The 243,793-nt window shown below is 42.8% G+C and overlaps 3 protein-coding genes across 5 annotated transcripts; 2 read left to right on the forward strand and 1 right to left on the reverse strand.

Moving 5' to 3' along the window:
• Positions 1-82,061: 82,061 nt before the first annotated feature.
• On the reverse strand, positions 82,062-107,988 carry THAP12 (THAP domain containing 12). 2 transcript variants are annotated; one of them, XM_012745025.3, is made up of 5 exons: positions 107,747-107,988; positions 94,356-94,476; positions 90,714-90,821; positions 87,365-87,401; positions 82,062-84,900 (listed from the first exon to the last, which is right to left on the reverse strand). In XM_012745025.3, the coding sequence occupies exons 1-5, from the start codon at positions 107,833-107,835 to the stop codon at positions 82,988-82,990; spliced, it is 2,268 nt and encodes a 755-aa protein (XP_012600479.1). In that variant the 5' UTR covers positions 107,836-107,988; the 3' UTR covers positions 82,062-82,987. The 2 variants fall into 2 exon arrangements, with proteins under 2 accessions (XP_012600479.1, XP_075858440.1); XM_076002325.1 differs by lacking the exon at positions 107,747-107,988 and adding an exon at positions 107,607-107,687.
• Positions 107,989-108,275: 287 nt separating this feature from the next.
• EMSY (EMSY transcriptional repressor, BRCA2 interacting) lies at positions 108,276-242,349 on the forward strand. 2 transcript variants are annotated; one of them, XM_020286618.2, is made up of 25 exons: positions 108,276-108,372; positions 147,426-147,486; positions 149,416-149,549; positions 157,347-158,540; positions 160,194-160,302; positions 165,589-165,688; positions 167,173-167,247; positions 168,577-168,618; positions 172,345-172,520; positions 174,089-174,241; positions 176,821-177,080; positions 186,044-186,320; positions 201,719-201,973; positions 204,026-204,175; positions 207,057-207,227; positions 213,394-213,530; positions 216,454-216,627; positions 219,066-219,264; positions 225,589-225,753; positions 227,830-227,985; positions 229,003-229,044; positions 231,327-231,478; positions 233,522-234,085; positions 235,071-235,571; positions 240,307-242,349. In XM_020286618.2, exons 5-25 carry the CDS (start codon positions 160,233-160,235, stop codon positions 240,499-240,501), a joined length of 4,014 nt encoding a protein of 1,337 aa, XP_020142207.2. In that variant the 5' UTR covers positions 108,276-108,372; positions 147,426-147,486; positions 149,416-149,549; positions 157,347-158,540; positions 160,194-160,232; the 3' UTR covers positions 240,502-242,349. The 2 variants fall into 2 exon arrangements, with proteins under 2 accessions (XP_020142207.2, XP_075858439.1); XM_076002324.1 differs by having other exon boundaries at positions 149,419-149,549.
• Positions 108,329-109,548, forward strand: GVQW3 (GVQW motif containing 3). Its single transcript, XM_012745027.3, has one exon. It carries the CDS (start codon positions 108,813-108,815, stop codon positions 109,440-109,442), a length of 630 nt encoding a protein of 209 aa, XP_012600481.1. The 5' UTR covers positions 108,329-108,812; the 3' UTR covers positions 109,443-109,548.
• Positions 242,350-243,793: the final 1,444 nt, after the last annotated feature.

Below are 243,793 nucleotides of genomic sequence, written 5' to 3' on the forward strand. Positions count from 1 at the left end.
AAAATCAGTGTAAAAGGGCTGTGGGCACCCCCGAGTCCAACCCTACTAGCAGAAGGGGAAACCGGAGGTCTGCAAGGGGCCCAGACCGGCCCAAAGCCGCATGGCCTGGGGACCCCTGTTTGTTCCCTCACCCCCTGCCAGCCCTCCTCCCTTAGCTCAGCCCCTCTGGGGCTCCATGATGCCCCGAGCATGATGGGGCTCTCGCTTCTCCCAAGATAAAGTCCAAGCATGTCAGGATCTGGCCCTGCCACCTGTTCCAACTGGGTCCTCCGTGACTGCCACCCCCGCCCCCAGCCAGGCGTGAACCCCATGCACAACTTGCACGTCTCAGCTCCCTGCCCCAACACCACCGACCACCCATCAGCAGGCCAGCGTCCCAGGTCCAAGCTCTCTTGAGTCACATGTCCTCCCAGGTCCAATCACCTGTAGCCATGTCACGTGGTCCACCCTGGTTGTCAGGGCCACTGGGACATGGGAGAAGCTCTCGGAGGAGCGGGTGTGGGCCTGGGAGCTCACGTCACAGTGAAGGCAGGACTTTTGATGGAGTGTACCAGTGAGCACAGGATGGCAGAGCTCCTAGGCCTTTGGAGTCATCTGATCCAACTCTGCCTTGTTAAAGCCGGGGGCTGAGACCAGAGAGGGCCAGGGACTTGCCTGAGCCACCAGCACAGGGGTGATAACGCTACACAGCAGTGGCATGTGTACGGGTACCACAGTCTGCGAGGCCATCTCACCCCCAGTGCCTCATTTAATCCTCACAGTGCCTATCTGGGCAGCCCCTAGAGTCCCTAATTTCCAGATGGCTAAGTCCATGAGGCTATGGAGTGAAAGAACCAGGATTGAACCCAGCTCTAGCTAAAGCCCAAATCCTGGACTCTCTCAGGGTTGCACTACATTGTGAATGTAATTAACAGCATTGAGTTGTATACTCAAAATGGTTGAGATGGCAAATTTTATGTTATAAGTATATCTTATCACAATTTTAAAATATTAATAATGCAATGTACCAAAAGCCATTAATTGTACACTTTAATGGGAGAATTGTATGATATGTAAATTGTATCTCAATAAAGCTGTTTGAAAAAAAAAAGGCTTGGGCTCTTAACCGGAACGCCCTGCAAACTCTTGTTTCAAGGAGCTCTGAGCATAGTGGGGGGAGCAGACATCCTCTACATGGGGAAGGGGGAGCTCTGATGGGGAAGCTCAGGCTGCAGGGTCCCAAAGGGGTCCCTGAACCTACTGGTTGTCCCTGCAGGCTGCAGCCACACCCACCAAGTGCCCAGGCCCCCGCCCACGGAACATCCTGCTGCTGCAGACACCAAGGTTGAGATGGCTGCCCTGCCAGGGCGGAGGTGACACTGAGTGGGTTTTGAAGGATGAATAGGAGCCAAAGGCTGGAGAGGTTGAGGGAGAACTGGGAGTCTGGATAGAGGAACCGGTGTCTGCAAAGGCCTGGAGGTGTGAGCGGGAGGGGCTGGTGTGTGTAATCAAACCCTGCTGGCCAGCCCTGGAGAACCGTGTCAACTTCTGCTCGGGGGCCAAAACCAACAGAGGTGCAGCCGGCCCCTGGGCACCTTCCCTGCCGCCTTTCTCGCCTAACCTCCACCGTCACCTGGGGCCTTCTCAGTCCATCAGTCAACAGCCTAGATTTACTGGGTGACCGAGACTGAGCTCTGCACTGACAGCACCCTCCCTTCCTTCACACCTACCCAGGAAAGAAGCCCAGCGCCGCCCGCCCGAGAGGGCATCTGCTTCAGCCATGAAGGTGTCAGGAAGGGGCTTGGAGGGAGACCCGGGGCACGCCCCGCAGAAGTGCTGCCCTGTGGAGAGTGGGTGGGGCCGGCTGTGTGTGCACCATACGCAGGTGCGTGCGCGCCTGTGTGTGTGTGTGTCTGTGTGTGTGTGTGTGTCTCTGTGTGTGTCTGTGTATGTATGTCTGTGTTTGTGTGTCTGTGTGTGTCTGTGTGTGTCTCTGTGTGTCTGTGTGTTTGTGTGTGCTTTCTGATCAGTGAGCTGGGGATCATGCATTCTACCGCACCTACATTAGAATCATCATTGCAAAGCCTCGAGGAGACCAGGAGTTGCCAGGGACTGGGGGAAGGGGGAACCAGGGATTGCCTTTTAGGGTGCTGAAAATGTTCTGAAACTAGATAGTGGTGCTGATTGCGCATTGTGAATACTAAATGTCACTAATGGTAGATTTTATGTTTTGTGTGTTTTAACACGATAAATTTTTCAATGAATGGATTTGTGGGGGGAAAAAGCTGGGAGGACTACTGGGATATAAAATGGGGGGCAGTAAGAACTGTCATTCATTGAACACCCACTAAGCGCCAAATACAGGATCCAGACGGGTAAAGTGGTGCTGGGCTTGGGGGTAAGGGAACCGCGGGCCGAGTCAGCAACCTGGAGCTTAGGAGAAAGGGGTCTCCCTAGAACCAGCCGAAGGGCAGTAAGGCACAAAGAGAAGGGCCTCTCCCCAGAGATGCAGGCCACACAGTAATCCAGGGGGACAAAGGGACCTGTTGTTTTGCTGCCATCTCCAAACCCATTCCTGTTTGGGGGGAGTCTTGGCAAGAGGCAGGGCCCCAGGGCTGCCTAGCCCCCCTCCCCACACCCCACCCGCTCCCAGTACTGAGGGCGTGAGGAGGGGCTCAGCTCAGCACATCAGGCATCCTGGCCAGGGGCTTTGCACCTTGAAGGAGTGACCTCAGCCCTGCAGACACAGTGGAGAAATTCTTATGGGAGGTAGGTGGGGAAAACGTGGAAGAAGTGTGCAAATTTATTCATTCAGGAAATTTTTACTGGATGCTCATTATACATGAAGTACAGAGTGAATGAATGAGTGAGTGAGAAAAGCAGTGGGTGGGTGTGTGTGAGGGATCCCACCCTTGGTAAACCTCAGGAGGCTGCCAGGTGGGGCCGAGGGCCTGGCGGGGGACCCTGGGTGGGCACGTTGCGAGTGGGCCTGGCTGGGATCACAGGAATGTCCACTGGTTTTCTCTTTCAGAGGACAGGCGGGGGGTCTGGTCCCTGACAGGTCACCCGCCCCATAAAAGCCCTGATTTATGCTCCAGCCGCCTGCTGGCCCTGATGTCGTCTGTACATTGTTTATTTATTTGTGAGAGTCAAGTTGGGTTCTGGCTCCTCAGCCCTCCTGTCTCCATGTGTTCTAACCCCACATGGTGAGGAAGACGGATGCCTTGGAATTATTTTGCATGAAATTGCCGCAGAAAGCTATTTGGCCTGCATTTGATTTCACCTCTTGTTACAGCATAATTTGCTACCCCGAAACGTGCGGCAGCTGCAGGCCTGGGAGAGCAGATGTTCCCAGGGAGGCGAGGGCTCCCCGGCAGGGACGGCGGCCCCGGGGAGCAACAGCAGAGCGCGGGCAGGCCTGATCCTGACCCCGCCAGTGCCCCAGTGGCTGCGGGAAGCCCATGGAGCCCCAGCTGGGCCTTGGTTTCCCTGTCTGTAAAATGGGGATAAGGCCACCTAATCCCTAGAGCTAAGGACTGAGTGAAGTGACTCACAGGGAGCACTCAGCACAGTGCCAGGCCCACAGGAAGCCTCTACAAATGTTGGCTATTGTTCTCGGGGGAAATGAGAGGTGTTAAAGAATGAGCACAAGTGAACTGGGGAAAGATGCATTTTCTGGCACAGCACAAGCAAAGACATGGAGGGCGCAACAGAACTATCCTTTGGGGCAGCTCAAACTGCCAGAGAGGCAGCAGTGAGGCAAACTGCTCCCACGGGCAGCAGTGAGAGAGGCTGCTGGGGCAGATGGTGGGACCGTTATGAAGGGGCTCAGATGCCAGGGCCACAGGGAGCCGGGAAAGAGTTGACAGCTGCGGAGGGACACCATTCCGCCACTACGGAGAGCGCCCGGCTGGGAGGGAGGCTGGGTCGAGTCTGCAGTCAGCCGTGAGGCCTTGTGCTAGGCTCCTAGCGCTGCCATAGCTCAGTACCGTGAGCCAGGTGGCTTCAAAGAGCAGATTTATTCTCCCAGTTCTGGAGGCTGGAAGTTGAGGTGTTGGCGGCAGTACACTTCCTCTCAAGGTTCTAGGGAAGATTTCTTGCCTCTTTCTAGCTTCTGACTGTGGCCAGCAATCCTTGACATTCCTTGGCTTGTAGCTGTATGACTCCAGTCTCTGCCTCTTGTCACATGGCCTTCTTCCACGTGTCTCTGTGTCTTCTCTTCTTATAAGGACATCAGTCACACTGAATTCAGGGCCCACCCTAAACCAGTATGACCTCAACTTAACTAATTATAGCTGAAAAGACCCTATTTCCATATAAGGTCACATTCACAGGTACTTAGGTTTAGGGTTTCAGCATATATATTGGGGGGATGAAACAATTCAACCCACGACAGGCCCTAATACTCTCTCTGTCCTCAGTCTCTCAGTTGCTGAGGAGTCCAGGACCCACTCAATGAGGACTGTTCCCTGCTTTTGGTGTGGGAATCACAGTACTTGGGGGGCATGGCAAGCCCTGGGGGATAAGGGCAGGGTGAAGCCATAGCCAGGACAGGAGGAGAGGACTTCTGAGGCTGCTGGATGAGGGACACAGGATAAGGAGGTTGTGGCATCAGTGGGGAGGAAGGGTGGGAGGGCAGGGCCAGTGTGAGTGGCCCAGTGCCCAGAGGCAAGGGCATAAAAATGCCTGTGGAATGAAAAGAAATGTCCGCTCTTCCAGAACCAGGGGCCGGGTACCCCGTAAAACCCTGCCCTCCCACCCCTCCTCCCCACTGGTGCCAACCCTAGGTCCTTCTTAGCTCCCTCATCAGTGTCGGGGCCTGGTTTACCGGAAGCTGCCATTTCTCTTGGAAGCCAGCAGCAGGTCCAAATGTGAGCACAGATGCCGGCCGAGGGGCCCCACCTGAGCTTTGCTCGTGCCTACACCCGTGCCCCAGGAGGTGCTGGGGCCCTGCCGCCATCAGTTCAACGTGGCCCACACCATTCGTGCCGCTAATCCAGCAGCAGCGGTGCTGGCCTGGGCGCTGGGAGACAGCAAGCGCTCTGTGGATGTTTGTCTGACGGATGTAAACACAGGCCGGGGGCTGCTCTCCCCCATGGCCGGCTGCTGGTTCACAGGATGGAAATTCCATCTGCCTGGGTCTCCCAGGGAGGGCTGCTCAGCATCCTGGGAAGCTCATGGCCTCGGGGAGCCTGGAGCCCTAAGTTCATTGTTTGGCTCCTCCCTGTCGCAGCCTAGCCTGGGGCTGCTGTGGGACACCCAGTTCCTCCTGGAATCTCTATTTGGGTTTGGTTTGGGGTTGGAGTTTGTTTCCATTCAGGGCAACTTGATCCCAACCCAGCCTCCACACCCCCCACTGCCCCCAGCATTGCTGCCCCTCGGGAGGGGGCTTGCCTTTGCCCACATGCTGACGGGGCAGGCTCCTCCAGACCTCCCAGCAAGGGCACCGCGAGGTCCGCTGGCTTTGATGTCCTGAAAGGAGCCCTCCCCCGGCCCCGGCCCTGGCCCCGGCCCCCTCTCCCTCAGTACTGACAAAGTCAGAGACTGCAAAGACCAAATGCCACCCTGTGGAGCGAAATGAGAAAGAAGAACAGGCTCAGGGAGATGGACTAGCTGGGGTCTAGACACCTCTTGACCAGTTCCTTACTGGGCGATCTAGAAGACACCCAACCTCTGGGGGAGGCAGCTAGAAATGACAGCATGTCGAGTGGGAGAAGGCACAAATGACAGATGGACCAGATCACAGTCGCTTCCAATGCACAGTTGATTAATAGTCTTTGTTTTTAATGTGTGTTGTGTGCCTCTGGCCCACGCTGTGCTGTAGGTCAAAAAGTGGATACATTTTAGCCCTGCCCTAAGAGCACCCCAAGAATGATGCTCTCTGTACCTTACAGAAGAGGACACGGAGGCTCCAGCAATGACATGAACACCCCATAGGAGGGTTTGCGGGCAGAGGTAGTTACCCAAGAAAGGCTTAACCGGAGGACTCATCTGTGCCCTTCCCTGGTGGGCCTGACATCAGTGTCCTCAGCCCCTGCTTTTTCCCAGACACCTGCTCGTCCTGCCATTCACCTCCAAGTCCCATCAGGCCCCCAAAGCGTTCCAGAGAGCCGGGCACTGTTCAAGACTGTGAAGGCTTCACATCAAAAGAAAGCTTAGAACACTGATGAAATATAAGCTAGCAGTGTATTGATCATCTGAAATTATTGTGCCCTTGATGTGACGAAGCTGGAGGCCAGAGATGTTGAGTGGCTTGTCCAGGATCACAGTTGGGTCCGACTCGGTCTGTCTGCCTCTAGAGCCCCCCTCCCTCTCACTGCTGAGGAAGTTTGGCTCAACCTCCCTGCCTCTCTCTCGCCTGCTGTGTGACCCTGGGCGGAGGGGTTTTCACGGATACTGCAGGAGAGGGACTCTTGGGCACAACCTAACATTTCTGGCACAGACACGCTGGGATGCTAGGATTCCAGATACGAAGATTCTGTGTTGTAGATGGAATCTCTGGTTTTAACATAACATACTACTAAGTTATCATTATTGTGGCTTTCTATGATTCAGTAATTGTAGGATTCTAGGATTACATCAGTCTACAATTCCATTATCCTGTGATTCCAAGATCCTAGAATTCTAAGTTCCCCTGAGAGCCTGGGCTCTAAAGAATAGGAAAATCCAGTTGGGAGGGTAAAGAGGCAGCTTTTCCATCGACTTTTCTAACAATGACAGAGTAATGTGTGGTTTTCATTGTGTTCGAAGGAAAGCAGTGGGCTTGGCTAAGCCACACCAGAGCCTCAGAGTGTGAGTTCACCTGCCTCGGGCAGAACAGCCTATGGAGCTGGCAGAGGCAGAGGAGGAGGGGGAGGGGAAGGAGGGGGAGAAGATGAAAAGGAAGAAAGGAGTAGGAGGTAGAAGAGGGGGAGGAAGAAGAGGAGAAGGAGAAGCAGGAGGAGAGGAGGAGGAGGGAAAGGAAGGGGAGGTAGGCAAGGCATCCTCCCAGTCTGAAGGTGGCCAGAACTCTGTCCTCACAGAGGGCCTGTGTTATGCCTGGCACTATACTGGCCACTGGTGCCCTGTGTCACCCTTCCCTGTCCCAAGCCAGGAGCGTCCAGCCAGGTGCAGAGACAGACAAGGCAGACAAAAACAGTATGGTGTTTGGATGAGAACAGGAGCTGGTGGTACAAATTAACTCTGTTGGAGTCTGCAGTCAGGGAGGGCTTCCAAGAGGAGGCAATATCTGCCTAGGGAGGTGAGAGCAGCAGATTGGCAAGGGAAGGGTGACCCAAGAGTCTGCGGAGCAACAACTGATTCCATGTTGCTGGGGCCTAAGGAGGGAGGTGGGAAGTGGCAAGAGATGGGGTGCAGAGCCCTCAGGGACCAGCTTATGCAGACCTTGAGTGCTGGGCTGAACTCCATACTGAGTGCAGTGAGTTTGAACTCCATACTGAGTGCAGTGAGTTTGAACTCCATACTGAGTGCAGTGAGCAACCATGTAGGTTTTTGTTGGTGGAGGGAAGTCACTGGGTGTCCTGAGAACATCACGGGTGAGGGATCCTGAGACCATGGGGTCCAAACCTTTACCATACGGTTGAGGAGGTAAGACCCAGAGCAGAGGATTGCTCGCAGTCACCTGGCCGGCGCAGCAGCCAGAGCTAGGAAGACCTCCCAGCTCACCCCTACCAGTGGATTCCGGCACACGTGGCCCTGGCAAAACAGTGAGGGGCAATAAGAAGGAATGGACTATTGATACGTACATGCAACCGCTTGAGTGGATCGCAGGGCATTTTGCTTAGTGAAAAAAAGCCAGTCTCAAAAGGTTACATACTGTAGGATTCCATTTGTCTAACGTTCTTAAGTGATAAAATTACAGAGATGGCGAATGGATTCGTGGCGGCTGGGGATTGGGGACGGGCACGCTGGATGGCAGGAATCTGGCAGCACAGGTGGGACCACCAGGGCCCCAGCAGGGTGGGGACAGTGAGGGCTGGAAGGGACCACAGAGGGCCGGTGTGTGGGCAGAGGGTGTGGCTCAAAGGAGTAGCATGAGAGGGACCCTCGTGGCGAGGGATAGTTCTGCACCTTGCTCGACTGCAGTGGCGGCTGTGTGAATCACTGCATGTGTGATAAAATGACACAGAGGCATATACACACGTTGTACCCGAGTGTGTATCCTGGCTTTGATATTGTCCTCTAATTATCTAAGATGTGACTGTCGATGGAAACAGGGTGAGGGGCACACAGGACTTTTCTGTACTATCTTTACAACTCCTTATAAACCTATAATTATTTCAAAATAAAGGTTCTTAAAGACTCAAGTGGCCGTACTGTGCCAGTCTATTTGCAGACTCCTTTCGGTCCTGTCGATGTATGTCTGTCCTACCTTCAGCTCCAGAAGTCTTCAATCAAGTAGGTGCTTCCTCCCTTTTATTATTCCTTTTCAAAATAGTTTTATTCTAGCTCCTTTGCCTTTCCATATACATTTTAGAATAATGTTGTTTATATCTAGAATAAAATTTGGCTCAGATTTGATAGGAATTGAGTTGAACTGATAGATCACCTTCTGTGAATCTATAATTATTTTAAAATAAAAACTTAAAAAAACTTTTTAAAAGATACAGAGAGGACCGTGGGGGTAGAGGGAGGAAGGAGGGAGGTGCTGGTGTGTATTCCGAGGGGCGCGCAGCCCGGATCGACAGACAACCTGGGCAGGGGGAGAGCAGGTATGAAAATGGCTTTTGTACTGTTTTCACGGTTTGCAGTGCTCGGGGCTCCGTCATCTACTGCTCCATGTTTTCCTGGTAATGTGGCACCGTGTGCGCAGCCTCACTCTCCTACCTGCATCCTGCCTTCGTGCAGGCGTCGCTGTGCCACTGGTGCGCTGGGTCAGGGCAGCCTCAGCGTGCAGCCACCCCGGCCCGCAGCGCCCTTCCCAGAGGCTCTGCTGGCCTAGCCTTCCCGGGGGCTTCACGGAAACCAGTTCCTGGAAAAGAGAAGCAGCAGATAAGAGAGGCTGGCCCCCTGTGCTCACTGCCTCGCTGTTCTAGCTGTCCCCGCCACTGTCCCCACCCTTCTGGACACCTGGCTGCTCCTCATGGTCCTGCTCATGGTGCCAGGTTCCTTCCATCCCGCCTGGCTACCTACCGGGCTGTCTTGGAGGCAGAGGCTGTCACAGCCCTGAGCCTGGGGCCTTCCAGACTCAGCTGCCCATCACGCTTCGGATCACAGGAGCAGCACCCTCCAAGCTCGGCATGGCTACCAACGTCTCCCTGAGACAGGATGCAGTCAAACCTGGGCCCTCTGGCATACCCCACCTGCAGGAGTGGGTGGCTTTCCCAGTCCTCAGTCCCCCGCCAGAGCACCAGGGTGTTTGAGGAGGTCACCCCTCCCCCAGCCCCCTGGGCTGCCTGGGGAGCCCCTCGGGGTTAACAGAGGGAAGAGCGGTGGGAGTTAGTGGACTACAGATTGGCACTGCTCGCCATCACAGGCGGTGGAGCGTGATGGGATGCTGCTGCTTGCATCCCTTAGCCAGGATGTCCCCAATAAAAGACGGGACCCAAGGGACAACACACTTGGCCAAGCTTCAGGCAGTTGTCTTAGCACCAGACACCCTGCTCCGCAAGTGCTCTCACCTTCACGTTCATTATAAACCATTGAGCCGTTACCGAACCATTGTCCTCCTCAGGAGGAAGAACACTGGTAATCTCCTGCCTCACAGACACCGAAGTATAAATCCAAATCTCACATCTCTACGTACACTGAAGTCACAACACAGGCCTCACTGGCTCACTCCTTATTCCCTCTGGAGTTACAGACGTTACTAGTGGTAAGCAAGACACACATTTCATGTCTCAATATACACATTGCTGAGCTCTTGGAAAAGGCTTTTAATAGAACTATCATGTCTGATTAGTCCCAGATAACCAGTTTAATTGAAAGACATAATGGCCCCCTCAAAGAACCCCTTTTAAAATTCTAATCTGGCAAATAAACCCCTAAAATGGGTCTCTATCTTGCCCCAGGCCTTAACCTATCTTTAAACATTTTCCATCTTGTTCCCATCCCATAAGGGCTGGAGGCCACCAGAGGATGCATACTCTCCTGGGACCCATGTCAAACAGATTGTCCCACAGGCCAGGCAGCTGCTCGCCTGACAGGGGACCCATTTGAACCTAAACTTCCACCGAAACCAACAACAAAAAACTATCAAGTGCAGCTACACACCACTCTGGTGACAGTGGTCTTGTTACCACTGGTTTGGGTGCTTTCATTCATTTGCAGTCTGGAGGCCCAAACTCCCCAAACAAACTATCGTTTCAGCCAAACATGGTATTAACAAATCCTGAAGCCCACATCAAACCCAAGTGGGCACCTGCTGGGAAAGGAAATCCCAATCCCACATCCCAGGAGACACTGTCCTGGCCCAGAAGCTCATCCCTGGAGATGACATCGCCTCAGATGACATCACCCCAACCCAAGACCTCATCGTTGGAGCTGACCTCACCCCTGCACTGGAGACAACTTCACCCGAGACACTCAGAAACCTCTATACATTCAAATCCCTCCGGTAATAACCAAGACCTCCTGCCTCTCACTCCACGCCGCCTGTCCATTCTGGGTGGACCCCTTTTGCACTGATCTCTGTGCTGGCCACACTGGTGCTGGGCAGCTTCTGGCCACTCAGCAGGGCTCTCAGCCTTCCCCAAATGCCTCCTGTCTGTCTGCATTCCACATAGCTGGGCCTCCTAGTGCCCACCTCTCTGACTCCTGGACCTGGGTCACCAGACTTGTTGGGGTCCAAAGCAGATGGCCACAGAACCTTTTGGCCACTTCTACCCTCCATGGGAAGTGGTGTATTCTCCTACAAGAAGATGGGACAGAGCTTATCTGAGAGGACTTCACCCAGGTCTACAGCAACTGCTCATTTGTCCCAGCCCATCTGTCTCTTGGAAATTACCTGACTCAACTATACAGCGATTCTGTAAAGGTACCAGAGTCTGAACATGATGGATAATCCCACCCTACCCGTGCCACTCTTTTAAGGAGACTTACTGGGAACAAAGCTGGGGAAGCAGCTCTACTGGTGAAATTTTAGCCACTGGGGCAGGCCAGAGGAGAAGACACTTTTTAGCCTAACAAGTCACCAATACTCCTGAAATCACTTAATAGCTATATGTCAGTCATGGGCAGGACTTCAAAGCACATCTCCACCCATGATCTCATTGAAATCTTCCAACACATTTTAACAAAAGCAGACATGAATTTTCCTACCTCATGGAGACTGAGGCCCAGGGATCTGTAGGAACTCGTGCACTGTCCTGCAACAAATATGGATTAGTGATGGGGATAGGGAAAAACCATGGGTGGATGGACCCAGATCAAAATCACGGTCCTGGATGGTTCTGAACTAGTCACTTCACCTTGCTGGGCCTCTTCCTCTGTAAAATGAGGGTAGTGATGCCCATGTCACAGGGCTGTTTGGTGGATCAAATCAGAATATGTTTGTAAAATACTTGACTTGTTTCCTGGTTGCTTTGGAAGGACTGTCGTTCTGAGAACCCAGCTTCCCTCAGAGCATCTACACTTGCTACTTAGGTAGCTGGCTAGAGTAGGAGGGGACTGGGAAACCCCTGTGCTTTCCAGTTCTGCTAATGAGAACTCCTGGCAGCCAGGTGACCAGTGATGTCACGCTGGAGGTCACCAGATGCCCTCCTCTCACACTGGTCACGGCTGGGCCCCAGGACTTAGTTCTGTGCCCAGGGTACAGCAGCCTCTTCTAAGGGCTGCCTCTATCTCTCCATGGCTGGGCCTTAGCATCCTGCTCCAGCTGATGCCACAATCCAGCTTCAAGTCCCTGCAGATTGTGGTCCCTCAGCCCTTGCATATAGATCCTGGACCTGCTGTAGGGTCCAAGATAAGTTCTTAAAACTCTCTGAGCCTCAGTTCCCTTACCATTAGAATAGGAAGTATAAAACTTAGCTTCACGGTTGTGAGATTTAAATGAGAGAATACATGGAGAATGACTTAGCTCAGTAACTGGAACATTATAAGCACTAAAGTGTTATCATTGACGACTGGGCACTCAGTGAAGTTTTGCTGAATGGATGAACATCCCTGTACCCATCCCTGTTAGGTCACCCTTTTACAGAAGAGGAAAACTGAAGCCCAGGCAAAGGAAATGACTGGCTCGCACTAGTGGCTAGGATCTTGAATGTTCAGAAGTCAAATCTCTGGCCCAATCTTTCCCAGTCTTTGTTCCTTCCAAGGAGGCCCTTTCTGATTGGATTCTGGGGATACTTTTGGTCTCTCTGCCCATTTGACAAATCCCAGAGAGTGTCTGGATCCACCCACACAGCTGTGAATGGACAGAGGAGAGTAGACACAAGTCCTGGTCCTGTTCCAGCTCGTCCCCAATTCTGGATGTTCCAGAAGCCACACCCTGTCCCCAAGCCTCTCTTGAAACCTTGGCAGCTTTATTTGCAAAGGGGAGGGGAAGGGGGTCTGGGGTCAGCTAGGGAATAACAGAGGGAGGAAGAAAGCAGGTCAGGGAGGGATGGAGAACACCCCATGTGACCTCAGCCATAGCCCATGAGCACTAGCTGTCCTCCCAGACTGTAGATAGCCAGCGAGAACTGGCATGCAGCCTCGACTCTGTTCTGAATCTGCTGGGTGACCTTGGGTAAACCATTTCTCCTTTCTGGGCCTCGGTTTCCCTGTCTGTGAAATGGGAAGTTGAACTAGGACAGGGATCCTCTGTCCACTGGTAGGAAGCAGGGTTTCCAGAATGAAGCCTGTGACCTCCCTGCCCCGTGGGCCCCCGCCCTCCTGCAAGTGTCCAGGAATTTGGCCGTGGCATTTCATTTATCATCCTATGGTTCACAGGTACCGTGGCCGGCAGGCTGATTACTCAACAGGCTCATTACACTCCTCAGTGACTAACAGACTCTTTTTCTGTTTGTGTTCTAAAGCCATAGCAATAACACTGGCTCTCAATAACTCCACTGAAATCACTATTATTCAGCCTGCCCCTACCTACATGATAAACAGAGCAGCAGAAACAGCCTTCCTTAGAAAAAGAGGCCTCTGCTTCGCTCACGGTGGGACAGTCTGTTTGGTAATGAAGCTGTGTGTGTCGGGGGTGGGGTGGATTTATGAACTGTTGAGAATCATAGCATTAGGTCACTTCTCTGGTGCCTTCCAGCTCTGACCTACACATTGGACTTCACCAAAGGGAGGGGTGGAACAGATACCATCTTCCCTCTGAAAGTTTGAGTGAGGGGTTAAGAGCCTGGCTGGAAGTCAGAGAGTCTGGCTTTTGGTCCTGGCTCCACCACTTGCTAGCTGGGTGACCTGGGACAAGTCAGATCCTCTCTCTGGGCTTGGCTTCCTACCTTAAAAATGGGGAAAATGAGATGACCTCCCACTGGAGGTGGGAGGTGGAGAGAAGGAAGTAATGCACGAGAAGCACTTGGCACAGGGTGGGGCTCCAGCGCTGGGCGTGTTACTGTCACGTAAATGCAGCCGAGCCCCTGGGCCACAGGCTGGAGCTCCACAGGATGGGGAGGGAGGGACTGACACCAGGGGGGACTGGAGACTTGGTGGGGGGTTAAAACCTCCAGGAGGGCAAGTCAAGGGCTGGTCACTGTCAAAGCCACCTGGCCTCTCCTTTCCTGGCCAGTTTTATATGTCAAAACTACAAGGAACAAAATAATAATATAATAATAACAAAAAAACCTGCTACTTGCTAAATTCTTTTTTTCTTTTTTTTGAGACAGAGTCTTGCTCTGCTGCCTGGGCTAGAGTGCTGTGGCGTCAGCCTAGCTCACAGCAACCTCAAATTCCTGGGCTCAAGCAATCCTATTGCTTCAGCCTCCCTAGTAGCTGGGACTACAGGCATGTGCCACCATGCCTGGCTAATTTTTTCTATATATTTTTAGTTGTCCAGATAATTTATTTCTATTTTTAAGTAGAGACACAGTCTCACTCTTGCTCAGGCTGGTCTCAAACTCCTGACCTTGAGCAATCCTCCTGCCTCGATCTCGCAGAGTGTTAGGATTTCAGTCGTGAGCCACCTCGCTAAATTCTTCAGAGGGAGGGAGCAGGGGCTGCCTTTGATCCAGCTCCCCCTCCTCGTGTGGGGGGCACAGCAGAATCTTCCATGGTTGTTGGACTCCCCCTTCACTAGCCCCTCCCCAAGGATTCAAAGCTCTCAGCTCTGTTAGGAGCCCACTTCTCACTTGCTGTAGACAGGAGGACTTTGCCTCCGTAACCATCAGTGTCTCCTTTCCCTCTGTGTGGTTCTCCGTGCTGTGGGGCCAACGCCCCCTTGCTGTGCTGAATGGTCTTCACAGGTAATATAGCCTGCCTCTACACAACAAAAAATGCCAGGGTAACCAGTGTGAGCTGGTAAATGTTTACAAGTCATCTCTCTGAAGGAAAAAAAAACTTAATCTCTATCATTTGCCAATTTCCATGGTGTAAATACTTCCATCACGGCTGATTTCAAACTACCAACGTGACGACACAGAGCGCAGTCAGGAAGAAATGCACACAATCTGCTCCGTGTGACTTGGCTCCGGCACAACACTGAGTGACACTGAAATGAAATCCATGGAAAGTAACTTACAAGATAATAAAAACATCTATTGGCCAGGCTCAGTGACTCACGCCTGTAATCCTAGCGCTTTGGGACGCTGAGATGGGAAGATTGCTTGAGGCCAGGAGTTTGAGACAGCCTGGGCAACATAGTGAGACCCTGCCTCTATAAAAAATAGAAAAATTAGCCAGGTGTGGTGGTATGTGCCTATAGTCTCAGCTACTTAGGAGCCTGAGGCAGGAGGATCACTTGAGCACCGGAGTTTGAGGTTGCGCTGAGCTATGACGACACCACTGCACTCCAGCCCAGGCTACAGGGTGAACCCTGTCTCAAAAAATAAAAAATGCGTATTTTACTATTTTCGTGCTCGGGGCCAACTACCCTAGAAGACATATTAGAAGGGGCTGTGTGTAGGCTCACCTTGATTGTAACTGCTGTGTGTGCAGACTGGCCAGGTGTCCCACATCAGTGCTTGAACATCATGAGAAGTGTTGACATCGGTGACATAATTTTGTTAAATGGTGAACCAGTCTCAATCATGTTCTGAACAAAGGACAATCTTCCTTCAATTTGCAAACTAGTCATAGTCCTGGAGAATTCAGAGTATGTTAGAATCATGCTAAAAAAATGTGCTTATACATAAAACAGGTTAAAGCCACAGGTAATTATAAACAGGCTTTTCATTCACCAAAATGTCCCCAAGACTTTCAACTGTCCCCACTCACTAAATGCCAGTGGAGACTCCAATCACTGTGACATCTAAAACCCACTCCCACAAATTTTCAGTACGCTCCTCAGTTTGGTACTTGGCACCTACTGAGACCCACTGCCCCAAAGGTGCCCCCTTCACCCGAGGACAGCCACTCTCTGAGCCCTACCATGTTTGAGCTTTGCTAATTTGTTCGTGCAGTTCCTTCCGCCTGGAATTCTATCTTCCAAATTCTGGCCTAGAGTCTAGTCACCCATCCACCCATTCATCCGTCCGTCTTGTCTGTCCCAGCCCAGTACAGGGACTAAGGGCTCAGGATGAAGCCGACCTGACCCCTGTCCTCCAGGAGTTCCCAAGTGAGGAGAGTCAGGGGCACTGCTGGACATCATGGGCAATGGCAATGCAGTGTGCCGAATCAGATGACAGATGTGGTGTCTTTGGCCAGTGTAGCTTACAGGTAGGAGCACCAGTTTTGGTCTTGAGCACTTGAGTTTGATCCCTACCTGGGCAGGTACTTACTGTGTGACCTCAACAGAGTGGCTTCAATCTCCGGGCTTTAGTCTTCTCAGCTATAAGATCTGGAGAGGTAAAAAACTCAATGCCCCAGGGCTGCTGTGCCTATAAATTGGGACAAAGATCATGATGGGCCCACATGCCCTGGCACGGGGCTCAGAGAATCAGAAATGGCCAGTCACTGGCTCCTTCCTAGTGGCCCCGTGTGGCCAGCAGCTGACTCTTGAGGGTAAAGGGGCTGCTCTGTGGCAACCAGGTTGGGCAGAGTTCTGCTGATGGGACAATTTGTGGATTGTCCTGGGCTTCCCAGACCAAGATTCGGAATTAACTTCCAGGGCTGGCCCAGTGTCCTCACTGTCCCCTTGTCTGGCTAGAGTGACCCCATGTTGGGCGGGATGGTGGCTAGGTAAGGGCGGGCTTGTGAGTCAGTCGCCACTCAGAGGCCCTCTGGGGCCGCCACTCACCACGCTGAGCCCCTGCTCTGGGCCAGCCCTGAGCGGACAGGAAGATGAGCAGGCAGCCCTGACCCCAAGAAGCTCCCAGCCCGGTGGGGAGGGCAAACACATCACCACCCTCCCTGTCCTCCCAGCCTGTCCACGTCCCTTGCCGGCAACTTCCATATTACGGGATGGCTATCGGCCAGCTTCAGTCCCTGTCACCCACCACCTCTCGATGCCCCCGGCCCCCTGACCCCTCTCCCCTCGGCCCTGTGGCAGCCTCCAACGCCCTCCTCCGGAGGAAGGCCCGCTCTGCTCCTTCTCGTCCGCTGCAGCACGCCACCCTGGGGAGGAGGAAATCGCCCCGCTTCCCTGTCTCCCCCCAGCCCCGTGTGCTCCCCGGCCCGGCCTACAAAATAGCAAACAGCTGCTGTGACCATGGGCTGCCCAGACCCCAGGGGCCGGGGGGAAGCGGGCCAAGGGGAACTAGGAGAAAGAGCTCTTAATAACATACCTTCCCCTAGCTGCTTCCAAAGAAACTTCTGCTCACAAATCATTCCATAAACACTTAGCAGGCTCTCAGGAAAGCGTGCACAGCTCTCACCCGGCTATTAGGAGGCTCCTCACAAGTAAATTGAGACCAGGCAGCGGAGGCCGGTGCCAAGTCCCCCTTCCTGCCCTCTTCCCACACGGCATCCTCCTCCCCCACCCTAGGCCCTTCAGCTCCAAGGGCCGGGGTCTGCTCCCCGGCCTGTCCACTAGCTCTGGCCCTCTCCCTGCTGGGCAGAGGGTGCCCTGTTTCCCTGGAAACCAGCCCCCTCCCCACCCAGGAGCCCGGCTTTCCAGAGAGCTCTCGTGGGCTGCTGTGTAGGCCCGAATCCCCTGAGACTTCCGAGGGCCACAGCACCAGGCCAGGCGTGGACAGACTGGGCCGGCCCACACCCCCGCTCCGTCCCAGCCACCCCTCAGCCGAGGCTGCTGGTGCCTCTCAGGCTGGGGCTGTCGATAGGGAAACAACTCCAGGTTCATCCAAGTCACGAGCTGGAAAATCCCTCCCATCCAACGATCCCCCCCGAGGGACAGCGTTGCGCAACTCACTCAGCTGCTAATATCCAGATCTTGGCTAATATCCAGCATGGATCGGGGAGTGACTTGATTGTTCGTGAGTTGACACATTTGGTTATAGGTTCGCAGCTTGCTCGTGTAACGACTTTCATTGGCGTCTTTGAGAACAATAGTAGGGCTGGCACCCCAGCAGAGTTCATTGTGATTGGCTTTGGAAGACGCTTCCAGAATGACTGCCCCTTTTTCTAGGCTTATCCAATATCATTTTGAAGAACAAAAGGCTCTATTGTAAACAGAAATCATCAGTGAAATAAATAAAGCATTCAGATGAAAATAAACACGCAGATTTGTGGGCACTGAAATTAGCAGTGGATGGGCTTTGAGCGGCAGGCCCTGGGCACAGAGCTCGGGCCCAGTCCCAGCTCAACACTGATTGGAAGGCGGATCGTGGGGCCCCTGCCGGCCTCAGCTCTGCGATTCTGAAATGGGTGGGACCCACCTACCTCCCCTCACTCCACCACCTCTGCCGCCTCTCCACATGTGGTCACTGGAGGCCTCCCAGGGCACCCAGAGGCTGGGGACTTGCCATGGCACCAGGCTGCCCACTGCAGGAGTGCAGTGACGGGCACTCATTCGGTCCTTCAGCAAATATTAGGAAGCCTCCTCTGCACACAAGGCACCGAGTAAGACACTGACCACGACAGACACAGGCCTGCCCCTTGAGGAGCGAACAGAAGGGGATGAGCACAAAGGGGTGAGTAGTGAGTCACACCATCCCTGAGTCCAAGGATGGGACATTTCCTTCCGCAAGGCAGGGATCAGACTCCAGGCTCTAAGCCACAGGGAAACAGACACCCAGGCCCGAGGTATGGGGGCCTGAGAGGCATCGGGCTTCTGGCGTGCTGGCTGCAGTGGGAGAAAGCATGGAAGGAGGAGTGGAGTCTAGACCTGGGCCCACTATGATGAGGATGACGATGATGATGGTGGTGACAATGACAATGATGATGATGACGACGATGATAGCTTCCAGTCCCGGGGCGCCTCCTCAGTGCCAAGCACCGTGCTTTACGGTCATTATCGATAGTTCCCATCACAACTCGGTAACTGACACGGGGCACTGAAGTTCAGAAAGGTGATGTGAGTTGCCCAATGTCACACATCTTGGAAACAGAAAGAGCAAAACGGAAGCCCAGGGCTGTCTGATTTCAAGAAAAGATGACAGCAGACCCCTTCCCCAGACCCAAACCAGAGGAGTCACCTCTGGAAGCTGAGCAAAGTGGGCGCCACTTCACTGCGTGCGACCTGTGGGACTCAGGACAGACCCTGCAGCCTCCCCCAAGGCCATGTCCTCAGATGTCAGGGCCCTGAATCTCCCCCATCGGTGCCCTGCCCCTCCGCGCCTCACATGGTCTTCCTCAAACACCTCGGTCCCCTACATATCCCTGGGGGGACAGGGACCCTCCCTCAAATAGAAGACGAATCGAAGACTCAGCTACTGAGTCCAGAGTCTCTAGCCGACTTACATCCTTTTCCTTCAGAGTTAGACGTGTCCTTGCAACCTGGGGCCGAGTGAAAATCTCCCAACATTCCACTGCCCCGCAGTGTGGGAGAGCGAGCAGGGTGACCACGGCAACGACTCCTACTTGGCAGAGGGAAGGAAGGAAAGCAACACATAGCGCTGACCAGTTCCTCATGAATGGGGGTAGCGAGTCTCCCCGTCCTGGAGGAATGAGTGACTTGAATGCAGCGGTGGGAAGAACATTCTCCTGCCCCAAGGATGTCCACCCCCTGATCCCTGGAACCTGCGAATGTGCTATGGTAAATGGCAAAGGGGAAGTAATATCACAGATGAATTAGGGCTGCTAATCAGCTGGCCTTAAAATGGGAACATAATCCTGGCCTACCTGGATGAGGCCGCTGTACTCACAGGGTCCCCGGAAGCAGAAGAGGGAGGCAGAAGGGTCGATGTCAGAGGGATCGGAAGCAAGAAAGGCTCAGCCTGCCCTTGCCGGCTCTGAAGAGGGAGGGGGCCACGAGCCAAGGAACTCGGGCAGCCTCTAGAACTGGAAAAGGCGAGGGAATGGACTCCCCCAGAGCCTCCAGAAAGGACTGCAGCCCTGCTGTCACCTTGGTTGTAGCTCAGCGGGACCCATGTTGGATTTCTGGCCGACAGAATTGTAAGATAATAAATCTGTGTTGTTTAAGCCCCCAAATTTGTGGTAATTTGTTACAGCGGCTGTAGAGAATCAAAACAGAAACCAAAGCAACCAATTCCACTACCGCAGTACCTCTCTGGGTCCTATTTTTATGCCTCTGGCTGGGCATCAAACAGATATTGAACTTTGGCCCCCCTAACAATCTTGGGAGAAGGTGCGATCATCCTTAGGTTACAGGCGAGAAAACTGGAACCTGAGTAACAGCCAACTTATCCAAAGTCAACCAGCTGGTAGGAGGGGGAGCCCAGACACAAACTCTCTCCTGTCTGGCCTTGAGCCTTGCCCAGTGGACTTCTCCTCTCTGCCTGAGCCTTCAGCGACAGGGGTCATGTGCTGCAAAGCTTCCTGGCCTCGCTGCCTCCTCGTGGCCCCACTCCCTGCGGGCCGTGGTGTATGGGACAGCCCAGTGCCTGGCGGCTAGAATGCTGGTCGCTGGGCCAGCCCGAGGGCAATGGGTCCAGGCTGCAGCTGCCTTGATAGTGGGCCGAAGCTGAGCTTCCCCACTCTTCAGGGAGCAGGTTCTTTTTACCAAAATCTAGACTTCTGCTCTCCCCTCCTGTCTCCAGCCTCCGTGCCCCTGAGCTGAATTGCGAAGGTATTGGAATGCATCGCTTTGTACTCAATGGAGGAAACGCGGGGCTTTGTCTTTCAAGATTTATTCCTCTCTCTGTTGTCACCTCTGCTCCCATCTGATCCAGGAATGTCCCAGGGGTGGCCAAGGTGAGGAAGGGCAAATCTAGCTCCTCCGATTTCTTCCTGACAAATGTAAAATGGGTTGGGAGGCCACAGGGGAGGTAAATAGATCCCTAAAAGTGCCTCGTGTGCAATTTGGGGCTGAGAGTAAGTTCACAGAGAGATAGGGCTCCGCCAGCACCCCCAGAGGCTGGCCTGGCCAGCTGGCAGCCAAAACACAGCCGCCTCCCTCCTCCCCCCACACGTGGAGGCCCAGGCCCAGCCCCCTGACTGAGTGGGAACAGTCCAGGCTCCCAGAGCCCAGACCCCAGAACCTAAACAGAGACTCCAGAAGTCAGATGAGACTCAAGGGAACATCTAATCTGCCCTCTTCATTGGCTCAGAGAAGGGAGGTGACTTTCCTAAGGTCACACAGCAAAGCCAAGACTACTGCCTCATCCAGCCTCAGTTTCCCAGGGGTAAAATGCAGGCCTGTTGAGAAGCTCCAATGAGGCAGAAATTGCTGAGCGAATGCGAGAGGGCAATGCTAACAGCCCACCATGGACCGGGCACACGCTGCGTGCCACACGCTGTGCTGAATGCTCCACGAGCCTCATCTCATTTCATCCTCACGACACTCTGCGAAGTCGGTCCACACATTTTAAAGATGGAGGAGCTGAGGCTCAGGAAGGGCACTTTTCAGGGGAATAAAAATCGATATTGTAACGTGGGTAAAAGTTACACGGGTATTATGTATGGGAATAATTGAATTGTGCACATAATATTGGTGCAGTTCACTCTCTGTCAATTTTACAAAATGCTGTGAAACTGAGGCTCAGAGAGGGTACGTGACTTCTTCAAGATCACACAGCTGCTGAGTGGCAAAGCTGGTCTTTCCACTGGCTTTGTCTGGCTACAGAGCCCACCGTCACCACCTCTTTCCACACTGTCATGTCACATGTCAGCGCCACAGTGATGCTTTCCACATTTCAAGTTTGTTCCACCTGCTGAACCCAGACCCAGGGGAGTGACTGGCAGGCCTGGGAGGCTCTGTGGAGAGGTCTGGGTGCATGCAAAGGGCAGGCACAGGCTGGACCGAGGCTCCCCAGGCCCTCAGTTGGTCCCCTGTGCAGTGCGTAACCTGAACAGCTGTGGATGGTCCTAGTGGGGGGTCTCAGGGTGGGCAGAGGGGGTGCCACCCACATTGTGGGCTTTGGCCAGGTGAGGGGGGAAATGCCCTTCCTGACCCACATGGGCATTTCTGATGTCCCCCATCTGTCTGGGGCTTGAGGGGCTTCTTCTTTGGGTGCAAGCCCTGAACAGGGTCCTCAGCTGCAGGGCACACACAGGAGGTCACTCAGTCACTCGGCAAATGCTTGTTGAGGGTTCTCTCTGTGGCAGACCCTGTCCTGGGCTCTGGGGACAGAGACATCAGACCGAGTCCCTGCCCTGGAGCAGTCCCTGGGAAGTACAGGAGATGCAAGAAGAGATAAATGACTAAAAGCAGGGAAGCTGGCACCTTTACACATACACAAAAGGTGCTCCTTCCTCAGAGCAGAAAATTGTCTTAATACACCTAGACTGGTATAGCGGCAACCCGCCAGCTGAGTGGCCCTCCGTGTCCCAGGTCTCCAGGCCCAAAGCTGGTGGAGGTCTCTCGGGGGCTCCGAAGCTGTGCTTTCCTGCAGCTCCATGCAGGCCCGGCCCCCTCCCTGCAGCCGACACCCTCTCCTGCACTGGCTTCTACACCCCACCCCCACCCCGCCGGCTTCCGTCTGGGCCTCCTTGCCTCCCCAGCATAGGCAGGCGGTGCGGGATGGGGACTCCTAAGGCCCCCGCCTGCCCGGGACAGTCTGGGTTCTCTGCGTGAGAGTGTGTGCAGACCTGGCCCTAGAGCCAGGGCAATGGTCCTTGAAGCACACAAGAGCATTCCTCGTCAATGTGACGTGACCACAGGGGTCACTTGGAAAGGTTGGGACAAACGGGTCATGGGAGAGAACAGGAGCATAGCAGGAGCCCCTCCCACCTGCACAGTGGTTTGCCCTGTACAGAGCCCGTTTCCACGCCTCGGCTTCCCGAAAGACCCAATGAAATGAATGGGTGAGGCAAAGGAGGGTCAGAGAGCTCAAGTTGCTTGCCCAAAGTCACACAGCCACGCTGCAGCCTGGCTGAGCCTGCATGCCAGTCTGCCCCTCTGTCCCAAGCCTCCTTCGCCACCCACAGCCCCTCCTGGCTCACACGGGTGGGCTCCAGGAGGCAGAGGGCCTGGCCGCCCAGCTGGGCCCCACAAGCGCACTGAGCCGTTAGAGTTGGCGTTGACGATGGAGCTGCCGGAGCTGAGCTGCCGTCTGCCGGGAGGAGGTCACGGTCTGCAGATGCCACGGTCTGTTGGCTTTGCAAGCAGGAGGACATGGGGAGGCCCACCTGGCCTGGGCTGGGGGCTCTTGGCAGAGACAGGGGATACAGCAGCACCACCTGGGCCTCCTTCTTCCCTGCTCTTGCTAGACCACCAACGCCTCCTTTGCAGGGCAGGTAGGAGGGTGGTGAGCTGGATGAGGGGTTGCCTGGAGGGGACAATGGGGACTTCAGACCAAGGGTAGCATTCCTCAGCCCCCTTGGAAGGCCAGAACCAGCAAGCACAGAATAGCTAAGCATGGACACTTGGGAGCCACACTGCTGGGTTCCAATCCCAGCCACATCTATGTGACCTTGGGCAAGGTCACCTTTACCTCTCTGTGTTTCAGCTGTCCCATCTATAAGATGGGCCTATTATCAGTGTTTAGTCTCATAGGGTTGTTATGATAATTAAATACTGACTCTTGCGGCCCGCAATCAGGGGCAGGGGCTGGGATAGGGACCTAGGTCTCCTTTCAACAAAGATGCAGCACATGCATGAGAAGGGCTACCTTAGAAATGCTTCCAAAGCCCTTTCCCTCTCCAGGCCTCAGTCTTTCCATCTGCAAAGTAGGTGGGTCAGCCTACCAGGTCTCCAAGTCTGTGAGGGGTTAACTATCCCAAGCCCTGTGCCCACTCAGGTGCTGATGGGGGACAGCAGCAGGACTGCACGGGGCCCAGCAGGTCCAAGGCCAAGAATAGGCTTTATTCCCCAGAGGTAGGGAAGGGAAGATGGTCTCTTTAAGGGTACTAGGAGTGGTGGCAGAGGTGGAGGGGATGCTCCTGGGGAGAGGTGAGGGACCATCTCCCCTATGTCACCTGCCCAGGTGACTGAGGCAAGGCCCCTTGGGCAGTGGGAACAGGATCAGGATTGGGGCACCCCAAGTTGCTCCCCAAGTCAACTTCCTTTTCAAAAACAAAAAAATGGCAAAATCTTTCTCTCTGGTATGGATTGACAAAGACACAGAGCCATTTGGGACCAGACAGATGTAGGCTCCTAACCTGACTCTACCACTTTAATGCTGTGTGACCTTGGTTAATACACTCAACCTCTCTGTGCCTCCATTCCCTTCACTGAAAGATGGGGCTAATAGCCCCTCCCTCACAGGGAGATGACGTGGGAGAGCTACCTAACCAGCGTTGGTCCTCAGACGACACTGCTGCTTTCCGCTTCTTTGGTGATTGAATCCAACCACCTTGATGCCACCTAAAATGGACGAGGCCCTGGTATGGGCTGGGCACCACGTGGACCAGCCTCTGTCCTGCATTCAGTGAGCTCAAGGGTCCCAGGAGAAGCCAACACTGCGGCCGAATGTAGGGATGGGTGGAGGCTTCATGCTGGAGGTGACTGTGTTTTTCATAACTGCTGAAGTTGAATGGTCAGTACATTGGGTTCATTATACTATTGCACATGATTTTGTTTGCGTTTCAAATCCTCTCAGATACTACCACCTGTATGCAACAGTCTCCACCAGACTTCACAGGAGGCATTTGGGGGCCGATCCACCTTTGTCTCCCCTGGACAAGCCACAGTGTGTGGGGGGGGCTGAGAGCAGGGGGCTCTCCAAAGCAGGGCCTCCCCCTCGGTCCTGGCCCTGTGCCTCTGGCCAGGCAGCGGGGGACCGTACTGGCGCTTTGCAGCCGCCTGCTGGCTCATGGCCACTCTCCCCTCCGCTCCTACCCTGGGTGGCCTACAGGTGGGCTGAACCACAGGGGGCAAATATTTGCTGACCGAGGGGATGCATTGTCACTGAAGACCCGCAGCAGGTGTCTGCACGTGAGGGAGGTGAAACAGGGGGCAGTGGCCAGGGAAGGAATCGCCTGAAGCCTCACACCTGTGGGGAGGCCCCGACAGCGGGTGACCCGGCCCCAACCCCAGTCAAGTTCAAAGGCTGAAGAAGATGACTGGGGCCCGATCGGGCCCTTGAACAACAGTGCGCAAGAAGTAAGGGTGTCATCAAAGGCTGGGGCGACAGCTCTGCAGCTGCGTCTGAGCCAGAAAGAGCCAGGCTCGAGAAGACCGGCTGGGCCTCCACGACGGGGCGAGGGAAGGGCACCGGCACTCCTGGGGTAGCCCGTGGGTCTGAGAGAGCCCGAGGGGGAAGGGGGGTCGGACGTGAGTGGAGGGAGCCTGGCATGTCAGGGTCAGGCCACGCATCGTGCTGGGCAGGGGACTTCATGGAGTCCCAGGGCGCTCCCGTCCTGAGGGCCGCTTGCGTGGAGAAGGGAGAACGGGGGAGAAGGAGAGTCGGGCCTTCAGCGGCGGGGCTATGGCACCGGACCCTCCCCTGCTCCCCCACTGGGGTGACGAATGGGTGTCAGAGCCTCGAATCTTGGGATCTGTGGGTGGTCTTGGGCAAGCCCTGCCCTCTCAGGTCCCAGCTCTGCCCAGCTGACCCTGTGCTTGGTGGAAGTGTCCAGTGGGACAATGCGTGTGAACGTCCTTGGTGGGGGCCCCCTTCGCGAGCTTCCCACCGTTGTTGGCATGTAACCTCAGGGCACCGGCGCGGTGCCCTGGCCGGGCTCCCGGTGGGAGCAGAGGTGCAGTCTGCTCAGATAAGGGCCCGGCCCACAAGCAGGATGGCAGCGTCACCACTGCTATGTGATGGTAGGCGCCATGACAGCAGTCAGGTGAGCCAGGAGAATAATAACAACCCAGCGGCTCCTTCCTGCTGCCCGGGTTCACAGACAGGGAGTGCGGGCGGGAACGCACTGGGTGGGGTGCCGGCCAGGGCCGGTTGCCCTGGTACTGGCTGCTCTAGGACTCAGCGTGGATGCTTTTGGGAAAGCCGGGGCAGGGGGCTGGTCTCAGCTAATGTCGCCCCAGCCTCCCCGCAGGTGGGCCTCTGGGGCAGGGCTGGGGCACCAGTGCGCTGGAGGGGGCTTCGCTGGGCTGGACTGGGAAGGCCCTGTCCCTGCCTGCATGTGACCTTGGAGGTCCCCGGCCCTCTCTGCACAGTGAGGTGCCCAGCTACACCAGGAGATTTCTTTCTGACTGTAGTGTGATCCTGACCGGGGCTGGGGCTGAAACAGGCCGGGAGAGCTGGGCCACTGGCTCAGGTGCTGGCCCAGCCCCCTCCCTGCAGCCTACTCCTCTGCCTCCCTCACCTGCCTACCGCTTCCCCAGCCTCCCCACTGCCCGCACGCCCGCTGCTTCCACAGGGTGCAGACATCACCCCAAACAAACGAGCAGGGCTCCTCCGGCAAGGCTCTGCTGGGCGCCTGGCCCCGAGGGGGCACGCAGGAAATGTGCACTTTGGGGCAGAGAGAGCAGCATGTCGATGCCCAGAGGCCTGAGGAGACCTGGCCCGTGGGCACCAGGGTGTCCCTGGTGTGGTGCAAGGACCAAGACCGGGTGGGGACGCAGTGGCGGGAGACGGGCTGGAGAGAGCAAGTGGGCAGACGGTAGGGCCTTGAACGCCAGTGATGCCTGTGACAGGGAGGACGCCGCATGGGCCACATTTGCCGGAGGAAGGAGCGCTCTGTCCACAGCGTGGGGCACAACACAGGGCCCAGGAGGAGGCAGAGAGCCCAGGGGCACTGGGTCCGCAGAGCTGGCAGGGCAGGTAGGAGGTGGAGGGAAGATTCCAGAACCTTGACAGAAGTGTCAGGTTGGCCCGGAGAATGGGTGCCCACCCCTCTGGGGAGGAGCCTGGCAGGGCTCCAGGGTCTCCCACCATGGGCGGGGCGAAGGGGTCCAGCGTTTGGTAGCCTCAGCGTGTGGACAGGGCTTTCCTGAAAGGGTCTGGGGTCCACAGACTAGGACGGTCCACAGACTAGGGCAGTCCACCTGGGCGGCATCTCAGGCAGGGGCAGCATGCAGAAGGGGAGCCCTCCCTCTTAGCTGACACACGGCCCCTGCCCAGTCTCTCCTCCAACACCCAGCAAGCGCTGTTCCCTCTGCCTACCAGCCCTCCTCTGTGCCCCCGGGACATGTCTCCATGCTTCAGGATTCAGACCAAGGACAACTCGTCTGTGCAGCCCCCTTGGCTTCCACACCCTGGGTTCCCGCAGGTCCTGGGCTTCCCGGCTCTGACCACACCGCACTGTCACCATCTGCGTCTGTGCCCTTTGCCCTGTGTGCTGGGCACACCCTGAGGTCTGGGACTCCCGGGTGTGACTCCTCTATGTCAGAGCCTCCAGGACCAGGCCTGGAGCTACAGGCTCGCAATAAACGTGGGATGGATGACAAGGACTGCAGTGACAAGGGACAATGTGTGTGTCTTTGTAAGTGTGTGTGTTTGGGAGACCATATTTGCTATGGTTTGACTGTGTCCCCCAGAAAGCATGTGTTGGAGACTTAATCCCAGTGCAACAGTGTGGGGAGGTGGTGCCTGATGGGAGGTGACTAGGCCGTGAGGGTGCAGTGAATGGATTAGTGCCTTTATCGTGGGAGCAGGTTCCTTGTAAAATGACAAGTCTGGGCCGGGCAAGGTGGTGCATGCCTATAATCCCAGCACTTTGGTGGATTGAGGCAGGAGGATCACTTGAGCCCAGGACTTTGAGGTTGCTGTGAGCTATGATCATGCCACTGCACTCTAGCTGGGGTGACAGAGGGAGACCCTGCCTCAAATAAATAAATAAATATAAAGGATGCATTTGACCTCCTTGTGTATTCTCTCTCTCTCTCACCTCTCTTCCTTCTGCCACGGGATGGCACAGCACAAAGGACCTCACTAGATGCCAGCCCCTAGATCTTGGACTTCCCAGCCTCCAGAACGGTGAAAAATAAATTTCTGTTCATTATGAACTACCCAGTGTGTGGTATTTTGTTACAGTGCACAGAACAGACCAAGGCAGTCACACAGTGTGAGATAAAGAGGAGTGAGCAGTGACAGTGCCCAGTGTATATCAGAACTCCCAGGAAGCAGTTGGTTAGTTTTACCAACTAACCAAAGGAGGCTTGGGCCAGGGATGGGCAGCCCTCTCTGTGTCAGAGACCCCACCAAGGACACCCAGCAGGGTCCCAGCAGACACCCCCAGGACACCTGCTCTGGGAGCAGAGGCTGGAAGCCTACGCCAGGACAGGGCCACAGCCCTGCCAGCCTGGCTCCCTACTGGCCTATGGGGGTGGTGGTGGCAGAGGACAGTGGAGATGAGGGTGTGTGGGGGGAGAGAGCCTGCATCCAGGGCCTGGGGTTTCCATACGAGGCATCTCATGAAATCCTCACAACAGCTATCGCAGGAAGCAGGAGAGGAGAACTGACTTGCCCAAGGTCACAGAAAGCAGCAGAGCTGGACTTGACCCCAAAGCCCTCACCCTTTTGTTCTTTCGGGGCTGCTGCCCCAAAACAGAGGCAAGAGGTGAGAACAAATTCACAGCACCACTAAAGCCACAGGCTCAGCAAAGTTGCCAGCAGGACTCAAGCAAAGGAATTGCTAGCAGCAGAGGGTTGAGAGAGGGCGTGGAGAGGGAGATTCAGAGTTAGCAGAAGTGCGGGGAGCCCCGCCTGGCTGCCCGGCGCTCAGACGCTGATCCAGGGAACCAGTCACCCGCCATAGGGTTAATGGTGTCTTTGTCCTGAGTTGATTGGCCTCTCCCATGTTCTATGGGGTCAGGGTAGCAGAAGGTCTGGGAGGGACTGACAGAACATAGAATCAACAGTGTCTGTCCCTGATGTGCTGAGTGCCTGGGTAATGAATGCCTCTCCGAGCCTCAGTTTCCCAGTCTGTGAAATGGTATGATGATCACCACTGAGTCCATCCCACCAGCTGCTGGGGCCTGCCTAGACTGTGGAGGCGAGCGCATTTATGGGCGCTCCAGGCACCCTGCACAAGGAGGGGTGTTGCAGCCAGCATCCTCCCAGGGGTAGGTGCCGCATGTGCTTCATGCCCATGGGGTGTGGGGAGAAAAGAGGCTGCTCCTTGTCTGGTCTGTGGTTTCATCTGAGCCACCTGCACCCCAGCGCCATGCTCGGCCTGCCAGCCCTGCCCCTCCCGGCCCTGCCTGTCTATCCCAGAAGCCCCGGGCCCCCATTGTTTTCCAAACCTTCTGCTCCCCCAGCCTGGAGCCCTGGAGACAATGCACATTCCATTCCACAGATTCCACAGTCCCCCACCCTCAGCTTCCTTCAAAGTGGCCGCTGGGGCTGGGGTCTGTCTTCGGAGAGGTGCCAAGCTGCATGCCCCTCCCATTTCTACCAGCTCAGCCGCCTCTGAAGTCCCTCCAGCGGTGGCCCAGAGGGGCCTGGAGTGGAGGGTGCAGCTGGGCGAGGTCTGGCCAGGGTGTCTGAGCCCAGCCTGGCTGGGCTTGGGGCCAGGCTCTTCCTTGGACATGCTGGGGAGCCCCAGGTAAGTCGCTGCCCTCTTGGGACCTCAGTGTCCCCCTTTGTAAAGTGGGGCAGAGACAGCAGGGTGTGGCAGTCATGAGCACAGGCTTTGGGGCCTGTCACACATGCCGGGGCCCTGCTTTGATCTGAGCATGTCATCAGGCCTCGCTGGGCCTCAGTTTGACCCTCCATCCAATGTGAATGATACCAGCACCTACCTCACTGGTGGCTGTGGGGTTTACATGAGCTATGTAGGTACCCCACGGTGACGGACAGCACATTTGTGTCCTCCAGCCACCAAATTCATAAGTTGAAGCCCTAACCCCCAGTGCAATGTTCTCAGGACGCGGGACCACTGGGAAGCAGTTGGTTTGGGAGGAATGGTGCGTGCATGGGATTAGCACCGTCATGAGAAGAGACACGGGGAGCTTGCTTCCCCTGCTCTGCTCTCCCCCATGTGAGGCTACTCAGAGAAGACAGACGTCTGCAAACCAGGAAGCAGATCGCCAGATGCTGGACCTGCCAGCACCTTGACCTTGGACTTCCCAGCCTCCAGAACTGTGAGACATAAATGCCCATTGGGTAAGCCACCCGTCCGTGGTGATCTGTACAGCAGCCTGAGTGGACTAAGACACCCACCAAGTTCAGGGCCTGACCACGGTGAGGCTCAGGAGAATGGCCATTTCTAAGGGCCCTTCCAGAAGCTCATCACCTCTGGCACCCGACAACAATCTCCTCTCACAGTCTCCCACCTCCAACCCGGCCACTGTGCCCCTCTGGGCATCAGCTGATACCTGGCAACTACCTTCAGCACCAAGCCCCCCTGCCCCTCACCTGGACCTGCAAAGGCCTCCTTACTGGTCTCTGCCACCCCGGGGCTGCGGTGAATTGTTTAAAATTTGTTTAAAAATTCTTTTCTCCAAACCTCAGTGTCCCCATCAAGCCTTAGGGCAGGACCAGGGCATGCTCACCCATTGCCTGCATGCCCAGCCCAGGCCTGGCACAGAGAACAACATGTTCGGTCATCTTCAGGGATTTCCGACCCTACTCCAAATGGCCACCTCACCTATTGTCCTCGCAGTGGGCTCCTGCTGCAGCCACACTGGCCTTGGGTGTGCCCTGCCTGCTTCTTCTAGCCTCAGCCTCCACAAGTTCTTCCCTCTGCCTGGATGCCCTTCTCGCCCCCTCCTCTGACTAACAGCCCCCTGATCCTCAGGCTAAATTTGTCCCCTTCCATCCCTCCCTGCAGAGCCATCTGCATAGTGGCCATTGGTGAGGTTTATGTCCCTTTCCCCGGCCAGGCTGTGAGTCCCACCGAGGGCAAGACTGCAAAAAGCAGCCCTGCTCGGGTCCCAGAGCGAGTGGAGGCAGTGCCGGGAGCTGAGCCTCAGGCCTGCCCCTGCCCAGGGCGGCCTGCCCTCGCCACCTCCCGGAGCAGGGCCCAGCAGGGGCTGCTCCTGGTGAGCCTCCCACAGAGAGTAGGTGCTGAGGCAGAAATACAACCCAGGGGTTTGCCTTCCTGCCAGCCCAGGCTGTGTCCTAGCCCCCTCCGCCCCCTCACTTTCTCCCCAGACCTCCCTGTGGCCTGAGAACCCAGGGGAGTTCACCCACCGTGCTGGGGACAGCCATGTCCCCACCTGCTCCTTCAACGTCCTCCCACCTTCATCAAGAGCCAGCTAACATGAAGCCTGCTGACCTCAGGCAGGGTTGGCCACTGGCCTCAGGGCACCCGTGTGGCATTAGCTACCTACCAGTCAGCCTACCCCACACCCCAGGTCTGGAGCCCATTGGAGGTGGGGCCTGAGCCTGCTCCATCTCTGCGTCCCCCACTCCCAGCTCTGGGACCCCAGCGGGGCTGGTGTTGAATAGATGAATGGAAGATGGAAAGACAGATGAATGGCAGAACTGAAAGGACACGCCAACCTCCAGACAGCCCCAGCCAACTCTCCCAGCCCCTGTGGCACCTCCTGCCCCACCTCCCAGGCAGGACAGCAGCGGGCCTTGCCCTCACATTGCCAGCCCTGATTTGTGGGGTCCCCGAGGTGGTGAAAGGAGTCTGGGCCCCTTTCCCCTTCCTGCTTGGCCCACGTGCACCTCCTGGAGCCTCTGCGCCTGAGAACGCCTCTCGGGGGCGGCATCTCTCAACAGTGTCAGGGAAGGGACACAGTCAGCTCGTTTGTCAGCCCTGCTGGTCAACACCTACCCGCCTCGCACGGAGGGGCCGGCTCTGGCCTCCCCTCCTGTGGCCTGTTTCCCTTGGATCCTTTTCCCAGAGCTGTCTGCTCCCCACGAGCAAAACCTGCTCATTTCCTTCTGAAAATACAAACCACTTCCTGGCTTCGCAGAGAGCTGCCTGGGTGAAATGGGCTATGGTCTGAGAGCAGCCTGTGCACCCTCCACCGGGCCCAGCTGGCCAGAGAGGCGCCCCCAACGCCCCGGCGCACACAGTCAGCCCATCTGCAGGCTGCGTCCAGGGACTCCTGTCTGTCCAGCCCTGCACAGAGGACTGGGGCAGGTGCAGAGTGTTCTTTTATTCGACAGACTTCCACTGAGCATCTTCTCTGTGCCAGGACCTCAGCTGGCCACAGGAGCGACAAGTCAGCATGCCTTGGCCCTTGCCCTAAAGGCTTTTCCGGCTTGGATGGGGACACTGAGATATGGAGTAAACGAGCCAGATGCTGTAACCCCCGATCTGCGTTTGCGTCCTGACTTGGCCACTCCCAAGGCCACATGTCCCTGGGAGAATCCCTGGACCTTGTCCCTGGGCACAGGTAGCACAGGGCTGAGGGAGGGGCAGAGGAAGCAGGGCGTTTCTCACTCTGAAGCCCGAGACAAACCTTAGTCAATACACAGGAGACAAGGCCAGTTTGCTCTGGAAGTGGTTAGAACTTCACAAACTGTGGTACAGAAGAGAACACAAGTCCCCAGGAGCCAGAGCTCAGAGGTCTGTCCCCACTGCCTCCCCCCAGGCGTCCCGCCGCATGGAAGGGGACACTGAGGCCCAGAGAGGAGCAGCAGCTTGTCTCAGGTCCCATGCTGAGCCGCAGCCGTGGCTGGGTGGGAGGGGCCCTCAAACCCAGGTTCACTGCAGGTGTCCTCCCCACTCTGGCCAAAGGGTGAGAGGAGGCTGAGGCATGAGACAGAAGACAGGGAGAGGGCGAGGTCTGGGGGAGGCAGGGGTGAAGTCTGGGGCGTGGATGACGGGGAGCGGGTGAATAGGTTTGTGACTCACACACACGGCTAACAAATCCCGGACGTCCCACAGGCCCTGCAGCCTTGCCATGCCCATCCACTGCCCCACCTGCTCACCTTCCAGGTTCCCTCTCAGAAACGCCACTCCTGGCCCCAGCAGCCCAGCCAGAGCATGGCGATCCCCCGAGTCTCCCGCCATCCTCCCCCCCGCCCTCCCCACAGCGAACCTGTCCACACCTCATGTGGTGAGCACCTGTAAGTCACACACTGCTGGGCAGCGTAAGCACAGACACTCTGGGAAACCGTGTCGCAGATGAAGCTGAACGCATCCTATGGGCCAGCGACTTAGGACACACCCGGTGGTGTGCTGCTATCTGTTTGACACTTAGCAAAGGAAGAAGGGGAGGAAGGCAGGGAGGCAGGCCAAGCCCTGATTCGTACCATTTGCCACTTTCTATGGTGTAAACAATCCCACCATGGCCCATTTCAAACCACCAACGTGATGTCACTGGACGCAGAGTTGGGACGAGATGCACGTAATGGACCTTGAAAGCCAGCACCAGCACTCCACTGTGTATATCCCACTCAAACGTGTGCAAATGTACTGGAATGTTCTTAGCACCACTATTCCTAATAGCCCCAAACTGGACACCACCCAAAAGCCCACCAGCAGTAGAAAGGGTAAATAAATTACGGTCTCGTCGCGTGACAGAATACTATTCAGCCGTGAGCGTGAACAGCCGCTGCTGCCACGTGCAGCACCGTGGACCAATCTCACAGCCACGATGTTGAGCGAAAGAAGCCAGACACAAACCGTGCCGACTGAACCAAAAAAGTCCAAAGCAGTGCAGGAAGGGCGTAGGGCCCATTCTGCTTCTGGACCTATTCAGTGGTTACCCAGATGTGTTCACTTTTGATAATTTATTGAGGTGCATTTTTGTGATTTGTGCACATTCTTGTATGCACATTATACTTCAAAAACAAGTTTTTATCAAAATAAATAAATAAATAAAAACCTCACCAACCCTCTCGGCTGCCCCCTCCTCTCCTCCACTCCCTTGTCCTATCCAGGCCATCGTCACCTCCCCCTGGACGACTGCCCTGGCCTTTCCCTGTGGGCCACCTCCCCGCTCCTCTCACCTCTGCTCCAAATTAGAGCAGCCAGAGCTAGCAGTGAAAGTACACCACCACCAAAAAATTATTATCTGTTCATCTGAAATTCAAGTTTAACTGAGTGTCCTGTGTTTGACCTGACAACTCTGCCCCCATACACGTCCAACCCCAGCCTCCTGAGAGGTCTTCCTCAAAGGCAAATCTGGCCCCGTCCCTCCCCTGCACAAACCCCTTTCCAGCTGCCCCTGGCCCGGGACTCCCTAGCATGGTCTTCAAGATGACCCCAATTTCCAGCCCCCTCCACTTTCTTCCAATCCCCACCCCCAAAACCTCCCAAACCCCAGCTCCACCAAACTTCTTAACATTCACTCATTCATTCAAATGATGCTTATTGAGTTTTTACTACGTGCCAGGCCCTCTTCTCCGGCCATGCCGCTCCCTCCCATGGACTGTCCTATGGCACACGCCATTCCCTCTGCCGTAAGTGCCTTCCCGAAGCCCCGCTGCCTGATTAACTCATCTTCAAAACTCAGGTCAGGCCTCCTCTTCCCCCCACCAGGGGACTCCCTGACCCTCCTGCCCCCTGGCTGTGTTAGGGGCCCCTCCTCAGGGCTTCCCTCTGTCCCAGCACAGAGCACACCGGTTTGTCATTGTCATTGCCTGTGTTCACACCTGTCTCCCCACCAGACTGTGACCTCATCCTGGACAAAGGCCAGGTCTGACTCATCTTGGGGTCCCCAGCCGGCTCGGGCTGGATGGAGCTGGCACCAGGCAAGGTGTGTGGAGCGAGAGGAGGGATTGGTGATAAATGAGCACTGGGAGCAGAGCCCTGGAGCTTTCGGATTCCAGTTTCTGTCCAGCTGCTCCCATTAGAAGCCGGCTATTGTCAGACCACATGTCTGCTCCGCTGCTTTGGAAAGCACAGTCCCTCCCTGTGGGAGAGGTGCAGGGCTGGCCTGTGGCACCCCGTGGGCGGGGTGGCTGGAGGCAGAGGGTCTGGCTCTGGCTCTGCCTCAGAGGGTCCCCACCCGTTCCCCTCCCCAAGTCTGGAGAGACTGGAAAGTGTCTGAGGGTCCTTGCCATGCGGCCACGAGGCCCCCACTTGTCTTTCCAAGCTGCCCAGGCCTCATGCTCTGGCGCCTGTGGCTCTGGGAGGTGAGGCTGACAGCGGCAGAGGTGAGCCCCGGGTGCATTCATGGGACCCATGTTTACCCAAGCTGGGCCCATAAAATGCCTCAAGCGGAACTGAGCTGGGCTTGGAGCTCTGGGGCATTGTCCGTTCCGGCTGCTGAGCCTTGGAATGGACCACCCGGGTGGCCATCTCAGTCCCTCAACACCTTGGAAAACCCCGGAGGGAAGCTGGGAATGCCTCGAAGCGGGGAATGGCAGAGGATGGGCTGCAGGGCTTGGGGACCTGAGGCCAGCTTGCCCAGCCTTCTGCCCCGTGCAAGCAGCCCCCGCAGGCAGCTGCATTATGGCCTGAGGGAGAAGGGCTTGACGACGTTTCCTGCTTGCTGCTTCTAAGCAGAGCCCAGCAGTGGCACCCATGGACACGGCTCTGTGACTTGTCACCTCTGCCGAGTACGTGTCTTCTTTCCCCACACCATAGCTGAGTTCTGAGGACAGGGGCCTGGGGCTCCTCGCCCCTCTGGCCTGCCCCTTTCTTACTTTCTCCTCTGCGCCCTGCCCTGTGCTGAGCTCTTGGGACCAGGGAAGCATCAGACTCCGTCTTGCTTCTGGGGAGTTTATGCCTAGCAAGGAAAACCGCTGACAGCTGGGTATCCAGTGAGTTAGAGGATAAGGCAAGACTCCATCCACCCATCCATCACCTCTTGGGAACAGTCCCGTCAGCTTCTGGGGAGCAAAGCTACCAGGGCAGGCTCTAGGCTCACATGGTTCTGACCTCAAGCCTACTCCCATCACATGACTTTCGGCTTCTCTCTCTACCTCTCAGGGCCTCAGTTTCCTCGTTGTTACAAAGCCTACCTCTCAGGGGAGTTGTGGAGACATGCCAAGTAGACGATAGCTATAAACAGGTGAGATAGTGCCTGGCACCCAGGCAGAGTAAACCGGGAGGTAATGGAGCCCACCTTCCAGGGGCTCTCGCTTTCATTTGTCCTTTCTCTGAGAGAGACCCTGGCACTGTGTTCCCAAGGCCATATGTTTTTGCCAAATTTTGTAAAAAGGAAGATATTTTAGCCACACAGGGTTGATATTGCTGTTTCTTTTCCTTCTGACTCCCCTGCGTCTTCCCTTCCTGTCAAGGCGTGTTGAGTGGCCGAGGCATTTGGGGGATTTAGCTGAAGGGAAGCTGAGCTGAGGATACATTTAGGGCAATTTGGGATTAGTGGTGTGTATTTATACGGCTTGCGGTCACTTATGGGTAGAGTTATTACTAGACGTCCTGGTGTAGGAACAGCTTCCAGAATGAATACCCCTGCTGCCCACCGTGCCGACTCATTGGGCGCCGTAACTGTGACCAGCCTGGAAGCATGCGGGGAGGGGAAGAGAAACGAGGTTTAAAATGTACGGAGTTGGAAGCTGCTCTGTGGACTATTATTTCGGGCATCGGAAGTGCCAGATTCTTTTTTAACAAGAATTTGGCCTTATCAAAAGGAAAATTCTCTTGTGTCAGGAACATAACCGACAAGGCAGCCTATATAATTAGAAATTATAAATACATCTTTTTTCTCCTTGATAGGAATCATGTGAAATAGAATTTATCAGTTCTATATTTGCACAAACCTACAGTGGTACCACAAACAACAAGTATATTTGTGTCTGTAGTTGCATAATTTATGCATCCCAACTATCCATAATAATAAACTACTTTTGATCAAGTATATGAGGAAATATTGAATTATCTATCGAAAATACTATCTTTCTATAGCAAATATTACAAAAGGTAGCCAGGTGTGGTGGTGCACACCTGTAGTCCCAGCTACAGGAGGATCTCTTGAGCCGGGAGTTCGAGGTTGCAGTGAGCTATGATTGCACTACTGAACTCTAGCCTGGGAAACAAGTGATATCCTGCCTACAAAAAAAAAAAAAGAAAGAAAAAAAGAGAGAAAGAAAATGTTACAGAAGTTATCGTCATGTGAGGCAAAGAGTATATAGTTCACGTTTATAAGAAATAAGTATTATAGAGATATTTCTGGCATTTAAAATATATATTATTTTTCTGAATTTGGTAATATTTATGACATTTTTTTGGCTTTTAAAAATTTGCAATTGATTGTTCTCATTCTAAATAAATATTCACCTTTTTGTGCTTGATTTTGTATTTTTCTTCTTAAAGAGGGCCCCCAAATTTATAATTTTCAGGTCTCCCAAAACTGGATCTAATCTTGCCTTAGCACATAGTAAGTGCTTAGTAAGTGCTGGAAATTTCTGCCTTGGTCTCTTAACCTAGCCAGGACTCCAGTCAAGGTCATCCCCCTCCTCCCACTATGGAGCCTGATGTCCCCTCCCATTTGCAATTGGTGTAAACAGACACATGCAGGCAGATGCAGGTGCAAATGCAAGGTCAATGCTGGCTCCTTCTGAGCCCGGCTCGGCCAGCCAGTGTCCCTGCCTCTCCCACCAGAGAGGGAGACTCTCAGGCCAGGACCCGTCCGACCCACCTGCGTCCCCAGGGTCCAGCGGGGTGTTGGTGTGAAGTGGGTACTGAAACCCCCGCAAGGAATGAGGCTCAGTGTCAGCAACAGCTGGGGCTCCCCTGGCTTCCTTCACTTTTTATCTGGTGGACAAAGAAGAGTGCAGCGTGGTGGTTTTAAACGGAGCCCTCAGGATCCTCAGAGGGGCCCCAGGAGCAGCCAGGGTGGGCCAGGGAAGGCTGAGCAGTCCGGGTTCCAAGGCCCTGTCGATTCCCCTCAGCCAGAGCACCTTTCCTTTATCCCATAGATGGGTCGGGGCTCTGCATAAAAGTCGGCTTGGAAAACATGATGCAGTGCCAAAAACCAGATGGAACCACAGTGTGCTTCCTCCCCGCCTGGAAGGAAGGGCAGCTCAGAGCTGTGTCCGGGGCTCACGTTTGGTAAGTAGAGACCCACCCAGCAGGCATTTTGTGAGCTACCATCACCGCTTGCATCCTTGTGTCTTTTTCTGCCCTGATTGTCCCTCCTCTCTTTAAAATCTGGCTGTGTTCTATCTGTGTTTATAGGCCGCCTCCCTTTTGGAATGAGGTGTGAGCTACAGAAAAATTAATCTCACAGCTTAATAGAAGTTTGCTGCATGAAAGATCCTCCAAATATGTGCTCTCCCACAGCCCAGCCCTCCTCACAGTTCTCTCCTGCTCTCTCTGTCTCACACAACATTTACCAGCCCCCTGGCTGTCTTCCCCACTAGAAGACGAGCTCCTCCAGCACACGATGTGCTTATAGAGAGAGGAAAGTAAGGAAGGGAGGAGGGAGAGAAGGATGTCCTGTGTGGTCACCCATCACTTATGGTGCACTGGCAGGAACAACCTTGGGCTCTGCAATCACGCACACTTAGGTTCAGATCTTGACTTTGCTGCCTGCCAGCTGTGTGATGTTAGGCAAGTCACTTTCCTTCTCTGAGCCTCATCTCTAAAATAGGAATGATGATCCCTACCTTGAAAGTCAGTGAAGAGTCATGAGATAACATGTGCGAAGCCTCTAGCTAGGGCCTGCCACACAGTAGGCACTTTGAGAAAGGGCTGGAGAAGGAACTGAATTGGCTGGGAAGGGGAGGCCTCTGTGTGCAGAGCCTGTCCCGAGCTGGGGCCTCCGCTCTCCCATGAGTTCCTCAGCCCCAGGGCTCCAAGTCTAGTGGGGCAGAACCTTTCAACTGGGCCAGGTCAGGAGGGGGTGTTGGAAGCAATCGAGCCTGCGCTACCTTGGCAGGTAGCCTTCCCCCCATCCACTCCCCAGATCCTGCCCTTGCTAGCTTCTAGGCCTCCCACAACAGGTCGTTCCAAGGCCTCTGCCCCCATCAGCCTGTGGAATCCTTGAAGCCTGGTGTGCATGGTTAGGAGCCCATTGTGACAGGCAAGGCACATAGTAATTTGAATCCAATTAAAATCTGTGGATATATTCCCATAGAGTGCACAGATACGTCTCTGAGAGCCAGAAACCCCTGGCCTTACATGAGCAAAATGAAATTATATCACAGCCACTTACTGCGTATCTACAATATATGAAACATAGTTGTATAATTTAACCCCCTCACTGAGTATTATCCCCATTATGCAGGTGGACAAACTGAGGCTCAGGGAGGTTAAAAACTTGCTCAAGTTCACAGAGAAAGCACATGTTGAGGTTGGAGTTCAAGCCTCACCACCCAGCCCTGATGTGTGTGTTCTTGCCCTGCCCATTGCCACCCAGCCCTGAGTTCAGGCCCATGTTAATCGAGCCCGATCTGGGCCCAGCCTCATGTCGAGGCTGGAGTAGAGGAGAAACATACAGGGCTCTGCCAGGGCAGGTCCGATTCACACACAGACAATTGTACAACAAGGTAGCCATCCCCAGAGAAGGAACCAGAAGAGTCTGAGCTGGGGTCAGAGCACCAGAGGTGGCCTTTGCACAGAGCCTGAGGGATAGAGAGAGGTGACCCTCAGGATCCTCTGCTTCAAATCCTACATTGCACAGAGGAGATCACGGGGGACGCAGGGAGCAGAGGCAGAGCTGGGTCTGGAACCCAAGCCCTCGTGCCCCGCCTGGGGCTCTGGCCCTGTACTCTGCCCACAGCTTCCAGCGGGTCCTTGATAACTGTTTGGAGGGGCAGCCAGGTGGCAGGGAGGCGGAGCAGAGAAAGAAATGACCGTTAACCCTGCAGGCAGCCTCAAAGGGACACACAGCACTCATATCACAGAGGGGTGTCCAGATGGAGGGAATGGCAGACAGGCTCCACCCAGACTGGACTCACAAATACGTGCGGAAGGGATGAATGAATGGGTGGTGTCCCAGTGGGCAAAGTGAGGACCAGTAGACAGGAGGCAAAGGAAGCCAGACGTTTGAACGAGTGTCTAGAAGGATCCTCTCCCAGGCAGATGGGCTTCCTGAAGGTGCTGCGCTGAGAGGGGCGAGCGAGTGCCCCACCATGGGAGTGGTGGGAAAATGGCTTCCCGGAGGGCGCGGGGCCAGGACTACCGTGGCTGGCATTGCCTCCCGAGGATCTGGAGTCCCTGGTTCTGAGATTCTTTCCATAGCGCCGCCCGGAACAGAGCTGGTTCGCGTTAGGAGGGACGTGTTGCAGGCCTGAGATCTGGCCACTGAAAGGTGACCCCTCGGATGGCCTCCGGCCTCCACACCAGCCAAGCTCCCGCTGCCTTCGGGCCCTGGCGGCCCCCGCCAGCCTGCCACCAGCCTGCCACCAGCCTGCCACCAGCTTACTGTGTGCTGCACTTGGTGCCCTCCCCTGTCCTGCTGCAATTTTAAGCTGTTCTGATGCCAAAATTATCCCTATTCCCCCCACTTTACAGCCTACAAACATGCTACATTATTCCCCTTATGCATAGTGAAAAGCAGGGGTGGGGGATCCCCAGAACAGCCGGATCTGGGGCATTCCTTTTTCCTCCTCTTTATCTCCCCGGGGCCTACTTATTCTTCAAGTGCCTTCACCTCTCTGACTCTCAGTTTCATTTTCTATAAAGTAAGAATATAACACTATTTTACAAAATCTAAACAAACCAAAAAAATGTTATTAAAAACAAATGACCCCATGTCTGATTTGGGGGCTGCGAGGACAGACAAGATGGCGGAAGGTCAGTCTCTGCCCCACCGGCAGGCATGAGCGTGGGGAGCCGCCCACAGAGTGCTGCTTCCGGAAGTTCCTTGTTTCTCCCTCGCCCCCCCTGCCCCCCGCCTGGGAGACATGGTAACTCTGAGGGCTTCAAACTCAGGTGTTTTATGGGCCCTGAGAACACGGCAGCCCCATAAAGTCACTTCAGGCGGTTTACAGGCCTGAGACCCCTGACCCAGGGCACTCTGAGCTCACCAGAGAGCGACTGGGCCCCACAACCACAGGACAAGCTGCAGGGCCCATGGGACTGGGCTGCCAAGATAAGTCCCTCTGCCTGCCGTGCTGCCCTGTAGCCTGGGGGATGTAGGGGACACTTTCTCTGCAGTTGGGGCCACCTGAGGCCCAGTGAGGGAGCCTACCTGCAGTGACGAGCACTGGTTTCCGACTTCCCGGGGACTGGCCAGGGCTGCCCCCAGCCCCGCCGCGTGGCTCTCACAGAGGTGTGACAGGGACCACGCCCGAGAACTGCAGGGACTCTCGTCGCTCCCTCTGCTTCTCTTCTGTGGGGGCCATCGTCGGTTGTAGGCACAGGCTTAGAGTCAGCCCCAGTATGAATCCTGCGCCTGCCACTAGCCCTGTGACTGGAAGCAAGCTGAGTCCCAGTCTCTTCTCTGCAATGAGAGTAACAAGAGCAGCTATTCTCCTGCATGTGTTTGCCGTGGGGACTGAGCAAGACAGAGGTGCCAACAAGTGCTATGATTTTGTCCCTGCTTTGCCCTCCAGGCAAGATGGTACCAACCACTGACTTGGCACATCCTGTTGTCACCAAAGCCCAGTTCTCTCCAGAGTTTACCCTAACCCAGCTGTGTTCTTTCTTGTTCCTGGATTGCCAAGGAGCTTCCCATGGAAGCCTCAGCTCCAGTGTCCTCTAGCCATACCCAGCAGCCCCCTCCAGCTCCCGACCTGACTTTTGATCCGGCCCACGTATGCCTATTATTTCCCTCCAGGGCCTCAGCCCAGAGGCCCCAGTGTGCTTCAGTGTCACGGGTAATACCACTACTACTAATGTTAACAACTGTACTAATAGCTAGCATTTATGGAGTGCTCACTCCCTGTATATTACAGGTTACACATAACCAAGTTACTAACTCAATTAACCCTATGACATAGGCGCAAGAATTATCCCATGTTACAGATGAGGACACTGAGGCACAAAGAGAGGTAACTTGCCCCAAAACCACACAACTAAGAGGTAGCAGAGGTGGGATTCAAACTTGAGAAGTCTGGTTCCAGAGCCCCAGAATGACCATTCTTGGCACATGCTGTGTAATAATTCATGAGACATGGACAGGGACAGGAAGGCACAGGGAATGTGGGATGAGAGGACTGTCCTCTGGGACATCCACAGGGCTCAAATGCAAATGTGCTCCTCAGACATCCGTGCATCCGTGCCTCTTGTAATTCCCACTTGCAGACGAGCTGGTGGAGAGGCAGGCAGCCTGGGGCTCACAGAACTGAAGGAAAGGACACGGGGGCCCACCGGAGGGCCCAGAGAATTCTCTGACAGTGTGGTGCCATCATGGCCTGGGCATTCAGGAGCTGCCCCGGTCATCTATAATGCCATTCTTCCCATAAAGTCACCAAGGTGAGGGTGGCATCTCCCAGGACATGCTCCCTGGACCACCGGCCTACACCAGAGCCTCCCAGGCGTTTGTGAGAAGGCAGATTCCTTGGTCTCATTCTTGAGCTACTGAGTTAGCATCTCCAAGGGTTGAGAAGAAAAGCTAGTCTAGAAAGAGTCCTGCCCAGAGTTAGAATCCATTCGAAGGCTGAGTCAGGGACCCTGGGCCAGTCAATGAATTCCTCTGCACCTTCATTTTTCCATCTGTAATTTGGGAATGACAAAACTGCTGGCTGAGAGATTCAGTGAAATAACGTATGTGTCACGTGTATGGAACAGGCTGACTCAGCGCGGCATGCAGATAAAAAGCCTACTTCTTTCACCACCATCTTTCAAACCTGTCCTATTGGATCTCCCTGCCCACCTCTGAAAGGCATCCCAAGTGCAGCCCAGCCTCCCTGCTCTACATTTGGTATTAAGGGACAGTCTCACTTTCAGGTGGTAACAGGTGCACCCCATCTGACCCCAGTGTGTTAATCTCACACCCAGTTACAGTGCAGGCCCCTCCCAGATTCAGCCGCTAGAGGTGGAGGGGCTTAGTGGTTTCCTCTGTCTCCCCCCTCTTCCTTCCACTCCTTATGCCGCCCTCTGCCAGAGGCAGGTCTAGAATGGGGGGTGGTGAAACAACAATAGAGCCTTTCCTGGGGCATGCAATGTCCAAATGCCAGCTGTCTCTCTTTGGGGTGTCCTGCGGGCTTTTCAGTGACCCCCCTCCTTGCCGAGAACCTCTGACCTGCAATTCACTGACATGGGCAATGTCACCGCCTCCCCTCAGCCCCAGCTGTCCCCTTCGATTTCCCCTTCAGCCCCATGCAGGCACTCGCTGTTGGGCCACCTGACCCTGGCCGGCAGCAAACTCTTTGGAATGGTCTTTGCTAAATGATTTGAGTTCCCCTATATTCCGAAGTGCCCACTTAGACCTCCAGGAAGGTTGTTTCTTTGCCTGCCAAACTTTAGCAGGGCAGGGGTTACCCCTGGAGCCCTCCTCCCGTCCCTCCAGCCTCAGGTGGCATTTCAGGTGCAAAGCAGACACATGTTCTTGTCCCCCAGCTGCAGGACTTGCAGGGAAGGGGATAGTCCTTGCCCACCAGACCCCTCCTTTCAGTCCCTGCCTCATCTAGTACTTAGGCTGGAAGTGGGTGCTGGTCACAGAACAGGTTTCCCTCTCTCCTGTCCTACAGAGATGCCTTAAAATGTAAGATGCTAGCCATTTGCGGTGTGCAATTTGGGGCCTCGGCACCTAACACAAAGAAGGTGTCCATAAAGAATTCCAGACCCTTCTCTCCTTAAAACAAGGGGAGCTAAGGATTCAAGGGAGGAAACAAAAGAGCAGAAAGCAAGGCTACACAAAGCATCAGACAGAGCGGGGAGCCTCCGCAGGCTCCGGAGATGGACATAAAACCAGGGATTGGGAGGGATTCGTTTTTAATTAAAAAGCAATCGAGGTCCAGATATAAAGTATCATGACACTAATGGTCCAGGAAATCTGGAACCTTAAATCACAGCAATTTCTCCCTGGAGGGCAGGCCTGGGACCCCGGGATTAGATAGGGGGCTTGGCGTGTGCCAAGGCAGGAAACGCTGAAGGCAAGTGCAGATCCCTCCCTGCTGAGACACTCAGATAAACAGCAGTGGGGCTGCTCAGAGGCCCCTCAGTCCAGCTGGGCACTCTCATTTCATAAACGGGGAAACTGAGGCCCAGAGAGGGATGGGATGTGTCCCAGATCACACAGAGAGCAGGGGCAAAGCTGGAACTAGCACTTGAGCTGGAGGCCCTCTCGCTGCACTAACCTAGCGATCATGCCCAGGATGGCAGTCTTCCCCACAGTCCCCGGCCAGGTCCTCCAGTGGGGCCTGGGGGAGAAAAGCCCTGCCAGGGTTGCTGAGCCCAGAGATCTGATCAGCAAGGCTGTTGGGTGGTGGTAGCAGATGGGGCTAACTTAGAGATCTTGCAAACAGGGTGAGCTAGCTGTCCCCCTGAGGCAGAGGCCACTGGCACTCACACGATCCAACGTGGTCTTCACCATCTGCCCATACCACCTTCCAACAGGGACTCCCTGGAGGACTGTTGGAAACCTTGCCAGCCTCCCTCTACTTCGGCCTCAGTTTCACCATCTGTATGTGAGCAGGCCGAACTGGACCCTCTGTAGAGATGCTTCCAGTGGTGACAACCTGTGGGTCTATGAGTCTATTAGCCTGCTGTTCCATCCCCCAAAGAGTGCCGTTGTGCAGGCAGAAGGCAACCAGCAGGCTGGGGGGGGGGTATGATGAATGGGGAGACAGGAAGTATTTTGAGCTCCCAAGGAAAAACTGTAACACCGCCCGCAGCCTTGAAGATTCCTCTGTGCCCCCTAATTCTCTGGATTTCCCTCCTCAGAGCCAGCCCAAGCCAAAATTCAGACACTTCATTCATTCATCCCACAAAGATTTATCGCTTCCCTGGAATGCTCTGTACTTCTGCAGATCTCATGATGTCTGAGAGCATCTAGCCAAAGTGGGTAGGTCTCCCTGCTGCAGCTGAGTGAAAGACAGGCTGCCAAACAACCCCTGACCTCTTTGGCCACATCAATAGATATACTGTACCTAAATCCAGGGAGGAGATATTCTCAACCTACTCCATAATAGCTAGATGTCTAGAGAGTGGTTGCCAGTGTGTGAGCATAACTTTGAAAGTAGCCAGAGAAGGCGACCAGAGAGGGCGTTCTGGGACCCAGAACATGTGAGAACGCTGAGGTTGCTGGGCAGGCAGCCAGAGAGGAGCAAGCTCAGGGGAAAGGGTTCTACTTCCAAACCTCTGGGGATGTCTTGGGACAGACGACCATTTGTGTTTGGTGGATCACAAACCTGAGAGCTAGACGACCTCAGAGATTTCTGGTTCATGCTCTCCCCTCATAGTCTCGCTGGCTGGAAAGCCCTAGTCCAGCTCATACTGCCTGTCCCCTAGCAGTTGCTTCTGCAGCAAGAAGATTTTGTTTGATAGAAAGTTCTGCTTATTTATGGAGCTCCCACTGGTCACATCTGCTCTGACCTCTGCCAGACACCAGGCTGGCGCTTTATCAACCTTCTTCCATTCCATTCTCACCACCCTGAGAAGGAAGAACTATGCCCCGTTTTGTACAAATTCTGAGGCTCAGACACATCAAAAGATTCCCTCAAAGTCCCACAGCTAATCAGAACAGAGCCGGGATTCAATCCTGCATCTCTCTGCTTCCAAAGCTATTTACACCAGAAAACATGCATTTGTTTTCCTACTCTAGCCACACGGAATTTCTTGCCTTCTCCAAACCCATGATATCCTTTCGTGAGTCACTGCCTTTGCCTAGGAGCTCCTTTTGCCTTGAACTTCCTCCCTCTATGTCCAGAAGAGAATAACTGCTATTCTCAGGGTATGACATTCTTCATCTCTCTCTCTCTTTCTCTCTCTCTCTCTCTTACACACACACACACACACACACACACACACACACACGTGCGCGCACACACACCTGTGCCCACTGCGTGTTCTGACATACAGTAGGCACGTGTCTGTCTGACCGACACATGGCTGCATCAGTAATTCCAGTCCTCACCTCGATGCTTGCCCACTTTGAGAAGTCTTCCCCACCTCCTGCCTGCAGGGCAAGCTGGTCACGCTGGCCCCGGGCATCTCTCCTGACCCTGACCTTGGCACAAAGCAGATCCAGGAAGGAATGTGGAACATGATGTAATATCAGACCCTCAGTGAAACTTAAAGATGACCACATCTAATCCCCTATTGCTACAGAACAGAAAACTGAGGCCTGGAGAAGGCAGAGCTGGGAGGACAGGAACACAAGCCCTAAGTCATCCTTTTAGATGTCCTGACCAAAAGAAAAAGAAGACCAACTGGACAAAGGGGAGGTCTGTGGGGTCCCAAGGGCCTGAGCTGGCCCTGGGCTCCCCGCTCAAGTCAGCCGTCCCTGCAGCACAGCCCACAGGCCCGCCTCTGGGGCCTGGAGGGGTGAACTGGGGGTCAGGGGGAGTTGCCCAGGCTCCTGCCTCCCCACAGAGGCCTTTTATTTTCCAGGCCAAGGGCCTGCTCCTCGTGCAGGCTGGAGGAAAGGCCCCCGGTGGGTGCTGAGTGTACAGCTGAGGTTCAAAGGCTGCCTGTAGCAGGCGCCGGCCCTCAGCTTCCGCCATAAATTTACAACCCCAAAAAGGGCCTGTATCCTTAGGGGAGCAGGGAGCGGGGAGCGGGGAGGGCGGGTTTTTCCATGGCTGGCCCCACTGCCCTCCAGAGTCAACGACTTGTTGGAAAGTCTGAGTGAGACAAAGTGGCTCATCCATGCTGGGGAAAGAGATGGCCCTGGCCTGGGCAAAGACAGCCTGCCCACAGGGGCCCCACGCGGGGGCATCTCAGGACAGCCTTGTTGCCTGCCCCCTGTCTGAGCAGGCCGTTTCCTGCGTGGCACGGGCTCCCACACCTCTGAAGATGAAGTGCAAGACCCTTGATCTAGAGTCAAAAAATAGGGATCGGGAGGGGGGTTGGCTCCTTAGCCCTGGCCCCTGTTGGGTGGGGCTCTCCGGGCCCAGAGCCATGCATGCCTGCTCAGAGTGGAGTGGCCGTGTGGCAGCAGTGGAGGAGGGCCAGAGCACAGCAAGCACTTGGACAATGGTCTCTCCATGGGCCCCAGGAGAAAACGGCAGGAGCCCAGCACCTGGGAAAACTGCAGCACCACGTGCAGGCTGGGACCACCCAGAGGCCCTCCTCTGGCTTCCTCGCCTTCATGGCTCTCAGAAGCTGGCATCAGCGCTGGCCTCCACTTGGTAGGGCAAGACTTATGCACCAGAAACTGCTTGAGTCTCTGAGCACCAGATGTGGGAGGGGACATGGGGGCTCCTGACACCCAGTCCCACTTTTTGCAGAATGAAAAACTAAAACCCAGGGAAAGGAAGTAACTTTTCCCAGGCCATTAGCAGAGCTGAGTCATGAGAAAGGCACCTGGTTCTTCATCCAGCAGCTGAGTGACCCTCGGGCCCAGGCTAGGGACCACGGCAAGTTCACGGCATGAGAGACACAGGCAGCACTCGAGGTTATCTGACCTCCCCTGATGCCACTTCTGTGCGAAGCCCCTGGCCCTGGGATGATCAGACCTGCCCCTGCCTTCCTCGTCATTTCCTGGCCAGAGTTTAGAGTGTTAAGTGCAGGGGTGGGGACAGGGTCAGTGCTCTCCCGGGAGGGTGGGGAATAGGAGATCCTGGGCAGGTGAACAGCAAGTGCAAAGGCCCAGAGGAGAGACAACAAAGCCACCAGGCCAGGGAGCTGCAGGTGGATTCAGTGTATCCGGAACGTAGGAGGGGAGCCAGGGTGGGTGGAAGGAAGGGAACCAGAAGGTGCAGCCGGAGAGGCAGGCAGTTGCTGAGGGCTTTGAGACCTGCATTAAGGAGGTGGGCTTCATCCTGCGTCCGGGGAGAGTTCCCGTACATCTCTCACACTGCCAGTTGCAGCAGAGCCGGGCCTGTGGCCCAGGTGCCCAGCTTTCTCTCGCCCCCACACACTCACCACAAAATGCCACATGTCCCCCTGCCTGGGACAGTGAGGCATAGAGGTCTGGCCATGCCCCAAGGCCACCCCAAATGATCTCTTCAAGGTGTCTCCCTAAGACCTTGGGAATCTTGTTCTTAGCCAGACCTGCCAGACCTCACTTTCTCTAACCAGGAATCAGCTTCCTGAGTCGTTATTTAATTAAGGTAATTTTCTCCCAACCTGCAAGTCAGACTGCGAACACAAACAAAACAACCACCCTGGCCTTTCCCTCGGCTGCTGCAGACTGGCTTTCCCACCAGGGAGGGTGCAGCCCCCACACTCATCTCCCCGGGGGCCAAGGTGCGGTGGGTCAGGCCTGCCCTCCCACTGGCTGACAGAGGGGCCGGGGCATAGAGTCCATATAAATTAATTTAATTGGGCCCTATTATCACTTTGCTCCAAGCCTGCAAGTCTAATCTAGCGTTGAAGTAATTCATTGGGTGTGAAGTGTCCTGGAGCCAAGACTTCCCTCTGCTCACGGAACAAACCTCTCCGGCTTGGCCCGGCCACTGCAGCCTGGCTCAGCAGAGGGGCTGTGTGGGGAGCAGGGCAGGCAGGGGAGGCCTTAAAATAGCTCTCTGCCTTGGCTGCGTCCCCTGACTTTCCCAGAATGAGGCCCCAGCCCACGCTCCACCCCCCCAATACACACATACTCGGCCACACGGTGGGGGACACTCAGGCCCTCACAGGCCCAGAGGATGACTGAAGAGGTCCCCAGAGACCTGAGTGAATCCCAAAGAACTCTGTGATTTTGGACAGGTCTTTTTACTCCTTTCTGTGCCTTGATTTCCCTTCCTGAAAAAGTTCCTAGCTTCTCACTTTTAGTAGCTATATGACCTTAGGCAAGTTATTAAACCTCTCTAAGACACAGTTTCCTCATCTATTAAACAAAGAATCCGACTATTTCATAGTGTTGTTGGAAGGATTAAATGAGTTAATATGTATCAAATGATTAGAAATGTGCCTGGCATACAGTAAGCACTCCATAAATGTTTGCTCATTATTACTGTCAAACTCAGAAGGAATAGGGGGAGGAAGCCCTTTGTGCAACTGTAATTGCTGAGGCCAAGGTACACAGGGTGGTTATAATTTCAGAAAAGTAGGAGGGAGGGGGGTGGTGTGGTTCCCACGAAAGTTCTGCCCCAGGATTAGGGCACCTGAGAGCTGAGAGAATGCAAGTTGCCCAGCACAGTGTTGTTATGATTACATTTGCATAATTTATGGTGCAATTATTCCTACCCTGATGCCAAGTTCATTAAGCAATCAGGCACCATGAACCCACTGGTCGAGCCCAAATCTGAAGGGTAGACATGGCGTGGGGAGCCCTTGGGGGCCCTGGTCTGAGGGCAGAAGCGGGACATTCATGCATGAATGCAAGTGTGTACACCACACACCCACGGGGTCCCAGGCACTGCAGGGGACTTGTCAGGAAGGGGCAAGGGCCAGAGGCCCTAAAGGGGCTGGGGACGCTGAGGATTTACTGATCTACCTGCCCCTTCCCATGGCCCCTAGAAATACCAAACAACGTTTGTAAGGCTCCTGTGCTCCAGGCCCTGTGCTGTGCCAGCCCCTGCCGGCTGAGCCACACAGCATCCTGAAAGGCAGCATTTAGTGGCATTACTCCTAGTACAGCACCCATTTAACAGATGGAAAAAGTGAGGGTTAACAGATCCAACCAAAATCTCTCCCTAACAAGTACAAAAGTGAAACCAAAGGCTTCTTCCCAGTGATATTTGTTCCCCACTTCAGAGGTAGGAGGATATGGGTCTTATCTTTTGGAGAAATAACTAGAAAAATCAAGAAAACCCTGGGCTGGGAGTTGGTAGACCTGGCCTTCACCTCTCTGGGCCTCAATCTCCCCATCAGAGCAATGGGAATGATAATCTTTCTCCCACTGGGCCACTGTACACATGGGATGAGCCCAGTGACTTACAAAGCCCACGTGGGGCTTGGCAGGCACACTAGGTGTGCACAGGATGAAATAGGACTTGGACTTAGCCCGGAGTCGCCAGGCCAGGAGAACGCCCAGGTGGCTCCCTGTAGGAAGAGGCTTCTTGGTAACGAAGCCATGCCCTCTGCACGGGCCTGGAAGGAGACGTCCACGAATTGCAGGGTGGTGGGAAATCAGGATTCCAGCTCCATACCCAGGACGGAACCTTCCTTGTTCTGCAGCCAGTGGCCATGCTAGGTGGCTGGGAGGTGGGCAACGGCTCTACCCACCCCCCTTTATTCTCTTCCCTCAACACCCAGGGCATGGCAGAATCCAGGCCGAAAGGTTCGGACAAGATTCACCCAGGGATCTGTGGCAGAGGCAGCTTTAACCTGCCCCACCTCCGACTCACACCCGAGTGCACACCTGAGATGACCTGGCTGGGCCTCCCCACCCTCCCCAAGGGCAGCCAGGGTCCTGGGAAGGTGGTGGCAGCTCACACCTCAAGCCAGTGATTCTCCCCCATCTCACTCCTGCCCTCCATCTGGAATGCTGTCCCTCCTCCCCAGGTTCCTGCTGTCTACCACTTATCACTGCAGCTCTCCAAGCTTCAATGTCCTCATCTTTAAAATGGACTCATAAATTGTCCCTCCTTACAGCGTTGCAAGAACTACCTGTAATGTACACAAAGCACGCGGTAAATAGTGACAGATGGCTGGGGAGCGGGGTGTTTAGTTTTGTTTCATTGTTTATCCTACCTAACCTATGATCCTGGGAATGGCAAGCCCAGCTCTGGCTCACCTGCCCTACCCCTAGAACATATTACTGACCTCACTTACTGGCTCCCAACCAGAACCCGGCTGTGTCTTCAAAGGGTATAGGGGCCGGGGATGCCACCAGGGGCCGAGCGAGACAGTTCCGATGCTGCAAACACCAGCGGGAGGCCCCAGAGCCCCTGCGCCAGTGTTATGTCCCCAGAGGCAGCTTCTGCACTGCCCCTTCCAGTGACAGGTGAGGCCACCTGGCAGAGGGTCTAGCCTCCACCCCTCCCCCCGCCCCGCCTCCTCTAGTCCTCTAGCACATGGGGCTGGATTATTGAATTATTTGCAGCAGCCCCAGAGTCTCTGGTGCTCAGCGGGCTCCAGGGTTCCCCAGGGTAAAGCAGGTGCCAAGGGAGGAGAGGGAGTCTGGGAGCTGATAGATCAGCTGAGGCTGCTGGACGAGCCACATAATCACAGGCAAAGCGTGTACCTTCTGTGAGCCTCGGTTTCCCCCGTGCCGTGTATGGGTGCTGGCACGCACCTCACACGTGCTGCGCTGCGCTTTCCAGATCCCGCTTCAAGATGAAGCGCTAGGAGAGCCTTGGAAGACGGCCCTCACTGCCAGCACTCTGGGGGGTCAGTGCCACTGGGGGAAACCGCCTCGCCCAGATCCCTTGCTCTTCTAGGCAGCCTCCATCGACACCTGATCAACTGGCAGGGAGGGAGGGCGCAGTCCCCTCGCCCGAACTGGGACCACTCCAAGTCTCCCCTGGGACCAGCTGAGGCCTTGACGAGACTCTGTGGCATCCCAGCCCTGCTTGCCCGCTTCCCTTTCTCGGGGAGGACCCCAGGGCACGCCTCGCCGCGTCCTGCATTCGGTCTCTGGGCAGCCAGGCCGCGGCAGGTGCTGTGGGGAAGTGGCCAAGCTTGTCCCAATGTGTAGTTATTTATTACTTGGTGCTTCTTTGCTCAGTGCGAGCCTCCCTCGGATGCCAGGCTCCATGAGGGCAAGGACTGTGCTTACTTTGTTCGTCACTGTATTTGTATGCCTGGTGCATGGTAGGCACCCAATAAATGTGGACAGAAAGAAGAAAAGCAGGGAATGGAGATGTTAGGATGGTCTTGTAAGAGGGAAGAAGGCAGCCAGAGAGCACACAGGCGAGCCAGCTGGATCAGGGTCAGAGCAGACGGCTGCAGGAGGGTGATGTTTAAGATGGGAGCTCACAGCAGGGAAGATGGTGGCCAGCAGTGGCTGCCATGAGGTGGGGACAAAGGGACAGAGAGATATTCTTCCATGCAGAGACAAGAGCCCAGGCAAAGGCTCTGAGGTAGGAGTTTGGGAAGCTGAAAGAAGGCAGGGTGAGGCCCAGGGGGGCACGAGATGGGGACAGAGAAGTGAGCAAAGCTGGACAGTGACACGTAGAACATGGCTGCAGCCTAAAGGCATCGAGGAGCCTGGAAGAGTTTTAAGCAGAGAGAGACAGAGTCAGCACTGCATTTTGGAAAGAAGGGGCGGGAAGAGACCAGGTGAGCATGAGTCGTGATCCAGGGAAGACTGTGCGGCCATGAGCGCAGGGACGTGCAGGGGGAGAGAGCTGGAAACAGTGGCTTCCCTAGAGGCACTAATAGTACCCTCAGATTTCACTGCAGCCTGTTTAGGTGCCGGGGTGAGTGAGGGGAGAGAGGAGTCTGGGAAAATGCCAAGATTTAGGCCCAGCCCTGGATGGAGGGTGGGGTCGTTTACTGGGAAACCTGGGATAGAAGGGGTGGGACACAGACCAAGTGTTCCAGTATGAGCAGCATGTGGGACATGCAAGGACAAAGTTCAGGCATCTGTGGATAGAAGGTTCTGGACCTGGGAAGAAATGTCCTGGTTGGGGACAGAGATGTGGGGGCCGCTTGGAGATGGACTGTGAGCCTTTGACCCTATGGGGGTCTTTGCAATCCCTATGGATTGCAAAGGGAGGGACCCTATGGGGGTCTTTGCAATCTCACAATGCCCAGGCCTGGGACAGAGATCAGGCTGGGTAAGTGTTTGCTAGTCGGATGGGTGGGTGGGTGTGTGTGTGGATGGATAGGTGGATGGACAAACGGATGGATGGACTGACAAATAGATGTGTTCTCCCCTCGTAGAAACGCAGGCTCTTTGAGGGTGAGGACTGGGCTCTCTCTTGATGTCCACGCCCTAACCCGGGGCCTCCAAAGTAGCCAGTATGCAGGGTGCGACTACTTCTGCCACCCTCACTGTGAGGATGACGGTGCAAGAGCAAGGAACAGGTAGCCAGGCCCTCGCTCTATAGACAGGCAGCTGAGGCCCAGAGAGAGGCAGAGCGGGCCTCCTGGCCCGATGCTCCTCCCAAAGGAAATCACCCACTTGTCCATGTCCATACCTTCAGACAGCACCTGGGATTAAAATAAACCAGTTTGGAGTTTAAGACTTGATTTCAGATTCCCAGCTGGGGCACTGGGCACTGAGCACTGAGCACGCAGGGCCATTCCGGCTCCTCCCTCTGTGGTCCCACTTTCCTCAGTGACCCTGTGGAGGTGGATAGACCGGCCCTCTGGGGTGTGGGGAGGCCAGGCTGGGCATGGCAGAGGCATGGTGCTTCCTGGCCCTGTGGGTGGACTGCAGGGCCCTGCCCCCAAGCCCCACCCCCAGCAAGCCCTGGCTGATGTCAGTGGGTCTGCTGGCCAAGCAGGCCTGCTTGGGGCAGAGATCAGCGCTGAGATGGAGCATTTCTGAGATGAAGCGATATGACACTAAGTGGGGCTAACGCAATTTGATGGGCCCTCCCTCCACCCTCAGTAGGTGGGGCACACGCCGAGGGGGCAGGCACAGGGAGGCAGCTGCAGCGTGAGACTCTGCCAGGGTGCACTTAGCCTCACCCTCATGCTTATTTCTGAGGGGCAGCTGGAGGGTCCCATTAGCCCAGAGTGCGGATGGGGCATTTGAAACCAGCATGGAACAGGGCTTTGCCCAATGTCACCAAGCCAACTGGTGGCAGCACTGAGGCCCAAGGCTTGCAGATCGCGAGTATTTGCACTGTCTGTTTCTTTCATTCATTCATTAGTTCATTCAACAACCTTTCTTCCTGACCCTGTCACGGGAGCTGCAGACTCAGAGGAATCAGACAACACCCTCCCCTCAGGGGAAACAAGCACATAACTAGTCAATGACAACATGGAGCTTATGTGACAACATTTCATAAGGGCTAGGAGAGCCCAGAGAGAGGTCCCATCCAGGCTCAGGTGCAAAGGCGCTTCCTGGAGGAGGCGGAGTCTGTAGGAGAAGAGGGACTCCCAGAGGTGGACTCCCGGCCAGGCAGGGAGCACAGAGGCGTGAGAGCCACACGGGAGGGCAAGGCACAGGAACCCACAGAGGGGACACCCCCTGCTAATTCAGCTCCCCATCCACATCCTGGGTTCTCTTCCCCTCCTCAGATTGCCCTGCCTACCCCTCAACAGTGGGGGCTGAGAGAGAGGAGAGGACACCCTGGGAAGTTGTAAGGGACATGCATGGCTCTGCCCACAGGCTGCTCCTCTGTGGCCTCGGCTGCCGCCTCTGCACAGACAGTCTGGTGACCGCCAGGGCTGGCACTAAATGCCAAGAAGGGCAGGTCATCTCAGCAGCCCCCAGCCCTGAGAACTAGTTCATCACTCACTCAGTCATTAAACAGATATTTACTGAGTCCCTACCATGTGCTAATTATTCCCACCAGTTACGATCATTTTAAGAAAAAACAATGAATGGACTTTCTCTACACATGCATGGGGACAGCTTAGGAAAAGGAGTGAATGTGGTGGATTCCAAAAGGTTTACATTCAAGTCCTACTTCCCCATCTTAGATGCTCAACAATTTAGGGTCTCAGCTGGTCAGTGGGGATGGTGACGCCCATCACTCATGGAGTGGCTGTGAGGACAGGTGGAGGAGGCATTTCTGTGTCCCCTCTTTCGACCAGTGGAGCACGAACCCTCCACACACCTCCCTGGACAGCGAGTGGATGTCTCAGGGATGGGGCAGGGCCTGAGGAAGAGGCAGGAGGAGAGGATCTGGAGCAAGTTAAGACTTGCCTGATTTCCCCACTTGGGGTGGGATGATGCTTATCCCTCATGACCCCTGCAGTAAGTTGGTGGCACCCTCTCAGGGGCTGATCTGACTCTTCCCTGCAGGGAGCCAGCAGGAACCTCTCCCTGCAGCCCGCAGCAGAAGAGCAGTGACCAAAAGGCCCACCATGGAGAACTGGGCGGTGCTTGGAAGAGGCACCCTGCCCCGACAGTGATGACCCAGGGGAAGAGTTACCTGCCAACAGCAATGGCTGGAGCCCCTGGCTGAGTCACAGAGAAGCCCTGACCAGATGCCGTTGGGGCTCCCAGGAGAGACAGGATGACCTCACCAAGTGGTGTGATGCTTGGAGATGGGCCAGCAAGCATCGGCCACCAAGCAGACACCCCTCCCCACAATGCCCTGCCCCAAACACACCCCCAGGCAGGATGGCTGCAGCTCGAGGGAGCAGGCAGAGATTCAAGGAAGTTCTTCAGCACTCTGGAGTGGAGTTTGGCCAGGAAGGCATTCTGGACACTTTCTCCTGGGGGTAAGGGTTAAGTTGCTGCTGCCCAGCCGCAGGGGCTGCACAAATGACCGCCAAAGGGTTCGCTGAAAGGATCTGAGCACTAGCCTTGGAAGAGCAGGAGGGAGTGCACTTTGTGCCGTAACCAGGTCAGACCGGGAATCGGAAGACCTGGATTCTGGGCCTGGATCTGTGTGCACCGTGGGCAGGACCAATCTCTATCTGGGCCTCAGTTTCTCCTTCAGATAATGAAGGGCCTGGGCTTAGACACCAAGGATGCTTCTGATCCTCTGTGTACCTTCAAGACTGGACACCTAGACACAGAGGTCCCCTGGGAGGCTCCAGGCTACAGTTTCCCTTATTGGTGCCTGGAGAGGAGCAGAGCCCAGACCAAGGTCACACAGCAAGTTGAGGACACACCCGTCATTTATACTGTGACCCAGAAGACTGAAACCACTCTGCTGGCCCCTCCATTTGCCCTCCCCTCTCTGGGTTTCTCTGCAGCAAATATTTGCAGCTCAATCCCACATTCTGCCCACCTGTCCTCTGTGGGCAGCCCCGCCACTGCCACTGGGCCCCGCCTGTCCCTGGATCACCAGGCCAGCCTCTTTGCTGGCCTCCAGCCAGTAGTCTCTGCCTCATGGCAGCCACATAAGTACTTCTGGTCTTCAAGTCTGCCCAGGTCCCTGCCTCAGAACAACTGGGGCTCCTCATGCTCCAAAACAGGGAGGGAACCTCACTTCTTGAGGGCGCAGGCACCCTGAGTGTCCTGATAGCTCCACACTAGCCTTGCTCAGCCCCTCTGCGAGATGTGGCCCCCACTGCCCTGTAGCTCCTCAGAGTGGCCTCACCAACTGAGCCGATCCCTTCAGTTGTGGCCTGAGGCCTGGCTGTGCCAGGCAGCCTGCTGAGCCATGTGACCTTGGGCAAGTCACCTCTCCTCTCTGCACTTCAGTCTCTTCTGCAAAACAGGGACGATAATTCCAATCTGACCTCTCCGGGTTGTTGTGAGGGTTGAAAGGCTGTTCGAGAAAGCACCAGAACAATGCCTGGCCCCCAGCAGGTGCAGTGACCTGGCAACACTCCTCTCAGAGTGTACCTATCATTCAGTCATTCGCCCAACAAGACTGCACCAAGCTCCACCTGGAGGCAAGCCCTGTGCCGGGGAGCAACGGTGAATCAAGTGCCAGGGTGCTCACCTCAGAGGCATTCCAGCAGAGGAGATGGGCACAGGGACCCTCAATCCCACAGTGCAGTCATGGCCATGGGAGCCCTGGAGGGGCTCCTAAACCCCCACACCTCAAAGAAAGCCCCCACTGGCTGGTGAAGGATGAGCAGGAATTTGGCAGTAGGATCAGAATGGATAAAGGCATAAGGGCCGGAGTGAGCAGGGGGCCCAGAGCAGATCTGCATGTCTCAGGCCTGTAAGAGCAGAGGGGTGGGAGGGGGGATGGTGAGGCCCAAGGCACTGGACTGCCAGGCTAAGCAGCATCTGGGAGTGATGGGGGTAGGGAGGGGTTTCTTCAGGGGAGGGTGATGGTTGGATCTGGGTGTGAGAAGAATCCCTGGGCTGAGTGGGGGATGGCTGGAGCACAGCCAGACAGGCAGGGAAGAGACCACAGTGCAGGGCTGGGATCGTGGTCCAGGCGGGCAGATGGTGAGAACTGAGTAGGAAGGGGCAGGGGGTTGGCAAAGAGGAGGCACACTGCTGAGGGATTTAGGAGGAAGAGGCAGGATGGCCTCCCATGTCAGGCACACTGGAGCCGCCCCCACCCCCACTCTGGGCCTTAGTTTCCTCACACATGAAATAGGAACATGGGCCAGTAGAGTCCTGGAGGCCCTCTGCTCTCACACTCTGTGCTCTGTCAAGCAAGTGGCCTTCCTTGTTCTGGGAGGAGGCGGAGCGAAGCCCATCCCCACCCCACCCCAGCCCATCTCTCAGCCTCATCATTAGGGATAGGGCCCAAGCACCAGGGCCAAGCAGGACAAGGGGTCTAACTCACCCAGGTGAGGGCAGGTAGCCCCTCTCTGGAGGCTGGATACACAGAGCTGCAGCGCCACCTACCGTCTGCTCAGGATGAGGCCACCAGTCCCAGGAGCCTGGCACCGACCTAAGAATTAAAGTCCCAGTGGACTGAAACACAGCAAAGGGTTCCAACTGGGACCCACTGCCCCAGTTCCCCCCCACCGCACCCCCAGGCCTCTCCAGGTGGCTCACTGAACACAGAATGTTTCCTTCTCTAGTGGATTCTGAGAACATCGTTCTCTTGCGCAGAAACATTTCATGGCTCCTCACTGCCCTTGGATTCCACGCTTGCTCCTTAGCCTTGAATGCAATGCAATTCAAGCCCCTTCCCATCCCAGCCTCTGCTGACCTCTCCAGCCCCATTTCCTATGCAGCAAAATAGCAGCAGCTCACTAAACACTCCATATGTTCCCCAGCCTCGCAGCTTCGTACATGTTCTTGCCTCTGCTTAAAATACCTTTCTCTGCCTTTTTGGCTTAGAAAACTCCTGCACGGCCAGCAAGACCAGTGCAAATGTCACCTTCTCTGTGAGGCCTTCCTTAACATACCTTTTCCCCCAAATTCACTACTGAACACAGAATCTACCTGCAGTAAAGGTCGATCCCATCTTCCTCTGGGTCCCCACAGTCCCTGTGCTGTCCTTTATCCCTGCATAGGCCAGGAATGTTTCTGAGCCCATCTCTTGCTTTCCCCAGGCTCTGAGCTTCTCAAAGGAAGAGACTATGTGTAAGCCATTGATTCCCAGCATGGGATTATTGAATAAAGTTGTATATATTAAGCATCTACTATGTGCCATTAGACAGACACTTTCCCATACTTTACCTCATTACCGTGACTCAGTTCACCTGTGCTGAACGTGGCATCTTTACCACTTTGCTCCTGCTCTTCCTGTCAGCCAAAGGCCCTGCCATGAGCCTGCTACACGACCATAGGGGGCTCACTCAACTTTCGTCTTTTCACCTGTTATGGCTCCTTCACCTAGGACCTTCCTACGTCCCGTGGCTTTGCTCACACACATCTCACCCTGTTTTTCTCAAGATGCTCACCTCAATGCCCTGATATCTGCTGCAGCCGTTCCAAGCCAGGCCCTTGCCAGTTTGTCATCTTAGACCTGTAGCTCTGGGCTGGCCTTCCAGGTATCTCTGCTTCCCAAGGAATCCCAGGCCCAATCCCACCAGATTCCAAGCCCTGCTGGAAGGCAGGGCTTCCCAGGTCTGGTCTCCAGAGGTCCGCAGGAGGGAGATACTCTTTCATCCCCATCAGTGTGGCCCAGGGGAAAGCCAGATTCGCAGGCTGGAGGGAGGAGGTCATGGCAGCCTGGGAACTTCACTGGAAACTGGATGATTGAGGGGAAGCAGTGGGGACTTTAGGGGTCATCCTGCCCACCCCTTTCTTGTCCAGGGTGCACACAGGTACCCCAACTTGCCTGAAGTCATATAGGGAATCCACAGCGGGAGCCCAGAAATTCCAATCGCTGGCCTTAAAAAAATCTCTCTATCCATTCTGTTACTGCTATCCAAAGTCCTAGGGAAGTTTCCAGGCTGATCAAGTAATGGGAAAAAAGCTCACTGAGCATACACCACATGCCAGGCATATAGAATCCTTCAAGAGAGGGATCATTACTCCCATTTTACAGAGGAGGAAAGTGAGGCTCAGAGGAAATGAATGACTTTCCTAGGTCACAAATCTGCATAGAACTAGGGCTCTCATGGGGTCTTAACCACCATGCCAGGCTCCCTTGAAGGCTGATGCACACAAATAAATTCCAGAACAAGACAAGACTGTAAATAACCAAATACACGTTTTGATGTTCTGAGAGCCATGAGGGAGCAGGGAAGGCTTCCTGGAGGTGATGGGGTGGGGCATGCAGTGGGCTTTGGAAGAAGGATCCAAGCGGGGCAGACAGGAAAGGAGGATGGTTTTGCAGGAGGAGGTATCACCCTCCCCTTTGTTTTCTACTTAGGAAAGGCCCCTCCCTCCCTCTGTAGTCCTCTTCCTGACCCTCATACAGTCTATCACCAAGTCCTACCCATTCTACCTCAGAAATTCTCTTTCGTTCCGCCCCTTTCCTCTATTCCCATTGCAATACCTCGGCCCAGGCATGTGACCTCTACCTAGAGACTCCTCACCCATGCCCCTGTAACCACTCTATTCCACGCCCCACACCGAGCCAGAGTGGTCTTCCTTAAAAGCAAATGACTGGCTGGTCACAGTCCTGCTTAGAGTCCTCCAGTGCCCACCTACCTCTCCAGCATGGTTTCAGAGGCACTATTTGGACTGGCCCCTGCCATCCTCTCCAGCCCCACCTTGAGACACTTCACCTTGAACTCAGTATTTCAGTGACACACAATATTTGAAATTTCCCCAGCGCCACCCTCTTGGTGTTTGCATGTTCTGTTCCCTCTGTCCATTACATTCTTTCCTCTTTCAGAGCTTAGCTTAAATGTCCCCAGGAGGTCTTCCCTGTCCCCTGGGCTGAGTGGGGAGCCCTCTCCCAGAGGCCCACAGCAATGCGGGTCAGCCTGCCTTGCCCACGCCCGCCGGCACGCAATCCTCCAGCCCCCAGGCTGTGTGGGCTGCGAGGTGCTGACCGGCGTCCAGGCTTCTCCTTGCAGGGAGAGGAAGGTGGGCGAGGGCCAGAAGGCGCACTGGAAAGTCAGTTTCCATCCCTCTGGGCCCAGAGAATATTTATGGCCTGCTGGAGTGGCAGGCAGGGGGAGGTGGGGGCCGAGGCTGCCTGGCGGGTGGGAAGCGCAGTGCACTCGGGCCTCCTATGGTCCCTGGCAGGGGTCAGCGCTTGCGGAGAGCAGCCCGAGCCTCCAGCCTCTGGCAGATTAGGAGGCGACCGCAGCCTGGAAGTGAACAGCCTCCAGCTGTTTCCTTCCACCAGGGCGGACTGGACCGATGGAAGTGGGCAGGAGCCCGGGAGAGGCTGGTGTGGCCGCCAGGGCACTTCTCCCTCTGTGCTCCGCATGTCGGCCCACTGTGCAGGCGGGAAACTGAGGCGGTCTGACAGCCAGAACTAACAGAGGCGATGCTGACTCCAAGCCCGCTCTGCCCACCACACCCCTTGGCATCACTGAAGGCCACGAGCAGCTCACTCTTAGGTCACAAGAATCCCGGGGACAGTTGTTAACAGGCAGATTCCATGGCCCACCTCCCAAAGATCAGGTAGGTCTGGGGTGGGACCCGATAATCAGCTTCTTAAAACAAGTAGACAGTCCACACTCTGTGAAACCTTGGTGAAGAGGTATTTTAGAATAGGAAGGTGCTTCTTGGCCTGGATAAAGCAGGGAGCCTAGACTTAGAAGGGAGGGATTTGGATCCTGATGCCAAAGCTTTCCGGCTGAGTGATTAACTTCTCTGTGCCTTGATTTTCTCTTGCCCTAAAATGGAGATAACATTCAACCCACAAGCCTCTGTAATCTCAAAGAGATCTGTGTGAAAATGCTCTGCAAACTTCACCATCACCATCATTATTTGCTGTCACTGCCAGTCTCTTAGGTAGGGAGAGAAGGCGGCCTAAAACGATGAGGCCATGAGTTCATATGCTACCACCTCTGTAAAGGCAGCCCTGATTCAGTCGCTTGGGGGAAGACCTCCTTCCTTTGAACTGCACACCACTCCCTTACCCCTACTTGGCACTCCTTTCCTGTTCCTGGGGCTGACTTTGCAGTACAGGTGCCATTTTTCACCAAAATGTGAGCTCCTCCTTTGGGGAGCCTCAAAGTCAGCAATAATGTCAGAGGTCTTGGTGGTGGAGACAAACTTGAGTGGAAGTCTCAGTTCTATCACTTACTAGCTGTGGAATCTTGGTCTGAGGCTCCACCTCTCCAAGCCTCAATAGCTGTAAAGTGTAAAGGTTTAAATGGAATATTGTCTATAAAACACTGTAATGTCTATCACTCAGTTGGCCCAACTTGGATAAAACAAAACCATCTCTCGTGATGCCTTTCTCAAGACTGAGAAAGGCATCACGAGAGATGGCTTTTAGAGCCAGGAAAGGTCTTAACAGGCCAAGAACTGGTGGGAAAGGGCCCCTATAGGCCCTTCTCCATATTCTGGTTATACTCTCTATTTACATTTATAAATTGGCAGCAGGGAATTCCTACTCTGAAATGTGTTGTTGCTGCCCATTTAAAAATTGAACTAGTATAAAGATAGGAAGTTGAACTCACACTGTGGCCTTTCCTGAAACCAACTAAAATGACAGCAAAGGGATTTATCAAAATATTGGAAACCAGGCCAGTCATGGTGGCTCATGCCTGTAATCCTAGCACTTTAGGAGGCTGAGGCAGGAGGATTGCTTGAGACCAGGAGTTCGAGACCAGCCTGAGCAAGAATGAGACCCCCTTCTCTACACAAAAACAGAAAAATTAGCTGGGCATGGCAGCACATGCCTATGGTCCCAGCTGCTTGGGAGGCTGAGGCAGGAGGATGGCTCAAGCCCAGAAGTTTGAGGTTACAGTGAGCTATGATCACACCATTCCACTCTAGCGTGGGTGATAGAGCAAGACCTTATCTCAAATAAATAAATATGAAAAAATACTGGAAACCAGACACAGTGAACAAGAATGTTAACTAACCGAATCCTAAACAGGCAACAAAGACAGCTGAAAAGCAGCTCAATTTACACTGTAAAACCCCTAAATGGTTAAGAAACAGGTTGTATCAGGTACTTCTGGAAAGTGGTTTGGTGGGCAGGCCAAAAACAGGGAGATTGCTTAGAAATTTATTTAAGAAGCAATCAGATTCTTAGATACCTTTTCCCCTGGCAAAATGTTAATACTTCAGGCTGCAGATTTAAGGAGTTTTTCTCTTGGCCAACTTGAAATAAAAGACATGGAATGCCCCAAACAGATCCCTGTGCACAACCCCAATCCTGTTCAGAGGGTATCAAATCTCTTTTAGTGTCCCATTCTTAAATATGAGCAGACAGAAAAGGATAAGTAAGCATTTGAGGAAAGCCTGTAATAAAAAAGAAGTCAAAACAACAGAGGAAATAAAAAAGGAACTTAGAAGATAGCAACTACATAAAATGCAAAAGACCTAAAAGAAAAAAAACTATAATTAATGTCCTAAGAAATAAGACATTGTGTCCATGAAAAACAATGGGAAGCTACAAATAAAGAACTCTTGGAAATTAAAAATACAGAAGATGAAAAACTCAAAAGACTGTTTGGAAGATAAACTTGAGAAAATAGAGAAAAAGGGCAAAGAGATGGAAAACAGAAAAGATAATTAGAGGGCTAGTCAAGGGGATTCAACATCTGAATGACAGGAATTTTATACAGAGGGATTAGAGAAAATGTCTGAGAACTAAAATACATGAGTTTCAGATTGAAATGACCCATTGAGGACTCAACGCAACATATGAAAACAGATTCACAGCAAGACATCAAAATTTCAGAATCCTGAGAACAAAGAGAAGACCACAAAAGCTTGCAGATAGAAGAAAAAATAAGCAGCCTTCATACAAAGGATTAAAAATCACTGGATTTCTCAATAGCAAGATGGGAACTAAGAGAAAATGGGAAAGTACCTCCAAAATTCTGAGGGAAATTATTTCCATCCCAGAATTCTATACCCAGCCAAATGATCGTCAAGGGTAAAGATAGAATACATTTTTGATCAAGTAAGTTAAGTTTTCTTTGCATGCTTTCTCAGGAAGCTGCTGGAGGATGTGCTTCAGCAGAAATGAGGGAGTAAACCAAGAAAGAGGAAGCCATGGCACCCAAGGAAGAGAAGATACAACAAAGGAGAGGGGCAGAGGAATCTCCAGGCCAATGGTTACACAGTAGAAAGCAACCCATCCTGACCGGAACAGGATGGAAGACTCTGGGAGAGATTTCTTCAGGAAGATGAAATTGGTAGAATAGTCAATGCATTTAAACATATTAGGAGGAGATTTACATAACTGTAATCGTTATGCAGGGAAGGAAAAAGAATTATAGAATACTACCTGGCTCAGTTGTTGACAGCATGTACATGGCCTAATAACACAAACAATGACTACTCTTCCAACCAAACTTGTGATGTCATTCTATTTGGGGAAGGTGGGGAGACACAAAACATACATGTGAATGTGGAGAGAGCAAGCAGAGAGGCGAGAGAGAGGAAGAGGGAGAAGGAGAGAGGGAAAGAGACTGGAAAATCAAGAAGTCGCAATACAAGCAAATAATTTAGAGGTTAAAAGTTGCCTCTGTAGAGTAGAAAATATGTGTGTGCATGCATGTGTGTGTGTGTGTTGAGGGTGGATGGCAGGGGAACTGCTTTCCATTACAAATCTTGTAGACTTTCTAAACTATGTGCATGTACAAATAAAATTTTTTTAAATTGAGTGACAATAAGCCCTTAAGTCAGGGCTACTAGTGGCAGCAAGGCAGTCATTTTCAGTGGAAGGTCCAGCCGGATACTAACCAACTCCATGAGGCTGGCAGGAGAATGTTCTGGGGACTCTGGGATGCTAAGCAGAGTATGTGGAACACAATTCATCTATCGAGGACAAATTCAAGTGCTGTGCCTTTGAAAAGTCTTCCATGAACCCCACAACCTCATGTGATGCTTCCTTCCTTTTTACCCTTCATCCCACTCTCATTACTGTGATTACGCCCTGGCTTCAACTGTAGATATTTTGTTTGGTCATCTCTACCACCAGCTGTGAACTCCCCAAAGACAGTGACTTCAGCTTAGTGACACAGAGAAGCTGCTAAATAAATGTTTGCTGAATGGTCAGCACTTAGTAACAGCCAGACATACACTTACTGAACATAAAATACTTAGTACCTATTGAACAGAATAAATGTTCTTCCTTAGACTCACCTTAACCCATGTTTTGATACAAAGCAAGTCCTTGATATATGTGCATGCCTTGGTTGAGTGGATATGGTCTCCCAGACTCCCAGCCTGCTGTGTGATTTTGAAAAACTCTCATAAACTTTCAGAAAAGTGCCAGGATTTCCCCATATATCAGTAGAGAAAAAAGGATAGAGAGTGAATTCCCAGGTCTGGGAGGCATGACACAGGAATTGAGTGGGGGAGAGGGGATGGCAATGAAGGAGCACTGAGGATTCACAGGTGTCTAGAAGACCTGTCCCTGGGGTAGGCAGGTGGAAGGGAAAAGTAAGCGAATGAAAGGGGGCTGCAGAGAGGCCTGAGGCATGATTCCTCCCCCTCACCCCCATCTCCTACCCAAAGACACTCCTCCTCACTGCCCCTTGGCCCTGGCTCCCAGCAGCCAGCCATGCTGAGTGAGTCCTGGGATATTTTGGCCAGATTCTCCCTATCCCCTGAGATTGGGTGGGCTGGGTCCCAGATCCTGGCCTGCCTTCTTCTGGCTGGTGCATCACCAAAGATAATGGCTCCAAGGGCTCCAGCAGAACTGCACAGGACATTATTAGATTATCTAGCCCAAAGGTCCCCAAATTTTACATTTTACCAACTGGTAAAATTTAAGTAAAGAGGAGGCAACCAATATAAAGTTACCAACTTTTAATTTTGTTAAAAAAAAAGGACATTTAAAGAAGCACTATCACAATGTTGTGTTTCTCAATCTGGGTTGTGTTTACACTGTGTGTCACTTAGTGGAAAGGAATCCAGGCTGTACATTTATGAGCATGACTATTTTGTAAAGGTGTTTGACTTTGTAAAAAGTTTACTCGGGGCTGGACTCGGTGACTCACACCTGTAATCCTAGCACTCTGAGAGGCCGAGGTGGGAGGATCACTTGAGGTCAGGGGTTTAAGACCAGTCTCAGCAAGAGTGAGATCCATCTCTACAAAAAAAATTTCAAAATTAGCCAGGTGTAGTGGCGTACACCTGTAGTCCCAGCTAATCGGGTGGCAGAGGCAGGAGGATCACTTGGGCCCAGGAGTTTGAGGTTGCAGTGAGCTATGATGACACCACTGCACTCCAGGGCAAGGGAGTGAGGCTTTGTCTCAAAAAAATTGTTTTTTTACTCGAGCTATCATGTACTATCATGCTATTATTTCATCTTAAAAAAATTTAATACCAAAAAATGGGAAAGGCATAACCTCAATGAAGGAGAGGTTATCCCTGCTCTTCTAAAAAATGGCAGGGATAAGTTTACAATAGCATACTTTTATATATGATAGTTAAAAAAATTCCAGGGGAGAAACAATCAAAATCTTTATTTCTCAATATTACTCACACATTGGTTTTGTCAATTCAGGGAGTGGAATCCTATATCCAGCTGTTCTTAAGCTTTATCACAGTTGTTGAGAAAAATTCAGTTTTGCTTGGTTATCCTAAAGGAAATGAAAGCCACATCCAATGTAGTTCCACTGAATTTGGATGTTCCCTGACTCCTGAAAGAGGCTGGGAACCAAGATAGCAGCTGCCAGCCCCTGCACTCCCTTCCGCTTGAAGGGCCAGAAGGCCGGTGGAGAGGACTCACAGCCACCCCGTCGGGCACCCTGACCGCCCCGCACAGAGTAGGCAGACCTTCATTTGCAAGGGAGGCTGCAGACCAAGAAGACCCTGGCCAGTCGGTCCATCTAGAAGCATGTGGGGACCATCTGTCAGACTCTGCTATGTGAAAACTGAAGCCCAGAGTGAGGAGGTGATATATTCAGAGTCACACAGCAAGTTAGTGAAGAGCTGGTGCTAGGACCTGGCCCAACAGCCCCGTATCCTGCCTGCCCCACCATCCCACCCCTCTGCCAGCTCTGGAGCTCCTGGTGGCCACCCTCCTCTCCTGACCTTGAAAACTGTTCACAAGTCCTGCCGCGTTGGAGGTAAACTCTTCAGAACTCTGGCTCTGCTGGCCAGAGCGGGGCTGCAGGGAATCAAGTTACCTGCTTAGAGAGGGCCCCCTCAGGAGCCAGCCGCCCTCCAGCTTGGCAGGAGGACAACTTGGCGAGGCTGGGCCTGTGGAAGATGCCAGAGTTGCTACAATGAAGGGCTTCAGCCATCCAACACCTCCTTCAAGGCTGCTGTCACCAAACCCAAGCTGACACCCTGGCTGTGGGCAGAGGATGGTGGGGGTGGGTGGAGGGGGGAGCTTGTTAGGAAAAGCCTCTGCCAGGCAGGCCAGCGGGTGGGGGGACTTGGTGGGGAGGGTTAGCCCCTACAAAATGGGCCTCTTTCCCGCCTGGAGGGCTTTGCGCTTTGCTCAGCCGTGCCACCTCCCTGTTTCTCTCCTCATAGACACACCCAGTCTCCACCAATTGCACAAAGCCTCTTTGATTAAGGATGCCATAAAGAGGCTGCTTCAAGGGGACCGGGGCCTTCCCCACCCAATCTGTGCAATGGCCGATTGTGAGTCTGTGAGTATCTCTAAGGTTCGTGTCACAGTGCTGACAGGGAAGCTTCCAGCTCAGCGCTGTGGGCTCCCAAATGAGGGTGTGGGCCCTTGGCAGCCCAGGTGGCCCGTTCCTACCCTGAGTGGGGGTTGGGTAGGGACCCTTAATTTCTCTAACATATGTCAGAGAGACTCAAAGCAGGAAGAAAAGCAATGAACCATATGTTTCAGGTACCTCAAAGGTCTCAATATTTGTTGAATGGATGAAGGAACAAAGTTCAGTTTAGGATTATTTTAAAGAACAGTGCCACTGCTTAAACAATAAAATCAATGACCTCATCTGGCTGCCTTCATATGGCAGAGAACAATAGAACCAGTGAAAGACCCTTGTTCAGAAGGTCCCAGGGAACACCCGGGGCCAGGCAGGCATCCTGAGCCTGGCTGCTTGACTGCTGCCCCCCTGCTGGGCGAGAGCCTACTGCTTGCCCCCGCAAATCTACAGCTTCCATGGACAGCCCCAGCCTAAAGTGTCTTGAAAATTCCTATCATTCTTTGGGCCAGGCTGCTCTACCTCACCTTTCTTTGAACTTCCTCCAATTTCTTGGACCCTCTGCAGCTAGCTGTGTGACGCTGGGCAAGTCGCTCCACTTCTCTAAGCTTGAGCCTCCACATCATTAAAGTGAGGGAACTACTACTGACCCCAAAGGGTTGCTGTGAGGCTCACAGCTCCAGCCAAGAGAGTGCATGATAGAGTAAACATTTATGGGACCCCCACTCTGTGCCAGACACAGGGTAATCTCCTGCACAAAGTAGTACAGGGGACAGGTGGGGCCAACCTGAGTTAGAATTCTAGCCCTACCATTGATTTATTGTGCAACCCTAGGCAAGTTACTTAGCCTTTCTAAGACTCTCTTTTTTTTATCTGTGAAATGGATGTGCCAGTCGCTGAAAGGATGAAATGTGAACCCTATAAATGAAATGCATGTAGCAGGTGCTCAGCGAAGGGCAGCCTCCATGCATCTCCTTCTCCCTCTAGGCGGGTCCTGTAAGCAGGTCCCCCAGGGCCTGAGGTGAGCACTTGCCTCTGGTGCTTAGTGCATCTGCAGTCCAAGGCTATGGAGTCCTACTTGGGTCTAACTGGGAACACCAAAGTAAAGACAAATGAGGCGGCCCTGGGAGGGAGAGCCTGGAGTGGCGGTGCTTCATGGGGCGGCAGCCAGCAGGCCTGGCTCTGAGTGCTTGGGGCAACCACCTTTCTAAATCAGATCCTGCCCTCCAAGCATGCAAGCAAGCAGGCAGGCTCTGGTGAAGGCTCTGGCCAAGCACAGCAGAATCTTCGTGAGCTCTTGGCTCTCTCCATAGCTTCCCCCTCATCCTTGTCATCACCTGCAGGGAGCCCTGGGGTTGGGGCTACAGGCAGTGGAGCAGCTCCCAGGCTGCCCAGCTCCCTGTCACCTCCAGCAAGCTCAGAGATTGGAGGCCTGAAGGACTAGTCTCGGCTCCTCTCTCCGGTTGCATCTCCCTCCAGTCCCTCCTCCCCTCCCAGGCTGCTGCTTTGAGGCATGGTTCTCCGGAGAGGTGTGAACTGTGGAGGGGCAGAGAGAGGCCTTCGCTCCAGGAGAGGCCAGCTCTGCTGCTCGTAGAACCATGCTTCCCCTCTGCTCATCCAATCCTAACCCCTCAGACCTTAGTTTAAATCTCTCTGGGAGGGTAACTTTAGTCCTGAGAGTCACTTTCCTCTGTACAAAGAGATGAAACTCTCTAGACCCTGCTCAAACAGGACGGCATCTTTTAGTATACCTCAGGGACTCAAGGAGGCTTCTTGGACTCCCGTCCTTGCCCCTCATGCTCAGGCATGGCTGTGCCATGTGCTTTATCACCACCCAGCACAGCTTAGGTACCAGGAACTTGAACTATAAAACCTCTCTCTCTGAGACCTAGCCTTGCACTAGTTACTGCTCAGAACTCTCTCCCTGCAGCCTGGACCCCTGGGGAGTCCTTCTTCATTCCTCAGGTCTGGCTGAAGGAGGTGTCCCTGTGACATCCTCACTGAGTGCTGCCCTGCTCACCCACCATGGGCACGACGGCAGAGCTTCTGCCCATCTCACTCACCACTGGATTCCAGTGTCTGGTCCAGGGCCTGGAACAAGGTATGGGCTCCAGAAACAAGTCCTACCTGCCTGGCCCAGGTCCCCCATCACCTTCACATCAGCACCTGAACCCACCTTCCCTTCACTTAGAAGTCAAATAACAAATGGAGAAAACATTTGCACACAAAACAGACAAAAGCATTACCTCAATATTTTTTATAAAACAGTAAGAAAAATACCGTTGTTCGTATTCTTTATTTTTTGAGACAGGGTCTCTCTCTGTCACCCAGGCTGGAGTGCAGTGGCACAAGCATAGCTCACTGTAACCTCAAGCTCCTGGGCTTAAGTGATCCTCCCGCCTTGGCCTCCCAAAGTGCTGGATTACAGGCATGAGCCACCACACCCAGCCCCTTTGTTCATATTCTTTATTCAACTGGAGAAAAAAAAAAATTATAGAAAAGAGAAAAGTAAACTTTTATATCTGTAAAAAGATGTTTAACCTTTCATAATAAAAGAAAATCAACTAATATAATAGTAAAACGTACTTTTTGAGCTATGTCTCTCAGATTGGCTTAAATAGGATATTTATGAAAGATCTCTCACACATGTTTGCAATGATGGGGAAAGATAGTTCTTGCAGCATTGTTTAGAGCAGGGGACAGCAGACTTTTCCTGTAAAGGACCAGACAGTAACTGTTTTAGGCTTGAGGACCGTAGGGTCTCAGCACCACACCCACTCAACAATGCTATTGCAACTCAAAAGCAGCCATCAACAGACAAATGAATGAGTGTGGTTATGTTTCCATAAAATCTTATTTGTGAACATTGAAACTTAAATTTTGTGTACTTTTCATGTGTCACAAAATATTTTTTAATCATTGAAAAACATTTTAAAAAATTTCATAGCTTAAAGGTTATACAAAAACAGGTGCTAGGCTGGATTTGGCCAGCAATCCATAATTTGCCAACCCTGGTTTAGGTTAATAAAAGACCTGAAACTATCTCCATGCCTCTCACTAGAGGAATGGCTAAAGACACTACGGTATCGATCAATATTTAAGATGGACTACACCCCCTTAAAACACCTGCAGTAGAGATGTGCATATCAGTTGTTTCCACCTGCATTTTGAAAAGAAAGCACACCTGTAGTACATCCTCCTGTAGCCTGGACCTTCCCTGGGAGGACAGAAAAGAGAGACAAATGACTACCTGTGAGGAAGGAAACTGGGGGGCAGACGGAGCCAAGGGAGGAGGGGAAATTTTTCAAAGTATACCCTGTGCTCTATTTGAAATGTAGTAATATCATTAAGCAAGTTAACTTTCTAAAAAATACCAATTAATCCCCCCCAAATAAAGATGTTCCCTGGCACCAAGTGATCTGTGGTGAGATAAGTTTGGCAATGCAGGGTTAAGCTGAGTTAAAGTGCCTTTGCTGCGGGATTTGGGATGGGGCGGCCCTTCCTGTGCTGCTTTGCCCTGTGAATCTAGCTGAGGACGGGCCCTTCTCATGCTTATTGCTGAGACCGTTTTTCCACAGAGCATCTCTGAGGACTAGTATGCTTAGAATAGATGTTGGGGATCACCGCATCTAGGAGCAAGTACAAATGCCTTCACCCTCACTCTTCTCTGCCACACACACTGCATACCACAGCGTTTTCTAAAGTAGCGCATTCCTCAGGCCAGGGATCTTGTGAGATGCTCCATGGTCAAATATTCTTGGGAAACAGTGCCAAAGTGGACGACAAATTATTGCTCACACTTCTCCCAGACTTTACTACTTCTCTGCCTTTGCTCCCAGCTCTTTTTTTTTTCCCATCTGGACTGCTCTTTGTTTGAACCTATATCTGTCTGCCAAAGTTCCGTCCCATCTGTCAAGGCTTGGGTCTCATGCTTTCTGCACCATGATGAAGGCTTCTTGGATCCTAGCAAAATACTAGAGGTGCCTGACGGGTGTCCCCAGGCACTCATTGAAAGAAAAAAATTACTGAGTGCAATAGAAGAATGACTGAAGGGAAGGAAAGGAAATGATAGGTGGATGGATTGAGTGGAGGATTAGATTAATGGGGGTGATTGTGATTGGGTTCTTGAGTGGGGACGTGCAGTAGCTTGTTATAACTGTGTCCACAATTCCATTCGTTGTGGGTGGTGCAGGCAGGAACTTGAGCTCTGCAGGTCTGATTGAGGGTCCCAAATAACTTGTTGGCCAGTTCTTGGGCAGCCCCTGGGGACAACTGAAAAGTCCCTTTCTCCTAAGCCTTCTCTTTGGTCTCTTATCCCTGTTTGAAGCCCCACCAAGAACACCATCCACTTCTGGATGTTGGTGTGGGGGTGCCTTGCTACATTACTCATTCTTGCCCTTTAGACCATCCCATGGGCATTCGAGTGGGGGGTATGCCCAAGTTGTTTTGACCAGAGAAACTGGTGGAGATCCTCACTGGGCTGTCCTCACTTCCCACTCAGACTCTGCAGCTCACTGGACATCCCAACACTGCCCCTGGCCTAGTCTATATGAGGGTGGACCTCTATAGGGACCCAAAATGGAAAGAGGAAAATTGATCTGCTTATTCTTATAAGCAAATTTCCTTATAAGCAATTTCCTCTGGAACATTCAGCAAATTGCCTAACCTCTTTAAACCTCATTTTCCCTAACTCTACAATGGGTATATCTACCTCATTGGCTACTTATACGTTAAATAAAGTGGATGAAAGTGGCTGGCACAAAGTAGGTCCTTGGCAGCAGTTACTTTCCTCCTGTTTCCCAATTCTGATTCTGAGCTGCTAGAGAGAGACTGTTTCTTAGTCTTCCATTGCATGGTGTCAGGACACTGAGTGAAGGATAAGTTGGGATGGATGGGAGAGGGCAGCTGTGGCCCAGTCCATGACAAACACAGGTATGCAAATATCAAAAGCAGCCTCACCCTCCAGGGAAAGCTTCCCCAGCCTTTCCCCTTCAAGGATTGCTTTTATCATGCTATCTTGTAACTAGCTTGGTTTTCTCATCAGTCTCCCTCTCGCCCCCACCCACCTCCCACAGCCGTGAACTCTCCTCAGATCAAGTGCTGGGGATGACCCAGCTGTGTCCTCAAGTCCCTTCAGGGCTTGGCACGGAGTAGGCTCACTCAATAGAATTTTAAGAAAGGCTGTTCCCTACAGTTGTCACTGATGGTCGCTTAAAGAACAGTGTTACTTGCTGCCAAGAGGGTGTGAAGCTCTTGGCAAGAGACAGCAGGCACTGGGGGCCAGGCAAGGAGATGGCATAGGTGGTGAGAGGTAGGGGTGCACCGAGCTCACTGAGGAACAAGCTGCTTTGTGCTTTACCCTTGGGCATTCACTTACTAACTCAATTAACAAGTGTTAAGTGTCAAGTGTTTGCCAAAATCTTTGCACATTCCAGCTTAGGGTACTTCAGTGTGTTTGGTTAAGAGTAATGTGAATTCTATGCATTCTTGGGCAAGTTACTTAACATCTCTGAGCCTTGGTGATATCCTCAGCAATATGGCCATAATACTCAATGTATCACAAGGTGGTTCTGAGAATTACATGTGTTTACTTATGTAAGTTGCTTGACACAACCCCTGCTAGATGACTGTTCGCTAACATAATTGTGAAAGATAAAAATAATCCTCACTCAGTTCTGTATGGTTAGAACAAGGGCTCCAGCAGGCCTGGGAGCACAGGACAGCAGTCCATTCTCTTCATTTGAGGGCTCAGAAAACCGGGGACAGAGAAGACAGGAGCAGGAATAGATCCCTGGCCAAGGGCTGTTAGGACACTCTCTTCCATCAACACTGTTGTTTTTCCTGAAGTTTAGAGCCTGCAGAAGAGGCATGTATGCTGGTTTGCCAAGCGCTCCTTTGGGGAAAGTGGTATGTGAAGCTGGGGCGCAGTTTGCACATAACAGTGCAATAAAGGCGACTTCCTGGACTCACAGCTGAGGATGTACTTAAGGAACAATTCACTGCTGGGCCTGCAACGTGCTGCTCTGAGCACCTCCTCCCTCTGGCTGTCCCTTCTGCTGAGTTACAGCCCAGCCTGGGAGAGTTTATTGCTTTGCCCCCGAAAATTCCCTGTTCTGGATGGAGTTGGAAGCAATAATAATGATACAAGTGTATTTGTAAAATTTTCCACTGTTTCCACAATGCTATCATATCCTTGATTTCATTGGATCCACACATTTTTTAAAAAGATGGAGAAACTTGGCTCAAGGAGATAAATAACTTATTTGGGGACTTGGTACTGGTCACCAGGTATTTTCACTATATCTAGTGCTCATTCAGTACTTGAAATAAGAGCTGACAGTGAGTGCCTTCTGGAAGCCAGTCTCTACTTTCAAATGCTCTGTCTGCCTTAAGTCCTAGTAATCCTCACAACCACCCTATGTGACAGACACTGTTATTATTCCTCTCACAAAGACACGGAGGGACAGAAGTCAAGTAACTGACTTGGAAGTCAAGTAACTGACCAAGGATACACAGCTAGTAGATGGCACAGCTAGTGTTCAAATCCAGGCAGTCAAGCTCCACAATCTATGTTTTTAGATTAACCTCTATGTCAAGGTTTCTTAAGCTTTATGTACATTTTGGGCCAGATGATGCTTTGTTGTGGGGGCCGTCTTGTGCATCGTAGGATGTTTAGCAGCATCCCTGGCCTCTACCCACTAGATGCCAGTAGCACTTCTTCACCAGGTTGTAACACCCAAAAATGTATCCGGACATTGCCAAATGTCACTTGGGGGGCAAAATCGCCCCCAGTTGAGAACCACTGTTCTGTGTTATACTATCCTAAATGACAACATATAGGGTTTTTAAAATTAATAAACAGTAACCCCTAATTTTAGACAAAATACATTCTTGTAGACGTCTTTCCAAACTGAATCAACATTCAGATTCAAATAACCTTCACTGCTCACCTCCTATGGCCAATTTATAGACCACTTAAAAAATGAATTGATGCTTAGAGAAATCAAGTGACTTGCCCAGAATAACAAAGCTAGTATGTGGCAGAACAGGAACCTGAATGTTGGTCCCAAATTCATCATGACTTTTTTTGTAGTATTCATTCTGAAGTGTTGTGGCTGTATTGTCCCAACTCCAAGATACACTTTCTCCCCACAATTTAATGGTTTTGAAATTGGGATGCAACTTAAGACCAGTGTTTGTTTATTGTAGGAATATTTTATAACTCCCTTAAAAGCTATTTTTTAATTAAAAGTGTGCCTCAAATAATAGCCTTTTAGAATTGAGAATCGAGGGCCTGAGCTGTGAATGTGGAGGATGCTGACAGAGCCAGATGGGAAGGAAAGAGACAGAGCATTAGCTCTCCCTGTTCTGAGAGGACGCCGTCTCTGCCCTAGCTGCCCATGCCAGCTCTGCATCCTTACCCACTGGCCCCATCCAGTGTGACCAAGCTCATACCACACTCCTCCAAGAAGTCTCTCTAGGTCCTATGGTGTGAATCTAGCTTTCTAATTTCATCTAGGTTTTTTCTATAAGGGCATTTCAGTAACACGATATAGTACATAGCTAATTAAACATTTTCTCCTTCAACATGGGAAATTTTAGCATCCTTGCTTTACAGATGAGGAGACTGAGGCAGAGAGAGGGGCTGCAACTTGGCCAACATCTATATCAAGGTCAGTGGAAGGACAGGAAAGAGGAGTCTCCAGGTTCTTCACATTAATACTTCATGCTTGTTCTGGAATAGCTAACCATAACCAGCTGGTTAGCAGTTGGGTTAGCCAAGCCATTCCTTGGAGAAAGTGGCATTCCAGGATGTGAGGAGGTTTGCCCATGATTCCACAATAAAAACTGTGATATCTGAGCTCAGAGTGGTGAGTGGTTTACCAAGGCCCCACAACTCCCAAGCGGTAGCACTTAGGCTGGGTCTCTTACACCAAACCCCTGCTTTCTCTTGCTCCTTGTTGCTGGTCTGTCCAACCCTGCCTCTACTCTCACCAGCAGGAAAGGGGCAACAGCCTCTTCCAGGCCTCCCTTAGAATGAGGGCCCAAATCTCCACTTACGGATGTCACAGGAGTTGTGCTCTTGCTCCTCCAGCATATCCCACCAATGCTCTAACTCTTCAAGAGCTGGACTCAAATCCATCCATCTAGCATGGTGATGTGCACAGGATCCTGTGCACCAGATGCCAAATCAGAGATCCACAACTGGACGAAAGGAGACATGAAGTCGAGTCCCAGCAGTGCTGCATTTTGGTAAGTCACTTGGGGATAACGCCACCATCTCACAGGTAGTTACAAGGACTGAAATGACAAAACATATGTGAAGGCTCTTGGCACTCTCAGAGTGCTGTGGTGGCATTGAGGCTGGCTGTGCAGTATAGTACAAAGAGCACAGCCTCTGGCTTTGGACAGACATGGACCTCAGACAAATGATCTCCCTGAAATTCAGTTCTCTCGTGGGAATAATACATCAGCCTCACCAAATTGTGAATCTTAAATGAGATAATACCCATAAAGCATCTCACACAGTGCCTGGCATACAGGAAGCACTCAAGAAACATTATATTCCTTCCTAAATGTGTCACTAAATGAAGCATAGCAGAATCAATCCCTTAATTCTATTATTTAAGCACATAGATAAATCTCATGCTATGAGTAGGAAATTTAACCTCAAATGAGCACTGAGATTGCTAATGATTTTAAGGCACTGGCAGCCACCCTTGCATTTAGTCATCTATTTTTCAGGGAGACTGCAAAGCTGGAAAAGAAATTGCAGTTCAGAGAAAGACACACTATGTAATGGGGGTATTTAAAATTGTACATCTCCTCATCTGTACAGTTTCAGGTCTGCTCCCCTTCTCTATAAAAATGCAGGAGCCGAGATACAAACAGGTTCTAAAGAGGGCAATGAAAATTATATGGGTTGTGGTTTGAGAAGGGAAGGAATAGAAGAAAAAACAAGGCAGAAATTACTTAACTTGGCAAGGAAGAGGTAAGACGGGTGATAAAGAGGAGGATATTATATGGCCGAGGCGGGTGGTGAGTTGCAAGCCAAGGTCGTTTTTGTGGCAGGGACCTGGGGTACACAAGGGATCATATCTCAAGACTTGGAACACTCCGGAACAAAGATTATACAAATCACAGACATTATTAATTATGATTAACAGTGACCAATGTGAGGTTTGCTTTTTGGTTTGACTGTGTTCTTTCATTTTCTAAAGATGCCCAGAAACTGCAGGCTGCCCTTTGCTGTACACATCTCACCTCCGAAGGGCAGGGTTCCTATGGCCAGTCCACATACGTGGGATCTCCAGGCTCAGCATCTCTTGGAGAAACTCTTGATAAGAGAATGATGGCCAACTCCTGAGCAGGACTTTCTAGGGTTTTAAAGGATTGGCCCCTAAATTGCTTTCTATCCTCTTGTCTGGTTGCTTTCCTTGCCAATCCTCTAGCTATTCTGAATTTCCCATTGGTCCTAGAATACATCATTTGTTCATTCAACAAGTTCATTCAACAAGTATGGACCAACTCTTACATGCCAGGTCCTGTTTTACACAGTGGAGAAACAACCACAACGAACAAGGCAAGGTCCCAGCCCTTGTAGAACTTATATACCAGTATGAGTAAATAAATAATTTCTAGGAAAAGTAGGCTAGTTTTGAAAGGGTAGTCAGAGAAAGCATCTCTGTGGAGACATTATTTAAGCAAAGACCTGAATGATGCAAAAAGTGAGCTAAGAGCTAACTGGTTCAACAGCTTTCAAGGCGAACCGAGCATAAAGGCTTTAAACAAATTTCTCTGAATGAGGATGGTGGGTGGGAGACCAATAATAATTGTGTAGAGTGAACAAAGTCCAGAGGGTGGCATGGGCTAGCTCATGTATGGCCTTGGAGTCATGGTCAGGAGCTTGGATTCTGGTCTCAGTGTGGGGGTCTGAGAAGAGGAGGTAGACCTGATCACTCTGCCTGATGGGTGAAAAATAAACTTGAATGGAAAGATAAGGTGAGAGATGATGATGGTTTGGACTAGGGTGGTTAACAGCAGAGAGGGTGAGAAGTACCTAGGGGTAAGAGATAGGGGCGCAGTGGTGATAGACACTTGAGCTGGGCCTTGAAGAACTGGCAGCTTAACAGTTTGCCAACAGGGTCAATGTCTTATCTTTGTGGTCAAAACACCTGTCATAATACCTGGCATGATCTGTGTTAAATGGAACTGAAAAGTAGTAACAAATATGTTAGGAGAAAAATGTTTTCATATAAATAATCTTGAATTTTATGTTTCAGAATGCTAATTAATCCTTACCAAGATGGGAAAAAAATATTGTACATTGTAGAAAATTTGGAAAATAGAAATGTCAAAGGAAAATTTATAACTCCTTGTACTCCCACCACTTAGGGACAAACATTGGTACTTTGGTGTACTTTCCCCTGTTTTTTCACTCATTTTTTAAAAGGTGGGTATTTCCACTTTAAGGAATAGCCTGGTCTACCAGAATGAGTTGGTCAGGGTCTAAATCCCACTCTACTACTGAGTGGCCTTGGACAAGTCACTTGTTTTCTGGTCCATAATATGGGTCTAGCAACACCTAGATGAAGGTGAGTCTAGATGAAATGACTCATACAAAGTACCTAATATGATACTTGGTACACAGTAAGTGCTCAATACATAGTAGACATTATTCATAAAAGGAAGTCCAAATTTCACAGGACTAAATTATAAAGAAAGCTTTCAACATCTTATTTTTTAGGAAAAAGGCTTTGTAAATCTACAATCTAATCACATGTACTGTTTCAAAGAAAAATAATCATACCAAGAATGGGAATTTGCCAAATGAGATGTAAGCAATACCAAATATTTTTAAAACCAAATTTTACAGTAATACAAAACCAAAATGTGCCAAGAACTAACCCCAGACCCTGGCCTGTTTAATAAATCTCTTTTATAAAGCTAGCATACTTATGGGATTACCATTTACATTAATAACAGTTTAAATGACAGACACTGCTCACCCTCCAAGAAATGATCCTTTCAGGTTTTCCATCTTGAGTTATGTGTGGTATAGGACAGAGGACAGCACTGAGTTAGGACGCTTCTGTTTCCCCCTGGCCTCTGCCATCACCAAGTAGTGTGATCCTAAGCAAGCTGTCTTCTCCGGTCCTCTGTAAAATGAGTTGTCCACATAGTTTCCAAGACTCCTTCCAGCTCTAAAACTCTACCACCATGCAGAATTTTACAGTTTAACGTGTCTAATATTGGAAGAAGTATTACATATTAATCAGGTACCTTGAAAACCTGAAATAGCATGCAGGTTAGTTACCATCTACAGTTTCTTTGCGGGGGAGACATGAAATCACACATTATAAGGGTATACTCCAAGGTAACAACTACATTTTCATTGAGAAGGAAGTGAGAGACCAACTTAAAACCAACCGGGGTCATTTAGTCTCACAGTACACACCATTTTCCAAGGTCCACCTACTCTCAGAAAATGCCAATTTCTCAGTGGCATCAAGCCTATTCCAAGTGGACCTGGAATGATTGGCAATGATGGTGGTGAATTTGGCTTAGTTTTATATACCATCATCATAAATTAATTTAATGAGGTATTATATGGGGAAACAAATGTTACTGTTTTTATAGGTTTCTTCTGCAAAAGCCGTTGCCTACCTCCCTGACCTCCTATAGTCAACACTGTCTACTACTGAGCTACACACTGGGAGATGCGTCAGAACCACACAGGTTCTCACACAGCTTGTATCTGGTGGAAAAGCCAGGCAAACCTGGTAGCACATGTAAGGGCCACTTGACACAGACTTCAGGGCTGGGGAAGGTCCCAGGGGAACTGACATCTAGGTCAAGGTCTGTGGGCGTGATGATTGCTGCAATATGGGTTGGCCCAGGGCATCACCTCCTCTGTCAGTCAGGGCCCTCTCCTCTCTTCTGTGCTCCCCTCATACCCTGAGTTTACCTATAGTTATAGTGAAAAGCCCTGGTTTGTTCTGGACAGTCCCAGTGCTATCAGTTGTCCTGGCATAATTATTAAAAGTGCCCTGGTGAGTACCACTGTTATACGGTTACCCTACCTTTAGCACTGCTCCTGGCAGCCCCCAGCCTTCCTGTCTGGCTCCCCAAGTTACTCAGCTCACTGAAAGCCTGGGCTCAACCTTATGCGCTCTACTCATTCACCATTGTATTAATGACACTTAGCCTTGTGCCTGATGCTAAACAGATCGAGGACCACAGGTGGTCCATACAATATTCTAAATTAAAATGAAAAATAAATACAAGAGACAACAAATTTGTGAATCTTTACATCATGTTAGAATCCTATTCCACCTTTCACTGGCTGTGTGACCTTCTGACTCTTAGTTTTCCACCTGAAAAATGGTAATAGTAGCTTCTTCATAGGATAAAGAGGTTTGAGAGTATGGGTAAAGTGCTTTTGCACATACTTGGCATACACTGAGCACTCAGTTAGCAGCAGCTGCTACTGCAGACAATGACTACTCCTCCTGCTACCACAACCCTGTTTTGTTGTAAGAAAATTGGTTTTAAACCAACACTTAACCAGTGTCCAGTAGGGACTCCATAAGTGTGCACTAAAAGAATGCTTGGTCTCATGCTAGGTGCTGGCTGCAGACCAGATTCTTGGATTACAAGATGCATTAATCAAAATTACAACTTAGAAGTCAAAAGTTTTGACTCCTTTAAGTCCAGCCTTAAAACTAACAATTTAAAGAAACCTCCACCTCATATCCATAAGCACAGAACACAGCAGCACTATCTGGCTGCACCCTACATGTGTTAATTAACAGCATTTAAACCTCATCCTTCTTATAACTATATTCTTTTTTTTTTAAAGTTACTCTTATATAAGCATGCCAACTTGGATATTTGGGTCTATCTCTTCTCTTTTTGAACTGTCAACCTCTCAAGTTTTATGTGATTAATGTATATAGAGAAAAGTAGAAAGGTCTCAGGTTGAGTCAACAGTAGTTTTCTTGATCCCCCAATTACAATATCCTCTTTGCAGTATATTCTTGAACATTTGGAATGAATTAAGACTTTAAACTTCCAGATGTTTAAACTACTACTGTAAATTCAAACTCATTAAAAAGGGGCAGATTTACTACCTCCACTTAGTTTTGAAGTCTGTTGTTCACCCTGTCCAAATAATTTATGAAACCAAATACAGTGGCAGGTAGTGTATTCTATTTATATAGTATTCATGGTGAAGAGAAATCAGGGGCATAAAAAAAGATCTGGAAATTAACTGTCATTTTAGCCAACCTATAGATCACACTTATTGTTGTTCCTAAGCTAGTAACTGTTTCCTGAAACTGATCTAGTAGATATTTTTATGCTAATCTGTACTAAAAATTACTTTGCTTTTTCTGGCCACAAAAATCTGGCTATAGAGCAGCATTTGATTGTGGCAAGCAGACAGCTGCATCCACTCTCATGAAATAAATGGACCTGGACCTACAGTTCTTTGTGGTAGTGTCTTGGCAGCCTAACAAAGGTGGCAGCATTTCTACACTCAGTTTGTAAAGTCTTAGAAGTTTCAGGCTCCAATTTTATTTTATTTTTTTGCAAGAAACGCATGTCAACTATAATGAGTGTATTTTAAAGATGTTGTGCTGAAAGCTGGCAATGGATAAAGCAAGAACATAAAAAGAGCCTATTTCTAAAGCAAATATTTATTTCACAAACCTTAAGAATGAAGTGGCTTTCACAATCAATTTTAATATTGAAAGATTGAAGTACCTGGCTCTGGTACTTCGTAGCTATGTAATTTGGGGCAATTAATTTATCTCTGTGAGCTTGATGTCTCAATTGAAAAATGGGGTTAATACCTGCCTGAGTTTTTCTGAGAACTTGAATGAGATAATTCAGGGTGCTTTATAAGCTCTTAAGTATCATATAAGTATTAATAAGCACTCTAAGTACAATTTTCCTTTTTCTGAATTACTTACTTTAAATTGAACTTAAAAAGTGGCAGCCCCTAATATCAAACAAAAATAAACCACATCCAGTTAAGTTACTACAGAGGAACTAGCCTCAAGAGGAGGGCTCTTTCAACTCAACCAACTACTACTTACCTTACAGTATTTTTTGTTTTTTTAAAAGACAGGGTCTCAGCTGTGCGTGGTGGCTCAACACCTGTAATCCTAGCACTCTGGGAGGCCGAGGCGGGCGGATCGCTCGAGGTCAGGAGTTTGAAACCAGCCTGAGCGAGACCCTGTCTCTATTAAAAATAGAAAGAAATTAATTGGACAACTATATAAAACATATATAGAAAAAATTAGCTGGGTATGGTGGCGCATGCCTGTAGTCCCAGCTACTCAGGAGGCTGAGGCAGAAGGATTCCTTGAGCCTAGGAGTTTGAGGTTGCTGTGAGGTAGGTTGACGCCATGGCACTCACTCTAGCCTGGGCACAAAGTGAAACTCTTGTCTCAAAAAGAAAAAGGGTCTCACTCTGTAACATCAGTCTCCAGAGTAGCTAGGACTACACTCAGCTAATTTTATTTATTTAGAGACAGAGTCTTGCTTTGTTGCATAGGCTGGTCTTGGACTCCTGGGCTCACGTAATTCTCCCTCCTCAGCCTCCCGAGTAGCTGGGATTACAGGCAGGAGCAACTGCACCTGGCTTAAAAATGACATAATATTACTAATAAAGCATTTGTCTCCATTTATTTTACAAGTAACAAATCCCATATTAGGCTTTAACTATGTTAACTTTTTTCCAAAACTCAGTAGATATGTCAAGAGCAAAAATTCCTATTTAGATATGCTAAATCTTGAATATATTTCCTAGTACATTTTGCAAACCGTTTAGATATGACACAGAATCTTTTTTTTTTAAAGTGTACAAGGCTTTCATGGATACTGTTATTTTCCTCTCCCTTAATTTCAATAAATCTGATGTACTGAAGTCTATATGTATAGTTATAAAAGTACAATTACAGTTCTGTAGGCTGTAAACTCTGCTGCAAGTCAGAAAGTACATCCGATATTGTCAGCACTTAGCCAAGAAGCCTGGCAAACGGTAAACATTCAACTTGTATTTGTGGAACAGTCACTACACCAACCATTTTCTAACTACCTAATCCCGCAAAAGACAAATCTGTTTTTATCTGTGAGACTACCATTAACTCAATCTGTCAACAAAGATCATAGTTTGTGAAAATGTCTTTTAATAAATTAGGGTTTTTAAGCATTCAATAAAGTCTCAAATTAAAGGATCCACATGGATTATAAAAATAAATGATGCACACCTTAAAAGCTTAAAGGTTGTTTCATAAACGTTATTGGATATATTATTGTGGTAGACTGAAAACAGGGTCATATTTTGCAGCTTCTCCCACCAAAAGGAGTCTATATACTCACCCTTAGAATCTAGGCTGGCCAAGTAACTTCCTTTGACCAAAAGAATGTGGTCAAAGTGACACTGAGTTCTTGAGGTCAGTCTTTGAAACTACTGCTTTTGCCTTCTTGGTACTGAGACCACCATGTCATAAGCCCAAGATAAAAGACCACAGGGAGAGGCCTTGCCATGCCACCCTGTCCCCAGCCACCCTGTCAGCTGAATGCAGAGAGCCCAGATGAGATTAGCAAGACAATCAGTCCAAGAACCCACAAAACTTTGGAAATGGTAAATTGTTTTACACCATTACATTTTGAGATATTATTAAACAGCAATAGGTCACTGATGACAAATTACCTAACTCTCATGGCACAACTTTAAGGTAGGTTTTATAGTTAAGAAAACAGACCCAACTTAAGTAATTGGCCAAGGTCACACCACTCTTAAGTGCCCTAAGAACTGGTTGAAGGTACTCAAACGCCAGCTCTGTGTTTCCTTCACTGTCATCCTGCCATCATGAATTTGATCAATTAGTTCTTTCTGCCAAAGACAGAGGCATCTCTTAGAGCTCTGGCTATAAGATAAACTCTCATGCTACCTATTGCATAACTTGCATGGGTAATGTGACCTGATTTGACACATGTGCTGGGCTTGCCCACAGTAGGGGAATGCACTGTGGGCTATCAGTAAGACTCTACACTTCAGCAAATGCACCCCATTCTGCTTTCAACATTAACTTACCCCAGTGTAAAATAATTCAATGACAGCTATGCAATTAAATTCATTCATTTGCATTTTAGCCAGCAACAAACACAAACCCCGACAATGTATATGAGGGCCCATACATAATATAATATTTAAAAAAAATCAGTTGGGTAAACCTTACATTTAGTAATTTCTTAATTAAATGTCTTTTTCTATACCTCAAGTAGTAAACTGCATACAAATGTGAAGCTGATTATCAAATATTTTTGAAGAGAATTTACCACAGAATGTTTTGGTCATACTAAAAATAACGTACCTGAACTTTAAACAAAATTCACATTTTATTTAGATTGAAATAAACTATACAAAATTTATTTTCTTCACCAAAAATAACAGCAATATTTTCCATATTATTTCTAGATAAACCACAAAACATTTATTTTTGTAGCTTTTCCAGGTTTTGCTTATAAAACAAGACGAGGCAGTAAAGTCATGGAAAAAGACAGAAGAAAAAGACAAGTCAGTTGTCAGTATTCATGGCCTGATTTTGTCCTAACCATGAAACGGAAATGTCCAACATACATCTGCTAAAAAGCTTATGAAGATGTAGGCTCAACAAAGGAATGTAAACAGCAACAACCAGATGTGGAACAATGGCAGGCTCTTCCATTCAAACTTTGTCACTTGTTCCTTTAAGTTCATTTGATAAAGATAAAATCTACAATGAAATCCTTGTTTGATGAGCTCACAAGCTTCTCTCTTTGATAATTTCTTTTGACTGTCCATTACAGATTTTTAACAATATATTTAAAACTTCTACTAGCCAAAGGTCAATCATGGGCTTCATTATAAAATGTATTACTTCCTCCCACACCTCCTCAAAATTTATTTCTTCAAAGAATTTATAACTCAATATCTGATGTGGATCTACCGTGATAGTAAATGTTATGTCTAAAATGACTTAACTAAAACACTCCCAGAGTGCCACCGGCAGAGATCACAAAGAAGTAAAACGGGGCACTTTCAACGCTATCTTCTGGAAGAACAGATAGGTCTTCAAAGCATGAGAGTTCAAACAGGGGCCATTCAAATAGGTAGATTATCAATGGTTAAACTATTCAATGGAGGCCTATAGGCAAAGATAATCAGTGATTAAGTGCCCAACATACACCTTACAGCTCTTCTTTCAAATAGGGAATACAAGAGAAAGCCTATTTTAAAAGTCTCTTAGGTATTTTCAATGGTTTCTCAATTATCCGTAGGAAGCTCTGACTTAGTTGTATACAGTTTGATATATGTGTCTACCATTAAATCCAGATCATGTTTTATATCAAAATTTATGTTAAGCAAAGCCAAGTTACTTGACCTTTGGTCTGTCAAAGTGTTCCTCAAGTATGCTTTGAGACGCTTTCGTCCATTTTCGTAGCGCTCATTCTCAACCTTCATCACAGGAAGAATACACAGGACCTTTAGCAATGCATACACATTAGGAAAAAACTTGATGTCAGGCAGGTGGAGGGCTTCATAAATGGTGGATGGAAGCTCAATATCTTTCCCTCTATGTTTCCATTTAATTCTCCAACAATGAAGTTCAGCTGAGAGCGTGTCAGGATTGGGTAAATCACTTCTGTACATGTCAGCATGGTGTTCTTCTGACGTATTGAATTTGAGTTGACCCATGACTGAGGGTACCAGAGATAAACATTTAAGAGCTTTAAGGTGCTGTTCTGAGAATATATCTTTAAGTTCCTGAATAATGTGCTCCACTGTTGGAACACTTAGGGTTTCTTTATAGTAACTCTCAGAGGTTAGCTGAGGTTCCAAGTTACTTTGCTGAGCTCTGCGGAATTTCCCAGGGAGTTTCATCTGAATATCAAGTTTGGCAGCCAAATTTGTGGCTTCCTCAAACCAAAACTCATGATAAACTTCAATATTTTCCATCACTTCATTTAGTGAATGTAGTACTGCAGTCAAGCTACTGGCTGCAAAGAAGACATCAGAGGTTTGCCCCTGGAGATTTTTCCCAAAGGCCCTTGTAAAAGAGAGGACATTTTTAAGAACAACAATAGTAACAATGAAATCAAAATCTGTTACTGCACTACAGAGGACAAATGCTCGGCCAGCTATACAGTTATTCCATCTAATAGTTGTGTCACTATTTATACCATCTAAACATAAAACAAGTGCTTGCAGGAGGTCCACTAAAATTTCAAAAGCATCATGCCTTCCTGTCCACTGAGAATGGCAAATTTCCTTCAGTTCTTTACCCCTTTCTTCACTGTTCTGAAAAAGAACAGAAATTACATTATCAAGTTCTAAAAGCAGTTGTGGTGATCGATGGAAAAAAGAACAAACTTCCTCAATTGTTCCCAATGCAACAGATACTCCCATAACAGGCACTGATTTTGCCAACCACATATTTAAGGCACAGGAAGAGCAAAGTGTGTAGATAGCTTGGGGATATTTCTCTAAAAGTCTACAAGCAACAACTTTCATTTTGGAGGAAAACCCACTGGATACAATGTAAGCCTGGCCACGACAATACTCCATATTCAGCCCCCACTTTTCAGTTATTGTAGTGTGAAATTTCACAGCCAAAATTTCTGCATCAGCTTCATAGGGCAGAAAGCCCACAAACTCCTCTCTCAGGTTATGAGATTCGTCCACGAACCTCACCAGTACGGGTAGGTGCTCTTCCCCTGCTATGTCCACTACATCATCAGTGATAAGGGAAAAGAAGTGTGAGTCTCTCACTTCCCTGAGAGTTTCTTCCCGAATACAGCTCTCACAGATCTCTAGCATCTGTCTCTGCTGTATTTTTGAACAAAACAATGTGTTCACCGCTGTTGTCTCAAAGCGCTTTCTCAGGACCTCTTCACCAGAATTTATCCGGCACTCCAGCAGTGCTTGAAAGTTATCAGGAGTAAAAAGACCTTCTGGGATTTCGTCAGCCTCGTGTCCATCCAGAGGTATGTTTTGCTTTCCCATAAGAATCAAGATTTCAAACAGAGATTTTAGGTATTCTTTGTTTTCCTTCTCTTCAAGGGTTAAAGGTAAAATGTCCTCATCCTGTTCTTCACCCCCCTCTTCTGCACTGGGGTTCTGAGCATTGCTGTTGTTGGTTTCTTTATGTTTTTGCTCTTGTTCAGAAGTTTCATCAACTGGAAAACAAAGAATTATTTGACTAACAGGCTGATGACAAACTATACAAAATAAAAAAATTACATCTTTGATTGGCTGAACATTTAAAATCCACAAACTCATTCATCCAACATTCAGAGTATCTACTGGACCACAGACTTAGATACAAAGGTTAAAATAAGACACATTCTAGTGGGAGAGACAAACACTATAAACAGATATATTTTAATCCTGGATGTAAATGCTGTTATAAGATAGGAACGATTTTTATAAACTAGGTACTTCACATATTATACAGACATGTTAGACAGTCCATACCGCCAGAAAAAGGGAGAACTAATATTTACTATTATATATATTATCATATTTATATGCATCACATTATTTTTTCTTCAGGCGGGTGATGTCAAGCCCATTTGACAAATGGGGGCACTAAATAACTTGCCCAACATCATAGATACGGTTAGAAGGATAGAAGTGAAATTCAAATCCATGCTTGTCTAGCTCCAAGGTCCATGCTGATGCTGTTTCTATCAAACCATTAAGCCATTCTTTGTTCAGGAGATAAGACTATAAAAACCAATATAATATTAAGTAGATTAATGTGATTCTTAGGGCTAATACTAGAATACCAGAAATCTTAGCCTAATCTCTTCATATTTGGATGGGAAAACTGAGACTCTACAGGTTAATTGTCCTGCTCACAGTCATACAAAGTCAGTGGCAGCCCCAGGAAAAGAATTCAAATCTGAGGAATCACAGTTAGAACCTAGTTCTTAGAACATAAGACTATGACAGGGCCACCAAGAGTTGTACAGTATTGTGTGCAGTGTGGGGGGAATAGAAAAAATTCAGAACAAAGAAGTTGCATTCAATAATGACAAGGATAAGGAAGGAAGATAAGAGCGGGGTGGAGGGGCATTTCAGTTGGCAGGAAGTATTCCAGCAAAAGCACTAAGATGAAAGAGAGAAGCAGGCTGTCCAAGTACACAGGGAAATCTAGACTGACTGGAGCCTTTGTAAGCCACGCTTCTAAGCATCCCGAGCCCTTCAGAGCTTCACCAGGCTCAGTAAGTGAGGGGAACATCTTTCTCTCACCCCTCCTCAATTCAGATGGGACTGCTATTTACCACACACTACAGAGCAGTGGTTCTATACTAGGCAGGTTCCTAAGCCAGAAAGAGGTTATCCTGTACACCTGCCTACTTGACTCCCTCCCACCCTCTTCCCCTCTCTCCTCTACTACTTCTCTACTTGCCATCAGCAAGAACTAATTCTATTGTTTGTATTTTTTTTTCCCAAAAAGATGCTCAGTAAAGAGCAAAGAGTATAAAGTGCAAAGTAAGTCCCTCTCCTTTTGGCATCTTTCCATATGCAAGTCATAGGTGGACAAGTTTCTTCAGTTCCTTGAATCTATTTCCTTTTCCCCACTCTCCCTACCATTGCCTTATCACAAAGGCCTTTCAATTTTTATTTGGTCTCCTGACAGCCTAACTGGCCTCCCTGCCTCCAGTGTTACCTTTTAACCCAACAGTGCTCTGTATAACATGGAAATCAGGTCCATGTTATCACCTACTTACAAACCCCTCAATGGTTCCCTCTTGCCAACAGCCCACACGACACTGCAAGTACTGGCCCCCGTGGTCCCTTCTAGGTTCACTTTCTAACCATCATAATTTATAAGACGCTCTAATAACACCAAAATGAGTGTAGTTCCCCAAAACTAGTACCCTATTTCATGCCACTTTATTTCTGCATAGAATACCTTTCCCTCCTTTCTTTGCCTGAGTCAATGTCTCCATCCATAAAGGAGGAAAATAATAGTACTTATCTCAGGGATACTGTGAGAATTAAATGAATATTAGCAAAGCACTTAGAATAATGACTTGGCACAAGTACTCAATAAAAAGGTCATGTTAGTAATAACAACAGCAATAGGTGAAAGAAATAGAGGAAGAGGAGAAATAGTAATATCTGACAAGATAAAAATTCTTTGGTGACACAGCCCAGGTATCAGCACTTGCAGAAAGCCTGTGATAACTATTCTCAATGACACAATGTCACTAAGTGCCCCCACAGCATTTATTCCTTAAACACTTATCAAGAACTTACGATGCACCACAAAGTGGGTGGACAGAGATACAATACAGTGCCTGTCCTTACTGTGGCCCTTCCTTCCCTACACTGGGACGCCCTGTCTGTGTGCCTGACACCCTTACCACACTGAGAGCACTAGGAAGGAGGAAGGAAAAACTCTGTGAGGCCTGCACAAGGCAAAGCGTGTGGCACAAAACACTGAATAAAGACAAACAGAACTAAGCGTTTACGCCCACATACATTTCTGGACCACAGGACAAAACTGGGCACACACTTCCATCCATTCTCAAGGTAAGTTTTTAACATAAAACATATTTATTTGTCCTTACCAGGTCAAGGCCTTTTTAAAAGGCATTCAGAAGTTGAGTCATTAACACTATCACTTACTTTTTTTCTGTTTCAGTGTCCTGATTTCATCTTCACTCTAAATGACAAGAAAAAAACAAACCATCTTTAAGAAAACTGACTTCTAGTATCTCATCTTAGACTCACAAATAAAAAAGCCTATTTGGAACCAAATTTAATTCTTTTAAGAGCATAAATTCTTTGTATGGAATACATTCTTCAAACAGACAGATGATGGGAAAACCAGAACAATAATTTGCTAACAACTCCAAGCTTATAATAAAGTTCTAGAGCAAAAAGAGAATACACCATTTAACTTACTTTCTATCTAAATCTTCATAACTTTGGGTTACAATTGTTTACTGGCTAATAAAAGGTATGAAAGTACACCATGGCACTTGAGGTCAAATTTAAGAGGACACAAATCATCCCCCTTCCTAATTTAACACTGGAGATGCCACAGAGGTTGCTGAATCTCGAATCTTAACACACAAAAGCGATAAGTAATCCCTGGGAAGCAGAAGGTGACAAGAGTGCCAGGACGGAAGAGAAATGAATACAGAACATAGTAGGCCAAGTGGCACAGACAGGTTAGACTGAGGAAGAACTTTCCAGCTGTGTCCTTTAGTCTCCCTCCAACCCTCTACTAAATGCTTAAGTCATGACCCATCCCATTACTACTCTGTGGCAGGAAAGCAGCAGTGCCAGTCACAGTTGAAGACAGCAGGGTACCCACTGGGCAGCACTGGACATGGGGTGCTGGTAACAAGAAACATTAACCAGTAGGCTGGTCAACCTGGCACATTCCCTCCTTATACTGTGGGCTGCAAATTATAAGGTTGGCAGATCTGGAAGAGTGTGCCTGATATGAGGTATTTGAGGTTCCTTAAGGGGTAAAATACAAGGAAATGATAGCTACAGGGCAGGAAGTGGTTGAACTCCTTACCCCTGGTATATATTATGGGTAGCCCTCTCTATCAGTGGATTCAACCAACTGTGGGTCAAAAATATTCGGGGGAAAAAAAAATGGATGGTTATGTCTATACTGAACATGTGTAGACTTTTTTCCTTGTTTCTTGCTTCATTATTCCCTAAACAATAGAGTATAACAACAATTTACACTGTATCAGGTATTATACATAATCTAGAGATGTTTTAAAGTATATGAAAGGATGTGCATGAGTATAGGTTGCAAATACCTATCCAGGTTGCAAATATATCATTTTATACTGAGTATCTGTGAATTCAGGTATCTGAAGGAGGTCCTGGAACCAATCCCCCAATACGAGTTTTTCTAGAAAAATTAATGAAAAAAAAAAAAAAAAAGGAAAGGTATCCAACTCATTTTATAAGGCTAACAGAACTTTGATATCATAAACAAATTAGGACAGCACATGAAAAGAAAATCATAAGCTAACACTTATAAATGCAAAATCCTAAATAAAATATTGACTACTTGAATTCAATAGCATATAAAAGCAAACATATATTATAATCAATTAGGGTCCATCACAGGAATTTAAAGGTGGTTCAACTTTCAGAAAATTTATTAATGTCATTCATTGCATTAAAGAATTTTTTATAATTATGAACTTTTCTACTTAATAGCTGCAATGAAAGCATTTGATAAGTTTAATAGGTTATGATAAAAACCTTGAATATTAGAATGGAATTTCCTTAACTTGACAAAAACGATTTAACAATACCAACAGCAAACATCATAATTAATGGACCAAGGCAAGTGTGCCAACAGTTATTGGAACTGCTGAACATAGTAGGGATTTTGACTAAATAATAAGGCAGGCAATAGAAAAAATTAAAATAAGAATTGTAAGAAGAGATAAACTTCTCCTTACGTGTAGATGATATAATCAGTTACACAGAAAATTCAGTAGACTATTAGAATTAAAAAAATTACTCAAAAATTTCAACCAGAATATATAATCTATACTGACAAGAACTATAATATTTAGGAAGTAATCTAAGGAAAAAAAAAAATATTTTTTTAAAGAACTGCAACAAAAACCCTAAAACATTTTCAAATATTTGATTTTCTGTGCTTCTAAAAGTATGTTAATAGTCTTTTCAAAGAACTGGTATTTAGTTTTGTCAATGATTGCTGTCACCTGACAACTAATTTATTGGTTTTTTTTTTTCCCTATTCATGGATGGGACTAATTAATATGGTAAAGATGTTGATTCAAAACAATTATAATGAAAATCACAACAGAATTTCTAGGAGAACTTGACAAAAGGATTTTCAAATTTATACAGAGGAATAAAGGTCTACAAATAGCTAAGACAGTTTTGAAAAAGAAGAGTTAAACAATCACCCTAACTGAAAGTAAAATAGATTACAAAGCCATGAGAATAAGTGTGTTACAGATGCAAATAATCCAGTGGAATGGAACAGAGCTCCCAGAAACAGCCTTCCATATATGTAAACTTGGTATATGATAAGAGGTGGCATTTTATACCAGTGGAAGAAAAAACAAATTAATTAACAGACTATACTGGGAAAACTGGTTCTCTATAAGGAGAAAAATTAAGTTAGATCCCTACTAGACACCTTACATAGAAACTCCAAATGGATCAAAGACCTAAATATGACATGTAAACACAGATGAGAATAAGGAAAATTAGATAAATGTTATCTTTAAAAAGCACAAAGTAAGTAGATTGATATGACATGTATTAGATACAATAGCACAGACACCAACAGGTTGGGGAGGAACAAGAATGATAACTGGAGACAAAGAAAAGAAAGTAATAAAGCAAAATAAGGGCCTCGCTAGTGGCAATGATGACAGAAAGCCATAGACTGAGGAGTCTGAGTAATTTAATTTTATTTACCTAAGGTAAAAAAGAAAAAAAAAACAGGTATGTTTCAATCTTCAGAAATGAAGGATATGAAAGGAATATAAAAATATGTATAAATTATGCCTTATACAGAGATTTGGGAGCTTTTTCTAAGCCCTGTCAGTATTAAATAGTGAAAGAATCCTCATCTTTAAAATTATCTATGCCTTGACTTTTCTTTACTCCTTTGTGCTGAATTCTGAAAACAAACTTCATTTCCATTTTCCTTACCACAGAAGAAAAGGTAGCTTATTTTTTTCTTCCCCAGGAATGAAAGGAGCTAGTGGCCTATAATTAACACATTCTGGCCAAGTCAACCAGTATCAACTAGCTATCAATTTGAGGGAGATTTTCCAATTTAAATACTGAAACAAACTATCATCCAGGTTACTTTAATAATAATCGTAACATTCATTTCCCATTATACTTACTACCTCTGAAATAGAGTAACTTGGATTAATTTTAACATAAATGCATCTATATTTGACTTCCTAGTATTATGAAGGGGGAGGCTGAAAGCACATAGACATACCAATTCTTTTATTCGTTTTCTGTGTCTACTGTGTGGGTTGTTCAAATGACTGGTAAGATCAAATATTGTTGGTATTGCATTATCTCGAAGAACTGTCCTATAAGGACTCTGAAAAAGAAAAATGTGTTAATTCAGAGTGGTCTTTAAGAATGTATTGCATCTGCCCTTCTGTCAATCTATTATAAATTAAGGAATTGAACTGATGGTAGGCATAAAAAAGAAAATGTACTTGTACTTTGCATATCTATTTCTAATTCAGCCTCCTAGCTATTTTATCTGTTCTGTCCTTCCATAAGCCTACCTAATCTACAGGAGTCACAAGTCTTCCAAATAATCTGCCCTACTGTATATTGTATAATAATGCTTCCCTTCTTCACCTTCTGTTCACTCTACTTTTGCTAATATTACTGAAAAGCATCAAGGCACAGTGAAAATAATGTTGGACTTGGACCAGGAGATCTAGGAACTAGTCCAAAGTCTACCAGTGGCTCATTAAGAGACCCAGGCTAAATTACTTTCCCTTTTTGGACCCCAGTTTCCTTTTCTGAATAAAATTTAGGTATTGACCTAAATCAACATTTCCCAAAATGAATACATACTAATGATTATATTTGCCATTTCAGTTATATCACCACAATCTACTCACTTTTTTAGTAAACACTGTCTTAAAAATGGTAAGAATAATGATTTGATGGGCTAGTTATGTGTTTAACACATGTTATGAAACTTCATCACAAGTGATATACATAATCATATTTCTTTTTGTTTTTTGAGACAGAGTCTCACCTGTTGCCCTGGCTAGAGTGCCGTGGCGTCAGCCTAGCTCCCAGCAACCTTAAACTCCTGGGCTCAAGGATCCTTCTGCCTCAGCCTCCTGAGTGACTATAGGCATGCGCCACCATGCCCAGCTCATTTTTATGTATATATTTTAGTTGTTCAGCTAATTTCTTGACACACACACACACACACACACACACACACACACACACACACACACACTTTTTAGTAGAGACGGGGGTCTCGCTCTTGCTCAGGCTAGTCTTGAACTCCTGAGCTCAAAGGATCCGCCCGCCTGGGCCTCCCAGAGTGCTGGGATTAAAGGCGTGAGCCACCATGCCCAGCCCATAATCACATTTTTGCAAATGCTAAACTAGTTATCTCTAAATTTCCCTCCATATAATCTTATCATTGAAGGATGATCATTTTCTACCCTACTTCCTATTAACCTAATCCAACCTGGCTATAAACTGGATGTATACTTAGATGATAACAGTCTTCCACAGCCAGCCCTGAGGAGGCTGGGTAGGGACAAGAAGTTTATGAAGAGGGATAGTAACAGATAAATAACTGCTATTCCATTCCCTCCATCTAGTACAAAGAACAGTGCCTTTAATTTCTTCTTGAATTCGCAATGATAAAGACAAAACATACTTCATTTAAACAAGCTTTCTTAGCAGTGATTGTTTCAAAGTAGTAAAGCATGTTCAAAGAATATGCCAAACAAAAATAACTCCTAAATTTTTTCACCCAAAGAAGGGAGGTTGGGAAGATATGAAGGGAAAACATATATGTAAATGGAACATATTATCTTGGGTTTTATCCAAAGGGTGCTAAACACATTTAGGAAGAATTTCTATTCAAACCCAATATTTTCTAGTTCAATTCCATGCATCATAGAAAACAAAGAAGAAATACAGACTTCCTAATGATACTCAGCTTCTAGTGTTCAGCTTCCTGGGTCTACCAGGGAGTTTGAATCAGGGACTGATCAGGAATGCAATCATTGAAGGGAGCCAAACTATTATATCCAAAGCTTCCCATCTTTCCCACTGAGCAAACATCTCAAAAATAAGAAAACACACACATACAGTCAACTCTTGATGCCTTGCCACTTATTAAGTAAGGAGGGGAGGGATAAAACACATTAACAAATTTAAAAATTCAAATCAAATTAATTTGCTGTTTGCAAATAAAGCAAAGATATTACACACCAGAAAGCAGAATATATAAATGAAAAACATGGGAATATTTTATAAATATTTATTTATAAGTACACATGCCAAAAAATGCTATCTTCCAGTTCATATCTCATTTGAAGATTTAATCTCTAACTGCTGAATTAAGGTTTGAGCATACAGTAACAATCTTATTCTAGCATCAAAATAATATTAATATTTGGCTTTGGTTGAACTAGTCATGAATGTTTACTGATAAGATTTTAAATGCCAACTAATGAAGCTAAAATTCTCAAACATTTGGATATAGATATCAGATAATCCAGTTTTAATAGTAACATTTTCTTCTACATGTATAGAAAGAACATTTTCTTATATTTGGATTTATTCAAGATTGAAGAATCGTTTGGAAATAAAGAAAGCAAACCTAGCTCATCTTTCTGTTCTATTCTCCAATTAAACAAGAATATAAGAATGAACTCTTTATTTTAAATTTCTCATATTAATTTGGTTGGAATTATCTAACTATCTAAGAGACCATATTTATTACTAAAGTAAAAATGCAAAAACGCATAAGGCTTATGTATTTAAAATAATAATTTGGGATATTTTTACTTAATGTCAAGAGCATAAAAGTAGTTTGCCTTTTAAATATATGAGACCGATTATTTTGGTTGCTCATTACTACCCTCTCAACAAAGCAAGGCAAAAATATCCCTCAAATATTCGTGATCAAACTGTTGAACCGGAATTGGCTCACCTCCCAATGACTTCACAAGTATCTGCTTCAATTAATTTTGAGAAATAAAATAACCCAATCATTCTTTAGTTTTCTGATGCCTCTGCAAAATGTATCTGAAAAAAATATCAAAATAAAGTGCTGCATAACAATATATAGTGTACCTTGAAATCAAGTTTATGTCTATCTCAATATTTGTGATATTATTTATACCTAAACAGGAATATATTATTTAACAAAACTGTCTTCCTAACAGTTATTAAAGTGTTTCAAGTCTGCTTTATTTCAATAAAATCTGCCCTATTTGTGCCTTTTACAAATCACAGCAAAAGAATCACAGATGGTTAAAACCTTAGACCTCAGGAATTATCTGGTGTAATCTCTTCATTAGAAACTAGGGCCCAGAGAGGGGAAGTGACTTGGCCAAGCTCAAACAGTTAACAGTAGGTGTTGACTTGAAATTGCAAATGACTGATGGAAATTACCTGTATGATTTGTTTCCTGTTGTATCTAGCACATAAAACTTAAGGGTTGGTACTGACAATACAAATAAAAACATGAAAACAAAGAGCTCCGTTCCTAGATGAAGATTATACTCATAAAAAAGCTCTAGAGAACTGCTCCAAATAAAAACACCAACTTTACCTTAAATAAATATATACTTTTATAATAATCTAAAATTTCTCTGAAAACTAAGTTTAAAAGTGATAACCTCAGGTAACTAGGCGGAATGGGGCATCAGGACCAGGGTCTGGGGGTGGGAGGGTTTTTGCAAAAATCAGGTTTTAAAGAATAAAAAGATGCTATGCGGCTCCAAATCTGTATTCATCTTAAAGTGGCAGGATACAGGGATACCTTCCAACACTAATAAATATTTTATACTTCCAACAAGAGAGAGAGAGAGAGAGAGACACACACACACACACACCAAGCCCTTCTATTACTTACAGTTCTACAGATCATAGAGGTCTCAAAGTGTTTGGCACATAATCGATAATGTTTATTTAGTTGATCAGGTGTTTTATCTTCTAAGTCTGCTCGCCTACAATTCTCCACCCACTTCTGGCATCTATAAATAAAACCAAAATACAATTATGGAATATCAGCTCAACATTTAAATTTCAGCCTTCAGTTGTAAGTCAAATATATATTATAAGCAATGGATTTTTGTGCCCCTCCCCTAAAACATAACACAATTTGGAGAATTTGACTAATAACACAATGAGAGTTGGAAGTGACCTTATAAATCATTTAGTACAAACCCTTCACTTATAGACAAAGTTAAGAAGTAATTTATTTGGAGTCACGTATAAAATCAACAGCAAAACTAGAACTTAAACCTGGGTCTTTCAACTCCCAGAACATCCTAGCATCAGAAAGGATTCAATCATCAGCAGTATAAGCAAAAAGTTGCACAACCATGAGGCCAACAGCCTAACATTCCCTTCAGGAGTACAACTTAAGCAAATCAAATAACATTGTCATCGTAGAAAATTAAATGTTCTACAAATAACTAGAGTTTCTTAGGGAAGCATGAAGACTACTTGTTTGCTTTATTAGGAACATGATTTATTATCTACAATGACATGTATAGACTAGACTACAATCTCCATGAACGCAGGGATTGTGGCTAAACAATTTAGCACATAGAAAGTGTTAAAGATAGGAAACAAGACAAAGTTCATGGCCTACTGGTGCTTATGTATTTGCAGAAAAACAAATAATAATAAAAAATAATAATAATAATGCTTACCAAGCACTTATCATGAGCCAGACATTGTTCTAAGTCCTTTCCAAGGTGGATACTATTATTATCTCCTTATGCAGATGAAGAAACCAAGGCACAGAAATATTAAGTAATTTCCTAAAGTCACAACTAGATCTTTCTCTCATTCCTCAAGTTTCTAATAAAAGTTCTGCCATGGTTAAACACTGTCACAAATCTGAAAACATATCCATTTTACAATTACATGATAGTATGTTCTTATATTTTAACACTATTGTCTTACACCCCCCACCACACATACATGCTGACACTCAATTCCCTCTACTCACAGCTACTTGGGAGGCTGAGGCAGGAGGATTGCTTGAGCCCAGGAGTTCAAGACCAGCCTAGGCAACACAGCAAGACCCCGTCTCTTAAAAAAATATTTTGCTAGGCGCAGTGGCACATGCCTATAGTCCCAGATACTGAGAGGCTGAGGGAGGATCCCTTGAGCTCAGGAGTTTGAGGCCAGCCTGGGCAACATAGCAAGATCTTATCTATAAAAAACAAATAATTAATTTAAAAAAATTCCCTCCACTCTAAAAATGTAAAACAATGGTACTCTTGGCCCACAGAGGATGAAAATTGATGGTGAAGGTCAGGCGTGGTGGCTCATGCCTGTAATCCTAGCACTCTGGGAGGCCAAGGCAGATGTATTGCTCAAGGTCAGGAGTTCAAAACCAGCCTAAGCAAGAGTGAGACCCTGTCTCTACTAAAAATAGAAAGAAATTAATTGGACAACTAAAAATATATAGAAAAAAATTAGCCAGGCATGGTGGTGCATGACTGTAGTCCCAGCTACTCGGGAAGCTGAGGCAGCAAGATTGCTTGATGCCAGGAGTTTGAGGTTGCTGTGAGCTAGGTTGATGCCACGGCACTCACTCTAGCCTGGGCAACAATGTGAGAATCTGTCTCAAAAAAAAAAAAAAAAAAGATGGTGAAATGTGTATACTAAAACTGTATCTGAATTGTACAGCATTTCATTCAACAAAGTATTATTGAACACAGTAATGATGCCTAAGATGTCCATATTTTAACATTTTTGTACTTGTACATTATGATTATAAACATTTATAATCAAAATCCAAATATTAAGTCTAAAAATTGTTTTACTATAAAATAATTTGTCATACTGCTACAGTTAGGTTTCTTTTTTTAATTCTTAAATCTCCGGAGTCCTTCCACGTAGAACACTATTGTCTATGTTACCTCTGAACTGAGTTGAAACAGCCTTCTGATACCATTACCAACTTATACTTAATCAAGAACAGATTAAGCATCAGGCAGAGTGCCCAATTAACTACTCCTTTGTCTTTCCATAGCAAATATTTAAGAATAAATCTAGTAAAAGATGTGCAAGACCTCTAATAATTTTTTTTTAAGTAGACTTAAATAAATGGAGGGACAGACAAGTTCATGGATTGGCAAACCAAATTCTAAAGATATCAACTCTCCCGAAATTGATTCACTGATTCAATATATCACAATCCCAATAATTTCATGAGAGCACGAGAGAAAGAAATGACAAGATTATTCTAAAACTTTTTATACAGAAATTCAAAAGACCAAGAACAGTCAAGACAATATTGAGGGGGAAAAAAGAAGATGAAAGACTTACACTAACAGATATTAAGACTTATTGTAAAGCTTATTAAATAAGTCAGAGTAGTATTGGTATAAGGATAGAACAATGGACTAGATAGAGAGCTATGTATACTTAACACAAAGGTAGCTTTAAATAGCAGTAAAGATGGATTTTTTCAAAAAATAGTGCTGAGATAGTTATATATCCTTATGATAAATATATATCTTGACCCCCCCCAGTTTCATACTATACACAAAAATAAATTCCAAGTGACTGTAGATGTAAATAAATACAAAAGGTAAACAAAGCTTCTGAAAGAAAACACAAGAGGCTATCTTTATTACCTTGGAGTAGACAAAGATCTCTTAAAGAAGGCAACAGAAAGCACAAACTCTAGTGGAAAAATGAATAAATTAGGCGACTTTAAAGTGAGTAACTCTTCTTCATCAAAAGAAGCCATTTAAAAGTGTGAAATGGCAACCCCAAAAATGGAACAAGATATCTGCAGTACATATAACCTATGTATGAAGAACTCCTAAAATTAAACCAGACAACCCAAATGGGCGAGTGACTTGAACAGGTACTTTATAACAAAAAGGTCATAAAAATGAACAATATATAGATTTTAAAAATGTTCAATCTCATTGGTCATCAGGAAATATCAATTAAAACCATTAACAAAATATTACATACCCTCAAGAATGACTACAATGTAAAAGAGATAATAGGAAATGTTGAGGAGAAGGTAAAACAACTTTGCCCATCAACAACAGAAAAAATTGTGGTATATTCAATGGAATACTACTTGGCTATGAAATGAACAAACTACCTATGGTACTACAAACTAAGCATGGTATTACAATACTAAGCAGAAGCAGCCAAGAGTACATGCTACATGATTCCCCCTTTAGATGAAATTCAAGAATAGGCAAAATTCATCTATGATGATTGTTTCAGAAAAAGTGTTATTAACCTGACCTGACCTGAGATTGCTATCCTTGACAGGTCTATTTGTTAAGGGTCTTGGGCTGGTGTATGGGAACTTGGCTGGTAAATAAATACTACACAGAAGTAAAACTTTTCCTAACTATGCCTAGACTGTTTGTGCAAACAATATGATTTATACTGAACACCTGCCCTCCCTTTGGGAGTTTGGAGTTTTAGTATGTGCCAGGCAGAAGCTGCTATGTGACCAGGCCCCAGTAAAAACTCTGGGCACTGGGTCTCCTCTAATGGCCTTCTCTGAGCAGAAACATGGCAATACATGCTGCTTCATTTTCATTGCTGGGAAAAAGTGGGCTCTGCCTGACCCCTCATGAGAAGGAAAGCATAAACAAGCCTACACATGGATTCTTCCAGACTGTTCCTGTGTCTTTTCCCTTATTATGATCCAGATGTGTATCCTTACTACAACTCTATATTAAATTTCACCTGTGAATACATTTGAGAAGGTGAAAGAGCTGGGAGTAGATACAAAAGAGGCTTCTGAAGTGCTGATAATGTTGTATATTTTGAACAATAAAAATGCTTCCCCTCACTCTTTCTGTTCCCTCCAAAACCCAACTAATCTAAGGTAATTTCACAATGGCTGCCACTGAGAAGAGGGGATAATGACTAGGAGGGCCATGGAGGAGAAGGAGTTTGGGATGCTAGTAATATGCTATTTTGAAAAAAAAAATCTGGGTGAAATTTTCACGGAAGTGCCACTCTGAAAATCCAACATGCTGTATGTATACTTATGATTTGTGATATGTGTATATGGTTTTACATCAAAAAAGTTATACAAATTATATATGACCACAGTAAGTCTTTTTACATATTTTTGAATGCATGTGTATATGTACATGTATATATACTTATTTATGGTTACATACATATAATTGTCTTTCAAATTTTTACCAATGCCTCCCCCTTTTCCAGCTCTCCCTTTCATAGTTCTGTTCCCTGTACTCTAGATTCTGTGGCCTTTTCCCTTAACAGAGTGGAATGATTCCCCAAAGCCACCTGCTTGTCTCCATCACTAACATCCTGACTCAACCATTATTTTTTACCTGGTTTACGCATAACCTCTTCCAAACTGGTCTTTTGCCTTTCCTAACCTCTTCTCCATGACGCACAATGGATATTTAAAAAATAATGACAATAATTTGAGAATGTCTTTCCTCTGCTTAAGATCTTTTAGTGGCTTCTCATTACTCTTAAGATAAAGAACAACTACTCACGTCTCATAAGACCCTACACAATCTGGACCTTGTCCACCTTTCCATCTTCACATTGTACCACTCTTCCAGTCTATCTTTGCCCCCTCACATGCCTTACTTCAGTTTCATGAATGGACTGTGCTCATTTCTGTCCTAGGGCTTTCCCCATGTTGTTTATTTAACTTATCATACTACTCTTCTTGTAGCTTTTTATCCATTTCCTTTGCATAGTTAACATTGGCTCAGCCTTCAGATCTTAGCTCAAATGTCATTTCTTGAAACTTTTCCTGATTCACATGTGTATATAGGTAGGTGTATGAATATGTCATTTCATATGTCATTTCAAATGTCATTTCTTGAAATTTTTCCTGATTCACATGTGTATATAGGTAGGTGTATGAATACGTATATACACACAAAAATCCAAGTATTTAAGACTCTCCACCTCTCTATATATGCTCTCTGAACATCTTATATTTACCTTACTATATTATTCCCATCAGTATAAACATGCCCTTAACATCTCCCATCTTAAAAACTCCCTTAACCCTCATCCTCTACATAGGAAAACTTGTTAAAAGAGTCCATTTCCACTCCGTCCACTTCTTTATCTCACATTGTCTCCTTAATCAATTCTAAGGAGGCTTTGTCTCTATCCATTTTCCACTGAAACTGATCAAGAAAATTATTAATGACTTTCATCCTATAAAATCCAGTGGTTACTTTCTACCCGTTCAGCACTACTTGACCATCACTGACCACTCCTTTTTTGCTTTGTTTTTAATGTGTTCCTTCAATGGTTTCCTCCTAATGCATTTCTAAAAGTGCATTAGAAAGAATACTAGTCAAAGTATTATCCCCTCCCCGCTTTTGTTAAAGGTTTCATGGTCAAATAACTTTGGGTAATACATATTTTATCCTATCCTATTCCTGGAGTTTTAGACATTCCTACAGGATCTTGAACAAGTCAGCTAACCTCTCTGTGTCTACTATGGTCATCTATAAAGCAGATTTATGTCAAAATTTATTGCAAGGGTTATATGAAATAATGCATATAAAAAAGAACAGTTCCTGGCACAAAGAATATGCTATATTAAAAGTATTATTATTTGTATTACTACTCACAGCATTGCTCGGAGGATTAAATGAGATGATATGAAAATACTTCATACTTCAGAACACTGATTCCCAAACTTCATAGTCTCAGGACTCCTTTACACTCTTAAATTATTGAGGACCCCAAAGTGCTTTTGTTTATGTGGCTTTTATCTATCAATATTTATCATTATAGAAATTTAAAGTGAGAAAAAGTTTTAAATATTTATCAATTCATCAAAAATACCAACCTATTACATGTTAACATAAATAATATTTTAATGAAAAATAACTACATTTTCCAAAACAAACAACATTTAATGAGAAGAATTACACTTGTCCATCTCTGCAAATCTCTTTAATGTCTAGGTTAACAGAAGATACCTAGATTCTCACATCTGCTTCTGTATTTAATATACAGCCATATGTTGTTTTGGTTGAAGTATATGAAGAAAATCCAACCTCACAATGATACAGAGTTAAAGGTTATTAAAATACTCCTCCTTTTCCATATAATTATGGATGTTGTTCTTTGATACTATACCAAAACTCCACAAGTAATGGTTCCTTTCTTTTTTTTTTTGAGACAGAGTCTTGCTCTGTTGCCCGGGCTAGAGTGCTGTGGTGTCAGCTTAGCTCATAGCAACCTCAAACTCCTGGGCTCAAGCAATCCTCCTGCCTCAGTCTCCCAAGTAGCTGGGACTACAGGCATGTGCCACCATGCCCAGCTAATTTTTTCTATATATTTTTAGTTGTCCAATTAATTTCTTTCTATTTTTAGTAGAGATGGAGTCTTTTTTTTTTTTTTTTTTTTTTTGAGACAGAGTCTTGCTTTGTTGCCCAGGCTAGAGTGAGTGCCATGGCGTCAGCCTCGCTCACAGCAACCTCAAACTCCTGGGCTCAACCGATCCTTCTGCTTCAGCCTCCCGAGTAGCTGGGACTACAGGCATGCGCCACCACGCCCGGCTAATTTTTATATATATATATTAGTTGGCCAATTAATTTCTTTCTATTTATAGTAGAGACGGGGTCTCGCTCTTGCTCAGGTTGGTTTCGAACTCCTGAGCTCAAATGATCCGCCCACCTCGGCCTCCCAGACAGCTAGGATTACAGGCGTGAGCCACCGAGCCTGGCCCTTGAGACAGAGTCTTGCTCTTGCTCTGGCTGGTCTCAAACTCCTGACCTTGAGTGACCCGCCCACCTTGGCCTCCCGGAATGCTAGGATTATAGGGATGAGCCACCACACCCGGCCTAAGTAATAGTTTCTTAAAGATTAGCTGTAATGTGGAAGCTGAAACCAGACCAAAGAGCTTTTTCATACTGTTACATTAAAATCCACTGGTCTTTCACTTTTAATATACCTTTTATGCATGTATGCCTCTGTAAAATTCATAAATGGGGCATTTGGAAAATATTATTTCAGTTAGTTATACAGACCATCTGAATGTTAATGCATGTAACTTAAAAATCACATTTATCAATATTATCAGTGATCCCATCAGGAAAGTCTTTAAGTATTGGAGAGCTGTCAAGCTCACAGTGGCACATACAAATTTTCCAAAATTCTAATTTTCACCTGAATGCTCAAATATCACTTGTTTTGCTTGAAGTGGCAGGCTTATTTCATTTATTTCCAAGAAAATGTCTGTCAAACATCCAGATCTGAAGAATCATATTTAGAAAATTCTAGAATACACAATACACAACTTAACAAAGAGACCATCATTTGTTATGTAGCCCCCAAAAGATTCCACTGTCCATTCCTGAATGAGTATGAAAAAGACAAATAACATCAGAGTGTTATGAAAACAGTTCTGACATGTGAACTCCCTGAAAGGGTCTTAGGGGCTGTTGTGGTCTGAATATCTTGTGTCCCCTCAAAATTCCTATGTTGACACCGGGCATGGTGGCTCATGCCTATAATTCTAGCACTCTAAGAGGCCAAGGCGGGTAGATCATTTGAGCTCAGGAGTTTGAGACCAGCCTGAGCAAGAGCGGACCCTGTCTCTACTAAAAAACCAGAAAGAAATTAGCTGGACATCTAAAAAAAAAAATAAATAAAAAAAAATATATATATATAAAATTAGCTGGGCATAGTGGCGCATGCCTGTAGTCCCAGCTACCTGGGAGGCTGAGGCAGGAGGATCGCTTGAGCCCAGGAGTTTGAGGTTACTGTAAGCTAGGCTGACACCACGGCACTCTAACCCCAGCAACAGAGTAAGACTCTGTCTAAAAAAAAAAAAAAATTCATATGTTGAAACTTAATTCCAATGCAGTAATGTTGGAAGGTGGGACATCTGGAGGTGATTAGGCCATGAGGGTGGAGCCCTCATAAACAGAATTAGTGCCCTTATAAAAGAAGCCCAATAGAGCTTGTTTGCTACTTCCACCACGCGAAGACATGCAATAAGGCACCATGTATTCAAAATGAAGCAGAGAGCAAGCCCTCACCACATGCCAAATCTGCTGGTGACTTGATCTTGGATTTCTCAGCCTCCAGAACTGTAAGAAATAAATTTCTGGTGTTTATAAATTACCCAGTCTAAGATATTTTGTTATAGTAGTCCAAAGGGACTAACACAGGAACTCTCCTGAGTACCCGAAAACCACTGTTTTACATTTTACAAGGTAGAGTACATCAACTCTCAATTAACTTTGATTAAACTGCCAGAAGAACTCCTGGATGAGTTAGTACTAGCTACCTGAGGAGGAAGAAGACAGCTTCAATTGCCCACTTTAATCAGAGCAATTAATTATCCTATATCTTCACCTGGTTTGGGGATGAACTCCACTATGAGCTGTCCCCAGGTTCCCACCAAGCCTAAGCATTAGGCACATCACCCTGGGGCAATCAAGATTTGGGTAGTGATTTTTTTTTTTTTTTCACTTAACCCCTGCCACTGCCCCAAGCTGAGTTGATTATATTATTTTACTTAAAAAAAAAAAAAAAGTACATTAATGTCACTTTTACTAAACCAGTAAGAACTAGTAAATTCCACACTCTGTAATTACTCTTGAATTTTAAATTATTTCTAAATAGCCATTTCTAAAAGTGTTCAAGGAATTTATAAATATGATGAATGGAAAATGTACTGTTTAATAGCATTAAATATATTTATCTTTGTTAGTTAATAATGTCAGTTAACTTTTGAAGAATATGTTGGCAATGTCACCTTTTATCAACTTCCCTATAACCCATTTACCTAAAAAAAAAAAAAAAACTTAAAATATTATTATTAATTGAATAAACACCTTTGGAAACTATTTCTCTGTTATAACTAACTCTGAGAACAGTGAAAAGGAAAGCCTCAAATACAGTAGAACTTGAAATCATGAAATTTGGTTTGGATAAAAAGACCTTGAACACATTAAGGAAAATATGCCAGACATACATAAAAGGACAAATACTGCTATGATTCCACTTATATGATTTATAAGGACTGAAAGTGGATTCGAGGTTATCAGAGGCTGGAGGGCAGGAGAATTGGAAGTTATTGCTTAATGGTTAGAGTTTTTGTTTGGGATAATGAAAAAGTTTTGGAAATAGTGGAGATGATTGCACAACATTGTAAATGTAATTACTGCCACTGAATTATACACTTAAAAATGGCAAATTTTGTTATATGTTTTACCAAAATTTTCAAAATAATGTAATATACCAAAAACCCTTGAATTGTATTCTTTAAGTGGGTGAATTATTAATACATGGTATGTGAATCATATCTCAATAAAGATCTTTAAAAAGAAGAATAAAAGTTCATGATTTGGTCTTGAAATATTCAAAGGGTTCTAACACAGAAAAAACCCACAGACTCAGTGTGATCCTGAGGACAAAACTAGGGCCTCCAAAGCATAAATTACATAAATAAAGTATAGATTTTCACTCAATACAAGGAAGAAACAACAGCCTAAGTTATCCAGAGTCTGCAGGTGTTCCCTCACAAAGCAGAGAACCATTATTACATTACATGTCTTACAGATGCCCACCTGTCAGGAATGCACAGGGCTCATAAACACCTTTATGGTGGAATGCAAAATTATATACCTCCATGTTTTTCTCAGATAAGGACCCTTATGTTAGATTCCCAAAGAACAATGACTCCCCCACCCAAATGGTTAAAAGCCACTATTATTGAGGAAATTCTGGCATTTCAAGGGAGATATCACTAAATCTTAAAACTCCTTTCAAATCTGAGATTGTAAGCCCCTATAGGCTATACTCCCCTAAGGAGTATAGTGGAAAAAAGCATTCACTCTATATGGATGCAAATAACCTGTGGTCCAGAACTGTCTAGGGGTGCCCTAATTATGCAAGTAAAATAAACTTTTTTCTACTTTTTCTTTGAGACAGAGTCTTACTCTGTTGCCCAAGCTAGAGCGCCATGACATCAGCCTACCTCACAGCAACCTCAAACTCCTGGGCTCACAGCAACCTCAAACTCCTGGGCTCAAGCCATTCTCCTGCCTCAGCCTCCCAAGTACCTGGGACTACAGGTACATGCCACCACACTCGGCTAATTTTTTCTATTTTTAGTAGAGTCTTGCTCAGGTTGGTCTCAAACTCTTCACCTCAAGTGATCCTCCTGCCTTGGCCTCCCAGAGTGCTAGGATTACAGCTGTGAGTCACTGCACCCAGCAAAAATAAACTTATAATAATACTCTTGGGCTAAAATTTGGGTAAAAGGAAGATAATATTGGGATGAGGCTAGGTCAGAATAAGATGCCCCTCTTCACTGCGCCCATGAAACCCAACAGCTATTTCTCATTCTCCTAAGCTAGTTCCCCCTCATCTCCCTGAACCAGAAATACTGGGAATGCCTCAGACCTACTCTCTGCATATCTTGCAAATTCCTTAAGTAACCTTACCCAGTATCATGGCTTTAAATACCCTCTATAAACTGAGAACACCTATATTTACAACCACCAGTCTGGAGGTCTCTGAATTTCAGACTTGTATATCCTATTACCTATTCAAGACATTGTTTTTTAGGTGAAATTCACGTAACATAAAACTAACCACTTTAAAGTAAAAAAGTGGCAATTAGTACATTCACAATGTTGTGCAATCATCACAACTATCTAGTTCCAAAATATTTTCATCACCTCAAAAGGAAACTCTGTACTAGTTAATTAGTTGCTGTCCATTCTCCCTTTCCCCCAGACTCTGGCAATCACCAATGCTTTCTGTCTCTATGGATTTACTTATTCTGGATATTTTATATAAATGGAATCATATAGTATATGATCTCTTATATCTGCCTTCTTTCACTTAGCATGTTTTCAGGATTCACTCATGTTATAGTATGTATTGGTACTTCATTCCTTTTTAAGGCTGAATATATTGATTACATTTTGTTTATTCATGCATTGATAGACATGGGTTGTTTCCACCTTTTGACTATTGTGAATAGTGATATTGTGAACATGCGTGTACATTTGGGTTTTTTGAGTACAAGTTTGAAATTCTTTTGGATATATACCTAGGAATGGAAGTACTGGGTCATATGGTAATTTTATGTCTAATTGCCACTCATATATTTTGATTTGACTTCCCTAATAACTAATGATGCTAAGCATCTTTTCATGTGTTTGTTAGCCATCTATATCTCTTCTTTGGAGAAAATATATTAAAGTCCTTTGTCCATTTTTTAATTGGGCTGTCTTTTTGCTGTTGAATTGTAAAAGTTCTTTATATATCCCTGATACTAGACCCTTATCAATTGTAGTATTTACAAATATTTTCTTCCATTCTTTTCCCTTTCTTGGTAATGTACTCTGATACACAAAGTTTAATTTTAATGAAGTCCAATTTATCTCTTTATTATATGTGCTTTTGGTCTCATATCTAAGAGTGTGCTGCCAAATCTAAAGTCAGAAATATGTGCCCCTATGTTTTCTTCTAAAAGCTTAATGGTTTTAGCTCTTATATTTAGGCCATTGATCTAAATACATAGGCCATTTTGAGTCCATTTCTGTACATGGTATGAAGAAAGACATCTATTCTTATTAGGGCTCTAAAACTTCACATGTCCCAAACCAAACTTTTAATATTCCCCCAAACCTGCTTTTCCCAGTCTTCCCTATGTCAGTAAATGCTCAGGTTAAAAATCTTGGAGTCATCCCTGACTCCCCTTTTTCTCCTACAATTTACATGCAAATCATTAGCAGATCCTGTTGGCTTTACCTTCAAATCCTATCTCAAATGCAACAATTTCCCACCCTCTCCTCTTCTAATTTGGATTACTGCATAGCCTCCACCTGGTCTTTCTGCTTTCACCTTAGCTTCCCTACAATCTATTTAACAAGCAGCCAATGATCCCGTTAAAGTTTAAGTCTCTGCTCTAAAACCTTCAATGATTTCCGATTTCACTTAGAATAAATGCCATAGTGCTTTCCCTGGCCTATAATGTCCCACACAATTTGCTCCTATCATACATACACCTTTCTGGTCTCATCTTTCCCCTCTCCCTCTTCCCCTAAAGCAATTCTAGCAGTTCCTGGCTACCTTGCCTTTGCATTTACTGTTTCTGGAATGCTCTTCCTCAAAATAGCTTCAGGGCTGGCCCACTCACCTACTTTGATCTTTGCTCAAATTCATCTTGTTAGTCACGCCTTCTCTCATCACTATTTAAAATAGCAAATTGTGCGTCCCTTGGTACTACTTTTTCCCCTACCCTGTAACTTTGCTTTCTTTTTCTCCATAGTATTTATTACCATGACAAACTATATATATTTTACTTGTCTATTTCTCCCCACTAAAATACAATCAGGAGAGACAAGGACTCTGATTTGTTTGTTCATCTGTAAAGCCCGCTGCTCAGAACAATGCGTAGCACACAGTAGGCCCTCAAAAAGTATTTGTTGAACTAATAAATAAATTGCAAGCTACATTATAATCGCCTGTTGTATCTGTTCCCCTAATAGACTGTGAGCTTTCTGCAGGCAGTGACACTGTCTCGCTTGCCTCTGAATTCTCAGCACCTAACATTAATGCGCGGCACATAGTAGGCCTTGACTTTAAATGAACGAACCAGAAAGGCCTACGAAACATCCTTAGCCTTTCAAATACAGTCCCTACGCTATTCACTCCCTAAATATAAGTTAGAGCGTATATATTACTTCAAAAAAGAGGTTTAAATACCAATTCCCACACACTCATGGGTATCTTCTATTACCTCCACTATCACCAAGTGAGATAATGAGTGACGATCAGAGCCAGAAATTGAGCCCTGAACCGTGCAAAGACAAGGCCGAAGGAGAGAGTAGTAGCGACTTGACTTGAGATCAAAGGTGGGCGGTCTCCGGTGACCACAACCATAGAGCCCTAGTCTCTCTTTTGACAGCTAAGGGAACTGGAGCCCAAAGAGGAAGGCGACTTGCCCGAGGTCACACAGCAAGTTAGCCACGGCGACAAACCACCTCACCCCGTTTCCGCGCGCCACCCCAGTAGCCTCACATTTCTGGTGGTGCCATCTGCGCAGAGCCCCCGCTTGCGCACGTGCTCCGAGGCCCCCGGACGCCCGCCCGCCCACGGCTCGCGGCCCTGTCCCCACCTGGGTCCGAGGCTGGGATCTACGACAGTGCGCCGCACCCCCTACGCGCCTCTCAGCCCAGGAGCCTGCCTGGGGCCGCGGGTTGGCAGCGCTCACCGCGGAGGTGGGCCCGGACTGCCAGTTCGGCGCCCGCCGCTTACCTGGCCGGATCCCGCGGGAACCTGAAAAAGGCCAGGTCGGACTGCGTGCTCTTCCGCGTGCAGTTGGGGGCAGCGCAGAAGTTCGGCATCGTTGCCCGCCCGCCGGCCGGCCCAGCCCTCCCCTCCCCGCCGCCTCAGGGCAGTCCGCCCGCCCGTCGGGGCCGGGGAGGGGAGCCAGGCCGGCCGGCCGGCGCGGCAGGGCCGGCGCGCGGGGGAGGGGCGGGCGGCAGAGAAGCCGCGAGGGGCAGGAAGGGTGCCGCGGTCCGAGGCCGGGCTGAGGACGCAGCTCCACAGTGCTGTGAGCGGCCGGGAGGATTTACCGCCGCCGCCGCTGGTGCACCTCCCGCCCGCCCGGGACGCTGCCGCCTCCTTCCCACAATGCACCCCGGCGCCCGGGGGTGCCCTCTCTTCCCTCAGTCTTCCTCCCCCGCCCCTCTTTTCCGCCTCCTTCTCCGCAGGCGAGCACGCGCAAGGAAGCGCGCCTGCCGGGGTGTGGCGAGGCAGAGGCGGGGCCTGGCGCGGGCTGCCGCAGTGCGACTGCGCAGAGCCTAACCCGCGAGAAGAGAGAATTGCGCATGCGGGCCTGTCCCCAGGACTCTAGAGCAGGCAAGCCCCAGGCTGCTCCGGTAGGTTTGGCGTGCGCGGGTTTCTGCTCATTCGGGGCAAACTTGCACGTTACATCACCGATGCGTCTCTCCTTGCTTGCGCCACCACTTAGGCCTTTACTGCAGAAACCGTCGTAGACTCTTGAGGGCCACAGAATCGAGATGACCTTGGTGACTGATTTGCAAACTCCGGGCAGATCTGCTTGCACTGGTTGAACACAGACGTGGGTTGTAGATTTAATTTTTCCCTCTTAGCGTCCCATAACGGGTCTCCCCAGCCTCGACTGGAAGCAGAGGGGTGAAAACTCAGAAAAGCAATTTGTCTTTCCTGGTGAGGCTTCTAGAAGAGCAAGAATAGCGACATGATTATGCCTACAACCCTATAGAGATTTGTCTCCCTCGCGACCCCACCTTCCCCGCAGTCGTGGCCTGTTAACCTTCCTGTGTTGTTCAGTGCCAAAATGAGTGACCGCTATTTAGAACAAAGGATTAGTATCAAATTTTGCGTGAAATTGAACAAGTCTGCAAGTGAGACCCACCATCTTTTAAAAGAAGCTTATGGGGATGAAGTCATGTCAAGGGCCAGAGTTTTTGACTGGCACAAACGATTTAAAGAAGGGCGGGAAGATGTTCGAGATGATGCCCGAAGTGGTCGTCCAGTCACCCACCGGACGGATGAAAACATCCAGAAGGTCAAAGACTTGGTTTGTTCAAATAGGCAGTTAACAGTGAGGATGATGGCTGAAGAATTAAATTTAGATAAAGAAACTGTTAGACTCATTCTGAAAGAAAACTTGAACATGAGGAAAGTTTCTGCAAAAGTTATGTCAGGTATTTTGAACTATGAGCCTAAACCTGGAAAACTTAACTTCCAGTCTGATCTTTCAAAGGAAACTAGGAAAAATAGTTTGTGTGTGAGGAAAAAAGTAACAAGTTCTGAAACATGGAGTCAACAGGGTGAAGCTGGTGGGGAAATGCCCCTTCCTGTATCCCATCCCAGAATCCACTACCCTGCCAGCCAGCTTCTGCAGGCATCATCCTCAACAAGCCTTCCCACCAGGGTAGCTCAGGGTTGGTTCACACCATGGTGAGAGGACAGTGAGGTAGCTGAACTGGAACTAGGAAGCCTTTGCTGCTCACCTCTATACTGCTTCTCCCTAGGTGTCAAGGCCCTCCTAGTTACTCTTTACTGGACTATTGGACTGTGTTCCTTGCTATTCTCCACAACTTTGAGGAACTTTTGGCTGTTGACTTCTGGTACTTGCTTGTTTTGCTTAACAAGTCTGGATCTCTTCACTGCCCAGACCTTAGCTTGCTGTGGCTGTCCTGTTCCTTTGTTCTCAACATTCTGCCAGTGAGAAGTGGGAACAGGATCTCCTGGCGTCTGTATCTCTGTGCCCAGGGAGGCTTGCTCTTCTTGGAGGACCCCTAAAGAAGGCTTACAGTTTCAGCCTGCTGCACAGTCAGGGCCTGAGGTATGGTACAGAAGGCAGTGGCCTGCTGACATATTGAGCTATGCTGGGCGTAAGGGCTGATCTGGCCCAGATAACTCAGTGGGAGCCCCTCCGAACTCAGGGGTTGGCCACCAGTGCTGATCTTCTCACAGATCTATCCCTCACAGAAGGGCTGGGTTTGTTTTATTTTAGTCCTGTGCTTTGGACCTCCACTCATTTTCATATCCCCTGTGCTGGAAGAGGAGGATCTGGTCCTAGAAAATAAACACCAGGGGATCCAGGCCTAGGTTGTGATGTGTGGAGAGGAAGACCAGGTGACTCTCTAGACTATGAATTAAGGGAATCTGCTGTCTGTGTGCTGATTCCCACATAGCAGCTTGTTTTTAGTAACTAATGCCAATATTGTCAATGTGTTTTGAGAACTTGCTAATTTTAGAGCACTGCTGGGCATTGACAACGTGAGGTTGTGGGGTTTGGGGGGTTTTTTCTTTTCTTTTTTGGGTCAGGATCTTGCTCTATCACTCAGGCTAGAATGCAATGGCATCATCATTGCTCACTGCAGCCTCAAATCCTGGGCTTCAGGGATCCTCCTGCCTCAGCCTTCTGAGTAGCTTGGGACTACAGATGTGCACCATCATGCCTGGCTAATTTTTGTATTATTTGTAGAGATGGAGTCTCTGTTGATCAGGCAAGTCTTGAACTCCTGGCATCAAGTGATTTTCCCACCTCAGCCTCCCAAAGTGCTAGGATTACAGGTGTTAGCCATCACACCCGGCTGACAATGTGAAGTTATGAAACAAGATCACCAAGGGCTGATGGGTTTCATAAATGAGGTGGTTCTTGAACTGGATCTGTGAGGAAGGGTGAGACAAGGAGCTATGAAATTAGGGAAAGTTTCCCAGGCAGATGGAGCAGCATGAGGCTTTGAACCTGCATCAGTAGAAAATGATGACATTATTGGCTTAAGTAACAAAATCTAAAGGGGAAGATAATAGTCTTGCAGAAGATGAACAATTTGGGGTCATTTGCTTCCTCTCCACTGCTCTAGCTTATAAATTGCTTCTCTGAGTCTGTGAATAGGTTTATAATAACTGATTTGATTATCTAATTTTCTCGTCAGACCTCCAAAAGCTATCTCTGTAAGTTCAAACTCTGTCTCTTCTGTTCCTGCCTCTCGCCGGAATTTATGAAATGGGACTTTTCCCAAACGGGTTACAAGAAATAGCAAATAGACTGGAAACATCTCAGAATGCTTACCAAAGATGGAGGGGGCTAGTGGTTTGGTAATAGCATTTCACAGCCTTGACCAGTATCTTCGTTTTACCCAAGGATTTTTACACGTAAAAGCTCTTCTTATTTAACTTGTAAGGAAGCAATATTGGTTGCTAGTAGAGGCCCAACACTTATTATTCAACATAGTTTTAGTTCTGTTCTTTCACTGACTCTACTCCCTTTGAAAAATTACATGTTTCCCATTAACCCTGTCAGTTTTGAGGCACCCTGAAAGCTAGACATTGTCCCACAAAGAAGGGATATTGTATAAGAGCACTCTTAAACCAAATAACAGCATATATACTTCCATCCACCTATTTAGCAATTTCTAGAGATTCCATTTCAGGACCATTAAGTCTTCCTAGATCAGCCCAGGCTCTGGTTTGCCCACAAGCACTTGCCACTAGGGACACTGTACTTCAGGATCAAAGCCCCCACCACTAGCTATTGTAACTTTGTTGGTCAACCTGATATTAACCCTTTCTGGGCCCAGTGGTAATTGTTGTGGACTTATGTGACCTGGGTCAGGCCAGGATCCCACAACAATATCTACGAGCATTGTCTTCAACCTATTATAACACAGAGGTCCTAAGGGTATTTATTCCTGAATTTTATTTCAGTCCCGTGAACAGAGCTAGAGTGACCCTGCCAATATGATGCTGGACTAAGACCCATGCTAGAGTCTAGGGTACCAGAAGCAGCATTGGCCCAGATAGGATTTAGACACAGGGCAGCCAGAAGCAGGTAATTAGGAGTGTGAATTCAAATTCTTCCAAGTGGCTGTAATGAAAATGACTTAATTTATTATCTTAGATCATGTCCTGGGTAGTAGTCATGTTGAACTACTACCTGAACCCATTGCCCATTTGCAGACTTTTCCAGAAAATATTCAATGATTATAGGATGCTTCAAATTTTTGGAAAGTAAAATTATTGTTCTAACACTCATCCAGAACAAACCATTCACACATAGCTGCTCAGAATCAGTAAACCCAAGGCTAAGAGCATGATTTAGAAGAATCTCCAAGTAGGAGAGTTGCTGTATAAGAACTTATAGAAGGCATTCCTTATGTGCCCACCCACAAAGTCCATTTTATTGCTCATCCAAGTTTTGCCCTGGTCTGCACCTTGCTGCCCAGGACTCTTGAGCTCCTGGTCCTAGAGTCTCACAAATCCAGCCATGCATCACACCTAGGTTCTTGTCATTGGCTTTTCTCAGACACCTCTCAATTTATTCACCAGTTTGCTCTTGCTCTTCTATTTCCTGGTGTTTTGTTTTCTGGTCCTGGAACACACCTGCAATAGTTGCTTTTGGCAAAATTGGTGTGCTCATCCTTGAATTGCCCCTGTGTCATGGTTTTCCACTCAACTTGCAACTCTTCTCTGATTTTTGGATCCCTCTTCTAGCCCCCTACTTTAGCTATTGGTAAGGAAGTTGTCTGCTCCAGCCCTGGCCCCAGGTTGCCTTCCTATCCCCACAAAGTAGGTTGGGGAGATGAGGGTAATGATTTTGTTTTTTAAAAGGGACATGAGGGAGGAGCTCCCTCCCACCCTTAGATGCTATCATTTCTACTCTTCAGAGGCAACCAGTGTTACCAGTTTGGTACTCAGAGTCATGAAATTTTTTCAGAGCTACAACATCCAAATCCCATTCTTCCAGCAACTGTATTTTCCCTGGCAGGAGAAACTCAACCTAACCACAGGAGATCAAGCCTGGCTGTCTGTGGGCTTCTGCAAACCTTGACCATCATCCTCAAGCTTACTAGAATCAGTCAGTGAATCTCCAGCTTTCAGGTTGACCTTCCTCCCCACCCTCACCCTCACCCTCACCCCTGGTTCAAAATCCACATGGAATGTTTTATGCCACAGCTAAAAATCCAGGAGGAATAGACACCTTCCAGGGTAGATCATCATGTCAATGATTATTTATTTATTTATGAATGAATGAATGAAAGAAATGAGGTCTTGCTTTTGCCCAGGCTGGAATACTGCAACCCTGAACTCCTGGGTTCAAGCAATCCTCCTGCCTCAGCCTTCCGAATAGCTGGAACTACAGGTATGTGCCATCATGCCCGGCTATCATTGGTTTTATCTAATTCTCCCCTCCCCCATGACCCCACCTCACCTTGCTGCATCTACTCTACTGGTAATGATCAAAAAAGAGAAAGAATAAAATGTCCACTAAATCTTTGACTTAGAAAACAAGTGGATGGTTCTGCAGTCTTCTGAATTCTCCCCCGACTCTGAGTCATTGAAATGTTCCCATTATTTGGGAACAGTACTTAGCCAGGGCCTACTTTTCAGAACCTTCCTTCTAGATCCATTTCTTAGTCAAAGTCCAGACTTGCCTTTGGAGATGCTTGGATAAATTTGGATGCTAAATGACTTGAGGACACCTAGTAAAGGAGTAGGGTACTATTGGGGAATTGTCTGTCACTATATCACATATACTGCTCTGCTTGCCTGCTATTTTCAGACACCATCACCAAGTTTCACTAGGATCCTTGGATTGGGTCTCACCTGGGTCCGATGTCATTCAATTAGTAAGTGGCTACCTTTGCTGCTGAATTGTATGTTACCCTGCATTCTCCAACTGCTTCAGTTTGATCAACCCTTCCAGATTTTACCTAGTGTTTATATCCTATCTGGGGAAAACCCTCGTGTAATTATGTTCTATAGTCTCTGCCTTATCAGATCCTTGCAAATTCTGTCTCTCAGTTGTATCACCCTTCTCCCAGTATTAATATCCAGAAACAAAAAATCTGTAGTGGGGAACCTCAGTACCTCCAAGGACCCGCTTGGATCTAGCCCCGGGGTCAGCAGACTTCTGTAAAGTCTTAAGCTTTGTGGGCCATATGGTCTGTGTTGCAACTACTCAACATTTTAGTGCAAAAGCAGACATAGCTAATATGGAAATAGATGAGCATGACTGTGTTCTAATAAAACTTTATAAATGTCTACTGGAATTTGAATTTCATATAATTTTTACAAAATAATATTTTGGGGTTTTTTCAACCGTAAAAACAATTCTTAGCTTGCAGCCCACAGTAAAACAGATGATGGGTCAGATATTGCCCATGGGCCATAGTTTGGCAATCCCTGGTGTGGTGTATATAACGTATATATATAACAATGACAGGTGATTGTTTTGTATAAATAACATTGTTAATGCCACATTGATCTGGCAGTGTCTGACAATTTACTATATAGAAATTGTGAAATATTAGAATCTTTATGGGACCAGGAGAATAAACTAGAGCTGAATGATTGACTATTTTCCCTTGACTATATTCTGGTTCACCAAATGAATTTTGTGTTTTTTTCACTAAAAATGTTATTATATAAACTACCACCTATATTATTCCCATAGTATCTCAAAAGCAATTTTGGCAATACTGAAAATGATGCCAAGTTGCAACTTTCAATAATAGAATGAATTGAAGGTAGTTTTAAAACTGCCTTGACCATGGACACCATTTGAACAAGTTTATGCTACCACCTATTAAAGTGTACACTTACGGAGATGACAAAACTCACTGAAGTATATTTTTTGCACGCTTGGAAATATATATATATATATTTGCATCTTGCAACTGATGCCAAGGTATTTCTTCTTAGGGGAGTATATTTATTTTCCCCTTGAGAGAACTTTAATGTGTTACCTTTATTTAAACTGATTTTCCAGAATTGTAATAGAATCTCAGGATTGAATAGACCTTTATAAGAGTATATGATCCACCCACTCATGTGTCCCATGAATTCAGGAGTGACTAAACCCTACAGCAGCTGAAAGATTGCATTTGAAAGAATATTCTGTGTTAATTCACTCAAAAATATATTGAGTGGCTGTATGTGCCAGGCACTGTCCTGTGTGCTGGGATATAGCAGTGGGCAAAATAGACACAGGCTTTGGATTTCACGGTCTGAAATCTAATTACATTACTCTTCATTCTTGCACATTTTCTGTTCCATGTGCTCACACTAACTCATTGTTAACTGCATACCTGGAAATAGGTATGACCTTTGCTACATACCTTTGTGCTGTGGTCTTGAATCCCTGTCCAACTACATTAATAATTTGAAAACTGTATGTTTCACTTAAATTTTATTATCCTTTAGACAGATATATATTGGTAGAAAAACACACTGGCAGTGTTGGAAGTATAAATTGGCAACAGCTTTCTAAAAAGCAATTTGGCAGTATCTGTCAGGAGCTTTAAAAATGTTTATATCCTCTGATCCTCTAATTCCACTTCTGGGAATCTGTCCTAAAGAAATAGCCTAAAATGTGGGCAAAATTAATGTTTAACAATCTTGAAGTCCAACAGTAGAAAATTGGTTAAATAAATTGCAGTATGACTATGCAATAGACTGTTGTATAGTCATTATAATGAATGTTTCTGGAGAGTATTTAACAGCATGGCAAAATGCTTATAATGTTAAATGAAAAGAGTCATATACGAAATTGTTTTTTAAATGACGAGAAAGGTTATGGTAACTCCAGGTGGTCAGATTATGGGTGTTTTTAAAATTTTATTAGTTTTTATGCTTTAAAAAAAAATTCTCCAAAATATTATTACTTTAAAAAGCAGTAGCCCCAAAAGATGACAGTGGAGAGATGGAGGCCAAATCACTAGTTTGACCCCACAATTAACTGGTTGGGTCAGTATGGAGGCCGTACCATCCTGTGTTGGCAGTAGGAGTGGGACAGAAGGGAAGGCACCTGCCCCAGAGGAGAGAGGGGATGTGACCAGAATCCCTACAAAGAACCACAGTGGTTAGAGGAAACACCACGAGTGGCATGCTTCTGTTATGTAGTTCTGGGCAGGTAAAAGAGTACTTATGAATCAAGTACATTCTGACAAATGGGAAGGGATATGAAATACTCTCCTAGGTAAAATTAACCTCCTTTGGATTTCACTCTCACATTCTCACACAAAATGAATTCTCGAGACAGATTTTATTAAAGCTGATTCTCTGAAGAATTGTTGAGCCTTCTGTATAATTTCTTTAATATAGGAGTGGCTTTCAATGTACCAAGTCTACCTCCTCCCATACTGGGACACTCAAGTGACACGAATGTACACTGGAATATTTGGTATTCTACATTGAGAATACTACACACGCATCATTAGTTATCTTAATGTTATAACTTACTAAACTCTTAAGGATTTGCAAATGTTATTTTGTTGACATCCAGAATTTCTGTACTTTTTATTTGTGTCTGAAGAGTAATCACGTGGGATTTTAGAGTGAAAAATTATGTAGCTAATGCCTATCCATAGATGAAATTGTTATATTGGGAAAATGTGTACTTAATTGTTGCTTTAGTAAAATGATTATCATTAAAATGTTAAATATATCTCATCAGTGAAATTTCAAATCTTCAAATGAGTGTACAAGGTAAATGCATTTTTACACTGATGTAAATCAGATAATTGCAAAGCTGGAAGAGTTTTTTAAAATCTGAGTGTAAGACCCTTGGTCTATAGAAAGAACAAAAAGTTGAGATAAGGTTTTATTTTTTACTCCTTAACTAGCTATGGGACTTTGAGCAGTTCTTTTGTACCCTCTGTGGTCTTCTTTTATTCATCTGTAAAAGAAAAATAATACCATCTATCTCATGGAGTTGTTTATTTTATTCATTCAAACAAATATTTATTGAGTGCTTATATGTGTCTGACACTGTTCCAGACACAGGATATAGCAATAAACAAGACCAAAAAAAAGTTTCTCCTCATGAACATACATTTAAGTGAGGGAAACAGAAATAGGATAAATGAGTAAAAATATAGTTTGTTAGACAGTGATTATTAGATGTGAGGCTCACATTAAATAATGTGTATGAGGCACACAGCACAAGACCTGGCATGTAGTAAGTGCTCAATAGATAGTAATTTCCTTTGCTTCTTTAGTCTTACTAACAGTTCCTGAATTATTTTACAAAATGGTTGTAATCAGCCAAAAAGCCTGACTCATTCATTGCCTTCTATCTCTTGCCAGTTAATAAGGCCTAAACCTGTTTTTGCTTAAGAAGACAAAAGAATTCTTAGGGTTGTGTTTTGTGCTTCCTGAATGGCAGATTAATCAAGGTGTTGCCTAAACACTCTTGATAAATGGCCTTTTCTGGAGCCAGTTGGCAGGAGTCTTTGCCTGGGGCTGGATGGCAGGTGTTAGGTCCACAGAGACAAATGCATAGTGTCATTACTGTTTAAGCAAAGCAGACTAGAAGACTGAAATGGCTATTTCTCTTTAAGAAAGGACGTGTGCCCTATGTCCTGTGCCAAACATTGGAGCACTGAGGAAAGTTTGCAGTATTAGAAGGAAACTAGCTACTGCATTGTTTATGAGAGACCAGGGAATTAACAAAAAGCCAGGAAAAGGAGAGTTTAACACTTGTGGTTTGTTCATATTTTTGCCCATTGTAGAAAATTTGGAAAGTTCAAAAATGTTTAAAGAAGCAGCCAGAAGTTTACCTCTCGAGTTTGGGTCTTTAACCAGACCCATCTCTTGCCTCAGCTTCCTCCTTCAGAAACATCCAGGGAATAGCCATTTCCTGAATTCCTTTTTGGGGCCTGGGCCTATACTATGCACTGAGGGTACAGCCTTTCCTCTAGGCAGTGCCCCAATTTGTGGGATAGGGGAAGGGACGGAGGTGGGAGGAGCACCGAGAATGGGTTCCTACCTTAGACTGTCAGTTTTTCCCAGATGACGGCTCTAAGGAACAAGCTCTTCCGTAAAGAATTTGGAACAAAAAGTTGGACTCTTCACACTTAGGGTGATTGTGAAAAAGAGGATGTAGGGTATGAAGAAGCAAAACACACATAATGATGGTAACTGCAGCTCCTCTTATGTAAAAGGGCCCTGAACTCTGTCCACAAGTATTCAATGTGGAATATTATTGATACCTCTCAGAAGAAACTGGACTTTAAGCTGTGGGCCAGTACCTCTTGTACCTTGCATTAAGAACTTAATAAGTGAAAATTCAGAGTTACAACCCAGATTAGATGAGGAAATTGGCCCAGCGAGGTGACTTTTTTTGAATCACACATATAGTTGGTGCCAAAGCCAGAATAATAATGAAGGACCTTGAACCTCACTCAATCCAGTGAGTTTTTTCTATTACTCTGTTAGTAATAATTTCCTTTACTATTATAAAATGTACATTCTTAAGATATCTTTAAAATAGTCCTCACCTTTGCATTTAACAAATGATTTACCAATAGTTCATTTATATACAATTTTTAAGGAATATATTTACAGCATACAAAGTGGGGCAGAGTTTTTCCAATTTTCCCTGGAGTGTCCAGGTCACCGATCCTTCCAGAGGCGTATTCATAAGTACATGTTGGCATTCTGTCATTCGTTTTTTCCAGATGTTCTTCCCAATAGTGTGTTATGTTTTGTGTTTTTAATATTTCTTATATACATTTTTAAAAATCCGGGCACATAAATCCTAATAAAGCTCTCAACTATCTCCTCTGTGCTGTCTCAAATTTCCGAGTGTGTTTATATTCATGACACAGTGTCTGAAGTCATGAGCACTATCACATAATTAGGGCTTATATTCCTAAACCCCAGTCTTGTGTTTCTAGATGTTCTGAAAATTCTTTACACTTCACTTGTAAATGCCGCTGTCCTGTGCCATGACATTACCATAGTAACATATTTCAAACAGGAAAACAGAGAAAGCTCAAGGAAAAGGGAAGTAGGTTTCAATGCAAAAAATTAAAACTTGTAGAATACATAGATGGGACAAGGGGGATCATTTAAGGGGGTTGAATATTCTATTCTAGTTTGATGTCTTCTGAGAACATAATGTCCTGCAGGCTTCCTTTAAGGATGGGCAGTATCCACAACCCACCAACTGGCCCAATCTTGGAATCACATTTCCTTTGACCTTCACATCCTGGCAGGTCCTCACCATTCCCCTAACATTTCTGACTGTCGCCTACTGCAACTAGACAGGAGTGGTCACCCACCTCTCACTGAAGTCCATGCCCTATACTGCATGTGTGCTCGTTGGCTTGAGGTTTGCTGAAAACTGGAGCCTTTTGGACACCAACTTTTTGAACTTGATCAATCAAGCCCCACCCTCTGCTGGAACCCCTCTCTGTGCCGCCATCCACCTGGCAAACTCCTGCTCAGCATTCAAGCCTCAACCTTACCATTGCTCTTCTCTTCCCCCTCCCTGCCACCCCTATTTGGGAAGCAGCCACCCCCAGAGTACAATGCACATTCTTAGGTCAGGGAAACTACAGCACTTAACTTCATTGTTTGCAGGATATTTTTTCTCTCCTACTAACTCATGAACTCCTCAAATGCCAAAACCACATCTGATTCTTCTCTTTGTTCCCTGCATCCAGAATGAATCTTGCCTGGAACTCCTCAATAAATGTTTGATGGATGAGTTAAAAGAAGGGACTTTTATGGTAATTGTTTTTTATCGTGGTGGTAGTAAAATTCACATAACAAAATTCACCATTTTAACCACTTTAAATCATTCATTTCATTGGCATTTAGCATATTCACAATGTTGTGCAACCATTACCACTATCTAGTTCCAGAGCATTTTCATCACTCTAAAAGGAACCCTGTACCCAATAAGCAGGCACTCCCCATTCCCTCTTATCCCCAGCCCCTGGCAACCATTAATCAGCTTTCTTTCTCAATGGATTCACCTATTCTGTAAATTTCATATAAATGGAATCATATAATATGTGGCCTTTTGTGTCTGGCTTCTTTAACTTAGCACATTTTCAAGGTTCATCTGTATTACAGCATGTATTAGCACTTAATTTTTTTGGGGGGGGCGCATGATATTCCATTGTATTGATGTACCACATTTAGTTTATTCATTTATCCATTGATGTACATTTGAATTGTTTCCACCTTTTTTGTTTTGTTTTATTTAAATCCCTCTTAGTACATAATGAATTGTTTCCATCCTTTGACTGTTGTGAATATAACATGTATGCACAAGTCTTTTTTACACACTACGAGTGATACTAATAAATAATTCATTACTTTTTGTTTTCAGTGGTATGCTAGTAAATATTTAACAACCAGTTCTTACTTGGTAGGGGTTGGGGATCTCAGATTTGTAGCATTTCTTGATTTCTAGAGTATAAATACTCAAATTCCCCATGTGACATCACTGAATGTAAAGTTGGGAAGTGATGAACAGTAGCACACCATTCTATAGTATTTCTACCATGTCAATATAAGAGATATAAATAACCTCAAGAGCATAGATAATAGCACAATGTAGTAAAATAATTAAGAGGTGATGCACTGTGAGGATTTTTAACCTTTATATTTTAAATCAGTGGTCCCCAACCTTTTTGGCACCAGGGACTAGCATAATGGAAGACAATTTTTCCCGGGGGGTTGGGGTGGAGGCGGAGTTCAGGTGGTGATGCCAGTAATGGGCAGCAGTAACAAATACAGATGAAGCTTCCGGCGGTCACCTGTGTGCCCCCCTTTCTGCTGTGTGCCCAGCCCATTTCCTAAGTTTCGTGGAAGACAATTTTTCCACGCATGGTGGCAGGGTGGGAGTGGGGATGCCAAGTTCTACAGCCTGGACCCTTACAGGCCTCTGACCGGTACTGAGGTTTGGGGACTGCAGTTTTAAATGATTCATTTAATTGTAGGTTTATATAATTTAATTTTTGATAATGCTGGTGTCTAACAGCCAGTTCTCAACATTCCTGAAAGTTTAAGTCTTCTCTCAGGGCTGATGTCAGCTCCTGTCAGTGTGACACTCATATCCCATTCCTTACATCAATCACTCGTCTTTCAGGATTCAATTTTCTTCTTATTGACGTTTATCTATTAGTGTACTTTCAGCAAGAGTTTGTGTGAGGTAAACTCATTATCTTTGCTTATCAGACAATATCTGAAAGTTTGGCTCTCACTAATTTAACTGTGTACAGATTCTGGTTTTATTATCCTACTTTCTTTTGGTTTCCACTGTTACTGATGAAAAAGCTGCTTTCATTGTAGTTAACATCCCTTTTGGTAATCTGTGCCTTGTCACTGCAGACTTTCTTTTTTTGAGGCAGAGTCTCACTCTGTTGCCTGGGCTAGAGTGCTGTGGTGTCAGCCTAGCTCACAGCAACCTCAAACTCCTGGGCTCAAGCAGTCCTCCTGCCTCAGCCTCCCAAGTAGCTGGGACTACAGGCATGCACCACCATGCCTGGCTAAATATATATATATATATATATATATATATATATATATATATATAAAATATATATATATACATATATTTAGTTGTCCAGCTAATTTCTTCCTATTTTTTTAGTAGAGACGGGGTCTCGATTTTGCTCAGGCTGGTCTCTAACTCTTGAGCTCAAACGATCGCCTGCTTTAGCTCCCAGAGTGCTACTATTCCAGGCATGAGTCACTGCGCCTGCCCCTCCCCCCTTTTTTTCTTTTTTTTGGAGACAGGGTCTCGCTTTATCACCCAGGCTGGAGTGCAGTGGCAAGATCATAGCTCATTGCAGCCTCAGACTCCTGGGCTTAAGTGATCATCCTTGCCTCAGCCTCCCAAGTACTAGTACTACAGGCACATACCACCACACCCAGCTAATTTTTTTTTTCTTTTTGTAGAGACAGGGTCTCACTATGTTGCCCAGTCTGGTCTTGAATTCCTGTCCTCAAGCAATCCTCTCACCTTGGCCTCCCAGAATGCTAGGATTACAGGGGTAACATTGTTAGTTATGAACAATTTTTGCTGGCCTTTTGCTGAAGCAAATACTCTGAAAAAGATTCCTCCTGCTTCCTGTGTAAGTCTGTTTTGGGGAGAAGGAGAGGAAGTAGAAAGCAAGCAGGGAAGCCAGGCTCTCGTAGCATGAGAGGCCCTGGTAGGAGCATTTGGCTGGGAAGATGTGGAAGCCAATTAGCATTTCCTCCACCATCCAGAAGCATCTCCAAACTCGCCCAAGAGGTGGGCAGTGAAGGGGATGTAACAAGCATCCTGTGTGCTGTCTTTGGCCTGCCTCAGGTAGGAGGAAGCTCAGAACTCACAAGTAAGTTCTGCTGGGTTGGGATATGTCTCAGCAGAGCCTGGTATTCTCTCACTTGCCTCCTTATCCTGGGACTGCTTCTTGGCCCATGCATCTTCCATGGAGCCTGGCCCTGAGAAAGTGTCTTGCACAGACACTTGGGGTCAATGGGCATAACTGAGGGCTGACTGGGGGAAAAGAAGGCATTTCAGGTATTTACAACAGAGGGACTTTAATGAGGTGGAATGGTTTCACAGGTGATGGTATAGGGGACAGAGAGACATCCCAGAGCTTGAGAACAGGAAGCCATTGGCATATCAGCCAAAGGGGCAGAGGGAGGAGGCAGAGTTAGTCACCAGGGTCCAGGAAACTCGCTGATCAGAAGCTTGAACCCTAGCATGCCTGTCAGTGGGACCAGGATCCATGGGGAACATGTAGCCAGAGAGCCACCGGAGACAGATAGGGAGAGGAAGAAACACCCTTCCTCCTCCTCCCCTATTTACCCACCCCCAGTGTCCTACTAGTACTTCCCTTTGGCCAAACTCAGCTGGAAGTTAAGTGTCTTAGAGCCTCAATTCATAGCCCGAATGAATCATGGATCAACCTCCCTATGTCACAGAGCAGAGCAGAGCAGGAGAAGACTGAGGGACAGGTCTGAGAAAAACAGGCCAGGACTGGCATGGAAGGAAAGATGAAAGGAAGAGTGAGAGGGAGGGAGTGAGGGAGGAGAGGAGGATACAAGACTGTGTGCAGCATATAAGCATTCTAAAATATTTCTTAAACATCCTTTGTAATTAAAAGGAGTCTTAATTTAAAAAAAAAAAAGTTGCCTTCCTTGCATGCAGAGTTGTGAGAATCAAATGACAAAATGGATGTGAAAATCTTTAGAAAATTGTGAAGTGCTACATAAATATAAAGGGTGACCATCATTAATATCATTAGTTCCCTGGATGGAGGAGTTACATGTGAATGTGAGTGTGAATGGCTATCCACCCTGTGTTGAGCTTTTATTATATGTAGACACTTTTTATGCATGTGTATTGGAATATTTTTAGCTCCAAGTAATGATAACTAACAGTGACTTGAATAGGTAGTTGCTTTCTGGCATAATAAGAATTCCAGGGGTGCTCCTTTGGCCCTTACATCTTAGTTACAAGATGGCTGTGATGCCTAGCCATCACCTACAAGTTCAAGGCAGGAAGGGATGTGGATGAGGGGCAGTTTAGACTCAGCAGTCCTGTTCCATCAGAAAAGCAAAAGCTCTTCTAATAAATCCCCGCACAGTTCCACCTAAATCTCATTGGCCAGAACTGGGCCACACGATCACCCTCAAGTACAAGGGAGCTGTGGTGAGGCAGCAAGAAACAAATGGCTTCTGGATGGCCAACTAGCAAGGTCTGCCACATGCATAGAAAGCACAGTATGTACTTGGCAGAGAATGGATGGATACTCAGTAAGCTATTTTGTGTACCCATGTGTGTTTGTGTGTCTGTGTTGATTATAGCGTCCTCAAACTACAGCCCGCGGGCCACATGTGGGTGTTTTTGCCCGTTTGCTTTTTTACTTCAAAATAAGATATGTGCAGTGTGCATAGGAATTTGTTCATAGTTTTTTTAAAACTATAGTCCGGCCCTCCAACGGTCTGAGGGACAGTGAACTGGCCCCCTGTTTAATAAGTTTGAGGACCCCTGGTTATAGACATTTACCATTTCTCCTAACAATCTTATGAAATAGTATCCTTCTTTACAAGGGAGGCCAAACACACTGCTGGTAAAAGGCAGAGCTGACCATCAGACTTGTTTCTTCCTGACTGAAGTCTGAGGGCTCTTTGCATTGCCATGCCATGTCCCACCCTCCCTCTAATTAATGTCTTGGTCTTAGAGTTCACATCAGGCCCAGGTGGGCTTGATGAAGAAAGAAGAGGGAAGAAGATAGGTTCTGAAATATGTTGATACCTATACCTGGGGCTATGCACAGAGTACCGATGAAGTCTCGAGAAGAGGTCCCATAGCTGTATATGCTAGAGTCACACCTCCACCTGAGTGTAGCAGTTTCAGGGTAGTGGCGCTGGTACGCTCGGCCCTTATTCTGATGATGCCACCACTGCCCCACATTCCTGTAGGACTCCCCCTTTGCAAGTCACAAAAATACTTCAATCTCATTACTGCAAAATTACATCTCATTTCTGGCCCAAAACCCAGCTGCAGCTCCTCATCTCATTTACCATGAGTTCCAAGTGAATTTTGACTGTGACAAAAGTCAAAAACAGCCAAAGACAGAAATGTATTGCAATTTAGATGCAGAAGAATTTGTTTTGTAGCCAATTTTCAAATAAAAATTATAGAAATGTTTAAGTCAGAGAAGCACTTTTTAAATAAATATACCCTCCCAATTTGATGTCTTGGAAGAAGACAATTCTAAGTTTGGTTGTGTAATTTCTGCTGTGTTTAAGAAAAATTACTCACCTCAAGAGACACTGTGAAAAAAACAGCAGACTTGGTAAAGATACAAATGGGATTATAATGATGGTCAGGTGAGATGGGCACTCTTACACTGGTGAAACTGTAAGTTGGTATTGCTTTCTCAGCAATTTGGCAGGGAACATCAGGAAGCTTTAAAGAGTTTAAAACAGTTGACCTAGAAATTCCATTTCTAGGAATCTTTCTTAGGAAAATAGAGTTGCAGACAAAGATTTATGTATACAGCTATTCATTGCAGCGTTATTGGTAAAATAGTAAAAAGAAGGAAATAACTGAAATATTCCACAATGGGGAAATTGTTAGGTAATTTATGGCATACTCATTAAATGATAATGTAGCCATTTAAAATGATGTTTTTAAAGAATTGTCAATGATGTTTGAAGATGTTCACAATAGAATAGGTGATAAATTGAGACTATAAAACCACATGAATTATATAGTCCCATTTTACTTTCTAAATGCTAAAAAAAATTCAAGATAGCTGCAAACTGTTAACAGTGATTTTATCTGCATGATGAAATTATAGGCTTTAAATTCTCCTCTTTATACTTTTGTATATACAATTTTTATTACTGTAACTATAAATATTACTTTTATAATTAGAAAAATGTATAATGAACATTAAGATCACTTTTTAGGAAAGAAAGAAATGTGTTTTATTATGAGAGAAAAGATCTGCCCCCAAGGATCTGATGGTTTCATGGAGGAAATAAGACATGTACACAAATTAGTCTATTACAAGGCAGTAAGGGCTATAATGGAAGTTCTACCAAGTGTGGAGGAAAGGATTAGCTCTGCCTAGGAGGGTTGAAGGTTGGTGAAAAGAGATAACATTTCTGCAGGGCCTTGAAGGATGAATAGGAGTTCTCTGGGGCTTTGTACATTGTTAAGCACTGTGTAAGTATAAGTTCGTCTTTGGCCTTTATTATTACTGTCAAAGTTTACTTCATATAAAGCTCTCTTTCTTGTCTCTTTCCCATGCTCCCGAAGCTCAGGCTCCCTGGGACAGGAAGCAGCGGCAGTTAAACAGTCACACATCAGTGCTCCAGCAAGTGAACTGAGGTGCATCCAACTAAGAAGCAGATCCAGGAGCAGAGGATATAAAATTATCTGGGAGCAGGGCCAGGAAGGTGCGGGTGGGTAAACAGTTCCCCCTTATTTGCCACCCTGTGGAAAGGCTGGCTTTGCTTGGGGCCTCCACCCTGAGAGCTGGGGCCATCTCCACCTGGGGGATGGTTAATACTGAGAACCAGCATCACACGTCAGTCTGTGATTTACCCTGGCAGGAAATGGTGCGTCAGATGTCCTTGTGGCCTCCAGACAGGGTGGAGTGGAAAGGAGGGGTGTGAGTGAGGGGATCAGGAAGGGTGACAAGAGATGATTTGTTTGGGAGAAATTCTTAGAAGCTCAAGATTGAAAGGGGTTTAAAAGTTATGTGACTTAATCCTCCTGATCACCTTCCCAGCATCCCCATCACATTGTCCTCTTCTCTGCCCTCAGGTGCAGCTCAGAGGCCACCTCTTCCATCACCTCGTACCTCAATTCCTCTAGCCTATGCTTCAGGCATCCCGCAATGTTTAATTTTATCAAGAAAAAATTTAGTATCACTATGTGCCAGGCACTGTGCTTATAACAGTTCCTTGATTGCAGTATTTCCTCCTGTGACTCCAGTTGTTTGTTAATTCTTGCAACAAACAGACACTGAACACCTACAGTGTGTCATGCCATGTTCTAGATGATATAATGGAGTGGAGCAAAAAACAACCAGGATCTCTGGTTCTAATGGATCTCTGTCATTCTAGTTAGGGAGACATAATATAAACAAATGAAAAAATAAGAAAATATCAGGTTATAAATGTTAAGAAGGAACCATCTTGGGGAAATCTGGGGGAAGAACTTTCTATACAAAGAGAACAGCTGATTCCAAGATTATAGGGTTTGTTCTAGAAACAAAAAGAAGGAAACTGGCATTGTGCATGGAATACAAAAAAATGCCTTATCAGCAAATCAAAATTTTCTTATGCTTCAGGACTTAGCTCAAGTATTCCCTCTTCAGGAAAATCTATCCTGAGTTCTCGAGGTAGAACTACTGGCCATCAGTACACCAGTGATGCTTTGCCATTCCTACCATATTAGGTCGTTGTTACTCCCTAGTGGAACTTAGTCTCATTCAAGGGCAGGACTAAGCTTCCTTTCTGAATCCCTAATGCCCAGGCCAGAGCCTGGCACAGAGTCTATGATCAGTAATCATTTGTTCATATATTCCTGGAATATATGAACTATAACACAGTGCTCTAGCAGAACCTTGAGGGTGATGCCTGTTCAGATGGCAACGATTTATTGATCAGTGCCAGGTCCTGTGCTGGGCACTTTCCACCCTGCTAACACTTACAAGCCTCAAACTGCCATATGCAGTTATGTATTATTATCCTATTCTGTAGCTAAAGCTCAGAGAATCAGAGTGACTATCTGAGGTGGCTCAGTAATAAGAATCAGAGCTGAACCCAAGTCCTCCTGATGCCAAATCCCAATGCTTCATCTTCTGTGGGATGCCACCCACCATGCATTAATTCACCTCTGGACCTGTCCTCGATTCTCCTAGATGCCCTCTTTCCTCAGAGAGGGGTCTGTTCTTGACTCCATTCAGTGTTCCCTGTGACACCAGAACCATGCTTTGTATTTAGTACACACTCAGTGCATGAGTCTTACATCTCCCAGGGGTAGAAAAGAAAGAGAGAATGCTTGAATGAATGCTTCACCCAAAGTGAATCAGTCTCTAATATCGGTTCATAGGATGGTGATGGGCTGGGGGAGAGCCGTTTCTGACGGGGAGGCGCCTTCCCAGGTCCCTCCGGGCGTCTTCTCCAGCAGGGCCTGGGGAAAGCTGAGGACGCTGTCTCCGTGCTAAAGCACTTGTTTCTTAGAAATCACACCTTTTGCTCAGCTGCACATCTCGGCAGGCAGGCAGGGCAGAGGGGAACATGCATGGTTTCCAATGAGTTGGGAAAATGAGGTTAGGTTTCAATTCAGATAGTTATTTGTGTTTTCTGGGTCTGCACGGTCGATAAATTTTCAACGAGCAGTGATTCTGTTCCTCATCTTTCATAGCTTTATAGGACTTCAGGGAATGAAAGCATAACATCCTGCTTTCCCATAAGTTCTCTGGCCGCTACCCTGGCACCAATTAAAGACATGTCTATGCAATTAATCAAAACCAATTTGGAAGCACTCTGGCGCTGCTCCTCTGATGTGCTGCCTGCTCACATACAGTAGTTCCTCAGCTGCAGCAATGGAGCCAGGCACATAGGAGCTTTTGATGAACTGGCTGTGCTGGCCCCAAGTGTTAACTATGTCATCTGACATGACTAATGAGGCTCCGGACTTGATCCTTTTGAGCAGAGCAGCCCTGCTGTCTGGAGGAGGCTCGGTTTCCACAGCCAGCCTGGGAAGAGGCTGCAACGTGCAGGGTACACACTCCATCATGTCAGCTGAAGTCCTGGAGGCCTCTAGTGTTGGAGCTGAGAGTCATCCATGGGGAGGGTGATGGAAACTGTGGGCCAGGCGCTGTTGGACGCCAGTGTGAATGTGACCCAATTTAAACTTCTAGCTCAGCTTCCTCATTTTAGACGTGAAAATCAAGACCCAGCAAAATTGTGGGGCTTGCCAAAGACCTGAGCTTTATAGAGAGAAATAAAGGAGAAGGCGTGGTGTCTGCCTTGAGGAGCTAAACCTCTAGATGAGCAGGAGAATGTATGAGGGTGACAACTGGGTCCTGGTGCAAGTACACCTTGTCAAGGGTTAACCAGGGGTTTCCTTCCCTCCCTCTGCAAACCTTGACAACGGGTAGGATTGCTGTACCCCTGTCAGCCCAGCAATCCCAAGAGCATGGGACTTGGAGTCAACAGATCTGGGTTGGAGTCCCAGCCCTACTTTGAGCTGATGTAATCTTGAGCAAATCACTTCATTTTTCTTTTTCTTTTTTTTCTTTTTCTTTTTCTCCTTCCTTCCTTCCTTCCTTCCTTCCTTCCTTCCTTCCTTCCTTCCTTCCTTCCTTCCTTCCTTCCTTCCTTCCTTCCTTCCTTCCTTCCTTCTCTCTCTCTCTCTCTCTCTCTCTCTCTCTCTCTCTCTCTCTCTCTCTTTCTTTCTTTCTTTCTTTCTTTCTTTCGACAGAGTTTCACTGTGTTGCCTAGGCTAGAGTGCCATGGCATCAGCCTAGCTCACAGCAACCTCAAACTCCTGGGCTCAAGTGATCCTCTGCCTCAGCCTCCCAAGTAGCTAGGACTACAGGCACCATGCCTGGCTAATTTTTTTTCTATATATTTTTAGTTGTCCGGCTAATTTCTATTTTTTTTTTCTTTTAGTAGAGACAGGGTCTCACTCTTGCTTAGGCTGATCTCAAACTCCAGACTTCAAGCAATCCTCCCACCTCAGCCTCCTAGAGTGCTAGGATTATAAGCATAAGCCACTGTGCCCGGCCCACTTTATTTTTCTGAGCCTTGGTTTCCTCAGCTGTACCATTGGAACAAGCCAAATACTGCCCACCCAGCCTGCCTACTAGAGTCCTTGTGAGACTCAACAGAGTTAATGGGTGTGAAAGTGTAAGTAAGAGTTCTGCACATGTTAGTGATTATTCATATTATTACCCCCTAGGGAGCACTGGCTGAAATCTCTGGAATATGGATCCACAGATAACTTTAACTCTCTTCCTCTTCCTGCCTCTTTCAAAATGCACAGGACAGAAATGGACATAAAACCAATTGGTTATCTGCCTATAATCTCAACAGCTTTCACAGAGTCCATGACATATAAAGAGGAAGAACTCAGCCATTGTAAATTAATGTCATTCCACACATTGATTGAGCACCTACCCTATGCCAGACATTGGCATACTGTGTGGGGAATCAGAGTTGGATAAGACATGTTCCTTGGCCACCTTGAGACGCTCACCATTTAGTGGAAAAAACAGACATGGACATAAATAGTGTACTGCAAAAAAAATGCAATTGCCCTAGGAAAGATACAAACCAAGTGCTTTGGGAGCCAGAGAAATGACTCATTTTTCAAAAGAAAATTGGGAAAAGGTTCATCAAGTAAGTGGTACTAAAGTTAGGGCAGGGCTTAGCTCTGTCAGGAGCATGAGAAAGGGCACTCCAGACTAAGGGAACAGCACAGGCAAATGTATGGAATCTTGAAAGGAATGGTGATCTAAAGGATAGAATAAAATCAAGTGAGGTATGGGTTGTGAGTGTGAAAAAAAGAAAAATCACTGAGCCCCACCTCTGAAACCCAGGCATGGATGTTGCTGTTTCACTGTTCTTTTTGCTGGCTGCAGTCACCTTGGCCTCTGTCACTCAGTTGGAGAGGATCCCACACTGGCCCTTCCTCCAGCAAGGCTGAACGCAAGCCCCAGCCAGGAGAGACAACAACTGATAAAGAGGGAATAGCAATATCATCAGATGTAAAAATTCCTGGGCTGCCAAGTGCCAGGTCATAGCCATACCTCCCCAGCCCAGGTGAGAGCTGCACATCAGATGTGGCAATGGCATCAATACTGATGCATGATGGCAAAGAACCTAAGCCTCTTGGCATGGGTCACACGCTACATTTTTCTCCTTCCCTCCTTTGTCCAAAAGAAGCCAACTTCTTTTTTACAAGTGCTGCTGTCAGAATGGCTTTGGAAGGCCTCGAGCTGCAGCTGGACTCAAGGCATGGCCATGGGCCCCCCAGGGGCTCATATTTTCTGCCTTTCCATCTTTCATTGTGAATTGTTTTTTATTGTGCAAATAATACAGTGTTAAGAATGGAAACCCCAAAAATAAAGAGGAAAGAGAGCACCCACTCACACGTTATCTGTTTCCATTTCTCCTTGTCTCTGTTGTGGTCTGTGAGCATAATTTCTTTTGGCTGCTTTTCTCACTGATACAACTATATTTTTAAAAACTATTTTTATTGCTTAGCATTGTGTCATTCAAGTTTTTCTATTTTACTACTTATCGCCATCCCCTGGCATCCACACAGGCTTGGCATTGTTCTCCCAAGACTGAAGAAAGACTCCAGGGTCACATAAAGGGACTTTGCACCGATAACATGACTGTCATTGACAGTTGGCGTCATGTTGCAGAGGGAAAACACTGACTGCTCTTTCATCACACTGCACTGGTTTGGAATCTAAGCTCTACTTTGAAGCTCGATGGGCCTGGGAAGATCACCCCATCTGTCTGAGCCTCCTTCAGGTCCTCATCTATAAAATTGGGATGGCGTTAGTACCACCCTCATGGGACGGCAGTGAGAATTAAGTGCGCTACCAAAAGGGAAATGCTCGATAAATGGCAGCTCTCCTTCCTGCACCCTTGTGGGGGCCAACCTAGGGTCCACTCTGCTTTCTCCTCTCTTGCCCACATTTGACCATCTCCCCTCCTCTAGGCCCAGCAGGCCCCCTGACAGTCTGCATATTGATTACTCATTGGGTGAAAATACTTAAGTATTTTCCTCTGATAGAAATTTTGGTTATTTTCCAATTTTTCACTATTTCTAATAATGATGCAATAAATATCTTAGTGTGTGTTGCTCACCCTAGCCTTTAAAAAATGTATTTCCTTAGGAACAGTCCCCAGAAATAAGATTACTAGAAGAGCGGGTAGAAGTATTTTAATGGCTTCTGATGTGTATTTCCAAATTGCTTTTCGGAAGGTTTGTACTTGTTATGCTGCCACCAGTTTGAGGGGGAGAGCCACTTGGGCTACATTATAGGGCCTTAGGCTCTGGCCACAAACTCCTGTTCTTGCTTGATTTCCCACCATTTTCTTCTCCCAGTATGACTCCTGAAATCCCTCAGAGTACTAGAGTGCCATGGCATCATAGCTCACAGCAGCCTCAAACTCCTGGGCTCAAGGGATCCTCCTGCCTCAGCCTCCCGAGTAGCTGGGACTACAGGTGTGCACCATCACACATGGCTAATTTTTTCTATTTTTTTTTTTTTTTTTTTAGTTTCCCAGCTGATTTCTTTCTATTTTTAGTAGAGACGGGGTGTCACTCTTGCTGAGGCTGGTCTGGAACTCTTGACCTCAAGCGATCCTCCCGCCTTGGTCTCCCTTAGTACTAGAATTACAGGCAAGACCCACTATGCCCAGCCTATGCTGTCTCTTCTGATAAAGTCTAAGCCTGCTGGGGGCAGGTAGAACACTCAGGTACAGGGCCTGGGATGTGTGGGAGGTGAGGCCGGCTGGCTAACACCTTGCAGCCTGGTGAGTACTGGAACAGTCTCTGGATGGTTCCCAGGCAGGGCTCCCAGGGCCAGGTAGGCACAGCAAGCAAGGCTGAGGTGAGCCTTCTGGGAGAGCCAAAGGCAGTGCCCAGGAGGGACTGGAGGCTGATGACTGGCACAGGCATGGACTGATCTCATCTGAACAGATGCTGGCCTCTTAAACGAGGTTACGGAGACCCTGGCTCTGCCAGGTATTGTCTCTTTAATTGCTGGATCCTGGGAAGTTCTAGGGAGTTCTAAGATGGGGGAAGGGGTAGCTGGGCAGGGTAACGGTACTCAGAGGGAGCTACAATTTACTAACCAGTAGAGAAATATTTCGACACTTTAACAACTAATACAGTCTAATATAACTAATGCAGTCCTGTTGGCCCTGGATATGACTATATAAATGTTATTCACAGTCAAGCCATGTAGAGCTCTGTGATTATATTTCCATTCTTAAGATTTCAGTTTCTTCTACAGTTAATAATTGCCTTGTTGTTTTCTTTTGCTTAGTTTCTACATACCCATCACCAAATCTCCCAAACCCTTTAAGAGAACAGTATAATGACCAAATCTGTCAGGTAGCTTACCACTTCCAGCTATATCCCAGGCACTGTGCCAGGCACTGGGGACTCCACTAGGAACAAGACAGACATGGTCCCTGCTTTCACTGAGTTTATAGTCTAGCAAGGGATCGGATACAAGTAATTACAGTTGTTTTCAGTGTTACGGAGGGAGAAGTGTGGGTTCCCTGGGAACACTAAACAGTAATATCTCACCCAGCTAGGGAGACAGGAAAGATTTCAGACCTGAAGGATGGATGGAAACTATTCATTCAGACAATATATGTTTTTATTAAGTGCATCTTACATGCCACCCACCATTCCAAATGCTGAGCACCACTGAACAACACAGACAGGGCCCTGCCTTCCTGGAGCTTACACCCTAGTGAAGAAAGACAGAAAACAAACACAGAAGATAATTTTCAACTGAAACAAGGACTATAAAATAAACAGTGGAAGATGAGGAATGGCTGAGGCAGTGGTGAAGCTATTTTAGGCAGGTTGGCAAGGTCACTGAAGGTCTCTCTGAGGAAGTGACACCTGACCTGCTATCTGAAGGATGAGAATAGGCAGCCACGTGGAGAGGGAACAGGATACACAGGGTCATAAGGTGTTAGGACAGAATTGAATGCAGTTTGATACGGTGGGATCATAAGTGGCAGGGGCAGTTCCGGAGCTAAGGGAATAGATACAAGCTATAGGATGGGGACCCTGGCACCTGCCCTAATATTATTCATAAAATCCATACTCTGCAAGTATTTGTTTTAAGATACAGTCTTACCCTTGTTGTCTTCCTCAATATTAAAGGAAGTGTAGAAACTTGCAAATTACATTTTTTAAGACTCCCTTGCCTGATAGAAGGTGTTGGCAAGAGACTAAAAGGTGCGTGGAAGGAAGAAGCCCTTGTTTTGTTCTGATTCTTGGTGGTGCCTCCAGCAGCAGCAAGTGCAGCTCCTGGGTTCCTGCTCAGCCTCTGTTCCTATTCAGCAGCAGAGCCCCCATCAGACCAGCACCTACTGTGGGCCAGCTTCACCCAAGGCAGCAGCACCTTCCTGCTCTCCCTCTTTCTCTTCTAACCCTTCTAAGCCCTTTCTTCCTTGGGCTACTCCCATGTGGCCCAACATATTTGTAAACAATGTCCTGCATTAAATCTCTTCGTGCTTGAAATGATCTAGTGCAGCACTGTCCAATAGGATGTTCTATGATAGCAGCAATGTCCTAACTGTGCTGACTCACACAGTGTCACCAACCTGTATGTGGCTATAGAGCTCTTGAAATGTGGCTAGTGTGAATAAAGAATTGAGTTTTAAATTTTGTTTAATTTTAATAATTTAAATGTAAATAGCCACATGTGGTTAATAGCCACCATGTTGGACAGCACAGATCTAGAATGATTTGTTTTCCTGACAGGCACTAGTTGATACAGTAGTTGATGTGGAAAGTAGTCACGGGAAATGGACCCTCAAAGATGGAAATCTGGGACTGTAATGTGACCTGAGTGGGTCTGGAATCAGTGATGACCTCATTGCCAGTAGAAAATGGGATACTGTGTCAGGGAAGAGCTCCAACCTCATGGAGGATGGCAAGGAGTAACAGGACTCCCAATTGGCCTACCACACTCCACTGGTGCTGAAAGTAGCCAAGACTCAGTGGATCAGAAAAACGCAGCACAGCAAACAGAAGGGCCAACAACATGGTAGAGCTGGTTTCCTTGTCCCCAGTCCCACAGGACAATGCAACGGTCAAGATGGCAGCTATGCATGCAGTGGGGTAGTGCTATCACTGAGGAACCCTAGGCCAAAGACTTAGAAACTTTTATAGCAACCAATCAACAAGCCAGTCTCCTTCCCTTGGAGAGTGAATAGTTGTACACTGCAGTCGCCTTGACCTACTTAATTGTTGTGTGACTTATTACATAAATGACTCAGGATCAGAGAATGGTTAGTCCTTGCAGTTTGGCACACTCAACAAGACTGTACAGGGACACTTGGAGCCCTCAGTGGACTGCATCTCCCCAAAACTAGTAATCCATGGCATGCAATGGCAAAAGAGTTACTGACAGTATCACCTGTGAATACCTGAGATGAAACACCTATTGAAGGCAAGTCTCTGGCAGATCAAATGGCTGCTGGAGTGGACTTGTAAGGTGAGAATTGTGACCAAGGATTTTAATATGGATTGGCCGCTTCTGACTGTGGTGAAGTTCTTATCAAAAGAACATTATAATCTCGAGATTCTAAACTCTCAGTTCTAGGCATGGTTAGAGAACCAGAGAGCTTCTGATATGGTTTTAAAATAAATTTTTTTCACTTATTATACCTGCAAGACTAATATAATTGAAAATCAGACCCAAACCTTGATCCTGGTACAGAATTATGATGTTAGTAGAAATCACAGGTGCCCTAGGTTTATTACATGAAAGTTAGGACGTTGAATGGGAAGGAATGGGACTCTGAGATTTGGAATGGAGACATTTGGTTCAACTCAGACAAAAATGAGAATCTGGAATGCCTAAATCCTCCTGAGCTCCAGAAAAATTAAAAAAAGAAGCTGAAGGGTCTCTTTTCTAATTTCTTCGAGAAGCATGGCAGTATAATCATGTTTTAAAAAGAAATCAATCCCCACATATGAAAGTGTGTGTGTATGTGCATGTGTGTGGGTGTGTACTTGTGTGTTTTGTGAGATAGCAAAAAATAGTGCACACATACATAAAGACATATGCATCCCCCTAAGACCATTCAGGACCTCTATGTTTATGTAGAATGTAAAAATTCAAAGTTCTTTCCAAGTCAAATCAATCTTGGTGTCCTACCTCCTCTGAATCACTTTGGCTCTATGTCCTGCCCTGTACACTATTATACTGGAGGCAGGCAAGGTCCATGTGGAAACACAAAATTCCCAATTATAAATCTATCAGCTTTGAATGTATTCACAGCCTCTTGCCAAGTCTGATTCTAGCCCCCCTCTTGGGAGCCTACATTTCTCTCTCCCATTTGTTCCACACTTTTATTATTTGTTTATTGAAGTAATCCACTTGCTGGGATGGATAGTCTCCCAAGGAAGCAAGTCATCATACTATTTTGTTGAGGTTGGGATTCCAGGGGTGAAGGGGGAAGGAGGGTGAATGATTCTGTGATGCTATTTAGGGCTCCACACAACACCCAAGGCAATGTAATTGGAAACTGTGGAGCTCCCCTTCACTGAAAAGACTTCAATGCTCATTTGAGGGTAAAGCAATGAATGGGGGACCCTGCTCTCAACTCGTGGTCTCACAACCTAGTGGTAAAGATAAACAAGTAAAAGAGAATTCCCGTCCTGAGAGAGCAATGCAATAATAGAAATAAGTGCAAGGTACCCCAGTTAAAATTGCTTTTATCAAAAAGACAAAGAATAACAGATGCTGGTGAGGATCTGGAGAAAGGGGAAAACTTGTACACTGTTGGTGGAAATGTAAATTTGCACAGCCACTATGGAAAATTGTATGGAGGTTCCTCAAAAAACTACAAATAGAACTACCATATGACCCAGCAATTCCATTACTGGGTGTATATCTAAAAGAAAGGAAATCAATATATCAAAGAGATATAGACATTCTCATGTTTACTGCAGCACTATTCACAATAGCCAAGATATTGGACTCAACCTAAGTGTCTATCAATGGATGAATGGATAAAAAGGACAACAATGAAAAACAGATGAATGATAAAGAAAATGCAAGATATATAATATGACTTTTATTCAGCCATAAAAAAGAATGCAATCCTGTCATTTGCAGCAACATGGATGGAACTGTAGGTCGTTATGTTAAGTGAAATAAGCCAAACACAAAAAGACAAATATTGAATGTTCCCACTCATGTGGGAACTAAAAAAGTGGATCTCATAGAGAGTAGACTGGTGGCTACCAGAGGATAGGCAGGATGGGGGAGGGGTGATGAAGAAGGATTGATTAATAAGTATGATATACAGTTTGATAGAAGAAATAAGACCTAGTGTTTGATAGGTGAGTAGGGTGACTGTAGTTTATAATAATCTATTGTAAAATTTCAAAATAGCTAGAAGAGTATAACTTGAATGTTTCTAGCACAAAGAAAAGACAAATATTTAAAGTAATAGATATTCCAATTATACTGATTTGATCTTTAGAAATTATATGAATGTGTTAAATTATCACACGTACCCCAAAGATACGTACAACTATTATGCATCAATAAAAAATTAAAATTAAAAAAGTGCTGACAAACTGTTAAAAAATAAAGTAAGTGCAAGGTGCTTTAGGATCACCTACACTGTGGGTAGGAGGTGGACAAAGAGGAGGTGCTTTTCTGAACCTCATCCTGATGGATGAGGAAGGAAATGGGGGTTGGCATTGATCCTGGCAGAGGAAATAGCCCAGGTAAAGGCTTGGAAGGGAGAAACTATATGGTCTGTTTGGCAATGGCAGGTTATCCCAAGTGACCAGGGGCCTGAATTTGAGGGGAAGGTGATGAAAGATGAGGGTGCACCTCATTTTACAGGTATGAAAAATGATATTCAGAGAGGTAAAGTGCTTTGCCTTAAGGTCACACTGCTAACAAGTGGTAGAGCTGGGATGGGAGCCATAGGCCTGGGTGCTGTGGAGAATCAAACTTCCATCCTGAGTTGAGGACTCAAACAAAGCCCAAGAAATAAGACCTACTCCTGGTGGTGGTTGGGGTTGTTGGTCTTGGGCCATCAAATCCTTCAGTAGGAGAGGCAAGATTGCGTCTAGTGCCCTCTAGGGGCAAAGGTGGTGGACAGCACCTAGTAGAAATCATCTTAGTGTAGCAGTCACCAACCTTTTTGGCACCAGGGACCGGTTTCATGGAAGGCAATTTTTCCATGGACCAGGGAAGGGGGATGGTTTGGGGATGATTCAGGAAAGCATTACATTTGTTGTACAGTCAGACCTCTCTGCTAATAATATCTGTATTTGCAGCTACTCCCAGCGCTAGCATCACTGCCTCAGCTCCACCTCAGATCACCAGACATTAGATTCTCATAAGGAGCGCAACCTAAATCCCTCCCATACTCAGTTTACAGCCTGGTTCAGGCTCCTATGAGAATCTATTGGTCCTTGGCCTGGGGCTTGGGGACCACAGTCTTAGTGGGTCTCCTGTCACAAAGGAAGCACTATGGGGCATGGGCAACTGCTCCTACAGGATTACGGTCTGACAAATTAATATACAGGGTCACAGCTATAGAATATTAAGTATGAACTGTTTCTTGTACTCATGTTTTTCATATATTCAGGCTGGGGCCAACCCCAGGAACTTTTGTTGGAAACTTCAGCCTGCTGCCACGTACTCTGGCAATAATTATATACAACTACAATAAGTAGCTATCACTTACTAAGCACCAAAGACTTTACATATGTCATCTAATTTAACTTTATAACCATGCAGCAAATCAGATAATCCTATTTCCATTTTACAGATGAGAAAAATTGAGGTTTTTATGAGATTTGTGACTTGAATAAGTTCATCCAGCCAGGAAAAGCTAATAACAATAGTTAACAAATATTTTATTCATAACATGTACTAGATTCCATGTTGTAACAGACCTTGTTGGTTGTCTACCAACAGCCATCCTATCCCTTCTCTGCTAACAGAATCCTAATTTTGTTCAGCTATCCATCCCTCAGGAGAAGGGATTCTATCTCCAGTATGACTGGCTGTGCTAAATAAACATGGTGATTCCATTCACCTTTGTCAGTGATTGCATTGAAGACAGGTTTGTTACCCAGCTCTGGCCACGGATGCGGGAGAGAGCATCAGTGAGGAGTTTCTGGGAAAGGTTTTCTCGCTCTTAGAAAGACACAAAAGAAAGAGATGACCCTTTTCTGTTGTTGCACATTGCAGTGTCTGGATGTGATGTCTGGAGCTGGGGCACCCATCTTCTGACCACTAGGGAAACCAGCCTAGGAAAGTCTACACACTGAGGTTGGAAGAGCATTAAGATAAAAAGAACCTGGGTCCTTGAGGAATTAACCAATCCTAAAGCTTCCCTACTTCTAGATTTCTTGTTATGTGAGAGAATACATTTTCCTTATTGTTTCAGCCATTCTGAGTTTTTAAACATTTAAATAGATTTAGTGCATACATGTGGTTTTGTTACATAGCTGAATTGCGTAGTGGAGAAGTCTAGGCTGTTAATATACCCATGACCTGAATAGTGTACACTGTACCAAATGAGTAACTTTTCATCCTGTGGCCCTCTCCCTCCCCCACCCCCATTCTGAGTTTTTGTTTATTGCTTGGAGCTGAAGACATTCTAGCTGATATGCATGTATTTTCTCATTTGTCACCAAAAATCAATAAGGACAGTGTTATTGTTCTTCTCCACATTAGAAAATGAAGGCCCAGAGAAGTTGGGTAATTTTTCCAAAAAGTCACAAAGATAGAAAATGGCATAATAGCATTTGAACCTAGTTCTGCTTAACTCCAGACTTCTTAACCACATCATAGTAAGCAAGACAATGAAAACTGAACCTGAATGAAAACTGAACCTGGTCTGGCTGGCTCCAAAGACCATGCTCTTTCTTCCACCTCTTCTAACTTCTGGGATGAAATTCCAAGAAACTTGAATCTATGATGTATGGTACTTAAAATATGATGACTCCCAGCCCTCCCATCCCCCCTGCCTCATGGGCATGAGGACGGACACCCACAGCATGCTGGGGATGTATCTGGTTGCAAGTGATACACCAGTTGGCTTGGCCTCAGTCTCCCTGTTACCAGCAGACTGGGCCTTTCTTGCTACTGGGGTTGAGAACATCTGGTGAAAAGGACAGGCTGGGCCCCAGTGGGATACAACTGGATTAACTCTGGTGCCTTTGTACATGAAGTTTCTCTCTTGGTACCACCTGGACAGTCCTAACCACTTTTCCAACTGCTCTAGTGGGAAATTACTTGGCATCATCCTCTGCCAGAGATGTCAGGAAGAGATTTTTATCATCAAATGCAGGATTGGACAAAACGACAATTAAGAGCCATTCCTTTGCTGGAGTTGAGGATCACATAAGAGGTACCAGGAAAGTTCCCCCTGCTCCCTGAATCTACCAAAAAATATGGCAGGAAGGAGGAAAATAATCAATTCAAATGAATTTTTCTGAGCATCTTGCATCTACCAAGCCCTGCCTGGGACATGGTGATACAGATGAATAATACATGACCCCTGTTGTCAAAGCTCAGTCTAGCAAACAGACTAAGGCATGTGGCCATGTAATTAAAATAAAAAGTAGACTATACCCAGGGTTTAACAAGGAAAACGCTTGTGTGACAGGTCCCTCAAGCAAGAAGAGGTGACATGTGACTAAAGCCATTAGGGACATTGAGACATGGCTTGGGATGAGATTTGTTGAATAGGAGGCTTTGGATAGCTGGAAATGGGCAGGAAGGAAAGAAGAGAAGAAAGAAGGAAAGAAAGTGCCTTACTTGCAAAGAATGCCAAGGGTCATTCTGGCTGAAGCATCTGTTAATTATAGTGGGAGACAAGCCTAGCAAAAAGCATTTTGGTGTCATCCTGGGAAAGGCCCACCATGCTAGGGCAGCTTACTTGGTTTGAATTTGGCAGGAAATGAAGGCTTTTGATCAGAAACATGACATACTGAGCATTGCGCTCTAATGTACATTAATTCTGCAAGTACAAGCAGAATTGATATGGGGAGCAGGGAGATCAGTGTGAAGACTTAGGGAATCGCTTCTCCCTGACTGTATGGTGAAAGCACTATTTCTGAGACTAGCTGAGCCCAAGTGTCTGGCTTACTGCAGAAAGGCAGCTTCAGTGGCCTAGGAGGAAACTCACACCTCGCTCTGAGGTTCATGCTGGGCCAGGGGCTCACACATATCTGTAGAGTACACAGCAGAGGCGCTGACAGAACCAGAGGACTGGGATCAGTTACATGGGGAGAGGAGGTAAGACTGCCAGAGCTGAGCTGCAGAGAATCATCACTGAAGACAGGAGGCCCCCAAGGAACCCAACGCAGCCTCCTTTCACCAGCTGTGCAGAGCTCAGAAGCAGGAGTTCAAGGCTTTAAAAGGGCTGGAGGGTTTAGATGCTTGGAAATGCAGTGCAGTCCCAGGATGGGGGGTGGGGGGTGTCTGAAGGATCCAGTAACCCTCTTGCTGAGAAGCTAGGCCAGTTCTGCATGATTACAGGGAGGGATCAGTCTTTTGGCTTTAGATCTGAGAGTGGGGGGTTGTGCTGCATTTCCTTTGTGCTGTTACTGGCTGCACAGAACTCCTGCCATTAGCTGCCTTTGGCCCCCGACAAGCCCTTTTCTGTGTCCTCTTGATTTCTTTCTACTTGATTCATCACTTGTTTGAGACTCTGAGAGTCAGTGCTGGCCTCTCTTCGACAAGCTCTGGCCAGACATGTACATGTCTCCTACACTTTCTTTAAGACTAGCACACCCAACACATTTCTTCTTGACGGTCTGTGAGCACTGCAGAGTTTTATGAAAGTAAGGTGGCCCTGTGAAGTCATCATATAGCAAACCCTGCAGGTAACATAAACAAGTGAAGGGAAATGTGTTTCAGAGAAAATTGCAGTCTTCCAACAAATATACTTGGTTTCTTTATTTCCACAAAGAAACATGCTGTTGCCCATTTTCTGAAATGCCTGACTCTTGTGCTCTAACCTCCATCTCCCTTCTTTCACAGAAATACTGGTACTAAGAAATATTTCTCCTCTTAAAGAAAAACAAGAGTGCAAGTATGATGACAAAAGGGTGTGGTGGAGACCATGGAATTACAAAACACTTATGGCATTTAAGAAGGACAAACAACACTCAGCTCATGTGGGAATGAATGAGAGCTTCGTGTGGCCAGATCTGATTTTTCTACAGAAGCCAGAGCCGGAGATCCAGAATTATATGCAAAAATCTCCCAATTTTAAAACACTAGCAAACAAATTTAAAAATTACGTGGGGCAAACCAAGCACATCTCTGGGCCAAATCATCCTGATATTTTACCACTTCTGTCTTGTTACGGAGTTAGGTGTAAGCTCCTAAGCTTGGAACTTAAGTTATTCATGACCTGACACTTGCTCATTTCCACCCACTTCCCAGCTTTTACACCAACCCCACCACACCAACCCACCTGCAGCCCCCAGAGCCTGACCTCTCTTGTCTTCATACCTCTGCGTTGCTGGTCTCTGTCTGCAATGTACAGCCTCCCTTTCTCTGCCTTGGAGTCTCCTATGTGATTTCTTGTGACTCAGGTCAAACTTCACTTGCTTCTGACAGCTCCCCAACTCTTTGTAAGATTAGGTGCTCTTCATTCTTTCTATGTTCCCACATTACCTCTTGCCACATTGTCTTGGAATTGCTGGTTTCATTGTCTGTTGTTCACCAGCCTGAGAAATCCTTGAGGGCAAGACTTTCATAGTCTCTGATCTGGGAATCTATGGTAGGGGGATGACAGATATACCAAGAAAGTAAAAATAGTTTAATTAGAGTGGAAAGTGAAAATTCAAACAAGATACAAAGCTAGAATCCTGAACATTTCAAGTAATAGGCCTAAGAAGTGATATAGCAGATCATAAAGAGAAGTCGAGTCCAGGAGTCAAGAATCAGGATGATTAAAATAGGTTTGGAAGTGGAATGTGGTGAATGGTTTAAGATATAAGCTGTGGAAGAGGTAAGGGTGTCTATAGGGTTCTAAATGTGACAGGCCCAAAGATGGGTCTCACTGCCTTAATGTCTTAGGGCTGGGTTTCATTACCAGCTTGATAGTCTGATAAGTTTCTATTTTCCATTTCAGGGATTCATTCTCTGCAAACATCTACTGGGCATCTACTCTATGCCAGGTACTGTGAGACACAATAAATATAAAGAGGAGTCAGTGCTTGAGCTTATGGTCTGATGGAAGAAATGGACACATAAGTATATAATGACTAGAAAATGAAATAAACGCTACAACAGAGAGAAGCACAGGGGACTATAATGGCTCAGAGGAGGGGATCCTGATCCATTAAGGCTCCAAAATGGTAATTTACTTGAGGTCATACAGCTAGACAGGAGCAGAACTAGGATAAGAAGCCAGGACTGTTAGACTTAAAGGTCCAATCTTTTTCTACTGTAGAAAATTGGAAGAAATTGGAAGAAAATTGGAAGAAAATTGGAAGAAATGACTTTATAGTTATGGAGCAAAGTATGTGTATCAGCTTGGTTGAACTGCAACTGTATGGCTCTAGGTTAAAGCTGGTTAAGAGTTTTAGTTGCTTGAGATTTGGGAAGTGGGAGTGAATCAGCAGCCACTCTCTGAAGACCATGGGAGTTCATTACAGCAACAACAGCTGAGGAGGTGCCAGTAGGTTCCAGCTTGTCCTCACTCTCCTCAACTCCATATCCAGCTCTTCCCTACTGTTGACCCTGCCGAGCAATAGTAGCTCTAAGCCTACCACCATACATTTGACTGTGGACCCACAGACTTCCACAGATGTCTCCATCAGCTCCTCCTTTTCAGGCCCTTTCTGGCAGCCCCTTTCCGGGTGTGCTTGGCTTCTTCTGGTGTTGACTGGTTGGTGGCCCCATTGATCCCTGTCCCCCTCCACTTTCAGAGTGGCACTTCCCCAGCTATTCTCACAATTATATTAGTTCAAATTCCTATAATAAGTCCTTATAATAAAATCAAATTCCTATAATAAAGTGATTGAGTGAATAGAACAATGGATTAAGGTTAGAAGTCTAGCTTCACCAACATCTCCCTAACTCTAGTGCCCTGCATTTAGTAGTTCAGACAATATTTGTTGAGTTAGATTGAATTTTTAGGTTGCTTTCAGTTCTTCACTGCTACAAATATCACTGTGAAGAACAGCTTCTGGGTAAGTGCTTTTATTTGGAGGGGATTTTTTTTTTTTGCTTCTGTTTCTTTTCCTAAGATTTATTCAAGGGAGTAGAATCCTTTATGGCTCAGACTCTGAAGTTTTGACCCAAAACAATATCTGTTGTGTTGGCTGTATGTATTCTTTCTTTCCTGGGGCACAGTAAATTTTTCTCTGGCTTCAATTTCCCTCTCACTCCCTCATTGTAAAAACAGAGAAAAACCTCATTCTTATGCATTCTCTCCAAACAAGTATTTTGCACTCTAGTCAGATCATCAAAAAAAGATGTATTGGGCTTCCGTTATGGGAATGTTCTTCTGGCCTGGCAAAGCTAGAAGTGGGAGAAACAAAGACATCTGGAAGTTCAGGCTCTGCTGACTTGGGCTGGATGGACAGCAATCAACTCTGAAACGCTTAATTGCAGGGAATTTCCTCCTTGCTACTGAGATCATGCACTTGCTGGGAGAAGACATGTTACAGGCTCACTTTGTCTCCTAGAAAGCTGGATTAAATATTATATTTCAATTAGACAACCATTTATGGAATGTCTTGTCCTAAACTAGTCCCTGTGCAAGTTGCTGTATGTAGATAGTGCCCTTGAGGTGTTTTCAGCCAAAGGAGAGGAAAACACAGTGAGCTATAGCACAAGTCAGCATATAATAACTCCTAGAAAAGGGGCATAAGCAAGGTACTGTGGAACAGAGAAGGGGACAATTATATCTGATGAAAGAGTGGTGGACTGGGGGAAAGAAACCTAAGAGAGATGTTAAAGAATATATAGACAGAGCGATCCAACATTTATTAAGCACTGAGCTGGGTTTCGCAGAGGAAGGTGAATAAGGCTAACAGTTATTCACTGATAATCTATCCTGTGCTAGGATAATGTATCCTCATCCAGACTGATGCTTTATATACTTTATCACATTAATATTTCCAAAAACCCATCTGGAGGAAGCTGAGGCACAAAAAGGTGATGTAATTTGTTCAAGAACTTGAAAGTAATAGAACTGCATTCAAATATAGATCTTTCTGATTTCCAAGAACATTTCCTGCTCCCATTGTGCTTAAAGAATTATTTTCAATAGATAGTCAGATGGACTATGAAGAACGAGAAGGATCTTGACAACTTTGAAAGGCAAGGAGGTGGAAAAAGGGATGGGGTAAAGGCATTCCAGGATGAGGAAGAATGAGAGAGGTACAGCCACAGAGTAGGGTGTGATGGTGTGAGGCCTGTTTGAGGCATCTTAGGCAGTCTAGTGTGACTGTGGGAAGACATTTCCACATGCCCATACCACTGTCTTCTTAGATTCAATATGCCATTCATTAATTCAACACTGTTGGGGACTCAGAGCTCAAAAGGCCTCAGTCCTTGCTCACAAGGAGTCTCCAATTTAACAACTATGATCTAGTGAGATAACTGCCATCACCATTGATTGCCTTGTATGCTTTAGCACAGGATGTGTATGTGTAAGTGTGTGTGTGTGTGCACGTGTGCGCGAGCACATGCACATAATGATATAAGCATTATTTGGGCCATTTCCTTCCCACAATCATTTCTCAACACATATACTCCCTGGGCTCTCCATAAGCGTGAGTTCCTTTATTACCTCTGCCTTTAACAAGACTTGGATTTGAACTTCTGGCCTTGAAGCGATAAGTTTAAAGCCCATAGTATCTCAACAAGTGTCTTTTCTTTCTTTCTTTTTTTTTTTTAACAAGTGTCTTTTCAATCCAAGAGAGACTTTAACTGGTCATCTACTAGCTCACTTAGAAAACAATGATCAACTCTAGGATTGCAAAGAAAAGATCTTAATTTGGAACTGACAAGAAAGCGGACACCTTCTACCATTTCTCTGCAGACTTCAAAACTGTTCAACACTTCTTGAAAGAGAATATGGTTCCAAGTCTTTCATTCAGCTGGCTGGAACAATTTTTAAAAAATGCATTTCATCTCTGGCAAATCACAGCAGAACGTCATAAACAGCTGGAAACTCTCTTAGGTGAAGACAAGTTGGATATTATGTTTGGATTTATAGCCCCCTGCCCCATGAAGCTGATGTCCATTTCCGACAGGGTTATTATTTCCATCTTTACAAAATATCTTGGATCTCACCTTGGATAATTGCTGATTATCATCAGCTCCTCACCTGAGGCATCTTAGCACTTGGGTGAACCTTAAAAAAAGTGCTCTTTTATTTTACAAAAATGAACTGGGGAAAACTCAATGTATGCGACTATATCTTTATTTTTATTTTCATTTGCAAGTCCCTTTGGTTTTCTAATGTGATCAACCCATTCATCAGTGTCAAATCACCATCAAGAGCACAGAGAGTATTTTTGCCACTTGGATTCTAACCTGGATCAAAAAGCAATAAATAACTTGTATTATTAAGTCTGGTTCTCTCTCATGAGGAACTTTGGTAATCATAAACTCAGAAACTCTTAGGGCATAGACAAGATCTCAGTAGTTTTTACCCAAGGGTGTACATCACAATCTTTTAAAATTTGGTAGTGCTTCCCAAGTTATTCTGACAAGTACTCCCAATTGAGGACCACTAAGAGTCTAACATTCCTCATTTTACTTTTTGAGGTCACCATTTTATATGTCCTTTTATGTCTTCATGCCTTTGTTTCTTTTATTTCCTCTGCCTTGATATACTTGATATCTCTTCTCACTTCTCTGCGTGGTAAAATCCTATTCACCTTATAAGGCCCAGCTTAAATGCTACCTCTATGATGAAGGTTCTTTCCCTTTCCCTTCCCTTCCTTTCCTTTCCGCCATCTCTCTCTCTCTCCTCTTTCTTTCCTTTCTTTCTTTCTTTCCTTCCTTTCCCTTCCCTTCCTTTCCTTTCTTTTCTTTCTTCCATCTCTCTCCTCTTTCTTTTCCTTCCTTCCTTCCTTCCTTCCTTCCTTCCTTCCTTCCTTCCTTCCTTCCTTCCTTCCTTCCTTCCTTCCTTCCTTCCTTCCTTCCTTCCTTCCTTCCTTCCTTCCTTCCTTCCCTCCTTCTTCTTCTTCTTCTTCTTCTTCTTCTTCTTCTTCTTCTTCTTCTTCTTCTTCTTCTTCTTCTTCTTCTTCTTCTTCTTCTTCTTTCTTTTTCTTTCTTCCTCTTCTTCTTCCTCTTCCTCCTCCTCTCCTCTCCTCTCCTCTCTCCTCTCCTCTCCTCTCCCCTCCCCTCCCCTCCCCTCCACTCCCCTTCCTCCTCCTCTCCTCTCCTCTCCTCTCCTCTCCTCTCCTCTCCTCTCCTCTCCTCTCCTTTCTCACCAAGGCTGGAGTGCAGTGGCCTCATCATAGCTCACTGCAACCTCCAACTCCTGGAGTCAAGCAACCCTTCTGCTCAGCCTCCTGAGTAGCTGGGACAACAGGCACACACCACCACACCTGGCTAATTTTTCCATATTTTTTTGTAGAGACAGAGTCTCACACATCATTATCACCCAAAGTCCACAGGTTTACATTAGGGTTCACTCTTGGTGTTTTATATTTTCTATGGGTTTTGACAAATGTATAATGACATGTATCCATTATTGTAGTGCTGTTTACTTTTTATTGAGGAATAATCTCTATAAAGCATACAAATCTCACAGGTACAGCTTGATAAACTTTTACATATGCATATCTATACACATAGTCCCTTCCTAGTCCAAGATATAGAACATTTACAGCCTAGTAGGCTCCTTCATGCTCTATCCTAGTGGCTATTTCCCTAAAGGTGTTTATTACTCAGACCTCTATCACTATCAATTATTTTCAATTGCTTTTGAACTTTACGTAATGGAATCTCACACTATGATATAAAGGTTTTATTTTTGTTTTTTAAATCATTCGCCTGAGTATGTTCTATATTCAATACATATCTAGCTAAATCTTTTATGTTTTATCTCCAGGATTGAACCATGGTAATTGACATTTAGAATAAACACTATTAAAACACTGTAAGATTCAATTTATTAAGCATATTAAATAAATTTATCAAGCATCTACCATTTGCCAGGCACTATATTAAATGCTGGAGATAATAAAAAACGTTCAGTTCCTTCTTTCAAGGAACTTATCCTTTGGCACAGGCAATTACCATGGAAATAAGTAATTATGTTCTGAATTATTAAGGAAATGATAAATTATGTTCATTATTCTACACTGGGTAAGTGGATACATAGATTTAAGGAAGAATGTTCACTTATTGAAATATTTACTATGTCTGTCTAGGTCCTAGGAACAGGGACTATAAAGACATTCGACCTTCAAGAAGTTCCCTACTCAGCAGAAGGTACGGTTATCATAGTACAGTCTGACAGTTACCTAAAATGTGGCACAGAACATGTGTCTTGGGAACTCACAGGAAAAAAACTCTGACTGTGGCTGATATGGAAGGAAGGAAGGAAGGCTTCTAAAAAGAGGGAAATGTGGGCAAAATTTCTTGGATGAAGAGTACTATCGGGGCTTCCCAAAACTTGGTCCCCATTCTTCCACTTTTAAGCCCTTATCCCCATTCTCACAGCTTCAAGTATTATGCCTAATATTTGAAAATCATCTGGCATTTTCTCCTAGAGTTGGCTTTAGGAGAAGAGTTGACCCAACGATTTCACACTTAGGTAAATACCTTAGAGAAATTCATATATTTCAATACGAGGTGTGAACAAGAATATTCACAGCAAACTGTTCATGTGAACAAACACCAACAACATGCTTATCAATGGGAGGATGGTTTGATTTGATTTGATCTTTTAAGAAACAAGGTCTGGCTATGTTGCCCAGGCTGGAGTACAGTGGCTACTCACAGGCACAACCATTGTGCGTTATAGCCTCAAATTCCTGGGCTCAAGCAATCTTCCTGCCTCTGCCTTCTGAGTAGCTGGATCTACAGGTGCATGCCATCTTGCCTGCCTCTGACATCGTGATTTTATTTTATTTCTTAAGCCAGTCAAATTTAGCAGTGGGGGTTGAATGCCAACTTTAGTGACAGTAATGTTACTAAGTTCTGAAACCTCCTACCATCGGACCAGCTGACATAATTGTAATTTGCATTTCTCTAATGGCTAATCCTTTTCAGCATATTTTTGTGTGCTTATTTGCCATCTGTATACCCTCTTTGGTGAAGTGGCTTTTTAAGTCTTTTGCCCACTTTTAATTGGGTTATTTGTTTTCTTACTTGGATACAAGTCCTTTGTCAGATAAACGTTTTGTAAGTATTTTTCTCCTAGTCTGTAGCCTGCCTTTCGTTCTTTTTTTTTTTTTTTTTGAGACAGAGTCTCACTTTGTTGCCCAGGCTAGAGTGAGTGCCGTGGCATCAGCCTAGCTCACAGCAACCTCAATCTCCTGGGCTCAAGCGGTCCTACTGCCTCAGCTTCCTGAGTAGCTGGGACTACTGGCATGTGCCACCATGCCCGGTTAATTTTCTCTCTATATATATTTTTAGTTGGTTAATTAATTTCTATTTTTAGTAGAGACGAGGTCTCGCTCAGGCTGGTTTCAAACTCCTGACCTCAAGCAATCCGCCTGCCTCGGCCTCCCAGAGTGCTAGGATTACAGGCGTGAGCCACCACGCCTGGCCTCATTCTTTTACTAGTGTTTTTAACGGAGTATTGCCTTGGTAGCTTTGTAAAAAATTATTTGACCTGAGACTTCTACTTATAGAAAGATGGTATATATTTACTTTTCCCTATTCCTCCTGCTAGGTACAGCTAAAACCCCTGAACATACATATAAAACCTTACACATAAAACATACCTAAAACAAACATAAGACTCTGAAAGGTGGGAAGAAGGCAGGCCAGGTAAAAACCTAGGACCCAAAGAACACATGGTGGCGAGTTCCCCGGGTTTTCTTTTTGCCTCATATATCCCAGATTGGGTATTGGAGAAGCTGGCAACCCAGAAATGCCAATGGAAAAGCCTGCTCTCTCTAGTCAAAGGACTGTGAATGGAGCAGGTCTGCAAGACAGAAAACTTTTAGACAGTAACTGCCTTTACTTTAGGCAAATACCACAAAAATAAACTATGGCCCCATCCCCAACCCAACCATCAAGCCAGGTGGAGAGCTTAGATTTTCACCCTTGCCGAGTCATAATGAGACTATCTAATTCTCTCTTCCCTCTCCTGGGTTCATGTCAGAGAAGATGAAGTGGGAAGCTTGGACTTTCATCCTCAATGGGCAGTAACAAAGTTCTCTCCTAATACTTCCCTCTTCTTTTTGTCAGCAGATGCCACATGTGGAACATGGATCTTCACCCGCACCTGATGGGAATAAGGTGCCCCTTCCTTTCTTTGGTGTGACGGTGATGGTGTCAGATGAAGCCTAGTGGAGAGTTGAGACTTTCACCTTCAACTAGTGGTAATGAAGCCACCCTAATTCTGCCATCTAGCTAAACTTAAATGCATGCATTTCCTGAAATTCTAATTTTTATGCCTGTGAGTTTGCCATTGCTGTTTCTTTCTCTGCTTTGAACTCCTTCTTCTCCTTTGTCTGTTGAACTCCTATCTTTTAAGACCCTGCTTACATGTTGTCTTCTTGGTGACCTTACTTGCTCCCAGGAAGAATTAACAGCTCCTTAACCCTTTTCTTACAACTTCATAATACCATTGACACCATACTGTATGGCAACTATCTGTTTATGTGTCTGTCTCCCCTCACTAAATTACGAGTTTTTCAAGGGCAGTGGTCATGTTTATTTATCTTTCTCCAGAGCCTGGCATATGGCTTTACCCACAGTGAGTACTTAACGATGAATAAATGAGCTTTGACATATGTAAATTCTTTAATGTTTATTTGAAATCATTTTTAGAAGGACAGAAAGGACATTATCTCGTTTTTTGATTTACTCTCATGCTTATACAACACAATTTTTTTTTTTAAGAGACAGGGTCTCACTCTGTTGCCCAGGCTGTAGTGTAGTAGCATGATCATAGCTCACTGAAGCCTCAAACTCCTAGGCTCAAGTGATCCTCCTACCTCAGCCTCTCAAGCAGCTAGGACCACAGGTGTGCCCCACCATGCCTGGCTAATTTAAAATAAATTTTTTTTTTTTTAAGATGGGATCTTCTTATGTTGCCCAGGCTGGTCACAAACTCCAACATAAATTGTATTTTTTTCCAGTGGTCACCCAAAGCCCCTGCTTTTACTATAACGTTAGTATGGTGCTGGTATCCTGCTCCATGTAGTTTGTTTTCAGCTTGAACTTTTTCCCCTTCAATTCTTCTTTTGCACACAGATCATTTGGTTTTTAAATTTAATATTCATCCATCTAAGAAAGACATCAAGATACAGTGGCAAAAGCATGTGCTCTGGAGTTAGACCTAAGTGTAAATCTTGGTTTGACTCTGTCGCAGACTGCATTTTCCAAAAGTGGCCAGTGTCCCTGCCCAACCCTGCTCAAATTGCAGATAAGCAAAAATAAATCGTCTTGTTTTTAGTCAAAGTTTTGCGGTAATTTGCTATGCAGCAATCAATAACCAGATCAAATTTTGGTGCTAGAAGTGGGATACTTTAACAAAACTTAAGACATTTGGTTTTAGAACTGGGTGGACCTTGAGGACAGTGTTAGTGAAAACCAAAAGTGCTTCAAAGAGACTGTCTGCCAAAGCCTGGTTTCCCTTGAGGAGGCTGTCTGTGAGGGTTTAAAGAAAAGTGAGGAAAATCTTATTGGAAGCTGGAGGAATGTAGACCTTTATTACGTAATGGAGGATATTTTAGCAACATTATCACCTGTGATAACATGGAAATAGAAAATGTACCTGATGAACTAGATGATTTTATTAAAAAGATTCCCAGGCAGAGTGTTAAAAGTGCTGCCTGGCTTCTTCTTGCTGCCTATAATGGAATGAGGGAGGAGATAAGGTATTGAACATACTATTAAGGATAAAGGAGCCAGGACTTGCTAATTTTCAAAATAAAATTTTCTCATTCCCAGCTTCTCCAGAGACCAAATAATGTTAAAATTAAGAAATGACTTTTGGGCAGAGATTACATCTAGGGTGCTATCAGGGCAACATGGTCTAAAGATGAAGCAAAAGGCATGACTCTAAAACCTTCAGTAAAGACCTCATATTTATGGTGGTGCTTCAAACAGAAAAAAGTCCGTCTAGAATCTTAAAAGAGCGTGCTGTGAAGATCTTTTTTTGAAAAAGAATAAAATTTCTATAAATATTAGGCTTATTGCCCCATAGCAACCTAACAGGAAGACTAAGAGAGAAACGGGTTTATCTTGATGAGGTTTGTTGGTGTCGCTTTTATCTAATGGAATACATAAACCCCAATAAGGGTCATTAAAAACTTACACAAATTTTAAGAAAATTATATCAAAGGAAGTGCCACAAGCTTGGATTAAAAGGAACAGGTTTCAAAATGAAAATAAGCCTTTGGACCCCTGAACTTCCATGTGCAGGAAGCAAGCTGAGAAGACTACTTGGCCTCACACATTGGCCATTTTAATGAAAAATTAAGGCTATCTCACAGAGCAGAACCTAGAGATCCGAGGTAGAGTCAAGAACTGTAAAGAATCATTCCTAGGCAATAAGACTGAGCACTAATCAAGAATTAGCTTCAAAATTGTTAAGGAGTCGTGTTCCTGGTGTGCCTCCTTTTGCTCTTTTTGAACAGGAGTATCTATAATGGTTATTCTGTACTTGTCCCATCATTGTATGTTGGATATGTGGGGAAAAGATAACTTGACTCTTTAGTTCTCAAGTCTTCATGTTGAGAGAAACTGTACCTGAGGAACTTCACCCAAACCTGGACTTGATTTTAATGACAAGATCCTAGATCTCAAGCCCAAGCCTGTTGCCATAATGGAGAGCTTGGGGGTTTGGGGGGAAGGAATTAGTACATTTTGCATGTGAGAGGGATGTCAATCACTGTGGCAGCTGATATTTCTAAAAATGACCACAGTAATATTTCTATCCCCACATGTCTTCCAGAACCCTACTACACTCCCATGAGAAGACTGAATCTATTCCCCTTTCCTTGAACTTGGGTAGGCTTATGACAGTTCACAAGAGTATGGTAGAAATAATGCTACACTACTTCCATAGTTTGATCATTAAAATGATAATTTCCTCTTGTCTCTCTCTCTCTGGTCACTTGCCCTTGGAAGTGCTAATACAGATTTTCCAGCTGATAACCCCCACAGATTCCAGGCAAAAAGCAACAACATCAACTGCTGGTGATATGAATGAATGCACCCTCATATGATTCCAGACCTCAGTCTTCAAGCTTCCCTGGCTGATGCCAAGAGAAATAGAGATGAAGTGCCTCCACTAAGCCTTACCCAAATTGGAGCTCTGTGAGCAAAATAGTTTAAACCACAGCAATGGTTTGTTATGCAATCAGAGACAACCAGAGCTCCTTAATGCCTGTGTGTTCTCAGGAAGAGTCTTCTGGTGATATGAGACTTTGGAAAAATGATTTTTCTCTCTAGGACTTGATTTCTTAGCTGTAAAATGGAGCAATAATTGCTAAGTCATGGAAATGTGAGGTTTAAATAATACACATAAGTTGTTCTTTTTATAATGGGTCTTCAATAAATGCTATCTATCTATTATTATTTCAACTTATTCCCAACAAGTTATTCTAGCTTTACTGCTTTGTACAAATTCTCCTTTAGGGTATGGTATGTGTGTGTTATATACCTTTATACACACACATATATAAAATATGATTGTATATTTAAGTATCTTTCTATATATACACATTGCAAAATGGTAGCTTCTGCATTGCTCTCTTTTTGATCACTTGCTCTGGAACAAGCCAGCTACATGTCCTGAAGATGCTCAAGAAGCCTTATAGGGAGACCTACATAGTGAGAAACTAAAACCTCTTGCTTCACTAACTTGCCAACCACATAAGCTACCTTGAAGTCAGCCTTCAAATGACTGCAACCTCTTGGGAAACGCCAACCCAACTAAGCCACTCTTTTTTTTTTTTTTTTTTGAGACAGAGTCTCACTTTGTTGCCCAGGCTAGAGTGAGTGCCGTGGCATCAGCCTAGCTCACAGCAACCTCAATCTCCTGGGCTCAAGCAATCCTACTGCCTCAGCCTCCCGAGTAGCTGGGACTACAGGCATGCACCACCATGCCTGGCTAATTTTTTTCTAGATATATTAGTTGGCCAATTAATTTCTTGCTATTTATAGTAGAGACAGGGTCTCGCTCTTGCTCTGGCTAGTTTCGAACTCCTAACCTTGAGCAATCCGCCCACCTCGGCCTCCCAGAGAGCTAGGATTACAGGCATGAGCCACCGAGCCTGGCCTAAGCCACTCTTGATTTCAACAGAAACTGCAAAAACTGTATAAAACTTTAAAAAATATTATTTTTGTTTTAAGCCATTAAAGTTTGGAATAATTTCTTATGCACTAATAGTTAACTAATAGCCATATCAAAATTAGAAGGGACATAGGAGAGAAATTAATCCAAGGTTGAGGACTGCTTTAGGGTCGATGTAGAAAGACAGAGGCAGTTGAATGAAATTGAAAGTGCTGATGAGACTTACTATGAAATAAATGATTATGGGGTCCAGGAAAGGAAAGTAAATGTAGCAAATGGGAATAGACTTGCAGAGTTGGGAAAATGTAAGCTGTAGATTTCATTGAAGTTGAAGAGCAGGTTTGGTGAGGGTAAAGGAGTAAGAAATCTGGAATAAATGAAAGTTTTGTTTAGAATGTGAAATGCCTTGGTTACTGATTTCAGAGTTGGAACAGTTCAGGAGAACAAAGTGCAGGATTTGATCACAGAAGTGGGTGGTTGAATGGCAGTGGCAGTAAATGGTTTTTATACTGGTGAGTGCAAGGGCAGAGAGGACAATGGGGCAACCTAAGCTGATGACATCAGACCGTCAAAAATCTTCTTCCTAGGAGTGATGGAATGATGGTGGAATGGAAGTTGCATGGCTTGATGCTGAAAGCCTCAATGCTGGGGTAGCTGGCCTAGAAGCTGTAGTGACAAGTTAGGAGAATGCTAGCTTTTACTCCCAGCTTAAGATACTGAAGGTGGGAGAGAAGAAAGAACTCCTCTGGAGGGAAGCAGTGAACTTTAGGGAATACCAGATTTTAGAAAAGATAAAGGGAAGCAGCAATGCTCTAGGAAAACGTTAGATATGCAAGAAACTTTCTTTGCACTAGCATGGGTTTGTTCATAACAAAGCTGAAACTTTATTCTGCTGGACACTGTAAAGTTTTAAGCAGGGAACAGACATGGTGAGCTTTGAATTTTAAAAGCTCACTCTAACAGCAGTGGCAGTATAGTGGAAGGGGTACATAGAGGTTCCTCTGGAGGAAAGGGTTTGTAAAAAGGTTCATTCCACAGAGGTGATGAGTCCCTACCATCACCCCACTAAAACAATGAGGTCAGCTATTTAGTAAGTAAAAACTGCAGAATTTAATGGATGTGTGTGTTTGTGTGTGTGTATATACATATACACATATATATATTTGGTCTTGCTATTCCCATTTTTAACACACAATGTGGTAATAAACTTTTTAAAGGTAAGAATCTAAGGCAGTGTGGTATAGTAAAGTCACATGTAAGAAAATGGTAAAGCCAGGATTTAAACCTAAGCAGTCTGACTCTAGAACCTGTGGCCTTAAGGCCACATGTGGCCTTCTCGGTCCTTAAGTGTGGCCTTTTGACTGAATTTTACAGAACAAATCCTTTTATTAAAAGGGCTGCAGCACAGAAAGATGAAGCTGTTGTTGCCCCCTTTGGTGCTTAAAAAAGAACAATCTTGAAATCGGAAGGCCAGTTTCCCCATCCCTGCTAGGACAATGGTTCTCAAACTTTAATGTTCAGTAGGAACCAGTTGAGGACCTTGTTAAAATGCAAATTTTGATTGTGCAGATCTGGGGTAAGACCTGGATTCTATATTCCTAACAGGTTCCCAAGTGAACCTAATACTAAATGGGAATAGCAAGACCAAAAAAAAAGTCAAAAGGGCTGGTTTCTAGTCCCAGTCCCACTATGAAATTCCTGCATGACTTTGGTTTTCTTTTCATGCAAAAATGAATTCTAAGGTTTTATCCATTTCAATTTGCCTACCTATATAACACCATTGGAGTTTAACAGATACTTTCATGGTATTGGTAAGATCTACCTTCTCCAATACAGCACTACAAAATTAGAATGGTGGATAGTAGGCATCTTGAATAAGTTTCTGTTTTAAGACTTAGTTAATAGAGGAATAAAGTCTGAGACAGGTATTGTACTCTCATACATTTTCTGAGATTAGAGGTAGTTATCCTCATGGCTTGTAGGATATTAAGTCTTAGTTTTTCTTCTTTGGAACTGTAAGGGAGGCTCTCATCTTAGTTACCACACATTTTCTGGAGCCAAAGTGCCTTCACTTGAAATCATGGCTCTGCTACTTACTAGGTTGTTACCTATTTAACCTCTATGTGCCTTAGTTTCTTCATCCATAAAATGAGGATAATAGTATATCTTTAAGGTTAATGTAGGGATTAAACAAGTTAATGTATGTGACACCATGTAGAACATAGAAAGCCCTGGATAAGTATTAGCTATTTCTATTATGCACTTAGCACTAGACTGCACAGACCTGGTTGGTTCCTCTCCTTAGAGAGCTCATTGTCTAGTCAGGAAGCTTTCCAAACAAATGGCCATAATTCAATGTTCTGAGCTCTGTCACAAGGTATGCAGTAAATGGTGTGGGAATGTTTGTCTTTCCTAGAGGGAAAGGTAGGGGCAGGATAAGCTTCTTGAGGGCACAGTTTGAGTCTGATCTCTAAGGAAGAGAATGCTGGGAACATTTGGGACCATGAAGCAGTCAGAGGGGAAGGTAGTTTCTGGCTGCAAAAGAAACATGGTAGGAGAAAAGGAAAGATGTAGTATGTAGTGGCCAGCAGTATCAATATCACTTGGGAACCTGTTAGAAATATAGGATCTAGGCTGGGCAAGGTGGCTTACGCCTGGGAGGCCGAGGCAGGATAGCTTGAGGTCAGGAGTTTGAGACTAGCCTGAGCAAGAGTGAGACCCTATCTCTACTAAAAATAGAAAAAAATTAGTCAACTAAAAATAGAAGCAAACAAACAAATATTAGCCAGATGTGGTGGCTCGCACCTGTAGTCCCAGCTACTCAGGAGGCTAAAGCAGGAGGATCACTTGAGCCCAGGAGTTTGAGGTTGCTGTGAGCTAGGCAGACGCCATGACATTCACTCTAGCCCAGACAACAGAGTGAGGCACTGTCTCAACAACAACAACAAAAGAAATATAGGATCCAGGCCTTACTTCAGATCTATACAATCAAATTTTGCATTTTAAGAAGATCCTCAAGTGGTTCCTACTACACGTTAAAGTTTGAGAATGATAGAGCATAGCTCTAGAGTTAAACTGCTTAGGTTTAAACCCTGGGCTTATCATTTACTCAAGTATGACTTTAGGCAAGGTATCTTACCTCCTTCTTATGCCTCAGCTACCTTTGTATTTAGGGATAATAAAAGTTTCTACCTCATAAAATTGTTCTAAGGACTGAGTTAATATGTAAAATGCTTAGAACAGTACTTGGCACCTACTAAGCACAAGGATTAGCTATAATAATTCATCACTCATGCTACTTCTTATGGTCAGGGTTAGTTTTTTTTTTTTTTTTTTTTTAGACAGAGTCTCGCTTTGTTGCCTAGGCTAGAGTGAGTGCCATGGCGTCAGCCTAGCTCACAGCAACCTCAATCTCCTGGCTCAAGCAATCCTTCTGCCTCAGCCTCCCAAGCAGCTGGGACTACAGGCATGCGCCACCATGCCCGGCTAATTTATATATATATATATATTAGTTGGCCAATTAATTTCTTTCTATTTATAGTAGAGACAGGGTCTCGCTCTTGCTCAGGCTGGTTTCCAACTCCTGACCTCGAGCAATCTGCCCGCCTCGGCCTCCCAGAGTGCTAGGATTACAGATGTGAGCCACCGTGCCTGGCCTTTCCAAGAGTTCTTAAGCAATTGGCCTCAAAACAGGATGCACTGGAACATCAGGGAGAGCCTGCAGATGAATATGAACCATTTCACAATTTTCTGAAGGTGCAGGTTTGGGTTTCAACAATAATACTTTTCCTGGACTTCAGAGAGTATTTTTAGCTAACGGACAAATAGTAGTATGAAACTTAAATGTTATTTTTTTCTTCCTAACCTACAGGTCCATTCAATAACATGAACAGTCACACACGTTTGCATAGCGGTTCACAACTTATAAAGAACTTTTATCTACGCTGTGTATCACAACATCCCCATTTTTCGAGAAGGAAACTGGTAATAACAGAATGCATATTAAAAAGTCCTGACTTCAGTATTTCGACTGGATCCGATGTTACCAAAAGTACAAAATTTAAAAAGGGAAGACAACCACAAAACTTGATTGAATCTTCAACAATATCAGGCAGTGATTTCTACTTTACGGCTGCGAGTAACTACAGTTTGGGCTTCTTTTCTCATCTAAAATCACGGCGACCAGATCTTCTCCATAAAATTGTTGTGTGATTAAATAAGAGCAAAAGCTGAGGGTAAACCTACCATGTCGTAGGGCCTCAAACAAATCCCTTCCCCTTCTTTAACAGCTATGGCACGAGATAGCACTACCATTCCCAGTCAATGCTCGCGTTCCCACTTCTCTACTTGCAACTCCGTAACCTTCAGATCGGGTACTGGCAACTGCGATGTCCACAGAGTCAATTCTTGTAGCGTGGATTATCTCTCCTCGAATTGCCGTCTTGGGGGCTGGATGCCGCTAATAATTGACCCCATGACTATGAGGGAACTTGATCCTAATCTTCAACGGCGCTTCAGGGACAAAGCTGTCCTCCTAACGTTCTCAACCTCCGTAGAATAAAAGTCGCCGCAAACTCTGGGCTCCAGCTACCGACGCCATTTTGGCCGCTACGTGTGACGCCACACGTAGCAGAGAGCGCAGCCGATTCGCTGAGAGACGGCAGGCAGAGGAGAGGCGCGCGAAGCCAGAGAGAGGAGGGTATGTAGGCGAAGCCAAGGAAACTACAACCCCAGACATCCTTGCGTGCGCGACAACCAACCCGGGGAGAAAGAGGTTGGAGTTTGGCTTCGGACCACAACTCCCAGCATGCCCTGCGACATCTGTCTTTTTCTTTCATAACGCAGAGGAAAAGAGGGACAGGATGAACGGAGGCCTTTTGGTGTCAGATCTCCGAAAGGCGGGAAACGCGAACTACACCTCCCGACTGGCAGCGCGCGGCTGCGCCTGCGCTCTAATACTTGTCGCCATCTTGCCCCTTCTGAGGCACCGCAAACAAACCCAATTCCTGCTGTCCCCTAGTCTTGGTGGAGGAGCCTTTTAGATGAGCCCCGAAAGGCCGGGCAGGTGGGTGTCTCTCAGGCAGGGTCCTGGGAAAAGCTGGCAGGCCAGCCAGACTAGAGGCGCGCTGGGCCAAGCATTCGGAGCCGGGCTTTGGGCGCCCAGCCCCATCCTCCGTTGTTTCCTAACGGGATCATAGGGCTGCCGGAGGGGGACTGAGGGGGACTCTGGCAGGCCTGGTGGTGGGACCCCGGGCGACCAGCTCTGGGAGGCTTCCAGTGAGTCCAGGTCGTATGGCTGGCTGTCCGCGCGCCTACTCTCTCTCTCTGTTGTCCTCTCTGCCGAGAAGGGAGCGAAGCGCGGATGCCGGCTGGGGCCCCTGACACCGGCTACTGGCCCTGAGGGGCTTGGGTCGTGGGCTTGACGTTGCGACCGGTGCTGAGAGGCCCGGGTGAGGAGCCTGGGCTGGCTGCTCTTGTTGTGGTGCTGCAAGAGAGTGCGTGTTTGGAGAGGGGGCGGGGCGGGCTTGCCTCCCTGACACTTGAGTGGGGAAGGATTATACGAGAACGTGGTTGCCCGGGCGGGCTCCGGCAACTACTGCTCGGGTTTCCGATGCGACGCGGCCCGGCGGTGGGGTCCGCTGGCGGGATGCGTCGGGATGCCGTGACGTGGTGCCTGATCCGGGCGGTCGCCAGCCGCCTCCAAGATCCTGTCGGGAGGCGGGGACTGGCTTGTGGAGGGAGCTGATTCCTTTGGCTCTGCCCCTTCTTCCTCCTCCCCACCCCTTTTCTTTATGTCATCTTGCCGGCTGGGGCGCGCAGTCCTGTTCTCCTTGCTCTGGGTTGGTTCTGAGCTGAGAGGACTATGGGAAGTAGGGGGAGGGTAGAGTTGGAGTTCACTTGTAGCAGTTATTTCGGTTCGATGTCTGATTCGTAGACTAGACAGTGAGATCATTCATTTATTCATTCATTCCACTCTCGTCAATCCTTCGTTTATCCATTTAGCAGATATTTACAGCAGGTCTGCTGTGTGCTAAGCAGGTATTGTGCAGGCACCCCAGCGCGTTGTCTTTTTGTCCTTTAGATTAGGGAATTCCCAGTACTAAGTACGTTTCTGGGCAGCTAAACTTTTGGTTATTGGTTGTTTAAATGACTACAGGGTCTAAATTCATATTTCATTGTTAAGACTTGAGCGGAGAGTTCTTTACAAAGTTCCATTGACCCAAGTTATGTGCTAGGAGCTTTACATATTTTATCTCATGTAACTCATAAGTGAGGAGGCCAGTATATCAAGTAACTTGCCCAAGGTTACTCAGGTAGTAGCACCTTACATTTTTAAATTGTATGCCAGTCACTGTGAAAGAACTTTACATAAACTGTTCTTTAATGCTCATAACAAATTGAGTGTTGTTACCGCTGTTTTATAGATGTGTAAAACTTAGGCCCAGAGAGGCTAATTTACCCCAGGTCACATAACCAGTAAGTTGAAAAGCTGGGACTAGAACCTGGAGGTATCTGACTCTAAAGCCTGTGCTCTTTTCACTGTCATAGGCTTGAATAGTGAGCTCTCAAGCGATTGTTTATAAACAAAGTGTGGTAGTGAAAAAGGATTGTGAAGTATTTTATTGGTTTTACTTCTTAACCTGTGGATGGACCTCCAGGTGAGTGGCTTTTTGAATGTACTTGGGTAATTTGATTTTTTGTTTTATTGTTCTGGTAGGGAGGACAAGCTCTTTGGGGCTACCAAACTGAAGCAGCAATGCCTGTTGTGTGGCCAACCCTTTTGGATCTCAGCAGGGATGAATGCAAAAGGATTCTTCGAAAATTGGGTATGATTTTAATTTCTAATGTTTTTAACTTTTCCATGATACTGTTCCCTTTCTGTTTGGGTCATTGCTATTTGCATGGGTGTCATATCTCATGCTACATCAGGAACTCTTTGGAAGTACACTTTCCATCTTATTCATTTTTCCCAGTTCATAGTACAGTGCCTTGTACATAGTAGGTGCTTGAATCATAACAATAATAGTAGTAGTTAAGAGTTACTGAGGGCTACTTGGCTATTCTGAGTCCTTTATATTGAACATCTCATATAATCCTCATTCAAACCTAAAAGGTAGGTTTTTGTGTTGTTTTTTTTTTTTTTTTTTTGAGACAGAGTCTCGCTTTGTTGTCCAGGCTAGAGTGAGTGCCGTGGCGTCAGCCTAGCTCACAGCAACCTCAAACTCCTGGGCTCAAGCGATCCTCCTGCCTCAGCCTCCCGAGTAGCTGGGACTACAGGCATGTGCCACCATGCCCGGCTAATTTTTTATATATATATCAGTTGGCCAATTAATTTCTTTCTATTTTTATAGTAGAGACGGGGTCTCGCTCTTGCTCAGGCTGGTTTTGAACTCCTGACCTTGAGCAATCCGCCCGCCTCGGCCTCCCAAGAGCTAGGATTACAGGCGTGAGCCACAGCGCCCGGCCTGTGTTGTTTTTTTTTTTTATGCCCCCATTTTATAGATGAAGCTTAGAAGCCAAGGTAATGCTGATAGTAAGTAATTGAGTTAGTATTTGAACCCAGGGAATATGATTTCAGTTTCACTTTACTATACTCTTAACCTTCATGAGTATATGTGTGTATTACATACTATTTCTGAATTCTAAGTTAATGAAAGCTATGCTTATTTTCCCAAATTTTGTTTTCCTATCAGTAATAAAACATACTTTATGTTTATAATATTTAGTGCTTCTTTTCCCTTACAGTAGCTTTTCTCAAAGCATTCGGGGAAAAAATTAAGCTCTAATGCTAAGGTATCCACTATATGTAGTGAACTCACTTCTCTTGGTGCTCTAGAATGGTATTAGTTATGTACTATCCTTGGGAAAATTGAGAAAAATAGTTATTATTCAAATTATTTTTTGTGTTCTGTGGTTCAAATGAAGATCCTTGGGTAAGAAATGCTGCCTTAAACTGTAAGGACCTTGTCTAATTTACTACCGTAGCTTCTGGCTAGTATAATAAATGAAAAAATATTTGAAAAAGCTATGAATTGCTTAGATAGCTATGATTTTAAAGGGGAATGTTTGGGCCTTAAATTCAGGCAGACCTAGGGTTTTGGTACTATTATTGTTGACCCATAGACTGAGGACAAGTTATTTAATCTTCCTAAATCCGTTGACACTTTTGTAAAAGAAGAATAGTAATATCTCCCTTAGTTTGTTATGTGTATGAACAGTATATATAAAGGGCCTATCACAGTACCTGACTTCTGAGTATATGCTGTTGTAAGCATCTGCTTTTAGACATTTATTTATTTATTTGCAGCTGAATCTTTTCTTCAAAGGAAATTTTTGTTGAGAATTTTTATGTGTAAGTCAGATAGAATCATAGCTACTCTGGCCCTGCGTGCCCTTTTTATGTCTCCCAGGCCACTATGAGGATTTCAGATCACTTCTTAGCATTGTATTTTAGCAAGTACAACAGTTGCTTTTGGGAGGGGGGAGGTAATCATTCCATTATCTTTTTTTTTTAACCTTATATCCAGACTTTTAGAACTAATCTGAAGTTAGTTTTCTACACAATTACATGTAATTAATATAACAATGTATCCTGATAGCTGCCGATTATAAATTTGGACTTGTATTTATTTCATAGCTGCAATAATTGCAGAACAGATTGCAGACAGTAGATTGGATTTGAGGTTTCTAGGTTTTTGGGGCCTGCCTTGAATCAAGAGATTATGTTTAAATATAAAAATGGTAATCTTTAAGTCTAAATTTATCCCTGATTTTGGTCAGAGCTGTGTGGCTAATGCTGCTGGAGAGCTGCTTCTATACAAAAGAAAACGGCCATCCTACATGGTAGTGTCATCTTCATTGACCCTCCCCTTTGGGATGTGAGCCTTAATAGTGATTTGCCAAAGACTTCCTCCCCATCCGTTGGCTTATTATCATAACAATGAAACCTTTGAATTGCCTTCCAACAGTAGCTCTAGATCCAAAGTTTAGAGAAGGTACTATATTTAAAAATTAGCTTAGAAGATTTTAAGGATTAGCTTTGTCCTTTTAAGAATAGTCATACATCATTCTAATAAAAGGTGCTAAACACTTAGATTTTGCTTAAGTATAAAGAAATTGGGATGGAGAATTTTTATGAAATACTGAAGATATTGGTGATAGTTAAATGCTTTTCTTTGTCCTGTCTCTCCCTTGCCCTATTTTTATCATCATTCCTGAGCTGTAACTCATAACTTGGAACTTTATGGACTATGGTATAAATTGAATGGCTGATTTGTTTAAATGGAATGGGTTGTCAAATCTTTTGTTTTCTAGGTTGTTCCCATGTGTTTATTATTTTTTCTGCTTAGGTGTTATTGAGTTAACACTACAATAGAATGGCACCAAAAATAATACCAGAAATTCAACTAAGTGTGAGATATGTCAGGATCTAAGGATATCCATCAAAATGAACATTAAAATTTAAAAGAGGTTGGAAAGCTAGTAGGGATTCTTTACAACAAGTGAACTTCTGGTGAAAGGAAGTGCTGTGGTTGCTGTAGCTATGATAACTCTGTTCTGAGTCACAGTTTTGTGTATGTGAAGTTGCCATCTCTTAATGTTGTATATGGCTTCTTAGACTTGAAGTGAGACATGAAATGTCAGAAATATTTGTTATATTTCTTTAGTTTATTTTCTTTAAAATAATGTCTTGATCATCATAGATTCATAGGTCAAAAGTAAACTTCTTTTTCCTCAAACTACTTCCTCTTTGGCCTTTCCATTTCTTTTTATGGCCTTGCCATTCTTCTAAACATTTTGCAAGCTGAAAAACCTCTTTTTCTTCTGCCATTACTTCCACAATCGATCAATTACTGAGTTCTGTCAAAAAACTTTTCAGATTGGAATTAGAAGCTTTTCTCAGTGTGGCCAGAAACTATTTCCATTTTTATCTTTCTCTATTTCCTTACATATGTGAACTAAAATCTTTATAATAGTTATTTATATGTATATATATTTTAAGTGCCTTGTTGGGTTTTAATCACCTTGAGGATAGAGACTTTTTTTTCCCTATAAATATTCTCCATGGTACCTTGTAATAGTAGTAATGTTCAGTTAGAAGCTTGGTTTGAATTAGTGACTGTGCAAATACAGACATATTTTTACTTCCCTTAGTGTAAAACTCTCAAACATAGTCACCGTTATTAGAAGTTACTAGAACAATGTGAAACATTATTTGTTCTTTTACTCTCTCTATTCCTTTTGTACATTTGCATTTTCCCTCCCCTGCCTACCTGCAGCACAGTTCTCTTTCTGATTAAAGCTTATGCATCCAGACTAGATGATGTGTTTCTCCTCTGTGTCTTTACCACTGTATGTAAACTGTATCATAATTGTCTGATGATTTGTTTCACTGTAGCTCTCTATTCTAGAGTTAACTTCTTGAGGGCAGGACTTAGCACATCATTTGGTGTTTATTATAGGACTCAATACTGATTTGTTGAATAAGATATTTCATAAATGGGGGCATAAACATTTAGAGTATAGTGAATTCTTTGTTGGTTATCCCTAGTGCCTTTCTGAACTCTATTCTGGGTGTGATGAAAGCTTAAATATGTTTCCTGGAAGTAAGTGTTTCCTTTACTACTCAGAGCAGTGGAGCTCTGTCTTTCAAGAGAGATAGGGTGAAATGTCTACATAGTATCCAACACAGCACAGATTGAACATGCAGGATGTTTATACTTAGGGTAATCAGTTCCACCAGACATTTCTGTTTAATGTACCAGCCCACTCTTCTATATAAAACTTCCTTAGACACTCAGAACTGTGAATAGTATGAACTGAATGAGACTATTCTTTTATTATTGGTGTAGTATCTAGTCTGAGGGCATTCATATATTCATTATTTGACTCATATTTATTGAATGTTTCTTATGTGTCAGGCATTGGCAAATGGCAAATTAGCAAATAGGGATTTGAGTATGAAGATAACTCTACTCTGGATATTTATTTCCTACCATTCTCTTTTGATCAGATATCTGTTTCATAGTTAATGGTTTAAAACAACAACTATTTTATTATTTATTACCATTCTGTGGGTTGCTGGCCTCGTCTAAGGTCTCTTAGGTATTCATTTAGTAGCTTAGCTGGGGACTAGCTGAGCCTTTCTCTTCCTGTGGCCTTTCATTCTGACCTTCTTCACAGCCTGGTGATTTCAAAGTTCCAAGAGACCAAGGCCCAGTGTGCAAGTGCTTAGCAAACTTATGATTGGCCAAAGCAAATTATATGTGGAGCTTAGAGTTAGTGTGGGAGGAGATATACAAAGGTAGTACACAGGAGCTACTTGTGAGGCATGCAAGGTTCATTGGGGGCCATTGAGGACTTTTGGTTTTATATTTTAATCCATCCTAGGAACTGACAGTTTTATTTCATAATGATCGTTTTTTGCAGAAAGAGTGAAATGAAGCTGTCTGGTATTAGGATTCAGTATATAATGTCCTGGTTGCTATAAGAACATTTAATTTTTCCTAATTAGTCATTTTGATGATAGTTTTTAATAGGTGCAGAGGATCTTATTTCTGAAAGGTACCTACAAAGTCCTTTCTAAATTAAGGAACAGGTTCAGAGATGAGAAAGGACTTGCTCAAGGTCACATAACTAGTATACGGCAGTGTTGGAGCTGGAATCTTTTGTTCCAGTATTTTTTCAGTTGCACAGTTCTCTCATCTACCTAGAAGAGAGGTGAAATATAGTTTGAATTCTTAATAGTGCCTTTCAATAATGCTAAATACTTCTCTTACCAGCTTTATTACATCACATGGAGCCTATTCCCAGTTGTCTGTAGCATTTGAGTTATATATTCTTCAGTAATAATGTGTGAAACAAAATATTTGTTAGATTTTTCTACCTAAACATTTACATACATGACTTCTGTAAGGCAATGAAAAACAAAATGATATAAACTTAAAAGCCACAGTTTTACCTGCTATTAGATAAAAATTTTGAAAGAAATTTAAAACAATATTTGCATTTGATTAATTTTTAGTTTTTTTCCCCCCTTAAATTTCACTATACATAGCCATAGTATTAAAATATTAAAGGCCTATCTTGATAAAATAATTTTCTTCTTCTAGAATTGGAGGCATATGCTGGAGTTATCAGTGCACTTCGGGCACAGGGGGATCTCACCAAGGAAAAGAAAGATCTTCTTGGAGAACTCTCAAAAGTTCTTAGGTAAATTATCATAAAAATTTGTGAGACATGACTCTAGCAATTTTATTTTGAGTGGTTTCATTACTTTTCATTCTCAAATTAAATAACTTTCAAATTAAGTTGAAGAATAGAGGTGTTCATATTTTTGGTGCTTAGAGATCCTATCCCAATTGGGTGCTCTATTACAGAAAATTGTGTAACTTACCATATATTGTGTAATCCAATCAGAAAGGGTTTAAGGCTAGTTATTTTAGTTTGGTCCACCTAGGAAAGGGAGGTGTTTTTGACATAAGTGAAGGAAAGAAGAACTGGTAACAACTGGATATGAACATCTAGAGTGGCATTTGTTGGAGAGAAGAAGGGTATACAAGAAGATACCTTAATTTATATAAATGGGTGGCAATTATATAGTCATAGCCTTGAGCATAGCCTATCCCCTTCAGTTTCCCACTAGAGTGGCACTTGAATCCAATGGAAAAGTTCTAATGAAAGGGATTCCTTGATACTTTTTGCCTTGATCCGTTCTAGCATCTTGAGCTTTCTCAGAAAATGTTCTATTTTAACTAAAGTTTCTAAAACCATTTTGTCCTATTTTTTTAAGTGAAAATAGGAAGAGGCTCTTTCTATTTTTTAATTAACATTAATATAGGGATGTTATTAAGCCAAATTCTTGGTCTTACTGTTTTCATAGTTAACAATTTATATTTTTTGTTTGTTGTTTATGTTTCCTTATAAATTCTGCTTTCTAGCCCCTTAAATGTTTTGGTCTATGGTATAGATTTAGTTTAAGCAGTGAAGAACACGATTGGAAGAATGGTACTCATTTTATTGCATATTTATGAATGGAATGGATGTAGCCTTTTTTTTAGTTGTTTAGTATTAGTCACTTTACATGTATTTAATCAGGATCAATATAGCACATTTTTACCATTGGTATCATAATATAATGTAGAAGACACAGCCAAAGTGTTAAGTAATAAAGAATATTGGCCTGGTGTTAAGTTTCATAACATACAGCCATAGGAAACATTATTTTGCCACTCTCATTTATTTTTAATATTCACTCAACATAAAATTATAGACTCTTAAGCTTTAGGAAAGATCTTAGAAGACTTTCTTCTCAGTGCCAAAATCCTCTTCTGAGCTGTCGTGATTAGGAGGTCATTCAGTGTCTGTTTGCATATTTAGATAGCAGGAAGTTCTGCTAATCTTGTCCATGGTCTGACATTTCTGAGATTTGGAAGTAATGCTTTGATATCAGGGTAAATTTGTCTTCCTGTGGTTTCTAATTTGCAACTAATTCTTTCTACAGTTACACAGAATTAGTATGAATCCTTTTCTAAGACGTTGTAGCATATGAAGATATATATTAGGTTCCTGTCTGTATCTTCTCACAAAGCAATCTTGCTCCCTTCCCCCTAAGCAAAATGTTGACTTAAACAATAGAAGTATAGAAAAGAGCTGCCTGCTTGGCAGAGTTCTATAATGGCTATTTTTTTTCATAGCATCTCAACAGAACGCCACCGTGCTGAAGTTCGGAGAGCAGTAAACGATGAACGGTTAACAACAATTGCACATAAGTAAGCCATTAGTCATACCACCCCTGATTTTTTTATGACGTAGTATAACGTAGTTTTGAACAGTCTTCCTATTGTGTAGCAGCTTCCTGAGTCTTTTAATAACATCTCTATACTCAGGGATCCTGACCATAGAAGTAAAAGAGGTATTAACTGTTTATTCAGTTGGTTATGTTTTTTGTATTTGGTTAGCTTTAAGTTCTCAGGTCAAATCCCATTACAGTGTAATCTCTGTTTAACTAAAGACCACCACAATTTAGCAGATGATACACTTACTTGAAGCACAGTTCAATAACAAAATAGTGTGCTTCCTAAAGATGACAGCCCCTTAGAAGTTCTTTGTAATGATATTTGATATGTATATTGCTTTATAAGTAGGCACTGTAACTTTTTTGATATCTGACTCATTTCATGTATTTTGAGATTCACAAAAAAGTATAAAAATATATGTTCTGCTTTTAAGAAACATGAATATACTATATTTTAATTTACTTAAAAAAGTCAACAAAATAAAATGATAAAGAATCTTATCAAGTTGTTTTCAGATCATTATAACGCTTTGACAGACGGGGTGAAGGATGGTGGAGGACTGAGGGGCAGGGATCAAGCCTTAATTGAGTGAAGATAGTCCTGCCTAAAGAATAGAAAGGAACAAGTTATCCTTTAAATTTTAATATAAGATGATATAAACATTTTATTTCATAAAATGTTATAGTATAATTCATTTGTTTTTTATTTTTGTGTTTTAATGTGAAATAAAACTAAAGGAAAAATTCAGTGCAGTTCCATAATGTGATAACTTAAACATGTTTTTAAACCATTTGGCAGTAAATTGACCCCAAAGATCCATTAGCTTCATGTTGTGCTTCACTGTTGGTCATTTTACTGATAGCACCCCAACATAAAATGGGGTGCTATCTTTTTAATAGCATAGTTTAAGGGTTTAGCTTATCCTGTGATTTTTAGATTCTTCACTGTAGAAATTTGGAAATTTTCCATTAGAAAAATAGTTCATATTTAGTTGTCAGGCTAACAGAATCATTCAAATATAAATGTGGTCCTTCTTTAATTTGCTCTAAACTTTTGGATTCAGTTGCTCTAGCAAGGATAAATGAGCCTAGATTCTAATTTGAGAACTAGTAATAGGAAAGTTATGTGCTAGATAATTAAGTAGTAAACAATAGCTTGTATTCAGAGGCACTTAGAAACAAATTAGTACTTTAGAAGCATTGGAACAGTCTTGTGAGACAACTAGTTGTAAGTTGATGCATCAGTTTCATACTTAAAGGATAACATTTATTGAGTCTCCTTTTCCTTTTTTCCCCTTTAAAGAATGAATTTATCCTTATATTTGGGTGAAAGTCCAAGTTACAGGTATGCAAATAGGTTATTATTATTTCAGGCTTTTTCTTGTATTTATTTCCAGATTGAAGCTCTCAATTATTCAGGGGCACATTGTTACATTTATGAATTAACCATGCCCCTTGCTTTTCCTTCTCTTCCCTTCTTCCGTCTCCTAATACTGCCCACCCTTTAGCCATTTTGCTGCTTGGGAGTATCTCTAGTCAGAGGGTGGGAAGGGAGAGGAGGTGAAAATTTCAATTAGGTATTTTTCTACATGTTAGTTGTCTTGGAAAAGGTTTGGTGGGAGAATTTACAAGTGTTAGCCAAAATATTTTTGGATCATACATGAATTTCTTTAATCTATTTGACCTCTCCCTTTCCCTCCTCTCTCCATTAGCATGGATAATTGAGAGTTGGCTTTTATCTGCCTGTGTTTCCTCTTGTTTTCTCTCCTTTTTGGTTTCTTTAATATATGAATTTCATTTTTTGAAAAGAGTTTACTTCCATGTATAATTTTAAGCTTTTTAGGTTTTTCTTTACTTCTGTTTTAATATTTTATATTATCATTTTAGTTTTATCACATGTTGTATTTACTTCTTGAGCTCAAGGGTCAGAGAGTGGTGAGGAAGGAGTAGATCCCTTGTTCTCTCCATGTCCTCTCTTCCACTCAAAAGTTACAGCAGAGTGTAGTTCCAAAATTATCTATAGGAGGGCCGCATACTCTGAGCCTGAAAAAACAACTAGAGGAATGCATCCGAACCGACTGCATTCCCTTTCTCCTCTCCCTTCCCTCCCCCAACTCAAAATTGCAGTTTAGGCCTGAAGGAATGTGGTTGAAAGGTGATGAGAAGATTGAGCACAAAAGAGGGGGAAACAAAAGGAATATGGTATCTGCGAACAAAGAAAGGCTTGCCTGTAGCTTGAAGCATAACACGTGTTTACTATTTGGCACCAGGCTACTTATTAAGTTTGATACTCTAATTCAGTTTTGAATTATGTCAGAATATTACAATATTAAAGCCTTGGATGTCAAGGAGCTTCAGTTTTTTAATTGGGCCACTCTTACATTGTCTCTAGAGTTAGAAGAAAGTGGCTATCTGGAATTTCTGCTCTCTTTAACCCTTTCCCCATCAGTCAGACATTTACAGGGTATAATGTAAGAGTTTCTGTGTGAGGGTGAGGATTTTTTGCTGGTGCCTTATACAACCAAAGGATGTGAGGGCTAAGGTAGTTTCATTAGTATCATCTTAGATATCTCAGAAAAGAGGTTGGAGCAATGTTTTTCTTGCCATACTTAGTATTAATAGAGAGGCATTCTTATGCTGAGACTAAGATATCCCAGTGAAGCCCTGCAGGAAGATGTAGTCTGTAAAATTTAGTTTAGATTACTTATGCAACTAATGCATATTTACACCTTCATTACTAAGCAAATAGGGTTTTTGACCTAATTCTAACATGATATTTGATTTTTCACTCACTTAAAAAAAGTTTGAGCATGTTTGCATGAGTGGAAATTTGGAAGATTTATAGATATTTCTAAAAGTTGCAGTTGTGTCTTTTGCACTGCAAGTTTTGTCTTTTCAATAGTGTATATTCATGTGCTTCAAATGATCAATCTTCCATAATTTCTGCTGCCATTTAAACAATGCATCAGGTAAGTATAGACATCATTTTATTTGTGTGATAAGCTTTCATCAAGCAAATTTGTTAGTGTTAGTCTAATAAAATGATAGCAAAATATGAGTAAGTCAAGAAAATGCTGAATAACTTTTAGAATTTTTTCCTCTAACAATTAGCTATAGCCCTTTCCTGTCTCTTGTTTGTACCATTCTTTGTTTCAAAACTAGCATCAATTTAGAGATTATGTAATAACAAATTTGTGAGGGTTATTGGGGTTTTAAGAACTCCTCTTTTCCTTGTCTTAGGTAGCACTGTGTCAAACCATGCAGGAATTTATAGATTTTCCACAGTAACCCACTTGGATTCATCAGCTCCTAGAAATTCCTTTCTGAACTGAACTTAAATCCTTCTTAAATTGTAATTTATTCCATTCAGTAAAAGTAGGTAGTAATTTAACAGCAGTGCCCAAATGGTATAAATCAAAGGCACAAGTTAGACATAAAACCCACTTGAAAAATTTTATGCTTTCTATTTATGATGTGGCAGATAATTTCAATAGCATAATACATGCTTGTTGAAGGAGATATTTATTAGTTGTGTGACCTTAGGCAAGTTATTTAACCTCTCTGTGATTCCGTTTCCCCATCTATAAAATGAAGTAACAATCCAACTTCATAGGATTATTGAGTTAATACATGTAAAATGTTTAAAACAAAAAATGTTTGACATATAGTAAGTGCTTAATGTTATCTATTATCATTACCATCATCATCATTATTCCACTATCCATTAATAAGGGCATTTGTATACTCCATCTAAATCTGAAGAATCAGTGGACATACAGAGTCATTAAATTGAGTTGTAGAATTTATGGTTTTGAAAAAAGTGCAGAAATATTTCCAATTTAGTGAAGAGGTTGTTTCTGGGTGAATTTTGAGCTTTGAGCTAATCATTAGGGTCTTTCATGGAGCCACTTCAAGAGAAATGACACAGCTACCTTTTTTTTTTTTTTTTTTTTTTGAGACAGAGTCTCACTTTGTTGCCCAGGCTAGAGTGAGTGCCCTGGAGTCAGCCTAGCTCACAACAACCTCAAACTCCCCGGCTTAAGCAATCCTCCTGCCTCAGCCTCTCAAGTAGCCGGAACTACAGGCATGCGCCACCATGCCCGGCTAATTTTTTCTCTCTATATATTTTAGTTGGCCAATTAATTTATTTCTATTTATAATAGAGACAGGGTCTCCCTCTTGCTCATGCTGATTTCGAACTCCTGACCTCGAGCAATCTGCCTTGTGGCCTCCCATAGTGCTAGGATTACAGACGTGAGCCACTGCGCCCAGCCCACAGTTACCTTTTGATATTTCAACTTCTTGTTAGAGTTCAAGGGTAAAATTTGATCAAGAAATTTAGGGGAGAGAAACTGAGAGTGTTATCTGCTTAGAGACAGTCTAATTGCCTCAAATTCTTCTTAGAGTGAAGCATGGTATAAATAAATAAAAATAAAAGTAGTGGCAGGTTTCTTCACTGTCCTCAGATCTAGTCTATTTTTAACAGGAAGGATAATAGCATAGTACATTGTCAATGACACACGCTGTTATATATACAGCACTCTTCTGTCCTTTGCTACCTAATCTCCCCTCGTTTACTGCCTCAGTTTCCTTTGTTTGAAAGCCTTAGAACCTCTGGCCATGCAGGCAGTTAGGTAATTTACAAAGGTTCAATGAATTCCATCCTTAATTATTAAGGAAAATCTGATTTTAAAAATTATTAGTGCTTTTTACTTTCTTGGTTTAATTACAAAATTAAGTTATAAAAGTTAGTAAAAATACTAGTTTTCATTAGTGATAGTAAATTTAAATTAGTAAAACCAAAGTCCATATATATTTAGAAGGCATAGGAAAATGTTTTGTAGTTTCAATTATGCTCATAAGATTCAGATTATAGATACAAATGTGTAAGAACCTAATGTGTGACATTCCTTGAATTCTAATTATTCATAATTTTGATCTTGCTTGCTTAAAATAAAGCCTCTCCTGTTCACTCAGGGTACTTTTTGTAGTTTAAAAAGTTATATTTATTTGAGAAAATATATTTTTAGCCATTGAGAACCCTTGTAGCAGCACTTTCTTTTTTGTTTAGTATGTCTGGACCTAATAGCTCTTCAGAATGGTCCATTGAAGGTCGGCGATTGGTACCACTGATGCCCCGGCTGGTTCCCCAAACTGCCTTCACTGTAACAGCTAATGCTGTTGCCAATGCAGCTATTCAGCACAATGCATCTCTTCCAGTGCCTGCAGAAACAGGAAGCAAGGAAGGTGAGTAGAAAAATATTTTTGTGTTAGAGATAATTTTTCATCTACTTTTATCCCAGTGTGTAAAGGCATAAAACATAGTGGGCAACTCTGATTCTGAAACTAGAAACTGCCAGGTTCTCAGTCTCAGCCAAAATCAAATCTTCCTTTTGTTGAAAGTGTAAATTACGTTAATCACAAAATTACAAAAATATTTTTGGAATAAATTTTTGATACCAGTGGATTTTGTTAGAAGTGAATACAAGGCTTTGGTGGATGACAGAAAATAAATAAGATGACAGAAGTCATTTAGCTGCTAAAAAAAGATGCTGAACCTGATAGCTTTAGAAAATAAAGCTCAGTTTTTGTTTTCTGGAATCTGTGGTATATGCTGCTACTCTGTTCTAGTCAATGTGCTAAATACATTACCTGGCAGAAAGACTTTCTCATTATTATTTAATACAGTAATTAATATGTGCTTTAAAAATCTTTGAATTCTCTCTCACTAAGAATAATATTAAATTTGAGAGAGCATATTTGGATTGACTCCAGTAGTTTAGTTTGGTGTTGCATAATAATGACCTTGAAAACAATGCATTTGTCAGATCACTCTGGGGAATTGTCTCTTCTTGCCTAGCAGTGGGCTGTGGAGCAGAGTGAGATACTCTTTTCATGCATGCCAGGCTCTGTTTTAGGCTGAAGGAAGCTATATTTGGAGGAAGACAGTTATCTGTGTGCAAACTTGGCCTACATTGAATTCCTGTTTTCTTCGTTGTTGGAAAGGTATCTTTTCTCTTTCCACTTATACCTTTTCCCTCTACCAAATCTCTGGTAGAGTGGAAGGAATGTAGGGTTTCCACTAGTCAAGTACATGTTTGAATCTTTGTCGTTTCCTAGCTATGTGACCTCCAGCACGTCTTAGCTTCTGTGAGCCTTGGGTTCCCAATTTTTAAAATGAGGATGTGATATTGTGAGAATTAGTGAAAATGTATGGAAAGGATTTAGTACAGTGCATGGTGCCTGTCAGCTATTCTTGCTGTTGTTGAGCTGTGTTCCTTCATTGAATGCTAGGTTGAAATATGATGTCATTATTTTAGTGTGGAGTTATTGTTGCATTACTTGGATGGCAAATGACTAGTGAGTTGGTTTATGTAAAAGAACCTTACCTTGGTTCTCCCCTAGTGGCCACCTTGGAAATTGCTATGGTCAGGGAAAAATTATCCCTCACCCGTCATTGGTGCTGTTAGTATTAAAAGGGAATACAAGTATGTGCCTGTTGCCCAACTCTGCCATGAATGAAAAATGACTTTCATTTTTCTCAGTATGGTTTTAAACTTGATTTCTTTGTAACTGCATTCTCGTCCATTGGCAGTGTCACCTGTAGACAAGCTGTTATAGGGAAAACCCATTTAAATGATGGTTTTCAGGAAAGGTTATTAATACCTTTAACCTGTAGAACTAATACTTAGTACTGGCCTCTGATTTCTGATCACATGAAAATGTTAAAATTGGCCTGCAATAAAAATAATTTTTCTTTATGCCTGGACAGTTTTGGTGAAAGTTAACAGCAAACTTTTTTATCGTTCCTTCAGTCGTGGTTTGCTATTCCTACACAAGTACCACGTCAACCCCAACCTCTACCCCTGTTCCAAGTGGCAGCATAGCAACGGTTAAGTCTCCAAGACCTGCCAGTCCTGCCTCCAATGTAGTTGTCTTGCCAAGTGGAAGTACTGTTTATGTCAAAAGTAAGTGATACTCTCAGTGTTATCAGGGCCATCTTGGCTAAATGCTGCAGTATAGGCCTGATTAGATCTGCCTTCCTGGATTAAATCATTGGTCCACTAGTTATTAGCAGTGGTTAGTTTATGAAGGTTCTAAAGAATTCCTTTCTTTACATATGACTAGTGTATATTGCTTTTTAATCAGATCTGGGGTTTGAGAAATGACTTCTTTTTTGTTCTCTGGGGAATCTGCCTTTGAACAGTGTTATCCTTCAAGAATTCACTTTTTTCATTGTCATGAAATAGAAATATTATGAATAGAAACAGAAAGAATTGCTTATATGATTTATTCAATATTTACTCCTATAATCATAATCTTTGTAGTAGCTTCTTAAATTATTTTATATAACATATCATCCAATTGTTCGATTCAATGAAGCATTCTAGAGAATCTTTTACGTTTCTAGTTGACTGTAACTTTTTGAAGTTTTTTTATTTGCAGTTTTTTACTCCTTGATTCTACCCTATGAAGCAGTTTGATGTCCAGTTCGTTTTTTTCTTTTTACTTTCTGTTATGCCAGTGTTGCTCTTATTTTAAAATTTAATTAAAATTTAATTCACTTACTTTATTTAATTTATAAAGGAAAAAGGTTTATTTGGTTCATGATCCTGGTGATAGAAAGTTGAGTTTTATTGTTCCAAGATTAGGCAGCTGCATCTGGTGAGGACCTTATGCTGCTTCAACTCATGGTGGAAAGTAGAAAGGAAGCAGGTGTATACAAAGAGATCACATGGCGAGAAAAGAAGCGAGACAGAAACTGAGGAAGCCAGACTTTTTAAATTTTATTTTTAATTTAATTTTTTGCTTTGCTTTTGCTATCAACTAAAGATCATTAATATATTTGATTTTCATTTTTCTCTATACTGTTATAAACTTTATTTCTTTGTAATTTTTAGAGGCAAAGTTTGCATTTCAGAGGTATGATTTTAGGTCATTGTCAGCCCTGTTTAAATTAGAGTTTAAAAATTGAAGGTGTGGACTTATATTTATTACCAATTCCATGAGTCATGCTGTATAACTTTTTATGTCTTCTTGGTAGAGATTTCCTATGTCTTATGTTTCTCACTTGATTTTTAAAAAGTCTATAAAAACAATTGAGGCTTTAGTTTATCAAGAAGTAACTAAGAATCTGGGACTACTAATTAAGTTTATATCTGATTTCTGTGGATTTAGCCAAGGTGGTCTTTTAAAATAACTGTAGGAACCTATTTTTTGATCATTTTTTAAACACTGAAAGTGCATCCCAAACATGAAGAAACCACATCACATTATGTGCAGTTTTAAGTAACAGGAAGTTTATTGCTTTATACTCAGAAGTCACACGAACAACATTAGTGTGGGATATAATCATTTATTCACCTAACTTTTTATTTTATACAAGGCACTATACTGGGGAAACAAACCAATAAAACTAAGTCATTGCCTTTTGGGAGCCCCTTAATAATGGGAGATGTGCAAACAATCACATTGCCATATGATAAGTGGTATAGAAGAGAATGTACAAGTGCTTTATAAGCTCAGAGGAGACATGGATTAGCTTTGCTTAGAAGAATAAGGAAAAGCTTCATTGAGGTTAACAGAATGATGATTACAAGGTGATCGAGAGGTGATTGATAGGAGGTAGTATTCCCCAAAGAACAGTAGTATATGGATGCCCAGAGATGAATAGAATGTGGTTAGGTGGCTTTGGGGAATGGTGAGCAGTTTAACATGCCAAGATTAAAGGGTTGCACAAGATTGGGTGCAGCAGGATATTGTATACTTGAAAAGAAATGGGGCCTTGAATGGTATGGTAATGATTTTGTGTCTCATCTTCTAGGAAAACAAAAACTACTAAAAGATTTTAGGCAGTGCATTGATGTGATTAAATGTGAATTTTGTAACTAGTCATGGAGCATAGGATGGAAGTGGAGATGCTGGAAGCTTGGACATCTTTTAGGGGATTGTTGCTAAGATACAGGCAGGACATACGAAGGCCTGACATATGGAGCAGAGGCCATAGGTTTAAAGAAAGAAGGGAAGGCATTCAGAGACTACTTACTTACTTACTTACTTACTTATTTATTTATTTATGAGACAGAGTCTTGCTTTGTTGCCCAGGCTAGAGTGAGTGCCGTGGCGTCAGCCTAGCTCACAGCAACCTCAAACTCTTGGGCTCAAGCAATCCTGCTGCCTCAGCCTCCCGAGTAGCTGGGACTACAGGCATGCGCCACCATGCCCGGCTAATTTTTTCTATATATATTAGTTGGCCAATTAATTTCTTTCTATTTATAGTAGAGACGGGGTCTCACTCTTGCTCAGGCTGGTTTTGAACTCCTGACCTTGAGCAATCCACCTGCCTCAGCCTCCCAGAGTGCTAGGATTACAGGCGTGAGCCACCGTGCCCAGCCAAGAGACTACTTCTTTGAGGGAGGATTGATAGGACCCTTGGCTGATTGGGCATGAGGTCAAGGATGACTTGATGACACAAAGGTTTAAAAATAAAGTGTAAAATGCAATGTTAGTTTGATATAAATATAGCAGTATTATCATTGCCCTTCAGGTGTTAGCTGTTCAGATGAAGATGAAAAGCCTAGAAAACGAAGGCGAACAAACTCTTCTAGCTCCTCTCCCGTTGTCCTTAAGGAAGTTCCAAAGGCTGTTGTTCCAGTCTCAAAGACGATCACTGTGCCTGTGAGTGGTAGTCCCAAGATGAGCAACATCATGCAGAGCATTGCCAACTCCTTACCACCCCACATGTCTCCTGTGAAAATAACCTTCACCAAACCGTCAACACAGACAACAAACACAACAACACAAAAGGTATGTGGTCGAGGGAGTCTCTGCCTGCCAATTGTTTCTTTCAGACAATATAATTGAGATTTAATAAACATGCACTGAGTGCTTACTATGTGCTTGGCATTATGCTGGGAATGTTCACATCTCTTACTTTGTTTAATTCTACACATAAAGCTTTGGTATAGGTATTATTATTTCATTTTTTGCAGATGAAGTTTAGTGATACTAAAGGACTTCCTTAGGATGACACAGCTAGCAGATCTCCTACTTCTAAGAATTGTGCTCTATTTTCTAATTATAATGCCTTTGAAAAATAATTAAAATAGAAAAATTTTTTAAATCTATATTTGTATGACCTTACTTGAGGAAATCAGTTTTTACTTTGCCAAAGTAATAAAGTTGTCAGTTAGGTGTTTCATAGAAGAAAGGAAGGCTATAATTAAGTAAATAATTGTCATCTTTTAAAATTCTTTATATACTAGTATTAATGCATTCCTAAACTCTTCTCTAAGAATCTTCAAGTCATCAATATTCTGTCAGTTTCATATTATTAGAACCCTCTGCCTTCCCATACTAAGCTTGTTGCACACTTATATTTCTGGGATTTCCCTTTACTGTTATTCTGATCTTGCTCTTTGTTAATTTATTGACTCATTTTGCTAGAGTATATTCTCCAGTAGCTTCCTAGTTTATGGTTGAATGGAAAGAAAATTTTTTTAAATCTTGCATGGTGGACTGCAAATTTTTTTATTCTATTCTCCCACTTTCTTGATGGTATAGCTAGGTTGGTATTCTAGGTTGGAAATCACTTTCCATGTGAAATTTGAAGGTGTTGCTTTGTTGGCTTCTGGCTTCCAGTATTGCTTTTGGGAAGCCCAATGCCATTCTAATTTCAGATCCTGTTTTTCTCTTTGAAAACTTTTAGTAACTTTCAGAGTTCTGAAATTTCAAGGTAATGTTCTTTGGTGTGGGCCTTTGTTAGCCAATAGTTTGTGTTCTCAATAGGCCCTTTTATTCTGGACACTTATGTCTTTCAGTTCTAGAAAATTTTTTGAGTTATTTCTTTGATTTTTCTCTGTTTTCTTTTTTGGATCACCTGTTGAACTGCCTGAATTGATCCTGTAATTTTCTTATCTTTTCTCATTCCCCATTTCCTTTTTTTTTTTTGCACTTTTTTCCTACTCTAGTATAATGACAAAAGCCTGAATGTCAGAACAGACTTCCTGGATTCAAATTCTGGCTTTTACCACTTACTTGCTATGTGACTGGGAAAACCAGACTCTACCGAAGTTTTCTCATCTTTAAAACAGGGAAAACAATATTATTTTATAGGATTTTGGGTGTCATTTATTTAATGAAATAATATATAAAAAACTTAGAATAGAGCCTGGCACATAGTAAATGCTGTGTAAGTATTATTATTTTCCTTATCACTTAACTTTATCTTTCTGTACTTTTATGTAATTTAGTTTTGCTGTCATACTTTAAATTTCTAGTAAGTCTTTCTTGTTCTCTAAAAGCTCTTTTAAAAAAAAAATTAGCATCCTGCTCTTTCACAGAATTATTGTATTCATTTACTTGGTATTCATGATAATATTTTTATGTCTCTTCTTTCATTTTCTCTCACTTTCATGTATGTTCCTTTTATCTATTTATTTTGATCTCTTTTATTTCACTTTCCTTAACTGTCTGGCTATCTGCTTATAAATGAAAGTAGACACTAAAAAGATGACAGAAAGCTCTCTGTGTATGGTTGGGACATGTTAATGGTGACTTTCATTGTAGATTGACCTAACTGGGCTGTTTTGTTGAGGAACACTCACTACCCCTTCACCTCCATCAGTTGTTACTATCTTTGGGGCTTTTCCTTGGACTGGTCAGATTCCTTAGAGAAGAATATTCTAGTCTCCTACCTTAAGTAGTATAAGCTAGGCTGTCAGTGTTTGGTGAATAAATGGGGGGAGAAGGCTGGGTGGGCTCACCATTCATTATGCAGACTTTATTTAACCCCTTTGTTTTCAGTATAGTACCCACCCTCCTCAGTTGTGCCTGATGTCATCAGATATCCTTGGATTTAGTCACCTTCAAGAGAGTGTATTCCTCACTTTCCTTTAGGGTGGGGAAGGATAGCTAGTGATCTCTATGCTGTTTAAACAGATTTTCAACTAGTTTTCCTCTCTGTAGTTTTTCACTTTTACCTCTACTTCAGAAGTTTGTGGTGCTCTAAATTCTTGAGTCTTTCTGGGGTTCACTAATGATAGTTGTCTTATTTGCTAGTTGTCTGTTTGCTAACTTAGGTTTCCACTTTCTTGGATGTGCTTGATCCATTACTACTTGTCTGTTTTCCAGTTTCTGAAACTTTATAGCTATTGTCTCCTTTTTGTTTTGATCTTATAGGTTATGTGCCTCTTCCCTTCCCTCCCCCTTCAAACTATTTTAGGGGGACTTTAGGGAAGAAGTGGAGGTAAATTCTGTATTCAATGCTCTTTCCATCTTTGAATTTTTAATCCTGTGATAACTTTCATTTAAAGAACCTCTTTGAGGGCCGGGCGCGGTGGCTCACGCCTGTAATCCTAGCACTCTGGGAGGCCGAGGCAGGTGGATTGCTCAAGGTCAGGAGTTCAAAACCAGCCTGAGCAAGAGCGAGACCCCGTCTCTACTATAAATAGAAAGAAATTAATTGGTCAACTAATATATATAGAAAAAATTAGCTGGGCATGGTGGCGCATGCCTGTAGTCCCAGCTACTCGGGAGGCTGAGGCAGCAGGATTGCTTGAGCCCAGGAGTTTGAGGTTGCTGTGAGCTAGGCTGACGCCAGTGCACTCACTCTAGCCTGGGCAACAAACCGAGACTCTGTCTCAAAAAAAGAAAAAAAGAACCTCTTTGAGTTTCCTGAAAAGATATCATTATATCGTATATTAAAAATTATCGTTATTCTTTCAATATCTAGAAGTGATAATGAGCTGAATGATCTGTGGGATATAATTCTATTTTCAGTCTGAGGATGAGGGATTATGGTGTAGTATTAAAATCAAACAAGAATTTTTGTAGTCAGAGAGTCCTGGGTTAGAACCCCAGGTTTTCCAGTATGACCTAGGATAAATTAGTCTTTCTATATCTGCTTATTCATCTATGAGATGAGAATAATGCCAATCTCATGAGGTTTTAATGAGATTAAAACCTAATGAGGTTTTAATGAGATAGTGAGGATTAAATGAGATTGGCTGTTTAAAGTACAACATAAGATATATATTAAAAAAATTAGTGTCCTTTCCTTACAGGTATTTTATGGAAAGTAGTGTTTTGTTTATTTACACGGTTGAAAATGAGCTGTTCCAAATAAGTGAATTCATCAGTTCATTGAAGTTTACCCTTAATATAAAAAAATTAACTACTTTGATGACTTCTTAAATGTTATACTGAACATAATTTTTACATTTTTATTTGATACTTCAAGATAATCTTTCTGAATATCATTTTTCATATACTATTTTAGTTATTGCTTTCTGGGCTGGCCCTATATTTGGTGACATCAGCCTGCTATCTCTGAATTTTCAAGTCTGTTTACTGTGATATTTTTATTGCCTTCATTGCTGGATCTTATTTTCTCAGTAATTATTCTCCCTTCTACCCTTATGTACTTTAATTTGATATTTGAGATAGTAAAGCAAAGCTATTAGCTAAAAGAATTAGCTACTAGCTAAAAGAACCTACCTCCCATCCATATCCTCCTATTCCCTTACTCTCTTTTATTTTTATTCATAATACTTTTAACTAATTGATGTTATATTGCAAAGTTGTTTATCTTCTGTTTCTCCTATAGTCTATAAGTTGTTGAGGGTGGAGACTTTGTCTCCTTTATCACTGTATTCCCTAGTGTTTAGAAGAGTGCCTAGCATGTAGTAGGTGCTAATTAATATTTGTTGAATGAATGAATGAACAAATTAATAAATGAATAAATAGATCTGGTGCCAATATTGGCTCTGCTACATCTCTTGAGCCTGTTTCCTTATAAAATAAAGATGATAGTAGTATTACCTAGAGTTACTGGGAAAATTAAATGAGGTGATTCATGTAAAATACTTAAAATGGTACATATAATGAGTGTTCAGTAAATGTCACCTAACATTATTAACTTTACAATCTTTGTAAATGTACATAAAAATACTTATAATAGTTGGGGATTCACCTATTCAATGAAGTTTGTGAACTTTTTTTTTCTAATTCGTTGGCTTTGTCATATCTTTTGTTTTTTTCTCTGAATTTTCATTTGAGAATGGATAGTTGAGGTTTTCAGATTTACAATGTTTACAAGAGGCCATATTCATCTCCAAGGTCATGTATGAGCCATACTGTGATATTTCAGGCTCTGAACCTTAGATGTGTCTTACTGTGTCTAAAAAAAATAAACATTTAAAACAGATTAAATAAAAAATAAGACTCATTCATTCCCCAAATATTTATTGAGCATCTGTTATGCTCCAGATGTAAAACTGTACTTTTTTACTTCATGTGTACTCAATGGCATCAGTTTTATTTTGTGGACAAGCTGAGTACAGGTAGGACTAATAGGACTAACTTGGGGTGTTTTGTTTTTGTTTTCCTTTTGCTGGGTAATTGAATTTTTCTGAAATTTATCCAAGGCTATTGCCATTATTGTATTTACCTTGGATTTCTCACAAATCCTGTGTAAGGCAACTTAGGAATTATTTTAGGTGAAGTGACTTTTATATTAAGTATAATTATTTATGAATTTGAGGACTTTATTCAAATTCAAATAGGTCATATATTTCCAAGGTAGACAAATTTCCACCTATGTTAATGTGGTGCCTTCATTTTAAATATAACATTGATGCAGCACTTATATAAACAAAGCAGCAGAATATAGCTTTATGCTTTCATGTGCTTGATTGATATTTTTCATTTTATCCTTAGGGTGCAAGTCCCAGCACTCTTAAGGAGTTTTTGTGAGTGCTAGAAGGTCAGTAATTTGAATTATGGCCTGAATAAACACTGTTTGGTTCACGTGGTTTCAACACCCCTATATTTCTCCTGTTGTAATAAGTAACTTTAAAGTGCAAGTAGGTTTTCTCCAGGGTGGAACTCTAATTTTTGATAACCCCTTTTCAGATCAGAAATCATCTTGCAGGCTGAAATCTCAAAATTATGTTTTATAATTTGTATCTATAACCTAAAACCTACTCTTTAAGACTCTAGATTTATTTTGCTGAAGTTTTTTTGTCTTAATGTTAGAAGCCTACCTGCATACTCTAGTTCTGAAATTATAAATATTTGACACAACTGTAAACACTTCCCTTTCCCTTGCACATGACAGACATTAATTAATTAACTGTGCATACTTTCCTGCCAACCCTTGGCAAATCCCCATCTGTGCCTCACAGTGATTATAAGCATTGAGCTCCAAGAAGCTACTGCTATTAGTTCAGAATCAGCAAAAGTGAGACCTAATTGCCATTACTACTCTAATGGTTTGGCTATGGTAGTAGCTGTGAGTTATTTGGATTCTGGGAGGTATCAGAATTTGGGGAAAAGATAAAGGGAAATTTTTAATGAAACAAAAATAAAGTACATTGAAATACATTTCCCAATTAATTTAATGTGTAATGTCTTTACTGATATCTTTTCAACATTTAAGTAGTAATAATAAGCTACTGATAAGTACCATTTGTTGACTGCCAAATATTGACCACCTGCTATGTGCCTAGCACTATGTCAGATGCTTAACATCATTATCTCATTTAGTCATTGTAATGATTTTGCAAGTTAGGTATTATTATCCCCATTTTTAGATGAAAATTAGAGCCCAGAGATTTTTAACATGTCCAGGGGCTTGCCATTTTTATAAATGGCAGATGCAGGATCTAAGTGCAGGTTTATCTGACTTAACCTTGTGGTCTTTTTACCATATTGGTCTACTTCTCAGTTTGTACAATGGTTGATTGTTGTTTTTCTATTAACGCTATGTAGGTATTTACTGATCAAATCTATATGTAAGTATGCTGGTCAACTCTATACAGGTGTCTGCTGGTTAAGACTTAGGTATCTTGCTTGACTCCTCAAATAATTAACAAACTCCTTAAAGTAATGAAAAAGTACTTGTATTTTGTAATTCTCTGTAGCTCTGAAGATATATAAATAACAATATTATGGTCAAAGCTTCTTTGAGATGTAGGTACTAATTGTTTTAAACACTTTTTCTATATGAGGTAGGTACAAATAATTTCAGTGAAAGAAGAAGGAGATAATCTGCTCTGTTTTGGGTTTCACTATATCACCATTATATTCACCCCAGAATAAAACTGTCATACTATAGATTTATAAATGATTTTTGTTTTCTCAGCTGTAAAATGGGGATAATAATAGTATCTGCATCATAGGATTTTTGGGAGATTTAAATAATCTAATATATATTAGCTATAGGAGCTATTTATTCTTGATTCTCTTCTTTTTCTCAACCCTGCCATTTCCATTCATCAACAAGTCCTAGTCTCTACCTTTCAAAATAATCTGAATCTGATCACTTCTTTTCATTTCCCTATTAACAACCCAGTCCAAGCATCCTGTATCATTTATGCTTGGTCTATTGCAATAGTTTCTTAACTGGTCTCACTGCTCCTACCCTTGGCCTCTCACCACATAGCAGGTAGACTGATCTTTTAAAATATAAATCAAATTTTGTTTTTTCTGTACTTAAAATGCTCCCTTGGCTTCCCATTAATTTTAGATTTTAGTATAAAATCTAAATTTTTTACTCTATTTGATGTGGCCTTTGGTTACTTTTCCAATGCCTCCTTGCCCTATATGCTTTTGCTTCACTGGCTTTCTTTCTGTTTTTAACTACATCAAGCTAATTCTGACATAGGTCTTTTATGCCATACTGTTCTCTCTGTCTGAAATGCTTTGTTTCTAGATCATCTGCAGTTTTCTAGCTACATTAGCTGAACCTTGATATTTCTTTTCTGCCTCTTTGTTCTCCATTCTTCATATCAACCTGTGAACATATCATGTTGGTTTTAACCTTAAAATGTATTCAGAATCTGTTCACTTTTCACTACTTCCACCATAAACATTTTGGTCACCGTCTCTGCTTGGTTTGTTACAGGAGCTTCCTAATTGTCTCCCTCTTGCTACCTTCATTGCTCTATTAGACTTTTTACCTAGCAGATAGAATAATGATTACTTTCAAAAAGATACTTTTTAGAATAGTTTTAGATTTATAGAAAAATTGAGAAGATAATACAGAGTTTTCATATATCCTACACCCAGTTTCCTCTATTCTTTATTTTATCTTATTTTATTTTATCTTATCTTATTTTATTTTATTTTATTTTATTTTGTTTTATTTTATTGACAGGGTCTTGCTGTTGCTTGGGCTGCTCTTGAACTCCTGAGCTCAAAGGATCTGCCCACCTTGGCCTCCCAGAGTGCTAGGATTACAGGAGTGAGCCACCACACCTGGCCCAGTTTCTTTTATTCTTAACATTTTAAATTAGTATAATACCTTTGTTATAATTAACAGATAATATTAATTTCCTTAGTTTTTACCTATGTCTTTTTCTATTCTAGGATACCACATTATATTTCCTTTTCATGTCTCCTTAGGCTCCTCTTATCTGTGAAAGTTTCTCAGACTTTCCTTGTTTTTGATAACTTTTGAGGAGTACTGGTCAAGTATTTTGTAGATGCCCGACTATTAGAATTTGAATGTTTTTCTTATGAGTAGAGTAGGATAATGGGTTTTTTGAAGGAAGACCACAGAGAGAAAGTTCCAGTTTCATTACATCATATCAAGGGTATATACTATCAAGATGATCTTACTTGATCCAGTCCTCCATTACTTCTCTGTAGTTGTCACCCACTACTCTTTACCTTATAAATTCCTATCCTGTTTATTAGGTCTTTAAAGTTTCTTGAACATACCAAGCTTGCTTCTGCCTCAGGGCCTGCTCCTTGTGTTATATACTCTTCTATGTAGCAACATGGTTCATATCCCTATTTCCTTCTGGTTTCTCGTCAAATGTCACCTTACAGAGAGGTCTTTATTCAGTATGTTAAAAAAATCATATAGCATGCCCATGATTCTTTATTCCCTTACCCCACTTTATTGTATCTTCCATTTGTCTCTATTTGACATATATTTCCTTTTTTTTTTTTTTTTTTTTTTTTTTTTTTTTTTTTGAGACAGAGTCTCACTTTGTTGCCTAGGCTAGAGTGAGTGCCGTGGCGTCAGCCTAGCTCACAGCAACCTCAGACTCCTGGGCTCAAGCGATCCTTCTGTCTCAGCCTCCCAAGTAGCTGGGACTACAGGCATGCGCCACCATGCCCGGCTAATTTTTTGTATATATATTAGTTGGCCAATTAGTTTCTTTCTATTTATAGTAGAGACGGGGTCTCGCTCTTGCTCAGGCTGGTTTTGAACTCCCGACCTCGAGCAATCCGCCCGCCTCGGCCTCCCAGAGAGCTAGGATTACAGGCGTGAGCCACCGCGCCCGGCCTATATTTCCTTTTTTGCTCATTGTTTCTCTCTGCCTACTAGAATGTGAGCTCCTTGGAAGTATGAATTTTGTTTTGTTCATTCTTCTATTCTCCAGCATCTAGAACCATGCCTGGCACATAGTAGATGCTCAATAAAAATTTACAAATGAATAAATATCTAAATCGTTTTCTAGAAAGATTACGCCAGTTTATATTCCCTGAGCAGGATATTGAAATGTTTACTTTGCTATATCTTGCACAGTACTGCATGTTATCTTCTAAAATATTTGATTGGTAAAAGTTGTTGCTATTAAATACATTTTGATGATTACTAGTAAAGCTTTCAGATATTTTTAGTTGTATATTCCTCTCTGTTGAATTGTTTCTTCATGTTTCATAAGCTATTTTTATATCATATATAACTAACTGTGAGTCTGCATACATTAGTAGTACAGTGGGTATGTGAAAGTAACTTATTTTCCCTTCCTTAGGTTATTATAGTGACCACATCACCAAGTTCAACCTTCGTGCCCAACATTCTCTCCAAATCCCATAACTATGCAGCAGTCACTAAGCTTGTACCAACATCAGTCATTGCTTCCACAACCCAGAAGCCGCCAGTTGTTATAACTGCTTCACAGTCCTCTCTGGTCAGTAGTAACAGCAGTGGCAGCAGCAGTTCTACACCATCGCCTGTTCCTAATACAGTTGCAGTAACAGCTGTGGTGTCCTCTACACCATCTGTGGTCATGTCAACCGTAGCACAAGGTGAGTGGTGATTTACCATTTAATTCTGTTGGTGGTGGTGGGTGGGAATTTTGAAGAAAACTCTGAAGGTATGTTTTTCTGCTTTGGGTGTGTAAGTCCCTACTGTTAGATCAGAGATTACCACTCTTGCCCTCACACTCCATCCCCACCTTCAGTTTGGAAATGTCAGGATAGTGGGTTACTCTTATATTAATATGCTTACCTCAAGTGTTTTTCAAATGAGTAGTACCTAATCACCTAGGCAATTAACATTCACAAAATGTAGGTTAAATATTATCACAACAAATTTGAAAGGACTATACAAATATCTTTAATATAATGAAAATGTTAAATGAGAAACATGAAATTATATTACTAGAGGTTCTTCAGAGGAAATATCAAGTACACAACCTCTTCAAAGTAAGTGATAAGAAGTAGGGGGAAGAAGATGGTTTCAAGGACATGCCATTTGCCTTTTCTTCAGTCTCCTAAATTTTCTGTATTGGTAGATGATGGATGTATTGTGAGAAGGAACTGAAGTTAAACTCAAGGATAACTTTAATAACAGAGGAAAGGAAATGTGGAAACCACAGTTCCATTTTAGCTTAAATCAGCTTCTCCCCAGTCTTTGTGTTCCTACCATATGAAAGGCAAGCAACATACTGTCAGAAATTGTCTTTTTATAGTGTTGATAAATCTTAAGACAGGGATCAGAGGGAAGCATTTATTATATAGAATTCATACTCACGTGTCTAGTCTGTCAAAGGGAGCACAGAAGCAATATAGAAGGATACTTGGTATTAGTTTTCATTGAGTTTTCCTTGAATAATATACAGTTTAAGATAGATTAGGGCTTGGAAATAGTTTATGAACTAGTAGTGAATGCAAACACTCAAATAGGAAAACATAATATCTTGATTGTTTTAGTAATGCATATCTTCTATGTAACTGTTAGCAAGGAAGAAGTTACATAGATATAGATTACAGTCAGTATTCCTTCACTCTATAGTGGTTACAGTAGGATATAGGCGCATCTGTCATTTTCTGGCTCTGATACCCATTTGTTGTCTCTATCAGTGACAGGAAATAACAGGCCTTAAATTTCCTTTTATGTGTTAGCTGAAATAATTTAAAAAAATCATTCCAGGCCGGGCGCGGTGGCTCACGCCTGTAATCCTAGCACTCTGGGAGGCCGAGGCGGGCAGATTGCTCAAGGTCAGGAGTTCAAAACCAGCCTGAGCGAGACCCCGTCTCTACCATAAAAATAGAAAGAAATTAATTGGCCAACTAATATATATAATATAAAAATCAGCCGGGCATGGTGGCTCGTGCTTGTAGTCCCAGCTACACGGGAGGCTGAGGCAGCAGGATCGCGTGAGCCCAGGAGTTTGAGGTTGCTGTGAGCTAGGCTGACACCACGGCACTCACTCTAGCCTAGGCAAGAAAGCGAGACTCTGTCTCAAAAAAAAAAAAAAAAAAAAAAAAAAAATCATTCCAACATTTCTACTTGTACAGCAGTAAACTATAATATTGTCTTGTTAAATATAGAAATAATTTTTTTTTTTTTTTTTTTTTTGAGACAGTCTCACTCTGTTGCCAGGCTAGAGTGCAGTGGTGTCAGCCTAGCTAACAGCAACCTCAAACTCTCCAGCTCAAGCGATCCTCCTACCTCCTGAATAGCTGGGACTACAGGCATGTGCCACCACGCCTGGCTAATTTTTCTGTTTTTAATAGAGAGGGGATCTTGCTCAGGCTGGTTTTGAACTTCAGAGCTCAAGCGATCCTCCTACCTCAGCCTCCCAGAGTGCTACAGTTACAGGTGTGAGCCACAGCACCTGGCCTAGAAATAATTTTTATACAGAGTCAGTTTAAAATGTAGTTGCAAACATGTTCTGAATTCACTATTTTAAAATTTGAAAGTGAGAGAGGGAAAGGCCACCTGACTGGCCCCTATATCAAAAGTAATGTAAATTATCACCTATTGATGGTTATTTTTCCCTTCTAGTACTCATAAAACAGTTTGCTAAAGTTTTACTGTATTAGAAAGATTAAAGCTTTTCCAAGGAAGATGTTATTATTTGAGATGAGAGGTGTTTCTCTTGGTCACTAATGAAATATCTTCAGGCAAAATGAATATTCCATGCTTCTATTTTTCATTCTTAATTTTCTCCTGGTATCCTCTGAATCTCTTAGGAACTTATTACTTCCCCCATTTTTTCTATTTTGCTTCTAAGCATCCTATATCTCTTTGAGCCTTAAGTAGTTATAGTGGAGCTGGACATGACGTCTCAGAGCTTTCTCTTAAAAAGTCGCTGGAAGTTAATAGAGAATAAGGGATGTGAAGGTAAATGTTCTGTAGATACTCAAGGAAACTGTAATTATTTTCTTTCTGTTTGAGATATTTACTTTAGATATTATTAGTACTAAGAAATTAAGGCACTTTATTTTTCAAAATATAAATGTTAGTGGAAATGGCTACACACAGATTGCATTTGTGATTCTGACTGCAGGACTTTTTTAACAGCTCCTGTGTGGGTACCTGGGAGACAAGGATATTCAGTACCTGCTTCTATGATTTCCTAGAGATAGACTGTTTTAGAGCTAATGTATCTCTGGTTATTCTTGTTGGGGCAGTTGGTGGTAGAGGGGGAAGGATCTTAATAGCAGTAACTTGGTGAGTGACTCCTTGTTAATAAAAAAAAAAATCAAGCAGAAATTCTAGAGTTTAGGAATTCAGTTAACAAACTGAGAAATGCATGAGTTTCTCAACAGCAGAAATAACGAAACAGGAAAAAGAATTAATGAACTCGAAGACAGGCTATTTGAAAATACACAGAAGAGAAAAAAGAAAGAAGAAGTAAGAATGAAGCACACCAACAAGATCTAGAAAGTAGTCTCAAAAGAGCAAATCTAAGAGTTATTGGCCTTAAAGAGGAGGTAGAGAGAGCGAGATTTGTTTATTCAAAGAAATAATAACAGAGAACTTTCTAAACCTAGAGAAAGATGTCAGTATATAGGTATAAGATTATAGAACACCAAGCAGATTTAACCCAAGCAAGGCTACCTCAAGGTATTTAATAATCAAGCTCCCAAAGGTCATGGATAATGAAAAGATCCTAAGGGAAGCAAGAAGAAAGAAAAAAATAACTTATAAAAAGCTATACATCTGGCAGTAGAGTTCTAGTGGAAACCTTACAGGCCAGGAGTGAGTGGCATAACATATTTGAAGTGCTGAAGGAAAAAATCCTTAACCCTGGAACATTATATCCTGAAAAAATATCCTTCAGACATGAAGGAGAAATAAAAACTTTCTAGACAAACAAAAGCTGAGGGATTTCACCAACACTAGACCTGTCCTACAAGCAATGCTAGAAGCACTTCTTCAGTCTGAAAGAAAAGGACGTTAAAGAACAATAAGAAATCTTCTGAAGGTATATGACTCACTGATGACAGTAAGCACACAAATACAGAATACTCTTGCTGTAATTGCAGGGTATAAACCAATTATATCTTGAGTAGGAAGACTAAAAGGACAAACCTGTCAAAAACATGATTTCTTGAGAGATAGATACTAGAAAAAGAAATGGATGGAAACAAAAAAGGTTAAAAAGCTGGGGTGGTAGAGTTAAAGGGTAGAATTTCTGTTAGTGTTCTCTGTTTGCTTGTTTATAAACAGTTGTTTATAAGCATAGTTGTCAAATGCTTAATTGGTTACAAAATGTTTTTTGCAAGCCTCATGAATACCTCAAATCAAAAAGCCTACAACAGATACACAAAAAATAAAAAAGCAAGAAATTAAAGCACACTACAGAGAAAATCACTTTTAACAAAGGAATATAGAAAGAAAGTAAGAAAAAAAAGAGAGGACCACAAAATAATCAGAAATCAAATAACAACATGGCAGTAGTAAGTCCTTACCTATTATTAATAACATTGAATGTGAATGAACTAAACTCTCTAATCAAAAGACAGAATGGTTGAATGGATCAAAAAAAGAGCTAGCTATGTTGTCTTCAAGAAACGCACTTCCCCTATAAAGACACACATAGACTGAATATAAAGAGATGGAAAAACATTCCATGCAAATGGAAACCAAAAAAGGCAGGAGTAGCAGATAAAATAGCTTTCACGACAAAAACAGTTAAAAGAGACAAAGAAGATCATTATAATGATAAAAGAGTCAATTCAGCAAGAAGATATAACAATTCTAAATATATATGCTTCTAACACTGGCATACCCAGGTATATAATGCACATATTATCATATTATGCTACTTTCAGCATTGGACAGATCATCCAGACAGAAAATCAACAATGAAACATTGGACTTAATCTGCACTACAGACCAAATGTACCTAATACATATTTACAGAATGTTCTATCCAACAGCTACAGAATTCACGTTCTTCTTCTCAGCTCATGGATCATTCTCAAGGATAAACTATATGGTAGGTCACAAAACAAGTCTCAAAAAATTAAAAAAAGTTGAAATACCAATTATTTCTCTGACCACAATAGAATAAAACTAGAAATCTATAGAAAGAGGAACATTGGAAAATATACAAACATGGAAATGAAACAATATGCTCCTGGATGTCCAGTGAGTCAATGAAGAGATTAAGAATGAAATTAAATAATTTCTTGAAACAAATGAAAATGAAAATGCAACAATTCAAAACTTGTGTGATATAGCAAAAGCAGTAGTAGGAGGAAAGTTTATAGCAATAAGTGCCTACATCAAAAATGTAGAAAAGCTTCAAGTAAACAACCTAACAATGCATCTTAAAGAATTAGAAAAACAAAAGCAAACTAAACCCAAAATTAGTAGAAGAAAAGAAATAAATATCAGAGCCGAAAGAAGAGAAATTGAAATGAAGAAAACAATACAAAAGATCAATGAAACAAAAAGTTTCTTTTTTGAAAAGATAAACAACAAAGACACACCTTTAGCCAGACTAACTAGGAAAAAAGAGAGAAAACCCAAATATTTAATATGTAAAATCAGAGATGAAAAAGGAGACATTACAACTAATACAGCAGAACCCCAAAGGATCATTAGAGAGTACTATGAGCAACTATATGCCTGTAAATGGGAAAACCTAGAAGAAATTAATAAATTCCTAGGCACATACAACCTACTAAGATTGAACTAGGAGGAAATCCAAAACCTAAATAGACATAAAACAAGTAACAAGATAGAAGCAGTAATAAAACAGTATCCCATCGAAGAAAAGCCCAGGACCTGATGGCTTCACTGGTGTATCCTACCGAGTATTCAAAGAAGAACTAATACCAATCCTACTTAAATTATTTCTAAAAATTGAGGAGGGGCCGGGCGCTGTGGCTCACGCCTGTAATCCTAGCTCTTGGGAGGCCGAGGCAGGCGGATTGCTCAAGGTCAGGAGTTCAAAACCAGCCTGAGCAAGAGCGAGACCCCGTCTCTACTATAAATAGAAAGAAATTAATTGGCCAACTGATATATATATATAAAATTAGCCGGGCATGGTGGCGCATGCCTGTAGTCCCAGCTACTCGGGAGGCTGAGGCAGAAGGATCGCTCGAGCCCAGGAGTTTGAGGTTGCTGTGAGCTAGGCTGACGCCATGGCACTCACTCTAGCCTGGACAACAAAGCGAGACTCTGTCTCAAAAAAAAAAAAAAAAAAAAAAAAAAAAAAAAAAAAAAAATTGAGGAGGGATACTCCCAAATCATTCTACAAGGCCTATATCACCCTGATACAAAACCCAGGCAATGACACAACGAAAAAAGAAAACTATAGGCCAATATCTCTGAACATAGAAGCAAAAATCTTTAACAGAATTCTAGCAACTGAATTCAGCAGCATATTAAAAAGATTATTCAGCATGATCAAGTGGGTTTCATCCCAGGGATGCAAGGATAGTTCAACATGTGCAAATCAATCATATAATACATGATATTAATATCAACAGAATGAAGAACACAAACCATATAATCATTTCAGTTGATGCTGAAAAAGCATTTGATGAAATTAAATGTCCCTTCATGATAAAAACCCTCAAAAAACTGGATATAGAAGGAACTTACCTCAACACGATAAAATCCATATATGACAGTTGTGGGATAGCTAGTATCATACTGAGTGGTAGAAAACTGAAAGCCTTTCCTCTGAGACCTGGAACAAGACAAGGATGCCAACTTTCACCACTGTTGTTCAGCATAGTACTGGAAGTTCTAGCTGGAGCAATCAGATACGAGAAAGAAATATAGGGCGTCCAGATTAGAAAGGAAGAAGTCAAGTTATCTGTGTTTGTAGACGACATGATCCTATATCTAGAGAAACCCAAGGACTCGCCCCAAAAACTGTTAAACTGTTAAAAAAAAATTCAGTAAAGTCGCAGGTTACAAAATCAACATACAAAAATCAGTAGCATTTCTATATAGCAACAGTAAACAATCTGACAAAAAACTAAGGGAATAATCCCATTTATAATAGTTACAAATAAAATAAAATACCTAGGAATAAACTTAACTAAAGAAGTGGAAAGATCTCTGCAATGCAAACTATAAAACATTGATGACAGAAGTTGAAGCAGACATAAAAAATGGAAAGATATTTCATGTTCATGGATTGGAAGAATCAATATTATTAAACTGTCCATACTGCCCAAAGCAATCTACAGATTCAGTGCAATCCCCATCAAAATGCCAATGACATTCTTCACAGAAATAGAAAAAATAATCCTAAAATTTATATAGAACCACAAAAAACACAGAATAGCCAAAGCAATCCTGAGTGAAAAGAACAAAACTGGAGGAATTACATTCCCTGACTTCAAATTATACTACAGAGCTGTAGTAACCAAAACAGCATGATACTGGCATAAAAACAGACACATAGACCAATGGAACAGAAGAGACAGCCCAGAAATAAATCTACACATCTATAGTGAACTCATCTTTGACAAAGGTTCCAAGGACTTAACAGTGGGGAAAGGACAGTCTCTTCCAAACATGATGCTGGGAAAATTGGATATCCAATGCAAAAGACTGAAACTAGACCCTTCCCTGTTGCCATATACAAAAAATCAAATAAAAATGGATTGAAAACTTAAATCTAAGACCTGAAACTATGAAGCCACTAAAAGAAAACATTGGGGAAACACTTCAGGACATTGGTCTGGACAAGGACTTCTTGAGTAATACCTTCAAAGCACAAGCAACCAAAGCAAAATTGGACAAATGGGAATCACATCAAAAACCTTCTGCACAGCAAAGGAAACAACCAACAAAGCAAAGAGATAACCCACAGAATTGGAGAAAATATTTGCAAACTACTCATCTGATGAGGGAATTAATAATTAGAATATATTAATATATCCAACAACTTGGTAGGAAAAAAATCAAATGATCCAGTTGATAAATGGGCAAAGGATCTGAATAGACATTTCTCAAAAGAAGACACCCAAATGACCAATAGGTGTATGACAATGTGTTGAACATCATTAAATTATCAGAGAAATGCAAATCGAAACTATAATGAGATATCATTTCACCCCTGTTAAAATGGCTTTTATCAAAAAGACAGGCAATAACAAATGCTGGCGAGGATATGGAGAAAGGGGAACCCTCGTATACCCTTGGTGGGAATGCAAATTAGTGCAACCACTATGGAAGTTCCTCAAAAAACTAAAAATAGATCTACCATATGATGTAAGAATCCCACTGCTGGGTATATATCCAAAGGATGGGAATTCAGTATATCAAAAAGATGTCTGCGCTTCCATGTTTATTGCAGCACTATTCATAGCAGTCAAGTTATAGAATCAACCTAAGTGTCCATCAGCGGATGAATGGATAAAGAAGTTGTGGTCCATATACACAATGGAATATTATATAGCCACAAAAGAATGAAATCCTGCCGTTGGCAACAACATGGGTGGACTGGAGAACATTATGTTAAGTGTGATAAGCTAAGCACAGAAAGATAAATCTTGCATATTCTCGCTCATATGTGGGAGCTAAATATTAAAAACAATTTATCTCATAGAGAAAGAGAGTAGAATGATGGTTACCAGAAGCTGTGAAGGGTAGTGTTGATGGTATGGTAGTGGTAAAGTCAGTATGGTTAATGAGTACAAAAATATATTTAGGTACTTAGGTAAAATGAACAATATTTGATAGCACAACAAAGTGACAGTAATCAACAGTAAGTTAGTGTATAATTTAAAATAACTAAAAAAGTGGAATTGAAATGTTCCTAACACAAAGAAATGTTAATGCCCTAGGTGATGGATAACCCAGTTACCCTGATTTGATTAATTGACATTGTATGTCTGTATCAAAACATCACTCATACCCTATAAAGATATATAACTATTATGGACCCATAATGAAAAATTTTTTAAAAATTTTAAGAAAGACTCTTCAAGCCCCCTTTAGCTGTGTTATTTCCTTTCCTTGCACTCCTAGATTCCCCCATGCAAGTACACCCACAAAGGGTCATAAAATGGTATGTATGTAGACTGAATGTGTCAATAACAGGTTCCCTTCAATGCCCCACATGGGGCCAAGACCTACATGCATTACTGTGTTTGCTTATTCTCTGTTCTGTGCTATAAAGATACCCTTGAAGAATGTCAATAAGGCCTGATACCCTTGTGGGGTAACAGTGATAAGAAAAAGAGGAAGCATTATCTTTATAGCACAGAAAGTCAAGCTGTTGGAGAAACTGGACAGTGGTATAAGTGGGAAACGTCTTACAAAAGAGTGTGGTGTTGGAATGACCACCATAAATGATTTGAAGAAACAAAAGGATAAGCTGTTGAAATTCTGTGCTGAAAGTGATGAACAGAAGTTAATAAAAAATAGGAAAACACTACATGAAGTTAAAAATGGAGATCTCAATCATGTATTGAAAGAGTGGATCCATCACTGTTGCAGTGAACTCAGCCATTCATGGTGTGCTCATTTTGGTATGCTGATCATGAAACAAGCAAAGATCTATCATGATGAACTGAAGATTGAAGAGAACTGAATATTCAACAGGCTGGTTGTAGAAATTTAAGAAGAGATGGCATTAAATTCTAGAAAATTTGTTGTGATAAAGCATCTGCCGATCATGAAGCAGCAAGAAATTCACTGATACATTTGTTAGGGTCATTGCTAATGAAATTTGGATGCCAGAACAAGTCAATAATGCTGATGAAACATCACTGTTTTGGTGTTATTGCCCCCAGAAAGACACCAACTACAGCTAATGAGACAGTCCCTACAGGAATCAAGGATGCCAAGGACAGAATAACTGCTGGGATGTGCTAATGCAGAAGGCACACGTAAGTGTAAACTTTCTGTGATAAGCAAAAGTTTGCATACTTGCTGTTTTCAAGAAGTGAATTTCTTATCTGTCCATTATTAATGCTAACAAAAAGGCATGGATCACCAAGAATGGTTTCACAAACATTTTGTACCAGTGGCTTGTGCTCACGGCAATGAAGCTGGGCTGGGTGACAACTGCAAGACTTTGTTATTTCTTGACAACTGTTCTCGTCCTCCAGCTGAAATTCTTATCAAAAATAATGTTTATGCCATGTACTTTCCCTCAAATGTGACTTCATTAATTCAGCCATATGACCAGGGTATCCTTAGATCAGTAAAGAGTAAGTATAAAAATACTTTCTTGAATAGCATGCTAGCATCAGTGAACAGAGAGAGGTGTGAGCATGGAAGGTTGTCAGAAGGAGTTTATCATAAAGTTTATCATATATGCTGTTGCCAATCCTTGGACCTTAGTGACTAAAGGCATGGTTGTGCATGCCTGGTACAACCTCTGGTCTGTGACTATATTTGGTGGTAATATTGAACAAAGTGGTGACTTTGAAGGATTCTTTATGTCAAGTGAGGAAAAAAATGAAGTCTGACCTCCCTACATGTGCCAAAATATATACTTTCAGAGTCCATCAGTAAGCTGGGAGAAGTGGATAATGAAGTTCTTAACATCAATAATGGGGCTCCAGTTGTTAATTTACTGACTCATGGTGAAATAGCAGAAATGGTTCTGAATCAAGGTGGTTATGATAATAGTGATGGGAAGATGACTTTGTTAACACTGTGGAAAAAAGTGCCTGTAGGCAACATGGTGAAACTGTGTGATGAGTTTATTGAAGGACTAGAGCAAAGTGCATTCATAACAGAAAAATAAATCATGTAACTTTATAAAATCAAAGAGAAATTTCTAAGACAAAAACTGTTGTTAATGAGGCAGATGACTCTAAGGAAACATTTTTAAAAACCATCCAGCAGAATGCCTCCTCATCCATAGAGATTCTACTTCTTGGTCCCTCAACTGCCTAAAAAGAAAATATAGTATACAGTTACAGTATACAGTATATAGTAACCTTTTAATCAAGACATAGCATTATAGGTAGAGACTGAAAGCTTATCACTGTTTGTTATTGCTGTTGTTTAACAGCTGATAACGGTATTCTGGTAATGTTACTGTGCTGTTTAGTTACCCTGAACACATTTTTTTCCTCATTGTATTAATGATATATCATATTTTTTACTATTAAGTATTTATATGTGAATAAGTATAAGAAAATGATTGCTTATCAGTAACATATAAATTCAAAGTCAGGAATGATGGTGATGCCAAACAACCACAGATTGTCCACATGGCTGCGATAGTGACATCTTTGCTTTCTGATGGTTCAATGTATACAAACTTGGTTTCATGCACAAAATGATTAAAAATATTGCATAAATTACTTTCAGGCTATGTGTATTAAGGTATATATGAAACATAAATGAATTTCATGTTTAGACTTGGGCCACATCCCCAAGATATCTAATTATATGTATGCAGATGTTCTAAAATCTGAAAAAATATCTGAAGCACTTCTGGTTCCAAGCATTTTGGGTAAGGGATACTTAACCTGTATATTGCTTTATACCTGAATTTTTTTCTTTAGTATCTGTAGGTGTAAAACAAAACATGGGTATTGTTCTTAACATTCATGGACCACCTTTCCCCTTCACTTTCATGGCTTTTTTGAAAAAACCTTTTTGCGCTTCATCCTCTCTCTAGGGTTTATGTTGAAAACTCTTTTTTTTTTTTTGAGACAGAGTCTCGCTTTGTTGCCCAGGCTAGAGTGAGTGCCGTGGCGTCAGCCTAGCTCACAGCAACCTCAAACTCCTGGGCTCGAGTGATCCTTCTGCCTCAGCCTCCCGGGTAGCTGGGACTACAGGCATGCGCCACCATGCCCGGCTAATTTTTTCTATATATATCAGTTGGCCAATTAATTTCTTTCTATTTATAGTAGAGACGGGGTCTCGCTCTTGCTCAGGCTGGTTTTGAACTCCTGACCTTGAGCAATCCGCCTGCCTCGGCCTCCCAAGAGCTAGGATTACAGGCGTGAGCCACAGCGCCCGGCCGAAAACTCTTAAGTATTTCATATTTATTCAAAAATACCAATGTATCCTAGACCATAATTTCTCCAAACATGGATTGATATGTTTGCTTCAGTGGTATTCACAGCAGCCTGTTTTCTTTTGTGCATTCAACTGTTTAATGAAATCCTCTGGATTGTTAATATCTAAATTTACTTGGAAAATGTGGTAAGTGATTGAATGAATGTTATCACATAAATCTGCATTGATTGAGTAATTGTTTTTTATAATAAGAAAATTTATTACCTCATAAAACCAAAAGTCCAGAAAAAGGAAGGGTCTGGTTAAGTTAGACAATAGCTCAGTGGAGAAATCAAGAAGTTTCTTTTTATCTTTCTTCTCTGCTTTTCTTGGTATGTCAGCTTTTTTCTCAGGTAATTCTCGTCATGGGCAAGATGAGTACATTTCAAGAGCCACATCCAGCTATGAAAATGTTCAAAGAGAGAAGAGATAATCTCCTTCTGTGGGTCTGTCTTAGTAAAGAGAAAACTTTTCCCAGGAGTCCCACAGGTGAAGATTGCCCTCATGTCATGTTGGCCACAACTGTGTCATACTCTTGCCTAAACTAGTACCTGGCAAAAGTGATGAGGCCACCATGACTGTTTTAATTAGGAATTGCCCTCTAGAGCTGGCTTAGGGCCAGCCTCACTAAAAGTACAGACTAATGCCTAAGAAGGTAGATTCTTTTTTTTTTTTTTTTTTTAAATCCTAGCCTAAATTAAGAAGGTGAATTCTTGAGGGGAGAAGACAGGATTCTGTAAGAAATGTAGGTCAGAGGAGAAAGGAATAACTGGTTTTAGAGCAATTGACTTTCATTTGCTCCTGTGCATGTCCATGAAATTAACTTGTTGATAAAATTGTTCAGATTCTCTTTGTGTTTTTCTATTTTGAGGGGATTCTGCTTGTTATGTCAGTTACTGAGAAAAAAGTTTTAAAATGTCTAGCCATAATTTTGGCATTGTACATTTCTCCCTGTAATTCTGTCAGTTTTTTGTACATACACATTTAGGATTTGTTGTATCTTCTTAATGAATTGATCTCCTTTTCATTATGAAATGTTCCTCTTTATCTGTGGTAATGCTAGATGTTATCATAGATATCTTTTATTTATTTATTTATTGTTTTTCCGACACCCCCCACGTGAGCCCTCTCCCACCGGCCAACGACCCTCACATGAGGCCTCTGCACACCGCCCTCACAGCCCCACATGAGACCTCTGCACATGGCCTGACACCCCCCATGGGAGCCCTCTGCACATGGGCTGACACCCCCCACCATTGATGTCTTGATGTCTGTCTTTTCTTTTTTTATTGAGACAGGATCTCTGTTACCCAGGTTGGAGTGTGGTGGCCTCATCATAGCTCACTGCAACCTCAAACTCCTGGGCCCAAGCAATCCTCCTGCCTTAGGCTCCCAAGTAACTGGGACTACTGACATGTGCCACTATGCCCAGCTAATTTTTCTGTCGTTTGTAGAGATGGTGTCTCAAGTGATCCTCCTGCCTTGGCCTCCCAGAGTGATAGGATTACAGGCTTCAGCCACCAAGCCTGGCCTGATGTCTGCCTTTTCTGATGTTAATGTAGCTGCTCCAACTTTCTTATATGACATATCTTTTTTTTATCCTATTGTTTTTATCTCATCTGTGCCTGTATATTTAAAATGCATATCTTATGAGCATTGTGTGGTTGGATCTTTCTTTTTTTCTCCAGTCTGACCATCTCTGACCTTTGCTTGGAGTGTTTAGTCCATTTACATGTAATATAATTATCAATATGATTGAGTTTAAGTCTATCTTTTTTTTTTTTTTTTTTGAGACAGATTCTCATTCTGTTTCCCGGGCTAGAGTTCTGTGGCATTAGCCTGGCTCATAGCAACCTCGAACTCCTGGGCTCAAGTGATCCTACTGCCTCAGCCTCCCGAGTAGCTAGGACTACAGGCATGTGCCACCATGCTAATTTTTCATATATATATTTTTAGTTGTACAGCTAATTTCTATTTTTTTTTAATAGAGACGGGGTCTCACTCTTCCTCAGGCTGGTCTCAAACTCCTCACCTTGATCTGTCCACCCACTTTGGCCTCCCTGTATGCTAGGATTATAGGTGTGAGCCACCATGCCCGGCTAAGTCTGTCATCCTGATAATTGTTTTTATTTGTCTCATTTGTCCTTTTATTCCTTTTCCCCATCTTCTTTTGGATTTGAGTTTTTTTCTTTTAATGGATTCCATTTTATTTCCTCCATTGGCTTATTAGCTACACTTAAAAAAAATAGTCAAAAATAGATTTCTCAACCTCCACATTATTGACATTTTGGACTAGATTATTTTTTTTCTTATGGGGGCTGACCTGTGTAAACACTGTAGGATGTTTAGCAGTATTTTTGGTCTCTACCAAGTAGATGCCAATAGCATCCCCCCTGTCATGGCAATCAAAAATGTCTGTAAGTGATTTCCAGCTGTCCTGGGGGAGAGAGGAGGCACCAAAATTGCTCTTGGTTGAGAACCCAGCTTTAGAACTTACAGTATAGATTTTTAATTTTTAATATTCTACCTTCAAATAATATACCACTTTATGTATCATTTTAAAATCTTAAAACAGTACTTCCATTTCCCCTCTGTTGTCCTTGTACTATGGTTGTCATACATTTTAATTCTATGTATATATTATAAACTTTAAATTGTATTAGTATTTTTGCTTCAAACAGGTGATTTACTTTTAAAGAAATTATAAAAGAAGTCGGGGAAAAAGCCTTTTTTATTTACCAAGCTCATCTTGTTCTTTTCCTACTCCAGCCTTGGAATCAGTTATTTCTGCAAGGTGCCCTGGTTCCTTTTATTGGAAAGTAACAATTAGAAGCTAAGATTTGAGTGCTAGATATGCTTATTCCCAGGGAGTGTATACATAAACACTCATATTTATACTTATATTTATTTCTATATATTGAATATTGTTTATCCTTCTCTATTTTTATCATTTTCTAGAGACATAAGAATGTGATATTTGTATTTAAAATTTTTCTGTAATACAGTGAGTGTATTTGTCATGGTGAGGATTTGGTGGAAGAAGGTAGAGGAAGGTATGCAAAAAAACATCCTAAGTACTTGAGAATTAGGTTATTAATTTTTTTCATTGTTTCAGCAGTGCTTAAAAAGTAAATATGGAGAGTTATATTCCAGGTTCTCTCTGTTAGGAATATTAACTTAACTCATTGACAGATAATAGTCCTGTTGGGTAGTTGATTAATTATAAAAAAAAATTATAGATGAAAAATCTGAGAGAAGAAAGAATTTCTCAAACTCATACATCTTCAGTGACAGTTACTAGCACTTCTTGTTTATGTATGCTTGCTAATATTAGCATTGCACTGAAAAGGTTCTTATTATCAGAATTTTTTTGCTGTAGATATAAAAATTTTTCACATGATTATTTAGTCAACCAGTTAGAATTTTCAAGAAATGACTTTATCTTATAGATTATTAGAAATGAGATATACAAAAACTATTTTACCTTGCTAAATAGTTTTAAAGATGAGTGTTTAAGTGTGAGTTACTTTATCTGATGTCATGTTTAAATTGACTGATTAGAACCTGAGAAGTAATATTTGAAAAATGTATTACTTATAAATAAGATTCAAAAATTAATAAATGTGCTTTATTCTTATATTATTCACATTGAGAACCTACATTTTCTAAAAAATCTGTTGAGAAACAGATCGGGGAACATCCTGTGTGAGATTTTGTTTCTTTCATTCTAACTCTTCACCTAGGGAAAATCAATTCATTTTTTAATCTGAGAGCAATGATGCCTCCCTTGCAGAGTTTGCGGACTAGATATCAAAAACGTAAAAAACTGCACATTTTATCTGACACTTACTAGGTGCTCAGTAAATCATAGTTTTTATTGATTTAGTCTTTAAAATATTATCTATTATAATAACCAGAAGTAACTTTAATTATGCTTGCCTTTCACATTCTCTTTTCCCTTACTCTTGTGCAGGTGTGTCTACATCAGCAATCAAAATGGCATCAACCAGACTTCCTTCTCCCAAAAACTTAGTGGGTGCCCCAACTCAGATTCTTGCACAGTTTCCTAAACAGCATCAACAGTCTCCTAAGCAGCAATTACATCAAGTGCAACAACAGACACAGCAACAAGTGGCCCAACCTTCTCCAGTATCCCATCAGCAACAGCCTCAGCAGTCTCCTTTGCCACCTGGTATCAAACCTACCATCCAGATCAAACAGGAGTCAGGTAACTGGAAAATGTTTACAAGACGTGGTAATTCTTCCCCAATCATCAGTTCTCTGAGTCTTCCAGTCCATGAACACCATATGTCTCTCCATTTATTTAGGTCTTCTTTGACTTATTTCATCAGTGTTTTACAGTTTCAGCATAAAGAACCTGTGTGTGTTTTGTTAGATTTATACCTAAATGTTGCATCTTCTTGGAGTGATTATAAATGGTATTATGATTTTAATTTAAATTTCCATATATTTCTTATTAGTATATAAACAAGATCTTGTACCCTTTGATCTTATACCCTTTTGATCTTGTACCCTTTGACCTTGCTGAACTCACTTACTAGTTCTAGGTATCAATTTGATTGGATGCAGTGAGTTTTCTGTTGCTTACTAGTTCTAGGAGTATTTACATAGATCTCTTGGGATTTTCTATGTACAGAATTGTGTTAACCTGTAAAAGGGGAGAGTTTTACTTCTTCATTCCCAATCAGTATGTCTTTTATTTCTTTTTCTTGTCTTATTATACTAGCTAGAACTTTCAATACTATGTTGAATAAATGAGTGAGGAGAGTGGACATCTTTGCCTTGTTCCTGATCTTGAGGACGCATTCAGTCTTTCACCATTAAGTATAATGCCAGCTTTAGGTTTTTGGGGAATGCTTTTTATCATGATGAAGTGCTCTTCCATTCCAAGTTTTCTGGGAATTTATATTATGAATAAGTGTTGGGTTTTATCAAATGCTTTTTCTGTTCAATTAACATGATGATGTGGGGTTTTTTTTGTTTAGTCTGTTGATATGCTGAATTATATTGATTGATTTTCTGCTGGACCAGCCTTGCATATCTGAAGTAAATTCTACTTGCTCATGGGGGGAAAGTGTTACCAAAAATTTCCTTCTTTAGTTACCAATTATTAATATTAGTACTTATACAGGTTTAAGAGATGTCTGAAAAAAAAATATTAGTACTTAAATTTGTAGTTAGCATAAGAAATTTCTGTTAATGGAATATTTACATTTGGATAGTCAGTGTAACTATTAGGGCATTTTAAATAAAAATTTTGAAAATTAAAAAACATCATAACATCATTACCCTAACATTTTTATTTTATTTTTGCATATTGCCCTCAAGTTCTTGTCCACATGCATATTTTGTGTAGGTGCAATAATAGTGTATCTTGTTATGTATTCTGTATTTGTCAAAGTGAGCTATTAAAAGTACTTTTAAAAGAAGGCAATTTAGAATTAAATCAAAAAATGTTCTTGGTCTTTAATAGTTTTTAGCAGATTTTATGTAAGTTTAAGGAGTTGTGAAAAATCTTTGGTGGAGTTGGGAATACATAAAAGCTACATTAACTTTTGTTTTTGTTCTTTTTTTTTGAGACAGAATCTCACTTTGTTGCCCAGGCTAGAGTGAGTGCACTGGCGTCAGCCTAGCTCACAGCAACCTCAAATTCCTGGGCTCAAGCGATCCTGCTGCCTCAGCCTCCCGAGTAGCTGGGACTACAGGCATGCGCCACCATGCCTGGCTAATTTTTTCCATATATATTAGTTGGCCAATTAATTTCTTTCTATTTATAGTAGAGATGGGGTCTTGCTCTTGCTCAGGCTGGTTTCGAACTCCTGACCTCGAGCAATCCGCCCACCTCGGCCTCCCAGAGTGCTAGGATTACAGGTGTGAGCTACCGTGCCCGGCCTAACTTTTGTTTTTGACTTCTGTGCTAGTCCTTTCATCCTAAATATTTGTATTTATTTGCTTGTAAAAATTCAAGGCCAATGGATAACTTTGATTTGAAAGCTCTTACATGATATATAGACAAAAGAAAATATTTTTTTTCTTTAAGAACTGTTAATGTAATGTTTTAGTTGCTTTCCTGAAATGAGAGAAATTAGGAAAGACAGGCATTTGAAGAATTAAAGTTTACAGAGTTTCATCAATATGATAAAAGCTTTTCTATAGGCAAGACTGAGTAAATGTGTGTGACTACTGCCCTCTTGGGTTGATATAAGGGACATGTTTTTAAAAATAATTTGTTCTAAGATATATCTTTTTTCTTTGAAAGGTGTTAAAATCATCACACAACAGGTTCAGCCAAGTAAAATCCTACCCAAACCAGTGACAGCAACTCTACCCACCAGTAGCAATTCCCCTATTATGGTGGTTAGCAGTAATGGTGCAATTATGACAACTAAACTGGTAACCACTCCTACTGGTAAGTTCCCTTGAGCATCAATTCATTCATTTTTCATATATTCATCAAACAATTTCTCTGTACCAGCAGTAGGCTTGACATTGGGGATATAGAGATTAATGAGACAGTTCTTCAAAGAGGGCTTTCTTGACTCTCATGCCTACACTGCCCTGAAATTAGCTCTCTGTTCTTTTCTTCCATAGCACTTAACATAATTTCTAGTTACTCAGCTAGTTGTTTGTTGATTTGTTTAATGTTCTTCTCCTTATTAAATGATAAGTTCTATGAGGATATGGGACAATATTTATTTTATTCACCATGTATATGTAGAGCTGGTCTGTAAGTAGGTACTCACTTAGGATTTGTTGAATGAATAAAAATAGACCCAACCCCCAAGGATCTCACTCTGATGATACTGAGAGTCTTTCTTACATTGCAGTATAGTAAGCATTACTGTAAGACTGAGGGAAGCACAGATGCCATTGTGCCTAGATAGGAGAGCAATCAACCTATGCTGGAGGAAGTGACTATGTGTAATATTTTAAATAGTACCACCCTTTGTGACCTTGAGCAGGTAACTTAATCTTTCTAAACCTTTTTCCTTGTCTATTTAATTGGGGTAATAATACCTATGCCATAAGTATTAAATGAAATCAAGTAGGTAAAAAGTCCCTAGAATAGTGCCCAATAGCTATTACTGTTAATATTAGAATTAGCCATTACTATTATTTTAAATGTGTGTAACTCTTTTTTTTTTTTTTTTTCTTTTTTTGAGACAGAGTCTCGTTTTGTTGCTCAGGCTAGAGTGAGTGCACTGGCATCAGCCTAGCTCACAGCAACCTCAAACTCCTGGGCTCAAGCGATCCTACTGCCTCAGCCTCCCAAGTAGCTGGGACTACAGGCATGCGCCACCATGCCCGGCTAATTTTTTGTATATATATCTTAGTTAGCCAATTAATTTCTTTCTATTTATAGTAGAGACGGGATCTTGCTCTTGCTCAGGCTGGTTTCGAACTACTGACCTTGAGCAATCCTCCCGCCTTGACCTCCCAGAATGCTAGGATTACAGGCGTGAGCCACTGCGCCCGGCCTAAATGTGTGTAACTCTTAATCAAACTTTTTGAGGGCTGGTACTTAGATGACAGAATTTAAATAATGTAAAATGATACCTGTCTCAATGATACCTGTCATTTATTGGCCAGTATGTAAAGGTCTATGTAGACATAGCATTTAATCTCCTTTAAGTTTTATTATCTCCATTTTCAGTGACTTGGCATTAAACAACTTGCTAAGGTTACATAGTCAAAAAGAGGTAGAACTGGGGTTTGAACCTATCAAATCTGTTTCACTCCAAAACCTGTGCTTTCTTTTTTTCAGGGGTGGGAGGGTGTAAAATATACCTAACATGAAATTTACCATTTTCAAGTGTACAGTTCTTTGGCATTAAATACATTCACATTGTTGCACAACCATCAGCACCATCCAGAACTTTCTCATTTTCCCAAACTGAAACTCTATACCCATTAAACAATAACTCTTCATTCCCCCACTTCCCCTATCCTCTAGCAACTATTATACTATTTTCTGTATGTGAAGCATGTGCTTTTAAACACTGTTACTATTGTATTAAATTTATAGTGTTTCCCCCAATCATTTCTCCATTTGGCACAGACAGTAGTGTTACAGATATATGATTCCTTATATATATATAAAGGTAGTAGAAAGTGATATGTCTGTGTTTTGAGTCTATATTAGAATAAGTGGTTTTAAGACAAAAGCTTAATAAGAAATTTTTTTCAGTTATAATTCAGCAGATTCAAACTATGAATCCATGTAGCTATTTACTTTGCACTAGATTTTCTGACTCAGATATATCCTTGTAACCAATTTAAACTAATTCTACTTAATGGTCTTTTCCTCCTCCATTTTAAAAATAGTGGCTATATTTTAAAATGATAAATAACTTGATAAAAGCATTTGGGGAGGGGTTGTTGAAAATGGCTATCACAGTGGCCTCTGAATCTAATCATGAAAAAATTATTTTCTTAGAAGAAGGTGTTATCTTAGTCATTTTTTTTCATTCTCCCCAAGGCTATTAATTCCCAGTTTAGGAATAGTCTTTCTGAATTACTGGATTTATAAGAAACAACAACAGACTCTTCTAGTTAGTTTTTTATTCCTGTTTGAGAAAAGAGAAAAGTCTTAGAAATAGTGGGAAAAGGTGTAAAATCTTTTGAGAGACATGAAGAAAAATATCCTTAAGCAGGTCAGTTAAAGTTGAGGATATATGTAAATAGAGAACATTTTAGGCTAAAGAGAAATATTCCTGGCAACTCTTGGCAGCTTCAACTTTAATCTCTACTAAAATGATGGAATAACCCTTTAAAAGGTGGAAATATATTTAGAGGGTAGGAAAGTACAAAACAGTAAAAGTTTGTAAAATTTTAATCAAATAATACTGCCTTATTTGCAGAATGCTGACATTGGGTTTGGCACTGAGACATCATAAAACAGATGCAGAAACCTATAAATCTATAACAAATATCTAAAATGCTCTGGCAGGAAAGATGATTAAATTTAAGTTTCTTTTGGCATAAAACTAGTGGAAGAAGGGTAGTGGAATAAGGGAATAGAATTAGCTCTACTTTTTCTTGGGTTAGTAATTTGATGCAACACATCACAAAATTTTATGTGTAAAATTAATTTAAATTGACTTGGCTGTAGTGTTTGCTATGTGCGTTGAAAACTGGCTGTAAAAATATAAATTACTGTCTTGACACCTTGAAATTCCATTTTCAAGTTAAAGAAATGTAGATTGTATTAAATTATACTTAAACTGTATAAATTATTATTCTTCTATATATAATGACAAGTTTTTCTTTTGGCTTTTCCCTTTTTATAGGCACACAAGCAACCTATACTAGGCCAACAGTGAGCCCATCTATAGGTCGGATGGCTGCAACCCCTGGAGCTGCAACCTATGTGAAAACTACCAGTGGTAGCATCATTACAGTAGTACCCAAATCATTAGCTACCTTGGGGGGCAAGATAATTAGCAGTAATATAGTGTCTGGTAGGTATATCTGAAATATATTAAAGGTATAGATGGCCTTCAGTGAAAGAAAAAAAACATATTTCACTATCGAAGGATTCTGTTTGATCTCAGTTTTCTGCTTAGAAACCGAAAGCTTTGTTTTTATCCTTATATTTAGTGATTAAGTATAGTATTTAGTTTTAATATTCACATATCAAGCTTTGATAGTTCTAAAACAGAAAGACTATTTAGTTGCTTTTAATCAGAATGGAAAGATTATGGTTTATATTTGCATAGATATTTTTCATTTGCAAAGTATTCTCTCATTTATCAATCCATTCTGACCCCATAACAACTCTGAGGTGGTTGGTATTGTGCCAAATCTACAAACGAAGACAGATTTGAGTTTAGAGATATCAAATTGACCTGTCCAAGGCCATACAAGCTAGATAGTGGAAGAAGTAGTATTTGTTTATCTAAATATGTTTGAGGAACATATCTCCTAATTTCAATTACTGATGTCACTTTAGCCTTATTAAAAACAAAAATACTTGAATATCTTTATTTGCTTTTCACCATTTATGTTAACTGTTTGCTTGCTTTGAAAATATTCAGATAGTGAAGGCTAACCATCTGCCTGTTTATTGGTATATTGGAACCATACCTGGGTTTTATTGGCTCATTAATCCCTGCAGTATTTGAGTTGTGGACCCTAACATGGCATCTGTTTTCATTGATTATTATTTTTTAATTATAATGATGTAAATAGACTCTGATTAAGCAAGCCTTATGGACTTTAACTGTCTACTATTTTTGTAGACTAGTCATATGCCCCAGGTGAGTTATTCTAACATTTTAAAGTCAAGGGTTTGAAATTCCTGGCAGTAATTTGATGTTGCTGATAACTCAGGGAGTTAAAACAAAACAAAACAAAAAAACCCAAAGCTGGGCATGGTATTGGCGTAAAGCACTATATTTAAAGCTGTTAATTTTGGCTCTACTTTTAAGTGTAAGTGAGAAAATCTAACGTTTGCCAGACTGAGGAGGGTGAAACTAGTAGGTAAAGAATCATCATACATACTCTGGCTTTTAAGAGAATATTTTAAATAACACAGTTAAATCTTAAATTATAATTTATTATTTGACAATATCTTTAGAATAAAGTACTTAATTAACCATTTGTCAAAAAGTAATCATGTTTTTTATTGGTAGGTAGCTTTTTATGACCTTAAGGATTTTTCTTTGCTTATATATATGAATTTGTAGTACCGTATAGCTTGAGGGAATGTTTAGATATGAAGCCTCTGTTTTCAGACCTTATTCATAATGTAGTTACTTTGTACCTGGTCAAAGCAATACAAAAGCACATTTTCCTATAAACAGACATGGAATGCGAGATATATATCCTATATAAATATACATATTATCCACCTTTGTATTTAGTTATAAAATCATTCATGGTTAGTTGCTATTTCAAGTGTATAGGTATACATAAGAAGAGTTCTTAAACTTCTCCAGCACTATAAGATATACTTGGCATGCAGATGAAACAACTTTTTTCATTCATGGAGCTCATTTTGTCTCTACCTCTGCTTTTCTGTTTGACACTTTTACTCCAAAGAACTTCTCTTCTTCCTTCAAACTGATCTTTATATTATGTCACTATTCTTTTTATAAAGACAGTTTTCTTATTTTATATTCTTGTTGGTCCATGATACTGGAATTATAGGTTAGTTTATTGTTATAATAGTTTTTTAATCCCTATTGTCTATTTATAGTAAACTGATAAGCCTGGTTGAATGAATTTATATGGTTTTCTACTTTCATCCGTGAACAGATGCTGGATTCTAGAGTCCCCTCTCCTCCAAACAAAAAAGAAATATTTTTCTTAAAATATATTCAGACATCTTTCTGTGAGAATAGAAGACTTAAAAAAAAAAAAGCTTTCCCCCATATCTTGGGGGAATTTGGAAAATACAGACAGGTACAAGGAAAATTTAATACCTGTGATTTTTACCATCTATAGTAATGCATTAAAATTTAGGTATATTTGTTTTCATTTTTTTCTATTCACTTGTATAAATGTGTTTGTGTGTATATATTATATTTTAAAAATAATTTAAATTTAATTTAAATTGGGATCTAATATACTTAGTTTTTGTCCTTTTTCATATAGTAATATTGATTTTTTTTCATGCTAATAAGTGTATTTTGACATCTTTTCCAATGGTTACATAATATTCTCTCATATGAGGTACTATTCTTTAACCATTTTCTCATTGTTGAATGTTTTGGGTTGCTTATAGGGTTTTGTGTGTGTGTGTGTGTATGTGTGTGTGTGTGTGTTTGTCATTATAAATAATCATGTGATGAACATTATTATACATAAATTATTTTGTAGAGTTCTTAATCCTCTGTATAATATCCTACAAGGCAAGTTAATGCTTCCAAAGTACTTTCTAGAAAGGTCAAATTTTTCTTTTTAGTGGAATAAGCAATTAAATACAAGCCATGATTATCTTTATAGTTAACTCACATCTTAACAGAGTCAAATATTTATTTATATGTGTATGTATGAGGTTATCAAATTTATAGCTTTTGTTGTGAGCTTTGTTGAAAGTTGATTAAAGAATCATACCCCTTTTAGCAGAAGATTGGATTCTTCAGAAGTGATCTCATTGTCTTGACTCTGAAGGCCTTATGGCTACCATGACAATGGCAGGACTTTATTTTAATTGTCTGTGTTCAGGCAAAGATACTTTTTTCTTTCTTTCTTTCTTTCTTTCTTTCTTTCTTTCTTTCTTTCTTTCTTTCTTTCTTTCTTTCTTTCTTTCCTTTTCTTTTCTTTTCTTTTCTTTTTCTTTCTTTCTTTCTGCAAAGCAACATAAAACATTATACAAGAGATCAGAACTATCAGGTGATTTAAGAATCTGTGAATAGTAAAATCTGAGCCAATAAATTTGTGTTCTTTCGTAAGCCTACCTACCATAATGTCCAAATTTTCACCCTTGTCTTTTTTAAAAATAAGAATTTCTGGAATGTATCAGTATTATAGCCCATTGTGAACCAATTGGGATTCATAGTTATTTGAACCCATTGTGTCTTGACTTTTATAAGTAAAGACTATATATATAGGTGAATTCTTTGATTTGCTATGAGCTAGGTACCGTGGTATGTGCTGTGATATGTAGGGCTGTACATGAGTTTTATTCTCTGTCCTGAAGAATGCTAAACAAATGAACTTGTATAATTCTGTTGTAACATGAGAATTATAGACCAACTACTATGAAAGCATAGAAGATGACTTTTTTCTGTAATGAGTAATACTTCTGTCTTCAAAATAACATAGGTATCCCCTGAAATACAGAAACATGCTCACTGTAATTTCAGGCATTCATAATTGATAATTCTAGTCATAAATTGTATTTTATTTTGATATAATGTTAGACTTGCTTTTCCTTGTGTTATTCCTTTTTCTTCTATTTTCTAACATTCTCCTATTCTCCATTTTCTTAAGCTTATAGACTTGTTTTGCAGCTATCTTATAAATTTACAAACCATTGTGGAAGGGGTTAGATAGTTTAGTTGATATAAATACAATTCACTTGTTAAGCAAGTTTTGTCAAAAAGTGGTCTTTGTACTTTGGTATAGAGTTGAAAGCATGGTTTACATTTCATTGAGGTAGTTTTTAATGCTTACTTTCTAAAACCACTTTTTATTATCAAATATTTGATGAGGCTACAGTGTCAAAAGATCTCTACACAGTCAATCACATATAAAGGATTGGAGTTAATTAAGAATTATAGGCTGGGTACAATGGCTCATGCCTGTAATCCTAGCACTCTGGGAGGCCAAGGTGGAAGTATCACTCAAGGTCAGGAGTTCAAAACCAGCCTGAGCAAGAGCGAGACGCCAGCTCTACTAAAAATAGAAAGAAATTAATTGGCCAACTAAAAATATATATAGAAAAAATTAGCTGGACATGGTGGCTCATGCCTATAGTCCCAGCTACTTGGGAGGCTGAGGCAGAAGGATTGCTTGAGCCCAGGAGTTCGAGGTTGCTGTGAGCTAGGCTGACGCCACAGCACTCTAGCCTAGGCAACACAGTGAGACTCTGTCTCAAAAAAAAAAAAAAAAAAGAATTATAGTTGGTATAAGTGAATAATGGGCAGCTTGGTTATTATGGTTCTTAAAGCCCACTATTCAGAGGCTACAGATAAAGGGGAAAATAGTTGCAAAGCTAGTTCATAGATAAAAGTGCTTTTTTTTTTTGAGACAGAGTCTCACTTTGTTGCCCAGGCTAGAGTGAGTGCCGTGGCGTCAGCCTGGCTCACAGCAACCTCAGTCTCCGGGGCTCAGCGATCCTACTGCCTCAGCCTCCCGAGTAGCTGGGACTACAGGCATGTGCCACCATGCCCGGCTAATTTTTTGTATATATATTTTTAGTTGGTCAATTAATTTATTTCTATTTTTGGTAGAGACGGGGTCTTGCTCAGGCTGGTTTCGAACTCCTGACCTTGAGCAATCCGCCCGCCTCGGCCTCCCAAAGTGCTAGGATTACAGGCGTGAGCCACCACGCCCGGCCTAAAAGTGCTTTTTAATGTAACTTCTGAGTATGTTACCTTGGATGATGAGACATTGGATAACAGCAAGTATACATTATAAAGATATTTTTATAATAATATTGCCCAAATTAACATATAACAGAATTTTCTTATTCTTAGTATAGTTTTATTTCTAAAACTCTAGTAAGGATTGTTAAGGTTATCCAGTGGAAAATAATACAATTTTGCTTAATTTTTCTTTTTGAGAATATATTAGTCATGTTTTTATTGAGTACTTCTTCTGTGTTTAGTCATTGATAAATGATATACAAGCCTGTAGAAGAAGAATATGGCATGTCTTTTTCATAAGCACAGGAAATTATAGGACAAAGGTAGCATTGGGACTGGTATACTCAAGACCAATATGGAAACCAACATACTGAAGAAGAGGTGTATATTGGATAATCCTAAAAATTAGAGTCTGACAAAACCTGGAAACCTAGACAGAGGAGTTTGGGCTTTGTATGGTAGATAATGGGAAGCCATAATGAAGTTCTTTGTTAGATTAGAGTTTATGGTGTATATATTGTGGAGTAGAAACTAATTAGATTGAATTGTTAGATTAAGGGCCGGATTTTGTAGGATTTTGAAACAGTAGAGGGGAAGCTGAAGCTAGGCATACAGGGATTTAGGGAGGTTTTAAACCCATTTGGTATTTTCCAAGTTGTTGGCTTAGGAGAGTTAGTTTATTTTAGGATATTTGATATGACAGAGAGCACCAGGACTATTTATATGATGGAGAAACTTGAAATAGGGATACAGTGTGGGAAAGGAAATGAGGCTTTTGAGTTGGGTCATTGATAACATTTTAAAAGAGGATGTATGTTGGTGACAAATTGAGTTCATTCACATACCCATTGAAAAACTTGAACAACTGTTATTGAATAATTGCCATCCACTGAGCTAAGCACCAAGGAATCATTGACATGACAAAGATACAGTGTGGAACTTAAGGGGCTTTCATTTTGTTGGGGACCACAGGGAGTTAAGACAGGAATGAATTAAAGATTTGCACCAGGATTTCCAACCTCTACAATTAGGAGAATATGGAGCATAAATCTTATAGGGTGATAGATTTGATAGGTAGAGGAGAAGCAGATTGTGGAAGGATGTAAGGGAGAGAACAAGGTAATATTATGTTATGTCTGCATCAGTAGATATAGATCTAAGAATGCCTCATTGGATAGATCTTAATGCTTGAAAATATAAATGAGTTTTACCCCTATACTCTCCAGAGTGCTGCAGATTATAGAAACACACAGTGAGTCTGTGACTTGGTCTGTGTATCAATGTTTACTTTGTCTTTTTTATTCACACAAAAATACATGGCTTATTTCTTTCCGATATTTTTAGATTCTGAGTTTGGTATATAGCTCCTCAGATTCTAAAAAGACGACTGCTTTAAAAGTCAATTCTTAATATTCTCTCATGCTGGGATGACTTACTTACTATTTCAAGCCTTCATTTTTTTCCTCATGACAGTTTCACGTCATCTAGGGATGACATTGACTACATGTATTAATTGTGTATAACCTAAATAGAAATAACCAAATATCACTAGTCCTTAACTCAGGCCTCCTTTTCTTCCCCCTTCTCTAAGGAACGACTACCAAAATTACTACAATCCCAATGACTTCCAAGCCCAATGTGATTGTTGTGCAAAAGACTACAGGAAAAGGAACGACCATTCAAGGCCTCCCGGGCAAAAACGTTGTCACAACATTGCTAAATGCTGGAGTAAGTAAGAGCTTGAACTGCAGACTCAGCAATCCACTGAGGATTTTAAAGACCAGCTATACAAATATTTGCATAAGGACTTCAAAACCCCACAATGGCCCTAATGGCTTGATTTACCACTACTGTGATATAATAACTGTTAAAGCACCACCAACTGATGCCATTTTTCACACTAATTTCTAAAATATGATACTCATACTTGCTCATAGCTAGGTTGCTTATGACCATGATTTAGTGCCTAGCTTGGTCCAGATAGAGAATTCCACTTGCTAAATTTGTAGGAGGACTTCTATTGGAGCAGAGTTTTTTTATTCCTGCTTATGGTAAATAGATGTTGGCCTAGTGTTTGGCCTAGGCTGGGCAAAGAGGAATATTTTGGATTAAGACTACATAATTGATGGAGATTTGTTACTTTTATATTTTTTTCATTTTTACCTCTTTGAGCTAGTAAAAAAAAAAATAATCAAATAAATAATGGATTCATCTATACTTCCAAAGGCAATTGTTAAGAGGTTGAAACCTGGGCTTCAGCTTTCAGTATTGTAGTTGTTTGACCTTGAATGACTTACTCAACTTCTCTTATTCTTAATTTTTCTCATTTGTACAATGGAGATGATGATATTTATTAGGTTATTCAGTAACTGGTGGCTGTTTTAAAATGCTTAGAACTTTGAAAATGCTTAGAACAATACCTGGTACATAGGAAGTCCTCAACCATTGATTTTCTTCCTGTTGTTATTATTCTTGGTACTTAACTATTTAGGCTTGCCTGACACCACTTGAAATGGAATGCTATATTTCATTTAAATAGATTACAGGCCAGGCACAGTGGCTCACACAGGTAATCCTAGCACTTTGGGAGGCCAAGGTGAGATGATCACTTGAGGCCAGGAGTTAAAGACCAGCCTGGGCAGCATAGCAAGACCCCATCTCTACAAAAAATGGAAAAATTAACCAGATGTGGTGCATACCTATAGTCCCAGCTACTCAGGTGGCTGAGGCAAGGGGATTGCTTGAGCCCAGGAGTTTGAGGTTGCAGTGAGCTATGATTAAGCCGCTGTACTCTAGCCCAGCAACAGAGTGAGACCTTGTCTGAAAAGAAAAGAAAAGGAAAGGAAAGGAAAGGAAAGGAAAGGAAAGGGAAGGGAAGGGGAAGGGGAAGGGGAAGAGGAAGGGGAAGGGAAGGAAAGGAAAGGAAAGGAAATGGAATGCTATACTTCATTTAAGTAGATCTCATAAAAGCTTCTTATGCATCACTGTCTTTATAATGTTGATAGGAATCCTGCATTAGATTTTTTCAACATTTTGGAAAAATAGATTATTCTTAGCCTAAATTTACATAGTAAGCCAACAGAAAAGCCACGATTAGAATTAAGATTTTCAGAACTCTTTATAATGTGGTTTGCAATTTCATATAACTTGATGTATAAGAGGGGATGCCCTGTATTCTAGACCCTTATGGTCAGAAAGATCTAAGAGTCACATGTAAATCATAGCTGCTAGGTATATCTGATAGCAACAATTTGATACAGGCAATGCTAGTAAAACAAGTAGATCAGCATGTAAGACATCTTCTTCACCACACAGGCATGTGCAATTGTATTTACCACTTATTCACCTGTGCATGCCCATAACACACATCAAAAGAGCTTTTTCAAAACACAGCCTGCTGGTGGTTTTGTTTGGCCTCTTTGAATGGGTCATCATACTTGGGCAGGGCCCATCAAGCTATTTAATAAATAGGCATGCTTACTTGCAAACAAACTAGTGGCTCTTGGCAAACAAACTAGAGCTCCTTCCAGAGATGCTGCTGTGAACAGTGTATGTGTGTCAAAGTCAGTAATAACACGATTGGCTGGCACTTCAAGTTTCCCTAGATAATTATAGCAGATAGTTAAACTTACTATTTTTATAATCATATTTAGCTCTAAATTCACAGTGATTACTTTTTAGCCAGCTCACCTGGGTGCTTTGTTTTTACTGGCTGCTAAGTTTAGATGGCCACACCTTTAGATGATGATAGCTAAAAATTAAGAAAAACTGATGAAGTAAAAATTCTCAGATCCTTTCGTTTCCATTTTAATTTTTAAAATTTTCATAATTTAGTAAAATCACTGTATTTGAATTTAATTTTGTTAAGTTCAAGTGAAAAGATATCAAGTCCATGAATGACCAGAAAATGATACTGATGAATAAAGTGGTGAAAGTGCAGAAAATGGTGAAGAGTTAATGGGCTTAAGCTATCTAGTTGATAGACTAAAGTGATATTAGTAATGTACTAATAGTAAAACATGGGGAGCAGCCCAAGTTTTTACTTCCTTTTTTTCCATATAACCTTAAAAAGGATATTAAAATCTGTGCTGATTTTAACTCTTGCCCATACTTTTTCACATAGACATTCTGCTATATATATCCTTATAATAGGTGGGACTAAGGGAGTTTGTGTGTGTTTATTTAGCTACTGGTATATTGCATAGTAATTTTTTAATTACATAAATATTCATTTAAGATAAATTAGAAAATAAAGATAAATGTGGAAGGTGAGACCTATAATCCCAACTGTTAGAGATAAACATTTTTAACAGATTACTGTATATTCTTCTGGAGTTTTCTGACCCTATTTTAATATATGTATTCCATGAATGTGACAGTATAATAAATATTCTTACATGAGGTAATTTTTAAAAAGTCACTCATCGGGAAATAATTCCTTCTTTAGATAGGATTGGTCAGATGACTTTTATTAAGATAATTTCAACTAAGAGTAAGATTTTTGATCACTAAGATACATCATACTTTGTTATATAATCTCCAGTTCTTTTCCTATCATCCTGGTAAAACCTTTCTCTGATTTTTCAGTGAGGACAATTTTTATCATTTAAATGCATACAAATCTCTTATATAATCATTGACTTCAATTTAGGGAGAAAAGACTATTCAGACGGTGCCAACGGGAGCAAAGCCAGCTATCATCACTGCTACAAGACCCATCACCAAAATGATTGTAACTCAGCCAAAAGCAATAGGTTCCACAGTTCAACCAGCAGCTAAAATCATCCCAACAAAAATTGTTTATGGGCAGCAAGGTAAAACACAGGTATGCTATAAGATATGGTGATTTTTCTGGGCTCTTATATATTTTAAATTCCTAAAATTTCCAGGTAGAAATTTGAAGGGAAAGATCAACATTCTTTAAAAAAATCAGAATATTAAAAGTTATAACTGAATGTGTATAATTACTCTTCTATTGTCAAAATTGTGTTTTGGCCGGGCGCGGTGGCTCACGCCTGTAATCCTAGCACTTTGGGAGGCCTAGGCGGGCGGATTGCTCAAGGTCAGGAGTTTGAAACCAGCCTGAGCGAGACTCCGTCTCTACCAAAAATAGAAAGAAATTAATTGACCAACTAAAAATATATATACAAGAAAAATTAGCCGGGCATGGTGGTGCATGCCTGTAGTCCCAGCTACTCGGGAGGCTGAGGCAGAAGGATCGCTGAGCCCCGGAGATTGAGGTTGCTGTGAGCCAGGCTGACGCCACGGCACTCACTCTAGCCTGGGCAACAAAGTGAAACTCTGTCTCAAACAAAAAAAAGACAAAAAAAAAAAACTTGTGTTTTGACAGTACTTTTTTAAAATGTCCAAATATTTGTGTCATTCTATGAGCAAGGATTGTGGGAAAGAATCCCTTTAGAATAAAATTTTTTGAAGATACATATTGTTATTTGAGGGATGGTTAATTGAGGGAGGATAGTAGTTATTCATAATCTCTCAAAAATATTTACTTTTCATAAGCTAACATAGCCTTCAAAAGCATTTTATTTGCTTATAAAATTTACTTTACTTGAACCCTACATAATGGAGAAGCTAGAAATGTGTTCATTTTTCAACCAATAGAAGGTAAGGGAACTTTTCTGAATATTTGCCTAGGAATATGAGGCTTGGTATTTAATCATATATTGCTAGGCTAGTAATTATCTTGTAGCTGCTTTAACTGTTTTCCTGAGAATGTCAAAGGAAGCAGTATCAGCTTTAGTTGACAAATACTATCCTAGAAGTTTTATAAAAGGTGTTAATTTACCTATAAACTAATAATTTGCTTTCAGAATCTGTTCCTTCAGAATTGTAGTCAAATAGTTTACATATCTAAAACATAAGTTTTGTGACAAGTTCAAATTGCCTATTGAGTTCAACTGTAACAAATTCATTTGCTCCATCATCTAAGCTGGTGTAATCATTTTTTGATTCTTGAACTCTTGGAAATGGGTGATTCAGTAGAGTCCAGAAAAGTTTAGAATCATATATATATATACATATATATATATATATGTATATACAAATAAAAATAATTGTGATGAGTTAACATTTTTATTCAATTGAAGTTAACTCCTAGAGTTTAGATTTTTAAGTGGAAAGGTCCAGTTTGAAAATTTTCTCCCATTTCACTTGTTTCAGTGTTTGTGATTTTGACTTTCACAAAAGTAGTCGATCCACCACATATTCCATGTCCCTTCCTATAGTTGTGTAAATCAGTGGTCCACAACCTTTTTGGCACCAGGGACTGGTTTCATGGAAGACAATTTTTCCACAGACCGGGGGTGGGGGGGTGGGGGTGGGGTTTGGGATGATTCAAGTGTATTACATTTATTGTGCACTTTATTTCTATCATTATTACATTGTAATATATAATGAAATAATTATACAACTCACCATAATGCAGAATCAGTGGGAGCCCTGAGCTTATTTTCCTACAACTAGATGGTTCCATCTGGGGGTGATGGAAGTCAGTGACTGATCTTACAGGAGTTGGAGCACATGTGGTGATGCGAGTGATGGGGAGCAGCTGTAAATACAGATGAAGCTTCACTTGCCTGCTGCTCGCCTCCTGCTGTGCGGCCCAGTTTCTAACAGGACAGAGACCAGTAATGGGCCATGGCCCTGGGGATTGGGGACCACAGGTCTAAATCAGTGTTCCTCTGGGGGTTTCTTCAAAGATTACTTAGGTTCCAAGCAAGTTTACTTTATGCAAGTGTGTCAGTTAAGAATTTCATTTAGTTCCTAATGAAAAGGAACTTGAAGAACACTGGCTTAAACAGATTAGGGCTTTATTTTTATTGTATTAATAAAAGGTCAGAGGAAAGAAAGTTCTGGACTGATAATTTCAGCTCAGAAATTCCATTGAGTATCTAGGCTCTTGTGTCTTTTTGTTCTGTCATCCTCAGCTTTTGGCTATCATTCTATACAGTTAACAGGCTGTAAAATGACTTCTGAAGTTATTATAGGCCAGCAAAAACAAGCACAAAGGCTATCATCAGAATTATGGCTGTTGCAGTCTGGCATGTACCGCTTAAAATTTGTGGCTTAACTGTAATTTGTCTATAGATTGAATTAGTCTTTGATGAATAATACGGTGCCCAAAGCATAATAAATATACAGAATACTGCTTTCCATCCCCAAAAATATTTTGTGACCTAGAAGTTTAGCATTTTAAATCGTGCTCTAAAATTTCACCTGGATATATTTTTGCTTTTCTTCTAGGTTCTTATTAAACCCAAACCAGTGACATTTCAAGCCACAGTTGTTAGTGAACAAACAAGACAGCTAGTAACAGAAACGTTACAACAAGCATCCAGGGTAGCAGAGGCTGGTAATTCATCTATTCAGGAAGGAAAAGAAGAACCACAAAGTTATACAGATAGTAGTTCCTCTTCTACAGAGTCCTCCCAGAGTTCTCAAGGTAAGATCTATTTATGTAAGTACTGCTGATACAGTGCCCTAGTTCTAATATAGAAGTTGCTTCTAGGGATTTCACAACAAACTTGTATGCTTTGATTTGTGAGTTCTTTTAGTTTTATTTTGTTTTGTTTAATGTTTAATCACTGAGCTGAAATTTTATTTTTGGTAAAGCTTACTATTCTTTCCTGCATGACATATGTTCATCAAATAATTGGTAAACTTTAGATGATGATTTTGTCAGGTAGGTAATGTTAAACTGGATAGAGCCATGATTCCCAGAGGATAATTTTCATATTCTTCCTATTTGCTTTGGGTAAGTAGGGAAAGAATAATGTAAGAAAGTGAATATACCTTTTGAAATGGTTGTTGATGAACCTTGAGAAAGAATCAACATGGCCAGAGATAGACTATTAAGTGAGTTGTAAGTAGGGGGACTGTACATTCTAGTTTGCATGGGACAGTCATAGTTTATGTCTGTTGGTCTGGAATAATAATAATAGTGTTCCCTTTCACTGTCAGAAGTATTACAGATGATAATTGTATGGTTGTCCTAATTATAAGGAAGGAACTATGAAACTAGATTTTATAACAGGGAAGTTCTTTGTCTTAGTGGTGTTTTCATTTTATTATTTTTCTTAATTTTCTTCTCGGGAGTCTCTTGAAATAAACTCATAATCATTAGCTTTGAGATGTACAAATCTGGTACTCCCATCTCTCAGTTATCTTAACTGTCTATATTGTCAGGTGGTATGTTTATGTGTATACTTATGCACTCTGATGTATTAACCACAGCTGTTTATCTTCCCTTGTTCTTTCCTCACTGTCTCCATCCCCCCTCCCTGTCTCCCCGTTATTCTTGCTGGAATGCTCTCTTAAACACTTTCACTTTCTAATACACAGTCTTCATTTTGTGCAAACACTTTAACTCCTTGGTGGACTCTTTCCAGATTATTTTTTCTTCATTCATATTGCTGATTAGTCCATTAATTCAATTTGACAATGATTTATCAGTTTATACTACATACTGAGCATTGTGCTATACCCTATAGAGGTAGAGTAAAATATAGTTCTTGCCCTCCAGGAGCTTAAAATCTAGACTAGGAAATTAAAAAAAAAAATACACATACACTCCAGTATAAGAATTTGATTAGAAGCAAACAAAAAATTGCCAAAGGCTGAAAGTTCACACTCTTGTGAGGAGAAGATGAGAAAGCTTCATGAATGGGAGATAGCATTTGAAATGTTCTTTGAAAACTCATCAATTAAAAATAAATGGAAATATTGATTTTTAATAAACAATATGGTACTCATTTTAGAAAATGGATGGTTTCCTTCAGCATATTATCAATGATAGTAATATTTTCCGAATCCGTTTGCAAAGATTCACTTTATTATTCTATAATGATTATGAATCAGTTTATGTGGTAGTTACACTTGAGTGATGCTTATTTTCCACTCATTTCTTTTGGACTTACTGATAAGATATTAACAGATTCCATTCATAGGTCAACTGATTAGCTGCTTTTCCTTCTTTTATTAAGCCTATCGTTCCTTGAGTCCTTGAGTAATGCTGGCTTTTTTTTTTACCCTCAAGAAATATTTTCATGGAGGACAGGTAAAGTGTTTAGCTTATGAATTGTTACTGGAAAGGGGACATGAACAGTAGAAGTCTATGTACATAAACTCAGGTTGTCCTTTGAAATCGGTAGTTTTTTCCTAAGGGAACTGTAAGCCAGTCAGTACTTCCCAAACATGGCATTTCATTAGTTGAATCTTCAATTTTCATTCTAAGAATGGAACAAAAGTTTGCTTCATCAATTTTTTTTTATTGTATATCTTTCGTTGTGTATTACTTCTATTTAAATATTCTGTAACACAGAAAATTTCATAATTCAGAATAGACTTAGTTGACTATAAAGCCAGTTTTTATCATCTGTTTGCCCTACCCCATCTCCTTGTATCGTTACTTAGAGAACATCTTGATTCCACTTGTGGTTTCTAAACTTCCCAAGGAGGAGAAGTTTAGGCCCCATGTTTTCTTCCTCATCTGTCTTCTCATAGGCTAGAATAGAGGCTTTCATCATCACCCTATTCTGAGACTTTCCTTGATCACCCTTGGAGAATTCATCATTCCTTTTACATTATACTTCCAATATTGCCTTGTATTATCAGCTATTTTAACATCAGCCATTTTATTTTATACTTTTTATTTGCTTATTATAATTATTTTCATCTCCACTAGACTACTAGTTCTCAAGGGCAGAGATCATATTCATCTTTATATATCCAGTATTTAGCAAAGAGGTTAGTTAGCAATGAAGGTAGGTACTCAGTAAAAGTTTCACTGAGTGAACAAACAGCTGAACAGCAGCCATAATAACTGTGGCATAGGGTTAAGCTTTAGCCTAATTGACACATTTTTGTTGCCTGAGTACAAAATGTTGTTTCCTTTCTGGGGTTCCCCTCAACCTTGTAGGTGGGCCTTTCAAGTGCTATATCTAGACTATTGCTTAGATATTGATAGGTAGCTAGGTGACCAAGCCTGATATCAAGGTCATACTTGCCTAGGTCACTTAATAATGATTGGGCCATATATCTTCCATTGCTCCTGTGCTTTCCATCCTAAATAGGTCTTCCTTTTTTCCATTTTTCACTTGGGAATGGGTTAGCCTTATTGGGTTCCTGATTTTTAAAAAATAAATACTAAAAATCTCTTTATTTATATTTTGCTTTATTTCTACAAGATTTTAAAGTGGATTAAATTAAGATTATATATATTAAGTAAAGTGGAAGAGAACAAGTTGACAAATCCAAGAGTAGGGATTTACAAATGTAATAAGGCATGAGGCAAATGCAAAAATGTATCTTGTAAAGATATTGCTTTGCAAAGGTCACGACTCAGTTTCTAGGATGATTTTTCCTGAAGCTTCATGATCTCAGTAGTTCAGGTGAGAATGGGCATTAAATTCAAGTTTAGCAAAACATACTTATTGCAGAACTTTCAGAGCCATTAGGTGCTAATCTATATTGTAAAAGATGAAGAGTGGAATATAAAATGTAATTGTTGCCCAACGTTTTTGACCATGGAACCCTTCTTTTTTTTAAGAACATCTGAGGAACTAATCTTTTCTAGAACATCTTGGGCTGTGCTGTCTAGGCAATTAAACACTGTAAAGGACTTGAGCTTTATGACTGTGCTTCAGAGAGAAGGTACATATTACATCATAGAAGGGATATAGATGTCTTAGGTTACTTTAGAAGAGATAGTTTAGGGCCGGGCGCGGTGGCTCACACCTGTAATCCCAGCACTCTAGGAGGCCGAGGCGGGCGGATTGCTCGAGGTCAGGAGTTCAAAACCAGCCTGAGCAAGAGTGAGACCCCGTCTCTACTATAAATAGAAAGAAATTAATTGGCCAACTAATATATATAGAAAAAATTAGCCGGGCATGGTGGCGTATGCCTGTAGTCCCAGCTACTTGGGAGGCTGAGGCAGTAGGATTGCTTGAGCCCAAGAGTTTGAGGTTGCTGTGAGCTAGGCTCACGCCACGGCACTCACTATAGCCTGGGCAACAAAATGAGACTGTCTCAAAAAAAAAAAAAGAGAGATGGTTTAGGTGGGTAGGGTATCTGGGAATCATTTTGTATGAGGAGTGGTTGGCGAAGACAGGATATTTATCTTGGAGAAGAGCAGATGGGGCTGAGTTGGGTTGGGGGGACATAGGAGCTGCAGATGTCAGTATATCAAGGACTATGTTGTAGAAGAGGGAAAAGAATTGATCTTTGTGGATACATGGACAGCCACTAGAACCTTTGGGTAGAAGTCACAGCAAGATCTGTTTCTACTCAATATAAGAAAACTTCCTAATTGTCATAATGGTGCAGAGGTCTGAGGGAACTGCCTTAGAACCCAGTGAATTCTCTGGTGCTGGAGTTCCAGTTCCCAGACCAGTGGAGATGTTGTTGTAAAGATGTTAATATAGGATTGATGATAGCATTTAACAAACCTTAAGGTTCCTTCTAACTGATAAGTCTTAAGAATCTATAGAAGTGTAATATAGGCCATTTATAATAAAGACATAGGAGATATTCTTCAACAGAGATGCCTGAGTCTGCCTTTGGATATAATATGAAAGTGTGTGTCTCTAGTATCTCACATGTAGTAGATATCCAATAAATATTTGTTAAATGACCTGTGGGGAAAGATATCAGGCTGCCATCCTCAAAAGAGGTAGGGAAGTCTAGATGGATGTACTCTGCATAAGCAGATGGTACTGGTGAGATCAGGCTCCTGGTGGTCCTAGTCATTGCACTCTTTGACCCTAGCGTCAAACTTGATAGACAGTAGATTTATCAGAGCATAGCCAGAACTAGAGAGGAGAATCATTCCAGGAATGGTTTTCACCTAGGTTCACACCCTCATCTTGTGTCACAGTTGTTGGGGTTACTGCAGTGATAATTTATGATGGTCAGTTGTTCTTTCTGAGTATAGACAGACAAAGAAAGAGCAATCTCCCTAGTCCCCATGGGGTGGTGTTTGGGATGATGGTCTCTGATAGGTAAAACTTATTTCCCTTCTCCTACCTCTTTCTACCTTATCTCTGCAAACACAATCCCTGCCTTCTTCTGAATTTTCAGTGTGTTTCATAGAGTTGGGTTACAAAGTCATTCTTTTCCTATATCATCATGATAATTTAAGTTTGAGAGCTTAAGTTATATAAAAGAAATGATTTCCTAATATTATAGTTCTCTTAATTACTACATATCTACTTATAATGAGTAAGGAAAGGCTGTTATACACTTCACATGACATTTGGTATTACAGGATAGTGTCTTTCAGTCTTCTGTAATATTTTGGAAGTTTAATGGAAATTATACAACCCTGGTGTGGTGTATATTCCACCCAGTGTTTTGGGGCAAGAGTGAGGAATACAGTTTTGTTAATGGTAATCAAAACTTTTAGATCTGTTATATATTGATTTTGTTTTTTTCAGAAAGGCTGTTTTGTTTGAAGAGTTGTTTCCCTTGCCCCCCACTGTTTTTGGACAGCTTTGTGGCTTTCAAAAATATAAAGTTCATAGAGTGTTGAACTTTTGTTGTAATTATTCTTGTTTTGGGAGCTACTTAAATTTTTTCATTCTTCTGTGATGCTTTCACTGACTGTCCAATTCAAAGCAGTCTCTTACTTTCTATAGATTGGTCTGGTTTGTCCTAATTTGATATTTACTCTAAGATACAAAGTCATATATCTTTATTTTATGTTTCACCCATTATAATCTAAATTTTGGAGTAAGAATCATGCCTTTATATTCTCCACAATTTCTTCTGCAATGTCTTGGACAAAGAAGTTTAGGAAGTTAGTGATAGTTTTAGTCCAAGCTGCTTATTTTATAGGTAGAAAACTCAATAAATAATTTGTTGCTTGATTTGATGCACATTTAGTATTTATATGTATACCTATATAGCATGAATATAACAAGCCTTGAATTAGGACTGTAATTTATTTTGAAACTAACAAAGAGTCTTAGAATTGAGAACTTCCAGGCCACAATAACAATAATAGCATTTCTATTATCCTTCATAGTTTATAAAGCTAATTTACATTGTATCTTCAGAAATCCTAAGGTAGAGAGGTAATTTTATTGTTCCTATTTTAGAAACAGTGAAATTAAGACCCAAAGACTCAACTTACTAATAATTGATAGTAGGGCTATAACTACCTAAACCTAAGACTTTGAACTCCAGAAGTTACACTTGTCCTATTATATCATGTTGCTTCTAGGTTATCTGTCTTGCTGGCAGTGGACAGGATTTCTTTTTAGTAATTCAGCCATCCAATATATGTTGACTGAATGCTATACAGAACACATTTCAGGTGCATTGGGGAAAATAAGACTCCTGCAGCATTTTGTTCTTACCATACACAAACATGCACGTGCCTACACAAATGCACATCTATTTATATAGCAGTTATCATACTGAATTGTAATTTGTCTTTTTACATGTCCGTCTCCTCAACCAGACTTTATGCTTCTTGAGCATCCTCTGATTATTCTGTGAGCTCCTTTATATCATCGATACTAAATATAGATTCTGACACATAGGTGTTCAGTTTGTAGAATTCATGAATGAATGAATGAATGAATGAATAAGTGAATTCTGAAGTGAATGACATGCCCTCTGAGAGCCTACAGTCTTCTTGGGGAGATAAAGCATGAAGTTTACAATAAATACAAAGATAAAACAAACAAACAAAAAAAACAAGTTGTTTTTTTTTTAAAGAAACTTTGTTTATAGGGTTTGTTTTTTTTTAACTAATATAAAACAGATTCCCAGCCTGTAGTTCATGTAATTGCTTCCCGGCGTCAGGATTGGTCAGAACATGAGATTGCAATGGAGACTAGCCCCACCATAATTTATCAGGATGTATCCAGTGAATCACAATCAGCCACTTCAACAATCAAAGCTCTATTAGAACTCCAACAGACAACAGGTATGAATTCACATGCTCAATTGAATGAAGCATGTTTTCTCTAGAGACGGGTTGTGCTAAAAGACTACTACTGTTATATATTTTTTTGCTATTATCTGAGCACATTTCCCCCCTCTGGACTTGTCTGTAATCATTGGTACAGTCTGTTTACTTGTTAGTTCATTAATATATGCACAGAAGTGCTAAAGCACAAATGGACTATCTGTAGAAAGAAGAAAAAATATGACAGAGCTCTGTCTTCTTTCTGTCTCCTGCTTAAAATGGACAGTCCTATTGTTTCTAGCCACCAGAAAGGAGTAGACATGTGTCTGGACAGACACGGTGGTTCCTGCCTGTAATCCTAGCACTTTGGGAGCCTGAGGCGGCAGGATCACTTTAAGCCAGGAGTTCAAGACCAGCCTGGGCAAATAGTGAGACCCCCCAAAAATAAGAAATCTCTTATAAAAACAACAAAATAAAATAAATCTCTAAAAATAAGAGATCTCTAAAAATATTTGAAGAATTAGCTAGGCATGGTAGTATGTGCCTGTAGTCCCAGATACTCAGGAGGCTGAGTAGGCGAGAGGATCATTTGAGCCCAGCAGTTAGAGGCTGAAGTGAGCTATGATTGTCCTACTGTACTCCAGCCTGGGTGACAGAGTGAGACCCTATCTCGAAAAAAAAAAAGAGGATATCATTTCTAAGCACAAGGATAGATGCAGTATAATTGCCAATTATGTATTCATGAATAGCAAGAGGCAGATTGAAGGGCCCCTGCCATCTTCCTTGATACTGATGGAGCAGTTTTGTGGTCATAAAACACTATTAATGGCCCTTGCTAACATTTTGATTTATTTTAACTTTATCTTCAATTTATTTCTTTGTATAGCATAGGTTAACCACTTGAGCTTCCATGCAAAGCTGTCCTCCTGTAATAAGATCTTATCAGTATTTCTAGTTACTAATTATCTTTGGTGAACTCTAGAACAAACCTGTGGAAGTTATACTGACTTTTCTATTATAATAAGTCAAAGATTGTTAGAGTAAGTGACCTTAGCAGTGATCTCATCCAACCCTTTCATTTTATGGATAAGTAAACTGAGATCAAGAGAGGTTATCTAGTTGGTTAGTGGCAGAGTGAGTGAGTCACATCTTTTGGCTCCCAGATTAATGTCCTCTCTACTTGTGGGGTGACTTTTATATTCATATTTTTGTTTTACTTTCTTTGTTTAAATGATTGTTTTTATTTTGTCACATTATGTTCGTGGTGGGAATGATCATTCAGTGGACTTAGTTACTGGTTACTGTTTATTATAACTTCTACTCTGTATTACTCAAGATTACTAGCATTTAATGTAAGTCCTTGGTTAGTCCTATTGGTGTTATTTTTGGCCTTAGGAATTTCCTTAGTTCCTTGAGTTTGATGTGCTCAGCCATTTCCATTAATGCCTTATAGAGGTGGGGATTTTGAATGAATAGATTTTTGTATTTATAATAAGTTAGAAAGTGAATCTATTCATTGAAACCATTCTTGATTCCGGGCTTTTATATCAGATATTTTTACAGAAACAGAAGCCATTTTTCCCTAACAATGAAAATTTTTATTCTTAAGAGTCATTGAAGACATTGTAATACTTCTTTGGAGATTATCTTGAATTTTTAGTAGCTCCAATTAAACTGGTCACTGTGTTGTGCTATTCAGAGGAGATATGCCCTAGAACAACTCTTGTGGTGTATTGCTTATTCACCCTTTGTTTTTAGGTTGGTGAACTCAAGACTACCACCTTGAAGAAGGGTAAAGGAAATACCCTAAAGGGAGTGTGTATAAGAGAAACACCCATTTGTTTGGCCTAGAGATAATAGGGGAAGGATTTTAGTGTGATTACATGAGTCCTTGCTAGGCTGCTGAGTATGGTTATGTAAGTTGTACCTATACAGCCATACATAACAGTCTGCCTTTTTCTTTTTGATTCACTGTCTACTTTGTCACTGCCAGTGTGGCGCCCCAGAGGTCTGGTTCATTACTCCCATGGACAACTCTGGTTTTGGTACTTGTTTGTAATAAAAGTTAACTTTTCCCCTGACTTTTTTACGCAGTAAAGGAAAAATTGGAATCTAAACCAAGACAACCCACTATTGACTTGAGTCAAATGGCAGTGCCTATTCAGATGACCCAGGAAAAGAGACATTCTCCTGAGAGTCCATCAATTGCTGTGGTAGAGTCAGAACTAGTTGCTGAATACATCACTACTGGTAGGTGTCCTATTAAAGCGTAGTATTAAGGTAGGAGAGCTACCTTTCTGGATTTCATGGGACGGTTGTTTGGGGAAGAATATATTCGTTATATTTTTAGCTCTTTTCCTGTTTGTTTTCAGAGGCAATTTACATCATCCTTGGGATTTACCCCATCTTTATGACTAGGGAAAAAAATAAAATGTAACAAAGTTTGCAAGTAATGTAAAACTGCAAGTTGGCTGTAAATAACATCTGTGAATATAGGGCAACGGTTGTAAGGGGAGGATAAATGTCTTTTATCTAAGAACAAGTATTTTTATGCATCTGGATTTTTTAGTTTTGGGGGAGATAGGTCAAAGGGGAAAGAAGGTATGAATTCCAACTCTTTTATTTTAATATAAAAAATGTGAAAAACCTTAAATCTCTGTAAATACTCAGGAGTTCTGGTGGAAAACAGATTGGGTATTTGTTTAAAATGTGGTCTGGCAGTCCTAATGAGATTTTTGGATGGCATATATGAAGTAAAACAGGAAGGATAATAGATTCTTTCTTTCATATTCTGGTGAGACCACACCTGGAACACTGCTTTCTGTTTTGAACACTTCATTAACTTGTGATCTGAAATAGTTCAGAGAGTAGTAATGTGAATAATTAAGGAGTTAGGAAAGATGACTTATGAGGCAATATCATAAGTAGAGAACTCCTATCTTAAGTTTTCTTAAACAGTGATTAAAAGAGAACATAAACTTACAAATATTTGAAGGATGTAAATACCACAAAGGAAAAGAAATTTGGAGGCATCACTTTAGGAGATATTATTAGAACTAATGGGTTAAAATAGCCAGAAGGGAAAACCCAGTTAAGATACAGAAAGCCATCTAGAATCTTTCTTTGGAGATGTTTAGCAGAAAGCTAATTAAATCAGAGGCCAGTATTCTGGGGAACTCAGTATTAAACGTCTGGGGGTAGATTAGATTATCAAATGGTAAATAGATGAAAAGACCTGTGATTTCTTCCCTTACTTATCCTTTTCAGAACGCACTGATGAGGGGACAGAGGTTGCTTTTCCCCTTCTAGGTAAGTGGTGTGCATCCATTTGTAGTATCACTGAAGGTAAAAGATGTTGTTTGGGGGAAACCACTTAAATGGATGCGCTCTACTCTGATCTGGTAGAGGAAAGGTAAGCTCCGCTTAGTGAAAGGGAGAGAGATTCTCCTTTTGCAGAATAATGGGATTCTTTCTCAGAAATGAGCAGTTTGACACTGGGAAAAGTAAGAGTTATTTAAAAAAATAAATGACTGTTTTATGGCACTTATATGGCCCAGTTAAGGTCAGTTTAGCCATTTTCCAAATGTTAACTCTGTGACCTCCTTCCACAATCTCCACCCACCATACCTGTAGCCATATTGAGCATTTTCTTTGACTTCAAAACCAGCTTCCTGACCCTGCCCCTGTATCTGTCTGTTGTAGATGTTAGTTTTCTCTAACTTTCCTAAATTCTGCAGAATTACTGTGAAGAAATTTATAATATCTTGAAGGAGGATTATTTTTAAATTGTTTTAATTGATCTTCTAGTAAATCCATTTCATTTCTTAATAAAAAATATAGTTATGAAGATTAGTATGGTCAACAGAAACATTTCATATAATCTTTTATATAACATAACATTTTGTGTAACAAATAATGAATTTATTATTTTCAAATTTAATTCATTTCTGATACTTTCATTAAACTATTAATTTGCTTAATTTTAATATTACAATAGCTTGTTTTTTCTCCTATTCAGTTATATTGTAAATGATTTCAATAGTTGTATTTTAATATAAACTTTGACTCCTTTGTTTTCACTTCAGTTGAGCACATGTGGAAGATTTTATTAACTCATATCATTTAAAATGTACATATAAAGCATACTATGAAATACAATAAGGTACTATAGCATATTTATAAAAGAATGGTGGTAATGCTGCCTGTAATCTCCTATCACATGTAGACATATAAATAGCAACAATAGAAACACCACATTTGTGAATGTAGTTAGAATGTGTCATAAAAAAATAAATAAAAGTTTATATTTCACTGGATAGTTTTACAGTTCATCCTTATAGTACATAGATGGTATTTTTACATTGATTTCTGTCATGGTCATCTTAATCTTGGACACCTCACTATGAATTTTCTAAGCATGAAACCAGTGCTACTTGAAATTGTAGTTCCAAGTGTATTGAGAGTGTTTTAATAACCCCACAGTCCTTATCTAATTTTCAGATTTGTTTGACTTTATCTGTTTCTGCTTCAAGGATCAGTTTCCCAGTAACCATAAGTGTTTTTAAAGCTATATAGATTTGGAAGTAGCACATGTTTATACTGTTTAAAAAGTTGAAATTGAGGCTGGTATAAGATGATAAATTGGCTCTTATGTAGGATATATAGTGTTAGTTACTTCATGGGACCTTTGTAGCAAAAGAATAAGAAGTGGGGTTGTTTCCTACACCGTACTCTTAACCTATTTGTGTCAGATGAGCTAAGTTTTAGATGACAGAACAGATTTTTCTGTTCTTTTTTTAACCTCACATTTTGTTTAGTACTTTATAATTTAAGGACCACTTTTTAATCCATTACATCATTTGGTCCCCTTTTAGATAGACACATCAAGTTTTTATTATTTCATTTAAAAAAATCAAACAAAACTTCTAAGTTTTTAGAGGCTAATAGTGGGTAAGTGATCTCTTCAACTTCACTTGGCTAGTTGGTGGCAGAGGAGGACAGAATCCAAGTATGACTCTTGGTCTAATTTATTTTCTGCATTGTCATCCTGACTTCTTTCATTTTTAGGAATTGTAAGGTTATGAGACAGTCATTTTCATATAAAGGAGTGAATATTTCTAATATTTGTATTGTATATGAAACTGGGACCAGGAGATTAAAGAATTGTATTGCCTTACTGTCCTTAAAGATATTAGTCTGGGATTATAGAAACTGATTATTGCTTTGTTATTTTAATGGGAGAAAAATCACTGGAGAAAGTGAGTATGCCTGACAGGAGGATGTAACTTTAAGAAGTTCCTCCTTTGTGATAATAGTTTTCACAATGCTTTCTCATACATTTCTCATCTCATCCTTATAATAGCTCTGTTATTCCCATTTTACAGATGAGAAAACAGAGTCTCAGAGAAGATAAGAGACTTTCTAGAGTCACACAGCTCATAGATGGGCAGACTCTGATCTCCTGCCTCCTAGTTCACAATACTACACTTTCTGTCTGTGATGCAAGCTCACAGACATTTGTTTAAAATGACTACTGGTTACAGATGCTGTGGTGATTTCTGGAGAAATATCATCACCTCCTCTATTTTCAGTCAGCCATCGCTCCCAGCCCCAACAACCCTCCCAGCCCCAGCGGACCCTGCTCCAGCATGTGGCTCAGTCACAGACTGCAACACAGACTTCAGTGGTGGTGAAGTCCATCCCAGCATCTTCCCCTGGAGCAATCACCCACATTATGCAGCAGGTTGTATCTCTTCTTTTTCTTCCTGTCTTCTATAACTGTCTCCTTCCTGAAATAAGGTTCAGTTTCATCTTCTATTTTAAGACGAGAAATAACTGAATTATAGAGTATACAATTTAACGGTGAATTAAAGGTCTTAACACCAGAAAATAATTATGAAACAGTATTTTTTAATCTTCTGTGAATGTTTACCATTTCAAAAGGGTGAGGCTGTCTAGATGAATCCAGTGACATCAGAATTGGTCACTGTTTCTTTTATATTTTATTGTATGTAAGATTTTCAAATGAAATAACGTTTGGTTAACGTTTAGCTGTTTGCTGCTGGGTTCGTTTTGTTTTGTTTTTTGCTTTTGCTCATGGGAACATTATAAATAAGTATGAAAATAAATATTTGATTTCCTTATATGTGGCCAATAAGGGAAGAGATGTGATAGGAAGTTGAGAATATAAATATTAAATAAAATAGGAACATCTGGTATTAAGGGTAATGGAGAAAAGGAAAAAATATATTGATAGGTTGATTTTTGTGTCAGATACTGTGTTTTCAGCTTTAAGAATATTAATTTGTTTGATTCTCAGTATGATCTTGCAAGGTGGGTATATTAGCCCTCTTTTAGAAGTGAAGAAACTCATGCTCACAGAAGTTAAGTAACTTGTCCCAGGTGACAGAGCCAGAATTTAAACCCAAGTGAACTGCCTCTGTTATATAGTTATGTCATGGATATCATATTTAACATAGTGATAGATTTAGTAGTCACATAAATCACTATCGCTCAGATGGGAGAAGTTGAAACTAATTGTAAGCAAACTACCTGAAAGGAAATGAAGAGATATTGAATTGAAAATCTGTATGTGTAAAGTCATTATGGTATGGAGGAGGAGAGTTAAAATGGAATGTCAAAGTTTTCAAGTTTAAAATGGACAGATAGCACTGATAAGGCAGTGCTAAGGATGGGTATAGGTAGATCTTTTTATTTTGTTTTATTTTACTTTTATTTCAGCATATTACGGGGGTACAAATGTTTAGGTTACGTATATTGCCCTTGGCCCACCTGAGTCAGAGCTTCAAGCATGTTCATCCCCCAGAAGGTGTGCACCGCACCCATTACGTGTGTATATACCCATTCCCTCCTCCCCCTGAGTATAGGTAGATCTTGTTGTATCTCTAGAGGAAGCCAACTCATCAGAGATTTTGCTGGGTATCAGGTCTCGGGCTGGAAGTTGACACTCACCTGGCAGTTCCTGACACTGACCTTTGTCCAGACACCTAGAGAGGTCAGACCAGCTAGCCATTATCGTGTCACTCAAGATGATTCTTCCTCCCAACCTGTTACTAACATTAGACAGTCTCCCTTTCCACTGAAAGGAGCACTCTTGTTCCCTCCCCAGCCTTCTTCGCTCCCAGGATCCACGTCTCTGGGAAGCTGCTGCCTGGTGGGCCTGGAATCCGAGCAATGGGGCAAGAAGGGCTGGTGGAGACGTAATTCACACAGACCTTGCGAAAGCCTGAAGAACCATCTCCACTCCCTGCAGGGAGGTCCTCTGGGGACTGAGATGGGCACATCTCTCAGACAGTATCCTTGACTTCTCAGACAGCACTTCTCAGACATACACATGGCCAAACTGGGCTTCTCTGAACTTTGACTTTTCTCTGGATGCCTCACTCTTTGGTTGCTGCATTCTTTCCTTAAATAGCTTAATGTCTTCTAAATAGGCTGAAGAGCTTTTTCCTGAGCCAGGAAGCCTTTCTCTTCTTTTTCTGTGTTGAACTGTGCTTGCAGGGCTACCTTATTCCTCTAAGTAAGTTCTGGGCTCTCTAGGACTTTTTCTATAGTAGTGAGTAGACCAGTTTTTGAAGTACTTAATGTCTGAGAATTTAATTATTAGAGTTTATATCTAAAGCTCCTTTGAGGCTTCTTGGTCTTTTTAGGCTTTTTTGAAAATTTTTGAATGAATCTCATAAACAACTCTTTTCCAGTTTGAGGAAAATGTAGCAATGTAGGTGTTTTTCGTATTTCATTCTTACTTTGTGCTTTTTTTACTTAGGCATTAAGCAGTCACACTGCTTTTACCAAACACAGCGAGGAACTTGGAACTGAGGAGGGCGAAGTTGAAGAGATGGACACTTTAGACCCTCAGACAGGTCTGTTTTACCGATCTGCCCTGACTCAGTCACAGTCAGCTAAACAGCAGAAACTTAGCCAGCCCCCGCTGGAACAGACTCAGCTGCAAGTGAAAACCCTGCAGTGCTTCCAGACTAAGCAGAAGCAGACCATCCACCTGCAGGCAGACCAGCTCCAACACAAACTCCCGCAAATGCCTCAACTTTCCATCAGGCACCAAAAACTCACCCCTCTCCAGCAAGAACAAGCACAGCCTAAGCCAGATGTACAGCACACACAGCATCCCATGGTGGCCAAAGACAGGCAGCTTCCTACCTTAATGGCACAGCCCCCACAAACTGTAGTACAGGTGCTTGCAGTGAAAACCACGCAGCAGCTCCCTAAACTGCAGCAGGCTCCGAACCAACCAAAAATCTACGTGCAACCCCAAACCCCCCAGAGCCAAATGTCGCTCCCAGCCTCGTCAGAGAAACAGCCGGCAAGCCAGGTAACGGAATATTGATAGCATGCAAAGTTAAACTTCTCTGTTCACGGAAAAAAAATGAGAACATCACGACCCTATCATGGTAGCAGTGCTTTCTTCTGGCAAGAGGAAACCCAAAAGCCTCATTATGCTGGTATTACTTTGCCCCATCAGAAGGTTGACATTAGGAAAGAAATGCACGCATTAATATGTAGGAAGAAAAAAAGCATAGCACTCAGAACTTGATTTTCCAGGCAGTTTTTAATGAAATCACTTCAGCATTGACCAACAGTGCATAGAAGCGATATTTCTAAATTATTTTTATTTTTTAGGTATAAAATATTTATTTCCATGCCTATAAACTCTTATTTCTGTGGCAATAATGCTAAGTAAACTGCAGTCTTTTAAGGAACTTCATTGAACGTCTTCCTTTGTAGTTTACATCATCACCAACTAGTTAATAAATTTATCTCTAGATTTATCTTTTAGATTGCAGAGGAATTATCTGTGGATGATTGAAAAAAATTATTACTGAAAGTCAGTCGCTCTGGAGTGATATACATGTGTGTATGTATATATTATAAATACATATATGTATATATAGAATATGTTTGTATAAATGTATTTTGAAGCAAAAGATTAGAAAAAAATCTTACTTCTTTTTATTTTAAAAAGCTGAAGATTATATGAAATAATTTGAGCTGGGTTGAAGGTATACTATTAAGGGATATAAGTCCCAAAGGAAAACTCAGGCTGCTGTAATTTTTTTTTTCCCCTTTACTGCTATAAACCTTGGCTGGCTGAACAAAAGTTCTTTCAACCCCTCCTCTTTCCCTACATAAAAGTAACCAGATCCTTCCATTTAGCCCTCTTTTTAAAACACCAAGCTTCAAAAATGTCTTCCTAGTATACCGCACGAATGTTTCTTTTGCCATATTGTCTGGGGTGTTTGATTAGTTTTGCTCAAAGAGATGTAGCTGTAACACACACAACCCCAATTTATTTTCAGGTGGAGCAGCCAATTATAACCCAAGGATCCTCTGTTACAAAGATAACTTTTGAGGGGCGCCAGCCTCCCACAGTTACAAAGATAACTGGTGGCAGTTCTGTGCCTAAGCTGACATCACCAGTTACAAGCATATCTCCCATTCAGGCCTCTGAGAAGACAGCAGTGTCAGACATTTTGAAAATGTCTTTGATGGAAGCACAGATTGATACAAATGTAGAGCATATGGTAGTGGAACCCCCAAAGAAAGCTCTTGCCACTAGTTTGCTCACTGGTGAAGCAGGATCATTACCCTCCACCCACATGGTGGTGGCAGGGATGGCGAATTCCACTCCCCAGCAACAGAAATGTAGAGAGTCCTGTTCAAGTCCATCTGCTGTTGGCCCTCCCCTAACGACAAGGAAAATCGATGCACCAGGAGTGCCTACGACAGGCCAATTCATGCGTATTCAGAATGTAGGCCAAAAGAAAGCTGAAGAGAGCCCAGCAGAAATTATCATTCAGGTAAGAATTGGAAAGAAAATGAGAAATCTTGAGCATCTTGGGGGTTAAGGGTTTGATGTGTTTTGGGATGTCACAGGAAGAGTCAGGCCAAGATGGCAAGAAGACATAGAGATTATTTTTGAGGTGGTATTTGACAAATTTGGTTTAATACCTATTACAAATATACAAATTTATACTTGTCTTCTCGAAGAGAATCATAGAAAATTGATGGCTATTGTCACACAGCATATCGTAAAGGCAATAAAGGGCCCAAGCCCATGTGTCAGCTTGATTTTTGTAAGATACAAGCCATACTTCCCAATGTGTTAGCAGGTCAACCCAGAAGATTAGCGATTTCCTAGGTTCAAATTTTAGACTCTCCAATCTTTACTCAAAAAATCCTGGAATGTAACTGGATTGTACTTTTATTTCATGTTAATTTCAGGGACTCTTTCCTTGGAAAAACAGTTCTTGTTCTTTATCCAAATTTATGGTTCTTGGAACAAACCTCCATTAACTTGGAATGTCTGAAGAAACATGTTCTAAGGAGATGTTTCTAAATAATTTTATATCTAACTTGGGATTAACCATAAACTTTGCTTTTTATTTCAATCATTGTTATTTTAAAAATCTTGTTACGGTTATTGTCTGCTTTGGTAAGTACAGGTTAGTTAACATAATGGAATATTCACTGACAGTAGATCTTCCAATGCCTCACATTCCCTTCATTCTAAAAGTCATCTCTCATCATGCATAATAGATCAAGACTGAAGAATTACTGAGTCCAGATTATATCTTAGAAGTTGTGCTTTATTTCCCTCTCTCCTTGTCAATGTATCAGGTTGTTTTCTTGACATTTGTCATTTTTTGCTAAGCTGGTATCAGAGCAGCACATTTTAGTTAATTGAGCATTTGGATTTATTGAAATGTGAATAGGCTAGGATTTACCAAAAATTCACTGTTGTGTGACTTAGAAGTTTCTGTGGTAAACTTCTCTTTGCTGTGGTGTCAAACTATGAGAGAATACAAATTAACCAATGTTAAACCAATTAAGATATAATTAAGTATGGGGAAAATGCTTAAAGGCAAGTAGAAATGGCCATTGAATTATTCAAATAATTTATTTCCATTTGTAAAAACAAATATTAGTGAATTAAATAATCTTTGATAAAAGGGTTTGTGATTTTTAAAATTTTTCCCTGAAGAGGTAGGGTATGGTCGCAAAGGAATGATTCTCTGGCTTTGCCATTCTTTGTATGACTTTGGGCAAGGCTACTTAACCTCACCCTACTTAGATTCCTTATCAGTAAAATGGGAATAAGTATTGTCTACTTTACAGTATTGATGTAAGGATTACACAAAATTGAGCACCTAGCACAGTACCTGGCTTGTAGTGATTGTCCAACATGTGGTAACTAGTAAAGTTTTTACAGAAATTTACTGTGGCTCCTGGGTGTTCAGATTGCTATATTAACAGGGGTGAAAATGTAATTTGCTTCATGTGTAAAGGATGATAACTAATGCATAGGTTCTCTACAGAATTCTCAGCCAGAATTTAGCATGTCCCATATGCTAGATGTGCTATGTCAGACGTAAGGGCAGCAGAGTAATTAAGAACAAGGCTTAATTGAGAGTCTGAGATCCCTGGATTTGATTTCCACTTGTACTCATAATGTAATAGTACTGTGGCTTTGGGCAACTGAGTTAACCTCTATACCTCAATTTCTTTACCTATGAAATGGAAACAGTAACACCTATCTCACAGGGTTGCTTTGAGGATGAAGTGAGAAAATATGTAAAACCACCTGGTCAAGTGTCTGATGTAGAGCAGTATTCCATAAAAAAGATAACTCCTGCTATTATACTCATCAGTTATGTATTGTTAGAACATTTTCAGATCTTATTAGTTATGTTTAACTTTGATCTGAAGTGTTGATTTATTGAATCTGTGAAGTGCTTTGACTCTTTGAAGAATGCTCTATAAAATTCAACATTTGATGTTAAATGCATTGTTTTCTTTATAGACAGACAATCTGTATTTCTTTCATTGGTTCATTTATTCATTTACTCATTCCATATGTATTTTTTTTTTTTTTTTTTTGAGACAGAGTCTCGCTTTGTTGCCCAGGCTAGAGTGAGTGCCGTGGCGTCAGCCTAGCTCACAGCAACCTCAAACTCCTGGGCTCGAGCGATCCTTCTGCCTCAGCCTCCCGGGTAGCTGGGACTACAGGCATGCGCCACCATGCCCGGCTAATTATATATATATATATCAGTTGGCCAATTAATTTCTTTCTATTTATAGTAGAGACGGGGTCTCGCTCTTGCTCAGGCTGGTTTCGAACTCCTGACCTTGAGCAATCCGCCCGCCTCGGCCTCCCAAGAGCTAGGATTACAGGCGTGAGCCACAGCGCCCGGCCTCCATATGTATTTTTTAACCACTGTGTTCCAGGTACTGTGCTAAGTGCTGAGGATAGGGAAGTAAACAAAGTGGATATATTTTCTATCCTGAAGACATCTATATGGAATTTATATATTTTTAGAACTGTAAAAATCTTAGAATGTATCTTCCAACTATCTTATTTTACACAAGATTAATCTAAGGCTCAAGGAGGTGGAGTGACATACCTAGAGCCCCACAGCAAGTCAGGGACAAAGCAGAACTAAAATCCAGGTCTCCTCACCCCATCTAATAGTTTTTCACAATGATAAGCAATGTGAAAGAAAGAGGGAGAAACAAACAAAACTTCACATCCTAGAATCAATGCCTATTGATTGCATTATTTTCTTGAGAGCGTTAAATTTATTCCCCTCCCATAGTGTTAAATTTATATCTTTTCCCCAATAAAACATTATTTTGGTCAGGTATATTTGCACAGCTCTAGTATTCAACTTTGCTCCGAGGTTTTTAATATTAAAAATGTATTCTAAAATATGTGTTATTCATTTGTCAAATGTTTATTGAGCATCTACTGTGTGCCAGGCCCTGGTCAAAGCTCTAGGCATCTAGCAGTGAATAAAATAGTCAAGGTCTGTGCTCTGTCTCTGCTCTTATGGAGCTTATATCTTAAGGATAAAAAACAATCTAACAAACACTTGGTAAATACAATAAAGAAAATCTAATAGAATATATTAATAATAAAGGTGGAGGATGGGACCAACCCACTACTTTTGGTTTGGTGGCTATAGAAGGAAGGCTTCTGCAAGCATTTGAGCTAAATTGAAGATGACAGTATAGAGCCAGCCATGCAAAGATTTAGAGGGAAGAGTATTCCACAAAGAGGGGAAGGACTAGTGCAAAAGCCCTGACGTACAAGTGCATTTGGCATGAGGCTGGGAGTTTGATTATATAGCAAGTACAAGAGGAAACAGTTACAGAGTTTTAAGCAGAGGTATGACATGAACCTTTTAAAAAGATGTCTAGAGGCTGAGTGCAGTGGCTCATGCCTGTAATCCTAGCACTTTGGGAGGCCAAGATGGGAGAATCACTTTAGGTCAGGAGTTCAAGACCAGACTGAGCAAGTATGAGACCCTGTGTCTACAAACAATAGAAAAATTAGCCCACTGTGGTGGTCCGTGCACCTGTAATCTCAGCTATTCTGGAGGCTGAGGCAGGAGGATCACTTGAATCTTGTAGTTTGAGGTTGCAGCAAGCTATGATGGCACCACTGCACTCTAGGCAGGGTGACAGAGCGAGACCCTGTCTAAAAAAATAAATAACAAAGAAATAAACAAAAAGATGTCTAATAAAGATGAGGAAAAAGAATCTGACAAGTCAAAATGCCTATGGTATTTACTTGCTCAGAGGCCCATAGCAATTGTTTATCTACTGGTATTTTTATTGTTTTAAAGGCAAGTTTTGACCTGTCTTATACTTGAATGATTTCATTATTTTCATTTTCAATAAAGATTGTTACTGTGTGACCCAAATAAATAACTTCTCTGCCAGGCGCGGTGGCTCACACCCGTAATCCTAGCACTCTGGGAGGCCAAGGTGGGCGGATTGCTCGAGGTCAGGAGTTCGAAACCAGCCTGAGCAAGAGTGAGACCCCGTCTCTACTATAAATAGAAAGAAATTAATTGGCTAACTAACATATATAGAAAAAATTAGCCGGGCATGGTGGTGCATGCCTGTAGTCCCAGCTACTTGGGAGGCTGAGGCAGTAGGATTGCTTGAGTCCAGGAAATTGAGGTTGCTGTGAGCTAGGCTGACGCCATGGCACTCACTGTAGCCTGGGCAACAAAGCGAGACTCTGTCTCAAAAAAAAAAATCTCTTTTGAACCACCAAAGAGGGTTAAAATATATTGTGGTATCAGCAAATTAATCATCTTGCAAATAAAGAGCAAAATTTGACTACATTTAAATTTGCATAATGATCAAATGAAAGTATCCTTCAAAGTTTGTCTCTTGAATTAGACAATAGACTTCTGCCTCTTTTGTTAGAAGAGGCTCCATAAAGGAGTAGAAAGATCACTTTGAGTGGTATAATACTTGGATTTGAATCCTGGCATTAACCCTGACCAACTCTGTGACTTTGATTAAGTCACTTACCATCTCACTTTCCTCGTTTGTAAATGAGAATAATTTTCTCATGGGGATTTAGTAGAGCATTATATGTGAAAGCACCTAGCACAGTGCCTGGCATGTGGTAGTTGTCCAATAAATGTCAGTTTTCTTTTTTTCTTTCTTAGAGTTGTTGGAGAAATCCTTCTTTTACCTTTTCTTACCATAAAGATTCTCCTGTGTCTTCTCTTCCAGGCCATTCCCCAGTATGCTATTCCTTGTCACTCCAGCTCCAATGTGGTAGTAGAACCCAGTGGGCTTCTTGAGCTAAATAACTTCACCAGTCAGCAGCTGGATGACGATGAGACAGCAATGGAGCAGGATGTAGACAGTAGCACGGAGGATGGAACCGAGCCCAGCCCCTCTCAGAGTTCTGCTGAACGGTCCTAGTGTTTTGGACACAGTAGTGCACTTTAAAACCTGCTTGGTTATCAAGTGTCCAGGGAAACCCTTGTATTTTGATGTTTAGAAAGAGCACTTTGCCCATACTTAGGCTGTGGACCCTAAAACAGCAGTGTTTCAACAAGATATTGCTGCAGGAGCAGCGTTTTAAAACAAGATAAAACTCACAGGGGAATGTACTTTTTTTAAAAAAAAAAAAAAAGAAAGAAAGAAAGAAAAGAAAAAAGGAAAAAAAAAGGGTGCACATCTACAGTGACTTAAGACCTGAATTCTTTCTCTGTTGGACCATGGCCTATGGAAAAATTTTGTCTTGCAGTGGAAAGAGACTTTTCCTGTGAATGTTTCTCAACTGGTTTCTACTGAGCAAAATACCATCTTGAAGGAGAATGTGAATAGTTTGTATTTTGGAATGATGTATCAGGAAAAGTTTTTTAAAAGTCTTTTATGTTTTTGCAAATCCCTGGAAGTGTTGAATTGGTTAACATTTTACATTTGCTCAGTTCATAATTAGTTTATAAATATCTAGAAAAATATTGGTATTAAAGAATCCTTGTTGGATGGTGGAAATCAGATCCCTAACCAATGGGAAGTGCTTTTTAGGTGGTTTGTACATTCTCATCAGTTGTATGCTAATTTATTGTGGTGTTATACCTTTGTGCTTTAGGCAGTACACTTACCTTCTATTTATTTAAGTGTAAACATTTCAAAGCAGGCCATATTCCTTCTGACAAATTTCTTGTAAATCAGGATTGCCAACCCCTTCCATGGCTATCACCCCCTCCCCCATCTCCCTTCCCCTCCTCCATTAAGAAAACTTATTAGAAAATGTTTCGTTGTGAAGCAGAGGAAAAGAAACATTTTCCGTCCCAAAGGAAATGTTCAGTTATGTTAAGAAAACAAATTATTCATTTATACAATGCTTTCTGAACGTTGAAATTGCACATTCACGTTGGACTGAGACTTTGAAAATATTTTTTATTACATACTTTTGTTTAAGCCCCTTTGAAATGTATAAAAAGTTCATTTGCAGTTCTCAATGTAATGTTTTTAAGTATTCTACCTTTTTAGGACACAGTTTGTTTAAACAATATGTTTTGGTCTTGTGATTGCTGTCTGTCACAGTAGAGTGAGGGGTAAGGGGGTGGGAGGGTAAGAGTCAGTTTTGACAAGTTGTGGTAAAGGAAACTATACTTTTCATTTTTAAAATATGTAAATAGAAAATTTTTAACGGTTTTATATAGATTTCACTATAAATAAGCATTTTAAGACTGACAAATGTTGAACTGTACATACATATATCAGCATAACTGCCCAATTTTTTGGTGCTGAAGTACTGTAAGTAGAATTCATCAACAGTTTCCTAATTTTTGCATCTACATCTGGGGGGAAAAAAGCTGTGATATTATAGTTAATAAATTCCCACTAGAGTGACACTGAAGATTTAAACACAAGCATTCATGAGAAGCACTGATCTCTGGTGGTTGTCAATGTTTCTACTAGGTGACAATGACTTACCCATAGATGGAGCTGTTGGATATTATTTTACTGTACAAAGTCATGTTTAAAAATCTTTGTGATTCTGTTTTTAGTTAAGTAATTTTTTAACCTCTCTTGGGTCATAGACTTCTTTGGAAATCTGATTAAACTATGAACTCTCTCACCAAAAAGATACACATGCCACGTGTTAACTACATGTTAGACCTTGCATACAATTTTAGGGGTTCATGGGCCCCTAGGCCTATCCATGTATTTCAGGTTAAGCCCTCTGTTATGGTCAATCCATTACTTACAGATGTAAGTTTTTATGAAATAAAGTATCTTTTAAATATTCATGGATCAGGTAGCAAGAGCAAACTTGAATACATTTATGTTCTACATATTTTGGCAGCATAGCTTACCTGTGTCCCTTTGAGAATTTAGCCTTAGTATGTTTCCACATCTGGGATGGCAAATAGAATTGCCATAGTCCAAGTTTATATATATATATACATATATACACACACACACAAATTATCAAGTGAGAGGTTAAATTTTTTCTTTTAAATGTGCTAATTCCAAATACAGCATGAATTCATTTATTTATTCAACAAATATTAATTAAGCATCTAATATGTGACATATACCATTCCAAGCACCAGGGATACCATAGTGAACAAAAAGAAAATCCTACCTTATGGAGTTTGTAAATAGGGCTTCCTGCTGATGAAATTGATATGAGAGATGAAGGAATGAGAAAACAGGAATGATTCTTAGGTTTCTTGATTAACTGGGTAGATGGTGATACTATATATGGATTTCCAGAAGTCCTTTTACTTGAAAGTCTTAGCATTATATCTATTAGTATTCGGTGTTTAAGTCCATAAATTAAAAGTAATTTTAAGTCATCTCTGTGAAGGATATTCAGAGATTACAATGCAAATGCTATAGGATTATTAGCATCCTAACAACTGTCAGGCAGTGGTAAGAAAAAACCATTTGGTTCAATGTAAACTACAATGAGTGCCTAGTATTGCAGGTGCAGTTTATGATGAACTTAGACAACTTTTAAAAAAAAAAAAAAACACTTTTTTAAGATATTCATATGCCATACAATTCATGCATTTAAAGTGTACTATTCAGTGGTTTCTAGTATATTCACAGAGTTGGGCAACTCATTACCACAATCAATTTTAGAACATTTTTGTTGGTCCCAAAGGAAATCTGTAACCCTGAAACTGCCACCACCACCACCACCCCAGCCATAGGTGACCACTAATTCAGTCTCTATGGATTTGCCCATTTTGGACATTTCATATAAATGGAATCATACAATATGTGGTCTTTTGTGACTGACTTCTTTCACTTAGCATATTTTTAAAGTTCATCCATGTTGTAGCATGTATCAGGACTACATTCCTTTTTATGGCCATTGCATTGCATGGATACTATCACATTTTGTTTATCCATTCATCTGTTGATGGTCATTTGTGTTATTTCTCCTTTTGGGGTAATATGAATAATGCTGCTATGGACATTCATGTACAAGTTTTACATGTGTTTTCAATACTCATGGGTGTATACCTAGGATTGAAATTGCTGGATCCTACAATAACTGTTTTAACCATTTGAGAAACTGACAAACTTTTCCACAGCAAATGCCTGTACTACATTCCCATCAGCAGCATATGAGGGTTCCAGTTTGTCCACATCCTTGCCAACATTTGCTATTATTTGTCTTTTTGGTTGTATTCAATAGTTATCTTAGTGTGTGAAGTGTAAAGTAGTACCTCATCTTGGTTCT

Source organism: Microcebus murinus, chromosome 4 (genome assembly GCF_040939455.1).
Source record: "Microcebus murinus isolate Inina chromosome 4, M.murinus_Inina_mat1.0, whole genome shotgun sequence".
Taxonomy (NCBI): Eukaryota; Metazoa; Chordata; class Mammalia; order Primates; family Cheirogaleidae; genus Microcebus; species Microcebus murinus.

Bases quoted from the DNA above. Each gene is read 5' to 3' on its own strand.
- THAP12 (XM_012745025.3), bottom strand. From the start codon at position 107,835: ATGCCGAACTTCTGCGCTGCCCCCAACTGCACGCGGAAGAGCACGCAG. The intron at 90,822-94,355 runs GTAAGTAATAGA...TTTCTTTTTCAG, and splicing joins CCTCTATGATCTGTAGAACT to AGTCCTTATAGGACAGTTCT. The intron at 84,901-87,364 runs GTAAGTGATAGT...TTTGTTTTCCAG, and splicing joins GACACTGAAACAGAAAAAAA to TTGATGAAACTTCTGAACAA.
- GVQW3 (XM_012745027.3), top strand. From the start codon at position 108,813: ATGAGTGACCGCTATTTAGAACAAAGGATTAGTATCAAATTTTGCGTG.
- EMSY (XM_020286618.2), top strand. From the start codon at position 160,233: ATGCCTGTTGTGTGGCCAACCCTTTTGGATCTCAGCAGGGATGAATGC. The intron at 165,689-167,172 runs GTAAATTATCAT...TTTTTTTCATAG, and splicing joins GAACTCTCAAAAGTTCTTAG to CATCTCAACAGAACGCCACC. The intron at 168,619-172,344 runs GTATGCAAATAG...TTTTTTGTTTAG, and splicing joins GGTGAAAGTCCAAGTTACAG to TATGTCTGGACCTAATAGCT.